Raw genomic sequence first — 236,897 nt, 5'->3', positions numbered from 1 at the left:
GATATATTTTACATGTCTTTTTTGGAATTCATTAACACACACATTCATTCATTACAAGTTTTTTTTTTTTTGTTTGATTGCTTTTTATAGCATGCCTGTGTTGGGTGTCTGGGTGTGTGATTTGTGTTAAAGTGATTTTTTTGTATAAAGAGGTTTTTGAAAATTTTGTTTTTTTTTAATCAATTTTGCTTTTTTTGTTTCTTTTTTAAGGTAATTAAGAAAATGTACAACTTTGTTGATGTAAAAACACAAATAATTTTCTGTGTTAATTTTTAAGTTAAGTATTTTTTTTTTCTTTTTGTTCTGGTGTCGATTTACTTTCTTAATATTCAAGGAATCGGTATGCGATGACATTTTGTTTGTTTGGGTTTTTTGTTTTTCTTGTCGTTTTCTTTATTTCAAATTCGTTTTGTTTTTTTACTAAAAATGCCTATACAAAAAAATGTGTATTTGTTGTTTTTTGTTATTTGTTTAAATTTCATATGTTCTTAAGGTGGTTTAAAATTACTTTCTAACACAAGTAAATACAATACAATATCTCTATATACTTCTTCTATAAATGAACAGAAATAAAAAATTAAAATAAATACATTTATGTATATGGCATTCCATTCTTTCTTTTTTTCCTACAAATTTATATCAAAACTTTGAGCAGCTATTCTTAAACTAAAAAAAAATAATAATAAATTAAATATTTAAAAAATATATATTAACAAAATCCAAAACAAAAAGTAATAACAATTGGGGAAAGCTCATTTGATGTAATTTAAAAAAATATATATATAAATAAAAATAAACCTTACTATACATATATATAAATAAGCACACAAGTTAATACTTTCTAAATAAATACACGGAAGTTTTTTCATTGCTTCTTATATTTAAGAAAAAAATAAAAAAACACAAAAGGAAAATCATCAATGAAAAACCATTGGAAATTTTCCCTTTTGGCTAACGTTTTAGTTTCTTTTTTTGTTTTGTTTTTTCTTTTAAATTAACAATTTGCATATGCGCATTCAGTTCAAAACTTAAAAAATAGTTTAGAAAAAGGCTTGGTTTTTGTTTTGTTGTTGTTGGCTTTTGTTGTTTTGCTTTGCTATGGAATTACAACTCTTTAGTTTTTTTCTTAGACATTAGCTATGGGTGCTTTACGTGTCATCGCATCCCGATTCGACTTATCCTACACATACTGAAAATTATGTGAAGCTGAAACGGCCGTTGAATCGTCACCACCACCGCCGCCACCATTGCTCAACAACGGTTCATGTTCGATGGGTTTCGAGGTGTGTACATCGAAATCGTAATAGTTCATCCAATCGATGCGCTTGGGTTTGAACAACCCAAAACAGGTGCACTCAAGAAAATCGATAAGGTTATTGAAAGCACCACGAGTGAATGGTGATTTGCCACTGCGTGCCTGGAAATGTCGATAACGGCCACGATTCATGCGTTCGTTGGTGGTCATGCCAAGGCAAATGACCTGATACGTCTGGCATATGGTTAGTAATATGACCCAGGACATGTGCAGCAGGGCATTGGCCATAACGAAACCAATCCAGGCATTACAGTCGCCAATGGCTCGTAAGGCAGCCAGTAAATCTGAAATTTGATAACAAAAAAAATTAAAAAAAAAAAAAATAATTTTTTCCTCTTAAAAAATTATAGATTTCGATTTGCGGAATTTATTGAAATCTATTGGAGTTACGGATTTCATATGTACAGAGACCTCTATTTAAATTTGATTGAGAATATTTCCTTCATTGACGCCAACCCTCTACAATGGAGTTTTGTGGAAAAATTTGGGCAAATTCAAATTAAACTCAAACATTTTTTTCACATAATTTTTTTGAATTATATATTTGGATTGCCCCAATGTTATTGAAATCTATTGCAGTTACGGATTTCATTTGTACAGAGACCTCTATTTAAATTTGATGTAGAATATTTCCTTCATTGACGCCAACCCTCTACAATGGAGTTTTGTGGAAAAATTTGGACAAATTCAAATTAACCTAAAATTTTTTTCTCTTATTTTTTTTTTAAATTTAGATTTCGATTGCCCAAATTTTATTGAAATCTATTGCAGTTACGGATTTAATTTCGACATCGACCCCAATTCAAATTTGATGTAGAATAATTCCTTCATTGACTCCAACCCTCTACAATGGAGTTTTTTGGAAAAAATTGGGCAAATTCAAATTAACCTCAAAAAATTTTATATCAAATAATGTCTCGTATAAATACAAATTTTTCAAAAGTGTATTTAATTGATATATATTGAAGATATAGATTAACATTGTTCAGTGAGTCCTAGTAAAATTTCCTGTAGAAAATTTCGTTCATTAACACTAAGACTCTACAAAGCGTTATTGTGCGAGATATTACTCAAATCAAAATTAACCTAAAAAACAAAATTGGTTCCGAATTTTTTCTAAACGAAAAAAATTGTTTCCGAATTTTTTCTTAACGAAAAAAAATTATTTCCAAATTTTTTTCTATACGAAAAAAATGTTTCCGAATTTGTTTTCTATACGAAAAAAATTGTTTCCGAATTTGTTTTCTATACGAAAAAAATTGTTCCCAAATTATTATCTATACGAAAAAAATCAATTTTTGTCTTATACTCACCATCAAAATGCACATTACAGGTATTCATATAGTAATAGGATCCACCGTATATCATCCAGCCGCACATGACCAACAACATCCACAGGAAACCCATAAAATATGTGTGATTCTTGAGACCAATACAATTGCCAACCCAGGGACAGTGATGATCGAAGCGGGCCACACAACGATCACATACACTGCAATGTTTGGAGCGTATGGGCCGGCGTACCAAGCAACCCGAACAGAAGGAGGATGGTTCAAAGCCAACACCACCACGTTCTGATAATTCAATAATGGTCTGCACAAAAGAAATCCGATTAGGAACTCATAAAAAATAACAAAAAATCTCTAATTTCTACTCACCTTAAATCTTTGTTCCTGTGTGGGTTGTATAATACCCGGATCACCTTTCCATGATTTCAAAAAACAATACCACAAACCACCGGAACATATCAGAAATAGTAACGTCGTTCCGAACGACACTGCATCAATGATATACACAAACCAGGTGATATAGAACCAGGCCTTGGTGGCCAAGTACACACTGAGCGGTAGCAGGGCCATTAAATGATCATCGAAGAGCGTCTTACCCAACGTATGGAACACAGCGTATAGACACACCAACAAAAAGAATTTTATAATATACAGGGTGTTCAGCGTGAAGACCACACCGGCCAAATAGAAGGCGGTAAATGGACACGCCACCATTGACCACCAACGCAGACGTTTATCGTGTTTGATGCGTGTTATCAGGCTGCGACGTTGTTGTGAGGTCAGCGAGGCATCACGCACCCGCTCCATAACCTTATTGCCAATCCACACGGCACCGGCCTGTGTCTCTAGCATACTAAGTGGTGTTTCGCCGCGCAAATTAGGCACATCTAAGGAAGCCTTCGATTTTAAAACTAAAGTACTAATGGCCGTCGAATTCCGTGCCAGTATGGCCCAATGCAGGGCCGTATTGCCGTGTGTGTAATCGACCATGGCGGGATTGGCACCCAGTGTTAGCAGCAAACGTACCGGATCCAGAGCACACACTTTCCATGCTGCCCACATAAGGGCTGTCATGCCGCCACGATCCTGTAAATCAGGATCCACTCCCTTGGCAATGAAATAGGCCACCAAAGCTGTATGGGCAAACTGGGCTGCAATGTGTATACACGAACAGCCTTCGGCATCACGTATCCGAGGATCGGCTCCAGCCGCCATCAGCAGGACCACAGCACCCAAATGACCTTGTCGTGTGGCCCAATGCAGGGGGGTAGCGTTCAGCTCACCACCCAAAGCATCTACCACCGCACCCTTTTCCAGAAAATACTTGATAATATCCCGACGATTATTGATGGCTGCCCAGTGGAGTAGTGTCACCGTTTCACTGTCACGCTGGTTAACATCCCAGCCAGCTTCCACCAGCTCTTTAACTCTCGCCGTTGCTCCATACTGTGTGGCTTTGACAATATCGAATGTGGCCATTTCACCCTTGTAGTCGGGCTCAATTGGTTGGGTGGGTGGTTGTTGTGACATTAAGGCATTCTGACGTTCGATTTCGCGTTCCGCCTCAGCATTGGGTGCACACGAGCCCGTAGTGGCCACATTACAAGCGCTCTGATACATATTGCTGGAATACTACTATCTCTCTTCGTAAGCAAGACTTTTCTTGCTCTGTCGCAAGGATATCCTTCCTTCGATTTCGATTTTATGATTCACCCCCACCACCTACTTTTTTCTTGTGGATTTATTACGCTGTATGATTTTTCGCCTGCCTCTGCCCCAAATTAAAACATGTTAAATGCGTACAGTTGTTGTATTTTAGAATATAGAGTTTTGCGACCTATTCGGAACACACTTAGTTGGAGAATTTCTGTTTTAATTTTCCAATTTTTTTTTTGTAATTTTCCAAAGGTCGATCCTTGGTAGAAAATTTTTTCTTCTTCTTGGCGTGCTTAAATTTCAATGCCGTTTCTTAAAGTTTCGACGGCGTTGGGGAATTGGATGGAATAGCTTTAAAACGTAACTGATAAAGCCAGAATCAAGACAAACAAAGATTAGTCTTAGTGTATCTTAGGTCGACAATCGGACGAATCGGGGAATCAAAACAAACAAAAGGAGTTATGTTTTTTAAACAACCTCAACAACAATATCAGCTGTTCACCCAAACGAGTTCAATTCAATTAATAATTCTTTGAAATGAGCCAAACGGAACTATTTCCCTACGACTCAACGGAGACAGAAGAGAACGGAGTAAGTACCCGTGCGGAAATCAAGAGCCATAAGTGGCACTTGAATAAATAATATACATATAAATCAATATAATTATATAAATTATATGATAATGCAACAAGAAACCAAGAAACGATGAATCAAAACACAAATACGAATGTCGTACAAAGAATAAAGGGAATGGTTACAATTGGGGAAAATGACAGCAAAATAATTTGAGTGCAGACTTGTGATTTTTTTTTTTAATTTTATAAACACATTATCACGTATTGGCGTTTTTATTGTTAACATGTCTCTGTTATACCTGATTCCCCCTGGATATTTTTTTATATACTATTTTGTCAAAATAATCATCATAACGGATATCCTGTTTTGTGTTCAAAAAATCTTTCCCTGTTCAAAAAACCTTTCCCTGTGGCTTCTAAAGCGACAAAAAAAAACATTTCGAAGACTTGTTGATACCTTGGCTCCTCAACAAATTTCACAGACTTAGTTGCCAAGAGCATTCCATACTATATCTCGCTCCACCATCGCAAGTGACCTATATTTATATATAAACGTCAAAAAAATTTACCTAAAACAAACGATTTACTATGTCGTTTTTGGGCTAATGTTGATGTGGCCTTACCATCCGTCCCGAACTGTATATCAACACACCTGAACAGCACTCATACAGATGCAGTCGCTCATGCGATCACCGCATGCCTAAAATGTAGACCACTAGCTTTAAATATCTAGATAAACCTTATCACCTGTCAGTAAAATTCCCTGTGGGTGCAATCCACAATAAAATGAACCTTGTATCTGACCATTTTTAACCAAAGCTCCCAATAAAATACCTATATACCAGCGGCGATCAATTTCTGCAGCCGATTTATATTGCGAAATATCGACAAAAAGACATCTTTTATTAAAAAAAAACTCAATTTTATTCGGAAGCCCACCGGAAACTATCCGAAGCACTTAGTAAGGGACTTTAGTTACCTCCCCATCGTGGGTAATGAGTGGGCCAAGCGAATCTGAAAAAAATGTAACCAGAATCTTCATTGGGACCTCCTAGTAAGGGATAGAGCGAAGGAAGACTAGAGCCTCTACAGTTCGTGCCGAATAATTGCCTTAAAAGTATCTCAGGAAAGTCACAAACTTCTACCGAATAACATGACAGAGCCAGGAATTTCTACTCAATCAGAAACGTTCAAGGGATTTTTTAAGAATTTTAGCAATAAGTGTGAATTTTTCAACAATTTTCTCGAGGACTTTCATCGCAATAGGCGTGGATTGTTTTAAAGAATTTTTCTGAGGAACCTTCATAGACGTGGATTTTTTAAAATTTTATTTTCTGAGGAAACTTCATAGACGTGGATTTTTTAAATTTTTTTTCTGAGGAACCTTCTTAACATTTTTAAAACAATTTTCTCGAGGACTTTTTTAACAATAGTCGGGGATTATCTCGAGGACTTCATTAACAATAGGCGTTGATTATCTCTCATAGAAATAGTCGTGATTTTTTTAAAGAATTTTCCCGAGAAATCTTCAAATTCATATGCCATGTCTGAATCATCGTATGTGTTTCCCTCTTTATTGTTGTTGTTGTGTGTGATATAAACGTATTATTACTGTAAGCGCCGTTATATTTTTGCCGCCGTCAGATTGGCATCACTGTGTGAACAAATCAGCTGATCAGTCATTTGAAAACAAATATATTGGCGCCTTTTATGCTTTATGCTCTACTTTATCGGACATTATTTTTATCGTTCCTCCTATTCATAACATTGGGAACGTATTTAAATTGTATAGGTTTGCAAAAAACGTCGTATCAAAATGGCGAAAAACCGCCAATAACTTCCAAAACAAAGAAACCAAAGAAACAATCCGTCAAGAAGTCGGCTTGAAAGAAAGTTAAGATTTTATATTTCAAAACTAAACACAATCGAGCTGGAAATAACACAAGAAAAATGAGTAATTTTGCTAATAAAAGGAAGCCTGGTCCCGGAGGATCTGCAAATGGCGCTGGTGGTGAATACAAGAAACCAAGGTAAGTTCCCTTAGAGAGATGAAATGGAGAATGTTATTCATTTGGAATTGTTCTTAGGAACTTTGATGATGACGATGATGATATGGGCGGTGGAGGAGGTTTTGAAATTGATTTCAACAATGATGACATGGATATGACCCAGCTGCTTGGTGATGGTCCAGAAAATCAACAAACCTCAGTGAAATGGTCACGTGTTGATCCACCCGAATTAGACCCCGAAACGGATAATCTAGTATTTCAACAAATCGATGTGGAAAATTATGTTGGCTATCCGTTGCCAGGTATGCCAGGTGCCAGACTTGGCCCGGTCCCCGTGATACGTATGTATGGCATTACAATGGAGGGAAATTCCGTCTGCTGCCATGTCCACGGCTATTGTCCATATTTCTATTTGGCCGCCCCTAACGGCTTTGAACAAAAAGATTGTTATAAATTCCGTGAAGCCTTGGATAAGAAGGTTCTGGCCGATATGCGCAGCAATAAAGATAATGTTCAGGAAGCGGTGTTGAAAGTGGAATTGGTCGAACGTTTAAATATTTATGGCTATCAGGGTGATAACAAGCAACGTTATATTAAAATTACCCTATCCATGCCGAAATTTGTGGCTGCTGCCTCACGTTTGCTGAAGCGGGATATCATCTATGGTGACTTTGATTTCCAGGATTGTCGTGCCTTTGAGAATAACATTGATTTTGATATACGTTTTATGGTGGACACCGGTGTGGTGGGTTGTAATTGGATAGAATTGCCGGCGGGCACGTGGCGTTTGAGAGGACGTAACTCCAAACCATTGCCCGAGAGTCGTTGCCAAATTGAAGTCGATGTTGCCTTCGATAAATTCATATCTCACGAACCGGAGGGTGAATGGTCCAAGGTGGCTCCTTTCCGTATTTTATCCTTTGACATTGAATGCGCTGGTCGCAAGGGTATTTTTCCTGAACCCAAAATGGATCCGGTTATACAAATCGCAAATATGGTTATTCGCCAGGGTGATCATGAGCCGTTTATACGCAATGTTTTCACATTGAATACCTGTGCACCCATTGTGGGCAGTCAGGTGTTGTGTTTCAATACGGAAACTGAGCTCTTAGATAAATGGTCAAGTTTTGTAAGAGAAGTTGATCCGGATATATTGACCGGCTATAATATAAACAACTTCGATATACCCTATCTGCTAAATCGGGCAGCCCATTTGAAGGTTAGGAATTTTGAATATTTGGGCCGGATTAAGAACATACGTTCGGTGATCAAGGAGCAGGTGTTACAGTCGAAACAAATGGGACGACGTGAAAATAAATATGTGAACTTCGAGGGACGTGTGCCATTTGATTTGCTATTTGTTTTATTGCGGGACTATAAACTGCGTTCGTATACCTTGAATGCAGTGTCTTATCATTTCCTGCAGGAACAAAAGGAGGATGTACATCATAGCATTATTACAGATTTACAAAATGGTGATGAACAAACCCGACGACGTTTGGCCATGTATTGTCTGAAAGATGCCTATTTGCCTCTGAGGCTGTTGGATAAACTAATGTCCATTGTTAACTATATGGAAATGGCAAGGGTAACGGGTGTGACCTTGGAATCGCTATTGACGCGTGGCCAACAAATTAAAGTCCTAAGTCAGCTTTTGAGGAAGGCAAAAACTAAGGGATTCATTATGCCTTCATATTCGTCACAGGGCTCAGATGAACAGTATGAAGGAGCTACGGTTATTGAACCGAAAAGAGGTTATTATGCCGATCCCATATCAACACTCGATTTTGCTTCTCTATATCCCAGTATTATGATGGCCCATAATTTATGTTACACCACTCTGCTACAGCCGGGCATGAAGGATAAATTGGGTCTAAAAGATGATGACATTGAGCGGACCCCCTCCAATAATACCTTTGTAAAGGCCACGGTTCGAAGGGGTTTGTTGCCAGAAATTCTCGAGTCGCTGCTGAGTGCCCGTAAGCGGGCGAAAAACGATCTGAAGGTTGAAACCGATCCATTCAAACGCAAAGTGTTGGATGGTCGTCAACTGGCCTTGAAAATCTCCGCAAATTCGGTATATGGTTTCACAGGAGCCCAGGTTGGTAAATTACCTTGTTTAGAAATATCCGGTTCGGTCACCTCCTACGGCCGTACCATGATTGAGATGACAAAGAATGAAGTAGAAACCCACTATACACGCGCAAATGGCTACGAAAATGATGCCGTCGTCATTTACGGTGACACCGATTCGGTGATGGTAAACTTTGGTGTCAAATCCCTCGAGAAAGCTATGGACTTGGGTAGAGAAGCAGCCGATTTGGTCTCATCAAAATTTGTACGACCCATAAAATTGGAATTCGAAAAAGTCTACTACCCCTATCTGCTGATCAACAAAAAACGTTATGCCGGACTATATTTTACCCGGACCGAAACTTATGATAAAATGGATTGTAAGGGTATTGAAACGGTACGGCGTGACAATTCGCCTCTAGTGGCAAATTTAATGAACACATGTTTGCAAAAGCTTCTCATTGAGCGGAATCCCGATGGCGCCGTGGAATATGCCAAACAAACAATTGCCGATTTACTCTGCAATCGTATAGATATTTCACAATTGGTTATAACCAAAGAATTGGCCAAGACAGATTATGCGGCGAAACAGGCTCATGTCGAATTGGCAAATAAAATGAAAAAACGTGATCCGGGTACGGCACCCAAGCTGGGGGATCGTGTACCGTATGTTATATGTGCAGCGGCCAAGAATACGCCAGCTTATGCAAAGGCCGAAGATCCCTTGTATGTGCTGGAAAATTGTGTACCCATTGATGCGAATTACTATTTAGAACAGCAGCTTTCAAAGCCATTGTTGCGTATCTTTGAGCCGATATTGGGTGAAAAGGCCGAATCGGTATTACTAAGTAAGTTTTGTAGTAGTCATGTGCTCAATTAAGGGAAAGTATTAATATTATTGTTTTATTTTAGAGGGAGAACACACACGCACCCGTACTGTGGTCACCTCCAAGGTTGGTGGCTTGGCTGGTTTCATGACGAAAAAATCTTCCTGTTTGGGTTGCAAGGCCCTTATGCCAAAAGGTTATGAAAACGCCCCCCTCTGTCCACATTGTGAACCCAAAATGGGTGAACTCTATATGAAAGAGGTGGTGGCCAAGCGACAAATGGAAGAAACATTCTCACGCCTTTGGACCGAATGTCAACGCTGCCAGGGTAGCCTGCACGAAGAAGTATTATGTTCGAATCGTGATTGTCCCATATTTTATATGCGGCAAAAAATACGCATGGACTTGGATTCGCAAGAGAAACGTGTTAGACGTTTTGGTTTGCCGGAATGGTAAATTTGCATCTTTGTGGTTTTGTTATTGTGTGAAATCGAATCAATTTTTAATTTACATAAATAAAAATTCCTAAACATATGTTATTAAATACTAAACATGTTTTAATTTATTTTATTTAGACACGGGGGAATCCATGATTTTATCGATATGTAATGTTGTTGCAGAATTCTTTTGCTTTCAGACCTGTAGTGAAATTCCTTGGAGAATAGTTTTTCCATTGACATCACCGACTAAAAATGGAACAATGTGCCATAAATTGACCAAATTGTAATTTAACATCACAAATTCTAAAGAATTCTTCATAATCAATATTAAATGGAAATATATTCCTATTACTCATTTCTTTTGTTCCCAAACCCAAGGCCTATATAAGGTCGGGCAGTAAGCACAGGTGACTATAAAGTTTTTTGTCAAATCATATTTTGAAACCTATACATACATACAAAATTATGTTCCAAAACGAAAATATAAATATTTTGTATATTCAATTCAATTTTAATTTATATCCTCTTTTTACAAACATTTGGAGTATTTCAAATTTTGAAGATTTTCAAATAATCCTACAAATTATAGATTGTGTTGTGTTTGGCTGTATTTTTTATTAAAGGCGAAACAATTAGTTTTCGCCTCGGCAAAAAAAGAATGACGTTAAACTTAAGTTTTTCCTATGAATTCGCTTACTGGCCGACCTTATATAGGCCTTGCCCAAACCTATAGTAAAATTTGACGTGGAATATTTTTCTCATTGGCATCAACCATCTAAAATTTAATATTGTTGCTCAAATAGGACGATTTCCAAATTAACCTAAAAATGTATAAAGAAATATTTTCATATGTTCTTAACCAATGTTATTGGGATATATAATGATATTATAAAGTTCTTTTGTTCGCAGAGCTATAGTGAAATTCGATATACAATACTTCTTCCATTAACATCAAGCATCTAAAATTGAGTAGTGTTGCTCAAATTGGCCGATTTAGTAATTAACATCTAAAATGCATTAAGAAAAGTTGAGTTTTTTTATTTGCCACGAATATATGAATATACAATATTATTATAGATTTCTTATGTTCCCAGACCCATAGTAAAATTAAATGTAGAATATTTTTCTCATTGACATCAAGAACCTAAAATGATACAGAATAGCTAAAATTGGCAAATTTTGAAAATAACCTCAATATTTCAAATATGTTTCTATTTTGTATGCAATTTTATATTGAAATATAATGTAATTACAATCCCGACCTTATTTGATGTAGAACATTTTGTATTAAGAAAATTTGTCTGTTTTTGTTTACCCTGATTATAATCATATATAATGTAATTACAGATTTCTTGTGTTCCCAGACCTATGGTAGAATTTGATGTAGAACATTTTTCCCATTGACATCAACCATCCAAAATTAAGTTATGTGTTAGAAATCAACAAAATTGGAAATTAACCTTAAAAATGTATTAGAAAAAATATTTTTTGTTTACAGCGATTATATTGAAAAATACCGTTATTACTGATTTCTTTCATTCCCCGACCCATAATGAAATTTGATTTTGAAATTATTTTTCATTGGCATCATCAATCCAAAATGTAGTAATATGTTTGTAAAACCTCAAAAAAATATATTTTTTCCCTTTTCCATAAATTTCCTCTTACAAAATATATGAGAACCCAAATATTATCTATAGTTAATTTATTACATTTTTGTTTTACTAATGTAACATACAAAAATTCTATTATTATTATAATAAACGTGTAAGATTGTACAGAAATATAGCCTAACAAATTATAATCAGCTGTTGTTGTTGGGAAATAATTACTTTTTTGAAAATATTTGCAAAACATAATCTCAAAGATTGTCAATACCTTTCAGTTGTTAATAAATAAATATATAGCGGAAAGTTCGTTTAAAATTTTTAATTTTTTTCTTTAGTTATTACAAACCTTTAGTTAATTATTGTATAGATATTTTTCTTGTTTTCTAAATAATGACTTAAATATTATAAACAAAAAAGAAACTAAATCATACAAAGAAAAAAGTGTAGGGTACACCATCCTATGAAATGAAATGCGGTATTTAGTTTATTTAACCAAAAGAAAAGGAATTATTTTGTTTTTTGAATTGTTGCAAAAGTTTTGTTATCTTTTTCTTATCTTTTTTTTAATTTTTCTTTTTTTACTTTTATAAATACGACTATTTGCGACTTTGCAATGTATTGGAAAGCCAATCCATAGCCTGATCAAGACCCTCACCTTTTGTCGCCGATGTTTTGAATATTTGGAAAGTACGATTTTTGAGATTTTCCAAACCTAGAGCATGATGTACCTCGGCAACTGTCATACAGCCTTCCATGTCTTGTTTGTTAGCTAATACTACCAATACGGCACCGGCAAGTTCTTCCTCCTAAAATAAAAAAAATAATATATTGAAACTATTTCTATTAGCTTGCAATCTCAAAATCAACCTTACCCTTAACATATACAACAGTTCATCTTTGGAAATACCTATTCTATCACGATCTGCCGAATCAACCACATAGATTATGGCATCTGTATTGCTGTAATAACATCGCCAATATGGTCTACAATAACAACAACCACAATAAAAACATTATTAAACAAATTTTTACAATGATCTCTCTGTTCATCACCTACCGTATACTTGTCTGTCCACCCAAATCCCATACTTGGAATTTTAAATTTTTATATGTAACCTGTTCCACATTGAAACCTATTGTCGGTATGGTGGTAACAACTTCACCCACTTGCAGGCGATATAAAATTGTTGTTTTGCCAGCTCCATCAAGGCCCAATATTAAGATACGCATTTCCCGTGATCCCAATAAGCCACGAAAATAACTTAATACTCCACCTAAGAGGGAAGATAATAAAACACAACAACATCAATTATGCATTATTTGTACAAGTTAAGACACAACCACAAAAACAACAACAATAATGATATCCTTTTGCAACACACACTGACGGACTGACTCACAACGTCACATTACTTATCTGTGGGTACTGTGTTTATTCTGCACTGTTTTGTTGTTGCTTTTTTTCCTATACTAACCCATTTTATTGTTGTTTATTGCTGTTTACTATATAACGGTAATTGAATTTATTTAATAATTATTCTCCTTTTTTATTTTCTATTGATTAATTAAGTTTTTTTCTTATAAAATATGCAAAAAATCTTTCTCAGGCTATTTTTCCTCTTGGTCTTTATGAACTGTCAAATTGGTTGGAGCGACGACAGTGAGAGCGACCGAGCACCAGTGAGATGACAACAAATAATCGAAATGAATTGAGAGCCAAAAGAGCAAAATGACGTGTCGTATAGCAGCAGCAGTGTTGTATTTACTTGATGGAAATTCAAAACACTTGGACGAGACAATTTTTAATGCAGAATTTTATACAAATTGTGATAATTAAAAGAAAATAATTGATAATAATAAAAATATATTCCAATATGTAGCTATTTCAAAAAAATATTTTTTGGATCTATTATAGCATGATCTTTGTGGATTTTCTTTAAAAAATATAAAGACATTTTCTTTTATTAAACAACTTTAAAAAAGTTTTCAGCTTTCAAAATCAAATTTGACTGTGATATTCCTTTATAAATTGATAATTCACATAAAGCCAACTCAAGGAAACGATAATTCCTTACTGGAATTCAAACCATCAAAAATAAAGTAATGTGGCTGAAATTGACAAATTTCGTAATTAGCCTCTAAGAGCATTAATAAAATTAAAGTTTTTTTTTATTTATCACGATTAATAAAATCTGTGTTGTTATAGATTTCTTATGTTCCCAGACCCATAGTAAAATTAAATGTAGAATATTTTTCTTATTGACATCAACAACCTAAAATAATACAGAATAGCGAAAATATGCGAATTGTGAAAGTAACCTCAATATTGCACTCACAAATATGTATCTATTTTTATATGCAATTTCATATTGAATTATAATGTAATTACAAATTTCTCGTGTATCCTGACCTATAGCGAAAATTGATATAGAACATTTTTCTGTGCCTTAAATTAGCCATTATCGAAATTAACCTTAAAGATTTTTTAAGAAAATTAGCCATTATCGAAATTAACCTTAAACATTTTTTAAGAAAATTTGTCTTTTTTGATTATAGTTATATATCATGTAATTACAGCATATATGTCAAATAAATCCTCATAAAGTAGGTTAACCCCGTAAAAAGTTCTTATGTACAAGCAGTTTTAATCCCCATATGTGTTTCCCTCCTTTAATATTGGCGTGAATTTTTAGAAAATTTGTATATCGAAAGTCAAAATGTTAAGTTTTGTTTTAACTGTAAAAATGTTTGAATTTTTTTAGCATTTTACAACATACTTTTAGGAGAAGTGATTAATTTTTTACTGCAAAAGCAGAGTTGTATTTGAAATTTTCTTTATTTAGCAAAGGATTTCAAGCAAATCGAGATAATGAGTAGATTTCAATTTTTATTGTAAATCGTGGTAAATTCAGCTCGATTTAGTAAATTATTCTGAAAGAACCTTAAGACACTTTGAATGTTAATTATGTGTAAAATTTCTTAATTAAAAAACCTTTTATTTGATTATTTTGTTAACAGAAATGTGTTCAATTACATTTTTGATGTATTGCCTGGTGACATAAACAAGGCAACGCAAAGTATGATGTTGGCAGTTGTGACGGCGTTGCTAATTTAGTCGTTGGCTTAGCTTTTTACTGTTGACTAAACCAACAAATTCACAGTAAACATAAAAATATTGAAAAAAATCTATTTTCTAAATTTCCTGCCCCTTGGGATATACGAAATAATTTTGAGAAGTAAATAAAATGAGTGACGATGACCGTGATATCGATATTGAAAGTGATGTGAGTAAATTGGCGCTTCCAAACTGCGACTTGAAAATATAATTTTGTATATATGTAAAAAAATTACTGGAAGTGGTCGTCAATTCATGTAGCAATCTTTTGAAGAGAGCAAGTTCTTTATATTGAGAGTGAAATTCCCACCTTGAATCTCGCAACAACAAATGAAAACATTGGAAATTTGTGTTGAAATGACAACATTTTGATTACAATTCAATTGCAGGATGACAACGATTCGGATGCAGGCCTGCCACAGCGCCACACCAACACACAAAATTTTACCCAAGAAGAGAAAAGGGCCCACCACAATGCCTTAGAACGGAAACGTCGTGATCACATCAAGGAAAGCTTTACTTCACTGCGTGAGGCTGTTCCCTCGCTAAAGGGAGAAAAGGTAATCTTCCTACCTTACTAACAAAATATTAAAAAAAAATAATAATTTTAACTTTTTAAATGCAGGCCAGTCGCGCTCAAATTTTAAAGAAAACCACGGAATGTATTCAAATAATGAGACGTAAAATTCAGGCCAATCAAAAAGATGTGGAGGATATAAAGAAACAAAATGCCATACTGGAGGCACAGAGTAAAAAAACAATAAATTAAATTATTTAGTTCGTTTAATACGATTGCATTAATTTCTTCTATTCCAGTTCGTATGTTGGAATGTGCCAAAAGTGGCTATGTCATTGATCCAACTGAATATCAACAGCTAACGAGTGGAGATCAATCGGTTCAACATGACAGTTGCTCTGATGGTGATGATCAGGACTTTAGCCGACGCAGTAAGAAAATGAAAACATCCTATCAGGCATAGTAACTAATGGAGGAACAATTTGAAAATCTCCAATGTTCAAATGATTAAAAAACCCCAACAGAAAATCTAAAAAACAAATGTTCTTGAGACACCGAATTATTGCCTCTTCTTATGTCGTAGTAGTTGTAGTAGTTTAAATCTTTGTAATTAAACTAAAAAGCAAATTATTGGTTTTCTCTATAAGAACCAAACCTATTATCATCTACTATAAGAAAAAAAGATTAATTTTAAGCACTACCAATTCACAAGTATGCTAATGCAGGTATAGAATGAGGAGGTACAACAACAAACATTTTTTTCAAACTTTATATTTTTTGTCTTTTTTTATAAATGTACAATAATAATAATAAAAAAATGTGTAATAAATGTTACTTTTTCCTGTGTTTATTCTCTATCCTTTTTCCTAAAGTTTACTAACCAATGAAAAGTGATTTCGCTTTCAGACTACTTAAGCTTTAAAACAACATACAACAGAAGGAAGACAAATAGTACAAATAAAAACATATAACACATGTGACGGCTACCACCATTCTTAGCCAGTCTTACTACCCTGTTCATTGTATTGCCCAGAAATCCCTGTGTTCGATCCATATCATCATCAATACCACGTAGCAATTTATCTTGATATCGTACTTCATTTCCTATATCTATGGTTAGGGATTTGAGGGCACCAATTTTCTGCTTTAGCTCTTCGGCCGCCCGTTCATTTTCCTCCTCCAACGAATCATGGCCCAGAGGGCTGGGATTTTGATTTAACGGTTGGTATGGGTAATTATTGTTACGTCTCATATTCGTTAGGTTCGCCACGATCGATCTGTAAACATAACGAAAAACACATAGCCATGAATTGTGAAATCTACAATCAAAACAAATCCAAAGGGTAACGAGCGACACGTACCTTCGAATTTATCGCTTGCTAAAAGGGTGCTTTTCAGCAAATTGGATTTTAGGCAGCTGTTGAATACGACTACTTAATATAAAATACTACAATTTCAATACCGATATTATTTCAATTGGAATGAATTATTGGTTTATTGTGGTCACTCCTATTGTACCACCGTTGACGTATGTTGGCCAGCCAATTTAACAAACTCTGTTGAATAATTCACAATAGCGTTATGTGAGCAAGCGGAGAGAGAATGAAAAAGAAAAATATGTCAAATTGTATGTGATACTTAATTAATGACGCAGTATCAGTGGCATTTGGTCAAGGTTCAGAGCAACACATCAAATTTATTTGATGCGTTGACAATAATTAAAGGCGCGTTTAGACTGTGCCATCTAATCGACTCTATTTTTAGTCGAGATACCAAAACCTAGTTATTTAGCCAATTATTAAAATGATATATAGTTGATTTGCAAACTGTTATTTGTGTATACAAATATATGTATATATATAATTTCTGTGTCAATTTTTCAATCAATATTTTCATAATTTTGATAGGAATTGATCTATTACTTCTAAATCAAATCGATTTGTAAATCGAGATATCAAATCCTAGTTATAAGGATTAAGGTACGTTTAGATTTACGACTCTATTTTTAGTCGAAATACCAAAACCTAGTTATTTAGCCAATTTTTAAAATGATATATAGTTGATTTGCAAACTGTTATTTGTGTATACAAATATATGTATATATATATAATTTCTGTGTCAATTTTTCAATCAATATTTTCATAATTTTGATAGGAATTGATCTATTACTTCTAAATTAATTCGATTTGTAAATCGAGATATCAAATCCTAGTTATATAGATTAAGGTACGTTTAGATTTACGAAATCCACTCGATCTCAAATGTCAATACTATAGCGTATACGTCAAACATAATCCACTAGATTTGTGAACAGGATTAACGTGACGTATACGCAATGGAATTGTCGCTTGAGTTCGAGTGGGCAAAAAAAAAATAAGGTTTCTTTAAAACTTAATAGCTATATTCTTGAATAGAGTAAAACGATATGTCATGGCTGATATTAGTCTTTTCAAAATAGTGATAAATTTCAGAATATTCACGATAGAGTTGCGAATTTTTCACATAATTCTTCCATTAAATTGCAGTAACATTGTTTAAAATATGCAATATATTGGAGTATTTCTGAAGAAACTAGGTGTGGTGATAAAGGTATAAAAATATTTCTAACATCTACTTTTTAGACAAATTTTTCTATTCAGCAAGTATATTTTATAATCAGCAAGACTTTTTTTTATCAAAATTACAAAAAAGTGCGATGTTTTATAGTGAAATTTTGCTATTATCAAAATTAAAGAACAAATACGTTTTATAGGGAAATTTTGATATCCAGAAATATTTTTTACAAAAATTTTTTATATTCAGCTACATTTTTCATATGAAAATATTACTCAGCTTTTATATAAAAAACTTGCTATTCAGGCAATTTCCAGTACAAAATTTGCAAGTCTGCTAACTTTTATATGCAAAAACGTACTATTCAGCACGAAATGTTGCTATTCAGCTAATTTTCTATTTTCAACTATAATTGCAATTCCGCTAAATTTCACGGAACAAATTCTCTATTCAGCCGTTTTTATATGAACATGTTCTATTCAGCAACTTTTCTAGAAGAAAATAAGTTATATAGCAAAACTTAAAAAAATGTATAAGAAAACTTTGCTATTCAGCAATTATATTTTTATATTCAGCAACATTTTTATATGCAAATTTGCAATTCAGCTGGTCTTATATAGGAAATTTTGTTATTTTAATTATTTTATAATAATTTTTCATTTATTTAACATTATATTAAATAATTTATTAAAAATCATTTTAAAAATAATTGGTCTGTTCCCGTACTGCAAGAATCTAGATTTTACTATTTTCTTCGATAACATAAAGGAAATTTTGCTATCGTAGTAAAAAATAGTAGATTCTTGCAGTACGGGAACACACCAAATCATGTCAAAAACATAGACAATAGAGTAATTATTTTATATTAATAGACATTTTTTTATATTAAAATGAATTGTATTATAATAATATTATTTAATTAATATTTATTATTTTATATTAAGAGGTTGTCTTATATTAATATCATTTATGTAATATTGGTTTCTATTATTTTATTCATATTTTAATATTCTTATTTATATTAATTTATCATTTGTCAAAAACATCGACAATAGAGTAACAGCTGTTGTGTCAAATGTAATCGAATCGATAAATCGATTACTCTCTCTCTCTCACTCTAGCAACCCCAAAAGACAAAAGTCGACTTACAATTCCCTAATATGGCACAGCCAGTCTTCTCTCTTATAATGCAATAAAAAGAACGTTAAAAGTGTATTTTTGTGCGGTGAAGCAGCAATAATAATAGAATCGAAAATTCAATAAAACAAACATAGGATATAACAATAAGAAAAACATATTTCTATTTGGTAAATATATATACATTTTTATAAATAGATAAAATATGTATTTGTATAGATTTTGTTTACCAAAAAAAGAAAAAGAAATCGTGTTGAGGGTAATTATTTATTTAACCGAAGGAAAGGTGTTGTGCAATGATTAAGAGGTTCATCATCGTCACCGGTGTTCAACCTTAACTTACTTTTTTCTTCAACTTACCCCACACGTTATTTTGTTGTTTTGTGTCTTCGATGTCATGGGCAACCGAAAACGGCCAACCAGTTTTGTGTGACTTGGCCAACCAGCCAACCAGCTAGTCAGATTGTGTGTGTGTGAATAAAACAAACAATAGAAAAAAAGATTAGATGCAACAAAATATATATTTGGAATGTTAATGTAAATATTTATTTAACTATTGATTTTAGATGCAACAAAATATATATTTATATATATTTGGAATGTTAATGTAAATATGTATTTAACTATTGATTTTATCATACGTTTTTTTAATATTTAATTAAGATTTCACTTTTTTCTAGTCAAGGCCACACAAGTTTTCTAAAATTTACCGAATAATATTCTTCCCTGTGTTTGATTTTGTAATAGAAGTAGATCAAGGACATTTCCGCAAATGAATGTGACTACCGACACTGTATGAAATTTTGTTTACCTCATACATCATTATCATGATGTTGTACGTAATATACGGCGTTGATAGAGGCGATAGGCGTATGACAAGCAACCCTTATTTCCACAATCTTATCAGAAATGTATGTGTTTGAATCCAAAAACACAATTTTTGTTATAATCAATATGACATTTATATGATGAAATCGGTTGTACTAGATTTTATTTTCTTTTTTAATTTATTTTCAAACATAATTTTCAGTGTTGAAGAATAGTTTTAACATTTTTTTGAAATACTACCGCTACAGATAATTAATTTTGTATATTACAACAACAAGAAAATACTGCAATATAAGCTGCTGATCAAAGAATTTCCTGAATTTTACTGTAACAAAAGAAAAGAAAAAAACTCATAATCAAAGTGATATTTTTGCATGCCATTGCTAAAAAATCTAAGTTTTTTTTATTTTTGCTTTGTTAAAAATGTTTTTTTTTTGTTTTTGTATAAATTAGCATATTCTGTCCGGTACATATGTACTCTATATAAATATTTACAACTAATTTAGATTGACACAGTAGGTTAGGTTAGTTATGATCTCTCTATGAAATATAACATAATTTGTAAGCACAAAATAGAAAAAAAAACTTGACTCTTTCCGTTGTTATTTGTATATAATTTATCGTAGTAACCTATATTTATAGTTCCTCCTTTGTTTTGTTGTAGTTATGATAAGTCCAATATGCATTAGCAGCATTATACGATGATTGGCTATTGACTCTAACGCAAAGTTCAAAATCTTTATTAATAATAACAACAACACACAGTATAATAATAATGATGCTGCTTTGTTCTCACACACTTAGTATCTGTATTTACACTTACATATATGATCTATATGATTGGAAGAAATATTTACAAAAAAAAAAAAACTAATTGCTGTTTGCATTGCAAATATATCAATGGTCAGAGTAAAGTGGGAACAAACTTTTTCAATGGGATTCATTTTTTATTTTATTTTTAAATTTACATACTTCAAATACTTTTGAGGCTAATTTGAAATTTGAGCAATTTCAAGCACACAACTTCAATTTAGAGGCGAGATACCAATGAAAAAAATATTCTTCATCGAATTTCACTATAGGTCAGTGACCTTAGGAAATATGTAATTCCATTATATATCCCTAAAAATCTTCCAAACAAAATGAAAACCATTTTTTGTTTATACATTTTTGAGGTTAAATTTGATTTTATTCGATTTCAGGCACACAACTTCATTTTAAGGGGAAGATGTCAATGGAAAAAAATATTCTTGCTCAAATTTCACTATAGGTCAGGGGCCATGGGAAATATGTAATACCAATATACATATATCCCTAACAATCTTCCAAGCAAAATAATAATCATTTTTTCGTTTATAAATTTTTGAGGTTAAATTTGATTTTGGCCGATTTCAGGCACACAACTTAATTTTAGGGGCAAGATGTCAATGAAAAAAATATTCTTGATCAAATTTCACTATAGGAAATCTGTAATACCAATATATATCCCTCAAAAACTTTCAAGCAAAATAAGAATCATTTTTTTCGTTTATACATTTTTGAGGTTAGATACGATTTTGGCCGATTTCAGGCACACAACTTAATTTTAGGAGCAAGATGTCAATGAAAAAAATATTCTTGATCAAATTTCACTATAGGTCAGGGGCATGGGAAATATATAATTCCAATATATATCCCTAAATCTTCGAATTTAAGCTAATTTAATTTTTTCAGCTATTTTTCTGGCATTTGTAGCCTAGCCGAAAACAATGACCCTAGAAGCAAGTGGTGGTGGTGTTGATATGGGCATAATTGCCAAATTATCGGATAAAGTTGGAGCACCCGAAGCGGCCATACGCCTATTGCTTACTCTAATAGCAGGTAAGTTAATGTGACCTACTTTCCTGATGATGACAAATCACACATGAGTCATCATCTTAAAAAAAATGTTTTTGATTGTTTTCTTTTTTATTTTTCCAGGCTACCCGATTGCATTTATTTATCGCTTCTTAATCCAACCACAATCTTCAAAGCCCGTACATCACATTTTCTTTTCCCTGTGCGGATTTGGTTTGTGCTTTTTCAATTATGGCCTAAATACTTATCATTCATTGGTGTGTATTTGGATTACGTATTTGTTGGTGCGTCTATTACGCCATTCGCCCAACCATTTGGTGGGTGTGAATTTCACATTTCAATTGTTGTATCTCTTGACGGGCTATTATTTTACGGAAAGCAATGAATACGATATACTGTGGACAACACCACATTGTGTGCTGACATTACGATTGATAGGCTTCGCCTTTGATGTGGCAGATGGTGTAAAGCCTAAAGAGAAATTATCCAAAGATCAATTGGAATGTCATTTGGAGAGGACACCGTCGTTGTTGGAATTAATGGCCTATGCCTATTTTCCGGGATCATTTTTAATTGGTCCCCAGTTTCCTTTTCGACGTTATCAACGTTTCATCAATGGAGAATTTATTCAGTACAAGGGTTTTGTTAAGACAGGGCTAATACGTCTCGCCTTGGGATTGGTGTATTTGGCTGTGCGTCAGGTGGGGGCCATGATGTTGCCGGATAACTACTTCCTCACGGATGCCTATCGTAATCAACCATATGTGTGGCGTTTAATCTATTTGGGTCTATGGGGTAAATTTTCCCTATACAAATATATTTCGTGTTGGCTGCTGGCCGAGGGGGCCCTTATGTGTTTGGGTAAGTAGAGGGGATATTTATTTGTGGGTCTTCTTGAGTTTTGATTTTTTGTTCTTTCTTTTAAAAGGTTTCACCTATAATGGCAAATCCGCCGATGGTAGTGATGATTGGTACGGCTGCTCAAATGTGAAATTGTATCTACTGGAAACCGGCAATACCATGGAACACTATGTCAAATCCTTCAATGTCAATACCAATCAATGGGTGGCCTCCTATGTCTATAAACGTTTAAAGTTCCTGAATAACCGGGAAATTAGTTATGGTGCCGCCTTGGGATTTTTGGCTGTGTGGCATGGTTTCCACAGTGGCTACTATATGTCATTTTTCATTGAGTATATGATTGTGACAACAGAGAAGCAGGTAAGGCAGAATTTTATAACTTGAGTAACATTTTTTTAATGTTTTTTCTATTTTTTAGGTTGAAGATCTCTACAAAAAAGACATTGTCACAAATTACCCCAGTTTGGTCAATTCTCTGCTTTTTAAACTGCTCAAGTTTATAGCCTTGAAATCGTATAACCTCATCTACATGGGCTGGTGTTTAACTCCATTTATTTTCCTAAGCTATGATCGTTGGCTAGAGGTTTTCAAGGCCGTCCATTATTTTGGATTTATCTACGTTGCCCTATGGATGGTATTCTTTAAGGTCTACAAGAAGTTGAAAGCATCCCACAAGAAATCCCAAGAACGTGTACCCAGCCGTGCCACAGATCTATCGCCCACAATCAACGAATCTCAAACGAAGGATAGTGGCGGTAGTAAGGCCACTGATTTGTCACCAAATATGCAAGATAATAAAAAGGATAAATAAGTTAATGAAAACAGAAAATAGTAGCTATACCAAAAATAGATTTGGTATAAAAAAGAAGGACAACATACCATATATATATATACGATCGAACGAAAAAGGGATAATTCCAATCAACCAACCAACATAAAAGGAAAGCTTTAAGACATTTTTTTGTATATAAGTAGAGTCTTATGAATGATTTTAGATATCATTCAAAATTTTATTGATAATTTTAAGAAGGAGCCCCCCAATTCTCCTCCCCATTTATGTCATGGTAAGGTTTTAAAATTGACTTCTAAGAATGCCTAGTTCCCTTTGTTCGTTTGACAGCCACTCTTTTTTAATTAGGTTTATTTATTTGTATTCTTTTTTTATTTTATTTTTGTATTTTAAGTGATGATGTCTTATTAAATTGTATCTAGTCAGAGCATTAACAAAAAACAATGAAGTAATATTAACTTACACATAGTACTTTTACTACTACTATTATAATTTTTAAATATTAATTTTTTTCTCCCCTCCCCTTGTACTCCCCTTGTATTATTACAAACATATTTAATATCTATAATGGACTCTTATAATGCAAACAATATAAGGCCCCCTCCCCCTCATTGACTATTTATCTTCCTCTTTTGTATGGAAGGATGGCTTTAGTGATATTGCAACAACAACAACTCACTATTTCACTTAATATTAAACTACTAACATATAAGGAATTGCAAATGGTTAACTTACAATAAGTTGTGACGCCGGTTAGGTATTTAAACAAAAGAAATAAAACAAAAAATATATTCACATATATTTTTGTAATCATAAAAATTATAATAATAATAAATCGAATGAGTATGACTTATAACAAGCAACGTGAATGAGTGAAATAAACATTTTAATAAATCACAACAAAAATTGTTTTTTTTTCTTCTTTTTTTAAAGGTTATTTTCGTTTATGGAAAGTTCAGGCATTTTACTTCATTTTAGAGGGTTGATATCAATGGAAAAAATATTCCTCATCAAATTTCACTATAGGTCGAGGAACAACAAAACACTGTATCTGCAGTATTTAGCACTATAAACTTGAAAAACATTATTTAATAAAAAAAAATGAGGTTAATTTAGGTTTTGGTCAATTTCAGCCATAAAACTTCATTTTAGATCGATGCTCTAAATGTAAAAAATATTCCTCATCGAATTTCACTATAGGTCGGCGAACAACAAAAAACTGTAATTACATTGTATAACATTATAAATCATGGAAACAAAATAATAAAAACATTTTCTCTTGCATAACATATGTTTATATATGTATTATCAATATGTAAAAAAACCTTAGAATTCCTTCTAATCATTGGTGCAAAATTTATAAAAATCGGTTAAGTAGTTGATGAGTTATTTGCATTTGAATTCAATCATGTTCCGAAATACACCCTTCTGTTCGGTACTGGGCACCTATTACCTAAAAATGAAAAATCATACAAAAATGAAGTTTTTAAACACGGGATATTTAATGATGCTGTGTATGTATGTGTGTCCTCATATCAATTTTAAAATCAGCCTAAAAGTATGTTAATAATTTTCTCTACAAAACAGAGCAGCCAATACGAAAGAAAAATTGCCGTTTTTAAAAAATCAATTTTTGTGTGATTTTTCATTTTCAGTTAATAGGTGCCCAGCACCAAACAGAAGGGTGTATTTCGGAACATGGTTGAATTCAAAGGCAAATAACTCAGCAACTACTTTACGGATTTTTATAAATTTTGCACCAATGATTAGAAGGAGTTTTAAGGTTTTATTACATATTGACAATACATATATAAACATATGTTATATTAGAGAAAATATTTTTAATATTTTGTTTCCATGATTTATAATATTATACAATGTAATTACAGTTTTTTGTTGTTGTTTTGTTTTTGCCGACCTATAGTGAAATTCGATGAGGAATATTTTTTACATTTAGAGTATCGATCCAAAATGAAGTGGTATGGCTGAAATTGACCAAAACCTAAATTAACCTCAAATTTTTATTAAATAATGTTCTTATTTTTTAATCAAGTTTATATTGCTAAATACTGCAGATACAGTTTTCTGTTGTTCCCCGACCTATAGTGAAATTCGGTGAGGAATATTTTTCCATTGGTAGTATCCATCTAAAATGAAGTAAAATGGCTGAATTTGCCATTAAACAAATTTAACCTCAAAAAATCTTATTAAAAATGTTCCTTATCTTTTCACCAAAATTATGTTGATAAATACTGTATATACAGTTTTCTATTGTTCCCCGACCTATAGTGAAATTCGATGAAAAATATTTTTTCCATTGGCAGCATCGATCTAAAATGAAGTAAAATGGCTGAACTTGTCTTAAAAGAAATTAAACTCAAATTTTTTGTTTAAAAAAATGTTTCTTACTTTTTAACCATGATTATATTGCTAATACAGATTTCGTTTGTTCCCCGACTTATAGTGAAGTTCGATAAGGAATATTTTTTCCATTGGCATCATTGATCCAAAATGAAGTGGTATGTCTGACCTCAAAAATTGTATTTCGTGTCAGGGTTGAATTTAAATGTAAATAACTCGACGGCCACTTAACCGATTTTCATAAATTTTGAACCAAGGGGTCCAGGGAAATTCATAGATTTATTGAAAATACTGGCTTTAGACCCCATGATATTCGAAGAATTCCGCCATTGAATAAAAAAACCATTTATTTATATGTAGAAGAAAAAAATGTATTTTTTATTAATATCGAATTAAAGCAAAAAAAAAAAAAATGAAAACATCTTAAATGTAATATAAAAAATAAAATCCAATCAATCTAACATTGATGAGAATGTTTAGAAACATTTACATTACTAAGTGTGTTGAGTGAAACCAGCACATAATTATTTTTAATGTTCCATTGGTTGACCGTCTCCGCCAGCACCAACTTCCTCTTTCGGCTGTATTGTATCACCAATTTCCTCTTCAATCTCATTGAACATATACTCATCCTGGAACTCCTTTAATATCTGACTTGAACGATTCTCATCCAAAAATAGCGAATAGACTTTCTTTACATCTTCCGTGGTGACTTCGGTGGCTTTACGTCGCCGGCACACCAAATTTGCTGTTGTTATCAATTGTATGGCATAACGTAAACTGGTGTCGGTGGCTATTTTTGTTAAAATTGTCAATGCATCCGGATGCATAAGGCAATCTTCTTCTTCACAACGTATTTTGAGAATTTCTTTCATTTCCTTCTCCGAATATGGTACGGTACGTATGATAATCATACGATCGAGTAAATCAATTGGTATACCATGGGGACTGCGATAATTTGTACCACGTATACGTGTAATGCCACGATTTGTAGCCATTACCACAACGGGAGCCATATCGGATTCGAGGGCACGATTCAAGAATGAGAAGCACTCAATGTCCAACATATGGACCTCATCAATGAACAAGACACCGGGATTAATTTCAGCTTTACCCTCTTCACGCCATTCCAATACTTTGTTATTGATTTGATCGCGAACTTCTTGTTTAATTTCACCAGTGTCACCGGAAAATAGTGCCAAGAAACCATGGGTACGGCTGTTGATGACATCGATTTCGTGCAGTGTTACAGTGTGAACAACTTCTTTCCGCTTTTGCAGTTCACCCTCGGGACACTGGACAAAGCGGGTCTGTGCTCCGGTGGCGTCGTAATCACGAGCACGTGTAAAACTACGTCCCAATTTCGATACCTTGCCCGATGCCTTATCAATGGTTATAACATCTCCAGCTTGAATTTTTTCTTTGATAAAGCATTCAATGATTTTGTTACCCAAATCATAATTGGTTTCCATTTCAGTTGTTTTCAAGGTTACCTAGGAGATAAACAATAATTTAATATTTATGTTTCAATAAATAAATCTATTTTAAACGAGCCGTGCCGAATTTCTATGTCCCTCCTTTGGTGTAAATTTCTGAACAGCCCTTGTAAGACAGACTTAAACCTTTAAATATTTTCACAAATTTCTCGCACTTACCTTTCCAATTTTTTGTCCCGTTCCTGTTGCTGGCCTATCGATTTGTATTTCCACCACTTCACCTTCGATAATTTCTGTCTCTTCCTTGATTCTCACCCCAATACTTTTTCGTAAAGCCTGTGACAATGCCTCTGTTTTGCTCATTTCCAATGAATAGATTTCAGATCCCGACATACTAGTAAACGGGGTCTCCGTACCCAATGCTTGGGCCATACCCACAGCAATAGCTGTCTTTCCCGTACTGGGTTCACCAGCCAACAGGATGCAACGGCCAGCAATTTTTCCTTCTCTCACCATTTGTACAACAACACCAGCAGCACGGCGGGCATCTTTTTGACCCACCATACCCTGTGAAACAGCTCTGGCTTCCAAGACATCATCGAGACCGAGACCGCGAATATGAGAATGTGCTCCGATACGTTCGATTCGTGTAATATCACGTACTTCAATTTTTTCACCATCCGCCATTGTTAATCGGTTATATATCGCGAAGAAGTGTTAATTCAAAATATCAGTTGTGATATTGTCGCTTTATTTTCTAGAAAGAAAATTTAATAAAATTGTTTATTTTCTTTCTATTCTTGTTGCTTGGAAACTCAATGAAACAAATGCCGGCCAACGAGTAAACGATTTGACATGTGGTTGCCAAAGTGACGCCGTTATTGTGTGTGAGTGTGCATTAGAAACACAATATATGTCAAACTTGGTAGTTTGCTCTCCACACTACACGACTTTGTAAAAAGTAAAAAAAAAACATACAATTAAACAAATATTTATAAATTTTGAATGATTTTATATTTAAAAAAAAATATTATTTGTATTTTTTTCATATTTCCCAACATCAAACATAGCTTTTTTATTGTATTCAATCAAAAAACAATCTCATTTAAACGCGAGAGTGGCCAACGCCGTTGCTTATTGAATTTAACGTCGTTACATGAAAATGCGCCTAGCCACTGATTTTAACTTTGTTTACATTCTAAACATTTTGTTTTTGTGTGAGATTTGTTTTAAATTCCACTTTATTGGTAATTTTATTCGATCCAATTTCATTTTTTAATTGAAAGTTTATTTTTGTATCACCATAAAATAAGAACAAACTCATGTGAGTTCATATGCTAACGGCGTTGTCTACGGAATTTAACGTCGTCACATGAAAAGCCGCATAGCCATTGATTTTAGTTTTATTTACTTTCTAAACTATTTGTTTTTGATGTTTTAAATTTATTTTTATTGGTAATTTATTAAGAAATATTTTTTAATTAATTGTTTAGTTGTTGTAATCCAAAATAAAAGGAAAATAAATGCTTTTGGGCGGCATTGAATTTCAATGCCGTTGCTTGTTGAATCTTAACGTCGTCACATAAAATGACGCATATACTTTGATTTATGCCTTTATTACTTTCTACACATTTTGTTTTGGGTGAGATTTTGTTTTATTTCCTCTTTATTAGTCATTTCATCCAGAAATATTTTTAATTCATAGTTTTGTTGTTGTACACCAAAATAAAAAGAAAATAAATTCTTTTGAGCGGCATTTTGAATTTCAACGCCGTTGCTTGTTGAAGCTTAATTAACGTCGTCACACAAAAAGCCGCATAGCCTTTGATTTATGCTTTGATTACTTTCTTCTAAACATTTTGTTTTGGGTGAGATTTTGTTTTTAATTGCTCTTTATTGGTCATTTTCTTTTATCCAGTGGTATATTTTTTTAATTGTTTTTATTTTCATCAGTTGCTGCCGCCGTAGTTGTTTTTTTAGTTATGGCCATTAATATACGCGATTGGCTGCCGCTGTTATTTTGTGGCCTTTCCATACCAATTTCCCTATTTATGTGGCTGGGAAATTCCTTTCTCTCAAAGCTATGGACAAATGAATTTGAAGGTATCAAAGGTATTTTGGGAATGTTTTGCAATAAAAATAATGTTTGTATAAAAAAATGTTTATCTTCCCCGTACGCCCAGTAGAATCTCCTGTTATACCGCCCACAAGATGGTTATTTTCAATACTGGCCCCATTTATGCTAATGGTGGTGGCATTAAAGAGAAAGTCAGTAAACAAGTCGGGTGCAGCATTGGGTATTATTGTGGCCATTATATTATCCATATCAAATCATGCTTTCTTTGCCAGCTTGGCGGTATTTTTCTTCACCTCATCGAGGGCAACGAAATTTCGTTCGCATATGAAACGTAAAATTGAAAAGGATTTTAAGGAAGGTAGGTGGGAAATTTTAATTTTTTTCTTGTTTTGATTTAATTTCTATGTGTGTGTTTTACAGGAGAGGGTCAACGCAGCTGGGTCCAGGTATTGTGCAATTCCGGCATGGCCACCCAATTGGCCATATTATATCTAATTGATGTGGGGAGTAGTGAGCGGACAATTGATTTTGTTCGTGCCTATAGAGCCAGTTGGCTGGGTATTGCAGTGATGGGTATGAGAGATGATAGAGTTTCTTTGTGTGTGTTTCAAAAACTATTTATTTTCTTTTAGCGGTTTTTGCCAGCTGCAATGGTGACACCTGGGCCAGTGAACTGGGCAGTGTCCTGTCGCGTAGTGATCCTTATCTCATTACAACATTTAAGAAGGTGCCGCGTGGTACAAATGGTGGTGTCTCCTTGATTGGTCTACTTGTAAGCTTTTTGGCTGGTGTTGTTGTGGGTGCGGCCTATTATATAACGGTGTATTTTACCGCTCCCGCCCATATGCATTTAGTGGCACCACCACAATGGCCCCTCATTTTATGGGGTGGCATTGCTGGCCTATTTGGCTCCCTTGTGGATTCTCTGCTCGGTGCCACACTACAATATTCGGGCATAGACGAGGAGGGGAAAATTGTTGATAGTCCCGCCAGCAATGTTCGATATATTAGTGGTTTACGTATTATTGATAATCATAGTGTCAATTTAATATCGAGCATTGTTACGGGTGTGTGTATACCTGTGGTGGCTATGAAATTTTGGCCAGAACGTTAATGAAAAAAATGACGAAATTTTTAAATATTTTTTAAACATCTCGAAAGTTTCTCGTTGTGGCAATGGTTTAGATTGTTAAATTTTTGTTGTAATAGTTACAGCATAATTTAACAGATTTACGAACAAGTCTTATACATTTGTAGGTGTATAAGAGAAAAAAAAAATAAAATACTGGATATTGTAATTGTGACTGAATGTAACTTTTGTGGACTTAATATACAATACTATGTTGTATGCCATTTTTTATTTTCCCGCATATTTGTATGTGTCGATGTGTATGAGAAAAAAAAAAAAAATAAATTTCAAAAAATTGCATTTTTGATTTTTTTTTGTGTAAGGGAGATACTCTTGGTCACCTTTACATTTATAAGTTATCTCACCCTAGATTCTTGAGGGGTGCTCCAATTTCCAATTGAGAAAAAAAAAACAATTTTGTCTTTTTATTTTATATTTAATTTTGAATGTTGTTTTTGTTGCATTGTAATTCTGATTAGACTGCTGGATTTATATATATCTATATTAGGGGGTTTTGAATCGTAATTTTTCTTTTAGCTTGGGTATACGTAGACATATGTTTTTTTGTTTTTATTACTCACGAGTACGCCTAGAATTTTAGAGAGAGATTGAGGGGCTAGTTAGGAGAAAAATAGGAAATACTTAAATAAAAAATTCACATTTTGAAAATCAAGTTTATAAAACTCGATCTTGAAAAAATTCAAATAATTAAATTTCCATATTGAGAGAGGGAGAATAAAAATATAGGAAAACTATTTCTACTTTAAAAAGCGGGGTTTGGATAAATTAAAAACACAATGAATGAAAGGAGAAGTGAGAAAAAAGAAAATAAATCGAATGGGAATCCTTAGAATTCACACATGACGACGCTGCTTAAGGTTCATTATTATGTTGCCGTTGCTGCTCCCGTTGTTGCAATGAGAATACCACTCCCAGTGGTAGCTAATCCATATCATCGTCATCATCATCCGATATGGTATATTTCTTCTGTGAACGTTTTCGCCGTGTCTGTTTTTTACTTGTCGAAGCACTAACGGACGCTGCCGCTGCGGAAGGTGTGGGCGTAGATGGTGTACTTGGGGCGGCAGCAACCGATTTATTTAGTTTCAGCTTCATTTTTACCGCTGCCGCTGAGGTTGTGGCAATTTCTTCATCATCGGAATTATCTTGGGTTTCCTCCTCTTCGTTTTCGGAATTATCAGATGCGCCGCCGCCACCACCTCCTCCACTATCGCCAGCCGAAGATGAAGCATGGGCAGCTGCTGCTGCAGTTATACGCTGCCTAGCATTAACAAACACCTTCTCCAGCTCAATCGAATCCAAATAGATGAGCGAATTCTCCTCGTTGTAGGTCTGGGCATTCTGACACAATTGCACGAAGTCCTTTTGCAGATCATCCAAATCGGCATATTTGCAATCTTCAATGCGTTGCAGTATTTTCTTAATGTCCACCGGACGTTTGATGATGTCATAGTAATCGGGCAGTCGCTGCCTGGAGGGTAATTTCATAAACGGTTCCGACAGAATGCGGCCGTCATCGTGCGTGTACTTGATGACGGCCGACATGATTTTGTTCATTTGCTTTTTCATTTTCTTGTCGATATTTTGGCGACGTCTGCGTTTAATGGTCTGGCCCACCACCGAGTCGTCATCGGAATCGTCTTTGCGATTTTTACGTTTACGCCTCTTACGTTTGGCCTCCTCCTCTTCGTCCTCTTCGTCGAACTCCACACCATCGTCGATGGCGCGCAGCAACTCTTTTTCGGTAAGGCTGTCGGTGTAGTCAACCTCCTTGCGTTGACGTGAGCCGCGACCTGAAACAAAAATCAAAATTAAATTCTAACCTCATCCTCCTCCATCCCATCCCATCATCTTACCCAATATGGTATCCTCATCATAGGTGTGCCAACGTTCAACCTCTTCATCGTCCTTGGTCAACCAATCGGGCAGCTCCGACTCATCAATCAAACGCTCACGTCCGGGATGCAGTCGCTCATCTTCCAGCTTCCTTTCCGCGTCCATTTTCTTGAACAACTCAATCTCTTCTTCGCTGCGACCAATCATCATATTGATCATTTCATCATCGGGCACCTCGTTCTCTTCCTCCTCATCGCCATCGTCGGCATGTAAAATGGTTTGCAAAAACTGCTGACGTTCACTGCCTGTCGATTTCTGATCGAACATACCGGCCTGAATAACCTTCTCGTCCATGTTCAGCTTGTAACGGGCCGCAGCCAAAATACGCTCCTCAACCGAATTCACCGTCATCAGACGTAGCACACGCACCTCGTTGCGCTGACCAATACGATGGGCACGATCCTGGGCCTGCAAATCTTGATGCGGATTCCAATCGGAATCGAAAATTACCACAGTATCGGCTGTTTGCAAATTTAAACCCAAACCACCGGCACGAGTTGACAGCAAGAACACGAAATAATCCGAATCCTTGGCATTGAACTTGCGCAGCAGTTCACCACGATCCTCTGCCTTGGTGGTACCGTCCAAACGCAAATATCCAAACTGACGCCAGCTAAGATAATCTTCGATGATGGTCATGCACTGGGTCATTTGACAGAAGAGCAAGACACGATGCCCGGTGGCCTTCAGCTTAGGCAAAATACGATCGAGTAGTTCAAATTTACCCGAAACACGGTATAGATCTGGACCCGACACCATGCCATGCACACCGGTATGGTCGCAGAATTTCTCCTCGATGTGTTGGAACATAAACGGATGATTGCAGAGTTTACGCAACTGTACAATCGTATTCATGAGGGCCTTGGCACCACCCTTGCCCTGTTTACCCTTCTCGGAGCCATCAGTGAGCAGCACTCCCTTACTCTGCATATGCTTGTAGAGCACCCTCTGCAAACCGGACATGTCACATTTAATGATGTATTCCACCTTGTCGGGCAGCTGATGTTCGACTTCCTTCTTCAAACGACGCAGCAGGAAGGGACGCAGCACCTTGTGCAGACGACGAATAATCAAAATGGTTTCTTCTTCATTCAATTCCACCTTTTCACCGGTTGTGGCGAAGGGGGCATTGAACCACTGTTCGAAAGTCGAGCATGACTTGAAAATCGAGGGCAAAAGGAAATTCAAAAGGGCCCACAATTCGGGCAGTTTATTTTGCAGTGGTGTACCGGTCAACAGCAGACGATACGGAGCAATGTAATGGGTATTTAAGACCTGTGTCAGCTTGCAGTGGTGATTCTTCATACGATGACCCTCATCGATGATCATGTATTTCCATTGGATCTTGGCCAACACCGCCTTATCTTTGATCACGTATTCGTAGGTGGTGAGCAGAACATTAAACTTGGTGGCCCTCATTTGATTTTGAAGCAGGCGACGACCATGCGGTGATCCCTTGTAGCTTACCACACCCACCGAGGGTGCCCATTTCTCAAATTCCAGTACCCAATTGGGCAGCGTGGACAGCGGTACAATAATCAGATACGGTCCCATCACCTTTTTGCGATCCATCAAATAGGTGACCAGCGAAATGGTTTGAATGGTCTTACCCAGACCCATCTCATCGGCCAGAATACCATTCAGATTGTTGTTGTACAACGAGACCAACCATTCGAGACCCTTGATTTGGTATTCCTTCAATTTGCCGTTGACCAAAATACTGGCCTGCTCGGTGACCTTTTCGTGTATGGTATGGGCAATGCTGTAATAGGTTTGCTCTTCCGTACGATATTCATCGTCCTCGACCTTGACTTTCTGGATCAAGGCCTTGACCTCCTCTTCGCTGCGAGGATCGTCCTCATTTTCCGTTCCCAATTTCTTGGAACCATCGGCATTTGTCTTCTCCTTGGCATTAGCCTCTTCTTTAGCCTTCTCTTCCTCCTTGACTTCTTCATCGTCCTCGGCCCAATCCCAGCCGGGATGCTGTTCCAACCATTTGCCTAAATTCTTCAAGAGGGGGCCCTCTTCGCCGGTCAATTTCTTACCCGTGGCCGTTTCGACCACGGTCACATGCAGATCGGCAGCAATACAGGTGTCGTCGATGCTCATGTATTCGCCGCTCATCAACAGCTCCTTTTTGTATTGCAGCAGACGTTTGTGCTCCTCCTCCTTCTTGCGCATTTGATCGTCCTTGTGCTGCTTGACCATCTGGGTCAGGTTGCTGATGTACTCGTCGGTCTGGGATAGCAGGAAGGCCAAACGTTTGTCTTTCTTTTGATCGATAAGTTTGCGATAGCCCTCCTCGTCCTCGGCCATCAAGCGGCGCATACGTTCCTTTTCGATGCGTTCCTGTTCCTTCTTTTGTTCCCTCTCCGCATTGGCGTGATAGTTCATGATGGCCTTATTGATTCTGGCCAGCTGGGCCTTGTTGTTGCGATGGTATTCCTTGAAGTCTTTGCCATGTTGGAGGACAGCTGCCAGGAACTCCTGGTGCTTCTGGCGACGTTTACGTTCCGCCTCGAGCTTCTGTTGTTTTTCCAACTTTTCGGTGGCACGGGCCTCACGTAGACCTTGACGTTTGGTACGTTTGTAGGCCTTGATGTTGACGGCCGTCTCCAAGGTGGTGTCACGTCTGGTACACTGGACAATTTCGGTTCTTAGCTGACGTTGGAAATTCAGAACGCGCAATGCCCTCAATTCGATGGCAGCCTGCAGGCGTAAATCTTCGGGCATTGTTGCCGGCAAGCGTTGTAATTCCTGCATGCGCAGGGCGATGCGTGATGCAATGCGATTTTCCCTTTCCTGCAAGAGGACAATGGGGTCTAAGCCCTGGGGCTTGGCAACGGTGGTAATGCGATTTGGTTTGGGCATTGGTTGTTGTGGTGGTGGGGCGCCATGTTTGGGTACACCTTGTGGTGGCATACCCACAACACCGGGACCGGGGGGTCGTATGCCCTGGGCGGCCATAGTTCCAGGCATGGGGGATGATATGGGTGGCTGACCGCCACCAATTCCCATCATCGGTGGACCACCAATACCCGGTGGTTTACCACCACCATTCGGCATTTGATGCATATCTTGGACATTTGGTGGTTGCGGCTGTTGTGGTGGACCTACCCCGATACCGGGTGGCATTTGTTGCTGTTGTTGGAGATGAGGTGGTGGTTGCATTTTACCACCACCAACAGCATTTGGTGGTTGGCCATATGGTGAAGAGGCTGGCGGTGTCGAACATTGTGGTGGTGTACCAGCCGCCGGTTGACCTGGTTGTTGGGGCGGCTGCTGCTGTTGGGGTGGTACTGGAGGACATGGTGCCGGACCTGGAACACCTGGATGTCCTGGTATGGTATTTGGCGGCTGTTGTTGTTGCTGCTGCTGTTGTTGTTGTTGCTGCTGTTGTTGTTGCTGCTGGGCAGCAGCGACAGCGGCCGCTTGCTGTTGTGCCGCCTGCTGGAATGCCTGTTGCATTTGCAGCGAAATGGGTTTATTGCGCGCCAACAGACGATATGCTGTTATTTGGGTGCGCAACATATTAATCTGATTACTGGTCAGGTGTTGATGTTTCGAGGTGGCCCTAATGGCCAGCAGTTGGGTATAGCGGGGATCTTCTTGCAGACCCTTTTCTTCCATTGTATCGATTGCCCGTTGCAGTGCATGCAAGTTTTCTTGTCCAGCACGTTCAGGCGGTGGACCGGGTGGACCTTGGCCTGGGGGGCCTGTGGGTGGACCCTAAAAGAAAAATAGAAAAAATGTAAAGTTAAAAATATTTTCAGAGGCCTGAGGATATTTTTTTTTAATACCGGTTCGGATTTAAAAAAAAATGAGAAGAGTTACAAAGGCTATGACGACATACATATACCCTGCCCCATGATAAGAGAGAGAACTTTAATAATAACAAAATAAAATAAAAAAACAAAATAAAAACCTGTTTCGGAATTCGAAGAGAAACAATTGCTGTTTTCTGTTTCAATTGCTGTTTTAAAAATCTTGTCAGTATTTGCAAAACATTGTTGGCATAAAGACGTCTAAAACGCAGCAACGGAGCAGAACAAAAAAACCCCAAGCCCGTCAGCCAGCCAGCAATTGCATTTTTGTTGTTGTTAATTATTTTGTGATTTTAATTATCTACAAAAAACAAGAAAAAACATGACCAGTCAAGCCATTATAAATGAATTGTATGATTTCATTTATCCACTGGCCTTGCGGGCCGGTGAAATCCTAATGGAAGGCTATAATAAAGCCTCCAAGTGTGTCAATATTAAAAGTGATTTCTATGATGTGGTCACCGATTATGATAATCGTATTGAGGAATTCTTATGGTCGGAAATTTTAAAAAAATATCCACAACATAAATTTATTGGCGAAGAGGATACGGCAAAAAATGATAATATCTGCAAGGAGTTGACAAATGATCCGACATGGATTATTGATCCCATCGATGGTACATCGAATTTTATTAAACAAATCCCGCATACATGTGTTTCCATTGGCTTGGCCATAAATAAAGAAATAGTGCTGGGTATTGTCAATACACCGGCTCAGGGTAAAATCTATACGACTAAATTGCATCAGGGAGCATTTTGTAATGGTCAACGGATCGGAGTTAGTCAATGTGAAAGGGTAAGAGAAACAAAGAAAAACAACACAATGCATCTTGCCTAAAGTTGAGGGAGGAATCTCGTTGCAGTTCGATATTTTTCGTTTCGCTTTGCAAAAAGTTTCGATGAGTTCTTTTGTTCACATTTGGAACTAGGTGGACGAGAGAACGAGAAAATGAACTAGATGAAGAATCGGATCGGTTCGTTTCTTTAGCATAATAGTTCCTTTGAATCGTCCAGCTCGTTCGCAACTTCGCAACCTCCTCAATTCGATTTCTTGAGATGTTCTGCATTTTTTTGTTCATAGATAATTATTTGAGCCAAATTTAAATAATTTTATTGCAGGTGAATGATGCAAATGTTGGCTATGAGGTCTCATTGTTACATGCCTCCAACATTCGGGATAAACATATTAAACGGATTTATTATATTGGGGCTCAATCAAGAAGGTAAGACACAACCAACGACCAGCATGTTATCTTTACGAGAATTGTAATTTACAATTCTCCTTTATGATCTGGGTAAATATGCGCCATAGAACCACACATAATATGAATTAAAAAGTGGGACATTTAATTATTGCCGTGATCAAATCAGCTGCTGCAAACAACGCATTTTTATTAGAATTTATTGCAGTTGGCTTATCAAAATTTATATATTATTTAGACACCGAGAATAGTTTATTGTGTTTTTTTTTTTATTTCAGATTACTTTCATATTCATGTGTTGTCGACTCGCTGTGTATGGTTGCTGCAGGTCATCTAGATGCTTATCATGTTGAGGACATGTATCCATGGGATTGTGCTGCCGGTTATTTGTTGATCAAAGAGGCTGGGGGTGTGGTAACACATCCATATGGCGGGACATTTGATATAATGAAACCCGATCTAATATGTGCCAGTACTGAGAAATTACGTGGCGAAATTGAAAGTCTAATACGTAAAGCAGATCAAACGAAGACTGTTGGAGGTGGGGAGGATGAAAAGTGAAAAAGAAGATTTTTTCAAGTATATTTTATAAATAAAACAATACATTCCGCCTTGCATATCCAGGGAATTTAAATCAAGTTAATCAAGTTTCAGAACTGGGATGTTTTTTTCTTTAAAAATTCAGTCCTTATAGCTGAGCTCGAATGGGATATTTTTTGTTACAAAATCCACGCCCTATTGCTGAGCTGGAATGGGTTATCTTTTATTTATAGCTGAGCTGTCCTGGGATATTTTTTTCTTCAAAAATTCACGCCTGGGATGGGATATTTTATTCTTTAAAAATCCACGCCTGGGATGGGATGTTTTATTCTTTTATTCTTCTCTTTATTATGGCATATTTTTGGTCTTTAAAAATTCACGACTGGGATTGGATATTTTGTTTTTTTTTTTTTCTTTAAAAATCCACGTGTTATAGCTGGGCTTTGATGGGATATTTTTTTCTTTAAAAATCCACCCCTTTAGCTGAGCTGTCCTGGGATATAAAATCCACCCCTTATAGCTGGGCTTGGATGGGATATTTTATTCCTATTTTCTGAGCTAAGCTGGGATATTTTTTTCTGAGCTGGCCTGGGATATTTTTTTCTTTAAAAATCCACAACTTACAACTGTGCTTGGATGGGATATTTTTTCTTTTTTCTGAGCTGGCCTGGGATATTGTTTTTTCTTTAAAAATCCACGCTATAAAGCTGAACTGAGCTGGGATATTTTTTTAAGAATCCACGCCTTACAGCTGAGCTGTGCTGGAATATTTTTTTAAGAATCCACGCCCTAAAGCTGAGCTGGAATTTTTTTCTTTAAAAATCCAAGACTTATAGCTGAACTGGGCTGGGATATTTTTCTTTTTCTGATCTGGGCTGGATTTTTTTTTTTCTTTAAAAATCCACGACTTATAGCTGAACTGGGCTGGGATATTTTTCTTTTTCTGATCTGGGCTGTTTTTTTTTTCTTTAAAAATCCATCCTTTTAGCTGAGCTCTCCTGGGATGTTTTGTTTTTCATTCAAAATCCACGCCTTATAGCTGAGCTGGGATGGGATATTTAATTCTTTAAAAATCCACGCCTTACAACAGAGCTGGGGGTGGGATGTTTTTTCTTTTAAAAAATGATTGATTGACTCATCGATTGCTAGATATGTGTATTGAGATCCTCGTCTAGAGCTAGTTCGTCTGCTTTTTCATTACAGTGTCCTAGCACTGCCGATAGCTACTACTCTGCTGTACACTCGAGGACGACCTTAGACTTCATGTTACAGGATTTGGTGGCTTTAAGAACAACCTGACTATCCACAAAGATAGTCACCGTTTCGACGATCTCTGTCATCTAGACTTTTTATCAGCTTCAGCTGCCTTCCAAATCGCGAATATTTCAGCTTGCTATACAACTTGTAAGTAAACTCAAGGCCTATCCTTTCACAGTAGACACCAGCCCCTGCTGTACCTTCTTTCATCTTGGATCCGTTTGTATAAAAGCCAGACCGTCCAGGCGAGGTTTCTACGGTTCCACAGTCGTCTCTTCTACTGGGGATAACGACCTCTACATCGGCAAATGCGTTGGTCTAATGTCATGCATAGTTCGTTTATGATACATCCATGGCCGTGGGTACAATTTCGCCATTTTGAGGACTTTCGAATTTTGATATTTTGAGGACTTTTGAACACAATTTCTAAATCGAATTGACTGTCATCTAACGAGAAACTAAAATGCCCAATTACAGCCAATTCGGTTTAAAAACCAAGTCCAAAATTCGTAAAACATCAAATAATAGGGATACCGTTATGTGGGGGCCTATACCTAAAATTTGAATATTTATAATTTTTGATAGTAAATTTAGCTATACAATGAGAATTTTTTATCTAAAGAGAAGGTAAACTACCAAACTATAGCCAAATCGGTTAAAAAAAGTGTCTAAGATATTTAAAAAAATAATTAGGGTTACCGTAATATGGGGCCTATACAAAAAAGTGGACCAATATTTATAATTTTTGGTAACGATTTGTGCTACCCAATGAGAACCCTAAATATTAAATTAAATAATTCCGAAAATCGGGGGGAATTTTTATATGGGCCGTTATTAATAATTTTTGGTAGTAAGGTTTGCTACCCAATGAGAACCAAAAATATCAAATTAGAGACGAATCGAAAGAAATCCGTCACGAAAATATTCACAATTCCGAAAATCGTGAGGATATTTTTATATGGGAGGTACACCAAAATATGGACCGATTTTTATATTTTTTGGTAGTAAGTTTTGCTACCTAATGAGAACCAAAAATATTAAATTAGAGCCGAATCGGAAGAAAACCGTCACGGAAATATTCATAATTCCGAAAATCGGGGGCAATAAGTAAACCGTCGGTCCACCTTTAGGTGTGACGAGACGCCCAAATTTGCAGGTTTTTTTCATATTGACAATTTGCCGCATTTCGTCCAACCGAACTATTTACTTTTTTTTAATTCTTAAGTTAAACAATGCATTTTTTCTGTTTACAATTTGATTCTTGATTTGAAAATCATCAATTGAAAATTTGAAGCTTTCCATTAAATTTTTGTCATCGTCGTAATAAAAAATAACAACAAAAAAATAAAAGAAACACAAATCAAAACAAAAGCTCTCATAGCGCACAATAGAGAAAGAGTAATATGATATATATTCAATAAATACGTATAGGGTTGCCATTGTGTAGAAATACTAAGAAATACTAAATTTTTAAAAAACTAATTTCAAAAATTGAGGAGATTACATTTTAAAATATTAATCTCATGATCGACGCTGCTTCTCCTCACCAACAACATGTATGTGTGTATCTTACATTTGGCAACCCTAATCACTATCGCTGTTCTACATATTTTATTAAATATTTTTTTTTTTTTCGTTTCGTTTGTTTCATTTTCCTCTCTCACTCTCTCTCTGTGCATCTATTGGTTGATTATTTCCTATTTCACGCTAGTTTATAAAGATTGCTCAAGCAAAGAAGGCGGACGACACCAGCCAGCCCTAACTACGTAACAAAGAAAACTTGTTATAGCAAACAAAAATAAATAAATAACTTGAAAAACGAAAACCAAAACAAACATTCCCAAAACATGTCTCCAGCACCCGTCGTTTCAGATGAACAATTGAAAATCTATTACGATGTTGCCTTGAGCTTGGTCATTAAATGTGGCCATGTAATGCGTGAAGGTTTCAATGCGAAGGCAACAAATTTTGAAGTCAAATCGGCATTTTATGATTTGGTTACCGTTTATGATAAACAAATTGAAGATTTACTAATTAAGGGACTGCAGGATGCCTTTCCCGAATCAAAAATTATTGGTGAAGAAGAATCGGCGGCGAGTAAGCGATTGGCTGAACTTACCGATGATTCAACATGGATTATAGATCCCATCGATGGTACAACAAATTTCATCAATAAAATTCCCCATTGTTGTATCTCGGTGGGATTGGCGATTAAGAAACAGCTGGTGGCTGGTATTGTCTATAATCCAATATTAAATGAAATGTTTTCGGCTTGGAAGGGTCATGGTGCGTATTTGAATGGTGAGCGGATACATGTTAGCAAGGTTAATTCGGTAAGTTGTGGAAAATTTGATTTTATTTCTTATCATCGTCATATGATTTTGTGATAATAGTCCCCAACCCCCATCCTACCACCATTACCATCTAATCTTTAAGGTTAAGGTTTTATTCTGAATTTTTTTTAGGCCAAGGCGATACAGCTTTGATATCTAGACAATGCGCTATGGGGATATGGTATTTGCCATGTCATATTTTCTGGCGTGTGTTTAGATTAAAACCATAAAGAATATAAACAGAAAAGTTTTGTAGAATGAAGTAGGGGTGTTGAAAAAACCTGACAGACGACCCTTCTCAAGGTTTTCTAATGCAAATGATAAAACGAAATCTGAAGTTGTGGAGAGGGAGTAGAAAAACCTGACAGACGACATTCAAAATTTTTCTAATGCAAATGATAAAACAAAATTTGAAGTTGTATTAGAAAATCGGACACTGGAAAAAATATGAAACTTTGGAGTTAAATTTGGGTTTGGTAAATTACAAAGAGAAAACTTCGCTAGAACATGTCGATTTGTTATACCCATGAAGTGGCATATTTCATTTCAGTCACTTCGGTTGGAAAAAACGCCTAAGACCTAAAAAAACATGTAAAAAATCGGCAAAATCGAAAGGTAAAGATGAACTAATGTTGACAATTTTCGGTAGAGACACTTACTACCCCATGATAACCCAGAATACCAAGTTACAGCCATTTCGGTTAAAAAATTAAACGAACATAAAAAAATTGGAGATTCGGTTATATTGGGGTTATACCAGAAAGTGGAACGATGTTTCTACCAAAACGGTAGAAAACTATCGACGAAATCCGCAAACTTCCGAAAATTAGGGGTATTTTTGTATGGGGGCTATATCAAGATATGGACCGATATTTATAATTTTTTGTGGGATGATTTCCCATCTAACGAGAACGTAAACTACCAAATTATAGCCAATTCGGTTTAAAAAAAAAGTGTCTAAAAACCTAAAAATATCAAAAAATAGGGGTACCGTTATGTGGGGGCTATACCTAAAAGTTGACCGATATTTATTATTTTTGGTAAGAAGTTGTGCTACCCAACGAGGACCCAAAATATTACATTACAGCCAAATCGATTGAACACCGGCCCTGAAATCTTCAAAATTCCGAAAATTAGGGATATTTTTGTATGGGAGCTATACTAACATATGGACCGATATTAATAATTTTTGGTAGTAAGGTTTACTACCCAATAAGAACCAAAAATATCAAATTAGAACCGAATCGGAAGAAACCGTCCCGGAAATATTCATAATTTCGAAAATCGGGGTATTTTTATATGGGAGCTATACCAATATCTGAACCGTTATTAATAATTTTTTGGTAAGAAAAAAATATTGACCGATATTTATAATTTTTGATAGGAAATTTTGCTACCCAATGAGAACCCATAATATAAAATTACAGCCAATTAGGCCGAAATAAAATCTTCAAAATACCAAAATTATCGGAAATAACTCCATCGTCTTAGAATTTAAGCTGGTTTTATAAGTTCGGAAATTAAAATTAACGCCATATTGGTGTTCGGTAAATTTCTTCATTTTCGAATAATTGAAGTTTCCGATTACTCGTTTTAGGGAAAATCAAGTTTTAGCTTTCCGAGGAAATTGGATATCATTTTCATTTTTTTTTTTAATTTTCAGATTAACAATGCCGTTGTGGCTCTTGAAGTATCGCTGATTCATGCTCCACGGGTTCGCGATAAAAATGTGAAACGTCTGGCGAAATTGGCATCAAATGCCACTGGGTAAATTTGGTTCTTTCAGAACAAGAATTTCATCGAAAAAAAAAATAATCTATAATGTCAAAAATTTTTTATTTGTATAGAACTCGTGGTATTGGCTGTGCTGCATTGACCCTATGCTATGTGGCCTGCGGCCGTTTTCAAACATTTCATGTTGAAGATTTACAACCATGGGATATTGCTGGCGGAGCTGTTATACTAACTGAAGCTGGTGGTGTTATAAAGCACACTAAAGGTGGCAATTTTGATATTATGAAACCTGACTTGATATGTGCCTGTACCGAGGAACTTTTAAAAGATGTGCAACAGTTGATAGCCGAAGCCGATCAAATTACTGAATTTGAATTTAAATAAATAAAATATGTTTTGTAGAATGTTGTAAATAAATAGGATATAGTTATTAAAGAATTCGATTTTTTTTTACTTACATTTGGTGGCATGCCATGTTGGAAACCCATTGGTGGCATATTGGGACCTTGAGGTGGCATTTGCATACCCATGTGGGGACCTTTAAAAATAAACAACAAAAAGTAAAAAAAAAACAAAACATTGCAATTTAAAATAATGTTCACCTACCCATTGGTTGATGATGTGGTGGCATATGATGGCCCTGGGGACCGGGTGGGCCTTGACCAGGCGGACCATTGAGATGGGGTGGCGCACCTTGACCACCCGGCTGCTGTTGTGGTACTCCATGCGGTGGTACACCATGAGGCCCGTGATTCATGGGAGGCCCTTGTGGTGGACCACCTTGTGCTCCTGGCGGTCCATGTTGGCCGGGAGGTGGAGGACCATGTTGTGACACAACACCGTGCTGTTGTGTTGACATTGGACCATGTTGGGGAGCTCCATGAGGCGGGCCGTGTGGTGGACCATGTTGCATGGGATGACCATATGGAGCACCGGGGTGACCAGGTGGCGGTGGGCCATGTTGTCCTGGTCCCGGTGGAGGTCCCTGCATATGTGGTGGACCATGGGGCGGACCTTGTGGTGGACCATGCGGAGGTCCTTGTGGTGGACCACTAGGCCCTTGTGGTGGACCCGGTGGCCCACCGGGGCCCTGTTGTCCCGGATGTGGTGGATACGGACTGTGTGGTGATGGCGAGGGTGCCGGACTTTGTGAAGGTGGTCCCATTGGGCTTGGTGCCTGTGGTGGTGGCATTGGACTATTCGCCGGCGATGGCGAAGTCATTTTGTAACTCAATTTTTCACCGTTTTTAAGCCACAAATATTCTTAAAATCACTTTATTCTTTACCGCAACGAGAAAAAAGAATAATTGATGTAATTGTGTTGTTGTACCACACGCACACATACACACAAAAATACAATACACCGCCGCAATGGCTTCGTCGTTCGGTTTTTTTACACAATTTTATGCCGTTTTTTCCATATATTTTCTTCTTTATCACAACTTTAGAGGGTATGTTATGGATTTATAATACTTGTTAGTGGATTTTTATTGGTTTTAAATAATTTTCTTCTTGTTAAATATGCAAAAAATTACAGCAACGACACAAACACGACAAAACGACGCGAGTTCAAAGTTAAAAGCCGTCGTAAAAAAACGACAACGGCGTTAAACTATATTATCGCGGCGTTGGCAATGCATACATGTTTAACCCACTACAGGCAATAGGGTGTGTTTGTATCAAATGCGTTAAAGGAAAAATTGACATTATACGCCTATTTACATTGAATAAAATATCCAATAAATGAAAATCAGTTGATATACCAAAGCTGCTATATAATTTAATTGTTTATATGTCAACAAAATTAAAAAAAAAATATATATCTGTCGTTTTATTCATCGTTCGATGTTAGGCTACATTTACACCAAACGTGTTTTAAAATAAATAATCATTAAAATTTTAGTAAAAAAAATTCCGAGTAAATGCATTCTGTCAGTTTTTTCTATACACACAATTTGCTTTTGTATGTCCCAATTTAGATTAGACGAGTTTACTTGCGGTATGTATTCGTTTGCAGGAGACAGGTTTTAAGGGGAATAGAAATGGAAAAAAATTGCTCATACCGACAATTTTCTGGCAATTCGTTTTGTGTTTTTGTTTGTAGTGTCATTTCAGAAAAAAATAATTCAATTCAGAAAATATATGTTTGCAACCGAATTGCCTTGTATAGACGCATGAAGCAAGAGAACGATAAGAATTGCCGCAAGTAAACTCGCCTAATCTAACCCTTATTAACCCTTTGTGCCCCGATTTTTTTCCGTGATCATATAACAATTTACAGATTGCAGATTTAATGCTACTATCCTAAATAGGATATGAACATCTTGCATTTCTTGCATTCTTTCAGAAAAATAAAAGACCGTATCAAGAAACCCAAATTCAAAATCGATGGAAAAATAATTTTAAATTAATCTCTATATTCTTTTTTACAAGAATCAAAAATAATTATGATGACCGAATTCATAAAATTAGTACTGTACATATGTACAATGTAACAGTACATATGACATGGATCGTGATGGAACACGCCACCTTGAGAAAAAATTGTAATCAGTTGGTAGCCGTGCCCTACGTTGTAATAATTATACCATGCTATAAACTGCTATGTACGCTTTTCTTTAAGGTATACCCACACATGTTAATGTGACGGCGTTGCAGTATGGCAACTTCATATTTTAAATAGGCAAATAAGAGCCAAAAATCGATCTACACAACTCTGGTGTAAACCAACCCCCAAGAGAAGAAAAAAACTTAGGTTCATATCTATTTTCATATAGAAAAAATTAAATAAATTCAATAAAAATTTAATATTTTATGTATTTTTAGATACACAATTTGTTATACAACATCAGAGGAACTAAATAAAAAACGGGAACGGAATAACACTACAAATAAAGGTTACACAGAAGTGGGTCACACACACTTTGTTACCGGGAGTGTAGTTCTGGAAGGCACACATAGTCCCTAAACACAATAAAAATAAAAAATGGCCATACGTTTTGATGCATTGAAAACCAAACATCAACTATTCCATGTCTCTATTAGTTTGGGTGTCATACTAATATGTATGACTTATATGCAATATCGACGAAATTGGACACATTTGGGTAGCTTTTGGGATTCACTAATTATACCCATTGTGTTCACGGGTGAAATGCTGAAGGTAATCTTGTGCTTCTACTATGGCCGTTTGGAGGATGCTACATTGACACAGAAACAAAAACAACGTAAGGCATCATATTTTACACCCAAAGATTTGGCATCGGGATTGCTGTTGCAATTCCTGTGCACCGTGTTATATGGATTTATATGTATTATCTTGGGAGCACCGGTCTTGCAGAATTATGAACAAACATTTGTTCTGTCGTTGCTGTTAACGCTGCTATCGGTGTCGCCAACGGTATTTTTGTTGGGCGGTGGTGGTGCCCTACAGGTGTGGTTTTGTGAGAAACCCGATTTCCTTACCAAAACCGAAGAGACGGCATTGAATCTATTTAAATATAATGCATTGGGTGGTATTTTGGGTGCATGGGCCGGGTCGATTGTTTCACCGTTGGATTGGGATCGTGATTGGCAAACGTATCCCATACCGAATGTTGTGGGCGCCCTAATGGGCAGTGCATTGGGTAATATTGGTGAGTTGTGCGGTGTTTCTTTTTTGTAATATGAGTTGGATTAATTGTTTTTATTTTGCAGTGGCCTGTACCCGTGTCCTGTATGCCACATTTAAGGTGTATATGAGCAAGAAACGTTCATAAGGCAGCTAGGTGAAATCATCAACACTACATACTTTTGAGCGGTTTATGCGGAATTCAAATTTCTTGATTTTATGTTTGTGTCTTTTTTGTTTTTAAACCTAGTCATAGTTAATGTCCTCAAAGAAAAACAAACTATTTTTTTTTTTGTTTAAGTAATGTTTTGCAACTTAAGGCACAAATTTTGTAGCATGGTCTCAAAATTATCTACATTATAAAAATTTGAAAAAATGTGTATTCCCCTACTATTTTTTGGGAAAGGGAATTACACATTTTTTCAAAAATATTTTATAATATAGATGAATACTTGCCCATTTTCTTTTTATTTTAGAAAAAAAAAACTAATTTGTTTCCATTTTAACGACTATCATTGACCAAAGAATTAAAAAAATACATTTTCAACGTTGAAACAATTTTTTTTTGTTTTTGTCATTTTTTTGAATAGAAATACAATTAACCTTTATTGTTAACTTATACACAATAATGGAATATATGGGGGGCTTCTAAGTTATTGCAACAACATTTTTATTAGGCCTTACCTGCTAACAAAAACCCTTCATCTTCTAGTAAACATCTCTGGCCGACATACATTTCATTGGGTTCCCAAAAATCATCCGTATCGTCATCATCTTCGCCGGCCGTCCCCGTCACATCACCAAATGGCAAATAACGTTCAATTGTTGTTGCCGCCTTATCTCCCATTTCCACCATATTGGCCAATAATATCCTATTGATTTCCATTGGATGTTTATCACAAAATTGTTGTATATTTAAGTGTTGCTGCTGATCCCGATCCATCTGGCTTTTGAATTGTTTAATTTCATCGGTTTGCAATGGACATGAACGCCTTTCGTATATGGTTTTCAATTGGATAAAATGTTGACCATATGCCTGACGTTGTATGGAATTTTGTACAATAGCTGCTGTCCAGCAGATAGCCACTGTAGTATGTGGTTCATATGAGGCCACAATGTTATTGAATTCTTCTGTGGTGATACTGGCATTAAAGTACACGGTTTCATGATTGGCCAGGAAACTATATAATTCAAACATTTTTGGTATATTATGTTCAAGTTGCTGTTGTTGTGCGGTGGTGGTTGGCTGCATTTGCAAATGGGAGAGACGTGATTTAAGTAAATTTTCCGGTAATGGTTTATTTTGTGATTCACTGCTGTTGGGTATTAGGCGACATTGGTAACTGGCCGTTTTGCTGGGTTTTAAACAATTTTCTGGAAATAATTCCAATGTATTATTTTTTATTTTTAATTTAAAAAATGGTTTTTATTTCTAAACTTACCTCCAAGCAAACCCGAAGAAATTTCCATACGATTAATGGCTGGAAGAGGAAAACAAGGCAAAACAAAATTTATTTTGTATGGCCGATTTCTTTATAATCTCTAACCACTATGTGGAGGCAAAAAGGATCTGGGAGAATTTTTATTCTTCCCAATGCAGTCCTTTTGAAACCAACGACATGTCTCCATCTATTCAACAATTTGGCTATATATAATGTAATATGAAGAAGAAGCATTGTAGTCAGCTGAGCATGGTTATACTTCTTATTCTTGTTACGTTTCTTTTATTATACATTTTTGGCGGTCGAAAAGGGACGTTTTTTATTTTTGAAAACGAAATTTTAAAGTGTTTAAATGCGAATGGAGAATAAATTCAATTAATTATTGAAGAAAAATGCAGTGTTTTGCATTGCTTTCGTCGAGTATTATGGCGACATGTCTCCTTGTATTGTCTTGTCTACATTTCATGTAATAGGAAGAAGAAGCATTGTTTACGTTAACAGCCAGCTGAGCATTCTTATGCTTCTTCTTGGTTTTGTTAATTTTCGGTTATTACAAATAAATTTTGGCGGCATTAGAAAGATGTTTTGTTAAAAAGGCGAATTAAAAATAAAAAAATACATGTCAGTTAAAAAGGTCAGTTACCCAAAAATCCCTGCAAGTCAGTAGTGATTTACTATTAACATTCCCTACAGGGCAAGTACTTTGTCATTGTTTATACACTTACCATATAGCTTATCCTTATTTAGCTGGAATTTTTCACAATACATGGCCAGCGTATTGACATACAATTCCGCCATTAGGGGATGATGCATTTTATTTTCATTGCGGACCTCCAGATTAATACCCAATTCACCATTTGCCGAATTACTGAGGACACATGCGGCTTCGGCATGTAAACCATCGTGTATATTAAATTGCCATTTGTGACGGACCAAACGATATTTCAAAAAATTACCACCAGCAGCAGAGCTTTCTGACGGCAGGGCATAATAGAATAATAAACGCAACGTAAATTCACCCTTTTCATAGGGTGCTTGTAGCCACACAGTTAGAGTGGTGGAATCTTGAGCCTTCAAAGCCGGTGTGGGTTTATTTCTAAATAAACGGAATACATGTTGTTGGCGGATTTCTTTGTCTTTGACCAATTTTTCATTGGACAAGTCCTTGATGGCTGCAATGTTAGTGAGAGGTTAATTAATGAAATAAAAAAAAATTGTTATTGTTGTTGGTTCAACTTACAACTCATCAGCGACAATGGTATCTTATCGTCCTTATCCTGCAGCGTTAGCCAACGTGGATTGTCACAACCCAAATAGATTTCTTCAATGGGTTTAATGTTTTCATTGCGGAACGATACGGTAAGGGGTATTATTTCCCCGGCCAATAAATCACTGGGTATGGCCGAAAAGCTAACACTCAACGATGGCAGGGTGGGTATGATTCGCACATTTAGTTTCTGATCAAATGCAGGTGGCTTATTGCCAGCGGCCCTCAATATTTGTGTTTCAAATTGTAATGAACCCAAGAGAGCGGCATTGGGTTCGACGGCCGATGCCACCTGGCCCACAATACCAACAATTGTAAGGCGCCCTGTTAGTTTGGGTGTCAATTTAAAATACAGCGTCTGTGAAGCTTTTTCATCCAATTGTACAGATTGCGGTGGGCCGGATTTGATGGCGGCCTTAACAGCTGTGGTGTCTGGAAAAAAGGAAATAAACGAACAAAAAATTGTATTTAAATTGGAAAGATAATCACAAAAGATACATAATTAAATTTTATGCAAATCGGTTTAAATTTAGCATTGGGTCCCGCAAATAAATTCGACCGATTTAGTGTACATGGGGCATTAAATGGTTCGATTTATACGAAATTTTGCATAGGCTACCAAATTGAGTCTAAAATGAAGTATGACAAGTTTGATTTAAATCGGTTCAGATTTTGCTGTAGATCCCATATATAACTTCGACCGATTTAGTGTTTAAAGGGGCACCAACTGCTTCGATTGACATGAAAACTTGCATAGGCTAGCGAATTGAGTGTAAAATGAAGTAAGTCAAGTTTGCGTTAAATCGGTTCAGATTTTGCTATAGATCCCTTATATAACTTCGACCGATTTAGTATAAATGGGGCACCAAATGGTTGATTGACATGAAATTTTGCATAGACTACGGAATTAAGTTTAGGATATCGTACGATAAGATTGTAGTGAATCGATTCAGATTTTGCTATAGGTTCCATACATAACTTCGTCGGATTTTATGTTTTTGACGCACCAAAAGATTCGATTGTCACGAAATCCTGCATGTGCCACCAAATGAGGTATGGAATTACGTATGTCAAGTTTGCTTAAAATCGGTTCAGATTTAGTATCAGGTCCCATACATACCTTCGCCAGATTTCGTGTAAATAGTGCACCAAATGGTTCGAAATTTTGCATGGATTACTGAATTGAGTCTAAAATCAAGAATGTCAAGTTTGATTTAAATCGGTTAAGATTTACTTAATGGTTCCATAGATAACTTCGATTGATTTTTGTGCAAATGGGGCACCAAATTGTTCGATTGACGTGAAATTTTGTATAGACAATTGAATTGGGTATAGAATTACGTATGTCAACTTTGGTTTAAATCAGTTCAGGTCTAGCTATAGGTCCCACATAATTTCAACCTATCATTTGATCCTTTCGTTACTAGTTTTTTGCTGTTGTTCTTTCTTAAGAAACTTACTTAGATTTTCCGTTGTCGATTCATACAGGCACATATTATTCAGCTCCTCATCATTGTCCAATTTAAGACGCCACAAAAGTTCAGCATTACTGAATATTATGCCACAGCCAATGGTGTTGGTTATGGTCACCGATAATTCAATGGGTTCTGAAAACAAAAAATTACACTTTAATACCTCCTGCTATAGAATGTTGCGTAACTTACCTCCTTGCACTGCCAATGGTGATTCCAGTGTTGGATTTTCTTTGGTAAATAAACTACGTGATGGTTTAAATACCAATGGTTTATTTGCCGAGGCTGTGGTCACAATCATTTCCTCCAATTTATGCCAAATCGATTCATCGCTTAAATCAGTCTTTACATCAGGGGGGAGAGGTTAGTTCGGACATTAACAATTTTATATAAATTTTTTTACTTACATTAATGTCAATATTTGTGGCTGGTATATAATGGGGTGTAACCACAGTGGGTGGTGATAATGTCAATACCTTAATGGAATCTTGGACTACTTGTGGCAATGCATGTGGTATTAAACCCATTTCAGGGTGGCGTTTAACAAATTCCTAAGAAATAATTATTAATTATTATTAAAAATTAAATTTTTCAAAATTAAAAGGAAAGAAGAAGTTTTAGAATTGGGAAAAATACCAAGAGAAAGGGAAGGGGGTTAATAGTCATTGATTTGAGGAAATTATAATCCATGTTTTTAAATTTATAGTCTTGAAGGTTATGCCTTTAATTTTGGTAGATTCAACGGTCCTAACTGCTTGGAGTAGTTCCAATTTATGGTCTACCCATAGAAGACAAAATAAAATTGAAATTTAAATAAAGGAAAACTTTGAAAGAAAAATTGATGGACTTGTACTCTCATCTGAAATTCTCTTATTTTCCGATCAATGACTATCAATTCCCACTATTCTCAATTCCAGTTCTACCCACATTTTGCGTTTGTATAAACTCTTTTAAAAAACTCAATTGTTGTTGGCCATTTTGCAAACTACCCGGCCTTAGCAGATGGGCAAACGAACGACTGGCCTCTTCCAATTTCTTCAACATATACGCCTGTTTGGCCATTGTATACTGGATATGATCTTCGGCCAGACTCCAACCCTTTTGCTGGAACACCTGATAGGCCTGAGCATAACAACGATAGGCATGTTTACGTTGACCGGCACGAGAATAACGATTGCCAGATAAGACAATTTGAAAGGCATAGGTACGATACATGGCTGGTGTAGAGTTCAAAAAGCAATAGGCCGCCTGTTCCAATAGCAGGGCCGAACGCAAATCTGATTCTTCACTAGTCATACGTATTAATTGTTTAGCTGCTTCACCGTATAATCGTGCCGTTTTTAAACATTCCATGCTCAGGAGAGTGGCCCGGGTGGCAAATTGTTGTAATCTGGGGAAGAAGACCGGAATTAATTATAATATTATTAAATCGATTTTAGGGTATACATACTTGCAGGTATTCAAATAGCAAACAATTGCATCCTCCATATAATCATAGGTTTTGCGATTGGCCGTTCCCAACATAAAGGCTGAGAGGGCAGCCATTTCTAAAGCTCCAGCATAATACTGCCAAGCCGAGTCGGCATTGAAATCGCGCTTGGCTTGATGATAGGCCTGAAAGGCCATATTGTAATGGCCAAACATAAAATAGAGATCACCCAGTTTGCGGGTCTGTAACTCGGCCGATTCATGGGTATATCTATGAAAGAGGGGAAAAAATTAAAAAATAGATTAATGAAAGAGGTCTCAAAATCCAATGAATACATTAAGCAATTTTACAACGTAGGTGAAAGAGGTGAAGGCTTGATGTTCCCCTCAATACTTTCACCTAAACTTGAGATGTTTCAAATTCCCAAAGAAAAAATCACAACTTAGACTTACATAACAGCATTTTGATTACTGGCACTTGCACCGGGTTTACTGGTTACAAACCAACGTTTGGTGGCACTGAGCAATGACTTACTCACACCCTTTTTGTTGGTGACCTAATAAATTGAAAAAAAATCCCGATTAGTTTTAGTCAACTCCCTATGCTATTATGTTGAGTGCCTTACCGCTTCCGTTAATATGCCCACCAAACGCTCGACATAGGGTATTAATGCCCTTACCGCATAATCCTGTACAAAATGTTTGATATTCTCCACATCCATGGCATTTAAACACTGGCCATGTGGCGCATCAAAATCACCCATCCATACATTTGGATTAATGGTTTGTGAGGCAATGCTTTCACTACTTATGGAAAATTTAGAATTCTAGGGGGAAAAATTGAAATTAAAATAAAATATTTGCCTTTAAGCCAAATCCAACAACTTACTATGGCCTCTGTGGCATTTTCTTGTACCGGACTTAGGGGATGTAATATGCTTCCCATATCAGCAGCACCAGCACCACTGCTGCTGCTGCTGGTCATCTCTGTTGTGCTGTTGACAGCCTCACTAAGCAAAGACATTTGCATAGCAGGCATGGCAATGCTTGATACACCATCTTGTGGTGTTTTATGACCACTCAATGGATCACCAAGACTACCACCACCACCAGCACTTTGACCCGACTCACCCGTTTTGGGTTGCCGTTTTAGAAATGGTGTCCAATAATCGGGCACCTCACCACCCCCACCCACATGGACATCCATGGAATTCAATTGTATGAGGAAGCATTTTGCATCACCAAAAGTTGATTTGAGCATTTCATAGCCCTGTTGAGCTTTGGACAAATCACCCTGAGTACCGCCTTCGTGTAGTACCACATAACTATTGAGAACATCTGCCGATTGAAACCATTTGGGTAATTTTTGTGCCGGTGTTATGCTCTGCATTTGATGGACACGTTGCGATAGTTTGTGGGCGGTTTCTACAATATTCGGTTCACTGCTGGACAAGACGATAAGACAGCTTAACAGATGCCTGGTGAATTCATGATCAGCTGGGAATTGCACCGTTAAAAATGTTTCACGCCAATTTTCAAACCATGGCTCATATGTGGGCACTTCAAGAGTGATATCGGATAAATGTAAAATTTTCGTTTTATCATTGTGGGCATTTGTCACCGATTCATTGAGCATTTTACGGGCCAGCACCGTTTGTGGTGGCCTCCAGTCGACATCGCAAAAATTCAAACGCAGGCCACGTATGGACACACTGGTGCCCGTCACATCACGAAAGTGGGCTAAACATCAATTCAAAGGGAAAAGGAATTAATAAGGAATAAATTTCCCTCTTACCCATTTGCTTACTTACCATCATTTTGCAATTTGGCAAAGGGTTGCAACAATTCCGCAAACGACAAATTATTACGGTGACACACCTCATCTGCATGGGGACTACACAATACACCAATCAATGGTGAGAATATATTTTGCACTATATCACGAGAATTGTAATTTTGTCCAGTTAAATGGATCATGTTTTTATTTGTCGTAGTCGGCGGTGTTGTTGTATTTGTAATAAATTAAAACAAAAATCCCGAAAAACAAATATCTTTTCACCAGCCAAGTTTTTTCTTTGACCTGCAACAACAACAACTTTGTTTTATTTTGACAATTATCTTCATAGGAAAGAGAGAGAGTTTCAAATCAGCTGATTGATTAGTTAGTACTGCTATTATAACGGCGTATGGCAAAAGGCTTGCCCCGAGTCAATTGGTTACTGTGGAAGCCGTTAAATACAAAGCGGCGTTGGGTTCAAATTAATTTTTTTTTATTTATTTAATTGTTAATTTATGGATAAAACAATCGAGATTATGTTATTTATTTATTTAATTTAATAAACAATTATAAACAGACAGTAAAACCATTGCCTTATCATTGGGGAAGAGAGAGAGGGAGTAAAATCAGTTGTTTGATTAGTGAGTACTGCTATTGTAACGGCGTATAACAAAAGGCAGGCACAGAGTCAATTGGTTACTGTTGAAGCCGTTAAATTCAAAGCGCCGTTGTGCTTAATTTAATTGATTTTTTTATTTATTTAATTTTTAATTAATAAATAAAACAATCGAGAGTCTGTTATTTATTTTTTTGTAATTTATTTAATAAACAATTATCTAGAGACAGTAAAATCATTACCTCAACCATTAGGGAAGAGAGAGAGCCAAATCAGCTGCTTGATAACGGCGTATGGCAAAAGGCATGGCCAGAGTCCATTGGTCACAGTTGAAGCCGTTAAATACAAAGCGCCGTTGGGTTTAAATTAATTTTTGTTTTATTATTTTTATTTCTTCAGGTATTAGTGATTATGATTTATGGATGTGGAGAAAATATTTAAACAGTTTATATAGTATTATGTTGTAAGGGCATTAATACCTTATGTCGAACGTGTTGTGGCCTTACTAACGGTAAGGCGAGATAATACTCATCCCGAACTAAATCTCAGCCTGTTCTAGAGGTGGCTTTTCACCACAAAAAGTCCAAGAAGAAGAAAAATTAAAATACAATTATTCAAAATATTATGTATTTTTTATTTATTTGAAATGTTTTATATATTTATATATATTAGGGTTCTTCAGCCCACACTAATTTTATGCACGAATACCAAAAAAATCATTTGTTTTTTGTTTGTTTGGTTTTTCTAAAAGTAGTTGTTGCAGCGAAACATTTTATTCGAAATAAAATTATTTTGTTGTTTTTTAAATACACAATACTAAGACTACTACAAATAGATATGAATCTTATCGGTAATTGTTTTTCATTAATTTTTTTTGTAAAAATATTCTTGCACAATTTGTGCAACGCATACACACACGCACAATCATCATAATAAATTGTCTGGTCTTTTAGTTATTATTATTAAAAAATTGTTTGTTTTTTTATTAATAAATGTACGTATTGTAAAATGTTATGTTTCAAGCCTATTGTGAAAGATGTATGTATGTACGTATATATTATATATTTGTTGTTTATATATGTATGTATATAAGTGTTTTTCCAGTTATTGTAATAAAAAGATAGAACTACAAATTTCTTAATTTCCTCCTACATTAGATGTATTGTTAGCCGATAACTGACCCGGTACTGAGAATTGTGGTCGGAAATTGCCAAAGTTTGCAGCTGGTCCACCAGCAAAGGCTGGCAGTGTTGTTCCTTGAAATCCGGCAGGGAATTGTGGCATCAATTGAGCTAAAAAAGAAAAATTGAAAAAAAATCAATTTTTATTTTTCAATTAAAAAAATTTAAGAAAATTATGGATATTATTAAATGACAATTATATGGTATAAATAATGGGGGCACAGATTCCTAATAGTGAAAATAGTGAAATAGAATATTTCTTTCATTGGTACCAACCAACCCTCCAATGTGATGTTTTGATCATAAAATTGGCTCAAACAAAAATAACCTCAAAATGGAAAAAAATCCGTAATTGTATATAATTTAATAATACATTTTTTAGGATATATATTATATATACAGATGTGTATTGTTCGGAGACTTATATTGAAATTTGATGTAGAATATTTCCTCTATTGATACCAACTCCAAAATATCACGTTTTGAGCATGAAATATGCCCAAACTAAAATAACCTTAAAAATGGAAAATTCCGCCATTATATATAATATGATAGGTAATTTTTAATGGCATATATTATAGCTACGGACTTCGTTTGTTTGGGGGCTAAATTTTCTGTAGAATATTTCCTCCATTGATACCAACTCACTACAATCATGTCTTGAGGATGAAATTGACGCAAATGAAAACAACTTTAAAAAAATTGACAAATCCGCCATTATACACAATTTGATAGGTCATTTTTTTCAGATATATTATATCTACGGACTTCGTTTGTTCGGAGACTTATATTGAAATTTGATGTAGAATATTTCCTCCACTGATACCAACTCACTACAATCATGTCTTGAGCATGAAATTGGCGCAAATGAAAATAACCTTAAAATGGACAAATCCGCCATTATACACAATTTGATAGGTTTTTTTTCAGATATACTATATCTGCGGACTCATTTTGTTCGGAGACTTATATTGAAATATGATGCAGAATATTTCCTCCATTGATACCAACTTACTAAAATCATGCCTTAAGCATGAAATTGGCGCAAATGAAAATAACTTTAAATACTACGAAAATCCGATATTTATACTCATAACTAATAGCATATATAGTGGACCTAGAGATTTATTTTGTTCCAGACCTAAAAGCTCTTTACCTGCATTATTAACATTTCCAGCTGTGGCGGCCAAACGCGACAATATCGATCTCTCGGACATTTGTAGGCGTTGCGCCACCGGTGGTATTCTGGCCAATGTGGCTGGCAGCCGTGACACATCGCTTTTCATATCCGACAACAGTTCCTCCAACTGATTGAGTACCTTGTGGAGTACAGCATTTGCCGGTTTATTGCCGGCCAATGATTCTTTACTCAAATGCTGATGGGATTCGGCGAGACATTCAACTTCAGCGAATCGGGCATTCAGCGACATTGCCGGATGTGTGGGATCTTGGGCAAGATTTAGGAATGCCGCGCGACGCAATTGCTCCTCAATAACCAGCGACTGCTCGAGCAGCTTAAAACGACGAGCTAAGAACTTGTTTTTAATTTCCAAGAAGTTACCCTTACCGACGTCCATTTTGAATGGTTCATTGATAATGGCAAAGCGAATATCGTTCTGAATATCCTGCCAGCGGCCATAGCCATGCGTGACAATACCGGCCAGCAGCCAATAGTCATGACGACGATGCCATATTTCATATTCACGGCCCGGAACGGCGGCTTTCTCTTCGTTCAGCCACAAGGTGTGTAATTCGGTGAATCCGCCATCGGCAATGTTGAACATAAATTTACGTTTTAGTACCTCCAGACTTTCTTCGATTTTCGGTTTGCTTAAGCCACCTTCTTTGTTGTCTTTATTTTCGGATGCAGCGGCGGCGGCGGCTGCGGCAGCTTTGTGGGCACTTTGAGAAGGTTTCTCAACTTCACCATCATCTTTGATGATCAGCACATCATCGTCATCATCATCAATGATTTCGGTGGTGGTGGTTTTGTTGTCATCCTCTTTGGCCTTTTCATCCTTAGTATCCTTTTCGTTTTTAACCTCAACACCACCACCTTCGCTAGACTCTTTTTTAACATCGCCGCTGGTGTCGGGTTTTTCATCTTTAATACCCTCCTTGCTGTCGGCGGCCGTTTCCTTATCCTTTTCGCCAGCTTCTTTTTTGACCGTTTCATTGGAATCTGCAGCAGATATATCTGGTTTTTCTTCTTTTTTATCCACCTCCTCTGCGGATTTCTTATCATCGGCCCCATCTCCGGTGGCTTCTTTTTTGATGTCATCATTACCCGTCGTTGTTGAGGGTTTGGTATCTTCCGATTTGTCAGCGGGGGCTGGGCTTGGAGCCGCACTTGTAGCTGGTGTTGCACTTGTGCTTGTGGTAGCACTTTTATCCTCGGGTTTAGCTCCACTCGCTGCTGCAGCACCCTCAACCGAACCACCTTCTTCCTTTTGCTGTGATTTAACCGGTTCGCATGGTTTCAATATCAATTCCGGCATACTGTAATAGCCATTGATGTGTTCGAATTCCTGTACCTTCTTCCTGATCAGCGACATTACACCGATGCGTGTAAGCACATGCTGACGCGAGAGACCCTCACGTGGCACTCCATCGGCAAATGTTTCGGCATTATCTGCACCAGGCTCGCACAGATGGCGCATAAACAACGACACGTACGCCTTGAAGTTGCGCTCCGATTTTCCACGCAAATCTCTGACCAGCCACTGGGAGTTGAACGCATCCTGCGGTGGCATACCGTAACGCATAATGGCATTGAGGAAGCTCTTGCGTTGGCGCGAATTGAAACCGAATACCTCAATGTTACCGCCGACACGAGCCAACAACGGAGCCAAAGGACGGTCATCCCTACGCTCAACACGACGTCGAGCCTTGCGTCCGCCGCCCTCAGCACCATTTTGTTCATCGAAATCATCATCGCCACCATCCTCCTCGGACCCAGCAGAATAGTCGGAATTATATTCCGAGTTGTTGTCTTGCCAATTGCTGTCATCCCGTGTCGATTCAGCAGCCACTACACCACCATCGGTGTAATTAACCTGTTTGCGCACACGTTTTCCCTTGCCCAGGGTACGGGACACATCCTCCTGATGCTGTTCGTAGTGATGGCGCAAAAGTTTCACCCAATAGGCAGGATCGGAATTTTCAGCTTCTTGTTTAATGATCTCTGTCTCCTCTTCCTCCTCCTCTTCTTTGGTCGCGTAGGAGGCCACCTTGAATGAGGACAAATATTCGTTGGCCCACGACTCCTTCTCCTCAATACCCTTGTTGGAACGATCCAGCAGTTCGGCCACAGCCTTGTCGTCATAATGAATGGCTTCCTCCTTGTCGTCCTCTTTGAACAGCTCCTCGGTACCGAAACGCAAAATATCATCCAATTCCTGTTTGGTGAAGTTCGCACCCTTGCCGCCCATCCCGGGACGCACCACCAAATGGGTCAACATCATTTTACGCTTAGCCACCTGGGTGACTCTCTCCTCGACCGAGTTACGGGTCACAAAACGATAGATCATCACCTTATTGGCCTGGCCAATACGATGGGCTCGCGAAAAGGCCTGTATATCGTTGTGGGGATTCCAATCAGAATCGTAGATGATAACCGTGTCAGCTGTGGCTAAATTGATACCCAAACCACCGGCCCGAGTACTTAGCAAGAATACAAACTGTTGGGCTCCCGGAGCGTTAAAGCGATCGATGGCCTCCTGTCTCAAATTACCCGTGATGCCGCCATCGATACGTTCATATTTATAGCCTTCGCCTTCCAGGAAATCCTCGAGGATGTCCAACATTTTTGTCATTTGCGAGAAAATCAAAACACGATGACCCTGCTCCTTCAGTTGCTTCAACATTTTCGATAGCAGGACCAATTTTCCGGCCGCCTTTGTCAGGGACGTGATCTCATAGAGACCACCAGCAGTGGTGGCAGCTTCCTCTGCGGCCGAGGGAAACAGATAGGGATGGTTGCAACACTTCTTCAGGTCCATCATTACATTGACCAGGGAACACGAATTGCCACCACTCTTGGAGTTGAGGGCTTCGTAGTTTTTGGTCAGAATGAATTTGTAGAACTTCTTCTGTAATGCGGACAGCTCCACTCGGACAATAAACTCCGACTTGGAGGGCATGTTCTTGAGCACATCGGCTTTCAGGCGACGCAACATGTGGGGGCCCAACATTTCGTGCAAACGTTTCACCTGTTCCTCTTTGGAGACATCGGCAAATTCATTCTGGAAAGCATTCAGATCATTGAACTTGTCTCCCGACAAGAAGTTCAGTAAATGGAACAGCTCCTCCAGGTTATTCTGCAGTGGTGTACCTGTCAGCAGCAACTTATAGGTGATGTTGTACGAGTTGAGAATTCGGAAGAATTTACTCTGATTCGATTTGAGACGATGGGCTTCATCCACCACCAAGACGGCCCAATCAATGGAACCCAAACAGGCGGCGTCCATTGAAATCAATTCGTAGCTGGTGAGCAGGACATTGAATTTATATTGGGTAGTCCGAAGGCGCGAAGCCTTGCCACCGCGAATGGCCCCCTCTTCGAAGGACAGCTCATTCTCACGAATGACAGCCCTGGAGTCCTTGTCGCCCACATAGGTGATGCAATAGAAATCGGGAGCCCACAGTTCAAATTCTCTCTCCCAATTGATGATGGTCGAAAGGGGCACGGCCACCAAGAAGGGTCCCTTGCAGTGACCCTCCTTGTAGAGGGAATACAAAAAGGTCACGGTCTGAATGGTCTTACCCAGACCCATTTCATCGGCCAAGATGGTGTCGACGCCATTGCTCCACGAGTAACGCAACCAATTGATACCTTCGATTTGGTAGGGATGCAGCTGCATGCCGGTGGCTTCCAAGAATGGCGGCTGACCTTCGTATTTCTTTTTCAGATCGGTTGTGGGTTTTTCCGGCGGCGGTGTGAAACGTCTCTGGGGACGATCTTCCTCCTCGAGGTCCTTGTTTTTACTCTTGCGTCCCTTCTTCTTCTTGTTCAGACGTTGTTCCGATGTGCACATGGCCCTCAGATCCAAATAGTAGTCAATGGCCTGCTTCAGCCCTGGTATGTCGTCACTTTCATCCTCCCATGTGGACTTGTCATAGGGCAAATCGCGCCACTTTACCAAATACATTGTGGTGCCATCTCGGGCGGTGCGATGATTTATGACCCGCTGGACAATCAGCCATTCGGGTTTGACACCGTTCTTATAGAACCTTTCTTCCAGATCTTTCTTGTACTGTTCGTCTTCTTCGTCGGCCTGGATGCCGCCCTTGGCCTTGTGGCGTTGTATGCGCAGATAACGCGAATCTGCCTCGTCCAGCGTCTCCTCGAATTTAGGCGGTTCTTCCATGTCGTACTTGCGAGAGAATGAGCGAATCATTAGAGGATGATGGACCTCCATTTGGATCTCGGGTACCCATTCGCAGTGCCAGTACGACATATTGTGCCACTTGACGAAATATTCACGCATACGGGAACCCTTGCCTTTGCCCTTGGCATCTTTGGACTCCACCCAACGCCAGGTGATGATCTTTTCAGCCTTACCCGTCAGCGGTGGGCAACTGCAACGTGGGCAACGCCAATCCCCGTCCGGTATTGTATCCAGCGGTGGATTCAAACAGAAAGTGTGATATGCCGAAGGGCACGAGTCGCAACACAACAGCTCTCCGCCGTCCTTACAGATGCGACAGAATTCTTGATGTTCATCATCGTCGTCTTCTTCGGCAGCACCGCCATCCGCTTCACAGTGGGGACACGACCATTTACCCTCGGGGGGCTCTTCCAATTCGGGTTCCAAACATACCAAATGGTAAGCTCGAGGGCAGGTGTCGCATAGAATAATTTCACCACCCTGCTGGCACACCTCACAATAGTCCTGGTGTTCGTGTTCACCATCTTCGCCGTCGGGAAAACGTGAAGTGGTCTTGAGCTTCTTTTTCTTTTTGAATTTATTGCCAATTTTAACTTTGGCCTTCTTGCGAACCACTGGGGTGCCATCCTCATTGGTTGCCGCAGCAGTAGCAGCATCCGTGCCACTGGCTGCTGCAGCGGAAGATGTCGAAGCGGCGGCGCCCCCGGCTGCAGCCGATGATGTATTGGGTATATCATCGGCACTGTCATCGGATTTCTGTAACATTTTCTCAAATTCAATATCGGAATCACGTTCCGAGGCGCCCGAAGCATCTTGATCTTCATCGGAACTGCCACGTTTACGTTTGCCAAATTTAATCTTGAGCGTAGGAACTTTACCGGAACGACGGCCTTTTTTGCCACGACCACGTCCGCCACGTTTACGACGGCCACTCGATGAGGATTCTTTTTCTTCTTCCTCCTCCTCTTCGTCCTCTTCTTCTTCGTATAGGTCATCGGGCTAAGGTTGGAGGAAACGAGTTAATAAAATGAAATAAAATTTATAAAAAATCGGACACATACCTTTTCATTTCTGGAAGAGCGTGAAGATCTCGGTTCATTGCCACCTTCTTCACTGCGTGACTGCTCATTATTTTGCACAATATTCGGATGGGCGTTGCAAAATTCACGCCATTTAGCCTCTACCAACATCATCAGCTTGGGTGCTGGCACCTTGGTGTTCTCCTTTTGCAGGATGGGTCGCACGTGCTGGGCAAAGGCTTTATAGGTTGTAAGCTGTTGCAGCTCTTCGTCGGTGTATTGAATATCAACATCGTTGACATCGAATGCCAAGCAAACCTCTTCAACGGATGGCATACCTTGAGGAAAAGTAAAAAATTAAATTTTTGATACCTTTTTGGTGTTCGTTTTACCTACCCGATGATGAAGATTCCTTTTCCTTGCTCGCCTTATCGACCTCCTTACGTTTGCGGCCACGCTTCGATGATGACGATGTATTGGCATAGTCGCCGGCATCCTCATCGTGTTGCATAAAATCACTGTCCTCTTCGCTTTCATTCTTCTTGCGTTTCTTTTTCTTGCGACCCTTTTCTTCGCCTTTCCTTGTTTTACGTTTTTTACCCTTTTTCTTTTTGCGCGTATCCTCGGGATCGTAATCGTCATCTTCGTCATTCTGTAAGGGTTATAAAATTGGGAATGAAATTTTGTATTTTTTTGGAGTCCGAAAAGGCTTCGAAATATGTACTTACATTCGGTTTCAAAGGTGCATCTGAGTCATTCGAAAGTTCAGCTTGTTGTGCGGTTTCATCTGCTGCCTCCTCCTCTTCTAAATGAAAAACAATTTGTTTTAGTATTTTTAATTATTTTGCGGGCAGTTTTAAGGGTTTTAAGGTAAGTTGGGGTTATTATAAAAAATTCAGTGTGGCATTTGGATTTTACTAAAAATAAGGCTGGACTTACCTGAAAATCCATTGATCTATTTAAAGAAAGAAAATATTTTGTTGGTTGCACAGGTCTCTAAAAAATAATATTTGACGAAAAACGAACCAATGACGAAAACGAACCAATTCGTCGGACATAACCTCAAATTTTTATTATACTAAAGAAAGTATGCGAAAAAATTAAACCTAATAGATAATTAATTATTTGTTGAGGGGTACATGTCGATCTTCTCAATAATTACAGTCACCACACATTGGGTTAGAAAATAGGATTTAGTAGTCTAAACGTAGCCTAAAGATAGATATTTCATCTACCCAAACAGCTGTTCAGGTGCATTCACATTGAATCTAACTATAAAGCGCGTTAATCTATTCATAAATCCAGTGAAAACACGTAATAGTTAATAATGTGATTTATTAATAAAATAGATCTGAACAGCTGCTTTTGCTATCAGCAGCAGTTTATTAAAAATTAAAATCTAAAAGGTGAAATCTAATAAAATTACTATGTGGCCAGATTACTTTAGTGGGATTAATTTATGACATATATTAATTTACCAATAAAATTGTCATGTGGCCAGATCACTTTTTATTGAGATGAATTATATGACATTATTATTCTCAATGTGGCACACTTAATTTAAAATAAGAAAAAAAGGCTCGGAATTTTGTTGATCACAATACGCATCGTAGTATATTCCAAATAAAACACATTTATACTAAGAAAAATGCATCAGAACAGCTGTTTATTCAATCAGCTGTTTTTGTAAATCAATAAAGCAAATTAAAGATATCATTTTGGATATTTCAAAAAGAGGACCATGTACCAAAACAGCTTTTCAGATGCATTCACATTATTAAATCTAACTATAAAGCGCGTTTAAATTACGAAATCTATTCATAAATCCAGTGGAAATACATAATAATTACTAATATGATTTATTAATAAAATATTTAATTTATGAATTACGAAATTTAATTAAATATAATATAATTATAATTATGCAGAACTTTTCTCAATGTTTCTTAAGAAATAGTAGCCTTTATTCTATACTGACAATCACTGTTGGTAGTGGGGGGTTAATAAAGCAGAGTTGCATTCCTCACGCAAAAATACTATGTGTAAACCTAGTATTATGCTTATCAAATTAATACAACATTTCCATATCAATCTCAATTTTATTATTATTTGTTTTTTTTTTTTTCTAAGAAAAAAAACCAAGCTTAATATATAATTATCTCATCCCTTATCAGACACGACACACACACAGTCCATACCTCTGAAATCTTAAAGATCAATTTTGTGAGGTTATTGAACTGCGTTTTTTTTTGTTATTTCAAAATAATATCCTACAAGTTAAATACGATGACATCTGTCATTGTTCACACAATGCATCCATGTGTTAGTGTGTCTGTGCGAGCACCCATCAGACGACAGGCAAGCGTGCTCTCTTCTCAAAAAAATCTTATAAATAAAATAAACAACAACAACAAAGCGGACCAGCAACCAACCACTCTAACCCACCAACCAACAGGTGTGAGTTAAAACCTCACATTGAATAGCTGGATGGCTGGCCTGACATCTGGTTGGTGTCATACATTGTGTGAGCATTCATTTTTTTGGGGCTATTGCTCCTTTAATATCTAGAAGAGCAGCAAAAAACTGGATTGTTGAAATTGTATTATGTGCATATATTTATTATACACATATGATTATATAGAAAATAAAATTATTTTTTGCTTAAAAATACAAAAACAAAACAAAAAATTTATTTCATGGCCAAAGGTCAAGAAAAACCAGAAATTTTAATTTAGAAACATTAACCCAAATAATAACGTCAGAGAGATTTAATTTCTTTCGATTTGAGGATGTTCACCCTTATGAGAATATTCCAAATATGTAAATGGTTTTTTATAAACAATTAAAAACAAGTAGGAATAGATACATAAAGGTAATAAGGAAGATGCATCTGAACAGCTGCTTTTGCAATCAGTAGTTTTTTTTAATTAAAATTTATATATAATAAAATTACTATGTGGCCAGGTCACATTAGTGCTTTTAATTTATGACATATTTTATTTAAATTGTCTATGGGAAACTTCGTTAAAAAAAATAGGGACGAGAATTTGACAAATATTAATCCATATAACACCACATTCTAATCATTTTATTTCAAAAACATGAAATATTTGAATTAAACTTATTTTTAAAAACATATTACAAATGTTTTCCAAGAAAAACTGACATGTGTCCAGATCACTTTATTGCGATTAATTATATGACATTATTCTCAATATGGCAAACTTTATATAAAATAAGAAAAAGGTTTGGAAATCTCTAAATTTTTGGAAACACAATACGTATCGTTGTATATTTTAAATTATTAGAAAATAACATAGTCAAAATTGTATTACGTCACTGGCGCCCTTTCTTAATCGTTTACATCGAAATTCGTTTACATATTTATACTAAAGTTAAGTTTAGATTTACGAAATCTACTCGATCTAAAATGTCAATTCCATAGCGTATTAGGATTAACGTGACGTATACACAATGAAATTGACGTTTGAGATCGAGTGGATTTGGTAGTCCAAACGTAGCCTAAGAAAGATGCATCAGAACAGCTGTTTGTCCAATCAGCTGTTTATTAATCATCATGTTGGTTGTCATCAACATTTAAAACTCTCTGGCCATACATTAATTTTTGAAATGCAATAGAAGAATGTTGCCACCAACCCAAAGAAAAGATTTTGTCCGTTTTTGATCAATTTGAACTGCAAAAGAATAGTTGCCAACCCAAAGAAAAGATTTTGTCCGTTTTTTATCAATATTTTTGTTTAAAGTTTTATTTATATATGTATATATATATATATATATATATATGATTTTGTGTTATTTTCATCTTGTAGTTCGTCGTCATAGTATTTCGGGGGAATTTGTCTTTGTTTCAAATATTTGTTTCTTGTTTTTTTAATAATATATATTTTTTTAATATTAATATAAACTACTTTTTCTTTTGTAACAATATCAAGTATTTGTTTTTTGTTTTCTTTGTATGTGATATATATATGCTTGTGTATATATAGTTTTGTTCTTCAGTTTTGTCTTAGTTATTTTTGTGGTTTGTTTCTTGTCAGCAAAATTGCAACTTAAAAACTAGAGTTTGTTATTCTTGTTGTCGTGTAGAGTTCGTTCTAGTTTTATTTATACTAAATCCAAAAAAAAAAAAAAATTATATTAAATTTTACTTTTTTCAGATATCATTTTCAAATACCTTAGGCTTGATTTGTTGTTTTTGATTTTTAACTATATACATCATTGTTTATTTAATGTTTTTTTATACTATTAAATTATTATTCGACGGAATAATGAATAAATTGGCCATGTGTTTTTAATTAAATAAAAAACCTCTTATTTATTAATTGTAACAAAAAATAATAAATTAAAAACCAATTCAACAAAAAATTAATTTTCAAACAAAAATTTCTCACCGTGCATCAAACATTTTGAATTTTTCTCCATTTATGAAATCACGAATTGATTGATGGCTTGTTTACATATACACACAATCACACAGCGAACAGCTGTTCGTGCAATCAGCTGTTTGTGTATGTCTAAAAGCAAAGGCATAATTATGAATGAAATTTTTCATTGTTTTGAAGGGAATTAACGGATTCGTGTTTGGAATGGAATACTGAAAAAGTGACATCATAGTCATTTACATTGCTTTCAGAAATCGTCAAAAAATAATCCCCTCCAAAAGTTTGATATTTGATGTAAATGTACCTTAAAATACATTAGTTCTAATGCCACCCGGCCATACATCAAATCATATCTTTTTCCAACAATAAATATAATGAAATTAAAAAAAATAATAATAATAAAATAGAATTGTTGGTCCATGATAATTCAAAATTAAATATGATTTTTTTTTGTTTTGTACTTGGGAGTTACGACGAAAATATACATTTCTTTTCAAGCTAAAACAAAACCAAAATGATGGTGCATTAATTTGTGTGAGTTTTATGATTTTTTTTCACATGATTGTATGTGCTTTTGTTTTTTTTTTTAATTATTTATGTATTAAGCTTAATTATTATAAATATTTTTAAGTTATATATTACTTATTTATTTCTTTTACGGTATATATATATGTAAAAAAATAAATCGCTCTATATGCAAAATATATATACATATAATTTTGTTTTGAGTTTTTTTTTCGTACAAATTTCTGTTCGAAAATTTGTTTGCTCCAAAAGTTTTGTGAAAAAGCATAACTAAACGAAAAAAAAACAGAAAAAAATTAGAAGGGACATTTTTTATGAAATTCTTCTCTAAATCAAAAGGATAAAAAGCAATAAGGCGAAGGCGGCTGATACTTTGTAAACTTTCGCTAACAAAATTACAATGTGCCAGATCATTTTAGTGAGATTAATTTTATGACAAATTTTATTCAATATAGGCAACTTCGTTAAAAAAAAAAAAAACAATAGGGGGTTAGAATTAGACATTGTGAAAAATAATACAACCCATATAACGCCACAATCTAAAAAATTGTTATTTAAAACATTAAATATTTGCAAAAGTAATTCATAGACATATTACAAAAATGTCATGTGGCCAGACCACTTTAGTTAGATTAAATATCTGACAGAATTCTTTTCAAAATGGTCAAATTTAATTTTGAAACAAGAAAAAAGTATCGGAAATTACTCAATAATATGTACGACAGCTGATATTAAGGCTATATTTACACTGAATTTATTTTAGGGCAAGCTTATTTTATTTGACATATATACAAAAGAAATGACAATTCAAACACGTTCGGTGTAAATGTACCCTAACCCCCCTTAATATAGTCCGGGGTCCTGGCACTAGAACCCAGTTTATATATCATCATAATAGGAAACAGCTGATGTTCCAAGACAAGGAAAACATATATTTTTTAATGTAAAAATTCCCAAAAAACAAAAAAATAACCAACTAAAAATTTTTTTTTTTTTTGAATGAAAATAAAAATAAAACACACCATTATGTTTTTTTTTGTAATTTTTTCTTCTCAATTTCTTAAGAATTGCACAAGTGTTGATTTTTTTTATTATGGTTTTTTTCTGTTTGTTTTAACAACTTTGTATATTTAATATGGTTTTTGTTTATTTTATTTATAATTATATAATCATTATATTTAATAATAATAATAAAAAGAGCAAAAAATAAAAAGAATTACATTTTGAAAGCAATAAAATTAAAAATAATATATATTTTCAGTTTGTTTATATATGTATATAAATGTAATAATAATAAGCAATTAAAACACTATGCAACAAATGCTTAAAAATTCAAAAAATGAAAAAAATATATATGTATTGGTAATATAACATGTTTTTGTTTAATCATCATACAAAAAAAGAAAAGAAAATAAATTAAAAAATAAACCCAGTCAAAAGAAAAATGTTAAATACAATAACGAGAAGTCAAACGAAAAAAATGACAAACAACAAAAAATATCCTATACAAATGTATTTATTTTATTTTTTAGAACCCCTCCCCAAACAAAGAGAGAGAGAGGGAGGGAGAAGAGAGATGTTTTATATTTTAATTTTTAATCGACAAATTAAATCCAACTAATTTTTGAAGTAACTACTGGGGAGGGTAGCATTTTTTTAAGTATATTTTTGTATGCTCTCTTAAAAATTTTGACATGCATTTACCAGGCTTTAATAATACAAAATAATATGGAAATAAATGTGTGGCCAGGCCACTTCATTGAATTTAGTACTAATGACATTTCTTGAAAGGTACCATATGCAATCACCTCTCGCTCTCTCTCGTTAATGGGTGTTGTTAGGCTATGTTTACACATGGCAAATATGTTATTTATGAAAAATACATCGTTTTTTGAAATTAAAAGGGAATGACACGCGTTTATTTTCGTTTTCAAAACACATTTATAGAATGAAAAAAAAAAACAATACATTTGAATATGGATATTTTTTTGGATTTTTTAGGTGTGAGTTACTTATTAATTTGACTTTTGTTTAGAAATTAGAATCATAATTTTGAAGAATATTTAAAAATGGATTTTCTGTTGTTGTTGTTACTAGTCTTAAAAAAATTATTACACATATTTTAAAAAATTATTTGCTTTGTTTTTTTTTTCTTCTTTTTGTTATACAAGATTTTTACACAATTTCTTTTTGTTGTTTTATGTTTTGAAGAGGAGTATTTTCTTCTTCTTCCTTCACTTTCATTCATTGGTTGTTTTTTTATTATTAATTATTATATATATAATATAGTATACTAATTATATAGTGTTTATATGTATATAAAAAATTCTTTATTTTTTATTTATAATTTTTTTTTTGAGGATTTCTTTTTTGCTTGCAAATAATGTGTGTGTGTGTTATCATGGATTCTTTTATTCCACAATTCTTATGCTTAGAAAATAATTTCAACACATTTTGTTTGATTTTTCTTGGAGTTTTTTTTTAATTTTTCATTTGCTTGCTCATTGAGTTTATGCATTTTTTTGTAAATATATAAACTATTCCATAAATGAATTGCCGCTCTGGTTTTCGTTTGTCCGTCAAGGGAGAAGAGCAGATAAATAAAATGGGGTGGGGGTTAGGTTAACACTTCAGAGGAAGTTGGGCTTTGTTAAAAAAAATCACGATAGATACATGCATCAGCAATGTCAATACATTGCAATTAACTGTCAAAAAAAATTAGAAACATATGATTGTGAATATTTTCCAAAAATTATTTTGACAACAAAGCCATCTAAACAGATTATATTTTCCTAAATTGTAGATTATTGAGATTACTATTCAAAAAAATATATCCCTAAATAACCGTCGTCCCCTTTCAAGCTGCAACTAATCCCAGAGATCTCTTCAAAAAATTTATAAAACTTCCAATAGAAATTCGATTATAAACAATATTATATCACCCACCCAATTTGTGGTGTGGCCAGGTCGCATAACACAAGGTCTATTAATGAGGAAACACAAAAGAAACAGCTGCTAAGAGGAATTTCGGAAATGGCGGCGAGGTGTCATATGAAATAATAAAAAAATTCCCATTTTCGATTATTTGCCACAGGACACCACTCTGCACTGTTTAGTAGTCATTTTGTTGTATATGGATTCATAGAAAATGAAAAAAAAAAACGCAAGTCTGCAACATTGAATAACCATAGAGATAAATTATCATTAGAAAATTTAATGTGTGGCCAGGCCACTTCACATCACTGTCTTACTGTCATCATATGTGTGCCACAAGAATTGCTTTAATTTTAATAATTTAATACTTCTATGTGATACAGCAGAGTAAGGAGAAAAGAAAGCGACAGGAAGAGAGGGAGAGAGAGAAGGGTATAATAAACAATAGAAAAATTATTTTTATATTTTTCTAAGAGATTATCTCTTTTCGATTAGCAGCAGCTGCAATGCAAAGGGAGATGATAGCCCTCTCTAACAGAAAAAACACCTGTTAAACCAAACATAAAGTCTTCTTCTTCTTCGACTGTTTTTCAATATCAACCCAAAGATGAGAAATTATTTTTAAAATTCTCTTAAGAAATAGTTTATATATTTGGATTTTTTAAATTATGCCTTGTTTATTTTTTTGTTTGTTTATGTAATAATAGTATTATCAATATAATTATTTTTATAATTAATTAAAAAATATATAGTAATATTTTACACATATGAACCAAAAAATGTAGTTGTTGTTGTAGTAGTAGGTAAATAGTAATAATAGTGTGTATTTGAAGAACAATAATAGTAATAAGTTTTGTTGTTGTTTGTTTGTTTTGCGGGTCGGTCATCGGTCGGTCGGTCGGTTGGGTCATCAACATCAGGATCATTCTTCTGCTGCTACATCATTATAATCAATAGTTTACATTTACGTTTAGCAAAGGGTCATAGCTATGGTCTGGAGGAGCATTGGTCATCATTCGAATCATCGTCGTCATCATTCGAATCATCATCATCGTCATTCGAATCATCATCATCCGAATTATCATCATCGTCCGATGCATCCGAATTATCATCATCTGAATTGTCGTCATCGTTTGAGGACGAAGATGATGACGAATCACTATCAGAATCTGAATCATTGTTGTTGTTGTTGATATTATTGTTCGGCTGATGATGATGATCCTCATTTGGTAATGGTGGTGAGGCGGTGATAGAAAACTGTTGCTGCTGCTGCAAATCGTGTTTTGTTGCTATGTGTGCGGGTGAGGAATTTGAATGCAACATTGATTGTTGTTGCTGCCAAGAATTGGAACCATATGATGCTGCGGATGATGATGTTACTGCTGCTGCCGAAGAAACAGCCGCCACATCATCATCGTCGTCATCATCATCATCAGACATGGGTATCGTTACTGGTTCATGATGCTCATGTTGATAGTGTTCTTGCTGCTGATAGTGTTGCTGTTGCTGCAGCTGCTTCTGTTGGTGGTGATGCTGCTGCTCTGGGGGTTGTGTTTGATGATGTTTCTGCTTCTTGTGATGATGTTTTGAACTCTTTTTTGTGGTCTGGGGCGATGATGACAAGGACGAAATGCCATTTATGTGGGCGGCATCACCATCACCATTACCCACACCCCCACCTCCACCACCATTCATTGCCATTAAGGGTGGCGAATGATTACTTTCACCGCTACTTTGCAACATTGGCGACAGATGAGCTGTCGAACCATTTCCATTGTGATAAGGCTGATGATGCTGCTGTTGCTGCTGCTGATATTGTGGCTGTGACGTCGTCGTCTGTTGCTGCTGCTGAGCACTTGATGATGCCGGCGGCATACCGCTAGTCAGTTTCTTATCATATTCCATGACCAGCTGCTTGATGTGTGCCAACTTTTCATGCAAATAATCGAAACGTTCCTTGCCACGATTAATGGACTCTTCTTTGCGTATCCGATTGTATTCGGAGACAATTTGATCTTTAATATTATAGTAGTCGGGACAGCCCTGTTGGACACAGGCCAAGCGGTTCGCGAGCTCACGAAACCGTTGGCCCACACTCTCAATCTGGGCCAGCAGTTTGCGATATTCATCGTAATTCTTCTCGAATTCAGTCTTGTAACGACGCCTCTGTTCGATGCTGGTGATGGGCGTATATTTGCTAAAATCGAAGCGAGGTGCATCTGAGGAAGAGTGGCCAGCATTGCCGGCCAACGAAAATGATGTGGCAGCAGCGGCTATTTGTTGGGTGGGCGAAGGATGTTGCTGTTGGGACGATGAGGAGTGCGAGGCAGTTTGGGGTGGGGTCCGGGCATTGTCATTATATGACATGGTCGTCGTCGTCGCTGCAACATCGGATTGAGACGAAGCATTGGCGGTGGTGGTAGTTGAATTTTTATAGCCGTTGCTACCACCACTACTACTGCTGCTGTGGTGTTTACTTGAATGCTTTTGTGTTGGTGTTGAGGAGCGTGAATGTTTGCTGGACGATGACGACGATTCAGTGGCACCACCAGCTGCTTTGCGGCCGGAGGAAGAGGAGGAGGAAGAATGATGACGAGAACGGCTAGAAGAGGACGTGGAGGAAGATGACGTTTTAAAGTCTTCATTATTTAGGTTTGGTATGACACTGTTGTTGTTGCTGCTGCCGTTACCAACAACTCCATTCGTTTTATGAGACGAGGAGCTGTGATTGGCATAACTTGGAGATGTTGAAGGCTGGCGCTGTTGCCTTTGCTGCAGCAGCTGCTGCTGGTATCTATCTCTACCGCTGCTGCTGGTACTACCATTTGACGTTGTCTTACTTTCAGGCACAAAATTATTAGCATATGGCGTGGGAGAGTTATTGCGTCGCATTGAGGCCGCCGTCGCCGCCGCCGTTGACGAGGAGGCGGCTTCTCGATTGCTGGAAGAAGTACTGCTGCAATAACCACTTGAAGTGCTACCGCTGGAATTGCGTTTTTCTTTTGTGGCCGACGACGAGGAGGTCGTTGTGTTGGATGACGAGGAGGAGGATATGGCGGAGGATGACAAGGATGAGCTTATGGCAGCAGCTCCAGCAGATTTACTGCTATTCGCTCTAATTTTGCCAGATTTGCTGCTGCTGCCGGCACTTGGTTGATCTGTACCACCACCATTTGTGTGTTGTTGTATAAACTCATCCATATTGTTGAGCACATTAAATGTTAAATCGGAATTACCAGAATTCTCATCATGACCATTGGTGATAGAGCCGTTGGCACTATGGCCAGAATTATAACTGTGTGGTGAGTAGGCGGAAGCTAAACGATTGTTGCCAACACCACCACCGATTCTTGCGCCAGCGCCCAATCCATTAAGACCATTACTGTTTAATGAGGAGGCGGCGGCGGATGATCCTCCACCACCATCCTTTTTGTAATGGCTTATACGTTGTTTTTTACTTTGACCCGCCAGGGTTAAAGCCCCATCGTATAAATCTGGCTCTAGACTAGCACGCTTTAAGCCACCACCGCCACCATTAACCATGTTGTTGTTGTTGGCAATCGGTGGCGGCGGACTGCCCGTGTGTGTCGACGATGTAGGACTTTGTCCCGATATCGAACTGCCCGCATCTGAGCTATTTGGCGGTGTCAAATTCTGTGGTTTCCGTCGCTTTAGCTGTTGGATTTCCTGTTCCGTAAAGAATGGCCAATTTTCATCGACCTCATTCCACATGACACGTCGCAAGTTGTAGGTGTTGTCACGCGACAACGCCGATATGTCTTTGAGTATATTACTAATTAGTTGGCGTTCCTTGGGCGCCAGACCCTCGTTTTGCAAACGGGCATAGAGTTCGGGTTTCTTGAATGGCTTCAGGGCCAACAGATGTATGAGACGTTCGCGTATTTTGCGCCGAGAAACATCAGCCATTTTACCGCTGGCGCCATTGGCGGTAGCAGCATTGCCTCCACCACCACTCTTATTCTGAGTAGATGCCTTGTTGATTCCATTTGGCGGCAAATTTCTTCCATTGCTACCGACTAAGGCCTTTTTCGCTTGTCCCATACCACCGAGTCCGGGTGGCGAGGAATTGGTATCATGGCCATTAGCAATGACACTACCACCACCCAGAGAAGGTAAACCATTTGAGGATGAGCTGAAATTTGAGGGACCGCCATAACGCTGGTGATTGCTGCTACTAGATCCAATTGTGCCATTGCCTCCCATTAGGCTGGGGTTGGGCGATGATTTTGTATTTTGATTTGCCAGCAGGCGTGAGGAGGAGCCATTACTCAAAAGTCCTGCGCCACCGCCACCATCAGGTGGTGAATGTAGATTGGGCGTTGTGGACGCCGCCGCAGCTGATGACGACGACGATAATTTACTACGACTATTATTATTACTAATGCTGCTTAAATAACTACTGCTGCCATTATTACTAAGATTGTTGCTACTGCTGTGGTTGCTGCTACTGCCATTCGTGTACGCTTGCAGAGAGGCAGCGGAAACGGGCCTTTTCACCTTGCGTCCAATATCTGTCTGATTCGGCTTGATCTCCCGTATACATTTGCTCTTCTCCGTTTCCTCGGCAATGGCCATTTTTGTTCTTGTCGTATCGTAGACATCATCGTTGGCATGTATGCGCATCCGATGATTGAGCGAGCCGAGCACATCCAGATCGGCCCCGGCCTGCTGTATACATTCGAGCGAACCCTCAACGTCATCAATGGCAAAACCAAATTTGCGACCCTCGGACGCCGCAGCGGAATTGCCGCTGCCATCGGCTGTGGGCGGGAACTGTATAATACCGGCATTGCCGAGAAATTGAATTTTGGCACATTGTCCTGCTTGCAGACGTTTTGCCTGCCGGTTGCGTTGATATTCTTCAATTGCACGGAGCGCGGAATCGGTAAGCTTAACGAATATATACTCTTTGGAATCATCGGTAAGGCTGCGCTGCTGGGACATACCATATTTGCCGGACGTTAGGACAGACGGGCATTTTGCGGACGCAATCGAATTTGTCATAACGCCTCAGCGTAAGACGCAGGCGTAAAAAACGAATGGGGGCGGGGATGACGAGTAGACGAGATGATGACAATCAAAATAACGGTAATTAATGTAGTGGTGACTCTGCGATCGTGACAGAGAGAGAGAAATGCTAATCCGTTGTAGTTACTAGTAGTGACGTTTGTTTGATTTATAATGACGGCGGCGTTATTTTAAAGTTGAGGCGGCAAAATGTTTGATTCTTCTTCTTGATTGATTAATTCTCCCTCAGACAGACTGCCTTCTTAGGAGAAGTGGAGTCTGTATGTTTAACAAAAATATATAGCTATGTACACATAGAGATGTAGTAGTAAAACAACAACAAAAACAAATTAAATATAAACAAAATTGTGTGGCGGCGTCGGCGGTTATTGTTGTTGTTGGTAGTTTTATTATTCTAAGGGAAGAGATGTTGCGTTGTATTCTTTTTTATATGTGTGTTTGAGTGTGTGTGTGGAAGTAAACAACTTTCTCTTCTTTAGCGCTCTGCTCTGAATGGGTGGCGGGCGTTGTAGAGAATTATTATATTTTATAAAATCGTCTAAAATCTAGAATTCGTCTTTTTGTTATTGTGTTTGACACTTTGTTTTGTTGGTTTAAGATTTTAAGATTTCCAAGGAAGCAGAGCTTAAAATAAATTCCCTTTTTTGTGTTGGACAGGCGGCGGCACGGTTGGCTTTCTTCTTCTTCTTGCTTCACTTACACTTTCTGACGTTTGAAAGTAGTGAATTGTGTGACGGCGACTGCAAATGGCGCGATAAATTCTTCCTCTTCTTGTTGTGTTCTTCCTTTAAATTGGACGTATGGCAGAGTGTTTTTTTTTACATCTCCGAGCGATAAGGAGGAAAAACAGCTTCAAGCGGTGATATTTTGAGACGTTTCTTCTCTCTCTCTCTTGTTTTGCGCTTTGCTCTCGAAGAGTAGTATTCTCTTTAACGATGTTGTGTTGTTGTTGTTGTTTTAAACACAGAGCTGGAAATTCGATTTTGAAAATCATTTAATTTGTATATTTAATTTCCGTAATTATGAAATCTTTTTGACACGAAAAATATTACTCGATTTGATAAGAAAACAAAATGGGGGGTTATATGCACATATTATTCAATTAAATCAATAAATTTGTGTAAATTTCTTTAGACGACAAATTAAAAAAAAAAGAATCTTCCCTTGATTTTAGTTGTTGCAGGGAAAACGTACATATACCAAAATTTGGCATTTTTTAATATTTTTGTTCAAAATACAACAACACACTAAAGGCGGCTTGTTTTTTAATAAATCAATTTAATTTTTTATATTTAATATATATTATATGTCTTGATTTTTTCTTTTTAAGTTAACTAATTTTTTGTTTATTTTTAATATTTATTTTTATATTTATTTGTTTTTATTTTATTCTTTTTAATTTAATTAATTTATTTTATTTATTGCACATAATGTATGTACGAGTGAGATGGAGAGGAGAGGGAGGGAGCCTGAGAAGCACTGTCCATATTGATTTTTTTATTGTTTGCTTTTTGCCCTAATTCGTGTTGTTTGATCGTCGTCCGTCATTTAATTTAATATTGTTTAAAAATGTTTGCATTTATTTATTGTGTGTTTGTGTATTGGTGATATTGAAAATGCAGTTTTTTTATTTAATAATTTTCAGTTTTAATCTCTATTACAAAAAATAATTTCTATGCTAAATCATTGTTTCCTTTCCTTTCCCCCATTAAATTATGTGTATTACACAAAATTAATTATTTCCCCCTCAAGCAAAGTATGACATGCAACAATTGATTCGCTCTCTCTCTCACACACACTCTCAATGCAAAGTAACAGCAGGTGTGTTGTTATTGTGCTGCTGAATGTCATGAGGAGGTCTTGAATGGAAGAAATAAAAAAGTAAAATTAAATTTTTGACATTTTGACTATCCGATTTTAGAGAGAGAGAGAGGGAGCGCGAAAGGAGAGAAGGCAAATTACAAAAATATATTGAAATTAAATTAATATTCATCATTTAGAGGATGAATTAAATAATTTGTACTATCAAAAAGTAATATGCCGATTTGTTGTTGTTGTTGTTGTTGTTTTAATAACAATACCACACACACTCGCACACACGAATATTTTATGCATTCATAGGAAAAGTATAAAAATGTCGCCTACATATATATACATAAATACTTCTTGTGTGTTTGTTTGTGGTACATCATGGTGGGTACGTGAGCTGTATCACTTGCCCCGAAATTGATCATAACAGAAAAAACAAAAAACCCGACGACGTAACGTAACTTGTTTGTGTGTGTGTGTGTGGTGGGGTTAATGTTAATGGTTAATTTCTATTCAGCTGCTGCGGCTGCTATTATTGTTGTTGTTGCTGTTTATTATTTAAGCAATGAAAAGAGTTAACAACAACAACAATACACAAAATACATTCCAAAAATAATGTCTAAAGAAGAAATTGACAACTTTGCAGTTTGATTTTTGTTATTTGCCCACAAGACTCTTTCTCTCCCTGATTACACACTCTCTCTATCTCTCATCATCATCGTTATATCAAAAGAAGAGAATATGACAAACGGTTAAACTGCATTGCATAGTGTTTTGTTGTTGTTATAGTTTTTGATGGAAAGTGGTAATATAGATTTAATGCTTCACATGTATGTGTGTGTGTTAGTAAATTATATAAACTTCAAAGTGAATTTTTAAGAATAATACAAAACACGAAATATGTCAATAACTAAATCAATAAAAACAAATGAATGTAGTGTTTGGTTGATAAGAGAAAATCAGCTGATATGGTATGCCGCAGTCGTCTTCGTCGCCGTCAACAATGAAAACGAAAGGCGTCAAGCCATAATGTAGGCTGCATGTCGTTTGGCGTTTTATTCATATTTAGCAAATACACAAAATAATAATAAATTATAAAAATATTTTAATTATATTTTTATTGCTTTTGCATTTTTTTATTTAAATTTATTATTTCTATTATATTTTTCTATCAATTTAGTATTTTAATTATACTTATTTTATTATTTTTTGTATTTTTATTTAATAATAGAATAAAGAATATTTTAGTATATATCTTATATTTTATTTTTTATTAGTTTAATATTTTTTTAATATTTGTTTGTTTATTACATTTCTATTATTTTTTTATTTTATGTTTTTATTTATTTTTTGATAGTATTTATTTAATTTCTTAAACTGAATCCTGACCCCGATCCTACACCCCCACAGTGCTCCCAGATCCATATTTCAGGATTACAACTCTATCAGTTAACCCACAATTCAAATTGTACCAAATTTTGTACACATTAGTACAAATTTCTAAAACATCCTACATATCTTAATCTTACACAACAACAGTGATCCTGACTCCAAATTTCACGATTCTATCTCTATTGGTTCAACTAAAATTCAAATTGTACCAAATTTAGTACCCATAAGTATTAATACCTTAAATTGAATCCTGACACCCCAATCCTACACCCCTACAGTGATCCAAATGTCATTGTTCCCGCTCTATCGGTTCACACAAATCCAAATAGCACGGTTTCGTACTTTTCGTACACATAAATACATACATATCCACATACAGGATTCCAGCTCGATTTCTACCATCAAATTAAAATTGTACCAAATAAAGTACCATATAGTACTTTTTGTACACATGAGTACATGCTTTGAAAGCCATCGCCTACAGATGTAGGGTCTATTTAAGCGTGTAATTCGCATTCCAAAGTTCATGTTTTTTAGCTCTATCCATTCACATGCTACGAAATTGTACCAAATTTAGTACATTTTAGTACTATTCGCATACTTATAGTTCGAATGTCCAAAAAACCCTTTGCTATATCTATTCTACACTCCATCAGTGATCCCCTCATTTAAAATTTAAAAGTTCTAGCTCGACAAATACAAATGGTATCACATTTAGTACTTTTCGTACCGTTCGTTATCTGTCACCTTATTTTTATATTTAGTTATTATTTTTAATATACAAAATAAAGCACAATTTCTAATTGGGCTTATTTTATTACTTTTTTCTGTTATTTTTTATTTTTTTTTCTATTTAATTTTTTATATTGTCTATTTTATTATATTTTTTAATATTTTTTTCTTATTTTGTAATATTTTTTATTACATTATTATTTTTAATTTATTTTGATTTTATTTTATATTTTTTATATATGAATTATTATTTTGTATAATAATTTATTTATTTCTCATATTATTTAATTATTATTATTTGTTATTATAAATATTATATTTATTTCTTAGTTTTATTTTATTTAATATGATTGCCGCTGTCATCCATCAACCATTTTCCTGATAAATGCAACGCCGACGTAACGCTGAATGCAACGCCGACGTTTGACGCTGAACCGTTATCATTGAAATTTGTCGCTCAAAGTACAACACTGTGTTGTGTGTGAGCGAAGAACTATCTAATCTGACAGCAGAGAAGGGGAGAGAGATAAAGAGCAACGAATAGAAAACAGCTGTTCAAAATAAATTCATTGGTGAATGATGATGAGGTAAGGGAAGGGGGCACAAAAAATTTATCAATTGAATTGTGATTTTTTGTCTAAAGAAAATTAAACAAATGGCAGCAGTTAGCGTGGTTTTATATTTGCCGGGAATTTGCAGAGAGTAATTAGAGTTGCCATAAAAGATATATTTTTCTTTAAATCGAGTAATATTTCGTGTAAAAAAAATTTAAGAAAACATAGAAGAGGAAGAAAAATGCTTACTCTTTTTTTCCTTGTAGGTTGTGTGTGTGTTGGTTGGTCGATTGACAGCAATATCCAAACTACTGCTGCTGCAATTTCCGATGTTGTTGTTGTTTCTATCGTTGTATCTGTTGGTTACACATCGTTATAGAGTAGTAGAGGGGGGAGTAGTAAGTTTTTGCTTTCCCTTTTTTTAATTATTTTTCAATTACAAGGTTTTATTTCTATTTTTTTGTGAAATGCGCTCTCTTGAAATGATAATGTTTTGTAGGTGCTAAGTTGTTGTTGTTGTTGCGTTGTTGTTTTTAAATTTGGACGTGTTGCTGTTGGTGTTGTTGTTGAATTCCTCTTTAACGTAATTTATTAGACCTTGCAGATAGATGATGACGATGACGTATTTTGTTGTTGTTAATGTATTGTTGCTTCTGCTGCCAGATGTTGTTGTTGTTGTGAGTAATAATATTTCTGTGAGCGAGTAGAGGAGGACGTTGTTTGATGAAAAAATTCCAAATATATTTTTTCTTTAATGCTGTTGCTAATATCTCTGACGTGTGTATAATAGGTAGTAGTAGAGTAGTTGTAGATTGTGACTAAATTGTTTTCATCTACAATTTTTTTTTTCGTGTTGGAAGAAATACAAAATTTTTATTTTCTTGTTAATCAAACAGAAATATAAATAATATAATTTTTAGGCACTTTGAATTTCATTTTTATTTTAATTTTTTTGTGGTTTCTTTCTCGTTTGTTTTCCCCACACTTGTGTGTCTTGTATTCGTCGTCGTTCTCACTTTTATCTGATAAGCTATAGCTGTTTTGTGTATTAGATACTTTGATGGAATGTTTACGGAACTCTTGCAAATCTATGTGAGTGTGCGGCGGCGGCGCTCTCACAATTTGTTCTCTGCGAAAGAGACAGAGAGTGCACTTCAACGAGCTGTTTTTGTTTGCAAGGAACGAAAAAAAAATAAAACTCAGCTGTTTTTTTTTCTTTTCTTTGAACTGATCACTTTTTGGTTTTTCTGTTTTTTATTATTTTTCAACTCGTTGGAATTACCGTTGCTCGTTCATTTCATCACAGCAGGCAGACAGGCAGATCGTTGAAGGAAATCTATAGATTTCGTTACTTTATTTTTGTGTGTGTGCGTGTGACCTGCTGTCAATGTATTTCGTTTTACTTTTCTATTTCACTTTTGACATTTTTTTCCATAGTCATAATTTCCATTTAAAAATATATTTTTATCACAATTTGTTCACATTTTTCTGTTGCACTTTTTTGTTTTTGTAATTTTTCTTAAATTACCATAAAAATGTTTCACTTTGATTTTTTTTACCTTGTCGTCGACTTGAGACACGAATAAAATTATATACGTACGCGTACGTGTAGTTATGTGTGTGTGTAGTAGAAAATTTACAAATTAAGATTTTTTCTTCTTTTGTTGCTATTTTATTTTTTTAATTTGCAAATTTCTGTTTCCTTTTTCTTTTTTGTGGTACAATTCTTTATTTAAATTAATTTTGAAATTATTTGCTTTTAATTTTTGTTTTTTTAATGTAAAGATGTAGAAATAAAATAAAAGAAAACAACTAAATTAGTCCACACACAACACACCATTATCACCTTAAACAGCAAAAACCACTCTGGCACCACTACCACCATTAATTGAACTGTTGAGTAAAAATCGGTCTGTCTGTCAGAGTCAGCCTTTGTATATTCACCACCACCACCTTCATGCTTCTTCTTCCCCACCAACGTCACTGTCATCGTCGTCGTATATTTCGTTATTCATCTTTTGCTTATGATTTGCCGTTTACCACTCGTTATTTTGGGTTGGTCGTTGTTTCTCGCTGTATTTTTAAGAAATACAAAACGAAACACACACAAGCACGCACGCATACTAAACCACCAACCAATTCAAAGCAAAATGAAGGCAAAAAAAAAAATAAATGATACGAAACCCCACCAAAGCATACCAACCAACAAATAAAGTTGTTCGTTGGGTTTTGCTTTTCTTCTTCTTTTTGTCGGCCGCGGCTCGCTGAGGTGAGCAGCAGAGACGACGGCCTTTGTTGTTGTTACTGTTGTGTCTTTCGTTTTCAACCAGGATGTTATCGCTTTTATTACGTGGATTTCAGCACAAACTAGTTTACAACAACAACAACACTAAAAAAAGAGGCACATACAACAAATACACACACTCTCTTATTGGTTGAGGTTTGCAAAAATTATTTACATTAATAAATTGTACTTCTTTTGAAAACATTTTAAGATTTTCTTCGTATTACAACAAATCTAACACAACAGATGGCACAAATATACGACAGAAGAAGAAGCAGCATCAAAAAACAAAAAAATAAAATAAAAGGGTGGGAGAGAATGATTAGATGACTGTCTGCCTGTCTATTGGCGGCTGCTGTTTGATTGTTACAAGAGAATGTGCGAAAGAGCGAGAGAGCGAGTGTGGGGAAATACCAACTCGTTGAAAGGCTGCCTCTCATTTCATTGTTTTTGTTGTTGTCATTGTCATGTTTACTACTCTTCAAGAAAAATAAAATAATTTGACAGCGCCAGCAAAATCAGCTGTTCTGTGTTCTAATTGCCATTAGGTTGGAATTGTGACACACGCACGCACACAAATGGCGTAAATGAAACGGCCGACCAACCCCCCAAATCAATTGCAAATTAGAAGGTGGGTGGGTGTGATATTTTAACATTATTTTTGAGTGGTAAAAATTAAATAAATTAGCCAAGGCAGGAATAAAACACAATTGAATTTTTTTCACAATTGAAATTGAATTAAATTTCTTTCGATCATAAAAGAGAATTAAATATGAAATTTTCTTTTGTATTTTTGAAAGTGGAATTGTAAAAAAATACCAATTCACTTTCGAAAAAAATAGAGTATAAATAAATAATGCACTGTTTACACCAAGATCTATTAATAAGGTCACCTCCTAGCAGCAAGCGGAAGTCAGATGTTTCTTCTCAAGTTGAATTTCAAAAATTTGAAATCATTTTTCTTATTTTTGCAATATGGATAGAAAAAGTAGAATTGTCAGAAAAAATATCAAATCACTGTCAAAAAACTTTATAAATAAGTAATGCACTGTTTATACCATGATCTATTAATAATGTCATCTAGCAGAGCAAGTCAGCTGTTTTTTCTCAAGTCTAATGTCAAAAAATTTGAAATTATTTTTTTATTTTTGCAATATGGACAAAAAAGTAAAATTGTCACAAAGAAATAATTTCGACAAAAAAATGCTTGTAAATAAATAATGCACTGTTTACACCATGATCTATATTAATAAGGTCAATTTTTTTTTCTAATATAACTAAATAAGTCTAATATAAAAAAAATTGAATTTGTTTACGTTTTCATAATGGAGGAAGACAATTCACATTGCTGCTGCAGGGGAATCAGCTGTTAATTTTGGTTTTCCATAGCAAGACAAAGGTTTGACATGTTGCCACGACACTTCAGTTTTCATTTTGGATCCACTAATTAAAAAATCTTGATTTTTTTAAGAAAATCTATAGCACAAGTGGGTGTTTTGCAGCTTGTAAAAACAAAAACGAATTTTTGTTTTGATCTGGCAACTCCTTCATATAGAAGAAACAGGTGCTCAAAAAAGCCTTATCCCTAATTTTTTACAATGAAACCCCGCATTTCAAATTGTTCCATCGTAAAAAATAGCGGATGCGTCTTTTTTGAACACCTCCTCTTTCTATATGAAGGAGTTGCCAGATCAAAATAAAATTTAACATGTGTCCATAACAGAAAGGGAAGTTTCCAAACACTTTTTTCTTTTTATACCGCATTTCTGTGCTAGGCTAAGAACTTTTCGAACTGCCCTCATACTTAAGTTTTCCCCGATATGTAAATATTTCCATTTTAATGTTTTGCAAACCTAATTTGCAACAATTTGCTGTCATCTTCTTCTTCTTTGATGATATTGATTCACAATTTTATTAATATCACTTTGTTTTCATTCTCGTTCATTGTATTAAAGAAGAAGACGAAAAACAACAACAGAATGTATTTATGATATTTTTAAATTTATTTGAAAACAAATAATAGAATTGAAATAAAAATAAAAAAAATGAATCAAAAATTCGCCTATATTGTTGCTACTACTACTGATGGTGGTTGTTTATGTATGTGTCTGTATTTGTGCAGCTATCATTCGTTGTTTGCTTCTTAAAATTCCTAGCACGTAACTGAATGCAATGCAACGTGATAAGCGTTTTTCTATAACGTGTCTTATAGGAGCTGTTGCTTTTTGCTGCTGCTACTGCTGATGATGATGTTGTTGACAGCAGCACAGTGTTGCTTCATACCTCAACGACGACGACGTGGACGGCGACAACGGCGTTGTTGTCATTATTGTTGACAATGATATGTTAGAAAAAAAACGAAACGAATACGAATGAAGGGAGAGCCGTTCGTTCGCTCGCTCACGAGAGAGTGGAATTTGACGAGTCTTTCAAATCATACGGTACATACCCCCCACAACAATACACAGTAATGCCAAGCAAATTATGAATACCAACAACACCAACAGTAAATCTGTTAAGATACTTTTAATTACACACCCCTGCCACCGCTCCCCCTCCTCATCCTCCTCCGCCATCACTTTTCAATGGTTTTTCTTCTATGCATTAACATTTTGAGACATAATAATAACCACAACGTGCCCTCTTTTTTATACATATATGATTTTGTTGTTATTGTTGTGTGTTTGTTTGTGTGACATATGTCAACGACTAAATTGTCATTGAAATATCAAAGAGATATATAAAGAAGAAGAAATCAATAAACACAACAAACTTCATTTTTCAAAAAGATAAGAGTGAGAGTCATAGGTTTGTAGTTGAAAATCAGATCAGCTGACAGGGATGGAAATTTACAATTAACAACAAATAAGAAAAACTCAAAACATATGGTGGGGGTGGTTACAAAAATATTGCAATTTAAAATAAAAAAATATAGAATTGAAGGGTTTGCTGATATTTAAAAATAATCCATGAAATTATTACCGTGTAAATCGTGAAATCAGTTGGCAGGGATGGAAGTTTACAATCAACAAAAAAATTCCATGTTTTGCAAAAATAAAAAGAAAAATATTGCAACGTCAAATATAATGGGGGCGGCTATACCTAAAATGACCATTTAATTAAAACCTATTTGATGTAAACACAGCTTTATTTAATGATTTGAGAGGGGATTATTAGTATTTATGTATTTTTCGTTCATAGTTTGCCTTTTTATTGATTATATACTTTTTATTTAAAATGTTTACAACTTTCATGATCGTCATACAAATCAGGGCTCACTAGGTACAAAATTGACACTCACTGCTTCTGATCCTTTATCGCACCTTGTGTACCCATATTGAAATTGATGCAAAGAGAACATTGCTAAAATGCATTAATGGCAAATATTTTATGGAAGAAATTGTTGGGGGACGTTGGAAGAGGGGTTTGTAAAAAATATTACTAATCATTTTATATTTTTTTATTAGTTGCAAAACGCATCATTTGACTATTCTCATACCCATAAGGGACCACAAGGTGCAAAAACGGCCTTTATGGGTTATAGCAATTAGAGCAAGGGTACACAGTGTGTAAAAATGACTCATGCATCATAAGTTGACTTAGAAGAATGTTATTTTTGGTATGGTAATTTTAAAAGAGGACCGAAAATATCAAAATACAGCCTGATGGGTTGGAAATTGTGTACAAAATTAAAAAAAAAATATATAGTTATACCCCTAAGGATAAATACATCTTGATAATTTTTGGAAGAGTAATGAGGAGTAGCGAAAATATTCAATTTCAAAAATTATGTTTGGAAAATATGTCAAAAAATTATTTTAAATACTGGAAATTTGGAGGGTATATGTATGTATTAATGTTATATCGTAAATCGATCGACTTTGTGATTTCATTCGATTTTTAAATTACACAAAAAGTCAATTAGCCGGAAATCGACTTAGTCATCCCTAATACCACCCAATTTTTTTTTTTGTTCTGCTTCATATAGAACAATGACAAGCAAACTTTAACCCATAAACCCATAAAAAGAATCCGCATATTACAAATTGACATATGGGGTTGGGGGCATACCACCCACCCAATTTGTAATATGCGGATTCTTTTCATGGGATTTTGTGGACATTTAGATTTGAAAAGCAGCAACAGACACGAATTAACATGATTTAAAAATAATTTTATTTTATTGTAAAACTCGTATTTATGCATTACGATCGATCGGATCGATATGACAACAATTGATTGATCATTAAGTGTCTGTTTATATTTTTGTATGTATCTACATATGTATGAGTATTTTTTTTTTATTTTTTCATTAACGTTTGGAGGCGTGTGAGCCAGCTAGCCGTGCGGCGCATGTAATTATTTCGTCGCTGTCTTCGTCAAACTTGGCATAGTTTCATTTTTTTCTTTGCTGTATTTGTTGTTGTTGCTATTTTTATTTTTATTGGTAGTTATGTCGGTCTGTCTGTCTGTTTATTAAAATGGGTTTCTTTCTCATTTTTTAGCATTGTTGTTGTTGTTGTCATTGGTTGTTGACATGATTGGTCTTGTATGGTAGTATGTAGTATCACACTCTGTTGTTGTCGTTTTCATTCAATAGTTTTGCTGTTGTTGTTGTGTTTTGCCTGCCTATTTAGACATCAAGATTATTTTTTGATATCATGATTTCAGCTGATTGCTGTTTTTTATGTAATTTTTGTTTTCATTTAATAATCCCATCCCACCATATGTAAAGTATTTATTTATTTTACACTGCGACTAGTTTTTTTTTTTGCACTACTAAATTAGGTCGTACTTTAAAGTATGGCCTCCTCACTTTACTACTCCGCTTTTTCATGATTTGTCAACATACACACACACACATACGAGTATTTCTCCTACTCTTCCTCCTCTTCTTATTATTGCAACACGTGAGAGATATCAAATAACGGACAAACGGTCACAATAGCGTAAACGTGAGGTATACGGCGGTAACGGCGTCGGCGGTGGCGCTGGCCTCACTCCTTAAATTAAAACGTAACACATTTAATAATGATACTAATATTCTGCAACAGGTTTGCTTGCTGGTGTTTTTTTTTTTTGGAAAAACAGCTTCTATTAATTTAAAAATTATTATAATTTATTTTTGTTGTTGTTTCTTTTTTGTATTTTTATCAAATAGCAACAGAACCAGATTGTATATTAGATTTTGAAATGTGTTTTCTATGATAATATATTGGAGAGCCGAGAGTAGAGTGTGTATGTGTGTGTGCAAGTGTTTTTTGTTTTCTCAGAGTCAAGTCGTATGTGTGAGTGTGGGGGGGTGGTGTTGGGGGCCGCTACTAAATAGATGAGCAGCAGTACCACCATAGCAACAAAATGTTGACAAACACCAAATTTTTCTCCCTCTCTCATATGCTCTCTTCACGAGATGTTATTGTTCATTGATTACGAAGAGTTGGAATGCTGTGAGAAGGAAGAACAAGGGCAAAGTGTATTTGTTACGCCTGACGGCAGCATACGTAAGTAATAGAAAAAAACATCTGTTGTGATATGATTATGATGACGCCAATGAAATGCTGCTGATGCTTAACGCATAAAGACAACGACAGAGAGGAGAATTCGTTTGTTACAAATAATCTGTTTTATTGTCATCTTCATTAGCATATCTATAAGAGCATCTATGCTTCTTTTTTTGTGACGACAAAACAAAATAAATATGTCGCAAAGTGGGATGCCATAACTTCATCAAATTGTTTTTGTATTTATTTTTTCATATAATAAAAAAAAAAAATACCGCAATTTTTTTGACATATCTTTTTTTTGACAAGCTGGATGTGTGTTTCAAAAGGTTCTCTTATCAATTGACAATTTATATCTATATATAGAATATCAACAAATCGGTACATATGAAGGATATAGTAATTATATTTTTAATTTATTATTTATAAGATAAATAATTTTCTAGAAAAAACTTGCAGAAATAATAAGCAGTTGTCCAGCGGTGGCCAATGTCTGTACAAGAAATGTAAATTTACAGAACTTTTAATGGGAAATACTTCTAAGATTCTAAAATTGCCTTCAATACAAATTTTATATTTAAAATGTCAAATGCCTCCAATAAAGTGCAATTTCCTTGCAAAAAATTAGGCCTCTACTTTACGTCAAGCAATGTCTTTTTTCATTTCTATAAAAAATGACAATTTAATTTAAACATATTTCATGTAAACGCAGTTTTATTTAATGATTTGAGAGGGGATCATTAGTCTTTATTTGTTTTTCGATTATAGCGTGCCTTTTTATTATTATATACTTTATATTTAAATTGTTTATGACTTTCATGATCGTCATACAAATCAGGGCTCACTAGGTACAAAATAGACACTCATTGCTTGTGATCCTTTATCGCACCTTGTGCACCCCTATTGAAATTGATGCAAAGAGAATATTGCCAAAATGCCTTTTTTGCAAATATTTTATGAAAGAAAATGTAGGGGGACGATGGGGGGAGGAGTTTTTAAATAATAATACTAATTATTTTACATTTTGTATCACTTAAAAAACGCGTCATTTGACTTTCCCCATATTAATAAGGGATCACAAGGTGCAAAAACGGCCTTTATGCTTTATTGCAATGAGCAAGGGTACACAGTGTGCGAAAATGTCTCAGGCACGATAAATCGTTTTAGAATGTCACTCTGTGTGAGAAATATCCTAAAATATAGCTATATATATTTTACAATGCACACAATACCCTATTTACATGGGTTCTAAAAATTATTTCCAAAGGTAGAAAAAACATCTAAATGGTTTTGCCAGAAAAAAATCTTATAATTAGGTCAGCGTCCTTTCAACAAAAACAACTAATTATTTTTAGCATTTAAATGGAAATATTAAAAAAAAAACTATAAATTTGTTGGCCCTTTTTTTCTTTAAGATTTTTTTTAAGAATTTGGAAGAAAATATTGTGTGGAAGAAAATATTTAACAAAAAACCTATTTTTGTCAGAAAAAAAATCTAAAAATTTGGTTAGGGTCCTTTTTAACAAAAACTACTAATTATTTTTAAAACTTTTTTGAAGAAAATATTGTTTAAAGAAGATTCTATAAAATTATCTGTCAACCTTTGACATCTGCAACACAAAAGAGAGCAAATTCAAAACTAGACCTCAATTCAGATTTCTTGTTATGAAACAAGTGTAACTAATTGTAATTAATATACCACTAAAAGAATTATAAATATCTTCAGGTTTGTCATTAACAGTTTCTATATAAACATAATATGAAATTTTAATAAATAAAAAAATGGCCAAGAACACCTTAATAGAAAAAAAGAAAGGATAAACACAAATGTGTGATGCAGCAGCATCATATCGTGTAAACCCCCCCGGTCGTTGTCTGTGTAAAACAGCCTGATTATGATGCATAACGGCGTTAAATAACGCCGTTGATATGACATGACATTTTGTGATGTTGGCGTTCATTGCAATTATGCCGCCAATTTCTAACAACAATTAGGACGTGAGCTAGGAAAGAGATGAGATAATAAGAAAAAAAAAAACAACAACAAACGGATGATCAGATGTTAAAGGTATGTCCAAACTAGTTCTCGGTACTAATTTAATTTTTGTAGTAAAAAAAAAAACAAGTGTAATTTGTTGTTGTAAAAAATATACCTTAAAAAAGGTAATATAATTATATACAATTTTTTCTGTATACAGTCACAAACAGCAACAACAACAACAACACCAGGCCAGAAGAAGAAAAGTTGTTTGGACAACCGCAAAAAACAACAAAAAAATACGAAACAGCAACAATTACAATGATAATATATTTTTAAGGTTTAGTGGTCAGTATCTGTTTGTCCGTCCGTCTGCCATTGTGTGTGTTACTTTAACCTATTCGTTTAGTTTTGATTTTTTTTTTTTTGAATATGTATTTCAATATTTTGTTATTTTTGCTTTGATTATTAGGCCGCTATTACACTACCACTACTACTGCTGCTTCTTGCTGGCGGTTGTGTATGTGCTATTTCGATAACTTAAAAATCAAAAACTCTACCAACCGACCCCAAGCAAACCAGTCACATAGATTCCGATCAATGTCCCCCCACCAACTTCCCTCTCCACACTACGCTCTCTTACTGAATTTATTAATTGGTGTGTATGCATACCAGCCAGCCAGCGAGCCAGCTAGTGCATGTCTTTGTATGGGTAGAAAAAAATTAAAAATAACAAGGAAATAATTGCGGTTGTATCTAGTAAGCGGAGAGACTGCCTCCTCTTGATTGACTGACTGTTGGTCGGTCTTGCTTTGCTTTGCTTAAGCTTAAGTTATTTGTTGTTATTTGCTGGCTGACTGTCACAATGACGGTAGCGCTAGCAGCAGTTACCAGGGTATATACTATTATAACAACAACAAAAACAGTTGAACAGCAAAAACAAAAAAACCAGCCACACAATACTTTCACTTCTTGGCATTTTGTTGTTGTTGTATTTGCTGTGGTGGTTGGCTGGCTGACTGCTCTGGTTGGCTTTATTGCAACAACAACAACGATAATAATACCAACACCAACAATTATATATGTATGTATTTATGTATACATATATGAGTTACCAACCTTTACTTTGTTTTGATCACTTGTTGTTGTATTAGTTGTTTTTGTTGTTGTTTTTTTGTGAATGGCATTGCTATGCTTTTTGTTATGTGTGCTCATTTTTTTATTTTTCTGTTAGTGTTCGGGGTTGCCAATATTGTACGCTACAATCAAAACATCGTGTAAACCCGCCGCGGGTTTTCTATGTAAAACTGCCTGGTTGTGTACGACGGCGATAATGACGCCGTTGATATGCAATTTTGTGCGTTTGGCGTTTTTTGCAATTATGCCGCCAATTTTTGATCAAAAAATTTAAAAATTAAACCGAAAAATCGCTATTTAATTAAATAAATCTAATTATAGTGGTTATGTGCGTAAAACAGCCAACAAAACACAATGTCGCTCAACAATGCACATTGTGTAACATCGCCGGCAGTCGTTAATGTAATGCTGCCTGGTTGTGTACGACGGCGATAATGAACGCCGTTGATATGCAATTTTGGGCGTTTGGCGTTTTTTGCAATTATGCCGCCAAATTTTGACAACAAATTAAATAGAAAATCACCATTTAATTAAATAAATCTAATTATAGTGGTTATGTGCGTAAAACTGCCAACAAAACAATGTCGCTCAACAATGCACATTGTGTAATATCACAACGGCGATAATTAATGCCGTTAATGACATTTCTGTGATCTTGGAGCTCTTTGCATTTAGGCGTCGCCATTTTCTTATAACAAATTCATCAGTGAAATAAAAAAATGGTCTACAATTGTGAAATAAATAAAAAATATGTAAAAACGGCCTGCAGGTAAATTAAAAACCCTTGAGATTACAGCACTATGGAATCTCTAAGGTTTTTCTTCGCAAATAAAAAAAATTATAATAATAACAATAATGCCATTTAATTGGCTCTTTATGATCTTGGTACTCTTCTACATACAGCAATTGTATTAAAAACTCTAAAGACGCTTGAAAAGAAGGCTATTTTTTAATAAACAAAAATTGTAACGGTAAATTGAATGAGTTTTTTGGGTCAGTATCAGCTGTATTAATCATCATTGTATTTAATTTAGGCAACACTGGCTGACTGGTTGGTTGGTTGGTTGGTGGTGGTTCACAAATATTCAAAAAAAAAAAAAAACTTTAATGCTCTGCTGAGCTATATAACAGGCAAGGCAGGCAGACCCACAGCAAGCACCAATCAAACACAACAAGAGTATTGTTGTTTTATTGTGGCAACACAAAAGAAGACGACGAAGACTACGTCTGGTCGTTGAATAAAATCAAGAAAACAAAATCAAAAATAACCATGCAAAGCTTTAATGGTCATTTACTTTGGTCGTGATGTTCACACAACACAGCAGAGATCGTCGCAGTGTTATCGTTGTTGTTTTTGTGGTAGGCACACATCTAGAGATATATTTGTTTGTTGTGTGTGTGTGTTATTTTCTGACTTTTTTTTTTGGTTTTCGAAATAATATACCGCGCATACTATTAATGTATAGTATTATATATATATATATATAAATTGATAGATGAGGATTTCTATATATATATAGAAATATATATGTAGGAAAAATATTATTTTTGAGGTGATTTTCACGTTAACATTTATTTTTGTGCGTTTTTTTATTGATAACATTTTTTAATTAAAAAAACAGCTACCCCAATAGGAAAAATATTAAACCCCCTCTACCAAGATGCAACAAATGACAATTTCCCATATGTACATCATCAGAATAAAAAATAGCTCAAGGGAAATATGATTAAAGCTAATAGAAACAAGTAAAAAAGCGTTAAGTTCGGCCGGGCCGAACTTTGGATACCCTCCACCATAAAAATACTGACCATTTTTTGAAATGAAAACATAGGGAAAATACATATAACGATAATTCTTCCAATCGATTGCTGTAAACCAAATAGAAAATTCAGCAATTTCAATGAGGGTTTTCCTAAAATCTCAAAACCCTAAAATTTTGACATATATTATTAACGCATGGTATGGTGAAACATGTGTATAAAATCCTGAAAATATTCCAATTTCGAGGGCAATATTATATATGAGGCATACTTAAGCGGGACCAATATTGACAACATTGTGTAGGAATTAGCAACTACTTGGTGTTTTCATTATATAAGGGGTTAGGCCTAATTAAGGCCGATGCAGCTCAAGTTCCGAGCAAATATTTTAGTTTTGAATTCCAATACCGTCCATCACGCTAAATATTAAATAGGTAGGATGTTTTATATAGGACCTGGTCCTAAATGCGGGTCAATATAGTTAATTCTCAAACCTCACGTTTTAGTTTTTAGGTCAAGATAAAAATGATTACAACATATGGCTAAATCGACTAAATCGTTTTAGAATTCCATACTATGTGAACTGAAAATTTCGTCTGCCGAATAACCCCCCTAATGGTGGAATACAGCTACATGGGATAACCCCAACACCCGCAAAACATCAGCTAACTATTTTAAAATAAAAAAAAGGGGGTTATAAGGGGACTACCCCTAAAAGGGGGTGAATATTAATAATTTTTGGTAGGGAGATTTGTTACCATATACGACTACAAAATACCAAATTTCAGCGAAATCGGTTGAAAAACGCGCTCAAGAACCCCAAAATACCGCAAAATTGGGGGTACCCTTATATGGGGGCTACCAGAAAAAGTGGACCTATATTTATAATTTTTTGTGGAGATATTAAGTACCCAATAAGAACCCTATGTAGCAAATTTCAGCGAATTCGGTTGAAAACCGCCCCCAAAATACCGAAAATTTGGGGGTTTATATGGGAGCTATGCCTAAACGTGGACCGATAAAGCCCATCTTCGAACTTGACCTGCCTGCAGACAAAAGACGACTCTATGCAAAATTTTGGCGATCTATCTCCATTCGTTTAGACGCTAGAGTGATTACAACAGACAGACGGACAGACAGACAGACGGACATGGCTATATCGTCATATTTTACGCTGATCAAGAATATATATACTTTATAGGGTCGGAAATGATTATTTCGATGCGTTACAAACGGAAAAACAAAACTAATATACCCTCCATACTATGGTGGAGGGTATAAAAAGGAAGGAAGGAACAGAATTCTAAGGCAATTAAAGGTTAAGAAGTATCGCTCCAAGGCCAAATACACCTTTTGGCCAATATAGATACATATCAATGAAATTATTATTAAAAGTATGAGAATCCATAATATCACAGCTAAAAAAATGTGTCCAAAATCATTAAAAATCTGAAAATTTGGGGTATTTAATTTGGAATTTCTGACCATGCATCTGGTATTGCACTCTAAAATCGTGTAAAACCGCCGCCGCCGTGGTTTTTCTATGTAAAACTGCCTGGTTGTGAATAACGGCGCTAATGGACGCCGTTGATATACAATTTTGTGCGTTTTTTTGCAATTATGCCGCAAATTATAAACAACAAATTGATAAACTGCCATCAAAACAAAGTCGCTCAACAATGCAGATCGTGTAATGTCGCCTGCAGTCGTTAATGTAAAACTGAGCCTGACTGCGCATAATGTAAAACTGCCTGGTTGGGTATAACGGCGATAATGAACGCCGTCGATATGTAATTTTGTGCGTTTGGCGTTTTTTGCAATTGTGCCGCCAATTTTTGAACAACACATTGATAAACTAAATAAAAAAAATGGCTATGTGCGTAAAACAGCCAACAAAACTATGCCGCTCAATAATGCACATCGTGTAAATAAGAATGTAAAATATCAAATTATAGCCAAATCGATTGGAAATCCCTGTCTAAAATGTTTAATATTAAAATTAATTTTGTTTTAATTTCGATCTTCAAAATGATGATCGAAGGACTAAAAGTGTAAAAACGACTTCTGACATTATTTCGTCAGTAGTGAACTCTTTTACATAAACTTAAAGTAGTTCAATTTGACTGTCATATTTTATGCATTTGCATAAATATTATAGACCGTACTGAACCATTGAAAGATGTATTTGCGGTTCTCTATATTATGACAAATGCTCCTCTCTACAATTTGTTTCATTTAATTTTTATAATTTGTCTTTATGAGGTATTTTAACCCTTTCAGTGTTTTCGTCGAATATATTGGACATTTAAAATTACTCTCTTTGCGATTTTTCGGTTATCCTATGTACTGCTATTGATGTTTTTGTTTTTGTGAAAGACAGACGAACCTTTCCGAGGGTAAACATTAAAATTGATATTTTTTCTAAACTTTGTGCATTTATATGATCCTAAATACAAAAATTTTGATTTTTATTCCGACATTTTTTTTTAATCTTTCAATAATTACGATTTTCCATCGCTGGCCTTGTGACATTTGTCTTTTTTACTGGTCTTACTTCCTTCTTCTAATAAAAAATCCTAGAGAAATAACTATTTAACAATTATAATTTTCCATCCCTGAACTATTGGCATTTCAGGTGTTGGATTATTTGCTTTGTTGGATGAAAATCATAGGAAAACATTTTTAAGAATAAGGATTTTCCATCTCTGGCCTTGTGTCTATTGTCACATCAGCTGTTGGATTTTTTTCATTGTCCCCCAATTTCATATTTTTAATTTTTATTTCCTTGTTCTAATACAAATTTCTAGAAATATACCTTTCAACAATTACGATTTACCATCCCTGGCGCCTTCTGACATTTGTCACATCAGCTGTTGGATTTTTTTGTTTCCCCAATTTCTTGTCCTCGTTTTACTAGAATTGTTTTACTTGTTGTAATAGAAAAATCCTAATTATATTTTCCCATCCCTGCCACCTTATGACATTTTTTCATCAGCTCTTGTATTATTAGTCTTCCCAATCTGATGGTCCTTTTTGCTGGTTTAATTTTGTGATTCTAATTACATACAATCTTCGAAATAACTATTAAACATTTATTTTCCATCCCTGGCCTCTTGATTTTTCTTATCTGCTGTTTGTATTATTTGTCTTGCCAAATTCTTGTTCCTTTTTCCTTTTTTCATTTCGTTATTCTAATAAAAACACCAGGAAATAACTATTTAACAATTATGATTTTCCATCCCTGGCCTTATGACATTTGTCACATCAGCTGACAAATGACCCTTATGATGCTCATATCATTTTGTCAAAAATCCACAATATGGAAGGATAAAAGGCATATTTTCTAGACTTTTTATTAAAAAAAAAACATTAAATTCTACATAAAAAAAGATAATTTGCCAAAATATGTTATTTTGTTGTTGTTGCAAAAAGAAAAAAAGTTAGGTAGGTATGTAGAGTGCAATATTACATGGAATTTTCTATCCACTTCTGGGGTTTTCCCCATCATGTTCGTAAATAACAAAACACGAACTGTTGTGTTGTGTGTGCTTGACAAGAGAACGAACCTGCGAGAGCCTGTCACACAGCAGCATGGCAAAGAGTGTGTATGAGAGAGTGGGGTTATTGCAAAAACAACACACACACACATAACAGATGCTAGAGCTCACTCCTTCTCTCTCTCTTAACAAAATAACCCAATGAAAATGTGTTGATATTTGCCGTTAGTGGTAAATTGTGAATTGTGTTGGAAAACATTACCACAGGTAGGAACAAAAAAGTGCTACCTAAAATTCTACATCAAATGATAATAAATAATACTTATCGAGAAATATTGGCCAATATTTATACCAGTTATTTGCATAAATAATATATGTTATAATTTAAGCGTAGTATTCACGAATAATAAAAAATCTAATTTTTGTTTTGGTACGTTTATGTCAATTCCTTCCTTTTGTGAACAAAAAGTACGCTTGTTACAAAATTAAAAATAGAACAACTCTAATTACTCTCTCAAAAGAGAGAGAAACTCTTAACACCGATCCCGATCCCGACAAATATAAAACCACACTTGATATGTTAAAAAGAAGAAGAAGCTGAAAAAATGATATTAATCATAGTTTTACACCATAGAGGACAATAATAAAAATAATAATGTTTTTTTAGGGAAATTCCTAATAAGTGGAAATTATTAACAACTCTGTAATTATTTTCTAGTTAAAATATTGAAGAACACAAAAAACAAAGTGAATTGAAAATAAAAATGCCACAAGAAACAACAACGAATTGGTATCTCAAACCAAGGTTGTTGGTTTTTTCATGATTTGTTGCGTTTCGTATTATTACTTTTGGCCAATATGTATTGCTATTGTTGTTGTATTGTTTTCACAATGAGTGAATATGGCTGAGTTTTTGAGAATCCGTCCGTCCGTCTGTGATGACGTTTTTTATATATAATATTATATTGTTGTTGGTGGTGGCATGGTATTAGTGGTTGATTTATATATCATTTTTTGGCTTACTGTGTTGTCTTTATTTGAATATTTTTTTTTGTTTCGTTTCATTTCTTACGAGCAAATACCCAACATAGGTGGTGATGGTGGTTACTTTTTATGGCTGGTTGGTTGCTCTTCTGACTGATGAAATTTTCTTCGTCATTCCACTATATAGGTGGTGTGGTGCATTGTTGTAACATATTTTATAGCAAAAACTACAAAAAAAATATTACATTTTTTTTATAATTAATTCTAAATAGGGTTCTCTTTCTACAAAACCACAAAAAATATAAATTATTTTGTTTTTTAAACAACGATTGTTAATCGAATTGTACGAACTTCGCATAAAACCCGACGATTCGCTTTTTTTTCTTTCATTTATTTTTTTTTTTTTTTTTTTCATTCCACACGGGGCGATACTTGCACACGACTTTGGTGTGTAACACAAATGTACATTTTTTGTGGCCGAACGAGCGAGCGAGCAAAGAAACGAGACAGATTGAATATTTCTTTTTTTCTTCTTAGGATTATAAATGATTTGACGACAATTCGACGTTCGAAAAAAATATGGAAAATAGAAAAGTAAAAAAAAAATGTCCAAAAAGATTTTAAAACATACGAACACATGAAGACACAAGAGCGGGGGGAGGAGAACACCACTTTTTTCATATGAGATTCTTTTATGATAATTTTTTTTTTATTTGCCCATTATATAGTTAGATATATATATATGGAAGAGAATTACGCACTTGATCGGGGTTTCTCGGGCACTATTTTTTGTAATCTGGCAAAGACGATGACGGCGGACGACAGACGACAACAATGAAAAACACCAATATTTCTTCTTTCTTCACATTCGAAAAGAACTTTCGTTGTTTGCATATATTTTCTTCTTCTTCGTTTTGCTCTTCTATTATATCTCTATACACAGCACGTTTTCGAGTTTATTGCAAGGCAATAAATTCATGGAATATATTCTTTTCTTTGTTGTTATTATTATTGTATTATTTTAATTATTAATTTATATATTTTTTACATTAATTCTAAACGTTCTGTCAAAGTCACAAAATCACGTCATGGCTTGCCTTGCCACGTCCAAGCAACAATGAATCGTTACTTCCCACAGTGTTCCCTTTGATTAGGCAAAAAAGAACAAGAAAGAAATGAAAAAGAGGAAAATGGAATTGAAACATTGTCTTGAGCGAAAGAGAGACGGTCCAATTGACATTTTGATAGAAATCAATCGGCATTCATGTATGTGCAAAAGAGATGACAATAGAGAGTGCAACACATACGGAGTATTGCCAGATTGTGAATTTTTTGACATGACGGACGACGACGGCGACGAACAATAGTGAAATGTTTTGGCATGTGAATTTGTGGAATAATTAGCAACATTTGGCATTTAAATGAAAATGGAATTGAAATGAGAACAGGTTTTTTCAGTTTCATTTCATTCTTTTTGTTTCTTTTTGTGTTCCTCAAATTGAAATGTAATAAATGTCAATTGGTTTGGGGGGAGATATAGGTTTTTATGAACAAAGTTAAAAAAAAAAATAAATTTATGAAACCAAAAATAAAATTAAACTTATGAAACCAAAAATAAAATATAATTTATGAAACAAAAAATAAAATAAAAAAAAATTAAAAAGTAAATAAAATTAAAAAAATAAATAAATTAAAAAATAAAAAAAAAATCATAAATTTAAATAAAAATAAAATAATTAAAATTAAAAAAAAAATTATAAATTAAAAAATAATAAAGAAAAATAAAATTAAAAATAAAAAAAAATAAATTGAAAAAAAAATAAATTGAAAATATAATAAATTAAAAAAAATAAATAATAAAAAAAAAATAATAAATTAAAAAAATAAATAATAAATTAAAAAAAAATAATAAATTAAAAAAATAATGAATAAAAAATCGGCAAATTTGACTGAAATACATCCCATTTCTGAATTAAAAAGTTTGGTGAAAAAAAAATTACCTAAACTGAAAGAAAAGACCGCACATAACTCAAGATTATCGAGATATTTGAGAATAAGAAAATACAATAAATTCATTTTTTAAATTAATTTTATCATTAAATAAAAATTGTACACACACTTTTAAATCAAAGTGGCTGGAATTTGACATTCAAGGTTACTTAGATTTAAAAAAAACTTCTTTCTACAATTGTTTGAATATAGGTCCACATTTTTTAAGAAAACGCCTCTTATTGCATTTAAAAGGAACCCCCTTGTTTCGGAATATTCACAATTTAACCCACCATTTTGAAATTGAAATTTGACATTGTTGTTTGAATATATGTACACATTTTTTTAATAAACCCCAAATAAATGACTCGCTTTTTTAATGGTATTTTAAAAGAACCCCATGTTCGGAATATTTACAATTTTACCCACAATTTCAAATCAAAGTTGCTGAAATTTTAAATTCCGATTTAATTTTTCGCAAAATAAATGGAACACCATTTTTGGAATAATTAAAATTTTATTCACAATATAAAAAAAGTGGTTTGAATTCGGCATTCTAGGTTCTTTAGAGTAAAAAATGTTTTTTTTAATAGCCCCCAAAATATTGAGGACGCCTCTTTAGGTTATTTTAAAGCCCATCGACATATATTCGTAACAAAATTGGATGTAATTTAATATTTCAAGATCTCAGAGGATAAAAGAGAGCTCTTGACGGAATATATGGTTTATAAATACGTGCTGCAGGGTACGCCCTGATTTGGTTATTTTAAAGGTTTTTGATAAATTGTTCAACAGAAGTGGTTGTAATTTGAGATTTCGGATTCTCAGAGGGTAGAAGAAAAGTTCGGCTTAACCAAACTTAACAAACTCAGTTTTTAAATTTCTCAAATCTTTACATACTTAGGTTCACGGTAAAACAAAGAAAAACTTTAAATAAAATATACAAATTGTTGGATTTCAAGAAAATTACGCTGGCGTTATATGGGTTAAAACTTATTGATACAAATTATTTTACTTAAGTAAATCGATATTTTCCTTACTGATAACATATAATTAAGAGATTTACTTACCTGGCTTAATAGGTTATAATATTATTATGCATATATATATATATATATATATATATATATTCAAAATAATGATATAAAATTGTAATAATATAATAATTTGACTTTTAAGTCAAATATATAATTAATTTATAAAGAAGTTATTTTATAAATAGTTAGTGAATGTTTAAAAAGTCAAAATTTTCAAATTTATATTCCATTTCCAACATTTCAATTTCAACAATCGTATTTTTATTTTAATATCCCCCAATTATAAGTAATACCCCTAATATGTATGTAAAATACAGCTCTGCTAGTGTTTCATTTCATGTAGTTGATGTGCACTGTGAGAAACGCAAAGAGAATAAAACAGTATATAGCTCTCTCATGAGACACAACATATCTCATTAACACAAAACAACAAATGTTAGAATGAGATAGAAAAGAATGCGGGAAATTACAACAAATTGCAAATTCCTCTTCTTTTTACTAAATATTCCATTTCGTTTTTTTGTCTGTCGTATTGGAAAATGTCATAAAGAAAAAACATTAAATTGTAATATAAACAATAAACAAATGCCACACTGAATTAATTATATATAAAAAATTTCACATTTCTTTAGCGTCTGAGAGTGGTTGAAAACAAAAATAAAAGGTTTGTTTTGGTTCTCCACAAAACAAATGTTGAGGCAGCACCACAGGCACAAGCCGAAACACGGCAGAGCAAGCAGACGACGCTTAACTTTTTTGTGCCAAGACATGCTTGCGCTGCTGCTTTCATGCCATTACATTTGTCAATTTTTGTTGGTTCATTTATGTCATTCATCTCAAACTCACCATGTATAGTTTCATCATTTTCTTCTTCGGAAGCCATTGTCAATGTTCTCTTGTTGTTGTTCTGATTTTTCGTAATAAATTAACTATACTTTTATTTATTTGCAAACCCAAATAGAAATATTCACAGTTTTCTTTACACACACACACTAAAATGTATCAGATCACCAATAAGAACCAAGCTTGACTAAATCATTGGCAACGGCGATGTGGACTTTTTATATCAGAGAGCCAACGCCGTAGCGCCGGCTGTTTTGTCAAAACAAAGTGGAGTCTTTATTATTTACGTATGACTATTTTCCAACAAGGAGAGGAGCAGAGAGCGATAAATTTGTGAAATTGAAGTATTTCGTTTACAAAAAATCAATTCATTAATATTATAATTAATAAATAATAATAAATGATTGCAAATAATAAATAAAATACCAAAAATTTGGCGAAAAATTGTCAATACCTTGAAAATACACTCCTGTCTTATTCTGTCTCTTTCCGACTCTCAGAGAGTAACAAAAAAAAGCGGAAAACGCCAAAACATTGCAAATAATATGACGTTTGTGTTTTGTATCAAACGTTTAGCAAAAAAAGAGAAATTACTAAAATCTTATTATAATAAAACCAAATGCCACACATAATTTTATATATTTTTATACATAAATATGTAATTATTTCTAATTGAGTGTCTACCAAATGTTTGTTTTGATTCTTCACAAGCTGAAGCAGACATGGCACAACAAAACGCTTTGGTTTCATGGCATGACATGTTTGGTTTTTTTTGTTCGCAGAAAAAAATAAATAAATCACTTACCATGCATAGTCTCTTCATTTTCTTCGTCGGAAGCCATTGTTCAAAAAATTCAAATTGTTTCTTTTTCTTTATGTAGTTAAAATTATTTATATTTTATTTGCCAGAGATATTTTCACAATTTTCACATGCACACACACAAACATTCACCACCAGAGAACAAAGCCAAACTGAAACTTGATTAACGTCGTCACATTAGATACATGGCAGGCATGCAAAAATAAATGTAAGCCTTTAATATTGGCGGGCCAGGCTCTTTTGCGATAAAAAAAATACATTTTTATAATAAATTAAAGTATATATTTATTTACAAAAATGATCACCTAAAAAAATTTATTATTTAAAGCCCCTTACATTACATAAATTATAAAAAAAATAATTTTTTTAAATAAATGCCACGGTATATTTTTTTGTCTGCCACACGTCCCATTTAAAGAAACACCCAGCATTGCTGCTTGTTGTTAAACGTCACTATCGCTTGACAGTTAAAACGTTTTCAGTCAGGAAGCTTCTCTGCTGGATTTTGCTCCATCAAGAGTTATTCCAACTACTTCCACTCAGAAATCCTTTGATTTGGGTGGCACCACTCACTGACTGACTGACCATTTTTCATTGTGAATTCTCTCTGCACACAGACACACACCCATGATTGGTAAATAAATCTTTGATCTATTATCAGTCCATATTAATTGTGAAAATTATGTCCTATTCGCGCAAGGAGATCGATGAATTGCACGCTGATATTGTCTCCCTGGTGGCCGCCAAGGCAAACTTATCAAGCAGCGATGAACAACGCAACGTGGTAGCTTCCATTGAACACTGCCTCTACAATGGCTATGAACGTCGTCGCATTTGTGAAAAATTGGAAAAATATATGGAACCGAAATATTCCGCAAGGTTGGTTGACAAACTGCAAGATCGTCTGGACGAGTATAAGCGAAAGCAAAGAAAACGCGCCATCGAGACAAATGATACGACATCGAAATCCACGGAAGGTACGGTGGAAGTTGCAAAGAAGTCACGTTTCGATGTGGTGACGCCAAGCGCCAATGGCGCAAAGGCCGTTATGCCTCAAATTCCAACTGTCGCAGCACCGGCAACGACTTTACCCACAATACCACCGGCATCTCTGGTGCCGGGACTTGGATCAACATCGTCGCTAAACAGTAATCAAATAAAACTAATGATGGTTAATGCCCAGCGTGAAATCGAGGAGCGTAAAAGGGCTTTGAGTCAACTGAAAGGTAAAGATCCCCTGCTGGCATCTCTGCAACATCCACCACCCACCACACCGTTAATCAATCAAAACTTGGCCAAGGTCAGTAGCGAAGCTGATGAAAAGGCAAAGAAAATTGCCGAATTGCAGGCACAAATTCGTGCCAAACTTTCGGGTTCTCTGGGGGCGTTAATACCGCCCATTACACCAGCCGCCACAGAACGTCCCAAACCTTTGATTTTGGATGAAGATGGTAGGACGGTGGATAAAAGTGGTCGGGCCATTAATATTCCAACGGTAACGCCGACACTCAAGGCCAATATCCGGGCCAAGAAACGGGAGGTCTTTAACAAATCCCAACATCATGCCGATAAAACCGCTGCGCAAGATGACACCTTGAAATTCTTCGACGACCGAATAACCCTTAAACCGGGTAGTCGCAATAAGAGAGCATTGCGTTTCCACGAGCCGGGAAAATTCCAACAAATGGCCGAACGTATGCGTATGAAGGCCCAACTGGAACGTCTGCAAAATGAAATATCACAAATTGCGCGGAAAACGGGGATAAGTTCGGCCACAAAGCTGGCCTTGATAGCACCGAAGCAGGATACACCCGATGATGTGCCCTCGATGGAATGGTGGGATTCGGTTATACTCACCAATGACCTTAACACTCTGGACGAAGAAGGGAAAATTAAAATACGCCAATCGGCCATAACAAATCTTATTGAACATCCCACACAAATGAAACCGCCTAGTAAGTATTGGTGGCTCCCATGGTCATGTAGCATTTTTTGAAAGGAGTTTTATGATTAATCTTTTTGTTGTTTTAGATGAACCATTAAAACCGGTTTATTTGCCGGTCTTCCTTACCAAAAAGGAACGCAAGAAGTTGCGTCGCCAAAACAGACGCGAAGCCTGGAAGGAGGAACAAGAAAAAATACGTTTGGGTCTGGTACAGGCCCCAGAACCCAAGTTACGCATATCCAATCTGATGCGTGTTTTGGGCACGGAGGCGGTACAAGATCCCACCAAAATCGAAGCCCATGTCCGAGAACAAATGGCCAAGCGACAGAAGGCCCATGAGGACGCCAACAATGCTCGAAAATTGACTGCGGAACAGAAAAGCGAAAAGAAAATACGCAAAATCAAAGAGGACACATCGTGCGGGGTGCACATCAGTGTCTATCGCATCAAAGACCTGCAGGATAATGCCAGTAAAAAATTTAAGGTCGAAACAAATGCCAAACAATTGCACATGACCGGTACGGTGGTGTTGTTCCGTGACTGTTGTGTTGTTGTCGTGGAGGGCGGTCCCAAACAACAAAAGAAATATCGACGACTGATGTTGCACCGCATCAAATGGGATGAAGATTTGGTTAAGGGTCCCGACGGGCAAGAAGTTCCTAATTCCTGCGTTTTGGTATGGGAGGGCACCAGTCAACGTCGCCATTTCGGGGAGATTAAATTCAAGGTATTCCCAATGGAAAAAATGGCACGTGAATTTTTCCAAAAGCATCAGGTCGAGCATTATTGGGATTTGGCCTATTCCGGAGCTGTACTTGAGGCTTCTGTTGATGACTAAAAGTTGTGTACGTGTTGAATTGAATTGTTATGAAGTGAAAAAATATCAAAACATGTTTAGGCTAATATTCAGGGAACCACAAAAAATCACAAATCCTTCCCCAGATAATTCGGTGAAGAGGAGATGTGAAATTAAAATAAAAACAAAATTGCCGATTTCTTTTTTGTTTTGTTTCGGTATTTGTTGTGTGTTTTATTTTATGATGTCGAATTGGGTAATTCTTCATCTGATGTTGCTGTTTCTTCTTCTTCTTGACAGGCAATGTGTTGCTTAACCTTATTGACCAGCACATGTTTAATAGTGTCCAACATACGTAGATTTATGGCCAGCGAATGGTCACATAAACGTTCCAGAGTTTCGGGCAAAAGATAACCCTTTTGAAAACATTCTGAAATTTGTCCAACACCCGAGAGGCTAGCTGTTACCAAAACGCCATGTTCTTGCGCAGAATCATCACATCCTGGCAGGCTACGGAGAAGTTCTTCGACTTCAGCTGTTAAAAAATGTTACACAAATTCGAAATAAGATGTTGTTCTTTTTTCAAATGATGAACACCCACCTGTTGGATTAATAAATTCCTGGCCATTTAGGACACACACTGTGGAGGAGGTTAACAAATCATAGGTGGGTATACCACCTTCTATGAGGGCAGCACCACAACAATTGATGGCTGTACTCAAAGCACAGCCATCATCATCGATTATCAACACTTTAATCTCCAACTGGAAATTGGCAAATTCATGCCGGCATATAACCGGTTCCAAGGCTTTTTTCAGTGCCACACTCATGAAGGATTCTTTGCGGGCTATAACCTCCGAATCCTGGCTGGCAAAGGGGGCATATTTCACACTGCATAATATTAGGCCAAGTGTGCCGCTGTAGGGAAATGTAGAAAATACAGAATACGGAAATTCGAAAATTCCCATAACATACCTTACCTTCTGTTACTGTTTTTGCTTATCTCTTTTGGCGGTTCCACCTGGGCCATAACTTTGGTATTACCATATTCCATATAAGCTGAACCTTTGACATTTGATACAGCCCCCACTTTAATAACTAAAGAGGATAGATAATTCATTAGCTTTGATTTTTGTCGAAGTGTTATTCCAAAACGGCGAAAACTTACATGTGGGCCTGGGTTCCAATTCTAAAGTTTTGGGTATGGTCAACCTTTCGAATAGCTCTTTGGGATTTACTCGTGGAGTATAGCTACCAAATATCACACCACTTTGGGCCATTGTTTTTAGTAGATTTATTTACGGTGTTTTAGAAGAGTCAAATTATTCCCCACCAGAAACGTGTGTGTCGTTTTGTTTTGAAATTGTATTAGAGATGACATCAATTGTTTATATAGTTATCGATAATTTATCGCCGTTTAAAATGTTAAAGGCGAGTACACACAAGTATGTTTCTATGGCGCTATAGATTTGACATTTTAAATTTAAATAATCCGCTCTGTTCCAGAACCTACACCTTTCACAATGGATAGCCATGAGCGATACTAGTTCATTTGTTTCATTTATGAATCATTTAAATGAACTATACAATCGTGAGTGTGTGATCGTGTGTTGTTTGTTTTGGGTTTTTATTGTTTTGATATTGTATTAGAGATGACATAAATTGTTTATATATTTATTGCCGTTTAAGATGTTAATAGAAAGTGGACTAGCTGGAGGAGGACCGGCCTTCAATAATTTAAATAATAAAAAAACCCTGTAACAGGCAAATCAATGCAGCATTGCAAATAATCGATAACGGTATTGTTCATAATATTACAGGGTGACACAGAGAAACTGAATAGTTTGACAATCAGTGCAGTAAATAATTTGCTATGTAGCACAATTTAATAAAAAGATTATTCTAACGGTAAATATTAAGAGAGATAGGTTATACTGTTGCTAGGAAAATGCATACACACTGCTGCATTACTAAAAATCGATAATAACGTTACTATTAATATTACAGGGCGACACAGAGAAAATTAACTGAATTTGACATTTAGAAGCATTTTAAACGGTACACGACATATTATAGGGTGATACAGAGAAACTGAACTGAATTTGACATATAAAAGCATTTTAAACGGCACAAGACATAGAACAAATATAAAAATAAATTAAAAATAATTAAATTATAAAAAATATAAAATAATTTAATTGATAATAAAAAATAACGTTACCATTAGTATTACAGCGTAACACAGCTAATCTGAAAATTCGACGTTTAGAAGCATTTTAAATTAAACACAAAAATATAATTACATATATAAAAAAATGATAAAAAATCAAATAATTTAATTTATAATAAAAAAATTGTTTTTAAAAAATATATCATTTTTTAGATATTAAAAAAATATATAAAAATATTGAGAAAAAATTCACTCTTCGGGAAATTTTTCAGAAAACATTTAAGGAATAATAAATAATAAAGTCTATTAAAAAATTTGATTTTTTAAAACAAATTTTTTGTTGTTTTCCATTGTCTGTTTTTTTTTTATTATTTAATAAAACCACCACGCATGTATTTCATTTATTAATTTTTTATTTAGTTTCTATTTTCAACTACAATTTCTTTATTTTTGTGTATTTATTTTCTTCAAATATTGAATTATTGTTTAACAAAAAATTGGGGCTTTTTTCTTTTATGAAAATGGATTTCATCATAGATTTTTTATTATTTTGCTAAACATGTCCATAGTGGGGGGAGAGAGGGAGTTTATGATAAATGGTTTGTATTGCATTTTGGATATTTTAAAAAAATTACAACAACAAAATTGTGAATATTTTTTTATAAATAAAAAATAATTTTTTTATGTGGTAGTTATTTTGAAAAGTAGATTTTTCTTCGTTTTGTTTTTAAATCCTTGGACAAGCTTTTGAAAATACATACGGCCATTACATATATATTTTATTATATATAGTTGTATTTTTTTTTAATATTTTCAATTTGCATTTTGAAATCTATTTATTATTATATTTATTCCAATTTAAATTTTACAAATTTTGCTAATAAAAATGTCTTTGTGTGTGTGTTTTAGGAGGAGGTGGTTTAAGGGGTATTGGAATATTTTATTTTATTTATGTTATTTTGCTAAAAAGTTGTATTGAAATTTGTTGTTTTTTTAATGTTATGATTTTCTTTAGCTAATTGTTTGTGGATGTGTGTGGTTGAAGATGAATAGATGTGTGGGTGTATTTTTGTCGGCTTAACAATAGTATTAGAATTTGATTTCCAATTGTTTTATTATTTATTTTTGTACATTGAAAATGAGCGAAATTTGTTGTTGTTTGATAATGAAATGTCAATGAAATTTTGTTTTTTTTTTCTTAAATATTATTTTAGTTTATCTTAATAGTTGTTTTTTGTTGTTGTAGTAATAATAAATTAAATTTAGTTATAGAAAAAAACACATGGTAATTAAACTTATAAATAATAAAAAAAATCTATGTGTATATAAAAAATAGTAAATTATAAAAAAAAATTGCCACAAAAACTTTGATGATTTTTTTTTCAAAATTCATCTTTTGACCTTTTCATTCATGTTTCTTCTTGTCTTAAAAATTAGCAAATATTTTTTTTATTATTTCTTATATAAGTGGGTGTGTGTGGTTGGTTTGTTAAACGCGTTAGATGTTTGTTTGTGTGTGATTTTTAAAGTTTTACTCAAACTTTCAAGGCTTAATAGCTATGGGGGAAATAAAAAAAGAAGAAAAAAATATTGAAATAAATTGAAAAAAAAGAATCAGAACATAAAATATATACAAAAAATCGTAATGAAATATTTTTTTTATATCAAAACATATCCTTAGATGTGGGGAGAGAGAGAGAAAGAAATTTGTTGCAAAATTTAAATCACAAAATCCTGATGATTTTTTCAATGTACGGATTTTTTTTCCTCATGGTGTGAATTTAAAAAAAATCATGTCGTGGATTTTTTAAAAAATATTATTTTCAAGACGAAAGATTTTGTAAAAATATTTTTTTTTTAAAAACCCAAGAAGCTACAACTCCTCTTTCAGATTCCTACCCAAACATATCTCTCCCCACTATTTTTTTTTTAAATTTAAAAAAAATTAGACCCAAGTCCTTTGACCTACTTCAACTACTTTTCGCCATTTAAACTGCTGAATTGATAACCGATTGCGCCGCTGTTGTTGTTATGGCACCAGGTGGTGCTGCAGTTGTTACTCCCGCTGAATTTCCCGAATTTCCGCTGACAAGCGATGCAAAGGCAGCAGCTGCTGCCGCCGATGTACCCGACATAGATGTAGCCGCTGCCGTTGCGGTAATTGAAACATTTGCCGATGTTGTGGTGCTGGACGACGAATGTTCCATAAGTGGTGCAGGCGATAGCGATGTCGATGATGTTGGCGACGAACAATCACTTTGTAAACTTAAAGCTGGCGAAGCCGCCGAGGCATGATAATTAGATGGTGGTGTATGCGGTGATAGGTGAGAGGGTGACATACCCGCACCACCACCATAACTGCTACTAATCGATGAGATGCCACTTGAAGTGGATGCACCCGATGGTGAAGCCATACATGTGGGTGTTGTTGCACTACTATTCGACAAGGTGCTGTGCGGTGAGGGTGAGAAGCCCATAGTTGTGGTATTGCTTGTCGTATAGATTTGTTGATGTTGTGGTGTTGAGCCGCCGCTTGATGTTAAACTGGAAGATGAAGAGGAGTGGGCACCGCCCAAACCGGATGATGATAATGACAGATTATTGCTGTTGGAGGATGATGATCCCTGAGACGATGTTGAGGGCTGTGTGGATGATGATGTTGATGCTGAGGACGACGAATTGGCTGCATTTTCGGCTTTTTGTTGTCGCTCACGTTCTCGCTCTCGATCGCGTTGTGGCCGGAATGCTTCACGCAACGCTTCAACACGATTCTCATTGGGTCCCCAGCGGGCATGACCGGCACTGTTTTGTAGCCAAACGACCTGGGTGCCCTGCATACATTTGACATTGACATCGGTTCTGGAAAAAAATACACAAGCAATTAAAATTTAAAATTTGTTCAAGGTCTGGAATTTTTTGAAATATTTTTTTAAGACCTGAAAATTGTAAAAATATTTTTTTCAAAGACTGAGGCTTAAAAAAATTTTTTTTTTTTTTTTTATTTTTTTTTAAAGTCAGATTTTTTTTTTAAATTCACACTTTTTATAAAAAGGCTTTTTACTCACTTTGGTATTATATGCTGATAACCATGACGATATTCATGGGCCATGCCCAAAACTACCATTGAACGACGTTTATAGATGTTCTCCTCTAATTTGGCGATACTCTTCCATTCGGGTAGGAAAATAATAAAGCTGGAAAACACAACGAAAAAATAGGAAACTCACATTAGTATCTTCATAAAAATCACGAAAAAATAAAACACCTTACCTTAATGGTTCCATAGATTCGGATAATAATTTATCCACATGCTGGAGAGCAGCATCAATTAATTCCTCACAATGTGGAGGATTAACTTGAAATGAACCCGAAACCGGTTTGAAATCAAGGAAGGGTCTAGAATAAAATAAACAAAAAGATGAAATAAAAATTAAAAAAATATATATCCGTAAGACCAACTTACCCTCTCGAACCAAAATACGCATCTGTATCAGCAAATGCCGAACAATATTGACGAAAATACGAATTGAACGGTGAGGCGAAACACTCAAATGTCACGCCGAAATGACGATGCAAACACTCAAATACCGGTGTGGGCAAAGAGGCCTGTGTCAGTTCAGCTTCTTGCGATGAATTGAGAACATTTCCCAAAAATGTTTGATACCTTTTAAGCAAGCACCAAACCCGTCCTATGAATAAATCGAATTTCTTATCATCGAAACAGTTGTAACGATAAAGCTGTTCCAACTTTTGCAAATGAGTCAAATTGATATATTGAGCATCGGGTTGATTTAGCGTCGTCGGGGTATATTTAATAATCATGTGATCGCGATCTTGAACATATTCAATGGCCGGCATTCGGGGTGAGGGTACGGCAAATTGTATCGGGTAACACCACACCTTTTTGAGATGTGGTGGTGGCGGAGGTGGTGTCGGCTCGGGTATACCATGCTCTTTCAATAGGGCTAAATGTCTTTCGCGTATCTTGCGGGCATGTTCCGCCGATAGATGATATATTTTGGCACACAGTGCCTCTACGGATCCCTTAACCGTTTCGGTTAAATGGGGTTCACACTGCCGCCTTAGATGAGCCAAACGATCTTGAAAATCTTCATAGCTGGCTCCAACGGTGCGTCTCAGCCATTGGAAGGTGTCCTCAACATTCCATTTGACAACCTTTTTCGATTCCGCCGGTGCGGAACGCGATTCAATGATATTCTTGGCCGCCTCCGCGTAGCGGGACAACTGTTTTCGCGCATCTCCCGTAAATTTCGGTTTGACAATTTTTATGGGAATGTCGGTCATAATTTCACGATACATAGATGGTGATATTTCGGGTACACAATTACTCGGTAGCAGGGGATCACAGCCCGTATCGATGACCTTGCGTTCCATTAGCCAACGATTGAAGGAATCCTTGGGTGCTTTTATGTTTTCTCTACGCATACAGAGATCTTCGTAGGTTTTTACCAATTTCATGGTGTAGGCGGCGCGCAGCGCTTCTATCTCGGGATGGGGTTGGGGCAATAACGTCGGTGGTCGCTCCACAATGACGGCATTTGTGCAAACTTCCAAGTCCCAGGGACCAGCCAAGACAAACTTTTTCATAGGTGGCTGTTGATGGCCATGACCGTGCATGTGCATGTCATCTGAGGGTCGCCGCTTTAGGTTATGATGTTGCTGGTGATGACCTGGCGGTAGCTGTTGTTGCATGTGAGGATGGGGATGGGGCTGATGCATTGGTGGCATTTGACCACCATGTGATATACCCAGCGGATCGGTGAGAGGATCAAAGGGACGTGCACCAGGCATTTCCCACAGAGATTCTCCTGTGATTTTATTCCAATAGTATGGACGATTTTCACGTTTTGACCAAAATTTACGCCATCCCTGATTTACCAATTCGGCGGTAAGTTCCTCACCATAACCACCACCGGCTGTGTACATGGGTGGTGGTCCACCCTGTGGTGTGTGTGCCATGATTTGTTCCATGGGATTGGGGCCAGATTTAATGGGTGTTGAGGGCGATGAACAACTGGGGCCAGCCGGTGAATTGGCTCCCGTTATTAGGCTGGTCATTATATTGCTGCTACCAATACTGGTAATGCTGCTGCTGCTAGCGCTATTGTTGTTGCTATTAATAACTCCCATACCTCCGGGAGTTGGTGAATTAGCCGAAGATGAAGTTTCGGGTTGTATTAGAGAAGTCAATGAAGATGTGTTGGGTGTCAGATTGCTGCTGGTGGCACCACCGATGATACCCGTAGGTGTTGTTGTTGTCATATGGGATTGGCTACCAATAAGTGTTCCACCGCCGCCACCACCTGGGCCCATTATACCTCCAGCACCACCACCTGCTACTCCTGCTCCTACTCCCCCTCCAATTAATGTATGTTGAAGATTTGTGGTTGTTGTTGCTCCAGCTGTTGTTGTTGCATGATGGTGTGGTGTTGATGCTGTTAACTGATCCCAGGCGCTTTGATTATTGCTAAGGGTATTTTGTGCTGGTGTCATATTTGGTAGATGATGTTGATGATGATGTGTTACCATTGGACTAACCGTTCCCGTGGAGGCAATAACACTTTGTGGCATTAAACAATTAACACCGCCGATACCACCGGCACCGACACCACCACCAATTGTTGTCATTGACATGGTGCTTTGTTGGGGTGTTGCATTTGTATGCATGCTGTGCAGATTGTGTAGATGATTATTATTAGCTGCCATTTTTTCAACTACCAAATGTTAATCTGAAAAGAAACAAAATGAATGAAATTAAAAAAATAAAGTTAAGATTTATGTTAAATATTTTACATTTTAAATTACTTTTGATGTATTTTCCTACCCATTAACAGAAACAATTGCCGGCTGTTTTTTATTAATAATATATTTATTTCATTTGCAATTTTCCACCAATTAATGGTGTGGTATTTGATATTCACATTAAATTTTTTATTTGTAACTATTTTTAATTAATAAATTAAAAATTTAAATTAATTTTAGTGTATTTGAAGTCTATAAATAAAAAATGCGCCTTCTAATATAAAAAGGCGGCAAACGACAGTGTCAAAGTCACTTGACAAGTGTCAAATCCCATCAAGCACTATTTCTAACCAATATTCCTAATCTCACAACACACAAATGGCCGTAAAACCCTTCTCTCTTGACATAAAGAAACAAAACTCGACTTGATTATCAGTTAAATCATAACAAAAGGTAAATTGTTACTTAAATAAATAACAAATAAATAATAATATTCACATTTAATAAAATTTTAAACCAATTTTTATTTAATATTTTATAAATTTAAATAAATTTCTCGGCATTTTTCCTTATTAATCAATGTTTAATGTGAAGTGTAAATCCCTTTCAATCACTCTCACATAAGCAAACTCTGACTTATCATATCCATCTACCTACTCTCCCAACACACAAATGGCCGTCAAACACCCCCTCTCATGACATAAACAAACAAAACTCGACTTGATTATCAGTTAAATCATAACAAAAGATAAATTGTTACTTATAACAAACAAATAAATAATAATATTCACATTTAATATAATTTTCAACAAATTTTATTTAATATTTTATTCACTTAAATAAATTTCTTGGCATTTTCTATTATTAATCAAAGTTTAAAATGAAATGTAAATTCCTTTCAATCACTCTCACATAAGCAAACTCTGACTTGATGATTATCATGACAGTTAAATAAAAAAAATAAATAAATGAACATACAAAATCACTAATATTTATATTAAATATTTAGTTATAAAATATGTTATTTTATTATATTTATTATTTTGTATACATTTATAGCATTTTATCTTTTAATATATCAAAAAATAATAACCAGACATTTGGTATAAAAAAAGGCGGCAAGCGGCAGTGTCAAATGTCAAGCTTTTCAATTACTCATTATATCGGTACTCTCATAACACACATTTGTGAAGTAATTATTAATATTTATATTATATATATTTTTTTATTAATATTTTAATAATTTAAATAAATTATATTACGTTTTCTTCTAAAAAATGACTAGTCATTTGATATAAAAAAGGCGGCAAACGAACTTTGACAAGTATCAATTCTTTCAATCACTCTTTATCTCCCCATTCTCACGAACACACAATTGCACGTCAAACACTCTGAATTAATTACATGCACATTTGTGAAACATGTTTAATATTTATATTAATAATAAACTATTTTCATTTATTATATTATTTATTTATAAAAATGTAAACTGTCTCTTGTCCTCTAAAAGAATAAATACGCCATTTTAAATTAAAAGCAAGGAACTTTGATAAGTGTCAATCCTTTCAATCACTCCCACCCACAACACACAAGTGCCTGTCAAACACTCCCTCCTCCCTCTCATGACATAAACAAACTGTTAAATCATAACGAAAAGGAATTAAAGTGTTACTAATAATAACAATAACAACAAAATGAGAATTTTACAAACAAAAAGAAGAAAAATAAGAACAATAATAAAAACAAAATGCACAAGTCAAGTTAAATGTGAGTAAACTAAATAAACAAACATACACAACAGAACACCACATAATAATAATAAAAACAGCAATGATTGTGCCCGATACCGGCCAGTCGAAAGCAGGCACTCAATCTGAACAGACGCAAAATAGTTATTAGGGGGAGTTTGTTTTTTTTTTTTTTGAAATTCGAAAATTAAGAGTTTCAAAAAAATAGAAAAAAATAAATGTTTAAAAAATTTGTTAGTGCTAAAAAAAATTTGTTAGTGTGCAAAAAAATGTATGAGAAGTACATAGAGAAGAACGTCGTTACTCATTTACTGAGAGTGTGCTGCTTGTTCTTATTTAGACAGAAGAGTAGAATACATTTTGCCTCTTCTTGTTGGGGCCCCAATATAAATATGGGGGGATAACAACAACAACAAGAAAACTAGCTTGTTTCGTTCGTTCATCATTCGTTGAAATGAGATTGCTGTCGTGTTGTTGTTATTGTTTGTGTGTGTTGGACGGTGAAAATAAAAAGAAGTCTATAATCATTGATACGCCAAAGTATGATTTTAGATGTCTTTTAGAATTCATTGTAAACGGTTGGGGTATACTACGTTGGCTGCGTTTAAGAAAAACAAAAATGTGGGGTTAGTGAAAAAAAATAATAATTGAAAATATGAGAGTCAAAAAAAAAAAAAAAAAAAAAAAATCATCCCATTTAAGAAATATTTTAAATATGAAATAAAAACACAAATTTGATTTTCAAATATATATATATTTTTTTTTGAATTTATTGTAAAGAAAAATCATCGTACAGAAAAGTACAAAGGCAAAGAAAGGAAGATTAAAGGAAAATAAAGACTCTTGGACTTCTTCGCTTATGTGGGATAATAATGGTAATATTTATTAACAATATTAAAAAAAAAGACAACAAAAATATGCAATATAAAAATTTTCAAATGTGTTTTCTCAATTTCGAGATTTTTGTGGTGTTATTTATTATCAGATTCAATTTTTTTAGTTATATTTAAAATTTTATATTTATAAAAAATTTACTTTTTTTAATTTCCTGTGACTTTTTAATCTGATTTTTTTCATATTTTTACTTAAAAAAATTATATATATTTTTTTAATTTTCCATAACCTGAAAGAATGAATCGTTGATTAATTAATCAAATGATTTTCCATTTTACCTTAATAAATATAAAAATTTTATCACTTTCTAAAAATATATATTTCTTCCAATTTTTTTATTTCATGATCCTTATTTCAAAATCCTTAAAATTTCAGTTAAAATAATACATTTTTATATCGAAACAAATAAAAAAACCTATTTTCACCTGTTAGAAACAATTCATTCCAAAAAATCAACAAGTAATCTTTCTCCAAACAAAAACAACAACAACGACAGATGAGTAACGGCACGGCAATTTAAGGGAGAGTGGGAATCTCCTCTCTCATTTGAAATCAAAACAAAAATAAAGAGATACACAATTGAATCGTTCAATTTGTGGGAGAGAAAAAGGTAGAGCCGAAAATAAATAAGCGTGGTTTTATATTTGTCGGGATCGGGATCGGTGTTGAGAGTTTCTCCCTCTTGAGAGAGTAATTAGAGTTGCGCTATTTTTAATTTTGTAACAAGCGTACTTTTTGTTCACAAAAGGTACGAATTGACATAAACGTACCAAAACAAAAATTAGATTTTTTTATTATTCGTGAATACATTTACGCTTAAATTATAACATATATTATTTATGCAAATAACTGGTATAAATATTGGCCAATATTTCTCGATAATTATGATTTATTACCATTTGAAGTAGAATTTTAGGTACCTTTTCGTACTTTTTTGTTCCTACCTGTGGTAATGTTTTCCAACACAATTCACAATTTACCACTGAGAGAGAGAGAAACTCTCAACACCGATCCCGATCCCGGCAAATATAAAACCACGCTAAACATGTGAAGACGGGAAGAGAGAGAGAGAGAGAGAGAAAAAATAAATGTTTTTGTAGAAAGCAAATAAAGAAGGGCACATAACAACATGGGAAACCAGAAAATGAATGCAAAAAAAGAAGAAGAAAGAACGAAAATATAAATGAAGAACAAACGAACAAAAACAATATGTAAAAATGTTTTGACGAAACAGTACTAAGGGAAATTGGGGGAAAAAATAATTTATGAAAAAAATAAATAATAAAAAAAATAATTTAATTAATATAAAAAAATTGTGGAAGAAGAGAAAAAAGAAACACATTCACAAAAGCCCGCCAACACTAGGCCCCCTCAAAAAACACACCACAGACCCCACTCACTGACAAGTGGCCAGCCAGCGAGCCAACCTGATAGATATGACTACGTCACATAATTGCGCGCTTTTTTCTACACCACAATGAAAAAGCTGGCCCACACACACAAATTGGCCCCAAGAAAACATACTAATGAATTTCCTATACATTTTTCATATTTTATAATTTTTTCATTCAAAAATGTATCTTTTTCTTATTAAATTGAATGAAGCAGAATAAAAACCCGCCACTAAATTTTCTGATATCAGAAATTTCTCTACACTTTCTTTTTTGCTGTGTACTGCTCAGCGGATACACACTGGGATTGGCCAAGTCTTCTTGCAAGAAATAAACACTACTGGGGCAGGCAGCATTTCTTCTTCACTGGGATATAGATTTTTTCTCTACAAACAAATCAACTTCTTTTTTGCATAAATTCATAAAATTTATACACACATATGTATACTCTTTGGTTTAAAACATATTGTATTTATTTATATTTGTTTGCCATCCCGCAGTCAGGGCATTTCTTCCTCGTTCGTTTTTTCGGTACATATTTTTTCTCCGATTCTTTCGTTTTTCTGGTGGCTTTTTACACAACTCACCGTGTTTTAGGCGTTTAATTTCGTTTACTTTTATTCAATATTTTTATTATTTACGCGCAACACTTGTTAACAAAACCATTTATCGAAGGCATCGAGCTATTGTTTTGATAAACAAACAACAACAGGACAAAAAATTTACGTGAATTTCTTGTTGAAAAAGAAAAATTTCACAGAATTATTTCCTTGCATCCGTCGTTGCCGAAGTGATAATACGAAGTAGTTACGAAGTCATACGCGATTACAATTTCAGTCGAAGGCGTGCTTTAGTCCGTGACGGCGTTGCACAAACGGCGTTTGGTTGTGTGACAGTAATGGTTAAGGGTGGTTCACAGTGTATGATAATTTGTATGTATTAAGACATTTAGTGAATAAATGAAATAAAATGATTATAATTGGGAATTTTTAATTGTTTATAAACAATAGAAGAACAAAAATAGTTAAAATGAAAAAAATAAGAAAAAAACAAAATGCTGGGAAAGACTAATAAAAGCGGGGATGTATCAACAATTTTTTTCTACGGACAGAGGCGAGTATTAAAAAAATAATTAGGAGGCATTCTTAAAAATATTAAATATTAACAATATTTTTTTCAATGACCAGTACAAGCCTGGATTTTTTTAAAAAAAAATTTTTAAAGGGCTACAATAGGCGTAGATTTTTTAACATATTTTTTGGAAGGCTACCAGAAGTGTGGCTTTATATTTTTAAAATATGTTTTCGACAACCAACACAAGTGGTACAAAAGAATCTCACAGAATTATGGATTTTTTAAAGATCCAAAAGTGTGAATAATTTTAAAAGTAGTTTTCTAGGGCTACCAGAAGCGACAACTTAAAAAAAATCTGGAAGTCTATTGGATTTTTTGTAAAGACCTACCAGAAGAGCGGATTTTTTAATATTTTGTAAAAATATACCATAAACTTTGATTTTTTTTAATAAATATTGTATACATGACAGTTTGTGTTGACATTGTTAAATGTATGTTAAATGTAAGTATGACTCTGATATTCCAAAGCCAAGGTCAGGCTTGAATCCCTGCATGTGTTCCTCCCTTAAAGCTCTTCTTCATATAGCTCTCCTAACGTAGTTATTTGGGAGATTTATTAAAAATATGTTTTTTTTTTTAATTTTACCACAATAGGGAATTTCAGGCATGCTTTTTTAAGTTGCATTGGACTAAATGGTTATATAAAGGTATCACAGTCACATTTAAGTTTGAACGCCGTTTTTTTTATTCGTTTAACAATGTCAACTCAAACTGTCATGTCAATAGTCAATGGCCAATTTATGTAACAGAGCTGATCACTTAGAAAACCTCGGAATTCAAATAAAACTTGTTGCTAATCGTTTATTTAAAAAAAAATATTGCAGTTTTTCTATAATTTCTACATACAACACTGTTGTAAACCTCATCTACGTTAAATAGTCTTTCAATTGACATTTTAACGGCGTTAGATATGGTTATTCAACTACTTGATTCATTAAAATGAGCTAATGGAACTTGATGAGTGAAATAACGACAATTCCTTTTAGAGAACATTTCAATTGAATGTCTAACGGCGGTCGAAAATAAATGGCGTTTGAACTATGTGATTCATTAAAGCGAACTAGTGGAACTAGGTGAATAAAACAACGGCATTCTTTTCAGTGAATATTAGAACGGCAAATTAAAAAATAAACGCCAAATGGATTTAAAAGCCTCATTTAAGAAAAGCCTCATGTACATTCAGAAAGACCTGGAATTAGGTTTTTGGCAACCAATAACACATTTGCCACACAATGTAGCGGTTTAATTGCATTTTATATAAATGCAATTGGTCTCCTGAGTGAACAGTTGTTTGCGGGCATGAATTATACAATGGAAAGTACCATATGCGCTATATGGCGCATATGCGAACGAACGTTCAAAACAAAATCGAGGAAAAGAAAATAAACAACAAAGCAGAGCAGACAGTTTGGCAAAGTGTCACTCACTCACAGCAATTGGAGAGGAGATTTTAATTTTAGCAAACGAAATATGGAAAATAAAGGTGGTGCACAGCCTAGCCTGAGTCAATATTTTGCCAATGATCCGCCTAGCTTTTTTGATGAATTGGCCAGCAACAATAAGTCGCAGCAACCAATGGAAACAGGCATGGAAGAATTTTTATAAACAAAAATTCCCCTTAGAATAATTTCTCTTCATTCTGCCTCTAGGTGGTGACATCTTGGCTAATCAAAAGCCCTTGAATCCTCCGGCGACAGCAACAACACAGAACCCACAACATGCTACCTTAATGAATACAACACAAGGAGGTAATATGGTTGCCAATGTAGCGGGTGGTCAATCCGCGGCAGCCAATTTAACGTCTGCCACATTTACGGGTGGTTTCAAAACACCCGAATACATTGAAAATCAAGCGGAATTGGAAGAGGATATGAAAATACCCGAAGAAGTAAGGAATTTTTGGGAAACGCCGGTGACACCAAGCGGGCAACCACCGCTGCTGACCACACCGGGTATACAGACGGCAACGGATTTGGTAAGTGAAAGAGAATATTTTTTTAAATCGAAATAATTATTTTTTGGTGTTATTATAGCCCGATTTAATCGCCATTGCAGTTTCCAAACATTTGGGTGACACAGAATTGGCATATCGTAAAATTCCCGGTGTTGATAATGTAACCCAAGATGAAAGGGGTTTGAGATCCCTAATTGCCTCGGGTTGTTATCGGTCGGCAATTAATTTAACTGGCCGGTTATTGACAATATATGGACAAGGTTATGGTAGAGCTGGGCAGCCGGCCAAACATTCTCCTCACTCCCTGCAATTGTGGTTTACTCGCCTGGCTCTGCTGGCCAAATTGGGAGAAGTTGAATTACTGCAAAAAGAGGCGGAACCATTTGATAGACTAAATAAACCGGATGTTTTCTATGAGGTAAGGTATCTCCTTTCAAAATTATCATTATTGGATTTCAAAATTAATATTTTTATTTTAAGTTCTATCCCGAAATGTACCCAGGGAAAACTGGCTCTATTGCCTGCTTCTCATTTCGTTTACTGCTAGCCGAAATGCCCATCTATTTGGGTAATCCCCAATTGGCCTTGGATCGCCTCTCCGAACTATTTGTCATAACAAATGAAATTAAAACGCATTTTTTGGCCAAAAATATGCCAGAGGCCACACAATTCTGGAAGAAGCGTGAATTTAAAATCCTGCATGCCATCGTTAATTGTGCAATAATTGTAAGGATTTTGAAATTGGTTAGATTTTGAATTAAAAATTTGATATTTTTTAGTTGAAAAAATACAACCTCATCGATGATATACTGCGTAGCATGATTGCCGATGACCATAATCTGGATAAGGAGGAACGTCGTGCCTTATTTTCAGCCTGGGGTCGTATCTATCTACAAATTGGTGATGTCTTTGGGGCCGAGCAAAAATTTGCCGAGGCTCGTAGATTAAGGAAGATGTAAGCTAAAATAAATCAAGACTCATAGGCGACCTGTGTAGCGACCAAGGTCTTTAAAAAGGCCAATTGATCTGTAGGCCTTTATAAGACCTGCGGTCTCTATACAGACCAATTGGTCTTTATAAATACATGCGGTCTCTATACAGACCAATTGGTCTATATAAAGACCTGCTTTCTCTATACAGACCAAATGGTCTTTATAAAGACCTGCGGTCTCTATACAGTCCATTTGGTCTTTATAAAGACTTGCGGTCTCTATACAGACCAATTGGTCTATATAAAGACCTGCTGTCTCTATACAGACCAAATGGTCTTTATAAAGACCTGCGGTCTCAATACAGACCATTTGGTCTTTATAAAGACCAGCGGTCTCTATACAGATCATTTGATCTTTATAAAGATCAACGGTCTCTATACAGACCAATTGGCCTTTATAAAGACCTGCGATCTCTATACAAACCAGTTGGTCTTTATAAAGACATGTGGTCTCTATACAGACCAATTGGTCTTTATAAAGACATGTGGTCTCTATACAGACCAATTGGTCTTTATAAAGACCTGTGGTCTCTATACAGACCAATTGGTCTTTATAAAGACCTGTGGTCTCTATACAGACCAATTGGTCTTTATAAAGACCTGTGGTCTCTATACAGACCAATTGGTCTTTATAAACCCCTTTGGTCTCTATACAGACCAATTGGTCTTTATAAACCCCTTTGGTCTCTATACCGACCATCGAATATCTATCCATCAAAAACTTTACAAAAATGTCTTTCTTTCCCCATTTCCAGCTACTCCCAACCGGACATACGTGATCTCGTCGACAAAGGCCTGATCACAGTGGCACAAAATGATTTTCCCGAAGCCTATGCCACCTTTCAGAAGGCATTACATTTGGAAACGGGTAATACGATGATCTTGAATAATATGGGTGTTTGCCTATTGTATGCGGGGAAATTAAAAGAAGCCATAACTCTGTTCGAGCGGGCAATTAATTTAAATCCCCAGAAATCGTTGAATGAAAGCCTTTTGGTTAATCTCTCCACCCTCTATGAATTGGAATCGAATAATTCGAAAAATAAAAAATTAAATCTGCTACGACTGATAAATCGTTATAAGCCCGATTTGAATATTAGCTTGGAGATTTGCTTGAAATTGCAGACGCCAAATTAAAAGGCCGAAAAAGAAGAAAAAAATATTTTCTTTAAATTTGTGTATTAAAAAAAATCGAAAGACATTTCATTTAAATATAAGAAAATATGTAGTATTTTTTTTTGTTGAACAATATATCCATCCAATTATTTTTTGTGTATAAAATATCCTGTAATTTGTATTATTTTTTAAGTATATTTATGTATGAAATTTGTGTGTTTTTAATTTAAAGAATAATTAAATATATAAAAGGCTAAATGCGAAAAAATATTGAAACTCAATAGTTTGTTAATAATATTAATTCATTTCCAATAAAAAAAATGTTAAAAAATATTAACTGCTTCCAGGTAACACAAGATTGATTCTCCAAGATTCTCCGAGGCTGCTGAAGATAGGTAATAAATAGAAAAAAGGGTGCAAAAAGGGGAAGTGGGAAAAAACGTCAAAAATTAGTGATTGATCCAAAAAGGGTTGAAAACTTAAACTAGTATCACAGGTTGTATCACAGTTTGGAATGGGATATGGATCAGGATCACAGATGAATTTTCGCCTCTTTGATGAAGCGAATTAATTTCTTGAATAGGTCTTCCTCAGTGGATTTCAGGATTGTTATTAGGTTTTTGTGTTGGAAAAGCGCTTCTTAATTGATTATATCTTGGGCAAGTAAAAATGCAGTGCTCCACGTCTTCAGGAACACCACATAAATCGCATTGCCAAGAATCACTGGAATCACCTATACGATGTAGATCGACTTTGCAATACGAATGTCCTGTCATGAGCCTGTTAATTAATTTTGTGTCCTCCGGGCTAAAATAAATAAAAAATGCAGTTTTTTTGTATTGATGTAGATGTTGTCGTCTACGTCTATAATTTCTAAATACAACACTGCTGTAAACCTCATCTGCGTTATGTAGCCTTTCAAATGACGTTGTAACGGCGTTAGTTATGACTATTCAACTACTTGATTCATTAACATGAAATAATGGATCTTGATGAGTGAAATTACGATAATTCCTTTTAGGGAACATTTCCAATACAAAAAATGCAAAAAATAAAAAAATATTAAAACATAATATTTTATTAATAAATTTATTCATTCCCAATAAAAAAGTAATGCCGTAAACCTCATCTGCGTTAAGTAGCATTTCAAATGACGTTGTAACGGCGTTAGATATGGCTATGCAACTACTTGATTCATTAAAATGAACAAATGGAACTTGATGAGTGAAATTACGACAATTCCTTTTGGTGAACATTTCCAATAAAAAAAAAAATGCTAAAAAATATTAAGACATAATATTTTGTTAATAAAATTATTAATTCGCAATAAAAAATGAATTTTTTAGTATTTTTTTAATATTTATTTTTAATTAATTCTATTTTTTCTCACCTTTAAAATTAAAAATTTATATTTTAGCTTATCTACTATATATTCTTATGTATATTGCATTAGTATTTGTTTTTAAAAATTATTTATTTTATTTTTTTTTGTAATATAAACTAAATAATATTGCTGCTATTTATTTTTTTTACTTAAAAACTAGAATATTTTTTTTTAACAAATTTACAAAATCAATAATTAAAAAAAAACTAATTTTAAAAAATTATTATTTTTTTATAATTTGTCATTATATGACTCGCATTTTTTTTAAATTTAACATACACACATAAAAATTTTACAAGTAGTAGAATATATATTTACAAGTATTGAGCGTTTTAAGTTTGATTTTTGTTGTTGTTGTTTTAGTTTGCGTTTTGAAGAAGTAGAAAAAGAAGAAGAAAATTGCAATAAGTGGGATTTGAATTTAAATTATTTAAAAATTTAAGTCGTATGTATGTAGTAATGACATTTATTTAAATAAAAGTCCCAGTACATGACCAACAAAGGCAGGGGAAATTTTGCAGTAGTCTTCTACAAAAGAAGAGACCAAGACTTGTGTAGATCTTTGAAAAATTATTTTTTTTCTAAAAATCCACTCTTTTTTATAAATTTCTTTCTCACACATCGGAAAAAATATATATTTTTAATCCAAACCTTTAGCAGTATCCTGAAAAAATATTTTTGAAAATTCCACTCTTAGGTAGGATTTTTTAAATAACACATTTTTACTCAAGTCGTAGATTTTTTAATTTTTTTGAGGATTTCAGGTATCTTTACAAGGTGTGATTTTTTTTTAATATATTTTTTTAAACCTACTCAAGTCGTGGATTTTTCAGAAAAATATTTTTTAGGACATATTCAGGAGTCTTTTATCTAAAAAATAGTTTTTCAAAGACCTACTCAAGCCTTTGATGTTTAATTTTTGCTCTCTCAGCCTATAAAGAAAAATACTTAAAAATATAAAGCATACTTTTAGGCGTTAGACAATTTATAAAGGGAAGGCCTTTTCCTGTGATACTTTTGAGACTTTTAATGATGAGTTGAGACTTTTAATGAAGTAAAAAATCCTTTTAAGGATGCTTTGCTTCTTCTAGGCCATCTTCAGAGGGAGATCATTTGCTTTGGGGATTATCTTTTTAGGTTTTAGGTCAGCTAGGAGGACATTCTTCTCAGTCCAAAATTTTTTGAAATTTTTTAATTTCTTCCGCAAACCAACAAATCTTCTAGGGCGCGGTAGGATATTTTCATGTGTTCCATGTGTTTTTATTATTTCTCCTGCATGATCCTTTCTAATATTATTGACCATTGAATATGGTTTCCGGATAATAGCTGGGCGCATTGAACATGCGTGGAAACCCGTTTGGATCCAATTGATGATTGACAGGCAGCACAGACATGATGTCACTGGAAAAACAAAGAAGAAAAAAAGAGATCATTAAGAGGAGTGTAAAATGGGTATACAAAATTAATTACAAGGACCCTAGGATCCTTTTACAAAATGCAAAAAAAAAAAATGGAAAAAATTTTCAAGTTAAAAGATAAAAAATGTTATAACACTTGTCATGTTTGACACATAAAAAAATTCAATTAGGCCCCCCTGTTGTGGGCCACATGTGCGAGCCGCAGGACAATGTGTTGACCATACCCAAAACATTGAAGGAAGAAAAAGATAATTAGAAATCATTTCAAAAGAGGCGTCCCTTGGTCTAATTTTATTTCTTCGAATGTTGTTATTGTGTTGTACACACACCCACACACATATGTAATTGTAGAGCAGGCTCGGGCAAAGAATAACAAATTTGCGTTGCGTTGTAGATGTGTGTGTGTGTGTGTCAATGGGTGTTCAGTTGTTTCAATTGATTGTGCATGAGAGTATGATGTTATTTACTTTCGCGAGAGAGCACTCGTGCGGGGTTTTGCCTGATGATGTTGTAGAGCAATAATGGCAACAATAACAATAGCCATTTGATCGTAAAAAATCCATGCCATGCCATTCAAGTGGCCAATTTTGGCTTGTGCGCCTGCTCTCACTCTTCGATTGTTCAAAGAAACAAAATTTCGGTTCTTTTTTCTCAAAATAGTTTTCATGTGTGTGGTGTGGCAGGGCATGATGCTGTCAGGCGTCCAAAGATTGCGTATAATCAGTACGTGACTTTTTAATGGTCACTTTTATTTTTTAAAGGCAATTTGAACTGACAAAATTTCAACTTCATGAATGGAGAGCGGAGCTGTAATTTTTTTTTTTTCATAAATGTTAATTTCAAAATCGATGTTGTTGTTGTTCGTATTTTTCTGTTGTAATGTGAAGTGTTATATTTTTAAGTGTGAAATTTATGGGCAAATGGGATTTCTGAAGATTTTTTCTGCTGCCGCTTCTTTGGAATTCTGGCAGACTTCGTGGGGAGCTGGAGTTTTTTTTTGGAAATGCGTAATTTTCTGAATATTTTTTTTTATTGTGTAACATGAGTATTGAATGAGTTTTTTTATAGGAAATTAATAATTAAGTAAATTAGAATTTTTAAAAACGAACATTTCAAGAAGGTTATTCAAATGAATTTTTCAAATAGGGAAAACAATTCTCAGAAGTTGGACAAAGGGGATAATCTAGGAATTAAGGGTATTTAAGGAGATATAAAAATAAGGGATTCGGAAAAATTACAAAAAAGGCGACTGGGTTTGGAAATTTTTTAAGGGATCTACACTAGGCGTTGATTTTCAACAAATTTTTTTTTAATTTAGTTTTAAATAAAAAAAATTCATTTTTGATTTTAAATTAAAAAAAATCTAAATTTTTTTTTACAAAATATTTAATTTCAAAAGAAAAATTGATTTTTCTTCATTTTTTACATTTTTGAATTTTTTTATAATTTAATATCACTTATTTTTAAATATTTTTTACTTATAAATATTTAAAAATTTAAAAATTACTTGCAAATTACCCCAAAAATTCTTTATCTTAAAGAGTTATAATTAATTTTATTATGTGAATTCTCTTTGAAAGCACACAACTCTCTCTCTCTCTTTCTCTGTCCAGTTATTTCCTTCACACACAATTGTTGTATTATATATAGCCGTTATGAAATTTTTTGCATTGAACAGTCACATCAATAAAGATATCTTTCATCATTACACAAAGCTCCACTACACAGTTATTATTTTATTTTTTATTCTTCTTTGTTTACTTCTCTCTCTGTCATACGCATAACTGTCCATGCATGTGTGTTGGAGCAAAACAAAAGCATGATCGTCTCCCATTAACAGTGGGATGATCATATGTATGTTTGTGTGTGTGTGTATATATGCTTGCACGGCATTTACACATGTTATTTCCCCCCACACAAAGTCATCACAGTTATTATTTCGCTCTCTCTCTCTCACTGCATATAAAGCTCATTATCTTTCATCATCAAAATTACCACAGAGCTCCACTGCACAGCTATTATTTTATTTACATTCTTCTTTGTTTACATCTCTCTGCCATACGCATAACTGTCCATGCATGGGTTGGAGCAAAACAAAAGCATGATCGTCCCCCATTAACAGTGGGATGATAATATGTATGTGTTTATGCTTGCACGGCATTCACACATGTTATTTCCCACCACACACACAAATAACTGGCACAGGGAAGGGGAGAAAGTTATCACAGTTATTATTTCGCTCTCTCACTGCTTATAAATCTCTTTATCTTTTATATGGCAAGGGAAAATAATAAATGTAGCGAATTTTAATGATATTTCCTCACAATGGAGATTGCCTATTGTTATTGATTTGTTTGTCTCTTCATAAACAAGAGAAAAAATGAGAGAGAGGAAACTAAACTGTTGATTATCTTTTAAAAAATATTTTTCTTACAGATTTTTAAAGAAATATTTTTAAAGATTTTTAAAAAAAATATTGTTTTCAAAGGTTTAAAAAATAATTTTTTTAATTATTTTAAAAAATATATTTTTTTAAATTATTTTCAAAAATATTTTTTTTTAAAGATCCACACAAGGCTTAGTTTTATAAAAAATAATTTTTTAAAGATTTTTTTTTTTTATTTTTTCTCAATATTTTTTTTCAAATTATTATTATTTTTATTTCTAAAAATAACTAAAAAAGGTTAAATTTCTCTACTTACGATCTCTGTTGTGGCGTTCGATCCCTTTGCCGGCGATTCTTGAACCAATTCGAAACTTGTGTCAGCGTCAACCCCGTCTTTTGGGCCAATGTCTTTTTCTCGTCGGGCGTCGGGTAACGATTTGTCAAATAACAATCTTTTAAGGCATTGCGGGATTTTTCTTTAAAACAATACACGGTCTCTTCACCATCCCATATTGTTTTAGGTAAAGGATATTTTTTCCTTAAACGATATTTATCCACCGCACCAAGGGGACGACCCCTTACTTTTTCCGCCTCTTTATAATGCGCTTTAAACCATAAATTTTGTAAATCCGCATGATATTTTATCGAAAAACAATGTGATTCCAGTAAATTATAGACTTCATGAAACTGGCCACGATGATATGCGACAATGGCACGTGCGCGCAGTACACTTTCATTATTCTTGAATAACTCCGAGGCGGGTAAATTGCACAGGAAAGTGGTTAACTTTTCAATATCACCTTTTTGCTGCAGTGCTTCACACATGCATTGGATCTGAAACGAATTTTAATTTATTGTTTATTAATTGTTTTAAAATGAAATTATTTTAATTTAAATAATTTTTATTTAAATTTTCATTATTTTTTTCAATTTTTTGCTTAATTTTTAAATTATTATTTTTAATTTAAATCGTTCCCTTTGTTTTAATTATTTTTGATATTAAATTATCTTGTTTTAATTAACATTTTAGTTACCCCTCTCTCTGTCTCTTTACTTTTGTTTATGAACAAACAAATCAATCAACAGTAGTCAATCTCCATTGTGGGGAAATATCAATTATATTGCCAACAGTTATTATTTCCCCTTGTCATATAAAATATAAAGCACAGTCGGGCGAAGAGCAGTTAGTATTTTCCCACACATTGTCATACACACACACAAAGTAATTTTTTAGTAATAGAGCTTTATAAGCAGTGTGAGAGAGAGAGCGAATGATAATTGTGATAACTTTCTCCTTATCTCTGTGTCAGTTATTATATATGTGGGGGGAAATAACATGTGTGAATGCCATGCAAACATATACACACACACATACATATGATAGCCTCACTGTTAATGGGGGACGATCATGCTTTTGTTTTGCTCCAACCCATGCATGGACAGTTATGCGTATGGCAGAGAGATGTAAACAAAGAAGAATGTAAATAAAATAATAACTGTGTAGTGGAAAAATAAAATAATAACTCGTTGGAAATGTTGATGATGAGAGATAAAGAGCTTCATAAGCAGTGAGAGAGAGAGAACGCGAATGATAACTGTGATAACTTTCCCCTCATCTCTGTGCCAGTTATTTGTTGTGTGGGGAAATAACATGTGCGAATGCCGTGCAAGCATATACAAACACACACTGTTAATGGGGGGCGATCGTGCTTTTTTTTGCTCCAACCCATGCATGGACAGTTATGTAAAGAATGTAAATAAAATAATAACTGTGTAGTGGAGCTCGTTGGAAAAGTTGATGATGAGAGAGAGAAAGCTCTCTTTATTATTGTGAATGTTGAATGAAAAGGGCCCAATTAGGTATGTAATGACAATAACGGTTGTCGGTAATAGCAAATAATGATTTGTAATAGAAAATAACTGAAGAGAGAGAAAGAGTTGTTGTGGGCATTACAAAGAGAATTTGTATAATAAAATGAATTATAACTCTTTCATATAATGAATTAATAGGGGAAATTGGGAATTGATTTAATAAAGCTTTAAATAAATAAAAAAAAATAATAAAAAATATTACATTAAATTAAAATAATTTAAAAAAAAAAATACAGAAAAAAAATATTTAATATAAAATTTAAAAAAAGTCAAATCAAAAATCAATTTTTTAGAGGAAAAAAATATTTTTATAATTGAAAAAAAAAATCAATTATATAGAAAAAAATAGAGAGGAAAAAATTATTTTTTTTTAATTTAATAAAAATTAAGAAAAAAATAATTATATGGAGAAAAAATATTTTTTTTAAATTAAAATAAAATTATAAAAAATTAGTTTTTAATTTAAAAAAAATCCCCTCACCTGATCTGTGGTAAATTGCAGAAATTTCCGATCCATTTGTATATTGCCAACACTGTTATGTGAGCCGGTAATATTCGACAGCAGGCCCCCTGAACCATTCAAACCACGATTTAAATTACTTAAAGGATCAGATGGTTGTTGTTGCTGTTGTTGTTGTGTGATATGACCCGCTGATGTTTGATTTAAATTCATTTGATTCGATTGATTCAAACTAAGAGGTTTTGTATTACCATTCAGATCACTTTGTAGGGCAGCAGCAGCAGAGGCGGAAGATGATGAAGTGGGTGGTGCGGGTGGCGGCACAACTCCCGCCGAACCTATGGCATTTTCAAAAATCATATTATTTATTGAATTTGCATAGACGGGGCTGGTGGTTGCCGTGGGCGGAGGGGATTTATCGTAGTCACTGGTTATATCATGAAAACGACGATCCAAATCTTTGTCCGGCGCATAGGGGGAGAATTTATCTAAGTGTAAGACGGTTTTGCAGGAGATGTTGCCACGATAACCTGGAAAATAAAAAAAAAATTCATAAAATTAAAATTTTTTTTCAATGAATTAAATCCGCTTAATTACTGCTTTGGTGATGAAGCCTAGCTAGACTATTTTTATTATATGGATTTGCCCTGCATATCTGTCTGTCATGTTCGTCTTCTTCGACGACGATATGCATTTCGTAATTGTACTCCTTAAAAATGTGCTGACTTGTTAGCGTCACTGTGACGGATTTTTATTATTGTTGTTGTATTTTTTTATTTGTATTTAAATTTTTGGTCACACGTTAGGAATTTGATGACAATTAAGGAAAATTTTGTTGCATATTTTTTTGGATCACACAAAAAACATTGACAATTAAAAAAAAAAATTAAATTTAAAAAAATCTGGAAATTTTAAAAAATTTTCCTTGAAAATTCTTAAAAACGTATTTTTGAAAACTTCGAAAAAATTGACAAATAAAAAAAAATTAAACTTATAAAAAATTATGAAAATTTAAAATAAATATATTCCTGCACCTATTAATGAAAATCCTTATTTTTTTAAACAACCTTTTTTTGAAACATTTTATTTTGAAAATTTTAAAATAAAAATTAAAAAAAAAATATTTTTCCACAATTTTTGTTAGAAACAAATTTGGAGAAAATATTTTTTTAATTCTAGAAGTTGTATGTCCTCGAGAATTTTTTTTCGATTTTTGAAAAAAATGTTTTAATACTGACAGTTTGTAGGTCCTTGGAGGGAAATTTTTTTAACTGAAAATTTCTGGTCCTTTAAAAAAAATTTCTTTGAAATTCGCACTTATTATAGTCTTTGAAGAAAAACAATTTTATTCCTAGAAATTATATGTCCTTGGAGAAAACATTTTTTTTTACCAAGAGGCCCTGTTAGTCAAAAAAAAAAATTTAAAAACCAACGCTTTTATTGGTTCATAACAAATATTTTTAAAAAGCCCTGTCAGTTGTAGGTCCTTGAAAAGTATTTTTTTAAAAATAAAAAAATCCTTGCGGTTGTTGATCCTCCAGAAAATATATTTTTTTTAAATTCCGAAAGATCACGACCTTTGTAGGGTCCTAAAAAAATATGTTTTTGTTTTTAAATTCTTTAAAATCCATTTTTAATAACATTCATAAATTTCTTTTTTTTTTTGTTATTGATACCTAAAATTTTTTTATTTTTAATTTAAAAATGTTTATTTAAAAATCTCTTCCAAAATCCATTAAATTATTCCTTAGTAATCAATTTCTGCCTTGAATGGTATTGAAAATCCCTTTAATTTACTCACCTGAATTCGGCAGAAACAGAGCCCCATATGATATCGGTGAATGCATGTTATTATCCTGATTATGATGATGATGATTTATGGGTGAATTATCCGATGATGCACCGCCGGAGCTTGTCGAATCTAAATCGCCACCATTCAACGATGACGATAAAGTATTATCCATATTTTTTACAAACATTAAGCAATTTTCTTATTATAATATTTTTTTTTTTAATTTTTAAAAATTTCTTTGGTTTTTCTTAGCACTACAAAATTCCATTTAATTTTTTTTCTTTAAAAATATATGTTTTTAATTAATATTTTTTAGATTATTAATTTAGAGGGGTTTTTGCTTATTTTTTTTTTCTTTTGAATATCAAATTCACTCTCTAGTATTTTTTTTGTTATTTTATTTAAATAACTCCACTTAATTATGGTTTTATACAAGAAAAAACAAGTCTAAACACCTTCTTCTTGTCACAATTAAACACACTGAGACATGTCAAACGGCAACGCGAGAACCTTACGCCTGCGAAGTTCTAATTGAACTGTTTATTGCATAGCCGAAAATGATTGCACAAATGATGTACCCACACAACACAACGAATGAACGGCACAAACAACAACAACAACCCATACAACAACAAACAAACGGTCGTCACAACGATGTGTGTGTGCTGTTGCTTGCTGTGCCGTAGGAAATGAAAGAGAGAGCAAGAGTTGGCAAGCAAACAAACAACAACAACAGCACAGCAGCAACAGATAGGCCTGTTTCCATTGCACACCTTTAAGCAGGCACACACACGCCGATGCTCATACACACGAATGTGTACACACACACACGAATGCTCACAAACACGAAGGCTCGCTCACACACACGAACCGCTCTCACATACGCACTCGTCACCCAACCGGCCCTTCTCATTGAATGGCCAACGAATCACATTTCACTGTTATGCAGTGAAGTACTGTTGTTGTTGCTGTTCGTGTTGTTTACATTTGTGTGGTATTGCTGCGGTGGTGGGGTGGGCGGAACAAAATGAGAAATGAAACACTAATGCTTGCATTAACTGTTAGGGGTTGATTTCATCCTGTTTCCTTGTTGTCAAAAGGAAGAAAGGGCGTAACCTTTTCTGCAGTGTGTGTGATGATGATGCGACAACAACAAAACAATAGAAGAGACGCCATTTTTTCCTTTACTCTTTCCATTGAGAGTTATGAATTGAATTGAATGTACTATACGAAACAGGTTAGTGCGTGTTTTGTTTTTGTTGTTTTTTTGTTGTTGTGAAGATTTAACAAAGCAGGCCCTTCAGCCTGTGACATTGTTCAATGTTACATCATAGTTTTTGAAATGAGAGAGATATCTCATATATCTGAGGGATTTAAAGAAGAATGAAAGTGTTGTTGTTTGTCTCTTTGTTTTAAATTTCCGGATTTAAATTTTGTGATTGCACAAAATTGTACATTTTTCCAATGAATCTTCATTTGATACTGGTAATTTATTTCGATAGTGGAAATAGAAAATATCGGTTTGTTCTAATTTCGTATATAACCTTGACCTGCAAATGTTTTTTTTTTTCACTTGCAAATAAAAGAAGGAAAAAAATATTTCAAGGATATCTGCAGATTATTAGGAAACCTTTTTTGTAATGAAAATAGGATCTGTTTTTACTATTGTTTTCGATATCATAAAGGAATTATTTTTTATCGTAGTAAAGAGTAGCAAAATCTTGTTTCAATAATTTTGAAAAAATGAAAAAAAAATATTTGTTTTTTTTTATTTAGAAAATTTCCACAGAATTTCTAAAATTCATTCACCATTTCGCTTGCACTTCGTTGTTTATAATAATTTTGTTTATACATTTTTTTATTTATTTTTTTATTTTTGTTGTTGTTGTTTTTGTTTATTTATCTCATGTTGGTCATCATATTTTTCTTGTTCTTGTTGTTTTTTGTTATTATTGTCATTTTAGCGCAATTGCCATTCAAAGTATCAAATGATTTATTTTTTGTTTAGTTGTTGTTGTTGCTGTCAAAATTCTTAGGAATTTTGATGTTTTTTTGTTGGCCGTGGTAGTCCATTTGCACAATTTTCAGTTCATTTGATTTATTTTTTTTGTGAAGAAGAAAAATAAACATATTTTGAAAAAGATGGTATTAGGTGTTGGAAAAAAATTAAAGAATAATAGAAATTAATTTAAAAAAAAAATAATAAAATTTTATGAAATTATAGATGTTTTTTTGAAATTTGAAAAAAAAAATTAAATCAAGTGTAATGGTTTTTTTGATTTTTTTTAAATATTTTAAAATTAAATATTTAAAAATTAAAAAAAAATCTAACATTTTAGAGAAAAAAATTATGTTTTTGCAAAATAGTCAGGCTGAATCCCAGTTTGTTGTTTTTATAAAAAAAAAAAAAAAAAAAACAACTATTTATTAGTGGGGAATGTATGGCATTGTTTGCCGAGGGGTAAGGCAGGGAAGACTATAGTTTCGGATCACGCCACTGATCCTCATCAGTTCCCTTAGTTTTTTGTTGGGATATTCTCCCCAGAAGCTATTGCTTCTATACAAAAAAAACCTTTCATACCCAAATGTCTCTTGTAACAAAGCGAAGTACTTAGCTGACCAACGACATAAACTGCATGAGAATTTCGCTGGAGCCTCACTTCGAGGTTAACAAGGCATTTACAAACAATACCACACCTTTCCCACTGTTGTGTGTTGTCACATCGCGACAAATGCACACAACGACTTTGTTGGTGTTGCTAGTGTACAGCAACAAACCAAACAGTTTAACCGTGCCTGCGTCTACAACTTCAGTAGTGTTGGCGGTTTATTTGGGATACCATTTGTATTTTGTTTTTGCAAAATAGTCAGGCTGAATCCCAGTTTGTTGTTTTTATAAAAAAAAAAAAAAAAAAAAAAAAAAAAAAAACAACTATTTATTAGTGGGGAATGTATGGCATTGTTTGCCGAGGGGTAAGGCAGGGAAGACTATAGTTTCGGATCACGCCACTGATCCTCATCAGTTCCCTTAGTTTTTTGTTGGGATATTCTCCCCAGAAGCTATTGCTTCTATACAAAAAAACCTTTCATACCCAAATGTCTCTTGTAACAAAGCGAAGTACTTAGCTGACCAACGACATAAACTGCATGAGAATTTCGCTGGAGCCTCACTTCGAGGTTAACAAGGCATTTTTTATAAAAACAACAAACTGGGATTCAGCCTGACTATTTTGCAAAAACAAAATACAAATGGTATCCCAAATAAACCGCCAACACTACTGAAAAAAATTATTTTAAAAATAAATATTTAAATTATTATTGAAATCAAATATTTCAATTTTTGAAAAAAAAATTATTTTGAAAATTCGATTTTCAAAATATATTTATTTTGAATTTTTTTATTTTGATTTTCAAAATATATTTATTTCGATTTTTTTTTAAATTTCAAATTTTTAAATTTAAAATAGTTTGAAAATCAAATTAAAAAAATCAAGGTATTTTCAAAATCGAATTCTTCAAAAAAAAAAAAAAAAAAAAAATCGAAAAATATTTTTAAAATATAATTTACAAAAACAAATTGAGAAATTAAAGAAAAAAATAAAACAATTTAAAAAAATTGAAATCAAATATTGAAAAAAATCAAAATTTTTGAAAAAAATTGTTTTAAAAATTCGTTTTTAAAATATACTTATTTTGATTTTTTTTAATTTGATTTTCAAAATATTTAGATTTTTTTGAAAATTTGATTTTTCAAAATATATTTATTTCTATTTTTTTAACTTAAAATTTTTAAATTCAAAATATTTTGAAAATCAAATAAAAAAATTAAAGTATTTTCAAAATCGAATTCTCAAAAAAAAAAAAAAAATCGAAAAAATATTTTTAAATTATAATTAACAAAAACAAATTGAAATAAATATATTTTGTAAATAAAATTTTGTAAAAAAAAATCAGAATTCAATAAAATTTGATTTTCACAAAAAATCTAAAAATTTCCAAAATGAAACATTTTCAATTCTACATGAATTCTAATATATCAAAATTCATATATAGTACCTTACCATACTGTACCCTACCATATATTAGAGTTATCGGAAAAAATTCCGAGTTACTCAAAATTTACAATAAATCTTTTTTTGGAGTAATCATTCATTTTCTCGTTGCCATAACATTTAATGTAATGGGAATATTTAATTTATATAAGCGGATTTTCAAAGAAGGTAGTCTTAGCTTCAATATTGTCATTAGTGATTTTAGTCTACCTTAACAAATTATCGAGATATTTGAAACCAATCACTTTTACTCCAAATTTATTACGAAACAACTTCGTTATGTAACCAACCTCTTGAGGCCGTAACTTTTGATGTGGTTTGACTATTTGAATTATTTAAACTGATTTTTAAAGTAGATAGTCTTATCTTCAAAATTGTTATTAGGTATTTTCGTGTACCTAACCAAATTTTCAAGTTTTATTAACAAATACACAGTTACTCATATTTTTTATTATCAGCCGATTTTTTTGCAGTAACTAATTTCTTGGGGCCATAACTTCTGAAGTAATGGGAATATTTTTATTATATAAGTGGTTTCTGATAGTCATTTCTTGTAGCTTCAAAATCGTTATTAGTAGATTTGGTGTATATGACGAAATTTCCAAATTATCGGAAAAATATTGAAATTACTCAAAATTTACTACTGACCGACTTTTTTCAGTTATCAACTTCCCGAGACCACAATTTTTGAAGTTATAGGGTTATTTTGTTTATTTAAACTGATTCTTAAAGAAAATTTTCTCATCTTCAAAATTGTCATGAGTGGATTTCATATAGCTAATCAAATTTTTGAGTTATCGCCACAAATACACAGTTACTGATAATTTTTTAGCAGCCGATTTTTTTTCAGTAACCAATTTCTTGAGGCCATAACTCCGGATGTAATGAGAATATTTTAATTATATAAACGGATTCTGATAGTCATTTTTTGTACCTTCAAAATTGTCATTAGTGGATTTGGTGTATCTGACGAAATTGCCGAATTATCGAAAACAAATTGAAGTTACTTAAATTTTTCAATTAATCGACTTATTTCTGTAATCAATTTCCGGAGGACACAATTTTTGAAGTTATAGAGTTATTTTAATTTGATAAATTGATTCTGAAAGAAAATTTTGTCATCTTCAAAATTGTCATGAGTGGATTTCATGTACCCAACCAAATTTTTGAGTTATCGCAATAAATTCACAGTTACTCATAATTTATTATCAGCCGGATTTTTTTTTCAGTAACAATTTTCATGAGGCCATAACTCCGGATGTAATGGGAATATTTTAATTATATAAACGGATTCAGAAAGTATTTTCTTTCAGCTTCAAAATCAGCATTAGAAGATTTGATGTATCTGACGAATTTACCGAATTATAGGAAAAAAATCGCAGTTACTCAAAATTTACTAATAACCGACTTATTTGAGTAACCATTTTCTCGTGGTCATAACTTTTGATGTGGTGGGACTATTTGAATTACACAAACTAAAGTTTTGAAGAGAATTTTCCTGTCTTCAAATTTGTCATTTATGCTTTTAATGTATCTCAACTAATTACCGAGATATGAAGAAATATATACCGTTACTCTAAATTTCAAAGTAATCGATGTAGTTCAGCAATCATATTCCCGATAGCATAACTTTTGATGTGATGCGTATATTTTGATTATATAAATTGATTTTGAAAGCAATTTTTCTTATCTTCAAAATTGTTATTGGCCACTTTAAATGTATTTGAACAAATTTACGAGATATTTGACAAATATTTACATTTACTTGGAATTTTTCAAAAATTCAATTGTGTGTTTAAGGTGATAGCATTGTTAAGAGCTTGTAATTCTATTTTATTTTCCGTATCAGAATTATACCACCCCTATACTCTGCTTTTCCCACCTTATGTACCCACACCTGGAATAACCAATGGCAACACCCCCCTTATTTTGAAACAACACCCAGTTTTAAATTAAATGTACCAAGTGTATTAATCTACTTAGGCTTGTTATACCTAATTGGCTGCGTGTCAAGGATTAGCACCCCTTTTGTTGAATTAATTTTTCGAATTCTCTGTTTAGGAAATTTTGTTGCAAAAAAATTGAATTCAATGTTCATAAAATCGAAACTGTATATCGAAATGTATACATTTTTTTTAATTTAAAAATTTCATTTTCTTTTACAATAATTTTCCCATTATTTATTTATTTTTGTGGTATTATTGTCAATATTATGAAACCAATAACCCCAAAAGGCAACAACAACAACAAAAAATTTGTAACAATTTTTTTAATACAATTTTTTATTTAGTTTTAATATTTTTTATTGTCTATATTAAATTACTTTGGTTCCCACACTTCGGATATTGTGAACATCAGCAATTTGGTAATGGTGCTTGGCGTTTTTTGATGAAATTAACAATTATTATTATTTTTTGTTGTATTAACAACAAAAAAGTGTGCTTAATCATTTATTTACGTTGTAGTTAAATGTTTGTCTGAGTGTGTGTGTAATTTATGAAATTGAACTACAATATTATTTTATTTATATTTATTTATTCTCTCTTCGATATGTTATCCCTCTCTTAATACGTATCCATCAAGAATAATCTTAAATTTTGAGTAACTGTATATTTTGCTCCATATCTTGGTAATTAGCTCAGATACATTAAAAGTATTAATGAAAAATTTGAAGAGAAGAAAATCCTCTTCAAAAATCATTTTTGTGTAATTCAAATAATCCCAACACATCAGAAGTTATGGCCTCGAGAAAATGGTTACTGCAAAAAATCGATTAATAGTAAATTTTAAGTAACTTTAATTTTTTTCCGATAACTTGGAAATTTGTTGAGATACATTAAAATATCTAAAGACAATTTTTAAGAGAAGAAAATTCTCTTCAAAACTCGTTTTTGTATAATTCAATTAATCCCACCACATCAAAAGTTATGACCTCATGAAGTTGGATACTGAAATAAGTCGCTCAGTAGTAAATTTTGAGTAACTGCGAACTTTTTCAAATCTCCAAGGAATTTCGTGGGATACACCAAATCTACTAATGACGATTTTGAGGCTACAAGAAATGGCTTTCAAAATCCATTTATATAAATAAAATATTCCCATTACACCTGAAGTTATGGCCTCAAGAAATTCGATACCAAAAAAATCGGCTGCTAAAAAATTATGAGTAACTGTGAATTTGTTGCGATAACTCAAAAATGTGGTTAGCTACATGAAATCCAACCATGACAATTTTCGAGATGAGAAAATTTTCTTTAAGAATAATTTTAAATAAACAGAATAACCCAACAACTTCAAAAATTATGACCCAGAGAAATTGCTTACTGAAATAGGTCTATTAATTGTAAATTTTATGTAACTGCAAATTTTTTCCGATATCTCTACTATTTGGTAAGCTATATGAAAACCTCTAATGACAATTTTGAAGCTATTAAAATTGACTTTCAGAATCCATTTATATAATTAAAATATTCCCATTACATCAGAGTTATGACCTCAAAAAATTGGTTACTAATACAAATCATCCAATATGTACTAAATTATGAGCAACTGTGTATTTTTTGCTATAACTCAAAAAATTGGTTAGGTACATGAAATTCCCTCATGACAATTTTGAAGATGAGAAAATTTTCTTTAAGAATCACTTTAAATAATCCAAAATAACCCTATAATTTCAAAAATTGTGGTCTCAGGAATTTCATCACTAAAATAGGTCGGTTAATATCAAATTTTAAGTAAGTGTGATTTTTTCCGATAATTCCGGAATTTCGTCAGATACACCAAATCTACTAATGACAATTTTGAAGCTACAAGAAATGACTGTCAGAATCTTTTTATATTATTAAAATATTCCGATTACATCGGGAGTTATGGCCTCAAGAAATTGCTTATTAATAAAAATCTGCTAATACTAAATTATGAGTAACTGTGCATTTGTTACAATAACTCGACTACTTGGTAAGGTACATGAAAACACCTGATAACAATTTTGAAGATAAGGATATCAGCTTTTGAAATCAGTTTAAATAATTAAAATGGTCCAACCACATCAAAATTTGCGGCCTCGAGAATGTGGCTACTGAAGAAGTCGGTTAGTTGTAAATTTGGAGTAACTGCGATTTTTTTCAACTAGTTCTGACATTTGTTGGGATACATCGAAAGTCCTAATGACAATTTTGATACACAAATTTTGATCTTATTTTCAAGATCTTTTTCTTCCATTTCCAACCAATATAATCAAGATAGATCCATTATATCAAAAGTTATGCTAATTACGCAAAAAAGTTCATAAAATTCGTTATTTTAGGTTCAGCTGTACTTTTTTCAATATCTTCCGCATTTGATGAGGTATATCAGAATAACTAAAGGTTAGTTTATAGATCAGATATTCCTCTTTCAAAATCTAGTTTTATAACCCAAATCGATCCATTACTTTAAAAGTTATGGCTTCTCGAAAATCATTACGAATTATTCTCCTTAATTTTGAAAATATGGTTATGTGCATACATTTCAAATTTTCTATAAAATTTTGTCAGATACATCCAAATATTTTGTTGTTATTTTAAAGCTAAGATATTCTTCTTAATTTTTCAACCAATATAATCCAGATAGACCCATTATAGCAAAAGTTATGCCCTACAGAAGCTAATTACGCAAAATGTTCATAAAATTCGGTATTTGAGGTACTGCTGTACTTTTTTCAATATCTTCGGCATTTTATTAGCTGCATCAGAATAACTAAAGATTAGTTTATCGATCACATATCCCTCTTTCAAAATCCAGTTATTTAACCCAAATCGGCCATTTACTTCAAAAGTTATAGCTCCAGAAAATCATGACTGATAAGTCTCTTTTTTTTTAAAATATGGGTATACGTATACATTTCAAATTTTCTATAAAATTTTGTCAGATACATCCAAACATTTTGTTGTTATTTTAAAGACGAGATATTCTTCTTCAATTTCCGACCAATATAATCCAGATAGACCCATTATTTCAAAAGTTATGACCCACAGAAGGTAATTACGCAAAAAAGTTCATAAAATTGGTTATTTTAGGTACAGCTGTACTTTTTTCCATATCTCCTCCATTTGATGAGCTACACCAGGACAACTGAAGGCTAGATTAAAGGTTAGATATTCCTCTTTCAAAATTGTGTTATTTAAAAGAAATCTATCCAATATTTCCAAAGTTATGGCTTCTAGAAAATGGTTACCGAAAAATATATAAAATTTGTAAAATATGATTAAATCCGCATTTTCGCAATGTTTTTGATATATATAAATATACAGATAGAGGCCCATATTTTGAACAAGGATAAGATGTCGGATCTTCTTCTATAAATACAATCTTAAATCATGATTGTAGATCGAATATATAAAAAGTTATGCCCTGCAGAAGCTCATTACGAAAAATGTTCTTAAATGTGGCAATTTTAGGTAACGTTTTACATTTTCAAATATCTTCGTCATTTGATGAGCTACATCAGGACAAATATAGGTTACTTTACAGAGTAGTTAGTCCTCTTTCAAAATCGGGTTATATTATTAAAATCAATCCAGAACTTCAAAAGTTATGACGCCTAGAAAATAAGTACGCAAAATTTTCATAAATTTTGAAAATATGGGTAAATCGGCAAATTTCCCAACATCGATGATATTTTCGTAGATATATGCCTATATTTTGAACAAATTTTAAAGATCAGATATTCTTCTACAAATTACAACTTAGATCATGAATGCAGATCCATTATATCAAAAGTTATGACCTGCAGAATTTGATTACGCAAAAAGTTCCTAAAATTGGAAATTTTATGTATGAGTGTACTTTTTTCCATATCTCTGGTATATGATGAGCTACATCAGGACAACTAAAGGCTAGTTTAGAGATTAGATAGCCCTCTTTTAAAATCCTGTTACATATTTAAAATCAATCGATTACTTAAAAAGTTATGACCTGCAGATGCTCATTACGAAAAAAGTTCATAAAATTGACAACTTTAAGTACCTCTGTACATTTTCCGATATCTTCGGCACTTGAAGAGGTATCTTCACAAATCATATCTTAAAATAAAGGTAAGTTTGACTTCTTTCAGGAAATAATGAAATATATTTTATAAAATTAGGTAATTTATTTCATTTCTCTTCGTTCTCTCATTACAAATCGGTAAACTTAAATTTCAACGGCAGAATACAAGTATTCATAAAATAGGTGCGGAATGCATTCTCTGTCGAATAATTATATTCCATATGAAAATTTCGAACAATATTAGCCACTGTTATCTCCAATTCCATATCGACAATACGCTTACCCAAACAGGAGCGGGGACCAAAGCCGAACGGCAAAAATATAAATGGATTAATATGCTTCGCCGAGTATTCTTGCATGCCAGTTTCTGTGGAGCGCAACCAACGTTCGGGTATAAATTCTAGTGGTTTGGGGAAATATTTCGCTTCGTGTAGCAGCATATTGGAGGCCATAAAAACATTAGTGTCCTTGGGTATTTGGTAACCACTAAGATTTAGATTCCGCCCCGTAATGCGTATATTACCAAAGAGCACGGGGTAGATGCGTAGAGCCTCCTTTATGCAGGCCCGTAGGTAGGGTAAGTGTTTCATATTATCCAAGGAGAAGTCGGCATTCTTACCAATATTGGTTAAGATCTCTTGGCGTAATTTTTCCTGCTTCTCCGGATTTTTGGCCAGACATAGGAAAATTGCCGACATTACCGTGGAGGTTATCTCAACCCCACCCATAAGTAAATCAATGGCTGTGATGATGGCCATTTTCCGATCGAGTTTTAACAACTTTTCCAATATACTTTTCTCCTCTCCCGTGTTGGGTTGCCGTTCCAATCTCTCCATGGTCTCTAAGACATATTTATGACATATTTCATAGACCGTATCCATGGCAGATTCAAAGCGCTTATATGCTGGGGTTTTAATATACCGATAAATGGATGGTTGTATGCCCAGCTCATAGATGGCATCACCAAAGGTAAAGAGGTTATCGAACAGGGATTTGGCTTCCGAGGAAAGGGGTTGATTTTCCAGCAAACCCATTCTCTTGTCCAAGGCTATGTGGGCCACAGATTCCAAAGATAAACGATTAATGTCGTAGATAAAATTTGAGGGGACCTCAAGGGTTTGGGGATCACGTAGGTAGCGTATCCTAAAAAATAAGGTGAAACAATTATGGAGGGGATTGTGGACCTGGGTTTTAAATCTGGAGTACTTACCTCTCAATAAATTCCGCATTAATATTTTGCAGTGGTTCTATATAGAGCCTGGTATTTTTGGGCTGCATCAGCACGGGGTTCACCATATGGCGGAATTTCCCCCAATTTTCACCACTAGAAAAAAAGAGGAACAAATAACAAAAATATATTCTCAAGACCCTAGACGAAGGGTGGATTTTTTAAAGAAAATATTTTTAAGAGCCCTTCCATAGGCGTGGATTTTTTCAAGAAAATAGGCTGTCGCTCAGAGGGAAAACCCTGTCGCTCAGAGGAAAAACCCTCAAATCGCCAGAATATTGACCTGGAAAAGAAGAGACGTGGAGAACGCTATCGCGACCTCTATCTGCGAAAAAGAGATTGCGAAAATAAGCAAAGGGATGAGACCCAACAAAAAGAGCACAACTGTAAAGAAAATATCGGATTAAATACAGCCCAGAAGCAGTTTCAAAATATCACGAACAAGGCCCAGGAACTGGCCAAGAGGGCCTTGAAACAAGAAGAAGAAGAATTAGAGACCAAAAATGAGGTCCCAAAGATAGAATCTCCATCCGAGTTTCAGTCCCCAAAAAAAACCTTGGAATTAAGCGAAGCTCCTCTAAAAGTTGGCAGGGTGCGAAGTAAATTTATGTTAAGAGGCCAGATACCTGATGAGGTCCCCAAAAAATCCAAACCTGAAAATGCGGATAAGCCATGCCTTAGCCGTGACCAATGGCAATTGGCGCCCAAGCGAGAAAAACTAAAATTAGATGTTGAAATAGGCCTGCACAAGTCCTTCCATACCGATGATCCCAATCTCATACTTTTCCAACCTCGATTTGGCCATAAAATATCCAAGGCAGAAACATCAGCGGTTCGGAAATTTCGTCTCCAACCCCTTGGGCGACATTATGATAGGGTTTTACGCAAACCCATGAAGTTTCTGAAGCCCAGGCTTCCTTACTCGGTGAGTAAGTCCTCCAATCCCGATGATCCCAACCTCATACTTTTCCAACATCGTTTTGGCCAGAAAATATTCAAGGCAGAATCATCAGCGGTTCGGGAATTTCGTCTCCAACCCCTTGGGCGCCATTATGATAGGGTTTTACGCAAACCCATGAAGTTTCTGAAGCCCAGACTTCGTTATTCGGTAAAAAAATTCAATTTGGTGGGTTATCGTTGTGGCGACCTGGGGAGACATTTGAATTTCTTACATCCTCAAAAACCTGGAGGAAAATTCTCCCTACAACCCATTGATGAATATATTGCAGGGAAGGAAAGGGAGAAGCAGCATCGATTGGAGGACTTGAAATAAAAACGCCTCAAGTTCTTGGGTATAACCTGTAGAACCCTGAGAAGGCAGGTGCGACAAAGGAGGTCACAATTTTCCTGCTCAAGTTCGGAGGTTCAGTGGATACCTGAAAAACTGCAGCAGAGTGGAGAATTGGAAGTATCGGATAAGGAGAGGAGTTTGAGGGGTCTTAACGAAAAAATGAATATACCTGCCCCGAAATTTAGTGAGCCCACATTGCGGCTACATCCTTGCGGGTGCTTCCATAGGCCTGGATTTTTTAAAGAAAATATTTTTAGGGGTCCTTCCATAGGCCGGGGATTTTTTAAAGAAAATATTTTTAATGGTCCTGCCATAGGCCGGGGATTTTTTAAAAGAACGTATTTTAAGGGTCCTTCCATAGGCCGGGGATTTTTTAAAGAAAATATTTTTAAGGGTCCTTCCATAGGCCCGGGATTTTTTAACGAAAATATTTTTAAGGGGTCCTGCCATAGGCCGGGGATTTTTTTAAAGAAATTATTTTTAGGGGTCCTTCCATAGGCCGGGGATTTTTTAAAGAAAATATTTTTTAAGGGTCCTTCCATAGGTCGGGAATTTTTTAAAAAAATTATTTTTAGGGGTCCTGCCGTATTTTAAGGGTCCTGCCATAGGCCGGGGATTTTTTAAAGAAAATATTTTTAAGGGTCCGGGTCCATAGGCCGGGGATTTTTAAAGAAAATATTTTTAAGGGTCCTGCCATAGGCCGGGCATTTTTTTAAGAAAATATTTTTAGGGGTCCTTCCATAGGCGGGGGATTCGTTAAAGAAAATATTTGTAAGGGTCCTTCCATAGGCCGGGGATTTTTAAAGAAAATATTTTTAAGGGTCCTGCCATAGGCGTGGATTTTTTAAAGAAAATATTTTTAGGGGTCCTTCCATAGGCCGGGGATATTTAAAGAAAATATTTTTAAGGGTCCTGCCATAGGCCGGGGATTTTTTTAATAAAATATTTTTAGGGGTCCTGCCATAGGCGTGGATTTTTTAAAGAAAATATTTTTAAGGGTCCTTCCATAGGCGGGGGATTCGTTAAAGAAAATATTTGTAAGGGTCCTTCCATAGGCCGGGGATTTTTAAAGAAAATATTTTTAAGGGTCCTGCCATAGGCGTGGATTTTTTAAAGAAAATATTTTTAGGGGTCCTGCCATAGGCCGGGGATTTTTTAAAGAAAATATTTTTAAGGGTCCTGCCATAGGCATGGATTTTTTAAAGAAAATATTTTTAAGGGTCCTTACATAGGCCGGGGATTTTTTAAAGAAAATTTTTTAGGGGTCCTGCCATAGGCGTGGATTTTTTAAAGAAAATATTTTTAAGTGTCCTGCCATAGGCGTAGATTTTTTAAAGAAAATATTTGTAGGGGTCCTGCCATAGGCCGGGGATTTTTTAAAGAAAATATTTTTAAGGGCCGGGTATTTTTTAAAGAAAAATATTTTTAAGGGTCCTTCCATAGGTCGGGGATTTTTTAAAGAAAATATTTTTAAGGGTCCTGCCATAGGCTGTGGCTTTTTTAAAGAAAATTTTTTACTTACCTTCCTGCCACCCCCAAATATTCCTCACTGTACATGGAGTTTTTCTGCGACAGGCGATAATAGGTAACCGCCTCCAGGCCCGGTCTGGCTGGATAGCTATCCTCTGTGCGAAATACCTTTTCATGATCCGCTAAATTAAAGCTGACCAAATTGGTGGGTAAACCGAACATTCCGGGTAACAGATAAATGTCACCATAACGTTGACGACACACCCGCATTACCGCATCGAAGGGTTTGCCATGAAATTCACCACCCTTGAGGAAACCACGAAATAGTTCGAACTTCGATGGACCAGGCAACTCTTTGAAGGGTTTGGCGGCTTGCCATTCTTGTTCCAAAGAGGAATTTCCATCTGAGTTCTGAAAAAAATATTTTTTTAATGATTTTTTTTTCTATTTTTTTAAAATAAGTTCCTACCCTTACCTCCAGACCTGTTGTATATCGCTTCGTAGAGGCTTTCAGAATGCCGTAGCTTTGTTGTGGTCTCAATATCTGCTTTGCCAACATTTCATCAGGTTTTGTTTTGTTATTTTCTTTTATTTATTTTTTTATCTATCGCTTGATGACTGGTCAAATAGTTTTGCCGCTCGAAGTGGAACTGACGCAATCCCTTAACCGACTGAGTTCATATTGGCATGCACGTTCACTATCTCTGCTTTAGGGGGGCTACTGATTTCGAAAAATCGATTAACAACTTATCTACCGGTATAGAGAGAGATATGGTCGACGGGATGCCTAAAAGTATGTTATGAAAAATCCGCATCGATTGTAGACCCTCAAAAATAGTTTTTTTTTTAAATCCAAACCTAGGCCATGAAAAATAATTTAAAAAATTGAAAATTTTTTTTCTGAAGAGATAGTCCTGAAAAAATGTCGATAATAAGAGATTCTCCGGACCTGAACCCCAACCCTCGTTCAAGTGATTCAATACCAACCCCTTCCATACAAAATCTGCAATTTCCAATATCCGCAGAAGAAGAAAAGGACATCATGCCGAGATCTGTTTATAGGGTCCTCTGCCGGAAAAATCTACAACAAAAACCCGATTCGAAAACGGGCAGTAGTATTAAAGAGAGAGGTTATGATTTCAGCAGTTCCACAAATTCCGATTATCGAAATGCCATTTTCTCAGTAGCCAAGAAAAAATGTCACGGCAAAACTTCTTCCAAAGAAATTTCAAGCAAAACCGGACTTAGCTCCGATACCTCTAAGGATCCTACTCCCGATACCAAAACCCCGGAACGCTTAGAAACCTCAGAAAAACTGCTAGACTCCCATCACGAAGTATCCAACAAACCAAAACACCTCAATGGCCCTGAATGGCGTCGGCCCTGCAGCGCAAGTTTTGTTCCAGGCATACCCCGCAAATTCCTCGGAACCTGCCCGCCAAATATTGAACAAATCGCCAGAATGTCAAAGACGCGACAGAAATTCTTTCTTACCCAGGATCCGCGTAAGACCCATTGTTTAGTTAATCCAGAAATATTCGATTCGAAGGCCTATTCGAAAGAGAAGGAATTCCGAACATTGACAAATATGGTGAAATATGGACAAAATACATGTTCGCCAGGGGTGGTGGAGAGAACTTCGGAGGCCTCCGGAGAATCGCATATTTGTGAAGTTATTGATTTGGAAAATCCATTGGGGCTGGATTTTCAGGGTTTGGACTATAAGAATACCTATCAGCAGGATGAACAGGATTTACAAAATCAAAGAAATTATCGAAGGTTGGAGAGGTACATGGAAAGGAGGAGGGTAAAGGCGCAGACGAAAATCGATGTTGATGAGGAAATGCATCAGGAAAGGTTGAGGGTAAGGGTCAAATTTTGGTGGAATTTAAAAAAAAAATATTTTTAAGGGTCCTTACTTAGGCGTGGATTTAAAAAAAAATATGTTAAGGGTCCTTCCCAAGGCCTGGATTTTTTCAAAAATATGTTTAAGGGTCCTTCCCTAGGCCTGATTTTTTTCAAAAATATGTTTAAGGGTCCTTTCCTAGTCCTGGATTTTTTAAAAAATACTTTTGAGGACCCTTCCCTAGGCCTGGATTAAAAAAATCTTACCTATCAATTCCATTACCACATCCCGACATCATGGCCCCGATTTCCACGGCCTCCGTGAGCTCATTGGACACCCTCACATTGGAGGGTACAATGTGACGCCAAGCCTCACAGATCAGACCATAATCCCTCAGGAAGCTCACATCATTATACGACTCCTCTATTGGCAGATCCAAAGAAATCAATGCACGACTTCCCAACCATGCCGAACGATCCAGCATAGAATATAATTTCGAACATTTCCGTTCGACATATTCCCGCTCTTCCGAAAAATCCTCTCGACACTATTCCACGAAGGTCGGTAATTTTTTTCCAATTCCATTACCACATCCCGACATCATGGCCACCATTTCAATGGCCTCCATGTGCACATTTCACCCCCTGACATTGGAGGGTACAATGTCACGCCAAGCCTCACAGGTCAGCCCATTATCCCTGAGGAAGCCCACATCATTATAGGACTCTTCTATTGGTAGATCCAAAGAAACCAAGGCAAGAATTCTTAACCATGCCCCACGATCCTGCATAAAATATAATTTCGAACATTTTCGTTCGACATATTCCCGCTTCTCGGACAAATCCTCTCGACAACATTCCCCGAAGGTCTCCTCTTATTTATTTTGCAGCTCTGTGTGTAGGGCCAAGGTGAAATGCATTTCCAAAAGTAGGAGAAATGTTTTGGCCTTTAGCTGATCCAGGGCCAGGAGGAAGCTCTCGGCAGTGGGGAAAACAATGAGGTTCGAATGTTTATTGGGAAAATACACTTCTTCGTAGTAGGTCTTAATGGCCCAGGCATCATCTTTGTCCCGCTGGTGTATATTCACCCGGGATCTTTTCATTATGGAGGCTTCGTAGTCTTCCAACGCGAATTGAGGATCCTTAGGTTCTTCGGAGGAGGAGAAGGTGTTGGCTTATTTTTCTTCTGAGGCCAGGCGGTGAATCCAATCATGATGCACCCTCCACTCATGATCACCCAGTAGATAATGGAAATTTTGCAGCATAATGCAGCGCACTCAATGGGCCTCCGTTAAGACAATATCCATATTCAGCCCCGTCAGCTCTTTTTCTTGATTTTTCAATTCCGTTTTCAAACGATCCGTTTCATCATAGAATGTCTTGACCCGATACACCACTGCCATGGAGTTGTCATATTCCCGCTTCTCTCATTTATCGAACAATTTATCGTACAACATTCGCAGCTCTTGCTTTGTGAGCAGTGTTGCCAATTCTTGCGATCATAGATTTTGGTGCGCACCATTTCACCCTGCACCACCATCGACCCGAATTTCAAACGGAGGGCATCATTGATCAAGAAACGAGAGGATTTATAATTGAACATTCGGATGGCAGGACGATTTTCCAGAACTTTTATGTAATTCTCATCAATGTCGTTGGCAACGCGGGGTGTATATTTGCGACAGGATTTACCAACCAGAAAGGACTATTTTCTGCGCCTTAGGCGCAGACCATTTTTCAGTCCCGAATTGAAGGTGGAAAATTTATCCCTTGGCCTTGTCAATTTCTTCTGGGCCTTCTTTTGACCTGCAAAGGGTAGCACACGAAAGGAATTATTTTCTTCCCTTTCAACATTGATGGGTTCGACTTGAAAGCGAGACCTCTGCAGCTCCTCGAAGGGTACCAGAGACGTGCGTATAAAATCCAAAGGTATCTTCTCCTTACCCTCCATCAGTAAGTAGCTGCCGCTGTCATCCGTCATATTGGAACACTGCGAACTGCTGAGGGAGGATAACATGACTCAATGCTTTTCAGATCCTACTCAAGATCTTCAGGTATTTCCGACTCTTTCTGCGCAACATTACCCTTCCGCAAGGCCTGTTTTATTTCCCTTAGAAAATTCAAATATTCTTCTCTCCCAGGATACATTAAACCCTCAAATTCCAGGGGATCCATGGTAAAATCCCTTGGCAGGCAAAGACTTTTAACACCATCCAGACTTTGAGCCTCCTCAGCACAAATTTTCTTCCACTCCAATTTTTTAAAATCCTCCATTAGATCCTCAATATTCCACAAGGGGGTTCAGCTGCCACAAATTTTTCTTCTTTAACAAATTTTGCGATCCTGCGAACCCTTCTTCGTTTCTGTGATTTCGGGTCGCACAATGTTCGGTTGATAATGACATATTTGTTTTCGGTGGAATTCCAGTGGGGTCTCGATATCACCGAGACTCCAAGACTCCGGATTAAAAATATCCTCAGGTAATTTATATTAATATGGCAGCGTGGTGGTCTTGGCAATTTCATCGAAAATTGTGATGGCACCCTTTGTCTGTTGTAGTCTCGGGGACGCCTGGGATGTTGCCGCAGGGTGGGCTCGGGGCCGCCATGTTGATTCTTTCGATAAGACCCCTTAAAATCCTCTCCTTCCAAATCGTCACTCTCCAGCACTTTTTCAGGGATTCACTTCCCCTCTGAACTTAAGGAAAAATGTTGCGATTTCCTTTGTCGTTTCAACCTCAAGGTTCTACAAGTTATACCCAATAACATGAGGACCCTTAAAAATATTTAAAAAACCTACGCCTGATTCGGGACCTTGAAAAATATTTTTTAAATATATATTTTTTATTAGGTCCCTGTGAGCTTCAATGTCCGAGATCGTGATCCTCCCCACCGACCAACTCCTCCACCGCAACCAATTAAATTGGGAAAGGTCTGTCGCTCAGAGGAAAAGCCTATAAATCGCCAGAATATTGACCTGGAAAAGCAGAGACGTGGAGATCGTTATCGAGACCTCTATTTGCGAAAAAGAGATTACGAAAACCAGCAAAGGGAAGAGGTCCAACAAAAAGAGCAGAACTGTAAAGAAAATATCGGATTGATTACGGCCCAGAAACAATTTCAAAATATCTCCAAAAAAGCTCAGGAGTTGGCCAAGAGGGCCTTGAAACAAGAAGAAGAATTGAAGACCAAAAACGAGGCACCAAAGATAGAATCTCCACCCAAAGTTGAGTGCCCAAAAGAGACCTTAGAAATAAAAGATGCTACTCTAAAAGTTGGCAGGGTGCGAAGTAAATGTATGCTAAGAGGCCAGATACCTGATGAGGTGCCCAAAAAATCCAAACCTGAAAATGCCGCTAAGCCCTGCCTTAGCCGTGACCAATGGCTTCGCCAACTGGCGCCCAAGCGAGAAAAACTAAAATTAGATGTTGAAATCGGTCTCCGGAAGTCCTTCAAACCCGATGATCCCAATCTCATACTTTTCCAACCCAGATTTGGCCACAGACCACCCAAGGCAGACATTTCAGCGGTTCGGGAGTTTCGTCTTAAACCACTTGGGCGCCATTATGACAGGGTTTTACGCAAACCCATGAAATTTCTGAAGCCTAGGCTTCGTTATTCGGTGAAAAAATTCAATTTGGTGGGTTATCGTTATGGCCACCTGGGGAAACATTTGGATTCACTCCTCCCCCAAAAACCTGGGGGAAAATTCCCCCTGCAACCAATTGATGAATTTATTGCAGGGAAGGAAAGGGAGAAGCAGCATCGATTGGAGGAATTGAAATTAAAACGCCTCAAATTATTGGGTATAACCTGTGGAACGCTGAGGAGGGGGGTAGGGCAAAGGAAATCGCAATATTCCTCCTCAAGTTCGGAGAGGGAATGGGTACCTGAAAAACTGCAGCAGAGTGAAGATTTGGAAGTTCCCCTTGAAGAGAAGATTTTGAGGGGTCTTAACGAGAGAACCAATATGCCGGCCCCGAAATTTCGAGAACCCACCTTGCGTCAACATCCCAGGCGTCCACGAGACTACGACGGACAAAGGGTACCTTCCTTAATTTTTGATGAAATTGTCAAGACCACCACCTTGCCCTATTTATATAAGTTACCTGAGGACAGGGTGAACCCGGCAAATACCGCGACACTTCCTCGAAGACCCTTTACGGAATTCCTGGAGTCCCGACATCACCACGCGCACTGGAATCCCACCGAAAATAAATATGTCGATGTCCATTATCAACCGGATATTGTGCGTCCCGTAACCATAGAAATGAAGAAGAGTTCGCAGGATCGAAAATTTGTTAAAGAAGAAAAATTCGTGGCAGCTGAACCCCCTTGTGGCAAAAATGTGGATAAAAATCTAACCTTGCCGGAGTGGAATATTGAGGAGCTAATGGAGGATTATAAGAAAATCCAAGGGAAGAAAATGGGTGCTAAGGAGGCTCAAAGTCAGGGTGGTGTTAAAAATCTTTGCCAGCCAAGGGATTTTATTTTCCACTCCCGGGATCCCAGGGAATTTGAGGGTTTAATATATCCCGGAAGAGAGGAATATTTGAAATTTCTAAGGGAAATAAAACAGGCTATGCGGGACGGTAATGTGGCAGAGAAAGAATCGGAAATACCTGAAGATCTTGAGCAGGACCTCAAAAGCATTGAGAGCTGTTTATCCTCCCTCAGCAGCTCCCAGTGTACCAATCTCACGAACGATAGTGGCAGCTATTTGCTGATGGAGGGTGAGGAGAAAATACCCTTGGATTTTATACGCAAGTCTCTGGTACCCTTCGAGGAGCTGCAGAGGTCTCGTTTCCAGGCCGAAGCCATCGATGTTGAAAGGGAGGAAAATAATCCCTTCCGTGTGCTACCCTTTGCAGGTCAAAAGAAGGCTCAAAGGGAATTGACAAGGCCGCGGGATAAATTTTTCACCTTTACTTCGCGGCTGAAAAATGGCCTACGCCTAAGGCTCCAGGTATCCCCCAAACGAAAGGAGGAACTAATGGTTGGCAAAGCTACACGGAAATATCCACCCCGCGTTGCCAACGACATTGATGAGAATTACATAAAAGTGCTGGAAAATCGTCCCGCCATTCGGATGTTCAATTATAAATCCTCTCGTTTTCTGATCAAGGATGCCCTGCGTTTGAAATTCGAGTCAATGGTGGTGCAGGGTGAAATGGTGCGCACCAAAATCTATGATCGCATGAATTGGCAACACTGGTCCGCAATGCAACAGCTGCGAATGTTGTACGATAAATTGTTCGATAAATGGGAGAAGTTGGAATATGACAACAGCATGGCAGTGGTGTATCAGGTCAAGGCATTCTATGATGAAACGGATCGTTTGAAAACGGAATTAAAAAATCAAGAAAAAGAGCTGACGGGGCTGAATATGGACATTGTCTTTACGGAGGCCCATTGGGTCCGCTGCATTATGCTGCAAAATTTCCATTATCTATTAGGTGATCATGAGTGGAGGGTGCAGCATGATTGGATTCACCGGCTACCCTTGGAGGAAGAAGTAGCTAACACCTCCTCCTCCGAGGAACTTCAGGACCCCCTATACGCCCTGGAAAACTATGAAGCCTCCATAATGAAAAGATCCCGGGTGAATATACGCCAGCGGGACAAAGATGATGCCTGGGCCATAAAGTCCTACTACGAAGAGGTGTATCTTCCCAATAAACACCCGAACCTCATTGTTTTCCCCACTGCTGAAAGCTTCCTCCTCGGCCTGGATCAGCTAAAGGCCAAAACATTTCTCCTCCTATTGGAAATGCATTTCACCTTGGCCCTGCATACAGAGCTACAAAATAAATTAGAGACCTTTGTGGAATGGTGTCGCGAGGATTTGTCGGAAAAGCGGGAATATGTCGAACGGAAATGTTCGAAATTATATTTTATGCAGGATCGTGCGGCATGGTTGAGAAGTCGTGCCTTGATTTCTTTGAATCTGCCAATAGAGGAGTCCTATAATGATGTGAGCTTCCTGAGGGATTATGGACTGATCTGTGAGGCTTGGCGTCACATTGTACCCTCTAATGTGAGGGGGTCCAACGAGCACATGGAGGCGGTGGAAATGGTGGCCATGATGTCGGATGTCGTGATGGAATTGATAGGTAAGAATTGGTTTAAAAAACGCAGGCCTAGGGTGGGACCCTCAAAAATATTTCTTTTAATCCATGCCTAGGATGGGAACCTCAAAAATATTTCTTTTAATCCAGGCCTAGGGTGGGAATCCACGCTTTCCCTAGGCCTCAAAAATCATTTTTATTAAAAAAAATCATGCCTCCTCTTTCCCCTCTTTCGCAGCCAAATTCGAAACCATACCCATGGCAGAAAGTTCCGCCACCGAACAACGCCTGCGTCGCCGCCGCAACTATTTACTTAAGCAATCGCAGAATGCCTGTCACATTGAACGGCGTATCGAACAAGAAATGCAAAAGGTTAGGAAAAATCTTGAACCACCACCGCCAAGGCGATCCAAACATCCCAGCAAGTTACCCCGTCTCTACCTCAAAAAACGCCAACGAACCGTACAAATTCGTGAAACAAAAATTACCGAACGAGCGAAATTTTTCTTTAAAGCCTTCCATGACGATGATGCGGATATTTTCCACACGAAAACTGAGATACGTGATAGCATCGCTCAGGTCGATGCGATACAGGAACAAATTGTACCCTTCTATTTTGATCATTTTTTGAAAATGAATGGCTATACACCGAATTATAATTTCAAGACACAAATTGAAATGCGTGATGGTTCGGAATGGGATCGATTGAAGGTGCGAGCGGTTATACCGGAGATTCAAGAACGATTGATGCAATGGGAAAATATGAAGAGGAAGATAATGGAGGATCATATCGCTCAGAATCCGAAAATGTATGTGGATGTGGTGTGAGGGGGGAGGGGTTTGAGAATTTTTATATTTTTATAGAAATAAATAAGTTTTATAGAAAAAATATATTGAGACTTGTGTGAGTCCCTAAAAACATTCTTTAAAAAATCCACCCCTAGAGAAGACCCTCAAAAATATTTTAGGTCCCTAAAAATATTTAAAAACCAGTAAGAAAAGTTCAAAAGTCGGACGGGGTCGACTATAAGATACCCTTCATCCTGTAGATAGAACAGACATAATATCTTTTTAGGACCATTGAGATGGAATCGGGCAAATATTGGGAGTTTGGTGTATCATTCACAAAAATCGGACGAAACTATATATGGGTGCTATATATAAATCTGAAACGATTTTCACGAAACTTAGCACACATCATTCTAGACCTTATTCATTACGTTGTGCCAAATTTCGTGCAAATCGATATTTCACGAAACTATATATGCACACATCATTCTAGACCTTATTCATTACGTTGTGCCAAATTTCGTGCAAATCGAGAGATATATAGGGTTTTGGTGCACCAATTACCTAAAATCGGATGAATATATATATATGGGAGCTATATCTAAATCGGAACCGATTTTCACGAAACTTAGCACACATTATTCTAGACTTAATTCAGTACGCTATGCCAAATTTCGTGAAAATCGAAAGATATATAGGGTCTTTGGTGCACCAATTACTATAAATCGGACGAAAATATATATGGGAGCTATAACTAAATCTGTTTCCACGCTATGCCAAATTTCGTGCAAATCGAAAGATATTGAGGGACTTTGGTACACCAATTACACAAAATCGGACGAAAATATATATGGGAGCTATATCTAAATCTGAACCGATTTTCATGAAATTTAGCATACATTATTATAGGCTTAATTCAGTACTCTGTGCGAAATTTCGTGCAAATCGAAAGATAAATTGAGACTTTGGTGCACCATTTACTTAAAATCGAACGAAAATATATATGGGAGCTATATCTAAATCTGAACTGATTTTCACCAAACTTAGCACACATCATTTTAGGCTTAATTTAGTACGCTATGCCAAATTTCGTGCAAATCGAAAGATATTGAGGGACTTTGGTACACCAATTACACAAAATCGGACGAAAATATATATGGGAGCTATATCTAAATCTGAACCGATTTTCATGAAACTTAGCATACATTATTATAGGCTTAATTCAGTACTCTGTGCGAAATTTCGTACAAATCGAAAGATAAATAGAGACTTTGGTGCACCAATTACTTAAAATCGAACGAAAATATATATGGGAGCCATATCTAAATCTGAACTGATTTTCACCAAACTTAGCACACATCATTTTAGGCTTAATTTAGTACGCTATGCCAAATTTCGTGCAAATCGAAAGATATATAAGGACATTGGTACACCATTAACCTTAAATCGGATGAAAATATATATGGGAGCTATATCTAAATCTGAACCGATTTTTTGCCAATTTCAATAGGGTTTGTCCTTTGGCCTGTTACAAGCATATGCACAAAGACATAATACCCTGTGCCAAAGTGTGGCGAAGGGTATAAAAAATTCACTAGAGAGTCCTTCAAAATTATTTTGAATCCTTGAAAAGGACATTAAAAAATTGACATATTTTTTATTTAATAAACTCCTTTCCTATTATTTTTCCAAATAATTCCCCATAGATTTAATTAACACCAAACGACAGAAAAAAAGAAATCAAAGGCCAAAATGAGACATATGTTTTTCTACCCCATTAACAGCCCACTAATGAACAGCAACAACAACACTGCCAACAACCACAACGACCAGAAATCTAAACATCCCAATAACACAATCATCATTTTCATCGTCTTGGCACTGAACCATGTAATTCCTCAGGGAGAGAGTCCTGGGCGAACAAATTGAAACCAAATGTTTGTAAATTTCATTTAATTTTTCGGGGGGTTTTTCCTGGCATAAGGAGTAGCACTTCGTGTATTGTTGTTGTTGTGTTTGTTGTCATCGAAACAAGGGATGTTTTCTGTGATTTTATTTTTCAATTCATTCATAACCTCCGAAAAAAACAATAACCTCGATGTGTGTACGAGTATGTCCTTCCGTTTGGCCTTTTTTAATTTCTTCTACGAGGTTAGCTATCGCTCTGCAGGATTTTCGCCGTTGTTGGTAAAATGAGCAGCAGTGACAACAACAACAACTATCGAAAAAATTGTCATAGCATAGCAAATCTTTATGTGATTTAATTGTAATTCGATATGCTTACTGGATATTCTAGCTGAATTGAATTGCTGCCGTTGTAATTCCTTCATTCAAGATTTTTTGTTTTTTTTTTTTTGCCATTGCGTATTTTGCCAACCCCCAAAATATCCTGGTTTTGTATCATCATATTCTTTGTGATGTAAGATTTGTTGTTGTTGTCACTTTTTGGGTGTATTTATTGGGTTGCTTGGTTTATTATTATATCCTGGCTCCTCCTATTTCTTCAATGGGGGGAACAAAATGGAAATGAAACGAATGAAACAATGAATTAAAGGAATTGAATTGCTGACATATAATTCTATTAACACCTGAGAATTGTGGATTTTTTGGAATAGTATTTCTTAAGGACTACCACAAGGAGTGGATTTTTTTAAAACATTTTTTTCAAGGACTAAATAGAGAGTAAAGAAAATCAGGGCTAATTTTAAAAATTATTTTTCAATGTCTAGAATTTTTATTTTTTTTTTAACCAACACAAAGCTTAGAACTTTTTATAAAAATCCACGCCTCTCAAACAATGTGTGTTAAATTTCGTGAAAAGTGGTTCAGATTTTGTTATAGCTCCCATATATATTTTCGTCCGATTTAAGCTAAATGGTGCACCAAAGTCCCTATATATTCTTCGATTTGCACGAAATTTGATATAGTGTACTGAATTAGGTCTAGAATGATGTGTGTTAAGTTTCATGAAAATCGGTTCAGATTTCGATGTAGCTCACATATATATTTTCGTCCGATTTAAGGTAAATGGTGCATCAAAGTCCCTATATATCCTTCGATTTGCACGAAATTTCGCACAGCGTATTGTATTAGGTCTAGAATGACGTGTGTCAAGTTTCGTGAAAATCGATTCAGATGTAGATATAGCTCCTATATATACGTTCGACCGATTTAATGTAAATGGTGCACCAAAGTCCCTTTGTATCCATCGATTTGCACGAAATTTGGTATAGGGTACTGAATTAAGCCTAGAACTATGTGTGTTAAATTTCGTGAAAATCGCTTCAGATTTCCATGTAGCTCTCTTATATGTTTTCGTCCGATTTTAGGTAAGTATTACACCAAAGTCCCTATATATCTTTCGATTTGCACGAAATTTGGCATGGCATACTGAATTAAGTCTAGAATGATGAGTATTAAGTTTCGTGAAAATCGATTCAGATTTCGATATAGCTCCCATATAAATTTTCGTCGGATTTTAGGCAAAGGGTGCATCTAAGTCCCTATATATCTGTCGATTTCCATGAAATTTGGCATAGCGTACTGAATTAAGTATAGAACGATGAGTGTTAAGATTCGTGAAAATCGGTTATTATTTCGATATATTTACTTACTTACTTAGCTGGTTTGTTACAGAACGGCCGAGCTTAAAAAAGATTTCCAAGCGCGTCGGTCTTGTGCGCATCTCCTGCAATTTGAAATACCACGTTCTAAGATGTTGTCTTCTACTTGGTATCTCCATCTAATTCGTGGCCTTCCCCATCTGCGTAAACCATCAGTAGTCTCGCTTTTATATGCCTTTTGAACTGGGGCATTCTCATTTATTCACACAACATGACCGCTGCAGCTCAATTCCACTGACTATGTCAATGTCTGCGTATAAATTGTAAAGCTCGTGGTTCATTCGACGCCTATATTCACCGTCGACGCAGATTGGCTCATAGATCTTTCGGAGAACTTTTCTTTCAAACACCCCAAGAGCTGCCTCATCCCATGCTTCAGATCCATATAACAGCACGGGTAGTATCAGCGTCTTGTAAAGTGTGAGTTTGGTCTGGCCGGGGGTGGCCTTGTTTCTAAACTGCTTACTTAGACCATAGTGGCATCTGTTGGTCATCACAATCCTTCTCCGAATTTCAAAACTGATGTCATTAGTTTTATTTATATAGTTTTATTTCTATAAAATCTTTAACCACCTCGAAGCTGTAGTTCTCAAGTTCCACAGTTGGTCCGTGTCTACTGGACGTCTTGCGCGTTGATACCATCAGCTTGGTTTTCTCGCCGTTTACTGCCAGACCCACTTTGGCAGACGCCTTTTCAATTTGTTCAAAGGTGGCTGTTAACGCTCGCAGTGTTCGACCCATTATATCGATGCTATCGGCGTAGGCGAGTAACATATCCTGTTTGGTGTACAGAGTGTAATTTCTGTTCAACTTTGCCTCTCATATGACCTTTTCCAGCAGGATGTTAAAAAGGTCACACGACATACTATCACCTTGCCTGAATCCTCGTTCGGTATTTAAGGGCTCCAATAGGCTCCTTCTTCAACTCTACAGGAGGATGTGCCTGCACCAATGCCTTCGGTTTGGTGTTTTACCCGTTGGTAGAATTTTCGGACTTCATTCTGACTCCTGTACATCTCGATTTGCTCACGCTCACGTTTTTCTTGTTCTTGTTCTCCCTCGCATTACGTGTTGTTACTGTCCCCATTAGAAAGTGAAAATTTCGCGCTGATCGCTTTGAAATTTAACATGAAGTTCCGGTTATGGTCTAAGATGATGCCTATAATTTTCGGTGATGTTGAGATGATATTTAGGTGGTGCAATGAACCGAAACCTTTATTTTTTATCAGATTTATTAGATTTTCGTGGTGGTTGTGTAGGGGTTTATATGGTCAGACCCGCCTCGCTGGTTAAACATACTATAATCGTTGGATAATTATTTTAAAATATAAAATTAAACACCTTTATATTCCCTGAAATTTTTTTTTTTTAAAGTTCAAATCTTTTCATCCGAAACAATTTTAAAATCTTAAAATTTTCCTAAATATATTCTAGATATTATAATTAGTGGTTTTTTCCGAAATTAGTGAATGTCAAATGCAGACATTTTGAAATTTAAATCATGCATATTTTTTTTATTTTGTAAATAAGGTTCTCATATTCTTTACGCCTTGCTGCTGCTCTTCTGCTATCTTGGCATTCCCCAAAAATCAATGGAGCATGGAGAGACATGTGGATATTAAGGGGGGTTAGAAGAAGAATGGCCAGATTTGTGTTTTTTTTTAAATAAAACAAAAAAATTATATTTTGTGCACTAAACACATTTTGAACGGATTCATAAAATGGCGCCCAACTAAATAGTAGTTGTGTAGAGTATCACAGAATTGCTCAAGTCTGACCATACCGCCCCGCTCTCTGCTTAAGGATATTTTTATCAAGGACTATCGCTTGAATTTGCCACAATTAATAAACGTCCCTCTTAATATGTATATGTATGTGTGTTTAGTATAACTAACACTATCATCTACCCCATTCACCCTTTTAAGTGCAGGGGCGTGTTACAGACGCGTGTTAGAACTTAGTAACCATGTAATTTGACTCAAAAAACAAGCAATTAGTCCCAAAACAAAATAAGGTTGTTTAGTTATTTTAACATGAAACAACTGCAACCTCAACAACAAATATATAGTTTTAAAGAAAATAAACGGGATATTGGAATGGGTCGAAGATTTGCATTTAAAAAAAATATTTGTTTTTTTTTTTTTCAAAAAATTATCAAAAGAACTTTAACGAAAATTATCAAAATGTCATTGACGTTGATTTAGACAAAATTTGGCATAGTATACGGAATGGAGTCTAGAACGATGTATGTAAAATTTCTTGAAAATCCGTTCAGATTTAGATACAGCTCCCATATAAATTTTCATCCGATTTTATGTAAATGGTACACAAAATTCCCTAACTATCCTTCGATTTGCACGAAATGTGGCATAGCATACTGAATTAAGTCTAGAACGAGGTATGTAAAATTTCTTGAAAATCCGTTCAGATTTAGATATAGCTCCCATATAAATTTTCCTCCGATTTTATGTAAATGGTGCACTAAAGTCCTTATATATCATTCGATTTAGACGAAATTTGGCATAGCGTACTAAATTGTGTCCAGAATGACGTGTGTTAAATTTTCTGAAAATCGGTTTAGATTTAGATATAGCCCCCATATATATTTTCGTCCGATTTTATGTAAATGGTGCGCACAAAGTGCCTATATATTTTTCGATTTGCACGAAATTTGGCACAGCGTAATGAATTAGGTCTAGAATGATGTGTGTTAGGTTTCGTGAAAAACGGTTCAGATTTAGATATAGCTTCCATATATATTTACGTCCGATTTTAGGTAAATTGTGTACCAAAGTCCCTATATATCATTCGATTTGCACGAAATTTGGTATAGCGTACTAAACTGAGTCTAGGATGATGTGTGCCAAGTTTCGTGAAAATCTGTACTGATTTAGATATAGCTCCCAAATATATTTTCGTCCGATTTACACCAAAGTACACCAAAGTCTCTATTTATCTTTCGATTTACACGAAATTTGGCATAGTGTACTGAATTGAGTCAAGCATGATGTGTGCAAAGTTTTGTGAAAATCGATTCAGATTTCGATATAGCTCCCATATATATTTTCATTCGATTTTATGTAAATGCAGTACCAAAGCCCTTATATATCTTTCGATGTGCATGAAATTTAGCATAACGCACTGAATTAAGTCTAGAATGATGTGTATTAAGTTTCGTGAAAATCTGTTCAGATTTCGATATAGTTCCCATATATTTTCGTCCAATTTAGGTAAATTGTGTACCAAAGTCCCTATATATCATTCGATTCGCACGAAATTTGGTATAGCGTACTAAATTAAGTCTAGAATGAGGTGTGTTCAATTTCGAGAATATCGGTTCTAATTTATATATAGGTCCCATATATATATCCGTCCGATTTTAGGTAAATTGTTTGTCCAATTAATACGCATACTTAGTAGCTTGTATGAAGTTTTGGTATAAATCGATTTCCATAAATTTGTCCTATTGCAGAAAGACATGTGTATGTTCTTTCGAGGGAACGTTGAAATGAAATTGTTAGGATACATATGTACAATATTCCCAAAGTGGTGAAGGTTATCTTATTAGTTGGCCCAGTCCAACATTACTACTTTCCTTACTGGTTTTATATATTTTTTTTTTGATTGAAATCAATAGCGGAAGTAAAGTATTTCCAAGGAAGGAAACAGTTATATTATTTATGATATTTATCTCTTTCTCTATTTTCCATTTTCAAAACCGCAAAAATCTAAAAAATCAAAATATCCCATCTATAGATTGGAAGATAAGCGATGAAGAAGAACACAAAAAAAGGTTCTGACTTTAGGTCAATGTAAATGAATGGAATGAAAGAGGTGTTTAGTGTTGTTGTGGTCAAAGGGCAACCCTCGAAGGAGTTAAAGGCGATCACAATTATGGCCTAAAAGAGACTCCTTCTTAAGAACTGAATGGAGAAATATATTCATTGATGACAAGACGTTAGGAAGTCCTTACTATACAGGATGTTTTTACATAAATGACCTGAGGAAGGCACACACTCTTCCATAAAAAACAGAATTTTCAAATAATTCGTCCTCATTTTGTGGTTAATGAAATTCGAAACGGCGTTTTTTTTTTTATTCAAAATAATTAATTAAAAAAAACACTTCACACTTATAATTAAATTCCTTAGAGACACACTAATTGTGTGTGTTTTTTTTTTTTGTAAAACAGAAAATTATGTCTGTGGCAACCCCCAAACAAAAAAGGAATGACCAAAATGGGGAAGCAAAGTGCGAGACAGAAAGGAAGATAGAGAGGAAAAGAGAGAGGAAGAGTCTTTGTGGGTAAATGGACACCCCGAAACAATAAATCAAGAATCACTGGCACGACACTGTTCCCCCTTTGTCGCCTTTTCTTGTTGTTGTTTTTTGTTGTCTCCAAGAGAATTTTTAGCGTTGATGTTATAACAACAATAACAATTTGGCATCATTTTACAAGGCACACACACAGCACACCATGGCAACTGGTAGAGCACGGCGACCCCATTCCACCTTCAGCAGCACTGGATGCCATCAGCCAGCCATATGTTTTGGAGTCAAGTCGACCAGCCAATGATTTGTTTTTCTTAGTCTGTTGTTAATTTTTAGTGGCTCTCTCTCTCCTTACGTGTGTTTTAATTAACAATTTAAGGATTCTATTTAACAGCAATGAGAAATATACGAGGTGGGATAAATGTTGGATAGAAAAGGAATTCTTAAATTAATTAAATTTTATTTTTAAAATATTTATAGAGTTGCTGTTTTGAATTAAAGAAAATATATTTTAAAACCAGTAAGGAAAGCAGTAAAGTCGGGCTGAGCCGACTATATGATAGCTATGACTGCATCTGCAACAATTTCAAAAAAACCGATAACGTCATTCTAGCCTCAGTTTGATACATTGTGCAAAACTTCGTGTCAATCGGACAAACCTTGGGAGTTTGGTGCACCATTTAATTAAAATCCGACGAAAATATATATATATGAGCTGTATCTAAATCTCAACCGATTTCAACGAAACTTAACACACATCATTCCAGACTTAATTCAGTACACTATGCCAAATTTCGTACAAATCAAATGATATATTGGGACTTACATTAAATCGGACGATAATATATATGGGAGCTATATCTAAATCTGAACCAATTTTCAAGAAATTTAGCACGCATCATTCTAGACTCAGTTTAGTAAGCTATGCCAAATTTCGTCTAAATCGAATGATAAATAGGACCTTTGGTGCATCATATACATAAAATCGGACGAAAATATATATGGGAGCTATATCGAAATCTGAACCGATTTCCCAATTTTAATTGTTTTCGTCCTTGTGCCAAATAAATTTCGTCAAACATCTAACTTTCTGCGATTCTGTACTCTGAACCTGCTTTAATTTTTTTAATAACTCGCGATATTTGCACTCTCCTGACCGATTATAGGTAGAACAGCATAACTCTGTAACCCTGGTATATTTTCCAAATCTCGTTTTCCGGAGGTGAATATTTTTAGCAATAAAATAAAAATTTGATCACTTTAGATTTTCGTTGATTTGCCACTCGGAATATTGACCCTCAATCATCATCTAAACAGCCGTTCTAAGTATTTGGTCTGATCTACTTCAGCGTGTAAAATATGTGATGTTCTCCATATAATAATGGCACCTAGAGCGACTAGAATCTAGACTAAAAAACCAGTGAGCGGGACAGTATACTCGGACGGGGCCGACCATACGATACCCTACACCCTTTTGCCCGATTAGAGGTCAACAGAATCTTCTTCTTACACTGACATATTTTCCGAATATGACTAATAATATTCAGTACAGCCCTTCACCCTGGGTTGTGTTGGGATGTTCGGCTTGGGATGTTATTGTGGCCTATGGATCGACTCGAAACAACACAAAAAATTGTGTTTCCGGTCCACTTCATCCCAAATGTTATTATCTGATCATCACCGAAAATTATGGGCGTTGTCCTTAACCATACATGGATCCTCATGGAAAATTTCAAATCGATCAGGGCTATATTTCCGGCCTCTAGTGTGATAATGGGTTTCTAAATAATATCTGAATACGTAAGCACCTGTAAATATTTAAGTGTAACTCCCACACACAAAAGTCAGGGACAATTTGACCCACTAAATATTGACCGATCTTTATCAAAACAGGCATGCTTATTCTTTGGCCCGATTCCCATCTCTATATAAAATTTCGCGATGTTTTGGCCATTTCATCCCCTAATTTATTAACCAAAAATAGGGGTCTTCATTGGCCAGTGAAGATTGGCCTGTATCGTGTCTACATGTCTAAATCGACTCAGCTAGTCGAGATATGACTATCGGTCATATCATATACGTAAAGGTGGGTCTAGGACCAATATTTCGCGGCGTTACAGACTCTTTGGGCTGCACAAAGCTAAAATACCCTGACAGCACACATCTGAATACTCATACATCTAAGTACAGGCAGCAATATAATTGGTATCGATTTAAAGGTCAACAACTCTTCTTGAATATACCCATCAACTTCTCGGGTCTATGTCTTTCAGGAGTGAATTGGTAGGAATACAAATTTTGTAATGTGTTACACAAAAGTCTGGGCTCACTTGACCCGCCAAATATTGACAGATCCTAATCAAAACAATCATGCTCTACTAATTTCTGGTTTTTAAATGTTTTCACATTGGATCGCATATTTTGTGTATAAATAACACACATAGAGATTTATGGTATTCGCAGACCTATAGTGAAATTTTGTGAAGAATAATTCTTCAATCGATGTCAACAGGCTATAATGAGTTATTGTTCGAGAAATCGGGACAATTCGAAATTAACCTTAAACATATGTATTTTTTTCCTGTTTTTAAAAGTTTTCATATTGAATATCATATTTTGGGGATATATAATGCAGATAAAGATTTTTGGTATTTGGAAAAATATAGTGGAATTTTATGCAGAATATTTTTTCATAAGCATCTGCTACCTAGATTTACGGATTGGTTGAGAAATGGTCACAATTCGAAATTAACCTCAAAAAAGCAAAACATAATTTCTGGGTTTACTATATAAAGTCTCCGATTTTGGGGGTATAGGCTATAGGTACAGATTTTGTTTATTCGCTGACCTATAGTGAAATTTTCTGTAGAACATTTTTTCCATTGGCATCAAGCGGGTAAAATAAACCTTTTTTTAAGGAATCGCGACAAATTAACCTCAATAAATAATGGATTTTTCTCGTTTTTTTTTTAATTCTTCATTGGACTTTATATTTTTCTGTTATGTACTATAGATAGGGATTTATGGTATTCGGAGACCTATAGTGAAATTTTGTTAAGAATATTTCTTTCAACAGCATCAACAAGCTAAAATAAGGCATTGGTCGAGAAATGGTCAAAAATCAAACTTAACTTCAAAAATGTTAAATATAAATCAGTCTTTATATTAGGTGTTTTATTTAATGGATACATATCATAGATACAAATTTGTGTTATTCGGTGACCTATAGCGAAATTTTATGCGGAATATTTCTTTCATTAACATCAAAAGGTTAAAAGCCTTTCCTTGAAGGCATTGGTCGAGAAATGGTCAATTTCAAACTTAACTTCAAAAATGTTAAATATAAATCAGTCTTTATATTAGGTGTTTTATTTAATGGATACATATCATAGATACAAATTTGTGTTGTTCGGTGACCTATAGTGTAATTTTATGCGGACTATTTCTTTCATTAACATCTAAGGGTTTATATAAGCCTTTCCTTGAAAAGCGGGACCATTCGAAATTAACCTACAAAATTATACGATTTTTTCGCATTTTAAAGTGATCCTATATTGCATCTCATATTTTATTAATATATAGTATAGAAACCGATTTATGGTATTCGGTGACATATAGTAGAATTTTGTAAAGAATATTTTTTCCATTAGCATCAAGTCGCTGGAATGGGTCATTCCTGGAGAAATTGTGATAATTCGAAATTATCCCAAAAATATCAGTTGATAATGGCCTGTTATAGTTTTTTCTATATTGTATCCTATATTTGATGGTTTAATATCGAATTTACAGATTTCTATTATACTGTGACCCATAGTGAAATGTTATTTAGAATATTTCTTCCCTTAGCATCAATGAGCTAAAATGAGAAATAGTTTGTGAAATCCAACGAAATCGAAATTAACCTAATTAACCTCTTTGAGAGTAATTTGTTTGAAAAAGACCATAAAAACGGTTCTCTGCCTGATCCTGCTTTATACACTGTCATGCAATATTTGCTAACATTTTTACAACACACACACAAACACACATTTATTTTACTACTTTTTATTCCACGAATTTCTTTTTTTACTTCTAATTCCATATTTTGCGCTTTTTTTTCTTTTTCAAAAAATATATTTTCCAGTTAAAAATTAAAAGAAAAAAAATCCGATGAAATAACTTTGCATAATCTCTCCGAAACCCACACTTTCACATTAACCTACTTTGCATGCAAATCTCTGTATAATCTCGCCTCTGCTCTGCTCTTAATCTCTTTCCAGTTAAAAGTGATTTCTTAAAAACCACAAATCTTTTACTCTTCAGTGACGATGATGATGACGACGATGTTGACGATGATCGTGTTGTGTCGTGTCATAATAATCCAACGATTAAGTCTGGCTCAAAAATGGAGCAAAACAATGGCAAATGTTTTGTAAACAAAACACTTAACCCCAGTGATAATCTCTCTTAACTACTCTACTTTATGATGGTTTACTCAGTCAGTGTGTAAGTGAGTGAAGAGAGTGGGATTACAAAGAGGTGCAGCACACAATAGAAAACAAACCTCTTCTGCTACTCTTTAATACAACATTACAGCATAGCCCAGGAGTAGTGTTTGTAGGGGAACTTAATGACAGTTTAATGTGGCAAATGTATGGCAGGTTGTGGTGTGTCGCGTCACAAAATGCCATGATTAGAAAAAAGGTACAGGAGGACAAAAAGAGGAAAGACAATTGAGTGACAGGACTTCTGTTTTGGGCTATTGTTTAAGGTGTGTTTCTCTTTCTCTCTTCGACAATAGATCGACAATAGTCAACTTGAAAATTCATGGCATTTTCGCACCTTTTTTGTTGAAAGAAAAATGTGAAAAAATTGCAACAAATCTTTAAATTGTCACAAATCACATTTACCCCTACGCGATGAGGGTTTTGTTTGTTTGCTTTTTTCCCACTTTGCAACAATAGGCAACTGCATAGAGACACCTTTCAAATGTCGTGTACATTTGATCCTTTTTTCCTACCTGTCAAATGTCAATAATTTGTTTGTTTTTTCGTTGTCTCACATTTGAAGAACCCATTCAAATAAAATTTATATGACGGAAAAAATTGGTGAATGTGCATTTTATTCGAACAATTGCACAATTGAGTGATAGCGGGCAAAAACCCTTAACAATAATAATTTTAGGGTACCCTGTGTCAGGGTGTTTTTATCATTTGTGTGGATTTTTTTGCTAAATATTGAATTACATTTCAACGATCAGAACTCATTGGGGGATTTTATTCTCTTACAAAAAAAAAAATAAATAAATATTCAAATCAATAATATTTGCAATTAAATCAGAGATTTTGAAAATAAATCATAAGATTTGGAAATGAAATCAAGGATCAGACATTCAAAGGAAAGGACAAAAGTTGGACGGAGCCGAGTCAATAAGAGGTAGAATGTGCCAAATTGAATCTCAATTGAAAATCTGAAGTGTTTGTTGCAATATTTACCCGAAATCGGACGAAAATATATATGTAGGAGCTATATTTAATTCTCAATCGATTTCAACGAAATTTAACACATGTCATTCTAGACTCTCTTTAACACGCTGTGCCGAATTTCAACACAATGGGACAAATATTGTGATTTTGGTGCACGATTTACAGTAAATCGGACGAAAATATATATGAGAGCTATATTTAAATCTGAAGCGATTTCAATCAAATTTAACACAAGTCGTTCTAGACTCATTCAGAATGCTGTGAAAAATTTCGAATTTCGAATTCGGACAAACTTTGGGAGTTTGGTGTAACATTTATATAAAATCCGTCGTAACTATATATGAGAGCTATATCTAAATATGAAGCGATTTCATCAAACCTTAAAACACATCTTGTAGACTCAAAATTTCGTATGAATCGAACAAACTTTGTAAATTTGATGCACCATTTACTTAAAATCGGTCGTAACTATATATGGGAGCTATATCACAATCTAAATCGATTCTAGTTACCTCATGCCTCATTCTAGACTCAATCAGGTACACTGCGCAAAATTTCGTATGAATCGAACCAACTTTGTGTAAAATCGGACGTAACTCTATATAGGAGCTATATCTAATTCCGAACCGATTTTAACAAAACTTAACACACATCCTTTTAGACTCAATGCAATATGCTAAGCAAATTTTTGTCTCAATTGGAAAGAAATTAAGAGTTTGGTGCACCATTTATATAAAATCCGACGGAAATTTATATGGCAGCTATATCTAATTCCGAACCGATCTTAACAAAACATAACACAAATCATTCTAAACTCAATTCAGTACGCTATGCCAAATTTCGTGCAAATCGAGAGATATATAGAAACTTTGGTACACCATTTACCTTAAATCGAACGAAAATATATATGGGAGCTATATCTAAATCTGAACCGATTTTTACGAAACGTAGCACACATCATTTTAGATTCAATTCAGTATGCTGTCCAAATTTCGTGCAAATCGAAAGATTGGTGCCTCATTTACCTTAAATCGAACGAAAATATATATGGGAGCTATATCTCAATCTCAACCGATTTTCACGAAACTTAGCACCCCTCATTCTAGACTCAATTCAGCATACTGTGCCAAATTTCGTACAAATCAAGGCATATTTAGGGACTTTGGTACACCATTTACCTTAAATCGGACGAAAATATATATGGGAGCTATATCTAAAGCTGAATCGATTTTTACGAAACTTAGCACACATCATTCTGGACCTAATTCAGTACCCTATGCCAAATTTCGTTCAAATCGAACGATATATAGGGACTTTGGTACACCATTTACCTTAAATCGAACGAAAATATGTATGGGAGCTATATCTAAATCTGACCCGTTTTTCTCCATTCTGGACACAATTCAGTATACTATGCAAAATTTCGTGCAAATCGAAAGATATATAGGGACTTCGGTGCACCATTTACATTAAATCGAACGAAAATATGTATGAGAGCTATATCTAAATCTGAACCAATTTTCACGAAACTTACCACACATCATTCTAGGCTTAATTTAGTACGCTATGCCAAAGTTCGTGCAAATCGAAGCATATTTAGAGACTTTGCTGCCCCATTTACCTTAAATCGGACGAATCTATATACGGGAGCTATATCTAAATCTGAACTGATTTTCTTCAATTTCAATAGAGTTCGTCCTTGGACCAAACCTATGCCAAATTCCATCCTATTCGAATCATAAATGAGAGCTGTACTATGTTTACAATTCAACATCTACAGACGGACGGACGGACATGCATAAATCGACTCAGAAAGTGATTATATGCATATTCTCAAAAGGAACCATGGATCTAGTACACAGACATAATACCCTGTACCACAGTGTGGTGAAGGGTATAAAAAATCTACGCCTTGTGTGTATCCTTAAAAAATTATTTTTAAATAAAAAATCCAAACCTTGTGTGGATCCTCCGACTTCCAGATTTTTTTTTAGATTTGTTTAAAATTATTTATTTGTGGATAATCACACGCCAAGATTTTTAAAAATAGTGTGTCTTACTTCTTAACTCATTTCCTTGCATTACGATTTCTCTACCTCACTCTCTCTCTCTTTCTCTCTTTCACATGAAATCGTGCACCATCATCACACGCAATAAGACCAATACTAATTATTTTGAAATTTAATTCCTCTATCCCAAATCCTTTATAAGAACAACTACTGACTGTGTCGCATTTTGTTCCCTGGTTAATAACCGAATAAACGCAACAACAACAAGAACAGCAAAAATAAAATCCAGTAGCTGCTCATCATCATGATTATAGACAGTGCTCTCCCTCTCTCTCTAATTAATCCATGTGACAAATTTTTACGTTAATCTCTTCTGCTGCTACCTTTTGTCTCTCACATTCGATTGAGTAATGGATTGTCTGCTCCCAATGATATTGTTGTTGTAACAATTCGTTGTGCTCTTTATAAATGACATCGAAATCAAACAGTGTTGGGCAAAATGAAATTGAGAGCAAGTGTGTACGAGCGTAACTGAGAATTCACCATTAAGAACGACAGACGTAAAGAGAGAGAAAGAGAAAATGTTTTTACCCATCGACCCTTAGTTACGGTAGCGTATATGGGTAAGCATGCCTGAAATCAAATCAAACAAAACATAACAAGAACAACAACAAAAACAACAACTAAAAGTGGAACATTTGTTAGAATAGAACAAATCTTTTTTTGTCGTATTTATCTCTAATTGAAATATGACGCTTTTATATGGGAACAGTGGAATGGGAGAGAGATAGAGAGGTTAGGTGAGATGAGAGACATCAGACAACGAACCAAACAGAGCAGAAATTGTTAAGGAAAAATATAATGATGGATGTTTGAGATACGAATTTGGATGGATGATTGGATGGGTGTTGTTGTTGTTGTTGTTTGTGGTGTTGTTCTTGTTGTTGTAGGTCTCATATTGCAAACTGTCAGCATTAAGTTCAATTGCCACTAACTGCAAGAGCAAAGGGGATTTTTTGAGATTTTAAATCAATTCAAGGGAAAGATTTCAATCAAAGGGGAACAAATTTAAGAATTTTTTTGGAGAAAAACGTCTAAAAGAGGAAATGGAAATTAATCAATTTCCGTGAATATTTCCAGGAGAAGAGGTAAAAAAATATTGGCGTAGATTTTTTAAGTATTATTTAGATTTTTTATAAATATTTTTTTTAATATAAAAAAATAATAATAAAATAAAAAATAATTTAAATAATAAAATATATAAACAACAACATTTAAACATTCTTTGTAATATTTTTCTTATTATAGGTGACATGCACCAAACGTAAACTTCGCGCCACTGTGCCGAGAGGTTTCATAAAATTATTCAAAGTATCCGAAATGGGTTCCAAAATATCTCTCCATGATGATAAAAAATTAAATAAAAATATCATAGGGGGTTGGAGGAACCCATTAAAGGTCACGGTTAGCAGAGGTTTCAAAAAATAATCCGCTGTCATGTGGAGTAGGCCCACCATCAGGGTATTCACCAGGGAATATAAAACGAAGCGATAACATTGTAGGATAAAGGCAACAACAAAAGCAACTCCAATATGAAGGCTACCAAAAAATTCCGCCCAAAATTTTGTGGCCAAATCGTTGGTACGTTCGGCCAAGGCCAAGGAGTGAATGTGCGGTGGACAATCATGGGTTTGTAAATATTCTGCATTGCCATGGTCAAAGGGATAGATGCCAATGCGAACTTCTTTTTCTGGTTGGAAATTCAGATTGGATAAATTGTCGAATATTTTGTCGGTGGGCACTGAAGGCTGTTGTGGTTGCTGTTTGGCTTTCATTTGTCCAAAGGAGTGGCGTAAATTTTCGAAAATCGTGGAAGATTTTTGGTTTTTCTTCTCTTTTGTTTCAAAAAGTTTCCTCTTGGTCTTCTCCGATTTTGTTTTCTTCTTCTTCGCCTTTTGTTTATATAATTGAAATTCGATTTTTGTCGGAGTCATTGTCGATTTTTTATTCTTCTTGCCGGATTTCAAATCCGTTCTCATTTCATAGAGAATTTTCGATTGATCTGTTAGTGTAGAATCGGATGCGGTTCCATTGGCTGCCGATTCATTTGAAAATTTATTATATTTTGTTGTCGTATTTCTGGTTGGCTGATAAATCGATTCTCGTTGCTCATTTTCTGTTGAGGAGCTATAATTTAATAGCAGATCCTGCAGAGGTGAATGCAGCTTTGCGGTAACACCAACATGTTGGACATCGATGAGATTTGTTTGGGATGAGGATTTGCCTTCAGCAGCTGCTGTGGGAGGTGTGTCGGACATTTTGGGAAAATTTTAAATATTTTTTTGAAAATTTTTGAAAATTAATTGACAAAAATTTAATAGGGTGGGTCGTTAGAAGCCTTGTTTAGGACCCCAAAAAACAATTTTAAAACATCCATGCCTTGTGTAGGACCCTAATTTTTTTTTTTAATCCACAACTTGTGTAGAGGCTTTTGTAGGACCCCAAAAATATTTTTTAAAGAACCCACGCCTTTTGTAGGACCCCAAAAATAATTTTTAAAGAATCCACACCTTGTGTAGAGTCTTTTGTAGGGCCCCAAAAATAATTTTTAAAGAATCCACGCCTTGTGTAGGACCCTAAAAACATTTTTAAAAAATCCACACCTTGTGTAGGGCCTTTTGTAGGACCCCAAAAATAATTTTAAAAAAATCCACGCCTTCAACAGAGTCCCAAAAATAATTTTTAAAAAGTCCCAAAAATAATTTTTAAAAAATCCACGCCTTCAACAGAGTCCCAAAAATAATTTTTAAAAAGTCCCAAAAATAATTTTTAAAAAATCCACGCCTTCAACAGAGTTCCAAAAATAATTTTTAAAAAGTCCCAAAAATAATTTTTAAAAAATCCACGCCTTCAACAGAGTCCCAAAAATAATTTTTAAAAAGTCCCAAAAATAATTTTTAAAAAATCCACGCCTTCAACAGAGTCCCAAAAATAATTTTTAAAAAATCCACGCCTTCAACAGAGTCCCAAAAATAATTTTTAAAAAATCCACGCCTTCAACAGAGTCCCAAAAATAATTTTTAAAAAATCCACGCCTTCAACAGAGTCCCAAAAATAATTTTTAAAAAATCCACGCCTTCAGCAGAGTCCCAAAAATAATTTTTAAAAAATCCACGCCTTCAGCAGAGTCCCAAAAATATTTTTTAAAAAATCCACGCCTTCAACGCAGTCCCAAAAATAATTTTTAAAAAATCCACGCCTTCAACAGAGTCCCAAAAATAATTTTTAAAAAATCCACGCCTTCAAGAGAGTCCCAAAAATAATTTTTAAAAAATCCACGCCTCCAACAGAGTCCCAAAAATAATTTTTAAAAAATCCACGCCTTGTGTAGAACCCCAAAAATAATTTTTAAAAAATCCACGCCTTGTGTAGAACCCCAAAAATAATTTTTAAAAAATCCACGCCTTGTGTAGAACCCCAAAAATAATTTTTAAAAAATCCACGCCTTGTGTAGAACCCCAAAAATAATTTTTAAAAAGTCCACGCCTTGTGTAGAACCCCAAAAATAATTTTTAAAAAACCCACGCCTTGTGTAGAACCCCAAAAATAATTTTTAAAAAATCCACGCCTTTTGTAGGAGCCCAAAAATAATTTTTAAAAAATCCACGCCTTCAACAGAGTCCCAAAATAATTTTTAAAAAATCCACGCCTTCAACAGAGTCCCAAAAATCATTTTTAAAAAATCCACGCCTTTTGTAGGACCCCAAAAATAAGTTTTAAAAAGCCCACGCCTTGTGTAAGACCCCAAAAATATTTTTTAAAAAAACCAACGCCTTGTGCAGAACCCCAAAAATAATTTTTAAAAAATTCAGGCCTTATACAGAACCCGAAAACCAATTAAAAATATTTCACGCCCTGTTTCATTTTAAATCACATATTTTTTAACCGTCTAAATGCCTTACGTTACGTCAACCACTAACTACGCACCTTTTCTCTCTAGAAGTCTCACTCATTCACATTTCAAACGATTGGCAACACTAATTTGACATTCATGTTATCAGCAGTGAAAGCAAAGTGTTTTTTAAATCATGCATTTTTTAACCGCCTAAATGTTTTACGTTACGTCAACCACTAACTAGGCACTTTATCTCTCATTCACATTTCTAATGGTTGGCAACACTAATTTGCCATTCATGTTATCAGCAGTGACAGCAAAGTGTCAAAATCATTTGTTAAGTTCTCAGTAAGTGCAAATAAGAAGAATTTATTAAAAGAATATAATTTTTTAACTGTGAAAGCGCACAATAACATTTAATTTTTTGCAAAATATATAAATTTTTAATTAATATTAAATATTATATTGCATGTTGTTGCTTTTTTGGCTAATTACAAAGAGAGACTGAATAACAAAGTTCCATAACAAAAGAAGACTGCAACATTACGTTTCAATTGTGTGAAAGTGTTCCATTGCGGGTCAAGGTTAAAGGTTGTGCCCCACGTACTAAAAGTTGTGATAATAACAAAAAGAACAATTAAAAATATATTGGAAAACCTCACAGCCTTTAAATGCACACCCTTTGGCAACGTTTCCAAAATAGTGTCCTACAAAACGTAACTGCAACATATTTTCGAGGTTTGTTTTCAACATCATCATCATCGGCGGTGGCCATCAATTGGGCCCGAAGCAGTTTACCGGCTCCATGGGGCCTATTAAATTCTGAACGTTGCATGCCAATGAAATTTGTGATACAACATAATAATAATAATTGGGTAAACAGGTGGTGGTGGTGTCGGCGGTCGTGGTCCGCTTGCCGGTTGTTGTGTTGTGGCGCAGAGGCGTTTAACCGCCCAAGTGTTTATGTATCGTCTTCGTCGTCGTATCGATATTATTGTAAATAATGTTTTGTGTGTTTTTTGTTTATCTTTTCTTTTTTTGTATTCTGTAGTTTTGTTTGCTTATATTCCGCTTAAGGCTGTCTAAGTGTTTAAATTATATTTTATTGTTTATATTGCAGTTTTCATTATTTGCATGGTTTGTGTTTTTGTTTTGTATGTTTATTTGTTGCTGCTAATGAACTGGACAGTGTCAGCACAGTGGGACAGGTGTTTTTATACCTTCCATCATGAGGAGGAGTGTGTATTAAATTTAGCAGTCCGTTCGCAAGACCTCGAAGTATTCGTTGAAGCCCTTGTTATTTTTTATCAGAATAAAATTATAATTCGAATTAGTCATGCTCGCAGTGTGTATTAAATTTGTCATTCCGCTGGCAAGACCTCGATATATTCGTCAGAGCCCTTGTTCGGTATATAGGTATATATATATATATATATATATATATATATATATTTCATCAGAATAAAATTCTATATCGAATTAGTTATCCTCGCCTGTTCATCCACCCCATCTGTCTGTTGAAATCACGCTAGACCTTTGCAATATTGAAGATGGAGCTTTGAAAATTTGCACAGACATTGTTTATATTTCTAGGATGCTTGGTATTGGAAATGGCGTACATCGGATAATGATCCTACCCAAATTTTGGTTTATTTTTGGGAGCTTGGACACGTGCTTCAGCCAAATGTGGCGTAATTTGGTATTTTGAGTTGTCAGTGGGTAGAAAATCTTTCCACTAAAAATTATCAATATTAACGCAAGTTTCAGGGTAGCCCCCATGTAACGTACCTCCCAATATTAGGTATTTTGGGGTTTTTTGGGCACGTTATTCAACCAACTCAGCTTTAATTTGGTATAATAGGTTCTCACTAGGTAGAACAACAGCCTACAAAAAATGATCAATATTGGTCCACTTTTTATGGTATCCCCCATATAACCCCAAAACTCAATTTTCGTTTTTTGAAGTTTTTGAGCTACATTTTCATCCAAATTGGCTATAATTTGGTATTTTGGGTACTCATTTGGTAGTAAATCTTCTTACAAAAAATTATCAATATCGGTCAACTTTTTAGGATAGCGTCCACATAACGTTACACACCAAAATTTGACATTTTAAGGCTTTTGGGCACATTTTTTCAACCAAATTGTCTATAATTTAGTATTTTGAATTCTAATTGTGTAGCAAACCTTCCTACCAAAAATTATCAATATTGGTCCACTTTTCAGGGTAACCCCCATATAACGGTACACCCAAAAATTCGACATTTTGAGGCTTTTGGGCGCGTTTTTCGACCAAATTGGCTATAATTTGGCATTTTATCATCACATTGATTATAAAATCTCCTTACCAAAAATTATAAATATAGGTCCACTTATTGTAGTAACCCAATATTCGGTATTTTGAAGTTTTGCAGCATCTTTTTCAACCAAATGGTCTGTAATTCGGTATTTTGTGATCTCATTTGCTAGTAAATCTTTCTACTAAAAATATAATCATTGGTCCATTTGTTTAGGGTAGACGCCATATAACGCCACATCTCATATTTCGGTATTTTGCGAAGTTTGGCTTCAAACAAAATTGACAGTAATTTTCGTAATTTGTATTCTCGTTAGGTGGAACTCCTAATAAAAATTATCAATATTGGCCTAAGTTTCGGTGTAGCCGTCATATAACGATATTCGTTATTATAAAGCTTTTTCCCACATTTGTAAAACCAATCGGCTGAAATTTGATATTTTCGTTTCTCATTAGATAGCAAATCTTCCTACCAACAATTATCAATACCAGTTTATGTTTTGGTATAACGCGCATTTCGGTATATTGAATGCTCATTATAATATAAGGGCTTCTTGAAGGCTGGTATACATATAAACAGAATATGATCAATATAAGTCATGTTGTTCATATAACCCCTTATATGGGTCTCTATCGATTTTAAGTACCGACTATTATTTTTCTTTGCAATTTATTTAGATTTTTTTTATAACAAATTCTGTAGTTATTGCGGACAATTTCCATATGATTATAATCAGGATAAGCAAAGATTAGTTTTTGTGTGTTTGATAAGAAAAGTTGCAATGTTATCTTTTATACGTGGCTATATCTTATCTTGCAGATATTCAAAGGGGGGAGATAATAGGCAGTTTTGTTTATAGGTTATTGTTACGCCTACTCTTATTTTGGTCTATCACATGTAATAAAATTGAAAAAGTAATTGAATCTATCTCGTCAACAGAATATGCAGATATCTATTAAGATCTAAAAAAGATATTTATATAAATTCCTTATGGTTCTTGATGGTATAAAGAAACATTTAAACATTACATACATTCTCACATTACATACAGAAAATCTGCTGACCATAGACATCAAGAAGCCCTACCATGGAAAAAATAACCATATATAATTTCCAATATGCCAAAACGAAAATGAAATCCTTTGCTTTTCTATCACTACTATTCATAACCAAGGTTTTACTTATTCGAAAAAACCCCTACAGAAGAAATAACTTCTTTTTGATCCAAAATAATTTTTAGAATATCTCCATTCTTTCCATTGAAGTCCTATCTACAATGGTCTTCTTTATTATACCCGACTCAATGGATTGTACCGTAGCTTTTTCCCACTTCTCTTTTAAGTCCATGTCATCCTCCGTTTGAAAACCTGCAAAAAATCAACTATTTATCTATTTTTATTTAAAAATTAAATAAAGCGTACATTACCAGTGTTGTTGTACTAGAACATAAATGTAATTAAAAATGTCTTTTCACGACTAGTATAACTTATGGAATCGTTCCTTTCCATTACAAACTAAATGACCTTCCTTTTGACATTCATTATCTCTTCGATACACACTTGCTTATTAATAATGTGGATTTTTTACATTTTTTCTTATGAATTTGTTTAATTTACAATTGTTTCAATAAAAAATAAATGTTTTCAATCAATTCAATCGGACTAGGTGCCCGAAGACAGCTGTTTTGTTTTCTGTTCTCCTTTCAATTGATTTGTTTATTTCTGTTCTCTCTCTCTTTCACTCTCACTATAATTGGATCGATCATTAAATTAATAATGCGACACTCATTCCAATATATTTACAATCATTAATTAATGACTTATTAATTTTTAATTTATTTTTATTTGTATTATTATTTAAATCATTTATATATTAATAAAAACAAGCTCTTCAACCTCTTCTAATAGTGAAGGAAGGCGAACGGGAGAGAGAGAGCCAGTTGATTTGATTGTCCATGGCTGTTTGTTTGGCATGACTGCGTTGCCAACCACACATTTGTTGCTTTGATGGTTGATTGTCTTTGCTACTTACCTGCATACGTGACTAGAATGACATGTAGATGGCGCTACAGCACCAAATGCTTTGTTTATTTTTATGCATGTGCAAAAATTACTTATTTCCATAGAATAAGAAAAAATATATAACAAATTATTAACTATTTAAAAACTTTTATATATTTACAGCTCAAAAGTTACGCAAAGTCGGATTTAGAGGCATGCATACGTGAGTATTTTTATTGTTACATTAAATATATTCAATATAATTTAAAACTTCAATTCAGCCTGGCTGAATGAGGATTTCCATAGGAAATTTTCAATTCAGAGTGGCTGAATTAGGATTTCTATAGGAAATTTTCTATTCAGCCTGGCTGAATGAGGATTTCAATAGGAAATTTTCAATTCAGCCTGGCTGAATGAGGATTTCCATAGGAAATTTTCAATTCAGCCTGGCTGAATGAGGATTTCCATAGGAAATTTTCAATTCAGCCTGGCTGAATGAGGATTTAAATAGGAAATGTTTCAATTCAGCCTGGCTGAATGAGGATTTCCAAAGGAAATTTTCAATTCAGCCTGACTGAATGAGGATTTCCAAAGGAAATTTTCAATTCAGCTTGGCTGAATGAGGATTTCCAAAGGAAATTTTCAATTCAGCCTGGCTGAATGAGGATTTCTATAGGAAATCTTCAATTCAGCCTGGCTGAATGAGGATTTCCACAGGAAATCTTTAATTTAACCCAGCTGAATTAGGATTTCTATAGGAAATCTTCAATTCAGCCTGGCTGAATTAGGATTTCTATAGGAAATCTTCAATTCAGCCTGGCTGAATTAGGATTTCTATAGGAAATCTTCAATTCAGCCTGGCTGAATTAGGATTTCTATAGGAAATCTTCAATTCAGCCTGGCTGAATTAGGATTTCTATAGGAAATCTTCAATTCAGCCTAGCTGAATTAGGATTTCTATAGGAAATCTTCAATTCAGCCTAGCTGAATTAGGATTTCTATAAGAAAACTTCAATTCAGCCTGCCTGAATTAGGATTACTATAGGAAATCTTCAATTCAGCCTGGCTGAATTAGGATTTTATTACGTATTTTTAATAATTTGTTGTATTTTATTTTGTAGATCCGTGGAAGATTTAAAAATGGACCGCATGAAGGTCAAAATATTGCCTGCCCTACAGGATAATTACATGTATTTGGTAAGATCTGGAAAATATTTCTACGGAATTTGCAACTAAATATTTTTTCCCCTGCAGATTGTCTGCGATGCCACTAAAGAGGCGGCCATTGTGGATCCAGTCGATCCCGAATGTGTCTTGGATGCTGTCAAACAGGAACAGGTGAATTTAACTAAAATTCTTACCACTCATCATCATTGGGATCATGCCGGCGGTAATGAGAAACTTTTGAAAATGTGCCAAAAATCTCTACAAGTCTATGGAGGTGATGAACGTATTGGTGGCCTCAATTGCAAAGTCAATCAGGACGATTGTATACAAATTGGTGACTTGAAAGTGACATGCCTATTCACACCATGCCACACCACCGGACACATTTGCTATTATGTTGAGGCACCCAATGGCGAACGTTGTGTCTTCACCGGTGATACCCTATTTCAGGGTGGCTGCGGTCGTTTCTTTGAGGGTACTCCCGAACAAATGTATTCGGCCTTAATTGAAAAATTATCTGCCCTGCCGGATGACACGAAGGTATTCTGTGGTCATGAATATACGTTGCAAAATATGTCCTATGCTAGGCATGTGGAACCTTTGAATGAGGATATACAGAAGCGTATTGAATGGGCAAAATTGCGTAGAGCTACCAAATCGCCCACCGTGCCCTCAACAATTGGCGAGGAAAAGTTATGGAATCCATTTATGCGTGTCCATGAGGCCAGTGTTCAAAAACATGCCCATCAATCGGAAGCCATTGCCACAATGGGTAGCTTGCGCAAGGAAAAGGATAATTTTAAGGGTTAGTTTTAAGATGACAAGTTTTTTTCTCGGAGAATTGTTACTTGGGTTTTGGGGCTTCTTGTTCTTGTTTTTGTTTAAATGTCTCAGCCAATGTCGTTTCGTTAAATTTTGTTTTCAATTTTTTTCTCATAATTTAATCCTTAAAAATAGTTTCTAATTTCAGCTCATTTATAAAAACTATTTAAAATATTTTTTAATATCCTTAAAAATTAAGCGCACAATTGGAATTTTTAAAATTCTTTGAAAGACTTTGTAAATGATAAATAATTTATTTAGAATTTCCGTTTTTCCAAATTTTGAAAGTCTGTGAATATTTTTTGAAAAAATAAATATGGATTACCAACTACAATTATAGCTAATCAAAAATACAATGCTGATGTTCTTGCTGCTGATCTACACAAAAATTAATTAATTTTTGTTCTCAATAAATAAAATTGGATCCAGTGAACTAAAAGGAAATCATAACTACATTCCTGGATTTCCATAGGAAATCCACAGCGTGGCTGAATGAGGATTTCCATAGGAAATTTTCAATTCAGCCTGGCTAATTTATGATTTCTAAAGGAAATTTTCAATTCAGCCTGGCTGAATTAGGATTTCTAAAGGAAATCTTCAATTCAGCCTGGCTGAATTAGGATTTCTAAAGGAAATCTTCAATTCAGCCTGGCTGAATTAGGATTTCTAAAGGAAATCTTCAATTCAGCCTGGCTGAATTAGGATTTCTAAAGGAAATCTTCAATTCAGCCTGGCTGAATTAGGATTTCTAAAGGAAATCTTCAATTCAGCCTGGCTGAATTAGGATTTCTAAAGGAAATATTCAATTCAGCCTGGCTGAATTAGGATTTCTATAGGAAATCTTCAATTCAGCCTGGCTGAATTAGGATTTCTATAGGAAATCTTCAATTCAGCCTGGCTGAATTAGGATTTCTATAGGAAATCTTCAATTCAGCCTGGCTGAATTAGGATTTCTATAGGAAATCTTCAATTCAGCCTGGCTGAATTAGGATTTCTATAGGAAATCTTCAATTCAGGAAATCTTCAATTCAGCCTGGCTGAATTAGGATTTCTATAGGAAATCTTCAATTCAGCCTGGCTGAATTAGGATTTCTATAGGAAATCTTCAATTCAGCCTGGCTGAATTAGGATTTCTATAGGAAATCTTCAATTCAGCCTGGCTGAATTAGGATTTCTATAGGAAATCTTCAATTCATCCTGGCTGAATTAGGATTTCTATAGGAAATCTTCAATTCAGCCTGGCAGAATTAGGATTTCTATAGGAAATCTTCAATTCAGCCTGGCTGAATTAGGATTTCTATAGGAAATCTTCAATTCAGCCTGGCTGAATTAGGATTTCTATAGGAAATCTTCAATTCAGCCTGGCTGAATTAGGATTTCTATAGGAAATCTTCAATTCAGCCTGGCTGAATTAGGATTTCTATAGGAAATCTTCAATTCAGCCTGGCTGAATTAGGATTTCTATAGGAAATCTTCAATTCAGCCTGGCTGAATTAGGATTTCTATAGGAAATCTTCAATTCAGCCTGGCTGAATTAGGATTTCTATAGGAAATCTTCAATTCAGCCTGGCTGAATTAGGATTTCTATAAAATATTCAATTCAGCCTGGCTGAATTAGGATTTCTATAAAATCTTCAATTCAGCCTGGCTGAATTAGGATTTCTATAGGAAATCTTCAATTCAGCCTGGCTGAATTAGGATTTCTATAGGAAATCTTCAATTCAGCTTGGTTGAATGTGGATTTCTATAGGAAATTTTCAATTCAGCCCGCGCATGACATCATTATACCCTCGATAATGAGCTGCAAAGCTGCAAAAAAACTTCTCTGATTCAAATGAATCATTTTTTTAATTTTTATTTGCTCAACCAACTTCTAATCTCTCCCTAATCAGTACCTATAAGAATTTTTGTTGTTGTTTTATTTTTTATATGAGACATTTTTATTGTTATTATTTTACAAACAAAAAAACTGCAATAAAAATTCCTAGATGTCAAGTTTTTCTTATCTAAACACTTGAAGACATTGGAATGCAGCAAATGGCCTGCATTTCGTATTTTTTGTTCTTCATTAAAACAATAAGAACGTAATATTAGAGATTATCTCATTTTTTATCTGTCACCATAAACAGAGTGAGAAAAACAAAGAGGATTTTTAGTCGGCTTTATCTAAATACTGACAAGACAAGTTAGGTCATAATTTTAAGAATATATGAGGGCCTCTAATGAGCAGAGCGAATATAAAATAAAACAAGTAAAAAAGCGTTAAGTTCGGCCGGGCCGAACTTTGGATACCCTCCACCATAAAAATACTGACCATTTTTTGAAATGAAAACATAGGGAAAATACATATAACGATAATTCTTCCAATCGATTGCTGTAAACCAAATAGAAAATTCAGCAATTTCAATGAGGGTTTTCCTAAAATCTCAAAACCCTAAAATTTTGACATATATTATTAACGCATGGTATGGTGAAACATGTGTATAAAATCCTGAAAATATTCCAATTTCGAGGGCAATATTATATATGAGGCATACTTAAGCGGGACCAATATTGACAACATTGTGTAGGAATTAGCAACTACTTGGTGTTTTCATTATATAAGGGGTTAGGCCTAATTAAGGCCGATGCAGCTCAAGTTCCGAGCAAATATTTTAGTTTTGAATTCCAATACCGTCCATCACGCTAAATATTAAATAGGTAGGATGTTTTATATAGGACCTGGTCCTAAATGCGGGTCAATATAGTTAATTCTCAAACCTCACGTTTTAGTTTTTAGGTCAAGATAAAAATGATTACAACATATGGCTAAATCGACTAAATCGTTTTAGAATTCCATACTATGTGAACTGAAAATTTCGTCTGCCGAATAACCCCCCTACTATGGTGGAATACAGCTACATGGGATAACCCCAACACCCGCAAAACATCAGCTAACTATTTTAAAATAAAAAAAGGGGGTTATAAGGGGACTACCCCTAAAAGGGGGTGAATATTAATAATTTTTGGTAGGGAGATTTGTTACCATATACGACTACAAAATACCAAATTTCAGCGAAATCGGTTGAAAAACGCGCTCAAGAACCCCAAAATACCGCAAAATTGGGGGTACCCTTATATGGGGGCTACCAGAAAAAGTGGACCTATATTTATAATTTTTTGTGGAGATATTAAGTACCCAATAAGAACCCTATGTAGCAAATTTCAGCGAATTCGGTTGAAAACCGCGCTCAAGAACCCCAAAATACCGAAAATTTGGGGGTACCCTTATATGGGAGCTATGCCTAAACGTGGACCGATAAAGCCCATCTTCGAACTTGACCTGCCTGCAGACAAAAGACGACTCTATGCAAAATTTTGGCGATCTATCTCCATTCGTTTAGACGCTAGAGTGATTACAACAGACAGACGGACAGACAGACAGACAGACGGACATGGCTATATCGTCATAGAATTTTACGCTGATCAAGAATATATATACTTTATAGGGTCGGAAATGATTATTTCGATGCGTTACAAACGGAAAAACAAAACTAATATACCCTCCATACTATGGTGGAGGGTATAAAAAAGGGGGTTATAAGGGGACTACCCCTAAAAGGGGGTGAATATTAATAATTTTTGGTAGGGAGATTTGTTACCATATACGACTACAAAATACCAAATTTCAGCGAAATCGGTTGAAAAACGCGCTCAAGAACCCCAAAATACCGCAAAATTGGGGGTACCCTTATATGGGGGCTACCAGAAAAAGTGGACCTATATTTATAATTTTTTGTGGAGATATTAAGTACCCAATAAGAACCCTATGTAGCAAATTTCAGCGAATTCGGTTGAAAACCGCGCTCAAGAACCCCAAAATACCGAAAATTTGGGGGTACCCTTATATGGGAGCTATGCCTAAACGTGGACCGATAAAGCCCATCTTCGAACTTGACCTGCCTGCAGACAAAAGACGACTCTATGCAAAATTTTGGCGATCTATCTCCATTCGTTTAGACGCTAGAGTGATTACAACAGACAGACGGACAGACAGACAGACAGACGGACAGACGGACAGACGGACATGGCTATATCGTCATAGAATTTTACGCTGATCAAGAATATATATACTTTATAGGGTCGGAAATGATTATTTCGATGCGTTACAAACGGAAAAACAAAACTAATATACCCTCCATACTATGGTGGAGGGTATAAAAAGGGGGTTATAAGGGGACTACCCCTAAAAGGGGGTGAATATTAATAATTTTTGGTAGGGAGATTTGTTACCATATACGACTACAAAATACCAAATTTCAGCGAAATCGGTTGAAAAACGCGCTCAAGAACCCCAAAATACCGCAAAATTGGGGGTACCCTTATATGGGGGCTACCAGAAAAAGTGGACCTATATTTATAATTTTTTGTGGAGATATTAAGTACCCAATAAGAACCCTATGTAGCAAATTTCAGCGAATTCGGTTGAAAACCGCGCTCAAGAACCCCAAAATACCGAAAATTTGGGGGTACCCTTATATGGGAGCTTTGCCTAAACGTGGACCGATAAAGCCCATCTTCGAACTTGACCTGCCTGCAGACAAAAGACGACTCTATGCAAAATTTTGGCGATCTATCTCCATTCGTTTAGACGCTAGGGGGCTACCAGAAAAAGTGGACCTATATTTATAATTTTTTGTGGAGATATTAAGACGGACAGACGGTAGCAAATTTCAGCGAATTCGGTTGAAAACCGACGGACATTGGGGGTACCCTTATATGGCTATATCGCCATAGAATTTTACCTGATCAAGAATATATATACTTTATAGGGTCGGAAATGATTATTTAGACGCTAGTTATTACAAACGGAAAAACAAACAGACGGACAGACGGACAGACGGACATATATACGTCCTTTTACGCTGATCAAGAATATATACTTTATGGTGGATTATTTCGATGCGTTACAAACGGAAAAACAAAACTAATATACCCTCCATACTATGGTGGAGGGTATAAAAAGGGGGTTATAAGGGGACTACCCCTAAAAGGGGGTGAATATTAATAATTTTTGGTAGGGAGATTTGTTACCATATACGACTACAAAATACCAAATTTCAGCGAAATCGGTTGAAAAACGCGCTCAAGAACCCCAAAATACCGCAAAATTGGGGGTACCCTTATATGGGGGCTACCAGAAAAAGTGGACCTATATTTATAATTTTTTGTGGAGATATTAAGTACCCAATAAGAACCCTATGTAGCAAATTTCAGCGAATTCGGTTGAAAACCGCGCTCAAGAACCCCAAAATACCGAAAATTTGGGGGTACCCTTATATGGGAGCTATGCCTAAACGTGGACCGATAAAGCCCATCTTCGAACTTGACCTGCCTGCAGACAAAAGACGACTCTATGCAAAATTTTGGCGATCTATCTCCATTCGTTTAGACGCTAGAGTGATTACAACAGACAGACGGACAGACAGACAGACAGACGGACAGACGGACAGACGGACATGGCTATATCGTCATAGAATTTTACGCTGATCAAGAATATATATACTTTATAGGGTCGGAAATGATTATTTCGATGCGTTACAAACGGAAAAACAAAACTAATATACCCTCCATACTATGGTGGAGGGTATAAAAAGGGGGTTATAAGGGGACTACCCCTAAAAGGGGGTGAATATTAATAATTTTTGGTAGGGAGATTTGTTACCATATACGACTACAAAATACCAAATTTCAGCGAAATCGGTTGAAAAACGCGCTCAAGAACCCCAAAATACCGCAAAATTGGGGGTACCCTTATATGGGGGCTACCAGAAAAAGTGGACCTATATTTATAATTTTTTGTGGAGATATTAAGTACCCAATAAGAACCCTATGTAGCAAATTTCAGCGAATTCGGTTGAAAACCGCGCTCAAGAACCCCAAAATACCGAAAATTTGGGGGTACCCTTATATGGGAGCTATGCCTAAACGTGGACCGATAAAGCCCATCTTCGAACTTGACCTGCCTGCAGACAAAAGAAGACTCTATGCAAAATTTTGGCGATCTATCTCCATTCGTTTAGACGCTAGAGTGATTACAACAGACAGACGGACAGACAGACAGACAGACGGACAGACGGACAGACGGACAGACGGACATGGCTATATCGTCATAGAATTTTACGCTGATCAAGAATATATATACTTTATAGGGTCGGAAATGATTATTTCGATGCGTTACAAACGGAAAAACAAAACTAATATACCCTCCATACTATGGTGGAGGGTATAAAAATATAACAGTTGGTTTGAAAATTATTAAAAAAAACAAGCTACAGTTCTGTTGAAAAAAAAATATAGTGAATATAGTGAAAAATTGAAAAAAGTACCGTGGCCTTCATTTCGCCTGTATAGACTCCCAGACCTTTAGTTTGCCTATTAAGACTCCCTGGCCTTCAGTTCGCCTATAAAGACTCCTTGGCCTTCAGTTCGCCCAAAAGGACTCCCTGGCTTTCAGCTCGCCTATAAAGACTCATCGAACTTAAGATCGCTTATTGAGACTTCCTGGCTTTCAGCTCACCTATAAAGACTCCTTGGACTTCGGATTGCATATTAAGACTCCCTGGCCTTCAGTTCGCCTATAAAGACTCACCTAACTTCAGATCGCCTATTAAGACTCATTGGTCTTCAGATCGCCTTATAAATACTCCTTGCCCTACAGATCGCATATTAAGACTCCCTAGCTTTCAGCTCGCCTATAAAGACTCACCGAATGTAAAATCGCCTATAAAAAAACCCTGGCCCACAGTTCGCCAATAAAGATTCTTTGGCCTTCAGATAACCTATATAGACTGCTCAACTTTATTACACCAGAAAAATATTTTAAGTCAATTAATTTTTGTTCTCAATAAAATAAATACACATCGACACATACCACCTATTCATCGACTATAAAGCCGTATTCGACAGCCCTATCCGTTTAGAGGTGTATAAAGCCATGTCTGCGTTTGGTATTCCTGCAAAATTAATTCGGCTATGCTGGATAACTTTAACAGGCACAATATCAGCAGTTTAAGTCGGAAAGGACTTGTCGGAGCCCTTTCATACCGAACGAGGATTCATCAAGGATGGTATCAACGCGCAAGACGTCCAGTAGACTCGGACCAACTGTGGAAATTGCCAGTACCAACCTTGGTACTGCCATAAATAAAAGGAATGACATCAGTTTTGAAATTCGGAGAAGGATAGTGATGGCCAACCGATGCTACTATGATCTAAGTAAAACAACTCAAAAGCAAGGCCACCTCCCGCCAGACCAACTCACACTCTACAAGATGCTGATACTACGCGTGCTGTTATACGGATCTGAAGCATGGGTACTTACCCAAGCAGATGAGGCAGATCTTGGGGTGTTTGTGTGAGAAAAAATCTCCGATAGATCTATGGACCGATCTGCGTTGACGGTGAATATCGCCGTCGAATGAACCATGAGTTGTACCAGCTATTCTCGGACATCGAGATTGTTAGACGTATTGAGCTGCAGAGGCTACGTTGGCTAGGTCATGTTGTGAGAATGGATGAAGATGCCCCAGCCCAGAAGACATATAAAAACGAACCAGTTGATGGTTCACGGAAAAGGGGAAGGCCAAGAATACATTGGAAAGATCAAGTCGAAGACAATATCGCCGAAATGGTATTTCAAATTGGAAAAACTGCGCAAAAGACCGACGAGCCTGGAAATCTTTTCTATGCTCGGCTTATGGAACGAAAGTTCTCTCACAAGCCAGCTAAGTAAGTACAGTATTTTTCGGTTAATTGACCCTACGGTTAATTGGTTTCCACGCTTAATTGAACCACATGATGGGTCAAAAATATTTCATTTCATAGTAAGCGGGTTCGGATAATTGGTTGCTCGGTTAATTGAACAAAAATTTGTGCAAATTTTGATGTGCAATTAACCGAAAAATACTGTAATGGGTAAATATTGTTTTTAATAACTGCACCTGTGTTTCGTCTGAAAAATATTTTTAAATATTCCACTCCACTTAAAAATCGTCCCCTGGCTGCTGTGTAGAAAAATATTTTCTAATGAATATATTTTTCTTAAAACTAATTAATTTTTGTTCTCAATAAAAAAAAACTTCCGACCATATCACCACTAACCTAATTTCCTTTCATATCCACTCTTTAAACACCATTGCCATTATTGCCCTCTACTTCCATAAACTCCTAATGGTAGTTTTGAGGTTATGTATATTATCTTGAAGTTTTGAATATAAATGACAATTGTTATGCTTTAACTTCATGTGACACATGCAATCGCTTTCTTTCTTTCACTGAACTTTCCCTCTTTGTGTTTTTGCTAGAAATCATTTTCTACAGGATATGTGTGTCCTCTATCATGTAACAAATACTTTATGTTATGTTCCACTGACTGACTAGCTGCATGACTGAGTGAATGACTGGCTGACTAGAACCTTAACCTCTCCTCTACCTCTACCGAAAATAGAAAGAACATAGGGGTTTTAAAGTTACTCTCTCGCACAAAAACCACAAAGTAGAAAACTTTTCAAGTTATTTCAATACAAAGTGCAAGTAATACATCATACACATACTTTCATATAAAGAAAGGACTTCAGAGGGGAAAAATGCAAAAATGACAAGCATGTTACTGCATGTAGACGTACTCTGGTATACCCATAAATAAACTCTACTTCAGATACACCCTTTGTGGCGTGCATATCAAAAAGAAAAGGAATTTATAGTGTTCTTCTATCGTGTGTAATGTTCTAAGATATTTGCAGAGGGAGACAGTGGCCGAGAGATGGAGGTATGAAAGTGCGGAGCAGAATGTTTAAAAAAAACAATCAATTTTTGTTCTCAATAAAATTTGCCAACTAATTTCCCATCAAACTTCTTTTTAAACCATTTGGAGCTTAAAAATATTTTTTTATAAGTCCACGCCTTGTGTGGAAACTTAAATATATGTTTTTATAAATCCACGCCTTGTGTGGAAGCTTAAAAATAGGTTTTTATAAATCCACGCCTTGTGTGGGAGTTTAAATTAAATTATCTTTGGCCCCGCCACCGTTGGAAAATTCAGCCTCCATGAAGCAAAAACATCGTAGTTAGAAGCACCAGATTTAAGCATCTCGATATACACAAGACCACTTGGATTTCTCCCGATCGTACAACGAGAAATCAAATCGATCCAGTGTTTTCGACGTCGGATCGATCCGAGGAGCGAATATCGATTCGGACCATTACCTTGTGGTAGCCAAGGTACGCACCCGTCTTAATGTAGCAGCAAAGGTGCGATCTAACACAACACGGAAACTCGACGTCGAAAAGGTGCAAACACAACAGGTAGCCAAGGCCTACTCCGCTCAACTTACCCAACTGCTTGACGAAAGCTCCCTCTTGTCCCGATAATAATTTAGAAGCACAGTGGCAGAGAATTGCCCACTCCCTACAAACTGCAGCAAAAGCAACCCAACCATCAAGAAATCCTTGGTACGATCAGGAGTGTCGTAATGCTACTGATATGAAAAACGCAGCGTATGCCCTATAAACCTGCGGACAGTAGTAAGACGTAATGCGATAGAGAGAAAGGAGAGAGGAGAAACGTATTTTCAGAAGAAAGAGATAAAAAAACGTGAGCGTGAGTAAATCGAGATGTGCAGGCGTCAGAATGATGTCCGAAAATTCTACCAACGGGTAAAACACCAAACCGAAGCCTTTGGTGCAGGCACATCCTCCTGGAGAGAAGGAAGAAGGAAACCTGGTAACAGATACAGACAGCGTGCTGAGGATCTGGAAGAAGCATTTTGAAAAACTTCTGGTATAAAATAGTAGCGGTGAAGAGGATACCCCAGAACCAATAAAAGATGACGGTATAGAGTGTGGTATACACTAAAATGAAGTCAGAATAGCAATAAATCGGCTAAAGAATAATAAAGCAGCAGGTGCCGATGGGTTACAAGCCGAACTATTCAAGATTAGTGGTCAGATGCTGGTAAGGGGCATGCACCAGCTGATTAGTACAATTTGGCTAGAAGAATGCATAACCAATGATTGGAACCTCAGCATCTTGTGTCCCGTGCACAAAAAAGCAGACAAGACGATATGTGCCAACTATAGAGGAATAAGTCTCCTTCCCATCGCATATAAAGTGCTATCCAGCGTACTGTGTGAACGATTGAAGCCAATGGTCAATGGTATTATTGGACCATACCAATGCGGTTTCAGATCTGGCAAATCCACTATTGACCAGATTTTCAATCTGCGCCATATCCTAGAAAAACCCACGAAAAACACATCGACACATTCCACCTATTCGTCGACTACAAAGCCACATTTGACAGCCCTATCCGTTCAGAGGTGTATAAAGCCATGTCTGAGTTTGGAATTTCTGCAAAATTAATACGGCTATGCAGGATAACATTAAGTGGCACAAGGTCAGCAGTTAAAGTCGGAAAGGACCTCTCGGAGCCCTTTAATACCGAACGAGGATTCAGACAAGGTGACAGTTTGTCGTGTGATCTTTTTAACATCCTGCTGGAAAAGGTCATACGAGAGGCAAAAGTGAACAGAAATGACACTCTGTACACCAAACTACACATGTTACTTGCCTACGCCGATGACATCGACATAGTGGTTCGAACACTGAGAGCGGTAACAGGCTGTCAAAGTGGGTCTGGCAGTAAACGGCGAGAAGACCAAGCTGATGGTATCAGCGCGCAAGACGTCCAGTAGACTCGGACCAATTGTTGAACATGAGAACTGCAGCTTCGAGGCAGTCAAAGATTTTATATACCTTGGTGCCATCTACAAAACGAATGACATCAGTTTTAAAATTCGGAGAAGGATAGTCATGGCCAATCGGTGCTACTATGGTCTGAGCAAACAACTCAAAAGCAAGGCCACCTCCCGCCAGACCAAACTCATACTCTACAAGACGTTGATACTACCCGTGCTGTTATATGGATCTGAAGCTTGGGTACTTGCGCAAGCAGATGAGGCAGCTCTTGGAGTGTTTGAGAGAAAAATTCTCTATGGGCCGATCTGCGTTGACGGTGAATATCGCCGTCGAATGAACCATGAGTTGTACCAGCTATTCTCGGACATCGACATTGTTAAACGTATTGAGGTGCAGGGACTACCTTGGCTAGGTCATGTTGTAAGAATGGATGAAGATGCCCCAGCCCAGAAGGCATATAAAAGCGAACCAGCTGATGGTTCACGCAGAAGGGAAAAAGCCACGAATAAGATGGAAAGACCAAGTGGAAGACAACATTGTCGAATATGGTTTTTTAAATTGGAAAAACTGCGCAAATGTCCGACGCGCCTGGAAATCTTTTTAAGTTCGGTTTATGGAACGAAAGTTCTGTCACAAGCCAGCTAAGTAAGTAATTAATTTTTGTTCTCAATAAAATATTTTCATTAAAAATCCATGCCTTGTAAGACATTCCTAAATTTCTCTACCCTTCCATACTTCCATGTGGTTACTACTATCCTTTGATAACAAAGTAACCTTCTCGGGAATCTGCAAGTAGTTCCAAGTGCTACTGTCATAAGTGATGGCACTTCGTTTTCGAATAGAAACGAAAATAATAAACTTTGTTGTAAGAAGTGGTAGCCAAGTAATACCAGCAGGATCTTCTTGACATAACAACATGCAAAGTGGAATGTGAAAAACGGTGCAGGATAAACACACACACTGAGGATGGGAAGGGACTTGAAACAATAAATGATTTTTCCACACCATTTATTAGCAAAGATGAACATCGAAACAAAAATATATTCAGGATTTTATTTCATCGATGGCTTCCTGAGGATAATTTTATTTTAGTGAAGTTTTATTTTTGTTGCTGCTGCCCTCCTCCCTCTCGGCCATTTCCTTTACATCCGCTGGGCGACAATGACAGTTACCATGTAATAAACTCCACCATGATTTGATTTCCTTCAGGAAGTGTTCCACATTTTCCGGATGTTGAAATATATTCGGATCCACTTCGAAATTGCCGTCGCTAATGATTTGCCATTTTTTCATGCTGCGGACAATGTCGCCACAAAATGTGGATGGTTCGGGTCGGCAAATACCGCGATATTGTTGGGAGAATTCTGAGGAAAGACAAGAACGTGGAAAAGTAAAATGAAAGAAAAAAGGGGAGGAAGAAAAGTAAAATGAAATAAAAAGAAAAAAGAGGAAGAAGAGTAAAATGAAATAAAAAGAAAAAATTACCCTCCACTCACTTGATTTGAGTTTTGTATTCCGCAATCTAGGATCCTGCCGATTGGCCGCTTCCTCATACATCCTTAGAATTTTATTCATCTTACGATCGGCATCCTTTTCATTATACAAGGGTAGGCATTTGACCCTGCAGGAATTGTGAAGGTTAGGACCCGAAAATGGTACACGTGTACCATGTGCAGATTTTTCGAATTGTTTGCGACCCTCTTTAATTTGTTGCTGTCTGAAATCATGGGCCTTGCGTACCCGCTCGGTGCAGGTCTTGAAGGTCATGGAGGCCAAAAGGGCCTCCACTTTGGAGAAGGCACTGGAAATTCAGGAGGAATTAAAAAAACTGTTTCAAAATTCCCAAGAATACCTACCTTGAATTCCTTAGCGAATAGACACCCGGTATTTGATGGGTCCTCAGCAAATGATGTAGCTTAAAGGCCACACAATGTAGCAGATCCTCCCCAGCTAGTAACTGTAAACGCACCAACTTCGTGTGATCATGTATATGTTCGCGGACCCACCAACCACGCCATAGGGCTTGGATTTTCTGAGCGGATTTGAAATAATGTTCCTCAATACGTTGCTGGACTAAGGCTTCTAGTTTGCGATAATATAGACGGCAGGCATGGAAGCGACGCCATTCTTTTTGTATAATTATCGAGGCCCACTTTAGGCGTTTGTAGCGCGATCGGTCCAGCCATCCACGTACGAAACGTTGAATTGAGCGGGCAGCTTTGAATTGTAGATAATCCAAGAGCAGGAGAGATGTCCGTGACAACATGGCCTCAAGTTTGTGGGATGATTCCTCTTCACGATGTTCAGGTTCGTAGTCGAGGGTCTCATTGCCTTGACTATGAACTCCCGAAGAGATTTCTTCGAGTTTCAGGGATTTCATGGAGGTTCTGAGGGAGGCTTTTTGCTTTGAATCATTTGAAAGGGTTAGGGATTTCAGGCTGGATTTGCGGGTCCGTTTTGGTGGCATTTTTTCAAAAATGTAGGAGGAGGATACTAATTTTCTTCAATTAAAAAAATATTGAGGAATAAAAGACACACTGTGAGAAATGTTTTTGTATTTTATATAGGGGAAGAATTAAAAAAAATATTTTCTAAGGTCCCATACAAGACGTGGATTTTTAAGGCCTACTATAAGGCGTGCATTTTAAAACCTATTTTTGAAGGTTCCCCCCACCTCTCTTCTTTTTTGTTTGTCATTTCGTTAAAGCGGAATCGACTTTCCCCAAATATGTATGCACATACCTCTCCACCAATAGATATGCCATTCCGCCTGTCATAAAAACATATACACCAAACATTCAAGGTTTATGACACTACCAGCTTATCAGTTCCTCAGTCTGATACGACAAATTCCATATTCAATGACGTATGTATGTTATTCCGCTTGCAATTATTGCCAAATAGATAAAGAGACATGTATAGTCGAAGAAAAGTAGACTAAGTACATTATCTGACATTTTTCATGGGGTTAAGTTCATTCAGCCTTGCTGAATTATGATTTCTATAGGAAATCTTTAATTCAGCCCAGCTGAATTATAATTTCTATGCGAAATCTTCAATTCAGCCTGGCTGAAGTATGATTTCTATAGGAAATCTTCAATTCAGCCCAGCTGAATTATAATTTCTATGCGAAATCTTGAATTCAGCCTGGCTGAATTAGGATTTCTATAGGAAATCTTCAATTCAGCCCAGCTGAATTTTGATTTCTATAGGAAATCTTCAATTCAGCCCAGCTGAATTATGATTTCTATAGGAAATCTTCAATTCAGCCCAGCTGAATTATGATTTCTATAGCAAATCTTCAATTCAGCCCAGTTGAATTGAAGTTTCCATCGAAAATCTTTAATTCAGCATAGCTGAATTTGATTGAGACACTTTATAACCATAAAATATTGCATACTTTATGGCTTAGAGGTAATTCAGAATTTTATTGCCATTATTTTTAGCATTTATATTGTTGTTATCCATACACTTTATGACATATTCAGTTAATCAACAATTAAATATTGTCTAGGCCAATATTATAGTATGTTTATGGTGGTATCATTTATGTGGTCTCATACATTCATTGATTGATTTATTATCATATCTACAAATATTTTTTTCTGCCCTACTAATCACCAATGACGATATTAAAAAATGTATATTTCTAACTGATTTTTTTAAAATAATTTTCCGAGAGCTTGTACTAACATAAGAACAGCACCTGATCAGGGTAAAAATTAAATGACTAAGTTTTTTTTATCGAACATCTAACATAAATGTTATTAAATGCGATATTGCAATCACAGCCACTGACGTTAAATATGAAACAATAATAAAATAAGACCATGTAGGAAGATTTTAGATAAAAAATAACCAATTCAGCTAAGCTAAATTGAAAATTTCCTAAAGAAATCCTCATTCAGCCAGGCTGAATTGAAGATTTCCTATAGAAATCCTAATTCAGCCAGGCTGAATTGAAGATTTCCTATAGAAATCCTATTTCTGCCGGGCTGAATTGAAGATTTCCTATAGAAGTCCTAATTCAGCCAGGCTGTATTGAAGATTTCCTATAGAAATCCTAATTCAGCCAGGCTGAATTGAAGATTTCCTAAAGAAATCCTCATTCAGCCAGGCTGAATTGAAGATTTCCTATAGAAATCCTAATTCAGCCAGGCTGAATTGAAGATTTCCTATAGAAATCCTATTTCTGCCGGGCTGAATTGAAGATTTCCTATAGAAGTCCTAATTCAGCCAGGCTGTATTGAAGATTTCCTATAGAAATCCTAATTCAGCCAGGCTGAATTGAAGATTTCCTATAGAAATCCTAATTCAGCCAGGCTGAATTGAAGATTTCCTATAGAAATCCTAATTCAGCCAGGCTGAATTGAAGATTTCCTATAGAAATCCTAATTCAGCCAGGCTGAATTGAAGATTTCCTATAGAAATCCTAATTCAGCCAGGCTGAATTGAAGATTTCCTATAGAAATCCTAATTCAGCCAGGCTGAATTGAAGATTTCCTATAGAAACAGTAATTCAGGAAGGCTGAATTGAAGATTTCCTATAGAAGCCGTAATTCAGCCAGGCTGAATTGAAGATTTCCTATAGAAAACCTAATTCAGCCAGGCTAAATTGAAGAGTTCCTATAGAAATCCTAATTCAGCCAGGATGAATTGAAGATTTCCTATAGAAATCCCTATTCAGCCAGGCTGAATTGAAGATTTCCTATAGAAATCCTTATTCAGCTAGGCTGAATTGAAGATTTCGTAACAAAATAAAACTTAGAAAATTTCCCGAACGATTGGTGCAAAAATTTTGAAAATCCGTTAAGTATTTGCTGAGTTATTAGCATTTGAAATGAACGATGTTCCGAAACACCCCCTACTAATCGGTGCTGAGCTCCTGTTACCAAAAAATTAAAAACCAAGCAAAAATGGATGTTTTTTAGATGGTAATTTTTTCTTTTCTAGTGACTGCTGGTTTGTAAAGAAAATTATAGCATACTTTTAGGCCAGCACACGATTTGTCATTTTTGTGACTGTGGCGCCATCTATTGGCGCAATAGATCGAAATGGCGAAAGCTATCAAATTAATGTTCTGGTATTTCGACCATAACTTTTGAACTACTGGTGGTATTGTAATAAAATTGGTGTCATATGAAAGCTAAGGAGTCTAGCTATTTCGATATCTGCTCATAAGTTTATAAGTCCGGCATACTTTATATGAAAAATAGTTTCTAACTATACCTTTGAAAATTACAACCCTAAATGGGAGCTTGAAATATAATTTGCCGATACCATAATAAAGACAAAATGCTGCCCTTTAATATGACACCTTGCTTGTATAAATCGAACCGGTGGTTAAAAAGTTACAGCCAGTAGAAGTCAAGTCAGAAGAAAGAATATTCGGGTGTTTTGGATCGGTCTTTTAAGGGTTTGGCCTGAAAGTATACTATAATTTTCTTTACAAACCAGCAGCTACAAAAACGAAAAACTTAACCATCTTAAAAAAATCCATTTTTGCTTGGTTTTTAATTTTCAGGTAACAGGTGCCCAGAACCGAACAGTAGGGGGTATTTCGAAAAATCGTTGAATTCAAATGCTAATAACTCAGCGAATACTTAACCGATTTTTGAAATTTTTGCACCAATCGTTCGAGAAATTTCCAAAGTTTTATTGACACGGTGACAGCTCATAATAAACTTAGGTAATATAAGGGAAAATTAGCATTATGTGGTGCGCACGATAAAACTTGTAGGGAGTTGCCGATTTCATCCAACTTTTGCACATCGTAATATTTCTTTGAACCTTAAATCAAGTTCGAAGATGGGTATTACGTTTTCTATAGGAAATCTTCAATTCCGCCTGGCTGAATTGGGATTTCTATAGGAAATCTTCAATTCAGCCCAGCTGAATTAGGATTTCTTTGGGAAATCTTCAATTCAGCCTGGCTGAATTAGGATTTCTAAAGGAAATCTTTAATTCAGCCTGGCTGAATTTGGATTTCTATAGGAAATCTTCAATTCAGACGGGCTGAATTACGTTTTCTATAGGAAATCTTCAATCTTCAATTCAGCCCAGCTGAATTATGATTTCTATAGGAAATCTTCAATTCAGTCCAGCTGAATTTTGATTTCTATAGGAAATCTTCAACTCAGCCTGGCTGAATTACGATTTTTATATGAAAATCTTCAATTCAGCCTGGCTGAATTAGGATTTCTATAGGAAATCTTCAGTTCAGCCTGGCTGAATTATGATTTCTATAGGAAATCTTCAATTGAGCTTGGCTGAATTACGATTTCTATAGGAAATCTTTAATTCAGCCTTGCTGAATTAGGATTTCTATAAAAAATCTTCAATTCAGCCTGGCTGAATTAGGATTTCTATAGGAAGTCTTCAATTCAGCCTGGCTGAATTAGGATTTCTATAGGAAATCTTCAATTCAGCTTGGCTGAATTAGGATTTCTATAGGAAATCTTCAATTCAGCCTGGCTGAATTACGGTTTCTATATCTTCAATTCAGCCTGGCTGAATTAGGATTTCTATAGGAAAACTTCAATTCAGCCTTTCTGAATTACGGTTTCTATAGGAAATCTTCAATTCAGCTTGGCTGAATTAGGTTTCTATAGGAAATCTTTAACTTAGCCTGTCTGAATTAGGATTTCTTAAGAAAAACATCAATTCAGCCTGGCTGAATTATGATTTCTATAGGAAATCTTCAATTCAGCCTGGCTGAATTAGGATTTCCATAGGATATCTTCAATTCAGCCTGGCTGAATTATGATTTCTATAGGAAATCTTCAATTCAGCCTGGCTGAATTACAGTTTCTATAGGAAATCTTCAATTCAGCCTGGCTGAATTACGGTTTCTATAGGAAATCTTCAATTCAGCCTGGCTGAATTATGATTTCTATAGGAAATCTTCAATTCATTGTGGCTGAATTACGGTTTCTATAGGAAATCTTCAATTCAGCCTGGCTGAATTAGGATTTTTATTGGAAAATCTGAATTCTTGTTTACTTACCATTGAAGAAATAAATAAAAAATCTCATTTTTATATGTTTTTGTTTTGGAATTTTATTTATTTTAAAATATTTTTTATTAAAAATATACAAATTATATTTAAGAGAAAAAATTAAAATATTTACAAATTTTTTTATATATAAAAAAGGGGTACAAATGAAATTATAATAAAAAACGAAACGAATTTGTAAAAAAATTGGAAAAAAATGTTATTGGTCTTTTCAGTCATAAAAAAATAATGTTGAGTTATTGTAAAAAAAATTTTTAAAAAAATTGTAAAATTTGTATTTGGTTTTTTGAGTTTTAATTTTTTGGAATTTCGAAAATTTTATTTTTTTGCATTGAAAATTGTCGTCTTGTTTATCGTTTTAGAAACTTTAATACCAATTACCTTATCGATTTAACGATATTGTGGAAGTTTCGTTTTTTTAAGAAGAGGGAAAAAAATAAATTAAAATTTTTTCTATTAAATTTTTTTAATTAATTTTTTTAAAAAATAAATTATTGAATTTTCCTAAAGGGTGTCTCAAAATTCAATAAATATTTTTTGCTTTCGTTTTTTTGCATTTGCTTATTTTATATATTTTTTTATATATAACTTAAAATAATACGGAAAAAGTGTGTGTGGGTGTGTTTTTTATTATTATGATTTTTAAATATATTGAAAAAAAAATAATTTGTGGATTTCGAAATATGGAATTTTGTGTGCAAAAAAATATATTTTTTGTTTTGTTTGTTTTTTTAATACATTTCAATTTTCGTTGATAATACTTCTTAAATAATATATTATAAATTATAAATAATATTTATTATTTTCTATATATAAAATTAAATTTTTATTTTAAATTAATTTAAAATTAATATTTAAACTAATTTATAATTACAGAGAAGAATTAAAAATAATAATAATAACAGCTGTTTCTCTGTGCCTCTTGAACGCCAGCATGGCATGTCAATATCAAAGAGAGAGAGAGAGAGTGTGTGTGTGTGTGTGAAAAGAGATAAGAGATAGTGTTATTGAAGAGAACACATGCCTTCTTTGTGTTTTTTCAATAAACGAGAGCGCTCGACACAGATAACCAGACCCTAAATGTTCTGTAGTAGTTAATTGTAAATTATTATATGGATTTGTTTTTGTTTTTTGGTTAGAAAAAAAAAATTATATTTTAATAAAAATTATCACATTTTTTATAGTGCTACATATTTATAAATTATGAGTAAATCATAGAATAATAGACTATGGAAATATTTCTTTAATTAAAAAAATATTATAATGATTGTATTATTTAATAGGGTGTTTGAGAAAAAATAATTTAAAAAAAATAATTTTAAAAATAAAAAAAATTATTTAAAAAATAAAAAAAATTATTTAAAAAATAAAAAAAAAATATTTAAAAAATAAAAAAATAAATATTTAAAAAAACGAAAAAAAATAAAAAATAAAAAATAAAAATATTAATTAAGATTAAAAAAATTAAAAAAAAAAATATTTTAAAAAATATTAAAATAAAAATTGAAAAATAGCAAATTTCATTATTAGGTCCTTAAAAGGACCCCCTTTAAAAATTGAACATATTATAAAAATAAATAAACAAATGAGGGGTTGAGGGAGGTAGGAGAAATAAATCCACCAGTTCATATGTCCAGCCCCGCTGGAATAATATTTATTTAATCAAATCAATATAAACTGTTGCTGTTATTTATTTTTCATAAACGATTTGTACTGTTCACTATTAGTATTTTAATGGCTCCCCAAAGAAATACGTATATATAAATATGTATGTACACATGTTAGTTCATTGTGTGTCATTTCCCTCAATTGTTTATTTATTTCTTGTTCATAGCTTGTTTTTCAAAAACAAATTATCATATATTGAAAAAAATATATATTTTTTAATGATTTTTTTAATGTCTTGCAAATAAGGTCAAACAAATTAATTAATTTATGATGGTGTTCTGGTTGTTTGTTTAACATTTTTAGAGCAGAGGGCAACAAATAATACGCCTACAAAAAATAGAGAAATTACCATTCATCCAAATTCATTTGATTTCCGCAATAAAAAAATAAAAATTGGAAAAATAAAAAAAAAAAAAAATAATATAAAAATTAAAAAAAAATATTATAAAAAATTATAAAAAAAAAATTTGAAAATAATTTAAAAATTAAATATATATAATATTAAAAAAATAAAAATTAAAAATTATAAAAAAATAAGAAAAATAATAATTTTTTTAAAAATTTATATATAATAATAATTTAGAAATAAATAATTTTAAAATAAAAATATTTTCTTTTTTAAATAATGATTTAAAAATATATATATATACTACTAAATAAAATACATTGTTTTGTTTATTTTGTTCTAATTAAAAATCCCAGCGTGATGAGTAGTGCGACAAAGGCATTGTTATTTTCAATACTAAGGAAAGGAGCTCAAATTTTGTTCTTGGGAAAGAGAGAAAATTAATATCAAATCCCAAAAACCTCTTTAAAACGTTTCTAATCGACAAAAACCGCTACAAAAATTCATAATCATATATAATTGAAACTAACCGTTTAAATTCTGGCCTAAATCCGCTTTATTTTTCAATAAAACCGAATAAAAGTAAATATTTTAAAACAGAACCGGTTTGGATTTGTTCATAACCGCATTTATTTCGACAAGAACCGTTGAACTTTCACTGAAACCCGCATTATATAGCAACAAACCCGATAAAAAATTCACTAAAACCGATTGTGAACATAATAAAAGTACAGATTTAAAATGGAACCGATTTGAATTTTAACATAACCGACAAAAACCGTTCACTTTTTAACAAAAACCGATTAAATTTCGCTAAAACTGATTTAAACCCGAATAAAAATAAATATTTTATAACTGAACCGGTTTGGATTTTTTCATAACCGGATTTATTTCGATCTGAACCGTTCACTTTTCAACAAAACCCGTATCAATTTGCAACAAACCCTTTAAATTCTGACCTAAATCCGCTTTATTTTTCAATAAAACCGATTAAAATACACTAAAAGCGAATAAAAATAAATATTTTAAAACAGAACCGGTTTGGAGTTGTTCATAACTCCACTTAATTTCGACAAGAACCGTTGAACTTTCACTGAAACCCGCATAATATTGCAACAAACCCGATATAAAATTCAATAAAATCGATTGCAAACATAATAAAATTACAAATTTAAAATTGAATTTTAACATAACCGAGTTTATTTCGACAGAAACCGTTCACATATTAACAAAACTCGATTAAATTTCACTAAAACCGATTTAAGTCCGAATAAAAGTAAATAATTTAAAACAGAACCGGTTTGGATTGGTTCATAACCGCATTTATTTCGTCCAGAACCGTTCACTTTTCAACAAAACCCGTACCAATTTGCAACAAACCCGATAAAAAAATCATTAAAACCGATTGTAAACATAATAAAATTACACATTTAAAATGAAATCGGTTACAATTTTAACATCGACAGAAACCGTTCACTTATTAATAAACCCGATTAAAATTCACTAAAACCGACTTAAAACCGAAAAAAAACTAAATAATTTAAAACTGAATCGGATTTGCTCATAACCGGATATATTTTGAACAGAACCGTTCACTTTTCAACAAAAACCGTTTTGGTTTGTAACAAACCAGATAAAAAATTAGCTGAAACCGATTATAAACATAATAAAATTACTAATTAAAATTTGAACCGGTTTGAATTTTGACATAAACGGTTTTTTTTTGGATAAAAACCGTTTACTTTTTAACAAACCAGATTGAAATTCGCTAAAACCGTATAAAACTAAATAATTTAAAACGGAACCGGTTTGAATTTTGATTAACCGGCTTTATTTTAACCAGAACTGTTAACATTTCAACAAACCCGATAAAATATTCACTAAAACCGATTGTAAATATAATGAAATTACAAATTTAAAATGGTTTCTTCCAAAACCGTATGATTTTCAACAAAACCCGCTTTATTTTGCAACAAACCCGTAAAAATATCCACTAAAACCGATTTTAAATATAATAAAATTACAAATTTAAAATTGGACCGGTTTGAATTTTGACAAAAACCGGATTGTTTCCACAGAAACCGTTAATTTTTCACCTAAACCCGATTTATTTTTCCGCAAAACCGGTTGTTAATCAAATAAACCCAATTGAAGTCTGCATTAAATCACAATTAAAAACTGAACCGGTTTAATTTGGTACATGAACGGCATTGTTGCGATAAAAACCGTTCAATTTTCAACAACCGGTTTAAATTTGTACATGACCGGCAATGTTTCGACCATAACCGTTAATTTTTCCCAAAACCCGCTTTATTTCCTAACAAAACCGATTAGTATTGGAAATTTATTAATGGTTACTCGTTAATGTTTAACGGTTACCTAACGTTTTTATGTCCAAATATATTTATCTATCGATTTCAAGGTTTATTCTTTGAATATCGTGAAAATTCGAAACGGTTACTCGCCAACTGTTACTTATTTTTTGTTTTTGGGTATTTATATATTTTGATATTAATCAAAATATTTTACGAACTAGAATGGTTTTTTAATTGTTTTTGTGCTTTTTTTCAACGGTTACTTATGCATTTTTTAATGGTTACTCGTCGATTTTCAAAGGTTACTTAAATTTTTCTTTTGTATTTTATGTTTAGTTTTGTCTAAACATACTTAGCAAACGATTTTAAGAAATGTTCATTGATGTTTTTGAAAATTTGAAACGGTTACTCGTATATATTTAATGGTTACTCGTCATTTTTTAACGGTTAGTTAATTTTTTTTATTGTATTTTATGTTTAGTTTTGTCCGAACATATTTAGGAAACGATTTTAAGAAAATTTCATTGATTATTTTGAAAATTCGAAACGGTTAATCGTATATTTATACCGGTTACTCACATTTTTTGTTTAACTTTAATATTTTTTGATGCTATTCATAATATTTCATCAATTACAATACTGTTGTCGTGGATATTTATCACATTTTTTGCAACGGTTACTTGTGAATTTTTAATGGTTACTCGTTTAATTTTGCCGATTACTTGTAGCTATTCATTGTGAAATTATATATTTTAATGACTACTCCTTTATTGATATAATTTTCATAGTTGTTTTTGATATTTTTTAACGGTTACTCGCCAATTTGTACCGGTTACTCAAAATTTTTTGTTGTATTTTTATATATTTTTGAGGCTATTCTTAATATTTTACCAATAATAATGCTATTGTAGTGGTTATTTATCATTTTTGCAACGGTTACTTGTGATTTTTATATGGTTACTCACCAATTTGTACCGGTTACTCAAAATTTTTGGTTGTATTTTTATATTTTTTGAGGCTACTCATAATACTTAACCAATTATAATGCTTTTGTAGTGGTTATTTATCATTTTTGTAACGGTTACTTGTGAATTTTATATGGTTACTCACCAATTTGTACCGGTTACTCAATATTTTTTGTTGTATTTTTATATTTTTTGAGGCTACTCATAATACTTAACCAATTATAATGCTTTTGTAGTGATTATTTATCATTTTTGTAACGGTTACTTGTGTGTTTTTAACGGTTACTCATTTAATTTTGCCGATTTTTCAAAGGATTTCTTTGTGAAATAACTTATAACAATGAGTACTCATGTTTTCACATTATTTTCATGGGATTTTCCTTGGATTTGTAATGGTTACTTTTCAAAATTAAATGGTTACCAATTATTATTTTATTCAGATTTTTGTAAATTAACCCCTCTCTTCTTCCATATCCTTCCTCAGTATTTGTTAGCTTTTGTTTTCACTTCAATCTCATTCTATATATAAACGATACCCTGGCTTGTCTAAACCTTCTAAACCTAAATATTCAATTTCTTCTTCTTCCATCGATCCTGCCTAATCACTTTTTGTTGTTGTGCTTAACACATTCCCGCCCTTTCTAAATTTTTGTAGTTGTTTTTTTATTTTTGGAAATTTGTCCTGTTGAGAATTCCCTCCTACACCGTCATCATGGTATGGGTGGAATTTTGACTAAGACTTGTCTCCGAATTCGGTATGGATGAATACATCTTCTTGCGATTTTTTGTATGGCGTATTATTAGACCCAATGCTATAGAGAGTAGAGCCCCAATAAATAATACAATCATTATGACATAATCGATTTCATTGAATATCGAACGCATCTGAGATTGAGTACTCTGCTGATTACCGGCATAGCTGTTCGACGGTTCTTCGAAGAGTAGATTTTTTTGATGTGGCAGAGGTTCCAGGAGGTTAGGACCATCGGTGGTGGGTGAGGATGGGTTGATTGTTGGGCTTGAGGTGTGGGTGGCGGTGAATTTATGTTCCGAGCCGGAGGTGGTGGCTTCGTTTGATCTTGGGGAGGATGATTCGGTGATTTGACGATCGTTGTCTGTCGGGGTTGATGATGAGGTTGACGAAGAAGATTCTGATTTCTTAAATGGTGAACTGGTGGTAAATGATGTGGAGGTTGTTGTCGTAGCTGGTGGAGTTTTTGTGGTACTTATCTGGGTGGTGGTTTCTGTCTTGTGTGTGGGGTTTGAGATCATGGCCTTTGAGGTTGTGCTGAGGTCATCTTTTGTTGTGGTTTCTGTGAAAATTTGTGGAGGAGGTGTTGAGGAATCCTCTGGCATTTTCAGGGTGCTGCTAGATTCCAATGGGGTACCTTCAGTGGAGGTTGCGGATTTTGTGGTCTTTTCGAAACTTGTGGTTTGAATATCTGATAATGTCGAAGTGGTAGAATCTTCCAGTAGAGTGGGAGTACTATTTTCCAGAGTGGTTGAATTTTCCGTGACCTCTGTGGTGGAGGAAATTTCTGTGGTGGATGTTGGAGGTATGTCGGAGGTATTGACTTCAGTTGCCATTGTCGAAGTTTCCAAAGGATTGGTTACAGTGGTGGAAGTGCTAGCCTCCTCGGTTACGGTTGAAGAAATAATTTCTGTTTCAGTTGAGGTGGAGCTTGGCACCACTTCGGAGGTAGTTGAGAGCTCAGATTCCCTGGGAGTTGTATGGTTTTCTGTTGTGCTCGGCATCGAATCTAAGCCTTCACTAATGATGGTGGAGGAGCTATAATCTTCCGTAGTGGTGGGAATTGCGGAACTATGCTCCTCAGTTGTGTTCTCTGTGGTGGACATTTTGGCTGTGGTAGCTTCCGAGGTTTCCGGCAATTCTGGCTCTGTGGAGGTTATCACCTTTTCCGTTGTGGAAGTGGTTGTTGTGGTGGTCGCTGTTGTCGTCGTGGTGGTGGAGGATGCCTTACTCACCTCCTTGGGTATATACACAACTTCCTCTTCCTCCTCCTCAACACCCACCTCCTCATCACCTTCAGGACACCGGGGGCAACATTCATACTCATCATGTATGGGATTCTCACATTCGCCCTCCAAACTTTTACAAATCGGGGTAGTGCAACTCTTCCCCTCCTCATCACATCGGCAACTGACACAATTACCCTCCATCCAGGAGTCACCATGAGCCATCACCTGTTGATAATAATCGGAGAAGCAGCTCTGCACCGTCTCCTCCAGCGGGCAGTGATCCTCGCACATTTCATTCTCACCGAAGCAATAGCATTTCAAACATTTACTCTTCCAGTAGTGTTGCTGAACGCCAAAGGCACACTCCACCTTAGGGATACATTTATAGGTGGGACAACAGCTACCGGGTACACCCAAACCCTTGTCTACCTCAATGGCCACTTCGTTCGACGAACAATCGGGAAAGTTATTACATTCGGAGCAAACACAACCACAACATTGTTCCAATTCGTTGGGCGATGCGGTCGCACCGCTGACATCACGTTTGCTCAGATAGTGTGGCACCGTGTGATGGAGGTGATGTTCCGGTGGTATGTAATTCTCAAAGCGACCCAATTCCTGAACATACGCCGAGTCATCGGGGTCTTCTTCGTTGATGTCCTCATCGTCTTCGTTGTCTTCCTGTTCCAGTGCCGTGGCATTGTAACTGTCACCGGGACAGCTCATCGGACATTGGAAATTTCGGCAGTCCACTTCGCCATGTTCTGAAAAGAGACAAAAAAATCGAGGGATTTTAATTTTAGAAAAATATTGAAAAAAATATAAAAAAAAAATTTAAGGTCCCATAAGAGCCGTGGATTTTTATACCCTCCACCATAGTATGGAGGATATATTAATTTTGCCATTCCGCTTGTAACTCATCGAAATATTCATTTCCGACCCTAAAAGGTATATATATTCTTGACGATCTAGCCATGTCCGTCTGTCCGTCCGTCTGTTGTAATCACACTTCTTCTGAAGGAATTGAGAGAGGTCGACAAAATTTTGCATAGAGTCGTTTTTTGTTTGCAGGCAGGTCAAGTTCGAAGATGGGCTATATAGGTCCACGTTTAGGCATAGCCCAGAATTCGCTGAAATTTGGTACATTGGGTTCTTTTTGGGTACCAAATGTCTCCACTAAAAATTATAAATATAGGCGCATTTTTTCGGGTAGCCCCCATATATGGGTACCGCACAATTTTCGGTACTTTGGGGTTCTTGATCGCGCTTTTCAACCGAATTCGTTGAAATTTGGTACAATGGGTTCTTATTGGATACCAAATTTCTCTACTAAAAATTATAAATATAGGTAAATTTCTTCGGGTAGCCTCCATATAAGGGCAGCTCTAATTTTCGATATTTTGGAGGGTTTTATCGCGTTTTTCAACCGAATTCGCTGAAATTTGGTACAATGGGTTCTTATTGGATAACAGATGTCTCCACTAATAATTATAAATATCGGTCCATTTTTTTCGGATAGACCCCATATAAGGGCAGCCCCAATTTTCGATATTTTGGGGTTCTTGATCGCGCTTTTAAACCGAATTCGCTGAAATTTGGTACAATAGGTTCTTATTGAATACTAAATTTCTCCACTAAAAATTATAAGTATAGGTCCACTTTTTCTGGTAGGCCCCATATAACAGTACCGCCCAATTTTCCATATTTTGGGGTTCTTGAGCGCATTTTTAAACCGAATTCGCTGAAATTTGGTACATTGGGTTATTTTTGGGTACCAAATGTCTCCACTACAAATTATAAATATAGGTCAATTTTTTCGGGTAGCCCCCATATAAGGGTACGGCCCAATTTTCGATATTTTGGGGTTGTTGAGTGCGTTTTTCAACCGACTTCGCTGAAATTTGGTACACTGCGTTCTTATTAGATACCAAATTTCTCCGATAAAAATTATAAGGGTAGCGCCCATATAAGGGTACCGCCCAATTTTCGATATTTTGTGGTTCTGGATCTCGCTTTTCAACCGAATTCGCTGAAATTTGTTACAATGGGTTCTTTTTGGATACCAAAATTCTCCACTAAAAATTATAAATATCGGTCCATTTTTTCGGGTAGCCCCTCATATAAGGGCAGTCCCAATTTTCGGTATTTTGGAGGGTTTTAAGTTTTTAAACCGAACCGATTTTCACAAAACTTAGCACACATCCTTCCGGACCTAATTCAGTACCCTATGTCAAATTTTGTGCAAATCGAAAGATATATAGGGACTTTGGAGCCGCATTTACCTTAGATCGGACGGAAATATATATGGGAGCTATATATAAATCTGACTCGATTTTCTCCAAACTTGGTACACGTCATTCTGGCCCTAATTCAGTACCCTGCGCCAAATTTCGTGCAAATCGAAGGATATATGGGGACTTTGGTGCACCATTTACATATAATTGGACAAAACTATATATGCGAGCTATATCTAAATCTGAACCGATTTTAACGAAACTTGGCACACATCACCCCAGGCGCCTCTCAGTACTCTATGCCAAATTTCGTGCAAATCGAGAGATATATAAGGACTTGGGTGCACCATTTACCTTAAATCGGACGAAACTATATATGGGAGCTATATCTAAATCTGAACCGATTTTCACAAAACTTAGCACACATCATTCTGGACCTAATTCAGTACCATATGCCGAATTTCGTGCAAATCGAAAGATATATAGGAACTTTGGTGCCTATATCGGAGGAAAATATATACGGGAGCTATATCTAAATCTGAACCGATTTTCTTGAATTTCAATAGGATTCGTCCTTGGGCCAAGTAAGTGACTTGTGTCAAATTTCATCCAAATCGGATCATAAATGCGACCTGTACATTGTTGACAATTTAACATCTACAGACGGACGGACGGACTGACGGACATGCATAAATCGACTCAGAAAGTGATTCTATGCATATTCTCAAAAGGAACCATGTGTCTATCTCGTTTCCTTTTGCCTGTTACAAACATATGCCCAAAGACATAATACCCTGTACCACAGTGTGGTGAAGGGTATAAAAATCTACGCTTTGCGAAGGTCCTTTAAAAATATTTTCAAAAACTCCACGCCTTGTGAAGGTCCCCCAAAATAAAATTTTTAAAGAAAATGTACACATATAATGGCTCTTGATTTTTTTTCCGAATTTTCTCTGCCTCCATTTAACCCATAAAAATGTATGCTCTCCTTATCAGTTAATTTTTATCCTATTTTCTTTTACACATTTTCCCCCATATAGTTTCGACTGTCAAATGAAATCCTTTCTTGTTGAACCAAAAAAAAAATCCTTTTCATTATTATAACCCAAAAAAAACCGCTAAAATTATCTCCCCATTATTCGGCTTCCATGGAATCTCTCTAAGTACAACTAAATGCAATTTTTTGCTGATAATCCTCTGTCCTAACACCCATCCTTCGATTATAATGCAGCTATGACAGTTATCATTATGTTCCACCATATGAGTGTTAGTGAGTGCGTGTGTATGTGTGAGATTTTGGCCATGTTTATCTAACAAATCGCCAACAAAATGATGTTTGCTCTTTACCGTCCTCCGTCCGAACAGTTTTGTTTTGTTGGCTTTGTTCCGTTCCGGTCTACCACAAATATGGTATCCGCAGCAACCCAGAAAACGATAGCTGGGCGATAATGCTAATGATATGCCGCTTCGGGGCAAAATAAAACAAATATAGACAGCAGGCAGTAGTGACAGTGGCAGCAGCATCAGGCTATGTGGCCCATGTGTAGAACGGCAAAAATTACCACGGATTTGTATTTTGTTGCAAAATTTTGGGTGTCCTCTGCAGTTCGATGGTGTTGAAGTATAAGACTATAATATGTGGAGTATGTGCGTCACGATTTGTCTGCGGTACTGTCATAATGATAAGAGAAGTATTTACAAATAAAAAAGTGTTGGATAATACAGTGGACCTCATAAATATTCTAGAAAAGTCTTCGAAGTTCCATTTACCTTGTATTTTTCAATAAGATTAATAATGCGTATACATGTTGTCATACATCATACGCTCCAGGGTCAGTATTTAATATCATTCATACGCATTGGTGTACATCGATTTAAAATTGATTATTTTTATTGAAAAGCCCTCTTAAAATCTGTATTAAAATCTATTGAAAATTAGACTTTAAGAGAAATTTACGATCCACCCCATTACACCCCATTATCATATTCCGACACAAGTGACAAGCGTTTCCATTTCGAATAGTTTTGTTTATTTTTGGTTTTTGCATGCAAATTGACATTTATAATCAGCATCAACAAATGCTCGAATGTCAAATGTCGCATCAACACCGAAAATTGGTGGCATTAATGTGATCCACTTTGAACCGGCAATATGCATACAGAGCTATGAAATTTTGCAGTGCCTCCGTATTTTGTTTTCAACAAATATTTGTCCAATGTTATAGATGCGGATGGATGACAGACGGACGACGACTCACTGCCACACTGCAGTTGCAGTGAGCCGTATTTGTGTTTGGGAACACAAAACTAGACGGGTAAATAGTCGTGACTAACGGAGTCTAGTTTAGAGGCACTGGGCCTTCATGTTTATTTAATTTGAATTGTAAATATTTATCATATGAACGATGAACGGGATATTCGATTTCTTCAGAGAGAAACAAATATTAAAAAAGATTATCTTTAAAAAAATATTTTTTCAAGGACAAAAAAGGTCGTGGATTATTTAAAAATAGTTTTAAAGGGGTCTAGGCGTGCATTTTTATACCCTTAACCACACTACGAATACAGGGTATTATGTATTTGTGCATATGTTTGTAACAGGCAAAACGAATCGAAATAGACCCATGGTTCCTTTTGAGAATATGCATAGAATCACTTTCTAAGTCGATTTAAGCATGTCCGTCCGTCCGTCCGTCTGTCTGTCCATGTTTAATTGTAAACAAAGTACAGGTCGCATTTATGATCCGATTTGTATGAAATTTGGCATAGCCCATTTGTTTGGCCCAAGGACGAACCCTATTGATATTGGAGAAAATCGGTTCAGATTTAGCTATAGCTCCCATATATATTTGCGTCCTATTTTATGTAAATAGTGCACCAATGCCCCTATATATCATTCGATTTGCACGAAATTTGGCACAGCGTACTGAATTGAGTCTAGAATGATGTGTGTTAAGTTTACTGAAAATCGGTTTAGATTTAGATATAGCTCCCATATATATTTTCGTCCGATTTTCAGTAAATTGTGTAGCAATGTCCCTATATATCATTCGATTTGCACGAAATTTGGCATAGCGTACTGAATTGAATCTAGAATGATGTGTGCCAAGTATCATGAAAATCGGTTCAGATTTAGATATAGCTCCCATATATATTTTCATCCGATTTTATGTAAATGGTGCACAAATGTCTCTATATATCATTCGATTTGCACGAAATTTGGCATAGGGTAATGAATTAAGTCTAGAACGATATGTGCAAAGTTTCATGAAAGTCGGTTCAGATTTAGATATAGCTCCCATATATAGTTTTGTCCGATTTAAGGTAAATTGTGCACCAATGTCCCTATATATCATTCGATTTGCACGAAATTTGGCATAGCGTATTGAATTGAGTCTAGAAAGATGTGTGTTAAATTTCGTGAAAATTGGTTCAGATTTATATATAGCTCCCGTATATATTTTCGTCCGATTTTAATTAAGTGGTCGACCAAAGTCCTTGAAAATCATTAGATTTGCACGAATTTTCGCATAGCATACTGAATTAAGTCTATACTGATGTGTGTTAGGTTTCGTGAAAATCGGTTCAGATTTAGATATAGCTCCCATATATATTTTCGTCCGATTTTATGTAAATGGTGCACCAATGTCTCTATATATCATTCGATTTGCACGAAATTTGGCACAGCGTTATGAATTAGGTCTAGAATAATGTGTGTAAAATTTCGTCAAAATCTGTTCACATTTAGATATAGCTCCAATATATATTTTCGTCCGATTTAAGGTAAATGGTGCACCAATGTCCCTATATATCCTTCGATTTGCTCGAAATTTGGCATAGCGTACTGAATGAAGTCTGTACTGATGTGTGTATAGTTTCGTGAAAATCGGTTCAGTTTTAGATATAGCTCCCATATATATGTTCGTCCGATTTTAGGTAATTGGTGCACCAATGTCCCTATATAACATTCGATTTGCACGAAATTTGGCATAGCGTACTGAATTAAGTCTAGAAAGAGGTGTGCAAAGTTTCATGAAAATCGGATCAGATTTAGGTTAGCTCCCATATATATTTTAGTCCGATTTTATGTAAATAGTGCACCAAAGTCCCTATATATCATTCGATTTGCACGAAATTTGGTATAGCGTACTGAATTGAGTCTAGAATGATGTATGCTGAGTTTCGAGAAAATCGGTTCAGATTTAGATATAGCTCACATATATAGCTTCGCCCGATTTTAAGTAAATGGTGCACCAAGGTATCTATATAGCTATCGATTTTGACGAAATTTTGTGTAGTGAACTGAATTGAGTCTAGAATGACGTGTGCCAAGTTTGGTGAAAATCGGTTCAGATTTAGATATAGCTCCCATATATAGTTTCGTCCGATTTTCAGTAAATTGTGAACCAATGCCCCTATATATCATTCGATTTGCACAAAATTTGGCACAGCGTACTGAATTAAGTCTAGAGAGATGTGTGCTAAATTTCGTGAAAATCGGTTCAGATTTATATATTTTCGTCCGATTTAAGGTAAATGGTGCACCAAGGTACCTATATATATATATATATCGATATGCACGAAATTTGGCATAGCGTACTGAATTAAGTCGATACTGATGTGTGTTAATATTCGTGAAAATCGGTTCAGATTTAGATATAGCTCCCATATATAGTTTCGTCCGATTTGAGATAAATAGTGAAAGGCGTGGATTTTTTTAAAAGGACCTACACAAGGCCTGGATTTTTTTTTGACGACCTACACAAGGCATGGATTTTTTAAAAGGACCTACACAAGGCGGGGATTTTTTAAAAGGACCTACACAAGGCGGAGATTTTTTAAAAGGACCAACACAAGGCGGAGATTTTTAATTTTGTTTTCAAGATGAATTTCTGTCACTTTTTGTGGTTGAAACATTTTTTTGCTCTGCCTTCAAGGCATGACAAATTGTCCATTCATTTCCGTTGCCTTTATAAATGTGGGGGTTCCATATTTTATTTTTGGTGGAAGGAAGCACCAAACTCCTGTGGCCAGACAGTCAAAATGTTAAAAATTTAAGATGAAATAAAACTTCATAAAATATTTTTATTCCCGGTTGTTGTGTAGTCTCTTTTTCGCTTTTCTTGTTTCCGTTTGTAGTTCGTCATATCTAGGCTATGATGCCATTAAGCAAAAAAAAAAAAATGTCCTTGAGGAGTCTACAAACATTTTGTCTTGCCATGAAATATTTGAAAAAAATGTCATCTTCTTTATAATTCATAGACGTCATAATATTAATAATGATACGTGTTAGGGATTTTAAGTGGCTTTATCTGTCTCTTCCACCCCTCTTCAACCTCGTGGAGTGGCCAAGGTCAGGAAGTAATTGTGTGGGTTGGAATAATATTTGAAGGAAACATACCAACAAATATTATTAATTGCTTAAATGCCAGGAGATAGTAACAATTTCTTTTTTCGAAGTTTCCTTTTTTGCTAATTGTTTTGGGTTCGGAATTTGTTTGATAATTTGTTTTGGGATATGTTTTTATGATAGTCTCTCTCTTGAAATGTGAGAGGATTTAAATAATTAAAAATTAGGCGTGGATGTTTTTAAACATATTTTTTGGGGTATACTGAATTTTTCAAAAGTTACTTTTTGAGGTATACCATTAGGCGTAGATTTTTTAAAGTTACTTTTTCAGGTATACCTTTAGGCGTGGGTTTTTTAAAAGTTGCTTTTTCGGGTATACATTTAGGCGTGGATTTTTTTAAATTTACTTTTTCGGGTACATGTTTAGGCGTGGATTTTTTAAAAGCTACTTTTCGAGGCATACCATTAGGCGTGGTCTTTTTAAAAGCTACTTTTCGAGGCATACCATTAGGCGTGGATTTTTTAAAAGCTACTTTTCGAGGCATAACATTAGGCGTGGATTTTTTAAAAGCACCAACAATAGGCGTGGATTTTTTAAAAGCACCAACAATAGGCGTGGATTTTTTAAAAGCACCAACAATAGGCGTGGATTTTTTAAAAGCACCAACAATAGGCGTGGATTTTTTAAAAGCACCAACAATAGGCGTGGATTTTTTAAAAGCTAATTTTCGAGGCATACCATTAGGCGTGGATTTTTTAAAAGCTAATTTTCGAGGCATACCATTAGGCGTGGATTTTTTAAAAGCTAATTTTCGAGGCATACCATTAGGCGTGGATTTTTTAAAAGCTAATTTTCGAGGCATACCATTAGGCGTGGATTTTTTAAAAGCTAATTTTCGAGGCATACCATTAAGCGTGGATTTTTTAAAAGCTAATTTTCGAGGCATACCATTAGGCGTGGATTTTTTAAACATATTTTTTGAGGTATTACCATTGTTTTCCCATCACATTACTAGCCCAAAATAAAACAATCCTTTGCCGATAAATGTGTGTCATTGCACTTTTCAAAAAAAAAAAAACCCTCCACCACCGAAAAAAACCTCAAACACCACCCCTCATCCACTCTGACTCCGACTGTTCACTTCAGTTCACTGAATGAATAACACGACAGAATGAATACAAATAATAGCTTGAATGCCATAATTTTATTTTTTTTTTTTATTTCTTCGTTTATTTGTTTTTGTTGTTGTTTTATTATTTTCAATTTTAGTTTTTTATAACGTTGCTTATTTCCGTTCTCATAAATGCCATTTCTATTGGATGGATGCCCTTTTTTGTGTAGGTTTGCCGATGTCGACATCCTTTTTTCCCCATACTCTCTCTCTCTCTCTATCGCTCTGTAAAGAGAAAAATACGGTTGTGGGCCAAACGACGAAAAAAGGAATAATAAGAACAACAATAAAAACGAATTTCTAATTCTGACAAATAATAGACAACAATAAATGCAACAATTGTGGGGAGATTTTGTTGAATATCCGAAAGGATACACTGAGAGAAAATATCGAAAAAAACATTTTTAAAAATCCTTGTATCGACCTTTGAAAAAAATTTTTTAAAACAGTAAGAAAGTAGTAAAGTTGGACTGGGCTACATCTAAATCTGAACCGATTTTCACGAAACGTAGCTCACGTCATTCTAGACTTAATACAGTACGCTACGACAAATTTTGTACAAATCGAATGATTTTCAGAGACTTTGGGTCTTTGATGCACCATTTAATCGGACGAAAATATATATGGGAGCTATATCTAAATCTGAACCGATTTTCACAAAATTTAACACACATCATTCTAGACTTTATTCACTACCCTACACGAAAATTCGAGCAAATCGAAAGACATATAGGGACTTTGGTACACCATTTACCTTAAATCGAACGAAAATATATATATGGGAGCTATATCTAAATCTGAACCGATTTTCACGAAACTTAACACACATCATGCTAGGCTTAATTTAATATGCTATGTCAAATTTCGTGCAAATCGAATGCTATATCGGGACATTGGTGCACTATTTACCTTAAATCGGACGAAAATATATATTGGGGCTATATCTAAATCTGAACCGATTTTCACGAAACTTTGCACACATCATTCTAGGCTTAATTCAGTACGCTATGACAAATTTCGTACAAATCGAATGATTTTCAGAGACTTTGGTGCACAATTTACCTTAAATCGGACGAAGATATATATTGGAGCTATATCTAAATCTGAACCGAAATTTTGCACACATAATTTTACGCTTAATTCAATACGTTGTGCCAAATTTCGTGCAAATCGAAAGATATATAGGGACTTTAGTGGATTATTTACCTAAAATCAGACGAAACTATATATGGGAGCTATATCTAAATCTGAACCGATTTTCACGAAACTTAACACACGTCATTCTAGACTTAATTCAGTATCCTGCACCAAAATTCAAGCAAATCGAAAGATATATAGGGTCTTTGATGCACCAATTACCTTAAATCGGACGAAGATATATATGGGAGCTTTATCTACATCTGAACCGATTTTCATGAAACTGAGCACACCTAATTCATTACGTTGTGCCAAATTTCGAGCAAGTCGAAAGATATATAGCGACTTTGGTGCCCCATTTACCTTAAATCGGACGAAAATATATATGGTAGCTATATCGAAATCTGAACTGAATTTCCCGAAACTTACCACACATCATTCTAGACTTAATTCTGAACGCTATGCCAAATTTCGTGCAAATCGAAAGATATATAGGGTCTTTGCTACACCATTTACCTTAAATCGGACGAAAATATATATGGGAGCTATATCTAAATCTGAACCGTTTTTCTTGAATTTCCATACGATTCGTCGTTGGGCCAAATAAGTGGCTTGTGCCAAATTTCATCCAAATCGGATAGTAAATGCGACCTGTACTTTGTTTACAATTTAACATCTACAGACGGACGGACATGCATAAATCGATTCAGAAAGTGATTCTATGCATATTCTCAAAAGGATTTTTGGGTCTATCTCGTTTCCTTTTGCCTGTTACAAACATGTGCACAAAGCCATAATACCCTGTACCACAGTGTGGTGAAGGGTATAAAAATTAACTTTTTGTAGTTCTTTAAAAATAATTTTTAATGGGACATGGGTCCCATACGTTGTGACACTACTCATACGCCACCCAGCCATTATTTCCACAAATTTTAAAATGTATTGAAAATTGTCCGTAGAATTTTCTCTGGGTACACAATCTACCATGAAATCTTCTACTATTTCATTTCCATTGAATTTACTTCTTGGTTATTTCGTTTATTTCCGTTTGCAAGCAACAGAATCCCGCCTGAAGAGAGGCGGGGAGGAGGGAACAAAAACTTAACAACAAACCGTATATAAGCTTTATTTTCTTTTTTACTTTCCCATTTCCATTTTCTTGAAGACATTTTTCATTTTTATCGCACAAAAAAGGAATAGTTGTTGCTTTGTCCCCAGTTCTGTGCGTTTATTCCGCATTCTTCGTCTTCTTGAATAGGGGGTTTCTTCTTGTTCGCATATCCGTAACATTATTGGAGATTTTGTTAATTTTTTTGATATTGAGGTTTGTTGTTTCTCCTTTCAAAATCTCTCTCTATGTTGCCAAACAAAAAAGAAGGAACATAAGTTTTCAATTTTTGCAATAAATGTCTTGAACGGCAAAAGAGCAGGGAAAAATAGTATTTTCCCTATTCTTATGGTATTTTTGTGCAGTTCGTTCACAAATTGTTGGGTATGTGGCCTTAATCCAGTCAAGCAGCATGGAAGGGCAAAACAACAAACCATCGAGTAATACCATAATAGAGTAAAGTTCTTTTTTAAGTTATCAAATCAAACAGACATTGAACTTAATTGTCGAGATTGAAAAGAATAATAGACTTTTGTTTCGAAACATAAAAGAGGATGAAAAAAAGGAAGGATAAATGGAAAAGTTTTGCAAAATAAAATAAGAAAAATAAACTATAGATAAGCGATTCGAATAAGGAATTTTTAATACAGGTAAATCGAGTGGAGGAAATATGGAAATCGAGTGTCAAAAGTTACTACACATCAGTGTAGACTCAATTCAGTACGCTAAGTCAAATTTCGTGCAATCGAAGGATATATAAAGACTTTGGGAGCTATATCTAAATCTGAACCGATTTTTGCGAAACTTAACACACATCATTCTAGACTCAATTCAGTAGCCTGTGCCAAATTTCGTGTAAATCGAAGGATATAAAGGGACTTAGGTCCCCTATTTACCTAAAATCGGACAAAACTATATATGGGAGCCATATCTAAATCTGAACCGATTTTCACGAAACTTAACACACATCATTCTAGACTCAATTCAGTATGCTGTGCCAAATTTCGTGCAAATCGAAAGATATATAGGGACTTTGGTGCACAATTTACATAAAATCAAACGAAAATATATATGGGAGCTATATAGAAATCTGAACCGATTTTCTCGAAACTTAGCACACATCATTCTAGACTTAATTCAGTACGCTGTACCAAATTTCGTAAAAATCGAATGATTTCAGAGACTTTGGTGCACCATTTATGTAAAATCGGGTGAATATATATATGGGAGCTTTCTCTAAATCTGAACCCATTTTAACGAAACTTAGCACACATCATTCTAGACTCAATTCAGTACGCTATGCCAAATTTCGTGCAAATCGAAGTATATTTAGGGACTTTAGGACACCATTTACCTTAAATCGGGCGTAAATATATATGGGAGCTATATCGAAATCTGAACCGATTTTCCCGAAACTTACCATACATCATTCTAGACTCAATTCAGTGTTCTATGCCAACTTTCGTGCAAACCGAAAGATATTAAGGGACTCCGGTGCACCATTCACCTTAAATCGGACGAAAATATATATGTGAGCTATATCGAAATCTGAACCGATTTTCACGAAACTTAGCACACATCATTCTAGACTCAATTCAGTACGTTGTACCAAATTTCGTGCAAATCGAAGGATATTTAGGGACTTTGCTGCACTATTTACCTGAAATCGGAGGTAAAGGTATATGGGAGGTATATATAAATCTGAACCGATTTACACGAAACTTAACACACATCATTCTAGACTCAATTCAGTATGCTGTGCCAAATTTCGTGAAAATCGAAGTATATTTAGGGACTTTGGTGCACCATTTACCTTAAATCGGATGAAACTATATATGGGAGCTATATCGAAATCTTAACCGATTTTCATGAAACTTGGCACACATCATTCTGCATCTAATTCAGTACGCTATGCCAAATTTCGTGTAAAAAGAAGGATATATAGTGACATTGGTGCACCATTTACATTAAATCGGAAGAAAAAATATATGGGAGCTATATCGAAATCTGAAGCGATTTTCACGAAACTTAGCACACATCATTTTAGACTCAATTCAGTACGCTGCGCCAAATTTCGTGCAAATCGAAGTATATTTAGGGACTTTAGGACACCATTTTTCTAAATCGGACGTAAATATATATGGGAGCTATATCGAAATCTGAACCGATTTTCCCGAAACTTACCATACATCATTCTAGACTCAATTCAGTGTTCTGTGCCAACTTTCGTGCAAACCGAAAGATATTAAGGGACTCTGGTGCACCATTCACCTTAAATCGGACGAAAATATATATGTGAGCTATATCAAAATCTGAACCGATTTTCACGAAACTTAGCACACATCATTCTAGGCTTATTTCAGTACGTTATGCCAAATTTGGTGCAAATGGAAAATATATAGGGAGTTTGGTGCACCATTTACCTTAAATCGGACGAAAATATATACGGGGGCTATATCTAAATGTAGACCGATTTTCACGAAACTTGGCGGACATCATTCTAGGCTCAATTCAGTACGTTGTACCAAATTTCGTGCAAATCGACAGATATATAGGTTCGCTAGAGCACCATTTACCTTAAATCGGACGTAAATATATATGGGAAGTATATCTAAATCTGAACCTATTTTCTCGAAACTTGCCACACATCATTATAGACACAATTCAGAATGCTGTGCCAAATTTCGTGCCAATCGAAAGATATTTAGGGACTTTTGTGCACCATTTACCCTAAATCGGACGAAAATATATATGGGAGCTATATCGAAATCTGAACCGATTTTCATGAAACTTAACACACATCATTCTAGGCTTAATTCAGTATGCTGTGCCAAATTTCGTGCAAATCGAAGTATATTTAGGGTCTTTGGTGCACCATTTATCATAAATCGGGCGAAAATATATATGGGAGCTATATCTAAATCTGAGCCGATTTTTACGAAACTTAGCACACATCATTCTAGGCTTAATTCAGTACGCTGTGCCAAATTTCGTGCAAATTGAAGTATATTTAGGGACTTTGATGCACCATTTGCCTTAAATCTGAACCGACAGACAGACGGACATGCATAGATCGACTTATAAAGTGATTCTTTGCATACTCTCAAAAGGAACCATGAGTCTACCACGTTTCCTTTTGCCTGTTATAAACATATGCACAAGGACATAATACCCTGTACCACAGTGTGGTGATGGGTATAAAATGTTAAAGACTAAATTGAAATGGCAATCGAAAAGCACCCCAATTTGTCGTTGGGTTTTTTTTTAACCAAATCCATAAAAACGTCATATTTTTTTCCAAATGAAAGCGCACAAACGATATTTGGGGTTGTGTGTGCGATTCCCTTTTGGCTTTTTTGTTTGTCTCATTATGGAGAAGTTTTGTTTTCCGGAAAGTTTTTTTTTGCTCCTGATGCTGCCATGCCAGTTGCTGATTGTTCGGATTGTATGTGTGTGTCTGTTTGTGTTTTTTGTCCAGTTTGACCATGGAGTACTGGTCATATTCAGTGGCATCATAAAGTACTCAATAACTTGTATGTGAACAACGGCAGCGGCAGTAGCAGCAGATTTATTTATTTATATATATGACTAACTATTTTATGTGACCTGGAAATGATTTCAGAGAGGGTACTTCAAACCAAAAAAGAGGGAAACTTTTTTTTTTTTTAATTTTATATTTGATGTGGAAAATATTTTATTTGTGGCTGTCAAAGTTTAAATTTAAAATTGGAACAAATTTTTTAAATTGACATAATCGTGCAGATGACAATTATTAGTCGGGAATATTTTTTCCACCCTGAACCCCTCCCTCACCCACAGATTGTGCAATTGCCAGTAACCAAAAGTCAAGTAGAATACTTACAAATGTATCTCTGGTTAAGCCTAGACTATAAGTGGCCAGCATAAACAGAAACAATGGCAAGTTAGTAACACTCACAACCACACACACACACACACCAGCACACACACACACATAGGCACAGTAACAGATATGGACAAACACAAAACAAACTACTTCCCTCTAAGCCAACTAAGCCAGGAACTTATAAGCCTCAAACACTTGCATATTAAAGGCAAACATAATTCTAGTTCCATAACTAAACAGTAGGCAGATAAACACTCCAACACACACATAGGTACACATATACCAAAGAGATTCACAGACATAACTAGGGTCGTCCTGACTACCCACATCTAGATGGAATTTTCACAATGTGGCCCAAATTCATAGTTTTGCTACACAACATATGTGTATGCATACATGCATGCATGTGTGCGTGTGTGTGAGTGTTATTGAAAGAAAAATTCCCAAACGCACACACACACACTCACAGACGCATACAAATACAATCGAGCCAACAAAAAAAAAAAAAAAGAAACTACAATATGCCTTGGCAATTTTCTACAATTTTCACGAATGAGATGAGTACATTTAGCATGAAGTGTATACCAACACATGTACCGGGGTGGACCCTTCCATCCATTTGTATTTGTGTACCGAGGCATTAGAAGAATGAAAAACAGTTGAGCGCCGAACCCCTCTCCCTTCCCTCTTGGCCCTTCTGCAAATGTGTAACAATCGGCCCCAACTAGCATAGACTTACATTGGATTGTTTCAGAAAAAAAACAAAAACAAGAGGCAACTAACAATGGAAGGATCAACAGCTACAGCTGGCATGATGGGAATGCATTGAAGTGCATTCCTGCATCAGCTAACAACAACAATACAAACAAACAACAAATACCATTTGTAGCAAAAAAAAAAAAAAAAAAAACAAACAAACAAACGGAAAGTAGTTCAAACTGTTAAGGCACTTTAGTAATTTAAAATAATTTTCTGAGGCGTGGATTTTTTTTTAATATTTTTTCAAGTAGCAACAATAGGCGTGGATTTTTTTACCCTTCACCACACTGTGGTACATGCATGTCCGTCCGTCCGTGTGTCCGTCTGTAGATGTCAAATTGTAAACAAAGTACAGGTCACATTTATGATCCGATTTGGATGAAATTTGGCACAAGTCATTTATTTGGCCCAAGGACGAACCTTATTGAAATTGAAGAGAATCGGTTCAGATTTAGATATAGCTCCCGATTTAAGGTAAATCGGGCACCAAAGTCCCTATACATCTTTCGATTTGCACGAAATTTGGCACAGCGTACTGAATAGAGTCTAGAATGATGTGTAGAAAGTTTCAAGAAAATCGGTTCAGATTAAGGTATAGTTCCCATATATATTTTCGTCCGATTTAAGGTGCACCAAAGTCCCTATATATATTTTGATTTGCACGAAATTTGGCACAGCGTACTGAATTAAGTCTAGAATGATGTGTACAAAGTTTCGTGAAAATCGATTCAGATTTAGATATATCTCTCATATATATTTTCATCCGATTTAAGGTAAATGCTGCACCAAACTCCCTATATATCATTCGATTTGCACGAAATTAACATAGCGTACTGAATTGAGACTAGAAGAATGTGTGCAAAGTTTCGTGAAAATCGGTTCAGATTTAGATATAGCTCCCATATATAGTTTTGTCCGATTTTATGAAAATACTGCACCAAAGTCCCTATATATCTTTCGATTTGCACGAAATTTGGCCCAGCGTAATGAATAAGGTCAAGAATGATGTGTACAGAGTTTCATGATAATCGGTTCAGATTTAGATATAGCTCCCATATATAGTTTTGTCCGATTTTATGAAAATATTGCATCAAAGTCCCTATATATCCTTCAATTTGCAGGCAATTTAAAATAGCGTACTCAATTAGGTCTAGAATGATGTGTGCAAAGTTTCGTGAAAATCGTTTCAGATTTAGATATAGCTCCCATATATATTTTCATCCGATTTTATGTATTTGGTGCACCAAAGTCCCTATATATCTTTCGATTTGCCCGAATTTTGATATAGGGTACTGAATTAGGTCTAGAATGATGCTGCTAAGCTTCGTGGAAAGATCCATATCTAGGCCGATTGACTCAACGCACTGAACTATAAATTAGACTCTGGCAAGTTTCCCTGAAATCGGTTCAGAATTAGATATATAACAAAAACTCGACGTCTGTGTGGATACAAAGTGGTGAAGGGTATCATATAGTCGGCCCAGTCCGACTTTACTACTTTCCTTACTGGCTTAAATATATTTTTTAAGCTATAAAATAGGAGAGAGTATAAAAAAATGTTGTCAGGGTATTATAGCTTTGTGCAGCCCCAAGAGTTATATCTCGTCTAGCAGAGCCATATCTCGTCTAGCTGAGTCGATCTAGACATGTGTGTCCATCCATCCGTCCCACTGTCCATTATAATTTGTAAACACGATACAGGCCACAGTTATAGACCAATCTTCATGAAATGTTGAATGTAGGATGGGTTCTGGCCAATGAAGACCCCTATTGTTTTTGGCAAAGATCGGTTAATATTTAGAGGATGAAATGGACCCTGACTTTTGACAAAATTTGTATGATATGGCGTATATATTTATTCCTGAAGGACATAGAATCGAGAAAAATTTAGTTTTTGGTTACTACATCCCAATATTATTATCCGATCATCACCAAAAATAATAGGCATTGTCCTTGACCAAACCTGCATCCTCAAGGAAAATTCCAAAGCGATGAGCGCTATATTTCCGCCCTCTATTGTGGGAAGCATTACTAGAAAAAAAAATATTTAAAAAAATCTCGTAAGAAAGTTTTTTTCTTTATTCATTCCTTAAAATGTTAGCTTTAATCGGACACCTCACTTTCGTTTGTAGAATTATTAGCTAAAAAGTTATGGCCATATTATCGAAATAACTCAATATTTAATAATAGTCATACGCTCCCAGGTCCATAAATAGAAATTCAGCGTATGACGAATATAAAGGTGAGATTTAAGAAAAAAAATTTTTCTCTGTAAAAAAAGAAGGCATGAATTTTAAATAAATATGTGTTTAAGGAACCGAATATTCAAAGATTATATTATTTTGTTCGTCACGTTTGAAAGTAGCCGTGTTTTTCGAAATAAAATCAAATCAATTTTGTAGCCTGAAAAAATATTTCAAAAAATCCTGTTATTCGTTGAAATGTTAGCTTTCATTTGACACCTTTTTTTCGACTGTAACATCATTAGCAAAAAAGTTATGGCCATATTATCGACATAACTCAATAATTAATAATAGTCATACGCTCCCAGGTCCATAAATTAAAATTCAGCGTATGACCATAATAAAGGTGAGATTTCAGAAACAAATATTTTTCTCTATAAAAATTTAAGTGGATTTTTGCTAAATTATTTATTTTTTACCCCAAAATAGGCGTGAAGTATTTTTTTTTTAATATTTTTTCAAGTGGCAAAATAGTGAAGAATTTTTTTAGGACTTGCATAGGAAAAATATTTAATAAATAATTTTTTTTTCGTTTGGCAAAATATCGAAATATTTTTTCTGTGGTCATTGAAATCCATAATAGTTTCCCATTACCAATAAATCATAGCTGTGATATTTTATTACATTCATTTTTTATTACACATAAAATGTACATGAGGTGTATCTTCCATTTTAACCTTTTCGGTCTGTCTCTATGTAGCTGCGTGTGTGTCATTGATATGATTTAATTTTTTATATAATTAATTATATATTGCCATCGGTATGGTTTAAATAAATATTATGTTAAACTAATTAATCGTATTTTTTTATTAATAAAAAAAAAATAATTTTTATTGTAAATGATGGTTAAGGTTGAAATGTGAAACAAGGTGTAGCAGGAGAGATGGTGCAAGTGACCATGAATGTGATCAGGGAATTTTGCTTCTGGATATATTGTATAATATTATGAGACAAATTTGTAAAAAACGTTTTGCGTATGATTTATATTAATTCAGAGATATGGTGGCGTATGATTTATATCACATTTATGATGATACTCATACGCCACCATGGACTTTTGTTTTACTCTCTTTGTCTCTCCCTCATTAATTTTAATTTATGGACCACGGTGCGTATGACTATTATTAATTATTGAGTTATTTCGATAATATGGCCATAACTTTTTTACTAATAATGCTACAAACGAAAATAGCATGTCGAATGAAAGTCAACATTTCAAAGAATGAAGAAAATAAAAATATCTTTCAGTGGATTTTATTTAAATACTCATACGCCACCATGGATTTTTGTTTCACTCTCTTTGTCTCTCCTTCATTAATATTCACTAGCCGTGAGAGTGTGAGCCCATTTAAATTAATATATTTTTGAAAATGTCATTAATTGATAATTACCACATGTGTTACATTTAATTAATAGCACTCATACGACATGATGTACATTTATCACGAATATATGTATATAAATGTAATATAAAAAAATTAATTAAAAAATAAAAACAAATGGTGTGTCATAAAAGACAGCAGGTAAATTGTGATAGGATGGGGTTTTAATGACAATTTAAATATCAATTATTAAAAAATAATGAAATATTCTTTTTTTCATTTCTCCTAAAAATGAGAAAAAATATTTTATGTTTACCGCTTAACCATTATTTGTCCTGAAATAAAAATATCTATCCACACCACTATTTTACAACTCAACAAATTTATTCCTTCCAAAAAAATTTTTTTGTGAACTATTTGCTCTATTTTATTTTCGTAGCAAAGTTTGAAAATTTGTTCCATCCTCCTTCATATCGCGCTCCACCTCTAAGCTTGGCACTATGTCCTTAGTTAATAACCCAGAAAACTATTTTCATTAAATATTTATTTAGCTGCCACTCATACATGTTCCTCATCATCATCAGAAGCTTGGTTTTTTTATACCACAGCGAACTTTTATTTGCCCAGTGAATTTTCGTGTGTGTGTGAGTGGTTTTGAGTGTGAGTTTGTTTGAGTTTTTTTAACGGTAACGTTAGAATATTTATTTCTCTGAATATTTTAACACCAGCTAAATAATCCAAAAGGGAAAGAAACCATGGTGGTAAACAAAAAATGATATAGGGAAACAAACAAGGAATTAAAAAATAGAAGAAACTCTGCAGGGTATTCTGGAAAAAATATTTAGCTATTTTGTAACATATTTTACCATGAAAATATATTTACCTACAATCAAGCCCTTTTTCGCGCTTGAAAAAAATATTCTTTAAAAAATCCTCAAATATTTTTGTGGTTGAAAAATATTCTTTATAAATATACATAACTATATAAATATTGTTAAAAAATTCCTCAACCATTTTACGAATTCAAAAAAATATACTGTAAAAATCTGCATGTCTAATTTCCTTTTAGAAGAAAAAAAATTGTTAAAAAATCACTTAAATTTTGGTAATATGCTGAATTTTAATTTTTGGACCACGGTGCGTATGACTATTATTAATTATTGAGTTATTTCGATAATATGGCCATAACTTTTTTACTAATAATGCTACAAACGAAAATAGCGTGTCGAATGAAAATCAACATTTCAAAGAATGAAGAAAATAAAAATATCTTTTAGTGGATTTTATTTAAATAAGCTTTTCAGGTAACAAACATGCCGAAAATATTTGCTAATAATTCATTTTCTATAGAAAAAATTGCCCTAATTGAGCTGTGGATTTTGTTCAACCATGCTTAGCCTAACAAATATTTATGAATATATTTATTATTTATCTTAGTAAAAATTTGTTAAAAATTCACTTAAATTTTGGTCATATGCTGAATTTTAATTTATGGACCACGGTGCGTATGACTATTATTAATTATTGAGTTATTTCGATAATATGGCCATATCTTTTTTACTAATTATGCTACAAACGAAAATAAGATGTCAAATGAAAGCTAAAATTTCATCGAAGAAAGAAAAAGAAAAAAAGAAATGAAAAAAACCATGACATTATTTTTGAAATAATTGTTAATAAGCTACAAAATATATGTGAATTTCCTTTTTAATATTTTCTTCAAACATTTTTTAAAACGTGGAGGATTATTCTAAATATACCCTAGCTCGTGCTTATTTTTTCTAAATATTTGTTCAAATTTTGCCATTTGATATGGAAAAACTCCTAAAAAATCTTAGCCTATTTAACTACTTGAACAAATATTTAGAAATACTCCAGTCGATTAAAACTATTATTTCGAAAAACACGGCTACTTTCCAGCGTGGAAAAAATAGTTTGCTCATATCTGTTAAAAATCCATGCCATTTATTTTTTTAGAGAAAAAAAAAATCTGAAATCTTAGCTTTTATTTTGGTGATACGTTGAATATTATTTTATTGACCACGGTGCGTATGACTATTATTAATTATTGAGTTATTTCGATAATATGGCCATAACTATTTTACTAATAATGCTACAAATGAAAATAAGGTGTCAAATGAAAGCTAACATTTCAAAGAATAAAGAAAATAAAAGTATTTTTCAGAGGATTATTTTTAAATATGTTTTTCAAGTAACAAACTTGCCGAAAATTGTTTGTAAATATTAACTTCAAGCTACCCTTAATAATTTAAAAAAAGCAATTAAAAATCCAACCCAATTAAGCAATTTGAAAAAATATTTAGAAAATGGCCACGCCAATCTGGTATCTAGGAAAAATGAACAAATTGATTTTTTAAAATCCTCAACTTGAAAACTTTGTAGAAGAAATCCAAAATTAAATTTTAATAAAAAAATAATATTAGTGAAACCCCAAGCCTAAGGTTACTTAGAAAATTATCAATTAGAAAATGGGTGTAAAATCAAATTTACACCCATTTTTAGAGCTGGAACAAATGTTCAGAAAAAACACTCAACCATAAAACATTCATGCTTCATTTCGAGTCTGAAAAATATTTTTTTTAGAAAAATCGACATGAATTTTTTCCCAAAGTCAACTTCGTTTTTTGTCCACAATCAAGGTATTCCTCGCAGACATTTTTTATTGAAAAAAGTATTCCTCAGGCGAAAAAGTTTTTATGTATATTTGCAGACAAAGACATAGTTCAGAAGCAATAGATTTTGTTATTAGAAGAACATATTCCTCAGAGAGTGAAGTTTATTTTCTATAGAAAAAATTTGCTTACTGATATAAGGATTCTTTCCTATAGAAAAAAATATTTTATAAAATTGAGAAATTTTCCTTTGTTCATCTACAGCTAAGGGGTTTTTCGAGAAAAAAGTAATCTGTTCCTTAAATAACTTTACTAGGTGGATTTTTTGAATATACCATTCGCAATAAAATTCTTTTGATACATACAAGATTCTGTGAAACAATTTTTTTTGTAGAAAACATTCCTCAATAGCAATATGAATACATTTTCTATGAATAATTTTTTTTCTTTAATCTCAATCCTCTTGAGAAATAATTTTGTTTGCTTTTTTGGGGTAAATTGTGTTAGCATGTGTATTCTCTAGGGTCTTAGCTTCCATTTGACACCTTATTTCTCTTCGTAGCATTATTCGCAAATAAGTTATCGCCAAATTAACGAAAGAATTCAATAATTAATAATAGTCATACGCACCATGGTCCATAAATGAAAGTTGATCGTATGACCTTTTCATGGCAGATTTTTAAATATTTATTTTTGGAATTTTATGGTAATTTGGCCTGACGATTTTTTCTCCTAGCAGTCAGTTTTATTTTATGTCAAATAATTTTATACTAATCACATATTTAGAAATATTTTCCATTCAAGTTTTATTTGCAGTGTAATCTTGTTTTATTTTTTGATTCATTTGGGATAAAATGTTTTAATCGAATTATTCTCTCGAGTCTTAGCTTCTATTTGACACCTTATTTCCGTTAGTAACTTTATTATCAAAGACGTTATGGTAATTTTACCGAAATAACTCAATAATTAATAATAGTCATACGCACCATGGTCCATAAATTAAAATTGATCGTATGACCTTTTCCTGGCAGATTTGTAAATAATTATTTTTCCGACTTTTATGGCAATTTTGCATGCGAATATTTCTTCTCTCACCCAGCTTTATTTTAGGCAAAACAATTATTTATTAATCAATTAATTTTAAAATCCACATAATTTAGTAATTGATCAAATATGTAAAATACATTAAACTATAAAATATTCCTCTGGGTCATAGGAATTTTTAACTTATACAAAATATTTTTCCGATGTTGAGAAATGATATCTATAAGGAAAAAATATATTGATTTGGTCCTGAGTATTTTTTCTTTACACATAAAATTTTCCAATGCAATTTTCATTATCTTTATTTTTTGTTTATTTATGTTTTCATTTTAAAATCCCATAAATGCCAGATTATTTTTAATTTGTTATTTGTTGTAAAGATTATTCAGTCTGTTGTGTTCATATTTGAGTGCATTTGTTATTTATTTAAATTGCAGTTTAAAAAAAATATAAATGGTGCATATAACATTTATGGTAAAGTGAAAATGAAATGTGAATTCAACATTAAATTAAAAAAGAAAATATATAAAACAATAAAAATCTCATCAGGTGGCGTATACGTAGTGTCATTAGTTATACGCTTCCATTTCCCATATTGGAATTATTTTTTCTAGGAAAATGAAAATTATTTCATTCCTTCTCTAATCTTTAGTAAATTATTTTTTTTTTTTCTAAGAATACATTTTTTAATCAAATTACCCACTTTTTAAAGCCGAAAATATTATTTTGTATTTTAGCTAAGAGTGCGTATACGTATTGTCGTTAATTATACGCCCCAGGTGACCATGTTAAAATACCCATTTATTCCTTTTTTTGGGTCATTTTTGTTAGGAAAAATACGGTATTTTGCTTTTCCGAGCCACCCTATTAAATCTGCTGTTAAATAAATTCAAGCCACATCCACACAAAATTTTTACAAATTATGAATAATATGACGTTAAAAATAGTTTTATTTCAACAATTTCAAAAAAAGCAAACAGGCAATAATTCTTTTTTTTTAGTTTTTTTTTAGCATACCATAGCTTTATATATGAAAATATATATCTGTGTGCAATTGAAAGTAATATAAATTCAAAAAGTTGACACGACTTGTGTATGTGCCCAACCACAAAAAAAAAACGGAAAATGGTCGTAACTTTATGGCCACAATGCAATAATGGAGTTTTAATCAAATAAACTTTGTTTTGTTGCTCCGAACACTCTCTCTCTCTCCCACACACACAGTGTCGCCACACTCTCCTTCCCTCTCACACCCCGTCTGATTGTTCATTTTTGCTCTTTTAATAATAATAATAAAAAAAGTTTGTTTTTCAACGACACCAACACCACATATACCCACAATAAACTTCCGCATACCCTGTGAATAACAGCAACAACAACAAAAGTACTTGCTTCCTTTTCCAGACACGCGCTCACACACAAATAGGAAGTGATTGTTCACAGTAATTTTTCAAAGGAAATGAGTAGCAAGCTGGCATTATTATTTTATATTTGTTGCTGTGTTCAGCAATAACAAAAAAATATGGCATTTCGAAGGAGTCTGGAGGGGAAGTGCGGAAAGAGGCAAAAAAGAGAAAAATTGCTGAAATTATTGACAACTGAAATAAGGAAGTTTTACAGCCTGTTTTTGTAAAATGCTAAACGAACGAATTCGAGTGACTTACGACCAAACTCCTTGGTTTTGAAAAATATGTCATTTATTTTTGTTTTGAATCAAAAATATTTGTTTACATAAGCAAAGGTTTGGTCGTAAGTCACTCGAATTCGTTCGTTTAGAATTTTACAAAAACAGGCTGTTAGACAATGGAATTGTTGCTTTGAGTTTCATATTATAAAGACGAAGGAGTAAGTATATTGTACACAATAAATACAGACAGTAAAAGAACATATTAATTAGTTATAAATGTCTGATAATATTTCATCAGATCCTACATAAATTTTATTTATTGGTTTTTAAGGTATTCTTTGGCTCAAATGAGAGTACCAAAAGAGAACACAATTGCTTACAAAATGACAACAACAATCCAAAAAAGAAATATTTAAAAATCTCCCAAGAACAGGCTATACAATCAATTTTAATTTGTGGACCATGGATCGTATGACTACTATTAATTATTGAGTTATTTCGGTAATATGGCCATAACTTCTTTGGTAATAAAGTTACAAATGGAAACCAGGTGTCAAATTGTAGCTAACATTTCAGGGAATATACCACACAAAACTATATATTCCTAATATGTCTCAAAATTAACTAAAATTATTGGGAAACTGAAATTTAATTTATACGCTTTTGTTTATATAGTTAAAAAAATAAATTTTAAATAATTATTTTGTCCAAACGCAGTGGGTACACAGAGAGCAAATATTGCATCGAACATAACTACAAAATTCTTAAAATAAATATTTAAAAATCGGACTGGAAAAGGCCATATTATTAATTATTGAGTTATTTCGGTAATATGACCATAATTTGTTTGATAATAGACTTACAAGGAGAAATAGGGTGTGATATGAGAGCCAATATTCCAGGGAATAAATCACATCAAACAATTTGTCCCGCACCCATCAAACAATAAAGGAAAATTATTGCGAAACTTCGATTTCATTTGAATGTTTTTGGTGATGTAGATAAAAATATTTTCTCATGGGGTTTGAGATGAGGATTTTTTCTTAGAAAAAGTAATTCTTCAGACTATCTCTCAGTGTGTGAGGAATATAAAAAACACATATGTGGCTTAACGATTTTTCTCTAGAAGAAACTTCTCCTTTAATTGAAAAAAATCGTCCAAATTGTGTGAGTATTTTTGATTGACAAGCAATTGTCCGTAGGGTGTAAGGACTTTTTTTATAAAAAGAGTTTAAAAATACGTCTCCAGCACTGCGAAATTTTTATTCTATACATACAGGTGATCATCAGGGCCTGAGGAAAAAATATTTCTTAGAGTATGTCAAATGACTTATTTCAGTAAAAAAAGAAGTAATCGGTGTCCTGAGGAATTTTTTCATTGAAAAACTCCTTCATAGGCCGAAGGTTGGTTTTCTATATAAGAAGGAAAAAAATTCTATAAAGCAAATTTTTTTCTACAGAAAAAAAGTAATCCGCAGGGGACCTGAAGAATTTTTTTCTATAAAAAAAAAGTAATCCGCAGGGGACCTGATGAATTTTTTTCTATAGAAAAAAGTAATCCTCAGGGGATCTGATGAATGTTTTTCTATAAAAAAGTAGTCCTCACTTGAGATGGACTACCAGAGGAATTTTTTTTCTATAAAAAGATAATCTTCAGAGTACGTGAAGAATTTTTTCTATAGAAAAAGGTAATCCTCAGGAGACCTGAGGAATTTTTTTCTATAGAAGAAAAGTCGTCCTCATGGATCTCAGGGTCAGTATAAAGAATTAGTTCTTCGGATTTAAGTATTTTTTTCTCCTTTAAAGCCTCTATTTCATATTAGACACTATCATCTGATTGTTGTCCTTTCCATTTCAATATGGTTCCTGGCATTGGACACCAAAGTTATCTCTGCCCTCTTGTCCCCAGTGTAATGGCTCTTCAACATGAAAAAGAAAACAAAAGCCTTCATAAACTACGCAATTCTTTCCTGTCACAGCTCAACTCAATTCAAAACGCATGCCACAAACAACAACCGTAACAACAACGACAACACCAAAAACAAAAACATTGTTGGCTGTTGCAACAGTGTTTTGCTTTGACCATCTCAAGTACTGCTGCTGCTGCCGATGTTGTTTTGTTCGCATCCCGACCATGCTTCCGTCCTTCGCTTTGTTTTCTGTGGCATATTGAGGATATGCTGGTCCTTGTTTTCCCAAGCTTTGTGCGTAAGACTTGTGCGGTTTGACCAATAGTTTTGTTGTCGTTATTGTTGTTGCTATTGTTGTTGCTGGACACCAATGACAACAATGCCAGCAACAATAACTGTACAGAATTGTGACACACTCTCTCTCTTTCGATGTCGCAAAAAACTTTGCCTCAAGGCAAACCGAGTCAAATATTTGCGAACTGACAAACAGTGATATCCTCAATATCTGTGACAGTGGTCGGCCAAGAGGGGTGGAATCGTGGGGGACGAATGTTGGGAATGATGATGCACCATCGTTTTGCATTCATGACTGCGGTTGATGGGCAAGGATTTCGGTGCCCGTTAAATGCCAACGGCATTTGTTACATGGCTGACATCCACCGTTTTGGAATAACAAACGAAACGGACCGAACTGAACTGAACGGAGCGAATTGCAAAACTCAATGGCGGTGGCAATAACAGTTGTACGCTCCTTTGATGACCATCATCCTCCACCAAATCGGCTACGCATTTTTATGAAACGATGATCGGTTGGCTACGGATACGGAAATGGGGACAGCTGTGCATGTGCTGGTGTGTGTTGTTTGCACAGGAAACGGAAATGACAACAGTTAACCGCTATTTTTATGTTATTATGTGGCAGCAAGCTACCAGCAATACTACCACAACAACAACACAACATCGACAAAAAATGTTCATAATACGATTACCAGCAAATGTGGTAGTAGTCATTTTTAGCGCACAATGGTCATTGTTGTTGTTGCAATAGTTTTTTGTTGTTATTGTTGTTGCAGGCATTAGTATGCGTATGGCAAATGGGTCATTTGGGTAAGTGGGATTGTAAAGAATGCAAAGCAAAAAGGCTTGTGGAATTTTGTACATGGGTCATAAGTTATGCCTCTATGTTTTTGGTGGGGGTAATTAGGTCAGTAGTTTTGGCTTGGGTTATATTCCTTATGCTATTTGAAAAGGAAAGCGAGGACATAGCGTAAAAGGAAAATTATAGTGAACAATTTTTAGAGAGGAAATAGTACAAAACGTCGCTCCAAAATTTATCAGAGGTCTAAAGATTTTTTGTAGAAAAAAAAAACAGCTCGGAGGTCTGAAGATTTTTTTATGAAAAAATCACCTTGGAGATCTGTAGATTTTTTTAATGAAAAAATCACCTCAGAAGTCTGAGAATTTTTTCTATAAAAAAAACAACTCAGCGTTCTGAGCGTTTTTTTTTGAAAAGAAATCATCAAGTCCACCGAGGGACTATAGAAAAAATGTCAGGTCCCCTGAGGATTACTTTTTTTCTATAGAAAAAAATTCGTCAGGTCCCCTGAGGATTACATTTTTTCTATAGAAAAAAAAATTCCTAAGGTCACCTGAGGATTATTTTTCTATAGAAAAAAATTCGTCAGGTCCCCTGAGGATTGCCCTTTTTTCTATAGAAAAAATTCGTCAGGTCCCCTGAGAATTACATTTTTTCTATAGAAACAAATTTGTCAGGTCTCCTAAGAAGGAAATTACATTTTGTATTTCCAAACAAATTGTTATCGCTATTTTATCGATAACTGTAATATTTATCGATTTCTTTTGTTCGGTGATCTCTAGTGAAATTTGATGCAGAATAATTTCTCCTTTAAAGTCAAGTCCCAAAAATTCGGTTTTGTGGTCCATATTGGTCCCAATTGGGAAGTAGTTTACAAGAATTATGTTTTACTCTATGTTTCCTTATATTCGATATTGTTATCGCCATTTTATCGATATCTGTTACAGTTATCGATTTCTTTTGTTCAGAGACCTCTAGTGAAATTTGATGTAGAGTATCTCCGCCTTTAACATTAAGTCCCAAAAATGCAGTTTTCTTGTCCATCTTGGCCCCAATTGGGAAGTAGTTTGAAGAATAATGCTTTTCTCTATGTTTCCTTATTTACGATATTGTTATCGCCATTTTATCGATATCTATTATAAGTACCGATTTCTTTTGTTCTATGACCTCTAGTGAAATTTGTTGTAGAATATTTCCGCTTTTAACATCAAACTCTTAAAATGCATTTTTCTGGTCCATATTGGCCCCAAGTGAGAAGTAGATTGCGAGAATTTTGTTACACTCTATGTTTCCTTATATATCAAATTATTATAGCTATTTTATCGATATCTATAAAAAATATCGATTCTATTTGTTTGGTGACCTCTAGTGAAATTCGATGCCGAATATTTTCTACTTTAACACTAAGTCCCAAAATGCAATTTTATGGCCCATATTGGCTCCAAGTGAGAAGTAGTTTACCAGAATTATGTTCTACTCTATGTTTCCTTATTTACCACATTATTATCGCTATTATATCGATATCTACTAGTTTTATCGATTTCTATTGGTCGATGACCTATAGTGAAATTTGATATAAAATATTTCCGCCTTTAACATCGAACCCCTAAAATTCAGGTTTCTGGTCCATATTGGTCCCAAGTGAGAACTAGCTGCAATGAAGTATGTTCTACTCTATATTTCCTCTCATTTGCCACTTCGTTTTTCTATTTAAATAATTTTCAAATAAAATAATCCAAAAACTAACACATTTATGTACATAAGCTGATTCCTCTCCCTTCCCGTCCTTTCCTACCTCTCCTCCACCCCTCTGAACACACACACAACAAGTGTGTGTCCAAATGATGTATCCAAAATGTAATTTTATTCATCTTGTCTATGATATGAAATATATATATTTACAATCTTCTTATGAATGTAATTTCGTGTTGGCATAGAATATTGTAGCACTCACACACATATACATATATCTTACATCTCAATCTAGACAGACAGATTAACACACACAGACACATACATACATAGAATATATAAAATGTTGTTATTGCAGCTTACAAACTAGTCTTACTTTAGTTTAATTGTAAGAAAACGGAAACGGATCTACCAAAAACCAAATATATATACTATAAAAAATTCCATAGAGCATAGACGATGTGAATATGTGTGTATGAGTGTGTGTGTGTGTGCGTCTGTATGTTCTCTAAGTGTATTTGGCATTGAGTGTTGTTTCACCATTTCCCAGTACAGCTTTAATGCCTGCTGCTGTGCTGATGTTTTTACAACCGTTGCTACATTGTTATACATGTGTGTGTGCATGTGTATGTGTGTATCTTCTGTCTATGTTTATGTTTACATGACTGTTGTTTGTTTAATATTGTACTCTTTGTTATTACTTATTCTCTCTATAGTAGAGTGCTGCAAAGTATTCTCGTTTGGATCGGCTAGAAGTTTTCCTTAACTGTTTGGATTTCAGGGTATAGGTGTGTGTGTGTGTTGCGTATGTATGTGTGTTGTAGGGCATTGTGTTTATGTGTAGGATCTTTTTTATGCATTACCAACATTTAAAATATTTAAAAAGGAAGTAGATGAACATATGCATTGATGTTTTCTTTGATATAGGGAAATGGGGAAAATATGGACCTCCATATTGTGGGTGGGGTCCCAGGGGCGGAGGGTTTTGTTAAATAGAAGCAATTTTCTATAGGTGCTGAGGAATAATTTTCTATGGAAAACGTGTTCTTTAAAAGCTAAGTATACTTTTGTATAGAAAAAACTTCTTCAAATTCTTCTTCTTCAAGCTTCAAGAAAATATGTTTTACAGTTTTTTGAGGATTTTTCGAATTGAATCAATTTGACACTGAATACTTAATCCGAGGAAGGGTGTCAATGGAAAATATGTTCAGCACTAAATTCTGCTTAGGGTCATGGCACAAAAGAAATTTGTATGTATAGCAGGTATGCGAGAAAATCCAGTTGTAATTGTGATCTTTAAAAAGAACACATTTTTTTGGGATAATTTGTTGAGGATTCTTTGGATTTATCGAATATGATAAGCAATACTTCATCCAAGTGGAGGTTGTTAAAGGAAAAAAAAATCAGCACTAAATTCTGCTTAGTTTATCGGAATAGAATAAATCTTTAGATATATCCGAAAAACTCCTGTAGAAATTTGGATCTATATAAAGAATATATTTTTAGAGATTATTTTCGAAGATTTTTGGGATTTATCGAATCATCAATACTTCATCTCAATGGGAGGGTCTCAATGGAAAAAATGTTCAGCATAAAATTCTACTATGGGTTGTCGAACACAAGAAATGTGCAGATATACTAGGTATCTTATATAATCCACAAGTATTGTAGGTATTTATAAATATTATAAGTGTAACCTTAATTTTTTTTTTTTGCTTTATCGGAGGGGGATGGTGTCAATGGAAAACATATTCTACACCAAATTCTACTAGAGGTCGCCGAACACAAAAAATCTGTAGATATAACAGATATCCATGAAAATTCAGAAGAATTATGAAGAATTTATAAATTTTGATAATTTTCGGGTTAATTTTCAAATTGAGCCAAAATATCCCCTTAGATAACATCAGTGGCGGGTGGCGTCAAGGGAAAATATGTTCAGCACAAAATTCTACTATGGGTCACTGAAGACAAAAAATCGGTAGTTATTTATAACACATATCTTAGAAAATCCAATAGTATTTTGGGTATATACAGAAATCCTATTTTTAGCAATTATTTTCAAGAATTTTCCGAATTGAACCGAAACAGTAGTCAATACTTTATCGGAGGGAAATGGCATCAAGGAAAAAAATATTCTACACGAAATTCTATTATGAGTCGTCGAATACAAAAAATCTGTAGATGTAACAGATATCCATGAAAATTCAGAAAAATTATGAAGAACATAAAAAATTTGATAATTTTAGGGTTCATTTTCAATTTAAGCCAAAATATCCCCTAAGACACCATCAAAGGGGGGTGGTGTCAAGGGAAAATATGTTCCGCAAAAAATTCTACTATGGGTCACTGGCGACAATAAATCGGTAATAAGGGTAGATATCCCCGAAATTTACATAAGACGTTTTTAATCCAAAATAATTTTTTTGTAAGTGCAAAAAATTTTCCATATCTCCCCTCGTAAAAATAATTTAAAATTTTCCATAATTTTCCTCTTTAAGGATAATGCAGCAACAAGAATTAAAAAAAAGACATTGCAATTGGGTCTTTATATTTCATATACTCAATATTATTGTTCTCCTGGCTTCCGGCTTGCCATCTTCAATTCATATTCTTATGAATTCTGCTGCAACAATGGTACTTGGTCTATATGTGCATGTGTGTGTGTGTTTTCACAAGAAAATCTGCAATTGTTAATGCTTTCCCCACGTTGTTGTCCTTCTCCCCCCTCTTATCCTTCTTCTCCGTTTTCTACTTCAAGACATGTGCAATGTTTGCAAAGAATTATTCTTATTATTATTTTTCTCCAGGAGCCACAAGTTTCGTTCTTTTTTTTGTTGCTCCTCTTCTCTGTTTGACCTCAAACGAGTACGAGTATTTTGTAAATGTATTGGTATGTATGTGTGTGTGTGCGTATGCATTTGTCAGTCTGCTGTATAGCCTCCAGTATCGATCGTCATTCGCAGAATTTTCAACGACTCCTGAGAGTATACCGGGTCGGGTTAAAGAAATCCTCCGCGGACTATTTATGGTATACAGAATCAGAACAACAACAACGCGAAAGGCAAATATGTAGTGGTTTTTCCATGGATGGGGAATTGTGAATATTTAAAAGAAATAAAAAAAATGAAAAGAAAACGAAGAAGAATTTCCGTTTCCGTTATAATTTCTTGTTGGATAGTTGTTGTTGTTGTGAGAATATATGCCGCGGTCTCCTTGCATATATCCTGCTTAAGCTGTTTTAATAAATTTATGGCAAGGCTTACTTTAAGTTTTTCATGCGAACGAACGCTTTGGCTATGGAATTTATCGCATTCCAATAGTAGTAGCAAAAAATTGTTGTTGTTTTTGTTGGAAATTATTCCTAGGGGCTTGGGGCTGCTTGTATGAACCTAGAAAATGGTTAAGACTGTTTGACAGTTTTTGTAAAGGGTTCTTAATTGCTTGGCGAAAAACTTGCCATGTTCTTTAAG

The 236,897-nt window shown here is 34.8% G+C and overlaps 24 protein-coding genes across 25 annotated transcripts; 11 read left to right on the top strand and 13 right to left on the bottom strand.

Annotated features, from left to right (window-relative positions):
• Positions 1-1,125: 1,125 nt before the first annotated feature.
• LOC133329345 (palmitoyltransferase Hip14) lies at positions 1,126-4,224 on the bottom strand. The gene is made up of 3 exons (XM_061537821.1): positions 2,974-4,224; positions 2,629-2,908; positions 1,126-1,599 (listed from the first exon to the last, which is right to left on the bottom strand). Exons 1-3 carry the CDS (start codon positions 4,222-4,224, stop codon positions 1,181-1,183), a joined length of 1,950 nt encoding a protein of 649 aa, XP_061393805.1. The 3' UTR covers positions 1,126-1,180.
• A 2,701-nt stretch (positions 4,225-6,925) lies between these two features.
• On the top strand, positions 6,926-10,200 carry LOC133329342 (DNA polymerase delta catalytic subunit). Its single transcript, XM_061537818.1, has 2 exons — positions 6,926-9,765; positions 9,830-10,200. Exons 1-2 carry the CDS (start codon positions 6,948-6,950, stop codon positions 10,198-10,200), a joined length of 3,189 nt encoding a protein of 1,062 aa, XP_061393802.1. The 5' UTR covers positions 6,926-6,947.
• Positions 10,201-12,359: 2,159 nt separating this feature from the next.
• Positions 12,360-13,081, bottom strand: LOC133329359 (ADP-ribosylation factor-like protein 1; the record flags this gene model as incomplete). Its single annotated transcript, XM_061537835.1, has 3 exons — positions 12,360-12,600; positions 12,667-12,778; positions 12,852-13,081. Coding segments are annotated over 3 exons (552 nt in total), but the record flags the coding sequence as incomplete, so codon positions are not given.
• A 1,958-nt stretch (positions 13,082-15,039) lies between these two features.
• LOC133329367 (protein max) lies at positions 15,040-15,946 on the top strand. The gene is made up of 4 exons (XM_061537843.1): positions 15,040-15,078; positions 15,299-15,469; positions 15,535-15,658; positions 15,726-15,946. The coding sequence occupies exons 1-4, from the start codon at positions 15,040-15,042 to the stop codon at positions 15,887-15,889; spliced, it is 498 nt and encodes a 165-aa protein (XP_061393827.1). The 3' UTR covers positions 15,890-15,946.
• A 387-nt stretch (positions 15,947-16,333) lies between these two features.
• Positions 16,334-16,691, bottom strand: LOC133329369 (BET1 homolog). The gene has a single exon (XM_061537844.1). It carries the CDS (start codon positions 16,676-16,678, stop codon positions 16,334-16,336), a length of 345 nt encoding a protein of 114 aa, XP_061393828.1. The 5' UTR covers positions 16,679-16,691.
• A 5,001-nt stretch (positions 16,692-21,692) lies between these two features.
• LOC133329358 (lysophospholipid acyltransferase 5) lies at positions 21,693-23,452 on the top strand. The gene is made up of 4 exons (XM_061537834.1): positions 21,693-21,804; positions 21,904-22,641; positions 22,709-23,001; positions 23,060-23,452. Exons 1-4 carry the CDS (start codon positions 21,693-21,695, stop codon positions 23,450-23,452), a joined length of 1,536 nt encoding a protein of 511 aa, XP_061393818.1.
• A 2,870-nt stretch (positions 23,453-26,322) lies between these two features.
• On the bottom strand, positions 26,323-27,916 carry LOC133329357 (ruvB-like helicase 2). Its single transcript, XM_061537833.1, has 2 exons — positions 27,448-27,916; positions 26,323-27,285 (listed from the first exon to the last, which is right to left on the bottom strand). Exons 1-2 carry the CDS (start codon positions 27,913-27,915, stop codon positions 26,323-26,325), a joined length of 1,431 nt encoding a protein of 476 aa, XP_061393817.1. The 5' UTR covers position 27,916.
• Positions 27,917-29,205: 1,289 nt separating this feature from the next.
• Positions 29,206-30,425, top strand: LOC133329348 (transmembrane protein 19). 2 transcript variants are annotated; one of them, XM_061537824.1, is made up of 4 exons: positions 29,206-29,331; positions 29,415-29,663; positions 29,726-29,878; positions 29,938-30,425. In XM_061537824.1, exons 1-4 carry the CDS (start codon positions 29,211-29,213, stop codon positions 30,417-30,419), a joined length of 1,005 nt encoding a protein of 334 aa, XP_061393808.1. In that variant the 5' UTR covers positions 29,206-29,210; the 3' UTR covers positions 30,420-30,425. The 2 variants fall into 2 exon arrangements, with proteins under 2 accessions (XP_061393808.1, XP_061393807.1); XM_061537823.1 differs by having other exon boundaries at positions 29,206-29,340; positions 29,412-29,663.
• A 904-nt stretch (positions 30,426-31,329) lies between these two features.
• On the bottom strand, positions 31,330-44,498 carry LOC133329365 (ATP-dependent helicase brm). Its single transcript, XM_061537841.1, has 4 exons — positions 43,848-44,498; positions 43,700-43,779; positions 32,312-36,080; positions 31,330-32,248 (listed from the first exon to the last, which is right to left on the bottom strand). The coding sequence occupies exons 1-4, from the start codon at positions 44,461-44,463 to the stop codon at positions 31,377-31,379; spliced, it is 5,337 nt and encodes a 1,778-aa protein (XP_061393825.1). The 5' UTR covers positions 44,464-44,498; the 3' UTR covers positions 31,330-31,376.
• LOC133329366 (inositol monophosphatase 1-like) lies at positions 36,484-37,938 on the top strand. The gene is made up of 3 exons (XM_061537842.1): positions 36,484-36,971; positions 37,295-37,398; positions 37,656-37,938. The coding sequence occupies exons 1-3, from the start codon at positions 36,498-36,500 to the stop codon at positions 37,936-37,938; spliced, it is 861 nt and encodes a 286-aa protein (XP_061393826.1). The 5' UTR covers positions 36,484-36,497.
• LOC133329362 (uncharacterized) lies at positions 41,022-43,625 on the top strand. The gene is made up of 3 exons (XM_061537839.1): positions 41,022-41,507; positions 43,171-43,274; positions 43,355-43,625. Exons 1-3 carry the CDS (start codon positions 41,022-41,024, stop codon positions 43,623-43,625), a joined length of 861 nt encoding a protein of 286 aa, XP_061393823.1.
• Positions 44,499-46,214: 1,716 nt separating the features above from the next.
• Positions 46,215-47,005, top strand: LOC133329347 (uncharacterized). Its single transcript, XM_061537822.1, has 2 exons — positions 46,215-46,876; positions 46,938-47,005. The coding sequence occupies exons 1-2, from the start codon at positions 46,228-46,230 to the stop codon at positions 46,997-46,999; spliced, it is 711 nt and encodes a 236-aa protein (XP_061393806.1). The 5' UTR covers positions 46,215-46,227; the 3' UTR covers positions 47,000-47,005.
• Positions 47,006-47,524: 519 nt separating this feature from the next.
• LOC133329355 (trafficking protein particle complex subunit 8) lies at positions 47,525-54,443 on the bottom strand. The gene is made up of 13 exons (XM_061537832.1): positions 54,272-54,443; positions 53,350-54,200; positions 53,087-53,287; positions 52,914-53,017; positions 52,483-52,731; positions 51,960-52,422; positions 51,440-51,583; positions 51,225-51,375; positions 51,021-51,167; positions 49,534-49,992; positions 49,019-49,465; positions 48,290-48,332; positions 47,525-48,206 (listed from the first exon to the last, which is right to left on the bottom strand). The coding sequence occupies exons 1-13, from the start codon at positions 54,435-54,437 to the stop codon at positions 47,525-47,527; spliced, it is 4,107 nt and encodes a 1,368-aa protein (XP_061393816.1). The 5' UTR covers positions 54,438-54,443.
• Positions 54,444-55,990: 1,547 nt separating this feature from the next.
• On the bottom strand, positions 55,991-100,894 carry LOC133329363 (chromodomain-helicase-DNA-binding protein Mi-2 homolog). Its single transcript, XM_061537840.1, has 6 exons — positions 100,856-100,894; positions 63,172-63,248; positions 62,840-63,095; positions 62,486-62,781; positions 57,191-62,423; positions 55,991-56,145 (listed from the first exon to the last, which is right to left on the bottom strand). Exons 1-6 carry the CDS (start codon positions 100,890-100,892, stop codon positions 55,991-55,993), a joined length of 6,054 nt encoding a protein of 2,017 aa, XP_061393824.1. The 5' UTR covers positions 100,893-100,894.
• Positions 100,895-102,289: 1,395 nt separating this feature from the next.
• LOC133329361 (U4/U6 small nuclear ribonucleoprotein Prp3) lies at positions 102,290-104,455 on the top strand. Its single transcript, XM_061537838.1, has 2 exons — positions 102,290-103,627; positions 103,704-104,455. The coding sequence occupies exons 1-2, from the start codon at positions 102,355-102,357 to the stop codon at positions 104,453-104,455; spliced, it is 2,025 nt and encodes a 674-aa protein (XP_061393822.1). The 5' UTR covers positions 102,290-102,354.
• Positions 104,456-104,652: 197 nt separating this feature from the next.
• On the bottom strand, positions 104,653-105,506 carry LOC133329354 (exosome complex component MTR3). The gene is made up of 3 exons (XM_061537831.1): positions 105,394-105,506; positions 105,015-105,331; positions 104,653-104,948 (listed from the first exon to the last, which is right to left on the bottom strand). Exons 1-3 carry the CDS (start codon positions 105,465-105,467, stop codon positions 104,653-104,655), a joined length of 687 nt encoding a protein of 228 aa, XP_061393815.1. The 5' UTR covers positions 105,468-105,506.
• A 3,065-nt stretch (positions 105,507-108,571) lies between these two features.
• Positions 108,572-111,690, bottom strand: LOC133329360 (mRNA (2'-O-methyladenosine-N(6)-)-methyltransferase). The gene is made up of 4 exons (XM_061537837.1): positions 110,047-111,690; positions 109,854-109,979; positions 109,649-109,777; positions 108,572-109,442 (listed from the first exon to the last, which is right to left on the bottom strand). Exons 1-4 carry the CDS (start codon positions 111,660-111,662, stop codon positions 108,572-108,574), a joined length of 2,742 nt encoding a protein of 913 aa, XP_061393821.1. The 5' UTR covers positions 111,663-111,690.
• A 7,293-nt stretch (positions 111,691-118,983) lies between these two features.
• Positions 118,984-121,595, top strand: LOC133329353 (trafficking protein particle complex subunit 12). The gene is made up of 6 exons (XM_061537830.1): positions 118,984-119,098; positions 119,163-119,488; positions 119,547-119,885; positions 119,948-120,193; positions 120,247-120,422; positions 121,214-121,595. The coding sequence occupies exons 1-6, from the start codon at positions 118,984-118,986 to the stop codon at positions 121,593-121,595; spliced, it is 1,584 nt and encodes a 527-aa protein (XP_061393814.1).
• A 2,646-nt stretch (positions 121,596-124,241) lies between these two features.
• Positions 124,242-131,084, bottom strand: LOC133329370 (homeobox protein ceh-34). The gene is made up of 5 exons (XM_061537845.1): positions 130,896-131,084; positions 129,419-129,624; positions 129,116-129,259; positions 127,079-127,596; positions 124,242-124,359 (listed from the first exon to the last, which is right to left on the bottom strand). The coding sequence occupies exons 1-5, from the start codon at positions 131,071-131,073 to the stop codon at positions 124,251-124,253; spliced, it is 1,155 nt and encodes a 384-aa protein (XP_061393829.1). The 5' UTR covers positions 131,074-131,084; the 3' UTR covers positions 124,242-124,250.
• A 10,009-nt stretch (positions 131,085-141,093) lies between these two features.
• LOC133329352 (probable cytochrome P450 12c1, mitochondrial) lies at positions 141,094-145,513 on the bottom strand. Its single transcript, XM_061537829.1, has 4 exons — positions 145,430-145,513; positions 145,007-145,365; positions 142,176-142,289; positions 141,094-142,108 (listed from the first exon to the last, which is right to left on the bottom strand). Exons 1-4 carry the CDS (start codon positions 145,511-145,513, stop codon positions 141,094-141,096), a joined length of 1,572 nt encoding a protein of 523 aa, XP_061393813.1.
• Positions 145,514-145,876: 363 nt separating this feature from the next.
• On the top strand, positions 145,877-153,694 carry LOC133329351 (uncharacterized). Its single transcript, XM_061537828.1, has 3 exons — positions 145,877-146,818; positions 149,650-152,911; positions 153,105-153,694. Exons 1-3 carry the CDS (start codon positions 145,877-145,879, stop codon positions 153,692-153,694), a joined length of 4,794 nt encoding a protein of 1,597 aa, XP_061393812.1.
• A 16,604-nt stretch (positions 153,695-170,298) lies between these two features.
• LOC133329350 (uncharacterized) lies at positions 170,299-171,342 on the bottom strand. Its single transcript, XM_061537827.1, has one exon. The coding sequence runs from the start codon at positions 171,340-171,342 to the stop codon at positions 170,299-170,301; it is 1,044 nt and encodes a 347-aa protein (XP_061393811.1).
• A 6,074-nt stretch (positions 171,343-177,416) lies between these two features.
• LOC133329343 (hydroxyacylglutathione hydrolase, mitochondrial) lies at positions 177,417-179,197 on the top strand. Its single transcript, XM_061537819.1, has 3 exons — positions 177,417-177,439; positions 178,338-178,413; positions 178,471-179,197. The coding sequence occupies exons 1-3, from the start codon at positions 177,432-177,434 to the stop codon at positions 179,191-179,193; spliced, it is 807 nt and encodes a 268-aa protein (XP_061393803.1). The 5' UTR covers positions 177,417-177,431; the 3' UTR covers positions 179,194-179,197.
• Positions 179,198-191,026: 11,829 nt separating this feature from the next.
• Positions 191,027-192,410, bottom strand: LOC133329349 (uncharacterized). The gene is made up of 3 exons (XM_061537826.1): positions 191,800-192,410; positions 191,440-191,744; positions 191,027-191,307 (listed from the first exon to the last, which is right to left on the bottom strand). Exons 1-3 carry the CDS (start codon positions 192,408-192,410, stop codon positions 191,027-191,029), a joined length of 1,197 nt encoding a protein of 398 aa, XP_061393810.1.
• Positions 192,411-236,897: the final 44,487 nt, after the last annotated feature.

This window comes from Musca vetustissima, unplaced genomic scaffold, assembly GCF_032173495.1.
Source record: "Musca vetustissima isolate MV318-11 ecotype Yass unplaced genomic scaffold, APGP_CSIRO_Mvet_v1 utg9169, whole genome shotgun sequence".
Taxonomy (NCBI): domain Eukaryota; kingdom Metazoa; phylum Arthropoda; class Insecta; order Diptera; family Muscidae; genus Musca; species Musca vetustissima.
This window is presented reverse-complemented; position numbering and strand designations above follow the sequence as displayed.

Excerpts from the sequence above, each read along its gene's own strand:
- LOC133329345 (XM_061537821.1), bottom strand. The coding sequence starts at position 4,224 with ATGTATCAGAGCGCTTGTAATGTGGCCACTACGGGCTCGTGTGCACCC. Across the intron at positions 2,909-2,973 it reads CACAGGAACAAAGATTTAAG|ACCATTATTGAATTATCAGA; the intron begins GTGAGTAGAAAT and ends TCTTTTGTGCAG. Across the intron at positions 1,600-2,628 it reads CTGTAATGTGCATTTTGATG|ATTTACTGGCTGCCTTACGA; the intron begins GTGAGTATAAGA and ends ATCAAATTTCAG.
- LOC133329342 (XM_061537818.1), top strand. The coding sequence starts at position 6,948 with ATGGGCGGTGGAGGAGGTTTTGAAATTGATTTCAACAATGATGACATG. Across the intron at positions 9,766-9,829 it reads GGCCGAATCGGTATTACTAA|AGGGAGAACACACACGCACC; the intron begins GTAAGTTTTGTA and ends GTTTTATTTTAG.
- LOC133329367 (XM_061537843.1), top strand. The coding sequence starts at position 15,040 with ATGAGTGACGATGACCGTGATATCGATATTGAAAGTGAT. Across the intron at positions 15,079-15,298 it reads ATATCGATATTGAAAGTGAT|GATGACAACGATTCGGATGC; the intron begins GTGAGTAAATTG and ends ATTCAATTGCAG. Across the intron at positions 15,470-15,534 it reads CCTCGCTAAAGGGAGAAAAG|GCCAGTCGCGCTCAAATTTT; the intron begins GTAATCTTCCTA and ends TTTTAAATGCAG.
- LOC133329369 (XM_061537844.1), bottom strand. The coding sequence starts at position 16,678 with ATGAGACGTAACAATAATTACCCATACCAACCGTTAAATCAAAATCCC.
- LOC133329358 (XM_061537834.1), top strand. The coding sequence starts at position 21,693 with ATGACCCTAGAAGCAAGTGGTGGTGGTGTTGATATGGGCATAATTGCC. Across the intron at positions 22,642-22,708 it reads GGGGGCCCTTATGTGTTTGG|GTTTCACCTATAATGGCAAA; the intron begins GTAAGTAGAGGG and ends TTCTTTTAAAAG. Across the intron at positions 23,002-23,059 it reads TTGTGACAACAGAGAAGCAG|GTTGAAGATCTCTACAAAAA; the intron begins GTAAGGCAGAAT and ends TCTATTTTTTAG.
- LOC133329357 (XM_061537833.1), bottom strand. The coding sequence starts at position 27,915 with ATGGCGGATGGTGAAAAAATTGAAGTACGTGATATTACACGAATCGAA. Across the intron at positions 27,286-27,447 it reads CGGGACAAAAAATTGGAAAG|GTAACCTTGAAAACAACTGA; the intron begins GTAAGTGCGAGA and ends TTTATCTCCTAG.
- LOC133329348 (XM_061537823.1), top strand. The coding sequence starts at position 29,211 with ATGGCCATTAATATACGCGATTGGCTGCCGCTGTTATTTTGTGGCCTT. Across the intron at positions 29,341-29,411 it reads TGAATTTGAAGGTATCAAAG|TAGAATCTCCTGTTATACCG; the intron begins GTATTTTGGGAA and ends CCGTACGCCCAG. Across the intron at positions 29,879-29,937 it reads GCTGGGTATTGCAGTGATGG|CGGTTTTTGCCAGCTGCAAT; the intron begins GTATGAGAGATG and ends ATTTTCTTTTAG.
- LOC133329366 (XM_061537842.1), top strand. The coding sequence starts at position 36,498 with ATGACCAGTCAAGCCATTATAAATGAATTGTATGATTTCATTTATCCA. Across the intron at positions 36,972-37,294 it reads GAGTTAGTCAATGTGAAAGG|GTGAATGATGCAAATGTTGG; the intron begins GTAAGAGAAACA and ends ATTTTATTGCAG. Across the intron at positions 37,399-37,655 it reads ATTGGGGCTCAATCAAGAAG|ATTACTTTCATATTCATGTG; the intron begins GTAAGACACAAC and ends TTTTTATTTCAG.
- LOC133329362 (XM_061537839.1), top strand. The coding sequence starts at position 41,022 with ATGTCTCCAGCACCCGTCGTTTCAGATGAACAATTGAAAATCTATTAC. Across the intron at positions 41,508-43,170 it reads ATGTTAGCAAGGTTAATTCG|ATTAACAATGCCGTTGTGGC; the intron begins GTAAGTTGTGGA and ends TTTAATTTTCAG. Across the intron at positions 43,275-43,354 it reads TTGGCATCAAATGCCACTGG|AACTCGTGGTATTGGCTGTG; the intron begins GTAAATTTGGTT and ends TTATTTGTATAG.
- LOC133329365 (XM_061537841.1), bottom strand. The coding sequence starts at position 44,463 with ATGACTTCGCCATCGCCGGCGAATAGTCCAATGCCACCACCACAGGCA. Across the intron at positions 43,780-43,847 it reads ACCACATCATCAACCAATGG|GTCCCCACATGGGTATGCAA; the intron begins GTAGGTGAACAT and ends TTATTTTTAAAG. Across the intron at positions 32,249-32,311 it reads TGATGAGGATACCATATTGG|GTCGCGGCTCACGTCAACGC; the intron begins GTAAGATGATGG and ends TTTTTGTTTCAG.
- LOC133329347 (XM_061537822.1), top strand. The coding sequence starts at position 46,228 with ATGGCCATACGTTTTGATGCATTGAAAACCAAACATCAACTATTCCAT. Across the intron at positions 46,877-46,937 it reads CAGTGCATTGGGTAATATTG|TGGCCTGTACCCGTGTCCTG; the intron begins GTGAGTTGTGCG and ends TTTATTTTGCAG.
- LOC133329355 (XM_061537832.1), bottom strand. The coding sequence starts at position 54,437 with ATGATCCATTTAACTGGACAAAATTACAATTCTCGTGATATAGTGCAA. Across the intron at positions 51,584-51,959 it reads AGTTTATACAAACGCAAAAT|GAATTTGTTAAACGCCACCC; the intron begins GTGGGTAGAACT and ends ATTATTTCTTAG. Across the intron at positions 48,333-49,018 it reads AAATAAGGATAAGCTATATG|CCATTAATCGTATGGAAATT; the intron begins GTAAGTGTATAA and ends TTCCTCTTCCAG.
- LOC133329363 (XM_061537840.1), bottom strand. The coding sequence starts at position 100,892 with ATGGCTTCCGAAGAAGAAAATGATGAAACTATACATG. Across the intron at positions 62,782-62,839 it reads AAAGGAATCTTCATCATCGG|GTATGCCATCCGTTGAAGAG; the intron begins GTAGGTAAAACG and ends CTTTTCCTCAAG. Across the intron at positions 62,424-62,485 it reads GCTCTTCCAGAAATGAAAAG|CCCGATGACCTATACGAAGA; the intron begins GTATGTGTCCGA and ends CTCCAACCTTAG.
- LOC133329361 (XM_061537838.1), top strand. The coding sequence starts at position 102,355 with ATGTCCTATTCGCGCAAGGAGATCGATGAATTGCACGCTGATATTGTC. Across the intron at positions 103,628-103,703 it reads CACACAAATGAAACCGCCTA|ATGAACCATTAAAACCGGTT; the intron begins GTAAGTATTGGT and ends TTGTTGTTTTAG.
- LOC133329354 (XM_061537831.1), bottom strand. The coding sequence starts at position 105,467 with ATGGAATATGGTAATACCAAAGTTATGGCCCAGGTGGAACCGCCAAAA. Across the intron at positions 105,332-105,393 it reads AGCAAAAACAGTAACAGAAG|CGGCACACTTGGCCTAATAT; the intron begins GTAAGGTATGTT and ends ATTTCCCTACAG. Across the intron at positions 104,949-105,014 it reads GGAATTTATTAATCCAACAG|CTGAAGTCGAAGAACTTCTC; the intron begins GTGGGTGTTCAT and ends ATTTTTTAACAG.
- LOC133329360 (XM_061537837.1), bottom strand. The coding sequence starts at position 111,662 with ATGACCAGCCTAATAACGGGAGCCAATTCACCGGCTGGCCCCAGTTGT. Across the intron at positions 109,980-110,046 it reads GCGTATTTTGGTTCGAGAGG|ACCCTTCCTTGATTTCAAAC; the intron begins GTAAGTTGGTCT and ends ATTTTATTCTAG. Across the intron at positions 109,443-109,648 it reads TATCAGCATATAATACCAAA|AACCGATGTCAATGTCAAAT; the intron begins GTGAGTAAAAAG and ends ATTTTTTTCCAG.
- LOC133329353 (XM_061537830.1), top strand. The coding sequence starts at position 118,984 with ATGGAAAATAAAGGTGGTGCACAGCCTAGCCTGAGTCAATATTTTGCC. Across the intron at positions 120,194-120,246 it reads TCGTTAATTGTGCAATAATT|TTGAAAAAATACAACCTCAT; the intron begins GTAAGGATTTTG and ends GATATTTTTTAG. Across the intron at positions 120,423-121,213 it reads GCTCGTAGATTAAGGAAGAT|CTACTCCCAACCGGACATAC; the intron begins GTAAGCTAAAAT and ends CCCCATTTCCAG.
- LOC133329370 (XM_061537845.1), bottom strand. The coding sequence starts at position 131,073 with ATGTTTGTAAAAAATATGGATAATACTTTATCGTCATCGTTGAATGGT. Across the intron at positions 129,625-130,895 it reads TCTGTTTCTGCCGAATTCAG|GTTATCGTGGCAACATCTCC; the intron begins GTGAGTAAATTA and ends TTTATTTTCCAG. Across the intron at positions 127,597-129,115 it reads TGCAATTTACCACAGATCAG|ATCCAATGCATGTGTGAAGC; the intron begins GTGAGGGGATTT and ends AATTCGTTTCAG.
- LOC133329352 (XM_061537829.1), bottom strand. The coding sequence starts at position 145,513 with ATGTTGGCAAAGCAGATATTGAGACCACAACAAAGCTACGGCATTCTG. Across the intron at positions 145,366-145,429 it reads GATATACAACAGGTCTGGAG|AACTCAGATGGAAATTCCTC; the intron begins GTAAGGGTAGGA and ends TATTTTTTTCAG. Across the intron at positions 142,109-142,175 it reads AATGCGGAATTTATTGAGAG|GATACGCTACCTACGTGATC; the intron begins GTAAGTACTCCA and ends CTTATTTTTTAG.
- LOC133329351 (XM_061537828.1), top strand. The coding sequence starts at position 145,877 with ATGTCGATAATAAGAGATTCTCCGGACCTGAACCCCAACCCTCGTTCA. Across the intron at positions 146,819-149,649 it reads TGCATCAGGAAAGGTTGAGG|GTCCCTGTGAGCTTCAATGT; the intron begins GTAAGGGTCAAA and ends ATTTTTTATTAG. Across the intron at positions 152,912-153,104 it reads TGTCGTGATGGAATTGATAG|CCAAATTCGAAACCATACCC; the intron begins GTAAGAATTGGT and ends CCTCTTTCGCAG.
- LOC133329350 (XM_061537827.1), bottom strand. The coding sequence starts at position 171,342 with ATGTCCGACACACCTCCCACAGCAGCTGCTGAAGGCAAATCCTCATCC.
- LOC133329343 (XM_061537819.1), top strand. Across the intron at positions 178,414-178,470 it reads AGGATAATTACATGTATTTG|ATTGTCTGCGATGCCACTAA; the intron begins GTAAGATCTGGA and ends TTTCCCCTGCAG.
- LOC133329349 (XM_061537826.1), bottom strand. The coding sequence starts at position 192,410 with ATGCCACCAAAACGGACCCGCAAATCCAGCCTGAAATCCCTAACCCTT. Across the intron at positions 191,745-191,799 it reads TATTCGCTAAGGAATTCAAG|TGCCTTCTCCAAAGTGGAGG; the intron begins GTAGGTATTCTT and ends CTGAATTTCCAG. Across the intron at positions 191,308-191,439 it reads GAATACAAAACTCAAATCAA|AATTCTCCCAACAATATCGC; the intron begins GTGAGTGGAGGG and ends GTCTTTCCTCAG.